This window comes from Rhipicephalus sanguineus, chromosome 4 (genome assembly GCF_013339695.2).
Source record: "Rhipicephalus sanguineus isolate Rsan-2018 chromosome 4, BIME_Rsan_1.4, whole genome shotgun sequence".
Taxonomy (NCBI): domain Eukaryota; kingdom Metazoa; phylum Arthropoda; class Arachnida; order Ixodida; family Ixodidae; genus Rhipicephalus; species Rhipicephalus sanguineus.
In genome coordinates this window covers 176,867,953-177,156,310 of record NC_051179.1, presented here as the reverse complement: position 1 = coordinate 177,156,310, position 288,358 = coordinate 176,867,953, and the positions used below count along the sequence as shown (strand labels likewise).

Below are 288,358 nucleotides of genomic sequence, written 5' to 3'. Positions count from 1 at the left end.
AAGTAGGTGACTTTTAAGGGCTCGTTTTTCTTTGTTAGACACAATATTAATGAGAAGTAACAGACAATAATGCCAAGGAAAGTATATTTTGTCTAACATAATATTGTAATATTGTAAGTAATATTGTGTCTAACAAAGAAAAAGGAGTCCTTGAAATTCACTTACTTTCCTTCATTCATTGCGAGGGTCTCATTCTGGCGCACTCGATGCCATCAGGTAGTATGCGAGGGATTATTGGTCAGCTGCCAGCTCGTAAAGATATCACGTGCTACGTGACGCCAACGTGCAGAAAAAGAGTGTTACACACTCGCCGCCATGGCTCCGATCGGCGCTGACTAACACTCTCAGGTTTAAATGCTCATATATATACCCCATAAAGTGGACGGGAGGATGACCGCCCCCGTAGCTCAGTGGTAGAGCATCGGATGCGTTATTCGAAGGTTGCAGGTTCGGTTCCTGCCGGCGGCAAGTCATCTTTTCGTCCACTTTACATTCTTCACATTTATATTCTAATTACTACAAATAATGTCCCCTTTACTTTCCTTGGCATTATTGTCTGTTAGTTCTCAATAAAAATGTCATAGTGGCTGCGTCCCTACTTCACAAAATTTATGATTTACAGCGTAGTGGGTTCTTCTCAAGTGTACTTCTATTTGTTGCGAAGGAAGCCCAAAGGCCGCCATTATTAATTTCCTCGGGGTCTCAATAAAATTCGTGTCCCGCTCTCTCTCTGCCTCACGTTAACGTAAGGTATATAGCGTGGTGGGAGAGTGAAATAACGACCGGGAGTGACACAATGCGAATTACGTAACTAGGGGGTCGTTTAATGCTTCCAACCCATTACAAAGGGCTCAGCCATAGTTCTTCATCGTCATCAACCGTCGCATCAACAAAGTGCACATAATGCCTTACAGATGTGCAGCTGGTACCTCGCTTCTCCGCAGAATGATGAATAATGTCGTAGTGGGCGCTTCCCAACGCCACAAAAATTATGATTTATAGCGTAGTGGGTACCTTCCTAGTGTACTTGTATTAGCAGCCCCAAGAGAGTTTTTAACGGGCTCGAGAAATGCCGCTCTTCCAGCTTTCGCTGTGACTGTGCTGCGCTTTCCGCGCAGGCATGGCATTTCTTGTGTTGTTACTTGATCAATTTCGTGTTTGGCGCTCGTCCTCTGTCTTCCGTATTGCGGTAATTTTCTTGCCCTGACATCGCGTTCATGTAAACAGGAAGCACGTTGCACCATGAAGTGTTTTAATTCGTTAATGACCACCCGAAGAGGCGGCTAGTCAAAGGCGTGGATGCTCTGTACAAACATATTTTGCACCTGCGTATGTCTTGCCTCTTTGACGAATGGACATGCCTTAGAGGCTTACGAGGGGTCCATCAGAGCCCTGGCCACGCATAAATGTTTGTTTTGGACGCTGCTGCTGCAGATGCCCATTACCGGACGTGCGCTATAATATTCTCCCTCGCGTACACCTCGCATATTCTGTCGTTGCCTACCCGGCAGTGGCATGACAATAGCGGTGTCACGCAATCGTCCTCATTCTTCCTTGTGGTCCGTCCTCTAGATGTGCGTCTTATTCCTCTGTTGATTGCGCGTTCTTTTTCGTAATCCCCTTTGAAAGCACTCTCACGAATGCAATAGTTGCTACCCTATGCATTAAACATCCTTGTTATAGCTTCTGTGAAGTCAGTTTTACCTATGTGCCATGCATTCGTTGATTGCAATACATACTATATGTTTTCGTCGTGGATATGCAGAGTGTTTGCAGCACCTTGGCTCTTCAAGGCATGCCACAACATTTCATTTTGTTGTGGCGTTTCGAGGCGTACCGTATGTGGCTTGGAATTTCGCTTACTTATTTCGTCATCGTTTTAGGAGTTAAAAAATAAATTCAGGGGACTACGAAGTCATTATGAGGCATGCCATAGCGAGGGACTCCGTATAATGTTGTACAATCAATGTACTTTAACGCGCACTCATACCCATGTGTACTTATGTATGGGCTGTTTTGCATTTCGCTCTCACAGTAGTGCGCTCTAGACTACCTGCCACTCTTTTTTTGTGAGTCCTTAATTAGCTGTCACGTATGTAACTCTCTTCAAAGATACACATCAGCTGCTTTTCTGAGAGTCGTGCGTCCCACGAATTTCCCAAGACAGTACGTAATGAACTCCAAAAGATAGTTAATGTGCATATTTAAAGATACTTATGTACGTGGCAGTTCAGGACTCAGGAAAAAAGGAGTGGCAGGTAATCTTTTTTTTTTTTAGTAGAGTGCGCAACCGCTCTGGTTGAGAAGAGAACCCGTATGCTTGTGATTATTAGCGTAACGTCAAAACCGCTAAATGACTACAGTGAGTGAATAGAAGGTAAATTGTTTAACATCCTGAAAAGAAATCGAGAGCGGGCCCAGCCCGTTCTGTTCGTAATAAAGGCCAAACATCAGGATTGCATTTAAACGTGTTAACTTAATAAATTCCAGAAAGAAAAACACATTTGCATAGACTACTGCGAAGAGCAGGCCCTAGTGTTCCTCCTGAACAGAGGAGAAAGTGCCTCAGATCAGGCTGGCCGACGTTTCGATAGGGGACCTATCTTTGTCAAAGGCGCCTTGTCATCCCTGGCGTGTTAGTTTTAAGGGGTTAGTGATGACGTCGTGTCCAGCGGTGGACACGCGCCACCGCTGGACACGACGTCATCACTAACCCCTTAAAACTAACACGCCAGGGATGACAAGGCGCCTTTGACAAAGATAGGTCCCCTATCGAAACGTCGGCCAGCCTCATCTGAGGCACTTTCTCCTGTTTTGAAATCTATAACGTGTATCCATCCGTCGGCTCCCTTCTTGATCCTGAACAGAGAGAAAGAGAAACGTTTAATACCAGGAAAGTGGAGAGTTTGTCCTCAGAAGCTTGTCTCTATAACCTGTGACTCCACAACTGGTGTAAAGCGTTAAAAAGAGACAGGCAAAGTACAAGAGGAGCATGAGGTTACTATGAATTACTCCAGTGAAAGCCACTAATCAGTCAAATCAATAATGATGTACACAATCGTTGTATATAGTTCTTACATATTTATCACATGCGTACTTTGTAGCTTATGCATACTAATACCAAGCTACATTGGGCCCGTGTGTCCACACGCATATGTTGCCTACATAAAAGGTACTCGGATACATTGATTTAGGTGCACATTAAAAAACCCCAGGTGGTCCAAATTTTCGAAGCCCTTCACTACGGCGTCCCTCATAATCATTGTGTTTTGGGCGGTAAACCGCTACAATTCTTATTCAAAGGTACGCAAATGAAGTACACGAGCACATTATACGTGTATATTCCGTACAACAAAAAAGGCAGGCAAACGCTCAGCCATGTGTCACACGGTTTATCTCAAAGAAAATGACCCTTTTGAGTTTTTTTATGTAACAGCAAGCACCGGTGAGTGAGTTCGAGTTATTTGAAGCCATGTCTTAGGAACCGATATTCTGACGGCAGCGAGCAGGACTAACAAGGCAGACCATTTGACCATAAAGTGTATGAACAACACGCACGGTTCATATCGGTTTTTTCTCATGACTGATAATTAACAAGGCTTGTAAAACTTCTTGCACTGCGTAGAAAATGATGACAGTGTTTGTCATGCCACATTAATAGGCATATTGTTTTCGCAGCTGATAACGCTGCGACGACCAAAACGTAAGGCTAACTTGGGCGGCATTTCGTATTCTGACTTTGCATCCTAAGTAGTTGTCATATGCAACGTTATGCGGCCAACCAGCAGGAAACAACAATCAACCTGAGGAATTTATGACCATTTTTAAATATAGATGCTGGCCTTCCTTGGCATGATAACAAAATCGCGCTTAAGCTGTCAAACGCTGAATCCCGAGCGCTTGTGTTTACCATCAATGCTTATGCGGGTTGTTTAATATCACTACTTGAGTTAATGAACGAGTGCTTCGTACTCTCCGCACGACCGTTTCAGCACTTGACGAACTCCAAGACTGTGGTAGGCGACCTCCGCAAAACCTCATCACCGTCGTTAGCGAACGGAGGAGGAACTTGCCGCAGTATGATTTTACATGTAATTTGGTACCACATCACAACGCTTAACTTCTAACAAAGGCGTCTTTGTTAAAGGTTAACTAGGCAACGCCTAACCTCCCGCCTGCCTTATCTGCTGAGCTATCCAGCGCGAAAGTGCAGACAAGTTCAAGGAGCAACCCGTGTGTCGCTCGCTCGACTGTTGTCACGTAGGGACCGCGTATACTCACCCTGTTCTCACGGCAAGAGATCAGTACGCCCGCAAGGAGATGCGTACGTGACTCGGTCGAGTCATGAGGCCGCGTACGTGATCCAAATATGGCGTGTAACGCATGACTACAACGTTGTCACGCGGTTGCGAAACTGGACGTGAGACAAAAGAGTTACTACTCGCACTTTTCTTTTTCGACTCTGCGTGGTCTGGGAAACACCGTGTTGCTTAAACGTTGCGTAACGTTTTCATTTCCAAGTTATTTTTTGCGATAAACTCACTTTCTCTTGCCCGGTAGCATGAGAATTCAAGGCTTCTTCGTGGTTGGTTGCATTATCCAAACGTTGCACCATGTTAAATTGTTAAAAAATAGTTTGGCGGTAACGAATTGTGCGGAATAGATTAAAGTTGCCTCTCCCAACTAGTTCACTGAAAATAATTTCGTGCGATCGCTTTCCGCTCGTAAATTAAGAGAACACTTATCACTCTTTATCCAAAAGCCATCTTGCAGTAACTCACTAAACTGGATCTCACGCGATAGTGCGGGATACCGGACTAGTTAGTAAGAAAAGTCCTGGATTATGTGACATTTGCAGCACTGCAACCTGCAACTGTTATTAAAACATAAGCTTAAGACTTGCACGACCTGTCTTGCGCAATGCTTATGCCCGTTGATTTACAGTTTCACGAATTAAGATTGTACATGAAAGATGGTTCACGTTCCTTGTTAGAAGAAACGTTCTCTTTTTTTATTGTAGCAACTGCAGAGTCAAACCGTAACCTGAGCATTCCTGAGAAATGAAACCTAATCTACAATTGTATCGTGCGCATGTTGTACTAACTTAGAAATTATTGTCCCTTCATAAACGCGAATTATTTCTATCCCTAGTCGAAGCCATAATCAAACGCGAGGTCGTCCAGGGCCATAGGTATCACCACGGAGTGTTTTGCTGTTAGATAAACTTTCATCGCTCGGTGTTACTCCTGCATTGGTCTATTGGATTAGGTGTTATCTACAAGACCGCATGCAACGTATAGTAATTAATGGCTCGCAATCTGAATATGTTACTGTTACTTCGGTAGTCCCCCAGGGATCTGTTTTGGGGCCTCTGTTGTTTCTAATGTACATCAATGATATTGCTCAAGGTGCAGCACATTCTGGGCCCATGGCAAAACAGCACCTGTGCGTTACGCGCAACGAAAGCGCTGCTGACTTTCTTGCGGGCCACAAGCCTGACCGAAACTTTGTAAACAGTGTAGTCTATGTATGTATGTGTGGTTATCAGTGTATATATCATAATCATCACCCTGGAGCACCTGGAGTAGCATGTCAGGCGAATAGCCAGGCAAACATCTCCAGCTTTTCATTAAAACATTTCTCTCTCTCTCTCTCTCTCAGGCAAAGTGCGCATTATGCAGATGATTGTGTGATTTAATATTGCATTAGATCTGTCTCTGACCATGAGTACTTGCAATGCCTCCTTGACTAGATGCCCGCCGCGTGGGCCGATAACCCGGTTCCGTACCCTCTCCCTCTTTTTGTCTCCGCGGTCAGGCAACGAGCGCCGCCTATGGCGCACGCCTGCAACGAAGGTCACGTGCTGCTGCCTCCGAGATTGCCATCACGCCTGTTACCGTCTCGAAGGTGCCAGGCGTGGCGCGCGGCGGTACTGTCGCGGAGCAGTTGCTGCGGTAAGCGCATTTCCGCTACCGCCAGAAGTCGGTCAGGCAACGAGCGCTGCCTCACGGATTTGTGGGGAACTGAGGCAACTGAGGGAACCGCCGCCGCAATGGGAAAGCGAGCGACGCGGCGGGCATCTAGTGAAGGAGGCATTGGTACTTGCAACGCAATTTAGACTGACGGGGCGTGACGGGGCGTCAATCTGTCCTCGGTCGTTAAGGGAAGAAGCAATGTCGTGCGTAAATTCAAGCAACTGCGTGACAGTAGAATAGCCAGCACGAAAGCCGTGTTGTGATCGGGAAAGTATGTTTGTGTGCATTTAGGTATTCTACATTGTATTTATCAATGATATGCTCCAAAAGTTTAGAGCAGGTAGAAAGTAAAGATATTGGCCTATAATTTGGTATTATTTGCTCGATTCCGGACTTAAATACAGGCACGACGTTTGCTAATTTCCACAGCTGGGGAAATGTTGCAGAGATTATTGATTTTTTAAATATTACAGTAAGATAGTTAGCGCACCACTCTAAATACCTTTTTATAAACATATTTGGAATACCATCTGGGCCTCAGAAGCGTGAAAAGCTGGGCCGTTTGGTTCATGTTTAGGTGCGAGGAAAACCAGCGAAACTCAAAAAAAAAAAAAGGACGACAGAAGAAGGCACATTCAAGCACACACCATCGCCAGACTCGCAACCAGTTTATTGATGCATCCACGTAATACACCTCATACCGCGCACGCGCTCACGCTACAACATGAAGCGTGTCAGAACGGCAGAACTATTCGCTATACTCTCTGCTTTACGCTACATATGTAGAAAGACAGGACCACTTCGCCGGGTAATTTTAAGTGACTCGCAATAATCATTAGTGTGTATTAAAGACTCAGCTTAGACAAAACATATAACAAATTAACATATGAAATTCGGAAGACATACACCGTAGCAAAAGATTTACATCATGATATCGTTTTGCAGTGAATCCCAAGTTTGGTTTGGTTTGGTTTCGTTTGGTTTGCTTTATTCGAGGCAAAATTGAACAAGATTGCCTTGGGGGACACGACTGAAGGCTAAGTAAATGCCTGACTTGGTCGTGCCACCCTGGAAGCAAAGCAGAAACATACCGTAAGTACAGTACGCAGAAAATTACAACATACTGTGTGTGTTATCTTACACGGGTACCGTAGTCGAACAGAACTACCAGAAGTATGACTAAAAGCACAGAAACATAAACAGAGTCCTTATTCGAGTGGTGGCAAATACAAACAAATGATGTTTTCTATCAAATAAATTAATAAGAGACAGGTTGACTAGGGCTTAGAGTTGCTGTACAAGACAAATTAGAGCATAGTAAACAACAGGCAAAGGGACAATAATGAACAAGGTGAACGAATACAAAACATCAATGAATACAAATTTTAAAAATCAAGAAAAGCATCGCTTTCTTCAAATAGAAAGTCTTTTGTTATTTTTTTAAATGATCTAGCTGAAGTTCCATCTTCCAGTAAATGTAGTATAGTTGGGTGCTGGTTTAAGATGTCTGGAATTTATGAAGCTAATCGTTGGTCACCGTAGTTCGTGCGCGATCTATATTTGTATATTAAGCTCTTTCTCAGCTCGTATGCTGTTTGTTTCACATAATATGTGTCCAAGAATAGTGATGTTTTCAGTATATACTGGTGTAACATCGCTAGACATAGCTTATGTCTGTATAACAGTTTTATAGACAACACTTTGTACATTTTAAAATATGGTCGAGCGCTTTCGTAAAGGGGAGTGTTAGATATTGCACGTATAGCACGCTTTTGTAATATCAACAGAGAATTAAGGTTTGTGGCGGTCGTTGTTAGCCACACCAAGGACCAGTATGTTAGTCGTGAATGTACTAGATCGTAGTAAATTTGTAGCTTGACATTTGTTGGGACGTAGTATCTCAGCCTATTTAAAATGCCGATTCTCCTGGAAAGATCTTTTCTGTCGCGTCAGTGTGAGGAGACCAAGAAAGTTGTTCTTGGAATAGAACTCCTGGAAATTTTATTGTTGCTGTGCGCTGAATCTCGGTGCTCTGGAAGTAAATTGGAGTGCATGGTATATGAGTTACTCCTTTAGGCTTGAAAAAACATGTACTTTGTTTTAGCGATATTAAATCGAAGTTTGTTTGCGTGTAACCATAAATTTAGCTTTTCCATCCAAACGTTAGCTTCTTTATATAGTTCACATACGTTTGAACCTGCGAAAAATACATATGTGTCATCAGCGTACAATATTATTTTCTTCTGTCCCTCGATATTTACGATATCATTAATGAACAGCAGGAATAGCACAGGTCCAAGAATCGATCCCTGGGGGACACCATACTTAATTTATGGTGTCAACAATAAAATTAAACTGGTAAATTCCCACATGGATTTAATGTCATTTATTACTGCTTATCACACGCTGGTAACATTCAGCAAGCAATCCAAAATATTTCCTTGATTGTGATGCCCGTGAACGCTTATAACCTCATTTTTTCCTTTACTTATTGGCTGTAATTTGTGTTCTGTTAATGCCATTACTGTCGAGAGGTCAGTAGCTCTGTTTTTTTCTTGACATTGCTTCTGTATTATTTCTGTGTATGATGTATCTTGCACTAACTTATAGTCACATATCCGTGTTATGCATTTCCACCATTGTCTACATGTCAGTTATATCATTTATTTATTAGTGCTAGTACTTTTTTGTATTTATGTACCACACGCTCGCGATTATTCTGTGCGGTGAATGCGTGTATGGTGCTAGAGGCCTGTCAGGTGACGTTTCTTTCAACGTCACCTTTTGCCATAAGCACCATGACAATCTTGTATTGTTGCACAAATGAAGAAGAATGTGTTCAACTTGAGAGTGTGTATTATTCACATTAGTATATTGTTTTCTAGACGAAAGATAACTTTGCATTAGTTGAGCTGTGGTACCCCGAATGCCATAGTACGGAAGATTTCGTAAAAGAAGATCATGTTGTATGCTGTCGAATGCCTTTCTAAAATCTAGGAATATTCCTAGTGTATAGATTTTTCAATGTTGTCCAGAATGTATTCTTTGATGCTGAGTAGAGCAGACTCAGCAGATTTGTTTTTGCAGAGTCCATACTGGTCTTTTGCTATTATATTGTTTGCGTTTAGAAAGCCCGTAATCCTCTTGTACATTACTCGTTCAGCCATTGTCGCGAACACAGAGAGTACAGATATAGGCCTGTAATTGTTAAGCTCATCAAAATGACCCACCTTTATGGATGGCAGTTACTTTCGCAAGTTTCATTTGATCGGGAAAAACACCTGAAGATAGCATCAAATTATCAATATGCGTTTGTGGTGTACCGATAATGTGACTTATAGCCTTTAAAGGCTTTGGCTTAATGTCATCTGGGCCACAAACACAGTTATCCTTTAATGACGAATTTAGCTTTACCACTTCGTCTTGATCAGTAGGAAACAGGAATACACTAGACGGGTAATGTGACGCTATATAGTTCTCGCAATACGTTTCCGTGCTGTCTGTTGGAAACTCACCAACTGCTAAAAAGTGTTTAGTAAAAGTGTCCGCAAGTTCTAATTTACTCATGCCCGTTTTTTTTCAAATTTATTTCGTCTGGACACCTCCTTTTTGTTAATGAGCTGATCTATTTTGTCCCACAGCAGGCGCGCGTCTCCTCAATGAGTGGTAAATTTACTAATGCAGTATTCCGTCTTGGCTATCTTCAAATCTTTGTTCAGTGTATTACGAAATTTTTGTAACTGGGAAATCACCGGAAATGCCACAGCTGATTGTTTGGCACATGCAGCGCAATAAGGTCACGATTTATCTCTATTACCTCTCGCGGCGAGTGATGCACGATGTTTCTTGAACAAACTCTGTGGTCGATTGTCCAAAGAGACTTGGTTCGCGAATGGAGCTCAAAACTCTCAATTATATACAATCGATCCCGGAATGGAATTTCTAATTCCGAATAAAATTAGCCGTTCTGTAGAAACAGTAATTCACAGACTTCGTCTAGGCACTGCCTACACTAAGAGCTTCCTATATAGGATACGGAAAACTAACTGCGCTACATGTACATGTGAAGAGGCAGAAGAAGACATAGAACACCTCCTTCTACACTTCAAAAATTGTGCTGTTCCCAGTAAAAAATTCTTACAAAAAATAAACAGATTGGACAGACGGCCGCTGTCATTAGCAAAAGTGTTGGGTCCATGGCCAACAAAAACTCTTCAAAACATTGCTGCATGCGCCCTAGTACAGTTTTTAGAAGAGCCGGGAATATCAAAAAGATATTGATTCACATTTGTAATTAATCTTCGCATTGAAATACTTCTGGTCACATGTTTCGCGTTGCCTCTTGTGATTCAAGACAGCTGTGTTTAAAGTGTGGGCAATGCCCAGTGACTTTTGTGTGATGTGATCGCGTTCTACAAAAGACTGTGAGATGAGCTCTTCAGCAAAGTGCGAACGATTCTTGTGTGTCTTGTGTGTGAACATTGCCGTCATCACGTGGACATTATGGATGACGTGTGAACATTCCTTGTAAAAGGACATTGCTGTGAATGAGTCTACTTTTATTTAAAAGTTCGTGATAATAATTAATAAGTAAGGGAAGAGGAGTACCCGGAGCCATCTATAGGCACCAACCTCTTCATAAAACACATTTAATAAAAAAATCGTATCATCCACTCGCTAATCAGCCACACCCTGGAAGAAACAGCCAATCTTTTTCTGTGATATGCACACAAGGTTCGTTAATACAAACGTGTCCAGTCTTTTCGATATGGTACGCCTCAAGCAGTTCGCGTTCAATCTTTGATTTTCCCCTGCCGAGAATGCAGGTCTGGCGAAACAAAGGCTCGCAACCGTTACAATCCTTCACATGCACCGCTAAGTTGCTCCCTGTGCCAGATCGTACAGTGTAGGCGGTCATTTATGCACTGCCCGGGCTGGCCGATATAAACGTGCCCACAAGTCGTGGAAATGGAATAAACTACCCCCACGCTGCACTTCGTGAACACAGTTCGGTGACTGGTTTTGCCGGCAGAATTGCGCTCGCCGCCGGCGGAGATACGGGCGCAAAGGCCAGAAAGCTTTCGTGGTACTGAGAACACTAGGTCCACACCAAACTTTTGCGACACTCACTTTAGCCCGTGAGACGTTCTGAGAAAATACGGCATCACCTCGATATTTCTTGCCGCCTCTAGTCACCGGACATGTGGTTTCCTTATTTTTCTGGCCAATGTTTCACCAACCGACACCAAAAATGTCGACGGGAACCCAGATGCTTTAAGTCGATCCACCTGCTCCATCAGGCTTTAGTGCATGACGTCCTGACAACGTTTGCTCAGGGCATTCCTAAAGTACAGGTTTGCGATGCTCCTTTTCACCAGTTTGGAGTGTGCGGAATCGAAGGGAAGCAGCGCCTTTTTAGACCTCGGGGCGTACTTCCAACATACGTGTCCATCATGTAGAAAGGATATTTCTAAATCTAGAAACCTAATAGTCTTGTCAGATGGGACCTCTTTAGTGAATGTCATATTCTTTGAGCAGGCTCTAAAACATCTAAAATGTCATATGCCACATGAGATAGCTGGTCATTTGGTGAAAGGTTCAAAAAGACCAAAAAGTCATCAAGGTATCTGTACACCTTGACGACACGTGCATCCTGAAGTGGTTCCCTTAGGGCTGAATGAAATCTAGCTAGAAACACAGAGCACAGTACTGGCGCGACGCTCGACCCAATACATATACCTTGTTTCTGAACTACATTCCTCTCTCCGTACTGCACAATTGCGGACCTTAGGTACACACCAAGAAGTTCCAGGAAAGACTTCGAAGAAATTCCGCACTAGTTCTGGAGTGCTACAGTCCCGCTTTTCCCAATTAGTTCGCGCACTGCTTCCAAAAGTTCATCCTGGGGTATGGAATAAAGCATGTCCTCAATATCTACGGAAAAAGCCGCATTCGCACTTGGGAAACCACCGCTCAAGTGCTTCACAAGGAAGAGCGAGCTCTGTACCGCGGAAGGATCTTCCGGCGCAAGTCCCCTCATGGCGCGTTGCAGAAAGCTTGAAACCAGCTTTTGCTAGGAATTGCTTCAGTCACAATTGCCCTAAAAGGATAGCCGGGCTTGTGCGTTTTTACGGTGAACACCCGCAAGACGTTTTGTCGGCAATTGCGAATCTCCTTTTCCAAATGGTCCAAACTGAGCTGACTGATAATGCCAAGAGCTACGGCTTTTTCCGTCACGGATATGTCATATCCGTGAGGCATTTGCGCCACGGATATGACGTTCTAAAATATAAAGACTAACATATGGCAAAGAAAAAGTAGAAGAAAAAGTTCCGCCACCGGAAGTCGAACTTACGACCCCTCGATACCCAGCGCGTAGCGCGAAATAACTCCGCCACAGACAGCACGTTCTTCGTCATACTAACGGCGTGCTATTTATATACACCATTTGCCGGTGGTGGTACTTAGAGATCGGGGTACATCAGCGTGTTTTCGTTATCACTGGCGAGATGGCGCGAAGGGCTCGAAGCGCGCGCTTTAAAGGTCGTCGCCCCCCGCGTTGAGATGAGCGTGCTCCTCTACAGAGCGCGGTCGCTCGTGCGCGCGCGCTTATCTTGTACGTCTTGCACTCTGACCACAAGTTTGCGTTGAAGTTACAGAGAGCACGAAGGTCACTTCGCTCGCTGCAGCAGCCGCTTTTGCGAAAGGAGAGCGCTGATCACAAACAGTTCGCGCTCATCCTGTGTTTACTTCTGCGTTCGTTTCGTGCGTCCTCCTTTGTATTTCACCACCGCGCTTTAACTGTCGAGCTGTGACAGTTGTTAGTTCGCGCTCATCCTGCGTATGTTCGTTCCGTGCGTCCCTTCTGCTTGAGCAGCGCGTTGCATGTTTCGAGCTGCTTGCCGTTCTTCGCGTGACATTGAAACTTGTTGCTACAGCATTCATTCCTTCGCCCTCTGGGCAAAACAATGCACAACAAACGCTCAACTACGTCTGTGAAGACACGTTTTACTTTCGTGTTATACCGATTCCTATGACAGAGGGATCAGCCATGTTTTTTGGCATCAGAGCCACGGCCGTAGCTTTGATGCGAAGAGTTACGGCCTTTGCTTTTCCGAGTAACCCCGGACCTTGTGAAGCAATTAGTCTGGATGCGGAAGATTTCTTTTATTCTATCCCACATGACCGATTGATGAAATCTGTGAAATGCTGCATTACAGGAACTAATCATGAACTGGCCTTTGTCAACAGTAGCCTGGTTTCTGTTGAGACGTTCCTAGAGCTATTGAGCTTTTACCTCAAGTCGACTTTTGTAATATGGGAAGGGAGCCTGTTTATTTAGAAGTCCGGTGTGTGTATCGGCTCTAGAGTGGCATCAGATTTGAGCGATATTTTTCTCAGCAATGTTGATCGGCTTGTAGACTATGAAGTGCGCGATCTGGTGGTAAGAATCTTTCGCTACGTTCATGACTACCTTAATCTTTTCCGGGAAGATTGTGCACCTTTTCACCACATTATTCTCTTGAAGATATTTAAGGAAAAGGCGTTTGGGCTGATTTCACTTGTGAATTACCGAATAACAATTGCTTGCTGTTTTTGGATCTCCATTTGTTTTTGCAACGTGACCATGTTTGCTGGTGCTTCTCCCCGCGTTCCAAGAAATCACTGCTTAGTTATTCTTCCGGTCATCCTATGATCATTAAAGGGCCCCTCACCAGGTCACGTAGCAAATATTAGTTAGACACTGTAAGTTGTTGTGTGCCGAATGAAGAGCAGTATGCCGCAAGAATTTTTCAAATCGGTTCATTACGAGCTGAGAAAAACAATAATTTGTAGCGGCGCGAAACCATGATGCGAGGAGGCGAGTTTCAAACCCTTGCCACTCGCCCCGTGTAGCCTTCGCAAGCCAAATCTCTTCTCTGCCCTCTTCACTTGACACATACGCAAGAACACGTCATCGCATGCATGGTCACGTGCGCGTGACGAGCCCGAGCCAGCCCGAGCACGCGAGCGGCGTTGCACGGCCGCTACCTATTTTTTCTTTTTTTATGTAGCGGCCATGGGCGTTTTGTCGGCGTTCTGTGTGGTGTACTGCCTGTTTCTGCGGCACGGGCATGAAAGTTGAGACATTTGTACGTGCACGAGAGTGGCGGTATCATGCGCCAGTGCCGCATTAACGTTACTTGGACGCGGTAGAATAAATGAGCATAATGAGTGCTCGAACGCGCCTGAACATTACTTTCCTTTCCAGGGCTGGCGTCTGCTCGATGCGCTAACCGCGGGGACACGAACGCATGAAAAGGGAGGCACATTAGCGCCGCATCTCGCTGCAATTCACAAAAAAAAAATGAAAAAGACTCACAAATTCCCTTTGTGTGTCTCATTATTTCTCTCAAGTTTTATTAATCTATTCAAGTAACAAATTACACAAACTACACATGTCGTGTCAAATAACTATCGCAGTGTGACGTGCTACTGTTGGCGACGTCAGAGCACAGTCGTCTACGTAGAGGAGCGACGTCACAGCACTACCATCTACGTAGGGCCATTTTCTCATGTACGTCATCCCCTCATTCTCTAAAGCGCGCGCCCGCGAGAGGAAGGGCAAGCAGCGTTCACCTTGAAATTTGACCCATTTCCGCGGCGCGTAGCGTTGCAAATTTTGGCAGACGTGATCGTGAACGCCCAGTGTATGCATTGCGCTCGTTAGCTCAAAATTGTCAAACCTGGTGAGGGGCCCTTTAAGAATGCCATCGCTATGAACTCTTTACAGTCCGCCCTCAAAAAGTACTGTATACACAAATGTAAGGATAGCTTTCAGCAGCAGATTGATCGACTAAGAAACGCTGGGTTTCCCGCGCACGTGCTTGTGTCAGCGTCTGAAAGATTAATCAAGAAGTGTAAATCCCGCCCAGTTGAAACTGCTGAACCAGGCGATAAGTCCAGGAAATATGCTGTCATGCCCTACGTGCACCGGCTGTCACATCGGTTTAAGAAGATAACCAAAAGTTTTGACGTAGACGTTCTCTTTTCTTCGAACCAAAATGTTGGAAAAGCTTGTGCTGCTTTTGAAAAGTGGGCTAGAAGAACAGTGGGTGTAGGTTGCATGGTGAAACGTCGCAATCCCGCCGTTTCTTGCTGTGTTGGTGTGGTCTGTAGGATCCCCCTCTCCTGTGGAAAGGTGTAGCACAACAATACTTTGAATGGAAAGCCGTCGTCAAAGAAAGCTCGTCTTACGGAAGGCAAAGAAAGCTCGGGGGCGATCGGAGATCTGTTCGTTCCGCTTGTTCATTCTTCTGGGGAATAACAAGGGCGCTGATTGGCTGAAGCGGGAGATGCCACTCAAGGCAGGGGGGTGTCGCCATTTCTTTTTTTTTTTTTTTGCTTGATCTTTTCTTTTTTGGTGACGTCATAACGTGTCATAGCGAGTGGGGTGATCGGAGAACTCTGTTCTGCGCCGCTCGTTCTGCCCCCATTCTGGCGGCGCACGCGATTGGCCGAAGCCGGAAAAAACCACGTCTCTGAGGGGCGTAGCCATTTTTCTTTTTGCGTGATCTTTTATTTTTTGGTGACGTCATAACGCGTCATAACGAGCATGTCGTCTGCTACAAACGAGCGGAGCGCGAGGCCGTTCGCACGCGTTCTCTCGAGCGAACAAACGGCTTCGCACGGCATGATGCGGCGGTTGCGGCTGCCGCAACAGCTGATTTTGAGAAAATGGCGCTTACGACATGTGCTTCTCCTGCGGTTGGAGGTGCGAGATGCCTTTGAAGACATGAGCGAGTGCGGCGTCGCTTTCGGTTCTCGAAACGAACAGTGCGAACGAAATGAACGGGCCTGCCACTGGACTGTGATCTTACGCGCAGGGACTTCTTAATTCAAAAGCGCTACCAGCTACTGCCACGTGTAGTCCCGGTCCTCACTCGTGGACGACGGCCCCAGCGGGCCCGACGGCATGGCTCTCTGTGGGTGCTCTTATATAAAAGCCACCAGAAGCTCCTTTTGACGATTCGACACCCGGGAGCCAAGCCAGACATTCCGGCGGGACGACATGTTGAAAAACTGCGCCAACCACTACTTTTCTCTTTTTTTTTTTCGCGTGCGCGACTTCACATAGCGAGCACGTTAGAAAAACTAACCAGAATAAATATCAGCACTCAAACCTATTGCTGTTTTAGAAACTGTTTGAGCTTGAGAAAAAAAAACGACATCTTTTCGTATAACAACTGTATTTATTAGAAGGCGAGAAACACTTCGTTTTGAAATATACGGTCTCCTTGCCGAGGACAAACGATGCGCGTCTACTTCCGGAAAGCTCGTCGCTCACCGCTTGACGATTGGCTGTCGTCTTCCTCTCGGCGGTAGAGAGCAGCGGACCGCCCACTTTTGTGGCGTAACACCGCCATAACGAACGCGGAACGAACAGAGATCTCCGATCCCCCCCCCCCCCCTCGTCTTACCACAGGCGCCATCGGTTTCACTGCACGTCAGGAAAGACCAGTGTTTGTCAATGACCATCTGACCGCTGAAAATAAGCGCCTGTTTGCTCAAGCACACTCGCTAAAGAAAGAAAAAAAAGTGCCAATTCTTTTGGGTTGATAATTGCCAGATCTAGGCCAGAAAGGAACCTGACAGTCGCGTTTTTCGCATTTCCAAGCTCAGCGATCTATCCGTTTTTTCTTAACTTAGCATGACAGTGCACATCTGAATCATGGCTTTCTACCCCTTTCAATAAGCAAAGGAACTGTTACATCGTTTCGCGAAGTCTCATCTTTCGCTTGTTCATTTCAACACGCGCAGTTTACCGAAACATTTTGACGATCTTATCAACTTCATGACGCTCATTGATCATAGTTTTTCTGTCATCGGTCTTTCCGAAACTTGGCTGTCATCATCAGATGACGCACTGTTTGTACCGCCATGTTACATCGCCGAGTTTGCTCACATCGCTAACAGCCGGCATGGCGGCTCTGCCATTTTTGTACGCAATACCATGACGTACACCCGTCGCTATGACTTAGCCCTTTCCACTGATAACTGCGAATCTGTATGGCTAGAATTCGATGGCTCTTGTTTTCATGGTAAAAAATAGTTCTGGGATGCATTTATCGTTCGCCATCGTCACCCTACCACCAATTCTGCTCTGCCCTTGATGAAGCGCTCAGTCGAGTTAACAACGAACATAAGAATGCATTCATCATGGGCGACATCAATATAAACATTGCAGATATTTCTGACTCCTCGTGCTCAGAATATGTTATATGCATTCAAGGTTTAAGTGCTCAATTACCACTTCCACACGCAGTGTTTCTGGTGGTCCTAGTGCTCTCATTGACCACATTCTAACGAATCTTACTACAGATCACTCTGCCGGTGTTGTCGACTTTCCTTTGGTGGATTTCTTTTGGTAGATAGTCACGTGAAACATAAACTGAAGACTGTAACTAAAGATGTATTTTCGATTGACGAATTCCGTAACATCATTTCTCAGACTGATTGGACAGGTGTCTTAAACGATAGTTCTGCTATTCCAGCCTCCATAAGCTTTGTGATAAAATCACTGATGCAATGAAAAAATGTTCCAGTAAATCATCATATGTAAAAGGATATTCTGTTCCCAGACAGTCTTGGATGATCAATGGTCTACTGCGCAGCAGTGAAAAGAAGATTAACTTGCGAAAAAAGGCAAAAATGCAGCCATTTAACTTAGCACTTTTGCAGCGGTTTAAAAAGTACTCCAATACGCTTTGCATGTCGTTAAGGGACACAAAGCGCAGCTACGGCCAAAACCGTATCCTTAACAACGGAAATGACAGCCGCAAAAATTGGCAATTAATTAAGGAATTTTTAAACCAGCAAGCTTCCGAGCCGGGGATTTCGAAAGTTGTTGATGGTACGCGAGTGCTCATAAATGCCTTCGACATTGCTAATGCCTTTAAACTACATTTTTCTAAGGCCAATGCGCCTACTTCTTCTGCTGTTTCCTCTCTCTCTCGCGATGCTCGCATTCTTTTTATTTAAGCCCTGCTTTCCCGCACGAAATTACTCAAGTAGTTAAGCAACTTAAATGCACAGGTGCCGGCCTAGATAACATTCATCTCTTTAGAATAAAACTCATTGCCTTTTAAACAACGGTAGATAGACTTCGCATATTAGGGCTTCATATACAACACAACGGCAAGGCCACATATACCCTCCAACTACTGCGCAATCTCTAAAATCTCTAAAAAAACTGCTGCGCTCTGGGACTGCCCAATCACGCGTCCACGCAGCTCCTTCTGCGACTTGGGGTTCACAACACCATACGTGAACTAATTGAAGCACATTGTAAGAGCCAAATTGAAAGTCTGCAGCTGAGAAGACAGGGTTGTCTCATTCTCTCTCGGCTGGGATACAGCGTGCCAAACAAACCGCAACAAGAGCCCAAACATCTTTCACTTGATATCAGGAGGAGAGTTCAAGTAGCCCCCATACCCCGCAATATGCACCCTGATCGACATAAAGGCCGGAGACGGGCAAGAGTTCAAGCTCTAATGCGAGTCGTAGGTGATGGCACATCTAACGCACCAGTCCTTTACACTGATGTGGCAAGATATCCACAAAAACGGGCCATGTGTCTGGTCATAGTGGACAACAGCGATTCTGTAACGGTATCGGCTACGCTTAAAACCCTGGACAGTGGCACGGCAGAGGAGGCTGCTGTCGCCCTGGCTATTATACACGCTTCACAATTACCAGCACCGGACAAACCAATTACCGTGGTTACCGATTCACAAACTGCGTGTCGGAACATAGCGAAGGGAATGGTCACACCCTACACACACCGTATCCTGACATCAATACACCCCACTTTGTTACACAGGGTGCGTATCGTCTGGACACCTGGACACGCCTCTCTCCATGGAAATGAACGCGCTAATGCGGTAGCTTGAGAGCTCACAAACCGGGCGCCATCGGAAGAGCTGTCCAACCCAGACGATGCACCAACAGAACCACTCAACTACGCTGAAACGCTACAACACTACCGACAAAGCCGCATGTACTTCCACCACCACACAAATCACTTAACCGAGAAGACGTTGTTGCCTGGCGGCAGCTTCAGACTAATTCATTCCCCTGCCTTTACATCCTTGATCTCTTCCACCCCACACAATATCCCTCATACTGCCCCTATTGTGGAGCGAAGCCCGCGGTGTATCACTGCACCTGGGAATGTCCACAACCACCGGGCTGCCGCCCTATTCCTTCACCCTCACAATCCTCCTGGGAGACTGCGCTGACCAGCTCAGAGCCGCAGGAGCAAGCGGGCACGTGGTGTGGCGCGAGCCAATGGGGTCCTGAACTAAGGGCTCCACCGAACGAGGATAATCTTTGAGGCCTCCACAAATAAAAGTTTCCTCTCTCTCTCTCGGAGATTTCTATTCCTCTGGCCCATGTAATTAATTTAATGTTTATAAATGGTGATTTTCCTGAGGAACGAAAAAGAGGCAAAGTAGTTCCAGTGTTCAAAAAAGGTGACCGCACTCTAATCAATAACTATCCTCCGATAACTATTCTTCCTTTTTTAGCAAAGTTATCTAGAAACTGCTGGTTACTCGACTGACAAATTATCGGAACAAGTTTAGTCTTTTGACACCTTATCAGTTTGGTTTCAGGCCCAACTTTTCTTCAGAACTCGCACTAATCGAATTCACAGATTACCTTAAACATTCCATCGTCGACATAGGCTTCTTCGCTGGGGTCGTATTTGTGGATCTTTCAAAAGCGTTCGACACTATTAATCATGCCATCCTTTTTACAAAATTAGACTCTTATGGTATTTGTGGTCCGATGCTACCGCGTATACGTAATTACCTGTTAAACAGGTCTCAGCTTGTTTTAGTCGGCGATTCTTATTCTAACTCTAATACCATAAATCAAGGTGTTCCTCAAGACTCAATACTAGGACCCGTGCATTTTTTATTGTACATTAATGAGTTACCCAAATGTCTTAGTTCATCTAGTTGTACTCTATACGCCGATGACACCACCATATTTTCCTTTCAGTGATTTAGATAACTTACTTGGGGAATTAAATAAAGACGCGGCCAATATTGTACAGTGGTGCCGTAATAATTAGCTCGTAATTAACCCACTTAAAACTACATTCATGCTATATCACTCGCCACGTAAAACTATACCATTCGTGCCACACCAAATCATAGACGCGCATGTTATTCATCCCTCTGACGCAACCACGTTTCTTGGTGTTACCATTGATTCTCACCTAAAGTTTGATAAGCACATTGCCGCTATGTCGTCCAAAATTTCTTTTGGAATTCGAGTTCTGATCAAAACCCGCACATACTTTCCTTTGCACATTCTTCGCTCATTATACTTCGCCATCATTCATAGTCACCTAACATACTGTTCTTCTTCCTGAGGAAACATCTATAGGATTCATCTGTCCAAGATTGCTCATTTACAGAATAAAGCTTGTGGGAGTGCTCCATCCACAAGCTATAAGGATTACAACCTTTAGTCACTGAAAAGACTCCGCTACGCCTATCTACAGTAATCTCGGCATTCTCCCTATCCATCATTCCATATGTCTGAAACTAGGTATGCTCATATTTCGCGCGCGTCAGCATGATATTGAATTAAACAGTATTCCATTCCGTTATCTAATAAATGCAAATTTGACCAGATTCTCCTTACAACATAGCTTACTGTTGCCGGTGGTTCACTCAAACTATGGTAAACAGACAGCGTTGTTTCCTGGTATTTACCTTTGGAACTTACTACGTACGTTCATTAAAAGTTGCCACAGTATAACATCATTTAAAGCACAATGAAAGAAACATTTATTTCAACATCTTTGCTAACATTTCATGGTACCACCTTTCTGGTTTCCTTAATTCGTATTTGTTTTTCTTTCTTTCATTTTCATTTCCCTTTGTCATTTTTATAGGAATTGCGTTTTTGCTTTCTTTTGAGTTGTGCGGATTGTTTTACGCCTTGTTAACTTAGAATTCTCGTCGATTTGTCTTAATGTGTATTACTGTATTGGTTTCTGTATTATTGTTGCATTTCATGCATTTGAATTATCTTTCCTGTTCTTTTTCTTTTGTTTTCTTTCTTTCTGTTTTTTTTTTCTTGTTTTTTCATCGATTTCGTGTTTCCAATATGCTTTTCTTCCGCTCGCCACTTGCCTGCCCTGTATTCAATCAATACAATATAGCTAGGAGTTCCCCCTGACAGTGTTTACTTCGGGACCTCCTTCTGTAATACTTTTGAACCATGTCACTTGTATTTTCCTGATGTTTCAATGAAGTTCAAACTTCAGAGTTCAAGCACTTTTCGGCCCATTGCAGATCATGTGGATGCAAACCGTTTTTCAGTAACAGTGTTATTATGCTGCAACATAAAGACAAAAGGGCGCGTGAGGTCGCTGAAGCGTTCTTTATCAGAAATGAAGGCAATGATTGTATATCTGAACCGTCTGTTTGTCTACTAGATTCCGAGGTACGCAAGCTCAACCATTTCTTAGACGTCACCTAAATTTTCTGCGCAGGGTTGTGTGGGTTTTTGTCGTGTTCTCGTTTTCGTTTCATTAAAACTTCAGTTGTTAGAGGAAAGACGATTACTTTTAAGGGCTCGTTTTTTAGTTAGACACAATATTAATGAGAACTAACAGACAATAATGCCAAAGGAGGTATAGGGGATGTTATTCGTTGTAATTAGGATAAAGTGTGAAGAAAGTAAAGTGGACGAAAAGATAACTTGCCGCCGGTCCCTGCCGGCGGCATGTTATCTTTTCGTCCACTTTACTTTCTTCACACTTTATCCTAATTACAACGAATAACATCCCCTATACCTCCTTTGGCATTATTGTCTGTTAGTTCTCATTAATATTGTGTCTAACTAAAAAACGAGCCCTTAAAAGTAATCGTCTTTCCTTCATTCATAGCGAGGGTCTCGTTCTGGCTGACTTGATGCCTTCGGTAGTATACGAGGGATTATTGGTCAGCTGCCAGTTCGTAAAAAGATCACGTGCTACGTGACACCACCAGGGAAAAAAATGAGTGCTCCACACTCGCTGCGATGGCTGCGACTGGCGCTGACTAACACTCCCAGCTTTAAATGCACATATATACCCCATAAAGTGGACGGGAAGGTGACCGCCGCCGTAGCTCAGTGGTAGAGCATCGGGCGCGTTATTCGAATGTCGCAGGTTCGGTCCCTGCCGGCGGCAAGTTATCTTTTCGTCCACTTTACTTTCTTCACACTTTATCCTAATTACAACGAATAACATGCCCTATACCTCCTTTGGCATTATTGTCTGTTAGTTTTCATTAATATTCAGTTGTTGGAGAGCACTCGTACTGTGTCGTTCCTTCCTTGTGTTCCGTCTTTTTTGTACTGACTTTTTTATTGCCACGTGCGTTTCTTATTATCACTTTTGCTGTATTCGGTTTGCTCCCTGCTCAGGGTTGCCGTCGATGTCTTCCTCGGGATTTGGGCTGGGTTCATGGCTTGACGGAGTCGTCCGTAACATGGACGTCCCCAGCACCTACTCACTCGCCACCTCGAGGAGATTGGGGCATACACACACAATATGATTGGCTTCCGCGCCGGCCTCTCGACGCAGGACGCCATGAAAATGATTAAGCACCATATCCTCGATCGGAGTACGAGGGACACGAGAGCCATACTCGGGCTCGACCTCGAAAAAGCCTTCGACAACATCTCCCACCAATTTATCCTCACCTCCATCACGGGACTAGAGCTCGGGCCCAGGGTCTATAACTTTATTATATCCTTTTTGAGTCGAAGAATCGCCCGCCTCAAGGTCGAGAGTTGCACGTCGGATGAAGTCGTCCTCGGATCCCGCGGGACGCCCCAGGGATCAGTCATATCGCCCACGTTATTTAACGTTGCCATGATCGGCCTATCAAAGAGACTCTCTCAAGTCGACGGAATCAAGCATACCATCTGCGCGGACGATATAACAATTTGGTGCACCGGAGGCAGTGAGGGCCAAGTCGAGTCGGTCATGCAAGAGGCCATCGACGTCACCGAGCAGTTCCTGCTTCCAACGGGCCTGAAATGCTTCCCGGCCAAGTCCGAGCTCCTTCTGTACAAGAAGAGGCCACGCGGTGGTAGCTACCGGGATTGGAAGCCGGCTTCAGAAAGTGGAATCCGGCTCCACACTGGCAATGGCTCTCCGGTTCCCAGGGTTGACTCTATCCGCATACTCGGCATGTTCATTGAGTCAAACGGTGCAAATGGCATGGCATTAAGACAGATCGTTACTAAAACCGAGAATGCGCTCAGACTGATTCGAAGAATCCCCAACAGGCACCGAGGTCTCAAAGAAGACAATCTAATCAGACTGATCCACGCCTTTGTGCTATGCCATTTCACTTACACAGTGGCCATGCACAATTGGCAGCGGGCCGAACGAGAGAAGCTGAACGCACTCATACGCAAAGTCGTCAAGAAGGCGCTCGGTCTCCCTATTAGAATACACACCGAAGATCTCCTGAAGTTGGGAATTCACAACACCCTTGAAGAGATTGCCGAGGCTCAGGAAAGAGCCCAACTTCTAAGGCCCTCCGGTACACCGGCCGGCAGAAAAATACTCGAAGAAATTGGGTTCAACCCCATCGCTCACAATCCGAGTTACGCCCAGATCCCCACCGAAATCAGAAACAATATTTACGTCGCCCCCATCCCACGCAACGTCCACCCGGTCCACAACGCCGGGAGACGCAAGGCCCGAGCCGCCGCAATCCTGGGAAGCTTGCTCCGAGACGGCACCGATGCCAGTTTCGTTGATGCAGCGCAATATGTGGAACAAGATGCCTTCTCGGCCGTAGTAGTCAATGCGCAGTGTCAGGTGGTCAACTGTGCAGCGGTGCGAACCCCCAATCCCGAAGACGCCGAGCAAGTTGCGATTGCGCTCGCCATGCTCGATGATCGCAGAGCGACTGCGTATAGTGATTCAAAAGCAGCAATTAGGGCCTTCCAGATAGGGTGCATCTCTCGTTTAGCGCTCCGTGTACTACAGACCTCCCAGCACATTTCCTCTCACTCTTTACACTGGTTCCCCGCGCACATTGGGGAGGTACAGGGAATTCCCGCGAACCCCAACGAGGTCGCGAACGAAGCCGCGCGAGGGATGACGGACCGCGCCGCTTCCAATCCCGTCCCTCACCCAGGCCACAGGGACGCGCCGTACTCGTGTAACGAAATCACTAAATTCTTTTACCTGGCGGAAAGGGTTCACCCTCCTCCACACCCTAACCTCAACAGACCCCAAGCAGTCTCCCTTCGACTACTCCAAACCAAATCGTATCCCAGTCCTGCGTATCTTCACGAGACATACCCGGACGTCTTCCCGAACGGACTATGCTCGGCATGCGGCGAGACAGCCACATTAGAGCATATCCTCAGCATGTGCCAAGCCATGGACTCAAGCTTCACCTTGGAGGAGTGGGAGACGCTTCTACGTAGCCCCGCTCCCAATGATCAGCTCACGGCTGTCCAGCGGGCCCGCGAGGTGGCCGGCAGGCTCGGCTTGCCGGTCCCTACGTGGGACTGAGACGGGTGCGCGACCCAGTCGCGTTCTGCAGGACGCAATAAAGTTATTTTCCTTCCTTCCTTCCCTCCTTCCTTCCTTCCCCAGCACCTCCACCAGATGTCACGTGGTCGTGACGTCGACGAAGACCACAGGCGACGTGTCCAAGATGAACTCTTTATTTGGCCGAACTTGTGGCCGAGAAACGGAAAATTAATTTACAGCAATACGCACGGTATGCACCGATAGCGGCGAACAGAGCGTCGGCCATCGATCAACTGACAAGCGGTGAAGCGCGTCGACATTTATGCACGTGCCGCCGAATATTCCAGCGTTATCGCTGGTTGTCACGCAATCTCTAGAATAAGCTCGAGTGTTCGCGTCTTGCGCGCAATCTTAACAAAATGATCCACAATAATGGCGAAGCTTCTCGAGCAATGAGGCGCGGTTTGCGCTGAGCGTTGCTGACAGTCTTTGTGGGCGAAAACCGAATACAGCAAAAGTGATAAGAAGCGCACATGACAATATGGACCTAGTAATTAAGTTTTGTCCCTTTCACACATGTTGGATATATCCCACCAGATAGTAAATACCTTTGCTAAGTTATCAGTCGGCACATTCAAAGAAAGTAAAGAACGGGATCGCAATTTCCTGCATCAAAGCCGCCCTCACAAAATCGCGCGTAGATTCGATGAATGAGAGTGTTTCCGCGCAGACTGAGCGCTTAAGGAGAGCGGGTTATGCAGACGAGTGTCTCCTCTTGGCTTGTGAAAAGAATCGCCGAGAAGTAAAGAAGACAATAAGCATCACAAGAGACGGGGACAATCAAGTTGAGGGCGGTACAGAGCGGATAGCGGTCATCCCTTAGCATAACGTTTCACATCGGTTGAAAAAAGTTGCGTCAAGGTATGGGGTGCGGGTTGTTTTTTCAGCCAAAAACAAATTGTCAAAGATTTGCCCGGCAGTGCAAAGGTTGACCACAATGAAAAGCACGGAAGAAACAGATGGATGTGACATAAAACATGGCAGGAGGTGTGCTGAGTGCAAAAAAGATGTCGTGTACTTAATTCCTTTCACATGTGGAAAGGAATACGTCGGCCAAACAGGTCGTTGCCTGAATGTGCGCCTTCGCGAACATGAGAGTGCACTAAAGGGGGCCCCGTACTCGCACTTAGCCATGCACTGCAAGGAGTGCACTTCCCAGCCAAAACATTGCGACACAGAAATAATCGAGAGGCACAAGAAGCGAACGACAAGAGAAATAATTGAAGCGTTTCGAATTAAGAATTGAGGCGATAGGTGCGTCAGCCTAGCGTCTGTTCTGCTAACAGATTCTGAATGCGCTTTTTGGGACGTAACATGACTCAGTGTATTTCTTTTTCTTGTTTTTTTTTGTGTGTGGGGGGGGGGGGGGGGGATTAACACGTACTTATCTGCTGTATGCCATCAGTTATCATAGCGGTCTTCCGTTGATTCACGCTGTTTGTGATAATAAGGGTGGTTTGTGGTGACGGGCATTCATGTGATGTATATATAAGAATGTTCTTACCGAAATAAAATTTGCAGTTGCTAGTAAGCACTCCGTTGTGTTCTTTCTAAGTCTTCGTGTATATTGCGCTTGCTTCATCATGACTTTTTCTTTAATGTTGTCAGTGATCACGTCTGTGACCTGTCTTCATTTTCTTGTTTAGAAACGCCGGTTTGAGCGTCTCCGTACAAGCTACAACCAAACACGAGGCAGTTCATTTGTTTGTTTTGTGCTTCCCGGTATCAGAACGTCAACGCGGCACGTTTCTCAATAAACAAGATTCGCGTAACCTAAGATATGTGCGGCATTCGCATTGACTCGCTCAGCGGTTAGTCATTTCTGTGTAGAAAACGTTGTACTTCTGAACTGCACACTGAACACTTCAGTTTTCGTCACGCCCTCGGACATATTTTCGGTCAACATTGTTCACGTTCCGCGACTACAGCCGTAATAGCCCACTCCAGCCATGCGGGCCATTTAGCTTAGGACAGTATACTCCGTGCGCGACGTTCGTAGCGAAAAACGTGGATATTGAATGTGAAGAATTTAATAACCTTTCGAATGTAGTTTGCATCGTGACCGACTCCATGAGGTGAAATTCGCTTATTTAACTACTAAAATTCAAAGCTAAAAACGGCGATATGACGCCTTATCCCAGTGCCTTCTAGTACACTGAAAAGCACTGGAAGGGGCTGGAAACGCTGCTTATTTTTATTAGTCATCTCCAGCATCACAACGAATGCAGTGCTGTCTACTGTATATACGTGTGCTTAATAATGAGTGGTCATGGCTCGCGGTATTCCCGCACAACAATATATATAAATGAGGAGCCGGAGTATAACTGCGTTTTACTATCTCATGCCTGCAGACTATTTGGATATTCCACTCTATGGATATTCCAAACAAATGCAAGGCACGAGCACTTCGTCTAGTATTCTGACCAGGTTTATGTTCAGAGAATGATAGTGTCATTGCAAAGTGCACAGTCTGCCAAAAGTATGCTTACAAACAGCAGCGCGAGCCTCTCGTGATACGGCCGGCACCCGATCAACCATGCTGTCGCGCTGGCATTTTTGAGTATCCCGGAAAATCTTACTTGTGCGCGTACGACGCGCATTGCAACTTTCCGGAAGTTGAATTACTCCATCAAGCGTCTGCAAGGACAACTGTCCAAAGACTGCGAGCACTCTTTTCTAGGTATCACATACCCCTTAAAGTATACACCGACAATGGCCCACACTTCGCAAGCCTAGAGTTCTCTAGTTTTGAGAAAGACTACGATTTTAAGCACACAATGTAAAGTCCAAGGTTTCCACAGACTAATGGCCTGGATGAAAAGGGTGTGAAAATTGTTAAAAGAATTTTGAAGAAAAAACAATGGAAAGGAAAAATGACTTTTCTATGGGTCTCCTCAGCTACAGGTCCAGCCTACTGGAAGACGGAAGGTCCCCAGGGGATCTACTTCAAGGTCGGCAACTTCAAGGGTCCACGAACAGCCGTTCTGAAGCACGGACAGGCGCAACCACAACGTTGGCCTCTTCCGCCTTTGACCACAGGGCAAGTGGTGCGAGTGCAGAGGAACCCATGGGAAACAAAGTCCTGAACCAGGTCGAGCCAAGACCATACTCGGTCATCACCGAGAAGGGCAACGTTCTGGGGCGTAACCGTCAACACCTCTTGCAGACAGCAGAAGCACTCGACGACACGGGAGACTCTTCAGACGAAGAGAGCTGCAGTGATGACGACGTTAACCGCCTGAGCCCCTGAAACTGAAAGCCCCGGACCGAGACGGAGTACCCGAAACCGAAGACCACCGCAGAGACTGGGTTACGGGGGCAACTTCGTGGAAGTGACGTAAACAGCATTGCTGAGATTTGACTATTTTTTGATCCTCTGTTTCAGTATGTGTCCATTGAAGAAAGGAAGATGTATCGTGCAGATACGTGCCACCCAGCGTCATCGTGTTTGGATGTACAGGCTGTTTCACACTTAGGGGAAAACTGTAAACACATTTCGATGCGCTCCGAGTTTTCCCTTAAATGTGTAACAGCCTGTACGTGTTTGATAAAGCACGAGATTTCTACGTACACGCGCCGCTCTCTGACGTCACTGCGGACCCTCTGTGGAGAGCCACGTTATCTGGACTGTCTTTACTGTTTGAAATTCATAAAAGGCAGCGCTGAATAAACTCTTGCGTTCTTCGTTTTGTTGAACGTAGTTCATATGTGTCATGGACCGTCCCTGCACGTTACAATATTGACTATACCCGTAAAATATACCTGCGATTAGTTCAGTGTGCTTATTCCATGACATGTTTTCTTCAAAACAAAATGTCGAGACTCTTTAAAGAAGGCACTCTTTAAATAGGTGAATTTTCATAGTGTAATCCGGTCTGAGCGTCCACGCTGCGGTTTTTTGTTCTGAACAAAACAGGCTTTGTTTTATCAACATTTATTTTAAGATAATTGTCAGCACTCTATGATGATAGTATTGATAATATATGATGAACATCATTTCTTGCATCAGCAGCATCTCGTGCGGTGACGAGTAGTGTAGTGGCATCTGCGAATGTTAAATGCGAAGCAGTTTTTAGCGAACCTTTGGCACTTTGAGCGTTTCTATCTACGTCTACGTCTGGGTGCTCTCATGATCGCCTCCTTAACTTGGTGTAGATCAAAATTGGCATGGGAGGCAGGCCCGTAGCCAGGAATCTGTTTTCTTGGGGGGGGGGTGGGAGGGGGGGAACCACTAGCTGAAAACCTTGACTTTTCGAGAAAAACACCTATTTTTATTATGTATTTTTAGTACAAACACATACTTCACCAAAATTTCGGGGGGGGGGGGGGCGCCCGGGCCCCTAGGCCTCCCCCACTGGCTACGGGCCTGATGGGAGGGTAAGAGGATTTGGCGAATGTGACTGTCGGGTGATGACATGAATAACGTGAAAATCCTGCCGAGTACGTCGTCAAACCCATTCCTCCAGACACGTGTGGCACATACTGTACGGGTACGCGTCACAGGTGACGAGAACAGACATTGGTCATTTAAATGCGAGTGTTAAGGAAAACCGACATCGGCAGCGTTGACCCGAGGAACGGAAAGAATGAAAGTTAGGATCCCAGCAGGATTCAAACCCAAGCATTCTGCATGGCAGTCAGGTATTCTACCGCAGAACCACGCCAGGTTTATAACAGCCTATGCACAGCCTGTGCAAACTGTCTATGCAGCCTATGCCTATGCGTAATGTCGGTGCAACGTCGATAGTGGTGGTAGTGCTGGCTATTTAATTCTACAAGAAAGCAATAAACGCCACATATGCACTCCTACGATACAGGTGTCATATAAGATTAACGTCGATGGTTCCAGTGTTGGCTCCGCTTTTATAGCAGCCTAATAAACATTAAATTTGTATTCCTGTGATTCAGCAAGCTATATTGATGCATTGATCGACCCCAGAGGAATGCATTAACGAAAGTTACGTATGATATTCATATCATCACACCATAAAATGCACTTAGTTTCGATAAAACTGACGTATGTACTCTAACGTCAGGACTGACGTTACTTCGCTGCATAAGTTGCCCTTTAAACGCCAGTGTTGTCGTTGTCAACGTGCCTGGTAAGCCCACGACGTGCACACAGCTACTATACTTACAAAAACATGTTGATCGACCTCGTAACGCTTGGCTCAAAGCGGAAATATTGCCACGCGCGCTTCTTTTTCTCATTAATATTCCGCTGAACGCGTAGCCGCCGCCTTGCGCAAGCCGTGCCGTAATGTCTGGGAACCTTTCAGATTATGTTAGAACTTTCTTATACGCTTGAGCGGGCAAACGCGAACACTTGAGATTATTCTCGAAGTAACGCGGCCACCAGCGATAAGGCTTGAATGTTCGGTACTGCATGTATAAATGCCGATGCGCCTTACCACACAGCAGTTTATCGACGGCCGACGCTCCGCTCACCGCTATCAGTGTACAGTGTGTATTCCTGTAGTTTCACTTTCCGTTTCCTGGCCACAAGTTCGGCCAATTAAAGAGTCTCATCTTGGACACGCCGACTGCTGCCTTCGTCGACGTCGCGACCCCGTGACATCTGGTGGAGGTGCGGAGTACGTTCATCTTCCGGACGCCCCCGTCAAGCCGTGAACCCAGCCCCGTTCGTGAAGAAGACGCCGACACCATCGGGGATAGTCGAGCAAGCCGTCGACTGAAAGGACTACCCCCTCAATTTAAGCTCCTACCGGACAAGGCAAGAGCAACGGCGACTAAGACAACGGGCACGATGGCAGCCGTAGTGTGCCCTGCTGCTGTCGTGATGCAACCGCCCAGAGACCCACCGACCTTCCATGGATCGCCAAGCGATGACCCCGAAACCTGGCTCGAGATGTTCGAAAGGGTCTCAACATTTAACAAGTGGGACTCCGAGGACAAGCTGCGCCACGTTTATTTTTACCTTGAAGACGCAGCAAGAACCTGGTTCGAGAATCGGGAGTTCACTCTTCGAACATGCGACGTCTTTCGCAGCGCTTTCCTGGAGACGTTCGCAAGCGTCGTCCAAAAAGAAAGGGCCGCAGCCTTGCTGGAGACACGGGTCCAACTTTAAAATGAAAGCGTGGCCATCTTTGCAGAGTAAATGTCCCGGCTGTTTCGCCAGGCTGACCTTGCCATGCCCGAGGACAAGAAAGTCCGCTTCCTCATGCGAGGGGTCAAGCAAGAGCGCTTCGCTGGTCTTATGCGGAACCCACCCTCGACAGTCCAAGAATTCGTCTCAGAAGCGACGACGATTGACAAGACGCTGGAAATCCACACCTGCCAGTATAATTGCCGATCGATTCAAGACAGCCCAGCTGTTCATGCCCTCGGCTCCGACGACCTACGCGAAACGATCAGAGCGATCATGCGGGATGCCCTAAGAACACGACGCAAACTGGACGGAGCCCTCACGACGAAACTTTGCGGCCCGAAGAAACCCTTAAGACGCAACGTCGAAACAGTGGCACAAATCGACGAAGCCGTGATCCGACACCACGACCTAACCGCAACGCAAGACGACGAACTAGCCACCATGACGTTCTTATCGACGGCCACAGCATCACAGCTCTCGTCGACACCGGAGCCGACTATTCTGTCATCAGTGGACCGTTCGCCACGAAGTTGAAGAAAGTCAAGACCTCCTGGGAAGGCCCCGAAATCCGGACATCTGGAGGTCACCTAGTAACGCCGGCAGGAATCTGCACAGCGAGGGTCTCCATTAACAACCAGATTTATCCTGCAAGCTTCGTATTCCTACAGTAGTGCTCTAGAGATGTCGTCCTTGGTATGGACCTCCTAGGCCTTCATGGTGCAGTCATCGACCTGCGATCCAAGTCGATAACACTATCTACAGGAAAAGCATTACCGCCGTACACAACGACAGGGAAGCACGCCTTGAATGTGCTGTAATGCCAGGTCAGCATTCCCCCTCGCTTCAGCGTCATCATTTCCGTCGGTACTCAGAAAGTAGTAGACTTGGAAGGCGTCGTTGAAGGCGACCAGCACCACTTGATTAACCGCGAGATTTGCGTCGCAAGAGGAATAGCGGAGTTGCGGAGAGGGAAAGCAACATGTGATCCTCACAAATTTCAGCAACGAGTATAAGCACGTAAACAAAGGCGCGACGGTCGCCTAGATCGATGAAATTGTGGAAGCCACCAATGCTTTCGCCCTCGCCGATTCTTCCGAGCCCACACCGACGAACCAAGCTCCTCAACCAGCTTTGGGCGTCAATCCCAACCTTCAAAAGCACAAACAAGAACAGCTCAAAACCCTGATCTTGCAATACAAGGACTTTTTTCGTTGTCGTCAAGAATTCGGCAGACCCCCGTGGCAAAACATCGCATCATAACAGAGGAAAGTGCCTGACCACTCCGTGAGAGCCCGTACAGAGTTTCGGCGCGAGCACGCGAGGCCGTAAAGAAACAAGTCGAAGAAATGCTACGTAACGACATCATCCAGCCGTCCAAGAGTCCCTGGGCATCACCCGTGGTGTTAGTGAAGAAGAAGGAGGGAACCCTACGTTTCTGCGTCGATTATCGTCGCCTGAAGAAAATCACAAAGAAGGACGTGTATCCTCTCCCATGTATAGACGTAGCCTTGGATCGACTCCACAGCGCGAAGTACTTTTCGTCTATGGACCTCAAGACCGGCTACTGGCAAACGAAGTCAACGAGAGAGACCGAGAGAAGAATGCTTTTATAACACCAGACAGCCTCTTCGAGTTCAAGGTCATGCCCTTCGGTCTTTGCCGTCAAAATCTATGACGTTATAGCATTTGGCGCGGGAATTTCAAGGTGGCGTCGCTACCCGCATTTTCTTTTTGTGAGTTTTCTCGCTTAGCAAGCGAGTTGTCGCGGCAATCGTGGTGATGCTGGAATTGTGAAAGAGCAATTTACTAATACGAGAAGAATTGTTTGTCTCTTTAGCTAGCGTCCCTTTAATCTTCTTCGATATGACGAGTCTAGGTCTCTTTCCAAAGCCGGTTCAAGCAATGGCGTAGCTCTGGGGTGGAATACTTGAGTGTCACGCAGAAAGCCTGGCTTGGATTCCGCCTCGAACGCTGATTTTTGTGAAGGTCACGTGAGTTTTCGTACCGCATGCCGCGTTTCTCGAGACCAGCGTCTGATGAGGCACTTAAGGCTTTCGCCTTCACACGTTTGCTTTGTATTACCGAGCACCAACGGTGGTTGCCTCACAGTAGCTTACACATCGACAAAGGCAGCACTCGGCGTCAGGCCCATAGCCAGGAATTTTTTTCGGGGGGGGGGGGGGGGGAACTTGCTGAAAGCCTTCACTATTTGAGAAAAACGCCTATTTTCATTATTTATTTTCGATAAAACACCATGTATCATAAAAATTTCAGGGGGGGGGGGTCCCCCGGGCCTCCCCCTTGGCTACGGGCCTGGTCGGCGTGTCCAAGATGAAACTTTTTATTTGGCCGAACCTGCGGCCGACAAACGAAAAGTCAAACTACAGCAATACACACTCTACCCTGATAGCGGCGAACAGAGCGTCGGCCGTCGATAAAACTAATCCGTGGCAAGGCGCGTCGGCATTTATACCTGCGGCATCGAACATTCGAGCCTCATCGCTGGTGGCCGCGTTAGTTCGAGAATAATCTCAACTGTTCGCGATTGCGCGCTCAAGCCTAACACATGATCCTAAAATATTCTGGAATGTTTCCAAACATTCTGGCGCGGTTTGCGTAACGCAGTAACTACACGTGCAATGGGCCGGTAACATAAAACATAAAAAAAAGGAGCGCGTGTGGCAATATGTTAACAAATAGCTGTAACGACTTGTCACTACTGCATAGGGGCTCTGCTCAGTCATGTGCACCGATTCCTTACACTTGCGTTGCATAGTGTATTACCTACTTACTTTGAAAAATATTACCAATGTTAAGCGTTGAAAGGGACTACGGAACAAAGCATGCGCAGTTACTGAGCTATAAAGGATGACGTAAAACAAATGACATCACCTTTGAAATGACGTATGGCACAGCATGCTGCTTGTGCTATCTCGGAGACTTTTAAAGGGACAGACATCAGGCCAGAACGTGAGATAAGATTGTGGTTGAACTGAGAAGACGCTGAAGTTCCATCTGCATTTAATTTAATTTTATTTATTATTACCCTCAAGGCCCAAGGCATTACAGAGGGGAGTGACTAAAAAATAAAGCAAGTAAAAGCAAACAAGAAACGCAGCAAACAGTAAGTAAAAATGCAAGTTATTGGGCTCCTATTTATACAGTGTTAGCTAATGTTGTTTTAAACAGTTGATGGTCTTCAATGGCGGTGATGCTTCCGGGAAGGCGGTTCCTATCCTGTGATGTGCATGGAATAAAACTATGATAACAGTGATCAGTATGACAGGAAATGATTCCAACTTTGTGGGATTGATCGATGCGAACAGAGTGGTAGGATCGTTTAGTGATTAGTTCATTACGCAGATGGCTGTTGCGGAAGTAAATTTTGTGAAAAAGGCAGCGTCGAGAAAAATAACGGCGTGAAGCAAGTGACGGTAGACAGAGAGTTAGTTTCATGGATGAGAGACTAGCAGTTCGGTTGTAGTTGTGGAGAATGGATGGGGTAGAGTTATTTTCAACAAGTTCAAGTGAATCGATTAGCTTGGCAGTACTCGGGTCCCATACAGCAAAAGCGTACTCAAGTTTGGAGCGGATTAAGGTTTTGTAAAGAAGCAGTTCTAGTGATGCGGGAGCAGAAGAGAAATTACGCCGTAGGTATCCGAGTGTTCGGTTAGCGTTGTTAACTTTGTGGTTAATACCAAGAGACCAAGTTAAATCTGATGCTGTGTGTACTCCAAGGTAGCGTTAAGATTTTTCCGACTCAAGGATGGTGTTGTTGAGCTGGTATGCTGGTGGATTAGACGCAGTACGGGATGCACGTTAGACTTTGTATTTATTGTTGTTCGGTGTCATTAGGCAGTCGTTATACCAGTGAGAAATAGCGTTAAGATCAGTTGGCAGTGTGGTTACGTCCTGGGCGTTTGTAATTTCATGGACCACAACACAGTGATCAGCAAACAAATGTTAGATGTTACGTGCTGAGGTAAGTCATTGATATAGATTAAGAAAAGAAGGGGTCCTAAGACCGATCCTTGAGGCATTCCAGAATCAACTGAGCTACTGGGTGAAGTATGATCGTTATGAGTTACAAACTGACATCGGTTACAGAGGAAGTGCTCTCGCCATGTCAGGATTTTCGGACTAAGGTTAAGTTGCGCTAGTTTTGAGAGAAGCAGTTTGTGGCAAACCTTGTCAAGTGCCTTTGAAAAATACAAGAAGATAGAGTCGGCGAACGAGCGGCAGTCAAGAATTAGATGAAGCTTATGGGTAACTGCAATTAGTTGTGTTTCACAAGAGAGAGTTTTTCGGAAGCCGTGTTGCGCGTGTTAAAAAAACAAGTTTGAGTCAAGAAAATGAAAATTTTCGGAGTAAAGAATGTGCTCCAAGATTTTGCACGAGATACCGGTTAATGATATTGGGCGGTAGTTGTATGGAGAAGCGCTGTTACCTGATTTATGGATCGGAACACCTTCCCATTTCTCAAGTCGTCAGGAATTTCACCTGTATCAATGGACTGTTGAGAAATTAGTAGCAAAAACAGAGATGAGTATGCCTTTGTACTTTAAAAAAAATTTTGCATGAATAAGGTCAACACCTGGACTTGCGAAAACCTTCAAAGACTGTATTATTTTTTCAATACCATCACTGTCAATGATAATGTCATCCAAGGGTGAATAGTTGTGAAAGGGCGAATTAGGTAAACACGAACCGTTGAAAAGGACAAAGTTGCTGCAAATTACATTGTTAAGGATGGTTGGACATTCGGACTCGGTGATAGAGACCACCAGAATCAGTCAGTGTTACTGATGATTTTGACGGACACTCTAAGCCGAAAAGGTGTGAAATGGGAGTAAGTGCCGCATTTCGTCCCGGCAACAGATAGTTAGTCCGCGGAGGGATGAACTGCAAAAGGAGGGTGCCGTGGGCAAACTGAGCGAGCAACTGTCGCACGATAGGGAGCAACGTTCGCTCCCATGGAACTTTCCGGTGCAGTGGCGGCCTCGAACGAATGGTCAGCATGCGCGTAAGCAAATAGTCCGCTAAAGAAATCAACTTTCAACAGTTTATTTTAGTAGAAACGGTCATGACGACTATGGCAACTACGCTAGGAGTAAAATAATATCGTTCATATGGCATAAGAATAAGCAAATGTGTAAAAGCTCCCACAAAAAAGAAAAAAAGGAAAATGTGCTCGTGCCTAAGCTGTATCAATGCGCGGCGTGGTATTCTCGTCGTATGCGCGGCAAGCTAGCCCTCGACGGTGTTGCGGTGTGTTGTGGATGTGTTTTCGTTTTGGGGATGAGATTGCTGTCATTTGTGGTGCACTGAATCACCTTCGCGTTGTGGTAAACGTGATCTGCTACTGGAATGAAGAGCTACGCTATCGAAACGCTACGCGCCGACTTGGGCATCGCCTGAGAGGTGAGTGTAAACAAGGCGGGCATCACTACGCATGATTTTACCTGTGCGCTGTTGATATGTAACAGTCATCGCTTATTTAACATTCACGTTCTTCGCTAACAAAACACGCATGGTTGATGAGCTCGCGCTATAGAGCGTCGCGAGTGCTGCCCCGCCCGCTATAGAATAACACGCATGATGGCTGGACCATCGAAACACGGTAACCTCGGTGAGTGCTCAACATTAGCTATAGCAAGTACAGCTGTCCAATAATTGTTTTGTTTTCGGTGCTGCACAAGTAAGCTTTGTTTATCAAAAATTTTCGCGGCTTTTTAAAAGAAAATTCACGTAAACTCCGCACAGTATCTTCTATTGCAAGGTAAACAAGTCACTTGGGAAGATTGGGTGTTAAAATTGCGTGTCTAGCTGAAGGCTTTGCGCCGCTAACACAGACAGTCGGCGACCGCATCGGCGACTTTGCTCGTTTGTACCGATGCTAGGAACCATTTCATTTTTCTATCTCTCAAATGAAGAGCAAGCTTTATTGATAAATAAGTGGGCCCACAAGTGTGTCGCTCTGAAAGCTTGAAACGTTAAACTCGAGAGCTGGCTTCTAGAATTTCATAACACATTGTGAGCTATTTGATTGCATTATGACAGGTTCTGTGAAAGAGCAGCTTTTCGTCAATTTTTTACGAATGCGGCATTTGTAACCGAGGCCATGTGACGTAACTACAAGGGCACGAACAGTTCTGCCGAAAATAATGAATGCTTCTGGAATTACTTTTTCAGGAAATCGATGAATGAGAGCGTTGCGCCTCCTGAAAACTGTATTCAACATCTTGCAGCTATGAACACGTTCTCAGCGGCTGTCGATGGTGCTGTTGCACTGCCTGAAGTCGGCTGGACAGGATTCATTCGGATAAAACATTGCCCTTTTCATTGTCCCCAAGAATGCAGGGAAGCCATCCTATCTTCTGTATTCAACAAACTTGCTTAATTTACGTGTTGGCACGATGCTGCAAAGATGACAGGAGTCGCTCAATAAACTTGGTTGTTTCTTTAAACGTTTTCATTTTTCTGACATTCGACAAACATTTGCGCCGAGCAATATAACAGCGTTCTGTACACTGAGAAGTGAGCAAGCTTGACGCAACGACAGGAGCATAAATGGGAACGTTGGAAACGAATAAATATCTGTATAAAAATTTTTTTCAAACGGTTCTGCAGCTCCCATGTATATATATATATATATATATATATATATATATATATATATATATATATATATATATATATATATATATATATATATATATATATATATATATATATATATATATTATATATATATATATATATACCTATTTATTTCTTTATTTATTATCAAGCGCGGAAATTCGCTCGGAGCATGCTCGCAGAAAAATCAATCCAACACGTTTCACATTTTCACGAACGTCATCATAGACTGGTTGCTTGCGAATCACTAAAGGCTGAAGTTTAATAGAAGGAATATTGCTACTTAGACTGACATGGCAGAAAGCGCAGCGTCCAAACGGTTCCCTTCCGTATATAACCCCGGTACTTTTCGCTCTGTTATGTCCTGGGACGTGGTGTAGTGGTTAGCGCACGCGGCTGCTGATTCAATGGTTACGAGTTCGAATCCTGTGTGTTTGTTGTGAATTTTCTCTAGTTTACTTCTGAATTTATTTCTCCATATTGATTCTATAGGTCGTCAAATGCGTTTGTCAACCTCCAAATGCCCAGTAACTTTAACCAGAAACTGTAATAAATCTATTTCTTTTTTATCTAGAAGGAGCAACTCTTAGTTCCATCAGGAGTAACAGTTTGTCCTTACGCAGTTACCACCCAAAAAGAGAAATAAATCAGTTACTCCCATAACGGGGTAACTCTTACACCCCGGTAGTTGTTTTCCACGTGATTTAGTGTGAAAAATGTTAGTGCTGGCCCGGGTGTACGTCTCTTGTTCTTGAACCTAGGCAGAAAAGTTATTATTGACCACGAAGGAATTTTCCACGATGGATCCGTAGGAAATGATGCGCTTTGATAATGCAGCGGGAGCAAGCTCCGCACCACAGGACCACTGTCTGAAGCAAGCGGATCACTCGGCACTCTGGTGGCATAGCGCTAGTGGACTCGGAGAAACTCCTGCTGCAGAAACACTGCCGCTGGTAGGCGTCTGCTTTCGGCAAGGGTTTCGATACTTTATGTGTTTTTTGGTAGGCCGAGGCACACATCAGGGCTTTTGCTTGAGCTCCAGTCAGCGCTTGAATGCTGGTTTGTGACTGATGGCTCTGTTACACCTACATAATCTGCAATTGGTGTCTGGATTCCATCTGCCAATGTCACCATCTCTGCCACTCTTAGTCACCGTACTTCATCTACAGCCACTGAACTGGCTGCACTACGGGCTGCTGTTAATTACATCGTAGACCAGACAGCTGAGCCTTGGGTCATCTTCACCGACTCAAGAGCGGCGCTGCAGTCTCTAAAGTCTCCACGCACTCAGGACCAACTCGTCATGAACATCAAATATATTTATTATTATTTACAAATACTGCTGTCTCAGTTATTGAGACATAGCAGGAGTGGATACAAATGTTCAACACAATGAAGAAAATACAATTTAACAAAATACATGATTTCGCAACTCTTTTTCAAATTGCTGAGCATCGAGTCTGCGCAGAGACCCATCAAGCTCATTCCATAGATCCACGGTCCGCGGAAAAAAAGGAAAACTTAAAACAATCAAGACTAGCTCTAAATGGCATAATATTTAGGGAATTGAATCGTCGCGTACGGCGTGCAGAAGCTGCAACAAAAGAAATGGGTGCTAGAACACTCAAGCCGGTGTGAACTATCTTATGCAGGAGGATGATTCGATCGCAAGTGCGTCGATGTTCGAGAGGCTGCAGCGATAAAACATGCGCATGCGAACTAGGCGAGAACCGCCGGTCATAGCGACGAAAAATAAACCTTATTGCTTTTTTTGAACAGATTCTGGCATAAATATGTCATGTTTGTAGTGAGGTGACCAAACAACCGACGCAATATTCGAGTATAGGCCTGACCAAGGTCTTGTACGCTGTCAGTTTGCATTCTTTTGTCGAGTTGCTTAACGTACGTCGGAGATACCAAAGTTTTCGAAGAGCCTTATTGCAGATTGTCTCGACATGCGTGTGCCATTTTAAATTTGTTGTCAAAGTTACACCAAGGTATTTAAACTCCGTGACACGAGCTAGACTGACACCATCATTAGTATATATAAAATTAAGAGGCTGTTTCTTATTTGAAAAGGTCATGGCTACAGTCTTTTTGAAATTAATAGACATTTGCCAGGTTTCACTCCAGTTACAAAACAATGAAAAAACTCTGTTCAGCGCTTCCTGATCTTCAACATTTGAGATGGTGTTATAGATAACGCAGTCATCTGCATACATTCTAAGTTTAATTTTAGTGTCACCGATAATTTCTGCTACGTCATTTATGCAGATAATAAACAAGAGCGGCCCAAGCACCGAACCTTGGGGCACCCCTGATGTGATTTGTACATCAGATGACTTCGCGCGGTTAAACGTAACAAATTGTGTGCGTGACCGCAAGTAATCTGCTATCCAGTCAACTAGCTATGCAACAAAGCCTGCAACAAAGCCTGCGACCACCATCACCGCATTACTCTGCAGTGGATACCTGCCCACTGTGGAATACAAGGCAACGTCCAGACTGATGACGCTGCCAAAGCTGGACATGACGCCTCGAGAGAAATCATCGAGATACCTTTCTCGAGAAAAGATGCGGCGACACTCATATGAGCACATGCTTAGCGCCTCCAGCGATCCCTCTGGCCAGATGTTAGTCACCGGCATGGACCTCTTAACAAGACCGACCCACTGTGTAACTTTGATATGCCGCGAGACCTAAACAGACAAGAGGAAACATGCTTGCACCGCATCAGACTAAACGTCGCATACACCAACTACTTCAGGAGCAAGATTAAGCTGTCGGACTCACCAATGTGCGTCCAATGTAACGTCTAAGAAGATGTGCATCATGTCCTTTGTGAATGCAAGCGATACGCATCAGAGAGACAGTCTCTGAAGGCGGCGTTACATATTTAACGGGGATTGTTCTTAGAGTTGCGACATGTTCTGGGTCCATGGCAATGCAGCACCTATGCGCTACGTGCCACGAAAACGCTGTTGACTTTCTTGCGGGCCACGAGCCTGAATGAAACTTTGTAAACTTGTGCGGCTGCATGTGTTCTGCATTTATCACTGTATATATCATAATCGTCACCCAGCACTTGGAGTAGCATGTCAGGCGAACAGCCTGGCAAACATCTCCAGCTTTTCATTAAAATGTTCCTCTCTCTCTCTTACACCCCGACATTTCGTCCCTCAAGAATACTGAGGACTAACAGTTCGTCCCCTGAGAGTTACTCCCTAAAGGACGAATCATTAATCCTTTAGGGAGTAATGATTATGGCAATTCAGTTACCCCCTCCCCCCCCCCCCCCCCCAATAAAAAGGACGAACCTCACAACCCTTGTCGTCCTTTGATGCTTAGAGCGGAGGACTAATAACGCGCCAGAACTACTTCGGGTTATCGCAGTGCATCGGTGGTAGTCTGGTCTGCATGAAGTAACTTTTAGCTTGTTTGAGCGCCGCAACGTCAGTTCTATTCTTTATTCTTTATATGTTGCCCAACGGTCTTCTGAAGGAGTTAGTTTCGTCGTACGATATAATGTTTTCTTTCGGTTGGATAATCTGCGCAAGCAACCACTGTACCATGGTGCGTTAGTATCAGAAGTGATTACGCGGTTTCGTACATGTTTTGCTATTAGTTCACGCACTTTTGTTTTGAAGATGTTCCATTTGGTATTTACGCTTCGGTCTGACAAATCAATCGTAAGATTGTCTAGAAACTTGGATAAATTGCTGTTTATTACTTCGATGTTAGCTCTGTTGTAACTGCGGATGGTTTTTGTGGTATGACCCGTTTTAACTTTAGTAGCGTTGATTTCAAACGCTGGTAATAAGTGGTCATTTAAACCGAGTAAATAATATATCGACGACAGTTGGTCTGGACATGTAGTTGCCCCGCCACGGTGGTCTAGTGGTCATGGCGCTCGATTGCTGACCCGAAGGTCGCGGGATCGAATCCCGGCCGCGGCGGCTGCATTTTCGGTAGAGGCGAAAATGCTTGAGGCATTTTCGCGTACAAGTTCTAGCAAATGCGATATTTGCTCTGTTCTGCACAATACATACTCTCGACAAACATTAGTGTAGCTTCTTGCATTGCCGTAAGTGCTAGAAGCACCAATGGATCTTCTTTTCGGTGATACGGCCGTGTCATTTGTACACGTGGAGAATAATTGCAACTGAACTCGAGCTTGCCAGAGCTATTCTGCAATCGCTCCCAGGTGATGTCTGCTACTGAAGGCTGATTATGAAAAATTGTGTTTGGCTTTCCTAAGACGATACGCCGTTCGGCTGCCTATGTCCGGCACATTAAGCACAATTTTGCACTTACCGTAATCATCCGGTAGCCCTTAAAGAATCTCTCTCTTGGCACCTGCACTGCTCTTTGTCCACATTTACGGTGTTGTTCATGCTGTGTATACGTATTATGCAAGCAGTGAGCAATGATTTACGCAGGGAGCTTTCAGTGAGCAAGCTGCAAAACATGCTCCCGCCTTAACTGAACATTTCCGTGTACTTTTGGCTAACCGTCTATGGCCTCGCGATGACCTTGGCTGAACGCCGTGTTCCCATCGGTCTCTCATCGTACATACCATTAGAATCTTCAGAGCTCTTGGCATAAATATGGTGAGAAGGCGTGACTTTCCCTTCTTAGCTTCTGAAAGCTTCGCTTACACTGGTTGCAATTGATCGCGGAGTCTGCATAATTTTTATACCGGGTGTTTTTTACATGCGAAGCATTTCTTAGCGAACTTCTGCGACTTTGAGCGTATCTGTCTATCTATATATTTAGCCGCCTACGACTTCGTGCTCTCCTGGCCGTTTCGTTAATCGGATGTATACCAAAATTGGTATGGAATAACATGACCGTATTACGAACATAAATGACAGTTCTTAACATGAAAATCATGACATGCATGTCATGAGCAGCATAATTTACATTCCACGGCCTTGGGGCTCTTGCGGTCATTCCGTTAATTTCATATATACCAAAACTTGTATGACTTGACAAGAGTTCATGGCGAACTTAATGAGAGGTCCTAACGTGCACATCATGATACGCATGTCATGTGCGGCATGATTTATATGACATGGTCTCGGGGCGCTCGCGGCAGTTTAAATGAATGGATATATACCAAAACTGGTATGACGAGACATTTCGATATGACGAACATAACTGACACGTGGTAACATGAAAATCATGACACGCGTATCATGCACGACATGATTTACATGCCATGGTCATGACGAACTCGCGGCGTTTCGCTAGATTGATATGCACCAAAATTGGTATTGCGCGATGTGACTGTATAAAGAACATGAATAACAGGTGGCACCATGAAAACCATGACATGCATGTCATGATTTACATGCCATGCTGATGGTGCATTCGCGGCCGTTTCACTAGCTTGATATACGCCAAAATTGGTATTGTGCGACGCGCCTGTATGACGAACGTAAATGAGAGGTGGTAACGTGAAAATCGTGACAGGCAAGTCATGTACGACATGATTTACATGCCACGCTCATGGTGCGTTCGCGGCCGTTTCGCTCGCTTGATATACACTAAAATTGGTATTGCGCGACGTGACAGTATGACAAACATATGTGACAGGTGGTAACATGAAAACCATGACATGCATGTCATATATGGCATGATTTACATGCCATGCTCATGGTGTACTCGCGGCCATTTCGCTCGTTTGATGTACACCAAAATTGGTGTTGTGCGATGTGACTGCATGACGAACACAAATGACAGGTCCTAACATGCGAATTATGTTATGCATGTCATGTACGGTATGATTTAATCACACTGTTATGGTGCGCTTCAGGCCGTTTAGATAACTGGATATAAACCAAAGTTGGTGTGGCACGACAGGAGTGCGTGATGAACATAAATGAGCGGTCATGCAGTGTATATACCAGAATATGCGTTTCGTTAGCATGGTATATACCACATTGTGCATGCACGCGTGCATGGCAAATATGTGATATATGGTGAACTAGATGCCATAGCATGAATGATTTCATTCGGCTCAAAAATAAATGAAGCGATGTATGCAGCTCTTTGCTGGCTGCTTCGCATTACATCGATTCCCACAGTGCGTGGAATCTGCCGGTATTTTTCAGAAAATACAGATTTTTTATAAAAATCTTATGACCGTAAGGCTCCTTTCGTTTTCGCACACGCGCTCCACGTCGAGGCGGAAAAGCTTTGCCGCAGTTAAAATGCCAGTGTTATTGCTGATTAACAAAACGTCGTTAAATAAGTTTTTAATTATCGACTTGAGGGCACGTGTTTATCTTAGCAAGTTGTAGTGCGTGCCAATTTATGGCACACCCATTTTTTAAAACTCACTAAAGTTGCACGTAGTTCGACATATTCCTCATCGAATGTCGAGGGCGCAATTGAAACTGTTTGCGCGAAGCGCGCACGAAGCGCGATCGTTCAGCTACGTCAGACCGGAACTACCCGTCACATGGGAGCGAAGAAATTCGAACGAAGGCGCGCCGCGCCCATATGTGTTCGTTAAAATCTGCAAGTCATCTCACTTGTGCCCGCGCATCGCCTTGATTTCGCGCGTAGTGTTTGAGGCTTATTCGTTTCTTTCAAAGTGTGCACAAGAAAACCACAATATGAACCTTTTCTTTGTCTGGTAAGCATAAAACTCGGGGGCTGCCACTTCGGCGCTTCTTCTGGCAGACACACGAAATAGTTATTCGCGTCTCTTCATAGTTTAGGAAAGAATCACATAAGCACCACGCATCGCACGCATACATTAAGCTGTCTACTCATGTATATCAGAACGCTTGCCGATTTTTCTGGCCGGATTCTGCTTCTGCGCGCCTTCATTCGAATTTCGTCGCTTCCCTGTCTCGCGTCGTCCCGGTGTTCCGCCGCCCTTTATGCGCGCTTAGTCTTCTGCGTTTCCATTTTTTTTTTCCTTTCTTACTGTGTTGGTATTCGTCCATGGCCCCCTTTGTCTCAGAGGACACCCACCATTTTCATACTGTATTTTCCGTGTGTACTTTGACCTTGAGCGCGCGGCGCCTGTAGAGGACACAACTGTTGGCAAAATTTGCAAGGCGAGATTCACTAGTCATCCAGCAACCGCATCTCCTAACTGTCGTGTGCGTAAAATTAGAGTTCCGGACTAAAGGCAACGCCATTGTAGTGCTGGTTGAAAACAATGACTCTTTCATTCACAACAAATGGGATTCATCGTCCTTCTTGTGCACACAGAGCTTCCAAGGGTGTTCACAGTTTAATAATAATATCTGGGGTTTAACGTCCCAAAACCGCGATGAGATTATGAGAGACGCCGTAGTGGAGGGCTTCGGAAATTTCGACCACCAGGGGTTGTTTAACGTGCTCCTAAATCTAAGTACACGGGCCTCAAACATTTTCGCCTCGATTGAAAATGCAGCCGCCGCGGCCGGGATTCGATACCGCGACCTTCGGGTCAGCAGTCTAGCGCCATAACCACTAGACCACCGTGGCGGGGCGGGTGTTCACAGTTTAGACACACATGTCACACACACACGAAGTTCACAGCTCACACACACACACACACACACACACACACACACACACACACACACACACACACACACACACACACACACACACACACACACACACACACACACACACACACACACACGCGCGCACACACACACACATACACACACACACATACACACACACATACACACGCACACACACACACACATACACACGCACACACGCACACACACATACACACACGTACACGCACACGCACACACATACACACATACACACAAGCACACACACACGCACACACACGCACACATACACACACGCACACACACATACACACACACACACGCACACGCGCACACACACACACACATCTCAGCGGAGCACGGCACCACCGCCAACTGTGTCGTGAAAGCAGGTGAACGTGTATCGCCTGTTAAGAAAATGATCAGAATTTGCGGATTCTTTCATGATTCCTTCATTGTTGAGCTGCTCGGGTCGCACTGCGTCGCAAAAAAGTTGCACAGTTATCCTGAGATTCATTTCAAGAGCATATCATGTCCTGTGATCCACCCGCCAAGGTGGTCTAGTGGTTTTGGGGCTCGATTGCCGACGAGAAGAACGCGGGATCGAATCCCAGCATCGGGGGGGGGGGGGGGCACGTTTCGCTAGGGGTGCAATGATAGAGGCCCGTGCGCTTAGATTTAGGTGCACGTTAAGGCCTCCGCTACAGCACTACAGTGGAGGGCAGTTGACGAACTTGGGAAATACTAGAATATTCAAAAGTTATAACGACCCTCCTATAAACGTACCTGGACTGGCGTTGCTGTACGTTGTGCGAGCGCGGAGTTTCGGACTTGGGTAATATCCTATTTCTTGGCGTCAAGACTGCATGCGAGTTGCTAGTGCACTCGGGCAACAGTGCTATATCTCAACTTGCTAAAACGGGCTAGGTTAGCATTAGACACCATAAATAAACATATGGCCGCATATATATTTGCGTCTCCTAAGTTTAACATTTAAAGAAACCTCGAAAATATACAGGCGCAATATTCACATTTCTTATTACTGATATTTGAAAATAATATCTTTTTTTTGCTCAGTGAGCACAATCTTCTATTGTAAGTCATTTTTAGCAGACTAAAAGACTTGAAGCAGAATATGCCAACTGGGGGATGTCGTATAGCGTGGAGGACTCACGGAAGCTGCTTATTGGGATTGTTTATAGTACTTTGATTGGGATCAACGATGCTAACGCCAGCGCAAGAACGTAGGGTGATGAATATACATCAAAGAATAGCGCGTATGCGATGATAATCCAGCAACGGGCATATAGCTTCTCATTCACAATTCGGTATTTTGCTTTTACGCCTTTTTAATGTTAACACGAAGTTATACAATATCATTGAATGGGATTTGTTAAACGCATTGTTCCCGTCAACCACTGCGAATAACTGACGCCGATTCAATCGAAATTAATTTCTCGACACAGATGACAGAAAGCACCCGCAAGGCGCCTTTGGAATATAGCGAACAGCCATCCAAGATACATTGTAAAAGTAACAGGCTGCACGCCATGGTATAAAATCACACCATCTCCCGCTAAAGGGGACCATGAGGCGATGCGAAGCAGTGTTTCGGCATGTAGAGCCCGCGTTTCAGAGGTGGAGTGGTAAGGGGGAAGGGGGAGAGGGGTAGTGGAGAGGGGGAGGGGAGAGGGGGAAGGGAAGAGGTGATGTGGAGAGGGGGAGGGGAAAGGGGGAAGAGGGAGGGGAGAGGGGGAAAGGGGGAGGGGAGGAGAGAGGGAAAGGGGAGGAGAGAGGTGAGAGGAGCGGAGAGAGGGGAGAGGAGCGGGGAAGTGGAGAAGGTTTGCGCATGCGCAGTAAGGGTGGTCACGCCGCACACCACCACCACCGGATTGAACTCCGCTATAAGATGCTTCACATCTAATAGTCACTGCTGCACTAAGGTGACTGAAAGCAAACTTTACCACAAGGATCAGCAAGTGACGGCTATTTTCTCCATTTATTTGGAGAAGCTGTCGCCAGCATGAGATCAAGATACGTCAATAAATATTTCGATTTCTCACGTTCTTTAAGGGGTTGTCGGCAGTTTATTCCGACGGAGCCTTGAGAATGCTCTTTGCAGCAAAAACTCAGAATCCTAAATATCCCTCCGTGTGGTAGGTTGTGAGAACGATAGCTGCCGAAAATCTGCCTCGAGATAGTTTCTCACCTACTTGAAGGTGTAACGTGTAATGACCCGTTTATTATCCAGAAGTCTGGGCTCGCTGTTGATTTTTTTTGTGTGTGACATGTAGTGCGAAAACCTTGCTGGCTTGAAAGTTGTCGTCAAAGCTTTATTTTATTCAATGTCCTATAACATAAAATGTACCGGTGCCACAATTTTTGAACTTGCAGCGGTTTCTTTGCACTATAGACCGAACCTGTCCTGCCACCGATTTTCAGAAGTTTCATTGTTTTATCTCAACAACCTACGCGAGATTCCATGAAAATATTACAACACAAAATGAAGGTGCTTCTTGTATAAACGGTTTATATTTGACAAAGTGTGACAACGATATCAACGGACATATGAACAACACAGAAATCGTCGTGCTTTTTAGTTTTTAGTTTAGTTGTTTTGAACGGCGACGCCTGGGGTTTTAATTCAATTGTTTTAAAAACAATAGAGAGGTTTTCCGAGGGCCTTTGTCCTTGACGCACGAAGTTCCTGATGAAGTCGTCATTGGATTTTTAGGTTTAGTGCTGCGCTTTCCCACCCGGCATACCTGCTGGGGGTATACATGATCCAAGGGACATAAAACATGCGTTTCCCTTAGGATCCACCAATCCTAAGTGGTGAAACAAGCTGTTACTTCGCCTCGTTTTGACAATGCCCAAAAAATCTTGTGATGGAAGGCAGTTTATGAGAACGAGCTAAACGCCTGGTCGAGGACAGCTGCCCTGCTCTATTATACTGAGTTAGGTGACGGAAGGTTCGCGGAAGCGCTGCATAGTGCAAGTTATTCTATTTTGGTGCAGTGAGGCGGTGCGTCCTGAAAAGGCAAAAATAATGTAGTACTCGTACCTTACTTGCACCGCACTTCTCATTAGCTCCAAAGAAATAAAGGTAATATAAACTGTGCCCAGGTGGTGCTCACCGCTTCTGAACGATTGCAGGGTCCTTACAGATACGTAAAGGAAGAAAAACCGGCGGTGCTTTATTCTGCATCACGCAAACGTTTCTTCACTTTTGTTTTTTAACCCTTTGTAGGGCAGTGTGACTCATATGTAGCACTTTCTTCTTCGCCTTGTTCCAATTTTTAAGTTAAAAACCACTGAATCGGTTGCTTTTAGACTTTTAGTGCAACCGCGTGGATAGTCTAGAAAGTTGTTTTGGTAGTTGTTTTTATGGTATTCGCAAGGTGCCAGCACATACCGGAGTTCCAAACGAACCATTCCGCTTGAACACGCTATATACTTTCTTCATCACATTTTGGCGCGCTCTCCACCCGATTCAGCATGGACTGTAAGCTTGAAAAGTTTATTTCATCCTCACAAGTTCCTAAATATCCTATTTTATTGGTTTTATTCATTCCTATGCATAGAGTTTCCTTAAAAATTTGTGCAATGCAAAGTTGCAAACCTTTCGGTGATATATTTTCCCAAGCTCAGCCAGTACAAAATTGTGTGATTGCAGTATCCAATTTTTATCCTGCTTCACGCAGCGTCTTCCAGTCCTCCACGGACCAAAATTACACTGTTGCAGGCATGCCCAGTACCCAAATCTGCTGCTCGAGTGCAGGGGGATGCAGAATGAATATTTAGCTGAGTTTTTTTTGTGTGTGATAGAGAATAGGTGTTTGTAGGCTCTGTCCTATGAGGTTTGTAGGGCAGCAGCAAGTTCGCATAAAATATAAAAGTGCTTGTTTTTTTTTAAACGACCGTCTCTCAGTGGTCAGTGGGTCACATATGTCTCAGTTTATTCTCTAAAACCTTTAGCACTAGAGAGCTCAGATTTTGTACATATGATAAGAAGTAGATACAAATGACAATGCCGCCCTCAAGAGGTGGCGTGCGTTTTTCATAACGTTATACTCCATAAAGTTATGACGAAAGCCTTAGATGCCCCCAACCAACTAGACCCAAATGAAGAATTATCTGAGGTGCCTCATCAAACGCGAAAAGAAATCATCGGCGTCGGCGGCGTCAACACGAGTAATGCGAAAGGTCATCATCACGTGATGACCTCACAGGTCCCCGAATTTTTGACATTAGTATGACGTGAGATAAAGTGACGTCACATGATGTCGCCATCTCATGACGTCGTCGCTTATGCACACAGCTACTACACATACAAAAACACGTCGATCCACCTCGTAACGCTTGGCTCAAAGCCGTAAAATACAGCATAGAAGTGCTCGCTGACTGCTTCACATGAAACCAATTCCCACAACGCGTGGGATCGGCCGAACTTTTTTTTTTTTTTGGGGGGGGGGGGGTGTTTACAGGCAGCGTGGTTTATTGTGGTCTCCTGTCATGCGGCGAAGCATATGGACATCAATCTGGCTGGTCCATAAGTGAAAGATTAAAATAACAACATTATAACGCGCACAGGGCCATATCCAGACATTTGCAAATGCACAGCCGAGATTGCGGATGCGTACCCCATTTGAAAGTACGCCAGTGATAAGCCGCTGCTCTTGCAAGATGACTGGACTAACAGTCGAAATAGCAAATATAGATAAACTAGGTGACGCATGTGTGAGGATGAAGTCCCTGGCATTAATTAAACAAAAAGAAAGAAAGGTTTCTTACGGGGTACGTATAGCGGATCAAGCAGCTGTGATCGACAGGCCACGGGGTTGTATCTACTACTCATTTTCGTTTGTCATCTCTATAATAATAATAATAATAATAATAATAATAATAATAATAATAATAATAATAATAATAATAATAATAATAATAATAATAATAATAATAATAATAAAGTAATAATAATAATAATAATAATAATAATAATAATAATAATAATAATAATAATAATAATAATAATAATAATTCCGGGGGTTTTGCGTCCCGAAACCACGATGTGATTATGAGGGACGCCGCGGTGGAAAGCTCCTGAAATTTCTACCACACTCTAAGAAGAAAAAATTTGCAGTGGCTTAGCTCGGCTATGCCAGGATATACGTAGCGTTAGCAAAGGTTCAACTGAATATTCTTAGCTTTCCAGATTGTCTAGGATTATTAGCCTTCTTCTGTTCATTCTTCGTACGCTGAACCGCTAATTGTCAGGCAACTATTTCGGGATCCGATGATATAGGCTTCTCGGCTGTTCTGCGCCGTCGAACAGCATTTGCGCTCTCCTTCTCCATGACGTTACCCACATGCAAACGCCAGTCAGAGGCGCTATCAAGCGGCCCCAGCGCAGTGTCAGACGGCGACAGCACAGCGAAGGCGAATAGCTGCGCGCGCGCCGGCGCCACTGTGTCTATGGCTACGACGTCACTCTTCTCGAATGCGGCGCAGACCAGCAGCGGCGAGCCGCGCGCGGCGGTGTCGGAGAGCGCGTGAGATGCCAGCTCCGGTGACCCAGCTGTGTGACATCACTGATCCTCGCGCATGCGCACCACGGCTCATGACCATCCACGCGAAATTGGCTCCGGCCGGGCAAGTGTAGCTAACGCTACAAAAGAGTATAAGTGACTCTTTTCGGAGAGTTCTGACTTGCCACATATACGACTTTCTTTACAGAGTCACGGTGACTCTCTTGGTGGGTCAGAGTCGGCGCGCTCTAAGAGAGTACCTGACCCTCTTGGAAGAGTGGACGGACTCTTATCCGAAGGATCACGTTACCACTTGTGAGGGAGTCAGACGACTATTGCCGATAACACTCCTACACGAGTCAAATGACACACACCGAAGCTTTAAGTGACTCCACGACTATCTTAAGTTACTCCATTGACCCATTGTCTGCTTTTGCGCGACTACTGTTGGAAATAGTGACGTATTCATTTTAAGCGAGTGCAATAATACTTGCCGTTGTGCCCAGCGTCTGCAAAACCAGAATTGTTCAACTTTAGCGTTATCTTAATGTAACTCGTCAAAACAACACACCTTTACCAGCAGAGCAATCTAGAAAGCGCGAAAATGTGGTCTGTGATTTCCAATTAAGCCGTTGAGGTATTCCTTATCTGCATGCTTGTACGAGTAGGCCAACTAAAACGTGTGACAGTGATGTGCACAGTGTCATATGGTGCAAAATAAACTGCAGAAATCGGCATCATGTTTGCATATTTATTCCTTATGATTATGAATACATCAAAAAGTGGTGACGGCTGGAGGCATAAGACTTGTGACTTGCTATGTTGTCGCTCCTGTTCAGCGTGAGCAGCCATAAAAATTTGTATCTGAAAAGCAGAACGTGATATCATGATGAAAAAACGGAATTGCAGTAAGAGTTTGCAAAACCTACACAATAAGTGATTTACACAGACATAATAAAGGCTCAAAACAAAACAGCAAATGCAAACAGGCATGGTAAAGAACCATGTTTTTTGCCGTTATCGTGTAAAACACAACTTGCAAAATAGTAGCGTTTGTAACACGTCAATTGACGAAAAACTTGCAGCACAAGGTGATGTGAGCCTCTTTTAAACAACAAACGAAATTGGTTTAGGCTCCTTTGCGTGGGTGCCACTCACCTCTTCTCCTACGTCGTTTTGTCCAACCAAAGGAAATGTAGGACTGACTGCCTCGTTGACAGGGCAAACGACGCTGTTGATTTTCTTATCACGAGTGGTGAGGCACAAGACCATAAAGAGACCTTCCTTTCCCCGAGTATGGCTGTCAAATGGAGTGAAGAGGCGGGAGAAGCGATCCCGGATTCTGGGAGAAACCAACACACACACACTGATTATCTGTATTTGAAACCACCCTTTGTTCAACACACCGTTACTGTACACATATCTGACACGTGTGTTTCGTTTTAAATAATTTCGCAACCAAAACAAATTTTCACGTAAAAGAAGGCGCGAACTTCGTTTCGCAACAGGCACTGTCTATGCACGAATGAGAGCACTTCTTTTCCGAGAAATCCCTTCAAAATTTGCTTTCATAATAAGCCCGGCTTTGCGCCGGCGTATTCCAACACCCAAGCGCATCCTCAGGAAGTCAGGGGCACGTCGTGAGCGGTTAGTGACAGCCTGTTTTACAAACGTCACCCATCCTTAAATACTGAGATAAACACATGCGAGCACGAGCGCCCGAACTACACCCAGGGCGCGCGGACGCCATCGGCGTCGACATCAGACATGTTATATACTGGAATTACCGCACATAGCTCCCGCAGTGACGTACACTCACTCGATTCTCTTATAACGTCAAACGTCATCGCAGATGTAGGCAAACCACGAAAACAGCAAATATTAACAAGGGAAAAGAGTTCAAGGCGGCGGCTGTAACAACGAGCGCCGTCAAAGGTCTCGAGCTATTCACCTTACCGGCGAGGCGTGTCCAATTTGAGTGACTACCGCGTACACGCTGGAAACATTGTACTCTATCTGCATATTCAACTACCTTCTTTAAGCCAACAAAACCATTATATAAAGCGCGTCTAAGTGTTCTGTAGACAGACTTTTTTGTTTTCACGTTCCGACGCGCGGAAGCATGCTGCACACTTAATGCCAATGGAAATGTCATTATGAAGCAGACTAAAGCGCATCTCAAAACGACATCTTGCACCTTCAGCAGTGCAGACACAGTGCGCGATCAACGAAAAATTACTCTTGATAATTGTTTGCATCGGTCATTTTATGGGAGCTTGTACAGCAAGGCACATAACGGTGTCAGCTCGCTAAGCGACAGTTTTAGTTGAGCATCCTCAACAGCCACGCGGACTCAGGCTGCTGTTGGAAATGGCTGGAAGCCTCCTTCCCCAGAGCTGCTGCAGACGCCCAGCTAAAGCTGTATAATTAGTACCTACGAAATCTGTACACTCAGCCTTAAGAGGCTCACGTTATTCATGTCCGCAGCTCCATGAATATTCCGCTCTTCAAGCGTCACTTCGAGCACGGAGCCTGGCGTCACCGCCACCGAAGATGCGCATGTTCGCTCCAGCACAAAACTAAAAGACAGGCAACTGGCGCAACCCGCGCTGCCCGCGCGACCAATGCAACGCATTCCAAAAGACTGAGGAGACTGAGGAAGGAGGCGGAGGCGCCGTGCCAACCCGGCTCTGTCGGCGAGCCATAGTGGCCATAGCGCCACGACGGTACCGAACGGCAAGCGCGCGATATGTACGGTGTATACGGCGGCGCCTTCATCAGGGAAGCCAACCGAAACGCGCTTCACGAGAGTCTCGTAACTCATTCAGAACTGCTAACTCTCTTTTTCTGCTTCTACCTTCCAAAAGGGGTCAAATGGATACCCGAAGAGAGTCACTGTACCGTGACCCTCTTTTGACTCTTTTTTTCTCTTAGAGTGTTATTCATGTATGATGCATTCACTTGCACGTGACCTCCTTTTTGGATCCGGCACGTGTTGAAAACCGCTGAACTAAAGACTGCGAACTGAATATATGGTGCAACGCCTTCCGCACAAAAAAGCAATCCCCTGTACAGTAATAACGAACGCAACAAGTTAACCCGTTCGAGGAGGACACCTTTTGTTTTTAACACGGAAGTGTTTGATGTCGTGGTCCACCAAGACGCCATTTCTGCGGCGGATGTGATGTCAGTAAAATGCCTGATAATCAAACTCAGGCATTCTGCGTCGCGTTCAAGTATTCTGCCACGGAGCCGCGCTACTTCTCGAAGGTACTTCTGCAAGAAACCCTATAGAGGCACCACGTCTGATGAGCAGTCACGTCAACAGCTGCAACATTCCCCGAAATTTTTCGGGGTTTGTGGTGTCTTGACTTCTCTCTTGTGCCCGTGTTTGCACACCCTGTCTCTTTAACATGAATACTAACCAACTAGCTCAGCTCTCTGTTATTTTAAAATTTTCAGGTTTGAATGTGTCCATATATCCCCGAAAAAGTTCCTGGCTACACCCCTTATGTGACGTCAATAAAATGGCACGTGGGTAGCTTGGAAAGAAATTCAGAAAAAAAGCTTTAACGAGTAACACAACCAAGAAATCGCAACTCCGACTCAACAGCTTTCGAGCAAAGGAACCAGATACGCTGACCACTATGCCACAAACGCATGTAGATATTACGGTGAACCCTTTGTATCCCGTGGCCAATCCAAATGTGCAAGCCAATCTTCTTTTGGCTATATGTAATAACAAACATGCGAATCAGGGAATCATCTAAAACCATGAAAATCTAGCTTTATTTCTGGACGAAAACAAGTGTCCACATATGTGGATGCTGGGAACACCAGTTATTAGGCCCCCTATCCTCCTCCATCGTACATTCGAACTTTGCTTGCCGACGGCTCTGTTGAAACTCATTAATAATCATAATCATGATAGCTTATTATAATCAGCGCCTTCATCATCACTTCGACCACAGCCTCCTAGATTTTATAAGTGGCTGTGGTTCAGCGCGTACACCATCAGTATCATCATCAACATCGTAATCGTTCATGGTACCTCTGCCAGCTAACGGTGCTTGAAAATGTGCATCATCATCGTTCATTACCGCCATCGTTAGCGAGTTTAACCTTATGTTCGACCATCATCCCCACCATTCAAGGCGCTTTGCTTACCCACAACTGTTCAACCACAAGTGTTCAAGATTGGGCGAGTTGGTCCGTCCCACTTGAACTGGTATCCGCCTCGTGCATCGGTATGGTGGCGCCACCGCTCGGCTAAGGCGGTTGTACCCTCTCCCAACCCCCATAGGATCCCATGCATTTTGAATGAAGTTTGCGATTTCGTTGCGCAAAAACAAACTAGCGCCATCTCTCGACAATACGCCACACCGACGACGCAACACTTCCTCTTGCTTCCACCGATACGCGATGCTCGTAGGTGCCCCTCTCTCCACTTTCTTTTATTTCTTTCGGTGGCCGTGAGAGCGCGCGCTGTGCACTGTGCTGTAGCGCACCCGACAAGACCGGCTGGGCTCGTCGCTTTCGTCGCGTTTTCCTTAAACGTTGCAACGTTAATATTGTGTTAAGGCGGTGGCCACACGTCGGACGATGAGCCTTGATTTCGTTCAGCTGCCATCTCATCAACGGCAATGTTTCAGACGCCTCAGTTGTGTACTTTTGTCCGTTGGTTGCGGGACAAGATGGCCTCCTGCAAGACCGCGTTTTTCCAAGTCAGCTGTGTGCGTAGTTCTCGGCGTCGTAGCAGTTTGATGACGCGAGGACGTCAACTGGTGCTACATCGTGGGAACCGCTGAAGTGACTGCAAGCTTGACGACATTGTGCCAGAATATTCTAGCGTACTGTACGCGCACGCTTGTGCTACACGTAAAATACCGCGCTTGGCCTAGAGCGTCAACCTGGTACGCCTGTGTGCAACAAGCGTCTTGTTATCGTTGTTGCGTCGGTTAATATTGAATTGCAATTGGAATACCATTTTTGCAAGGTAAGTGAAGCTGTAAGTAGTTGTCCTGCTATATGCTCGCTACTCCACGAACATTACTTCTAGAATCGCATTTTATGTTGAGCTGCACGTACCAAAGGAGAATCTAGCATACGAGATACATTGTACGCGTGCGCATTTCCTATATAAATCTGAGTAATGCCACGCGTGCGCATTACCTATATAAGTCTGAGTAATGCCATGCTCAATTTAAAGCGCATGTGTTAGAGGATTGTGGCTTCAATGGTGAAAGTGATTAGATATTCCGAAATATGTGATTGCAATGCAGTTAGAACTTCCTCATATGTTAATACGGTCTGTGAACAAAAAAAACCCTGTGTGAATGTTTGTTGGTCATTTGCTACAGTACTTTCACGCATTATTATGCAGCTGTGTGACGGCTGTTAAAACATTCAGCAAGTTAGATTTTGGTTTTCTTGGCCTAGTTGAGTGCTACGAGTGTTGGGCCAGCGCCTCCTCTATTTTTCTGTGCCTGGGCGAAGGAGCGGATAGCAATGGGAAGCAGCCGTCGGTGTTAGTGCGGCTTTTAGGCGCCACGCGCCGCCACCGAAGTAGAGCTGTGGTCGCGCCGTCGCTCATGTCGCTCACGGAAACGCAGGTTCGCAGCTGTTACATTGTTGTGTTTTCGGCTGTATTCGCGCTGTTTGAAGTTTAATCAAAACGTTTGTAAACAGAAATGGCGAAGCACTTGTCGCTCTTGGCAACAAGAATTTTTTTGAAGGCATGTGTCTTTTGCGGCTGTTGCTGATCGAGCCGCTCGCGCGTCGTCTGCTGAGCCGACGTGAGCGCGGGCAAGTGATGCGCGGAAAATTGTTCTTTCACCATTATGTTCGCTTGTCTGCAAGTCAGTTTTTCAGTGTCTGAGAGTCGAGTTTTGAAAGCAGTGTTTGCCAGTAGCTAATACTGAAAGCTTCGGCGCCTCAAGAGCCCCGATGCATGCTAACGTCTACTGGTGTAGCAGACTACACGCAAGCCTTGAGTGCACGAAATGTCGCTAGACTGCTTCCAATGAAGTCCGTAATCTCACGTTCCCTTCGTAAATCTTTTGACAGGTACATTTATGGTCACTGAGAGGAAGCAACAGCTGGTGCCAAAAAATGAGGAAGTATGTCGAGTGATTCCATCATTTCAGATCTTAAAGCAATTTTATCGTGATAGTACGAAAAACAAACAAAAACAGCTCCTTCATCCACGCGCTTCTTGGAACACTGCCCGATGTTTGTGAGCAGACGGTGTTCAAGTCTAAAGTCGTAGTGTTGACTTTTAACTTGAGCTGTGACAATGTGCAGAGCAATTGTCCATTGTTTCACCGGAAGCACTTGTAGTGTTCATTGGCTCCGATTCCTTAGCTTCGGGACCTAATGTCAGCGCTGCACATGGCGGCTGTCGCGAGGCAGGGTTGGTACTGGTGCATGTTGACTGTTCGGTAACAGCGCGGTCACGGCTAGTGATACTCGTCATGCTTCGTCCAGTCGTTACCTTGAGCTGCAAATGTGAGAGGTAGTCTGCAAAGACTGATGGTGCTGCTTCTTGAGCCGCCGTCTTTTTCCTTCTACGAAGTCCTCTGGTTGAAAATGGCGGCTACATATTCTTGTGTAGTTCGAAGTTGTGTTAGGCGACCAATTATCCCGCCTAATCGCTGCAAGCCACCGCTCCCGTACACCAGCGGCGGCTGGTATTTCATGGAACGAAAGCGCACCAGTGTTTTTCTTACCGCTCGATTTGCACAATGGTACGCAACAATACGACATACCGAGGCATGCGGAGCACGTGGTTGCGAAATCCTGAAGTATAAACTAAAACACGAATACAATCAAATTCGAATACAATTTTCGCACCGGCATCACGGCCACACAGACTGCATGCGGGATACATACCTGGGAAAGCCTGTGAGACGTGCGAATTCAATTAAACTCGAATGTAAACACGCATTCGGGAGCTTCGTAATACATGCGGCCGTTCAGCGCCAGCTTCCCGTAGTCTACTTGCACAGCGCCGCCACGCGGCAGCGGCGAGCGGCGGCGGAGCGCGCGCTCGACGGCCTGAGGAGAGCGTTCGCCCAGGCACTGAAAAATACAGGAGGCGCTGGTTGGGCGAAGATAAAATCGCGTGTCTTTTGTGCGTTTCTTAAGCAGGCATACAGCCGTAATAGTCATTGTTGTTGTACTGTTTGGGGTGTTCAATAAAACAAGAATGCTGTTTTGTACTGCAACAATTTTTATTTCATCTGTGTTAACAGATCACGCAAACAACTTGGACACATGCACGTAAGAAACGTATGCAGTGCATCGCGCGCACGCATAAAAAAACGGGCCTGTCATTTTAAAACAAATAATATAGAACAATCGACGTAACAGACGGCATGGTTGTCTAGTGGAGCAGCTTCGGCAGTACAAATATTAAACCAGAATGAAACATGAATAGGAAAACGGAGAGTAACAGGCGCTTTGCCCACGGCTTCTATGAGCCGCGCATATCCACCTATCGCCACCGTCCGCCGTTGGTGGCGCCACCAGTACCACTGAAAGCAGCAGCGCACGAGGCGGATAGCGCCGAGCAGAGCGACACAAGAGGACATAGCGCTCTGTACTCTTGTGTCGGTCTGCTCGGCCGTTTCTTCTTTCCCCGTAATGCGCTATACCAGTTCACGTTCTCCAACGCTTTCGTCACCATCACCAATACCGCTGTTGATCGCCGTTGTCAATGCGTTCATCGTTGTGTTCAAATTGAACGCTTTCATCATAATCATGAGTATCGTTCAAAAGGCCTTTGCTTGCCGATGGCTCCGCTTCAACGCGTTCATCATCGGAGTTCTCCAAGCCAGAACAGCAATTCGAAAATGATGCCATAGATGTATTCATCACTTGGGAAGCCTCTCGGAAAAGTAATAATAATATATGGGGTTTAAAGTCCCAAAAGCACGATATGATTATGAGAGAAGCCGTAGTTGAGGGCTCCGAAAACTTCGACCACCTGGGGTTCTTTAACGTGACCTAAATCTAAGTACACGGGTATAGTGTACTAGAATAATTTCCTAGTGACGCGTCCAGGAGGCAGGGACAATAGGCCGGTTGAAGCAAACGCCAGTAGACGCCACTGGTGGCGTTGCTGCGCTTTTTTCTAGTCGCGGAGCCAGTTCGCGCCGGTTTGGGCCGGTTCAGACGCGCTTTGCAGCTGCTTGCCTCGTGCGCGTCCCCTGCGACGCTGCGTTCAACGTCGTAGTTCTTGTGAAAAAAAAATGGTGGATAACTTTTTTTCCCCGGACGCTTAAACGTGGGATGCTTCCATGTAATCTCATTGCTAGCCGTAAAATGAGGTAAGGAAACGCCGGAATAATCTTGTTTAGCTGCGTTTCTGTAACCGAGAATAAATGACAAAAAGTTTACCACCATCAATATGCGTCCGTCGAGGCCGTTATTTCATCGTACGCCTTCTGGCATAGCAACGCAGCCGAGACGTTGCTGAGCACTTTTGTGTAGTTTCCGATGAGCATGCGATTTAAATGTTGTGCTAGATATTGCGCAATAGAAGCAAAACATGCAGAGTTACTCGTATGATGGGTTTGTGCAAATGGATGATAAAAAATGCGAATAGATACTGCTGCAGGCGATGTCCCGAACTGCAATGAATCCGCCAGTCTGCGGCATTTACGCTAGCAGACGACGTTGTCGATACTAGTATATTGCCGTGGTTTTCACAAAATTTCTTTACACTATACTATAGTGAATGCAGTCTTTTTGCGCAGCAATCAAAGAGTCCGGTGCTTAAGGAACGCCTACAAACGCGGAGAAGGAGAGCGTTTAACGCAGCTGGGGAGAGAGCGACCGGTCTACTAGAAAAAAGCGCAGTGGCGGCGCCTGGTGGCGTCTACACAAACGGGCACGCGCGCTCCTTCTCAGACGCGTCACTATATACACGGGCCTCAAACGTTTTCGCCTCTATCGAAACTGCAGCCGCCGCGGCCTGGATTCGATCCCGATACACAACACTTCGAAACACAACACTTCGAAAAGGCGTCCAATTACAGATAATGTTTTTTGCAGAGCCGCAGGGCAGCGAAGCGGTTCCTAGAACCACGTGGCATTCTATCAACACCTCACAAGAACTCGGTATGTCTGGCGTCCACAAACGTGGACGCCGCAGCTACACCTCAACTTACAAAAGCTTTGTCGCTCACAGTGCTACAAAGCTACATAAATACAAGATGAAATCTTCTTTTTCTCGAATAAAGCCAAATAAATAAAAATCTCTTAAGCACTTAAGGAGAAATTAACAAGAGAATGTAGGCAAACACTACGACGGACGACTCGAGGAAGACGCCATTTTTCTGCTCGCTGTACGTTCCCAGCCGTTGTCACAAGGAGATGCTTTTATGAAACGTTGAAGTAATGTCCAACTATGAAATCTATTTTTACGGAAACGCGTTGGCCTACTTATTCAAACTTCGCTAATATGTTTTGTCCACATACGCACGCCCTGAGATAGGAAGAGTTATAAACATGGCGATAAAAAAGTAAGGACACAGGGCTAGCGCTGCGAGCTCTGTTCTCTTCAACGCCCTTATTAACCCTTCGGTGTGTTCAGGGAAAACTTCTTCGTGCGCGCTATGGATGCGCATTTAGCTCCTAGATCCCTTCCCTTTCCCCGAATAAAAGTTCTTCTCCAGCAATTTGCTAGCATCGAAGATGTACTAAAATTGAACAGAGTTGCCAAAAGATGCCAACATAAAAAAATTCAATTGCTAATCGCATTGAGCAAACATTACACCATTTCCCGCTAAAGGGGACCATGAGGCGATGTGAAGCCGGAGCACTTACACGATCGCGTTCCGTTGGCGTTCGTTGGGCGTGCTACCGACGTCCCGTCGAGGAACCCGAAGAGGAACGCTACGCGCGTCTTGTCTTCCCTCTAGCCTGGCCGTTAATGCTCACAAGGCGAGCGGGGAACGCGCTCGGCAGGCGCGCGAGAGGGGGGCAGCGTAGGAGAGGAGAGAGAGGGGAGGGGACGCGCATTCGCTCATCGCGGAGTTGCGCAGGAGAGAATTTCGGCATGTCTAGCCCGCGTTTCAGAGGAAGAGTGGAGAGGGAGAGGAGAAGTGAAGAGGGGTAGGGGAGAGGGAAGGCGGAGAGGGGAAAGGGGAGAGGGGAAGTGGAGGGGAGGAGTGGGTAGGGGAGTGGGGAGGAGGTGTGTGGAGAGGGTATGCGCATGCGCAGTAAGGGTGGTCACGCCGCACACCACCACCACCACCGGTTGAACTCCGCTATAAGATGTTTCGCATCTAATAAAGAATTCCCGAGTTATAACGAAAGCCTAAATCTGGTCAACGTCTTGCGTCCTCGCACTGCCTACTACGTGACGGCAGACGCCTTTCTACTGCTGGCGCTTTCATGAGCGGTGATTCTTCACGCACGATTGCGAATTCCCCAGTGCCAGCGACAGTGGTTCACGCGCTCTTCCGCCGCGACAAAGAAGACGACGAGGGAGAGCGTTCTCTCTGCCGTGCTCGTGACCCGCTGTTCGAAGCTGGAGACGCGTCGGCGCAGCTGTCTTCTCAAGGACCCCGGGTCACAGCGGACGGCACGCTTTTCGGCCATCGTCAACCTTTTCCGCGAGCCCGAAGAGCGCATTGAAGGTACGTAGATTCTGTTCCCGCTTCGAGCGGCGACCTGCAACCGTGCGACTGCAGCGTGCGTTGTGTTTAGGCCGCCGCACTGAAAGGTCGCTGGCGTCTGTCCACTGTGGAGGAGATTAATGTTCTCACTACCGATTGTACCTTGCTGAAACCGTGTGCGTGTCGGCCCTGCGAGCTCCATGCTTACATAGTAGCCGCTTGCTTGCCGTAGTTGGAATTGAAGAACACCTAGCCGGGGACATCATTTTGTTGTTTGACCCTGCGTATGCTAAACTCCAATTGTAATTTATAGAATGTTTTGCTTTAACATTCGCAGAATACTTAGTCGACTTAAGCTTGTCGCAGTTTAACCGCTGTCGTGTGGCAAATTATGCCGCTCTCTATGGGCTCCCTCTTAGTTGATGGCCCACGCTGAACGTGGCCAAATGTAGTAAGGAAAGGCGAGCTAGTTGGTACGAACGCATTGTGGAATAGTGCAAAAATACGCGGACGCAGGAAAAAGAGCCAAATAGCGCCTGTATCGCATCTTGCCCGTGTTCGTGTGTTTTTGCGCTATTCCACAATGTGGCCAAATAGGCCAAACAAATATTTTTGGTAGCACTACGAATGTACGACTGCATATGAGCCGTATAGCCAACTTGACTTTTTGAGTGGGAAGCCAAACAATTTTAGTCAATGTCTCCCAAAAAGGGGGCGTACTCGTATATAGAGTTGGGACATGAGCGTACAATGGTTCTACATGGCACTAAGCATGCTGTCAAATTAGTACACCACTACAGGCACTATGCTAGTGTGTATGGAGTGCGCCTACGTCTGTTTAATGTCATAGAATGAATATGCCTACGTACCCATGCAAGCAAGGAGGGCAGTATCATCGGTTACTACCTAAGGAAGCTTTACCCACAGCTATGGCTGTGCCACCCCAACAGAAATTACATGTATGCTTCGTCCTAGTTCGTTTCCGTGACGTCGAACACTTATGCGTGTTTAAGGTAGTTCATTTTACCGTACAGATATATCGTTTGTCTCACTGCTTTTCGGACGAAAACGTGAACGTTCCCGCAAATTTTGTGAGGGAACCTGACGTCACCGCTCAACCGGAGATATTATTTTAGACAAGAACGAGTCCGAACGACAAACCTTGAATTTCTTACTTGAGCAGGTAGAGCAAAAAACGAAGACACAAGCGAAGAACAGAGACACAAGACAAGCCTTAGTCTCGAGTCTCCGTTCCTCGCTTGTGTCTTCATATTTAACGCGATAACTTTAAAGCGGCGTCGATGTCGGCGTCGTTGGTTGTGAGCGATGCCGTCTGCGTGGCAAGCAGGTGTTCTTCCACAGAACCACTCGATTGCTTGGAACTGCACTGAAATTAGCTTTAATGCTTCACAAGCATACGCGTCCTGTGAACAGGTGTCACAGTACGAGATGTAATATTGCAGTGAAACGGGGCACAAGCGTGTATTACCATCGGGCGTCACACCATGTGAACGAGTTGGTGATTTAAAGCCGGCCACCCATTACAAAAGGCACACATATTACTGCGAGTATTCCCTTACGAACACGTAGTGGTGCATCGCAACTTCGAAAGAGTGTCACGCGCGTAATTGCTGCTGGTTTAAAGCATGCCACCCACTACAAAGGGCATAGACATTAGTGCGCGCGTTCTCTTACACACACGTAGTGGGTACACTGTTGTCATAAAAGTGCTGTTGAAGAGGGCGGAAACGTTTACTATAGGTACGTCGAGTGTGTGTGCGTGTGTGTGAGACCGCGCGACTGAACATAATGACAAGCGAAACAGAGCACGATGAGGATGGGGCCGGATATCGCTATCGCGTTCATCTCAAAGGCGGAGCTTAAGCGTCCACCATTTTTTTGCTCTATTTGCTTAAGTATGCAATCTTACAATCCCACCCAGATTTCAGTTCTTCAATTTCCAGTACGCCTGCTATTTACATTAGCAGAAACAAGCTCCTTACGCTTCGAATGTAAACCGGCTGGCACGATTCTTAAACATGTGAATGGCGCCGTTCATCCCTAGCATTATTTCATATTTGATAGTGTAAAAAAGTGCTTCCCGCATTATTTCTGGAAAACCAATGCATGACTTTGTGGCCAGCAGTACTTTTTCACATTACAGCTAAGTTAGTCGAGGAAATGAGGTGTGTGTGTGTGTCAGCAAGGCACCTCACAAGCAGACATGGTAACTTTTTTGGTGGTGACCGTTCTGTTCCCGTTTCCAGAGAGGCGGTTCGTGCACCCTTGGCTCGCGGTCCGTGGACTCAAATCGACGATGGAGCAGAATGCTGTTATGAGTGAGACCATGGGCCAGATTGGCGCAGATGGCCACGGAAAAGCGGAGCGCGTCGCCGGCGACAAGGCGTTCATGATGCGTGACGGCGCCGTGTGCGGAGACATAGCCGAAATCAACAAGCCTTGCGTCGAGCTGCCCGGTGAGCCTCTTTGCGGTTCTATTAAAGGAGTACTGACACAAAGTGTGATATATTTGTGTGGACACACGCACATCGCCTGTATAATATCAACGCCAAAGATAGCCTAGAAATTTCAGAATATATTTAAAATCTGTTTCACAGTGTGTACCGCGCAGCTGCACGCGAAACTGATCACCTTGCGACATCGACACCAACTTGGTTCGAGTGTAGACAACCAACAATCAGCTACGTCACAAGATTGTGTTGGCTGCCATGCTCCTTACGCGTGCACTCCCCCTAAGTTGACAACGCGGTGCTCACGCGCACGCGATGCTGCGCGCAGCGCGCGTGGCGTATGCGTCGCTGTTTTGTGTGCTGACTTGGCGATTTGCACTTAGCAACGAACCACGCCGTGTCCCGCCTCACTCGCTACTCTTTGGAACCGACAGTGCGACTAGGCGCCATCAACAAAAGCTTGTTCTTGGGCTTGTTTGTGGTTCATTTTGGTGTAAAATTGATCTAGCGCAATAATGGCTCATTACTACGGCACACACAATCACTCAGCCAAAACACGTACAGTGCTGTATGTGCTTATGTTCCGTGATAGTGCGTGTGGATGTGCCAGTTTTGCGCTAGATTAATAAGAACCAAAGCGGGCGTTATAAAAACTTAACCGCAGCGCGCTCGTTCAAACGAAGTTCCAGTCGTGATGACTGGGTCGTTACCTATTTATTGCTTTTATTGATTTATTTATTTATGTAGCTTACATCGGCCAATTGGGCATTATTTTAGGGGGGTGAAAAAATCACACAGTTGTACAGTCAAAACAATGAAGCCCATTCGCGCACCAGTGCCTGCGCATTCACCGAAAGCAGACATCTTGCAGTAAAGAATAAAATGCATCACGGGGAAGATCGCCAACACACGCATCCAACTTATTCCATTAATTCCAGCCAACTTATTGCAACGCAAAATACAAGATGTCAATTTTTTGTCAGCACTAATTTAATGCTTTATGCGGAACGTGCTTGCAGAGAATTCGCAATGTTACACGTTTCTAACCTGAACGGGCCTAGAGCCGTTGTGGTACTTTGAGTGCACTACGCTCACGATGACTGGTGAGACGCCGCGGGGAAAGTGACATTTTGAAGAATAGCAGATTCGAATCTGCGTCAGTGCTTGCTTGGTGGGAACTCGTGCGCACAAAAGACAGGGACACAAGAAGGAACATAGATGGACAGACGAAGCGCAAACTAACGGTTTATTGGCGGGAAATGTGACCTTACATGCCAAAATACTCACTGCGTAATACGAAGTAAGCAAGGACAATCTAACGAACACGTGTAGTACCAGTGAGATATGCTATTTTGGCTGATAAGGAGATAGATGGCATGCTGATGCATTTGTCTTTGAGACGAGATATTGTGAGCTTCAATGATTAGGCGTGTTGTTTCTTTTTTGCTTTTTGCAATTACAGTGCAACTTTGATATTCAGGTTTGCAACCACATTTCTTGCAATGATGGGCCAGCCACCCCCTTGTCTTATTTTTTACGTTGTACGCTATGTTCCTTCTTGTGTCCCTGTCTTTTGTGCTCATCAGTTCCCATCAAGATGAATCACCAACAAGCCCAAGTCGAAACCCTCTTGCAGTGATTGCTATATTTCGCTTGCTTTCTGCACCTCGCCTCGTGTTGCACTACCTCTCGGATTGGCCCATCGTTGACCAAGAGGACAAGAAAAGATGTCACAAGATGATGTCACAACATGACGCCATTCTTGGCTTCATTGATGTCACATATGTAGCTATTTGTGACGTCATTATGGCATCACAGGCTCACGTCATTAAAGGGACACTAAAGGGGCACAATGAATCGGTTTAGATCGATAAATTGTGCTCTGAGAACTCTAATGTCGTTATTTCGCCATCATAGGTTTATTCATAGGGGCGAAAATCAAGTTCAAAGTTTCATTTTTAAATTTAGCTGCGAAATCTCCCTGCGTGACGTCCCGGATTTCAAAGTGTACTTATCGTATTTTGGCGCCATTGGCTCAACAAAATTACCCCAAACTTGGTATGTTAAAGTCTAGGCCCCCTCGGAAGACAATGTACTTCATATTTACCGATTAGGAAATATGTAGTCCTTAGTAGGCGCCGTCAGAACGTGTGACGTCACGGCGAATGGTGCGGAAACTTCAAGGTCGCGTCACCACCCACATTTTGTTTTTGCGCGTTTTCTCGCTTACTATATAAGCTTCGTCTCGCAGCAAGCATGGTGTTTTTGGTATCGTGAAAGAGGACTTTAGTAATATGAGAAAAGCTTTAGTGTCCCTTTAATATCGTCATGTGGCAGTGGAGTCATGTGACACCGGCTACCTTTCATTCATTCATTCACCTGTGTATCACGTGACCTTTTACCGACTTTCATTCGAGTTCTCGCTTTTTTTACCGTTCGTTTTTGACTACGCTGGCCAGATTTTTCCACTCATGAGACGTGCAAAACTTTCACCGTAATTAAAGCAAAGCTAAGGACGCAACCTACCCACAAGAACGCTCTGACTGCAATCCGGACTTCTTGTTAGCCTTAGTTTAAACTGGGGAACACAAAATATGCACACTTTACGGCCCACAATATTGGATACGGTATAGGTCTATGTTAAGCACAATTTGTTCCTGTACCTTTCCATTCCCTGTCTGCGAAAAGATGAAACTGTCCATGATGCGTTGGAAGTATCATAATGAAATTCTGCAGTAGATGCTTCGTCCACGCTAGACGTTGTACTAAGACACAATATGAAATAACAGGTGACATCAACTAAAAACAACACATACAGCTGCGAAATCACATCACATTGAAGTATGACTAAAAGTGCAGTCTAGCGCAGAAAAATAAAAAAAAGAATTTTTGGAAGAGGCGAAGCATGTAGGGAAAGGTGTTTCAGCTCCACTAACCTGAAGCTCCTTTCGGTCGAACTGGAAAGTATGGGGAAAAAGCTACTATGAGGATAACGGCGGACGAGCCAGCGGGGCTCAACAAGTGTGTTACCAGTTATGTGTACAAGTGTTACTCATCACCAATTATGTCTACAATTGTTACCCAGTATTGTTATTCACCTATCGCATCGCAATTCACTTATTAAATTACGATAAAGCTGATATTTACTGGTATCGCCGTGGACTAATTTTACCCATGTAAATTAAACGTAAGAAAAGCATGGCAGGCATAAATTTTTAGAGGCACATAGGACTTCCAGAGCGCCTTTCATCGCACGAAATCTTCCTAATTTCAATCGTGAGCGATCAGGACATTTCTTTGCTTAAATGCTTCTACTGAGCGTGAATTTCCTAAATCATAAAAACGTTTTTGGGATCGTTGATTTAGTGCATAGAGCGGTTTAATTTTTGTGCGGGAAATGAAGGTGGTGTCTACGAGTTTTGCCGAGTCTGTAAGCTCCACCTGCCCCTGCTGCCACCTCCATCCCCTCGCCACAACTTAAATATTTAGGATGCTAGCTTCTCGTGCATAAATGACCAGATACCAGGTTACCAAGCTGGTAATACAATATACGTAAAAGGCGGGCCGAATTCTTCACAAAGCAGATTTTACATGCATATCTGCGGAACAGTGCAAAATCTACTGCGCTTAATAGTGTACACACTATTGTGCTACTGCTACCCATTATGGGTGAAACCGCAACTCTACGGTTATCATATGCAACACTTGTCGCAGAAGTGTAATGCTTGAGTACCAGTGCACAGAATCAAGGTACCTTACATGAGCCAGACGATATTTCCGAAACGCAGTGTTACTGCAGTGCACGGTGCCAGTGATGGCATTTCACGTAGGAACGTCCGCATGCGGCTACAAGAAACGTGAATCAGCTAGGACACGGACTACCTGCTTCAGAAACGCGACAGGAAACACATGAATACACTCTGGAGTAAAACCATGTTACTCTATGGCTAAAAGCTGTTACGGCCGATACAGAAGACAGCAAGACATTTGGAAATGAGACTGCGCTTGCAAGAAAACGGTTCAATGTACCACTTCAGCAGATAACAAGAAATGGGGGCAAGGCGCCCGCTCCGGTTCCCACGACAACTGGAATCGGCTAAGCAGAGAGTTTGCACGTGTCTGGTGGATGCCCTTGAAACAGGCGCGGCTGGAAATAAAGCATCCAAGCCTCCTTATGTATGCGTAAGAGAGTGCGCCTGATAAAGAAAATATCCCAATACATGCGTCCCGAGTGGCGCACGTTCTAGCGGACTGAATACGATGCGGAAGGGCGTGCTGCCATGATATTCTCGACTCTCCATTGGTTACATTGTTTGAATGTCGGGGGCCCCAGAACCCGAGAAAACAAAGCAGCAGATTCAACGTTGTTGTTTGCATCCAGTTTCCCTCAACGCTGATATGAGCACGACGCGACGAGTCTTCCTAGGCCTCGTCAGTGCACTTTCTTTGAAGGGGTCCACGAGGTTGACAATCATTTCCGACTAACAACGTCTCAGAGGCCTTTCTTAGCCAGGCTATAGTGGTAGGTGAAGCACAGAACGGAACGAAACCGCAAGTTAACTTAAAGACCAGATTGTAAACCGGAAGTGAAAGTAAGGTAGAAATTGCATATCCGTAAGCCATCTGCTAGAATCCAAACAAGACAGAGGTTCAGGGGAAATGTCGCTGCAGCCAAAACAAGTGAAGTCCTAGCAAGTGGGACATGGCTTTTGAGGCGCGAAATATACAGGCGGAATCGACGCAGAAAAATATACTACGGGGCTGGGCAAGTATACTTTGCAATTGTTTGGAGACACGATGCAAGATACTGAGACGAGTGTTTGAGATGCGGATACAAGATACTAGCAGAATTAATGCATCAGATACGATACTTGCGATTTGTATCCTAAGATACTCTGACACATTGGCGAACTCCTCAATGCAGTTCCACTGTTGTGGCTATTGCACGCTTACACCTGTTTGCTTCGGAACTTCGCTACGACATTCACTGTTTCTTGCGCTGATACAGCGGGGACATAGAGACGACTTTGCGTTCGTCGTTGTCCCCATTATTATAATTTTAGAATTGGGGACCTAATACGCTGTGTCTGTAAGTTGGGTTGGGTAGGCTGCTTTGGGTAGGCTGCGTTGGGTAGGCCCTTCAATTCAGAGGAGCAGCAGAGTTTGAGAGTTGAGTCGAACGTACCAGACGCCATACGTGGGGAAATTGCAAATATGCTTGAAAGCAGGAAAGAAGAAAAATATTTCTGTACAAATGAAGACCAGAAGAACGCATTTTTGAGAAAAGGGGGCAAGCAATAAAATGCAATAAACGAAATGGCTGTACTACTATAAATTGTGTAGTAGCCATGCAAAGCCAATCAAAGCCAAGTGTTCTCAGAGACAGTTTAGCCACGACCTTCGAGACGGACAGTTTATCCAGTTCGCTTGTGTAAAATGCCAAGAGCCAGTCGAAATTTGCTCTGTGACCATCTTTTGTACGCTGATTTCAGTCCGGGTGACATCAAGATGTCTTTCTAGTTCTGCCAGGAGTGATGCCAGGAGTGTTGCGCTAGAAGACCTCAGGTCTTCTAGCGCAACACATTCACCAAAAGTGAGATTCGAAGGAGGCGTTGGGGAACTGCCCAAAATGTTCACAACGCGGCTACGAGCAATGCTTACAGCCGCAGTGTCTTTCAAGTGACGAAAACACTCCTCAGTCTCTACGACGATGTCGCGTATTGGAATCACCTGCGGGGCTATAACAAAGATCATCCCCTTTTGAAAGAAGCCTCACTTTGTCCGGTGACAGTACTTTCTGACACAGGTTATGTACGTTTGTGGCCCCAGAAGATTTTAGTTGAAATTTTGAAGCCACTTGCGGAAGGAAACGCGCTTGCGTTTAAGAGTTCAAAAGAATTTCTTAACCCTGTAATGCCCAGAAGGCGTTCTGCCTTGAGAAAAATTATGAGAAAACACTCACCATATATACTCTTCGTGTAGAGTTCATTTTAAGAAAAAAAAGGGTGAAATTTTATTTCGAACATAACTTAATTACTCTTAATTAAAATTAATTAATTAATTTGATTAAATGAGTAACTCAGTGTACTTTAATTATAACGCATTAAACATCCAATAACGGCTTTTCTATGAAGCTTTGACGGGTTTTTTACCTCTTTTGAGGCATTATATTTAATGTATCAAATATGATACAGTGGGCATTACAGGGTTAATGTGATACGTCAGCAGCAGCTTGGTAATGATGATGTCATGGTATCTTTCGATGTAGAGTCTGTTCACCAATGTGCCAATAAAATTGGCTACAGATATGATTGAGAGACGACTGCAGGATCACTGCACCTTGTCAAGCCGCACTTCTGTGACTGTAGATGACGTCATGATTTTGCTGAAGTTCTGTTTGAAGCAAATATATTTCACTTTTGCGGGAATTAGATACCACCAAATAGAAGGTGTACCGATGGGCAGTCCCGTGTCTGTAATCGTGGCAGACCTGTTAATGCAACATGTGGAAACTACATTTTTGTCGACCTTGGCCTTTGCTGTAAAAATGTACTCTCGCTATGTAGATGACACTTTCGTCATTGTGGAAAAGCAAAATCTGCATGCTATGCGTGTGGCGCTAAATAGCTTTCATCCAGCCATTCAATTCACTTATGAAATGGAGGATGGCGGCACTCTATCCTCTTTAGATGTTCTGGTATGTCGAAGCGAGGGCGGTTCATTGGAGTCAGCCGCATACCGCAAATCTTGCGATAGCGGCAGTGTGCTGAGTTTCGACTCGCACCATCCTGCTGAACACTGTATGCTGTTGTGCATACAGTTTTGGCAAGCTGCGACGCGCTGTCGTCGACGGAGACACTGACGAAGCGTGAAGAAACAAATGTTGCCAGTGTCCTGAATAAACGTAGCTACCCTCGGCGGTTTGTCGACGATACGCGACGCCGCATGCGAAGACATCGCGAGAGTAGGACCACTAAGGCAACTTCTTTTGTGTGCATCCCGTATGTTCGCGGTGTGTCAGAAGCAGTGCGTTAGGGCCTTACAGCCATTGGGTGTCCGAACTGTTTTAACATGAAAGTGTTTTATGCCGGGGTCCGCCAAGACTTCAGTGATGTATTTCCGTCAAGCAAATGACGTCAAGAAATATACACAATCAGATGGCAAAGAAAAAAATGTTCCGTCAACGGGCATCGAACCCACGACCGCGCGGTCCGGAACAACAGATGCCGGGCACACTATCCACTGCGCCACGCTCACCACTCTAGAGGCGCCTTTTATATCTACTACTCTCGCGGTCGCCAGTTTTACGACCTTAGCCAAGCGTCGTAAAAGCGACGGCCTCGCTCATAGCTCTGCGACGCGCGCCTGCCTCACCTGGCTGTAACACCGCGTTTGCCGCTCACGCGCTCGCCCCTAGAAAAAAATCACAGCATATCCACGGAGTGAATGATGATGAGTGGGCGAAGCTGCGGAGGTTCATCGGTAAACCGTGAATCTTCCGTGAATTCTGCCCAGTACATCATCACCGACGTGAGATCGGGCGCGTTTATACTAAAGGTTCGATGAGTTATGACGACTTGCAGGTCACTTTAATTTTACATGTACGCTGTGAATTTTCATTGTTTAGAAAACCGTTGCTTTAGAAAACATCTCGCGTCTTTCGTTAAGCAGCTGGCGTCTTTTCGTTTTGCTTTAGAAACATCTGGCGTTCTTTCGTTTTGCTTTTACAAAACATCTGGCGTCTTTCGTTGGTTTATTTCATCAATCAACGGCGTTTTGAACAAAATTTTTATTGTTTAATCACGCACAGGAGAAATCTCACCTGGCACTACCTTGGAGGTAAACAATGGCTGCTAATGGGAATGAGAGACAGAAGAAGTCGGCTTTTAGCTAACACTTACACTTCTACTTCTACCATAGTCCCTCAATACTTTTTTACTGGTCACGAAACTTCGGGCCAAGTTTGGTATAGGGACAGCTCCTCCCGCCAGGGGGCATTACTGCAGTCAAGGGGGCTTTCATCGCGGCCGCTTAAACGGCGTTTTTGGTGCGTCGAGAGGTTTCCGTGGCGGAAACTCGCTCTGGTGGCTTCACGGACATATTTTTGTGTGTTTTTATATACTGATCACCCATCGCGTATAGGCAGCGTGCTCGTACCTGCGCGTAGCGGTCATCAATGTCTGTTCGGTTGCGGCAATGTTCTATTCCTTTCGATCGCGGTGGAATCGGCGTGCAGCCTTGCCCTGCACGCTGATTTAGCAAAGACTGTTTGGTCATCCCTTTTTGAAGGTTTTTATTTTCCTCGAGGCTGTAGCCGACGTCGGCGGAAGAACCGCGACCAACATTGCCAGTACACAGCCGTACGTACGACAGGCGTGAATCCCGCCTCTTCACCGAAAAACATATAGCCGGAGCGACAGCGCGGCACACAGCATGTCTTTGTCATCGTTCGTGAAGCTGCCGCTAACTGTTTGTCACATACGAAAATGGTCACAGGCACACACAGCACCACACACACGCGATAAAACGACGCAAACAAAGCGAACGCAGAGCGCGTCGCCGCGCTGAGCTCGACGAGTGCCTTGTTCGCCGGAGCGACCGTGGGGAACGCAGGACGTCTTCTACATCGTTCGTCACGGTGCCGCTAACTATTCGTCACGTATGAACACGATCAGACGTACAGAAAGTACCACACACACGCGATACAGCACGATGCACAAAAACAAACACACCACGCCGTCGCCTCGCTGACTACTTCGACGAGTGCCGCGGGTGCCCCCCTAACGCTGGTGGCGCCGCCCCGCGGTCAAAGTTGACGACACACAAAGCTCTCCCATAGAGTGACGGGGAAGTTTCGTGACCAGAAAAAAGTATTGAGGGACTATGCTTCTACTAACGTTTCCTACTGGAACATGCCAATGGCTGCTAATGGGGAATGAGAGACAGAAGAATTCGGCTTTTAGTTAACGCGCACGCTGCGAATTTTTTATTGTTCAACAACGCACAGGAAAAATCTCCCACCGGCACCACCTTGGAGGTCAAAGCGTAAGACTGGTTACGCACTACGACTACTACGACTACGACTACGAGGGACGAACGGGTGCCGCCTTAAGGAGCTTCGCCCCTAAAATCGCGGCTGGGCTACCGGGGCGGCACGACGCGCTTTGCGTTTCCCTCTAGTGCGGCCGTGGTGTTCAATCACATTTTAACATGCCGCGGTATGGCGACCAAGTTCTGCGTCCAATATGCGACGCTCTTCAGGCTATCACACCTTGTCCTCTGATTACGCTTTCACCGTTAACTACTACAGCTACCATAAGGGTTTGTTTAATCAGTTAGCAGGGACGTTAGTCTTCGCGATGGAGATGCACCACCAATCATCAAAGTGGGCACATCCACGTCAAACGGTGCTATAGCTGCGAGACGTCAATATATATTGTGCAAACTCTCTTATATCAATGTACAGTAAACATTTAGTTACTTCTGTAAGGGCACGTTTTACTTTCGTGTTATTCCGATTCCTATGACGGAGGGATCAACCATGTTTTTAAACCCATGCGCACGCTAGCAAATGTATTCCCAAAACCAAAGGACCACACCCCCCGGACGAACAAAGTGGAGTTATATATAAGGTGGACTTCATGGACTGTGATGCCAGCTACATCGGCGAGACGGGGCAACGACGCCGTACTCGACTCAAGGAACACGCAAGGGACGTCGCGAAGGCCATACATGCAACATATGCCAAGATGGAATTAGTTGACCACTGTCTGACGAAAGGACACGTTTTTGATATCGATAATGTGACGGCAATGGCGCGGGAGCAACGATGGGGCCCAAGAAAATTTGTTGAGTCATGGTTCATTCACCGTAATCAAACTGCATGCAATAGTAATCGTGGCCCTCTGCCGCATGTTTACGGCAAGATATAAGCCAGATGTATTCTCTCATTTGATGTCATTTGCGATGTCATTTTGATGTCATTTGCGACGATACCACCCGTATAGGTGGCGAAACGTCTACCTCTTGTCATGTTTTCATGTTGAGTAAAACCGGTGACTGAAAAAGTTTAAGATGAATTCCCCTGGCTTTTGGAATATTTTCTCACGTACGTTGCACATGCTGTATAAAATAACAATCTTTTGAAACCGATTATAAAGCGCACTTGCCTTTTTATTTCTCGGTATTTGTAAATGGCATTACAAGCGCTGTTCACGGTATGTAGTAGAGGTGCTATATATAGCATAACTTGCACAACATGTATGCCGCCGTCGTGCCTCCAATTGGTTCCTCATATCATCATGACTGTGGTATATTGCGCTTACAGCGATGGTTCCATGTGCATGTAATATTAAGTAGTTGTAGCTTTATTAAAAAGTAAATTTGGGCCAGTTAGTCTTGCATAACAGGTCAACCACAACCCAATTTCGACAATAAGAGAACAGAAAAGAAAAACGACAGATGACAAGGAAACGGTGCCCCGATGTTTGCTCTTTGTGCGTTTGCCCCTTGTCAAAATTGTGGTTTAATCTACCTTTCATGGCTGAAGCTTCAAGTACACAGTGCACAGATGCTACCCCACTGTTTATTCCTAAGACAAAGAAGGGTTTTTTATTTATTGATTTGTCATGCCCTCAGAATTTGCAGAGGGCAGGGCTCAGAATAGACAGACACGTAATATCCCATAATGCTCTACCTATCGAATATGATACAACTATCCACTATCATCAGCCACTGCCTGCAGTATACAATGGAGAAACTTCCAAAAAGTATATTCTAGAAAAGTGTGGAAGATACTGGAGATTACCCGTTTTTGGCATCGTACTCATTCTCTGTGCTGGTGTCGGAAAAGATAAAGAAGGATATTAGCGGCTTTTAAGGATCATTGACTAACATGACGCCAAAGGAGTGCAAACCTGTAAATGTATAATTACACAAAGTAACTTTAAACACGGTCATTGTTTTCAAAGTAGTTTCTTCTAAACAATCATGTGCGATACTTTTACAATATGAACTTGCACTTACTCCCCAATATCGCGAAGGGAGGAGATGTTCAAAACGCCAAAAAATAACCAGTGAACATGGTAATGGCCTAAGAAAGAGTTAATATTAAAACATCAATCAGAGAATAAAATCATACTGGATAGCCGCAATCGAGAGAACGTCAACTACGGCAAGTTACAAAGGTTAAAATCAAAAGTGACAAGTTTTGCGATGATTTAAAGCAGCTAGCTTTACTGCATGCTCGAACCTATATAAGGGTGCTTCATTATCCGAGTGCGCTCTTAAAGTACAAAAGTTCGCGATGATGACTTTGTCTCTAGCGTCCAGAAATGGCGCAGGAAAAATTCCCCACGTTATTATGCCAAACCATCCATGCAGGGGTAAATAAGGACGTAATTACTTTGCCCCACCCCCCCGGTTTAAATATAGTAAAATAAAGTAAGGAAACCTGCCGATAGAAAATACACACAGTAGGAGACGGGAGGATCCGTAATACGGGCTACTTCAGTGAAAGCTGTCACGATGTACTGTAGCTTGTAGTTTTGCTTGACTTGGAACAACATTCCGGCGCTAAAAGACTTGTGGGCAGGTCCCAGCCGAATAAATCTAATAAGGCATCGCTTTGTTAAGCGTCTGCTTTTGCGTTTCGAAGAGTTTTAGCGGGTATGAGAGCGGGTATTTTACAGTAAGCTCTAGCAATTTTCAATCTAGGCACTCAAATTTGCAGCGAGATATACACATACATAGTACGCGTTTCCACTCTGCAATATATTTCTCGTGAACCTGTTAGCTTCAACAGCAATAAGTTTCATGAAGCATGCTAAGAGCCTGTTTTTGGAAGCGTAGAGAAACAAAAGGTATGCACTGGATGCTTTGCTTTTTCTGTTTGAGGATTCGACATGACAAGTATGCTTAGAAAACCAATCATTAAATTTTCATAATTGTTACCAATGTCAGACGGCATGTGTCGTTGCCGTTTGTATTAAATGCATTTTTAGCGAACCTTCGGCACTTTGAGCGTTTCTATCTATCTATCTATCTATCTATCTATCTATCTATCTATCTATCTATCTATCTATCTATCTATCTATCTATCTATCTATCTATCTATCTATCTATCTATCTATCTATCTATCTATCTATCTATCTATCCGCCTACGTGTGGCTGCGCTCATGATCGCCTCCTTAACTTGGTGTAGACCAAAATTGGCATGGGAGGGTAAGAGGATTTGGTGAATATAACTGTCGGGTCATGACATGAATGGCGTGAAAATCCTGTCCCGCATGTCGTCAAACCCTTTCCTTTAGACACGTGTGGCACATACTCGTTTACCACGGACCGCGGTGTACGGGTATGCGCCACAGGTGATCGACAGTGTATATATGCCCAGGAACGGCGAGAACAGACGTTGGTAATTTAAATGCGAGAGCGTAAAGAAAAACCGACATCGGCAGCGTTGATCCGGCGAATGGAAAGAATAAATATTAGGATCCCAGCAGGAATCGAACGCCAGCATTCTGCGGGGCAATCAAGTATTCTACCCAAGAGCCACGCCAGGAGTATGAACAGCCTTTGCAGGCATAATGACGCTGCAACGTCAATTGTTGCTGTGATGCTGGCTATCTAATTTTACAAGAAAGCAATAAACACTACATATGTACTCCTACGATACAGGCGTCATATCAGATTAACGTCTGTGGTTCCAGTGTTAGCTCCGCTTTTATAGCAGTCTAATAAACATCACATTTGTAGTTGTATGATTCAGCAAGCTATATTGACGCATTGCTCGACCCCGGAGGAATACATTAACGAAAGTTACGTCTGATATTCACGTGATTACACCACAATGTGCACTTAGTTTCGATAATACTGACGTCCTTTAACGTGAGGGCTGACGTTACGACGCACCATAAGTTATCCTTTAAACGCCAGTGTTTAAAGCCCGCTGTGTACACAATGCTACTACACTTACGCTAATACGTCGATCCACCTCTTAACGCTTGGCTCAAAGGCATAAAATACAGCACAGAAGCACTCGCTGACTGCTTCGCATGAAACCGATTCCCACAACGCGTGGCATCTGCCGAATTTTTTAATAGAAAAGGTAGCGTTAATGTGTAATCTTCTGAATAAATTTCAACCACACCAAGCTGCAAGAGAGCCTGAGTCACATGCACCAGAGGTATATTTTGTATTTTTAAATACACTATACTTCGCACGATATATCGAAAATACGTACACTTATACACCACCTGCCGAAGGTATAATGATACAGATACAAGATACCCAAAGAGTATCTAAGATAGTAACTAATATACATGAATCGTTGATACTGCCCGGCACTGAGTACAAACGCCATTATGGTGTCACGGCTAATAAGAAGACATCTGGTGTACGTGTTTACATTCTGTTGTTTATATGCACTTCGCTCGCAGGTGAGGCCTCAGAGCGAGCGGTGCCTGTCGCAACAGCTGAACAAGGCACATCACCCGACGGTGAGTATTTCGACGTACATCAGAAACTGGCGACACCATTACAGACTGTTTCGTGCACGTAATATTGCTTGACGGATGTTATACTTTATTGATCATCAGTGGACCTTAGAAGCCCTGTCTCTATATTGTTCTAGCAAAGAGCAGATGAAGGCTGCAGTCTTGCTTTCATGTTCGCGTCTGCTTCAGAGTTACTCGCTGAACATATTTGCAAATTACACAAAACAAAATATTCTGCTGGTACGACCGACGAGAGAGAAGTGCGCATGCGTGTGTCGACTGAGCCAAGAGATCATTAAACGACAGCTTCATGTTGTTTCGTGTTAGAAGTTCTGGCGAGCAATCTTTAAGCTTCATACGAGGTAACGATATTGAGAATTGCATACCTGCGTGAACGAAGCAGATCTGACCTCCTGCGTATACGCTCTTATCGGGGGAATCCTATTCAGGGCGCAGAACAGGGGAATGCTCGGAACGGTCGCAGCACCAGTGTACAGAAAGTGAAGCCGAAACAGGGTCAATCCGCTTGTGGCGCTGTGATCGGTAGTCAGCAATGTGTCGTCGATTAAGAGTTGCGCGCGGTTCTGCTAAAGTGGTCCAGGGGTAGAATGTCCGCTTCGCATTCAAAAGGCCCGGGTTCGAATCGCAGCTGCAGATGGTGGGTTTTTATTCTTAGTGTCACCTTTTATAGCTGTGTTGATTTCCCTTTGTTTCTTAAAACTAGCTTCTGTTGCTGCGTATTGCTACAAAAAGTAACGTAAAATGTGAAATCCCGTATCGGTTCTCGTATTCGCGAAAATCTCGGAGGCCATACTTTACGTTTTTGTTGAATCACAGGAGGTGGCGCTGCAAATAACTACGCTCACTGTTAATTTTTTTTGTTTGGTTCACATTTTGCGTTACTTTTTGAAGCAACATGTGGCAACTGAAGCTAGCTTTAAGAAACAGAGGGAAACCAATACAGCAATAAAAGATGACACTAAGAATAAAAACCCACCATCTACAACTGCGATTCGAACCCGGGCCTTGTGAGTGGGAAACGGGCATTCTACCCCTGCACCACTTCGGCGGAGCCGCGCGCAACTCGTAAACGCCGACACATTGCAGACTAGCGATCGCAGCGCCACAAGCGGATTAACCCTCTTCGGGCTTCACTTTTTGAAGCTCGTTCCGAGCACTCCCCTTTTCTAGTACACTCTACTCAAACCCCAAGGTGATGACCGCCTTGTCACTTTGACATCTCGATAACAACCGTAGTTGGCTATGGCTCCGGTAATTTACAGTCCCCTGTCATGTAACGTTGTTTGCAATGAGATGTACAGAAGCAATTTGTGCGTGTCGTGTTGTCTGAAAGCACCACATGTCAATAAAATGCGCTAAGAAGTTTTACTTCGATGCACCAGAAACATAAAGAAAACATCGCAACCGGCTCGGCTGCCATATTTTTATACTCAAACGCGCCACTGTACCGGTTTTTTAGACGCGAAGTATCTCTTGCTCGGGGGTATGTAACGCGGCGTGGTAATCCGCACGCCGCGTAGTAGTCCGCACTCACACTACGCTTGCGCGACTCTCCTCCTTCCTTCTCTCCAACAGCTGCGCGTTACTCTCTGCACATCTCCACCAGCACCTGCTTGCGCTTCTCCTGTGTTCTCGCTTCTGCTCTCACGGCGCATACGCTACTCTCCTCCTCTAGTCTCCTCTTCTTCAAGTGGTAGAGCGCTTCGTGCGTTCAGTCCAGCGCTTGCCTCGGTTGGCTCCTCTGATATGCGGGCTAGACATGCCGAAATTCTCTCCTGCGCAGCGCCGCGATGAGGGCCAGCGCATGCGCGTCCCCTCCCCTCTATCTCCTCTCCTACACTGCCTCTCTCTCGCTCGCCTGTCGACCGCGTTCCCCGCACGCGCTGTGAGAATTAAAGGCCAGGCTAGAGGGAAGACACGACGCGCGTAGAGTTCCTCTTCGCGTTCCACGACGCGAGGTCGGTAGCATGCCCAGCGAACGCCAACGGAACGCGATCTTGCAAGTGCTCCGGCTTCGCATCGCCTCATGGTTTCTTTAGCGGGAGAGGTGTAATTTTTTGTCATCGTTTTATCTATTAGGCAATGACCATGTGCCCAAATGATATCTTTCTCACAAAAGTGTTAATGAACAATCGCGTAGAGAGAAATTAAAGTGCTATATACCATTTATTTCCGTGGCCGCCAGACAAGAACGATACGTAGGCATTAGAATCCACGGCTTTTCTTGGCAATGAAAATAATTATATCAAGTAATGAAACACTGTACTAGGTTCTGAGCCGAAGGCGCTCCTTCGCAAAGTTCCATGATGCCAAGAGAGCGCTTAAGACTGTGCAAATGGTTGGGGTGTTCTATATTTGAGCTTTTGTTAAGGGAAGACTAATAATAGCCATGCAAAAGTTAGTGCACACGGCCTTGGCTTTCACAGCTTCCTAACGCTACCCTGCTAGTTTTATCTTAATTTGTTTCGCAATTGTGTGACTTTGCTGTGTCATGGCACGCAGCTTTGTGATGCCTTAACGATGTAAGACATTCGAATTTCCGAACGTGGTACGGAATAGCGGAACGACGGTCATAAAATTTTCATGACGCCAATTTTCGCTCGGGGCATTTTAGCGACGTGTGCATGCGCACTTGGGCTGTTGCATAGCGCTGCTGCTAGTGAATAACAGCTACCGCCGTATGGCTATTTCATTTTAACGCGATAGCGTTAAAGAGCTAGTTTCGCAGAAATTTCAGTGTCGGCGTCGGTGTCGGTGTCGTTGGTTGTGAGCGAAAAATCAGCGTTGTCCGTTAGCAATAAAATCGAGAAAGATGCAATTAAAATTAAAATAAAAAAACTATGGTTTCAGTGAGAATCGAACCCAGGCCTTCTGCGTGGCAAACAGGGGTTCTACCACAGAGCCATTGCTTGAAAGAGCTTCGGAAACAGAAATCACAATATGAATGTCATGTAGCGGGAGGAGTCTCCTTAACGCATGTAATATTGCGTGGCGGAAGCGTAGCCGTTCCAGGGAAAGAGAAAAAATTCGGCGAATTGAAAATAATGCACAACACTGGCTAACTTTTGGGCTGAATATTGGCCAAATTCTCGCTAAGTGTGAGGATGGAGGACGATGACAACTGGAAGCGATCTTTCTGTATTCCTGTGCAACCCCATTTGAGGTCAAAACTGTCGTTTCGGTCTTCAGGTAGGAAGTGACAGGGAGGGTTCTGCCGTGGTGCCGGGGGCCGCATAATACTGCCCCAAGTTCCTCAGGTTGCCGGCCCCTGACCTATATGATCATACGAAGTTGCTGATGCCTACTGCCCTAAAAAAAATTTGGATGCAAATCGCTTGTGGAATTTTTGTTTCGTTTTCTTCATCTTTGGTAAGATGTAGCATTAATTAATTTATTTATTTATTTATTTATTTATTTATTTATTTATTTATTTATTATTTATTTATTTATTTATTGTTTTCAGAGGTTCTGAAATAGGAACCTGCTGAGTTCCCTTCGCCGCAATCGACAAAATACAGAGTCGAGGACAGCCTCGAACAATAAGATGTAGAACATCAGACGTTTTTCACTAACAAATGAATCATTCTCGCACCAAAGGCGAATCAGTGATTGATTACGATAGCGGAGCAGGAGATAACTACGTGAAGTAAACTTCGTAACTCTGTTGGAAATATAAGCAGCAGCAAACATGAACGGCTCTCGTGATCATCGACGAAAGCTCTGTGTCTACATTAGCGTTAAGAAGAGTGTAACCAGGGAATAACGAAAGGATCGTGCTGGACTTGGCGCTTCAACTTGAGCCTTTTGAGATTACATAATATCTTACGCTGCGTGTGCTGCCAGGTAGTTTGACCATATAATGAAAAATCTTGCGCCCACATTTATGAGCTCGCATAACAGCCCAGCCCTTAAAGCGAACATTACGCCTCCGCGTGCGTCGAGTTTGGAAAAGTGTATACTCTGGAATTCTCAGTACGGAGTGATGTGCCCTTTCTAGGTACATCCTACAGGACAATTTCCGATTGAATGAATGCGATTTAAATTATCTAGCAGTGACAACGCCACTCATTTTCTCTTATGGTTACACTAAAAGCCATGAGATTTGAAGAAATGGCACAATGGTACTTACCACTTTAGATGGCAAAACCAGGGGCGTCTTTTTTTTCTCTTTGCAGCAGTAATTCGCAAAGGATGGTATTTCTTGAGCTGCTTAGCCAATCTCCAAGAGAATTAGTGAAACAATCACTGCTGCATAATCAGCGTATTCTTGGATTAAAGCTTCTTCGCAATGAAGACATACTATTTAAGAGGCCTCAGCCTGGTGCAGTACTCTCTCTCTCGAACATATTAAAAAAGTGATATTGTGAGCGCAGTCACTGACTCTTGTTTGTCAACTGGCCATATCATCAGCATTTGTACAACTTTCTCATCTGTATATATCATCATCAGTGTGTGTCAGCTCGAGCTCGACTGGAATAAAGTGGTTTTTAATAAGTGGCGGAAGGTGCTGGGTATCGATCACAGTACCTCTCGCTCAATCTCGCTGAAGCTCCGCTCGGGTGGTCGTGTAATACCACCTGCCATGCCCGCTCAAGAAAATCCTGGTACGTCCGACGCCACCGGCCCACTACAGCCTCCGCCTTCAGCCTCCGCTCTGGTCATTAACAGTCGCCACTGTGATCCGCCGGTCTTCTCTGGTCTACGAGGGGATGACGTCGAATGCTGGCTACAAAACTTTGATCTTGTCAGCGACTTGAACAGGTGAGACAACCCACAGAACTTCGGGAACGTCCATTTTTACCTGTGTGATGTCGCGAAAACCTGGTTTTGGAAACATCAAGCAGATCTTCCCGACTGAGACACGTTCACGCATCTGCTTCGTCATACTCTTCCCTATGCGTCATACTCTTCCCATCCTCTTCGCCTATGCTACGACACTTCAGACATTCGTCTTCACGTACGCTGATCTGCGACATCGTTCGTGAAGAGCTTCATGGGCGTTGCTCTTCCTGCGCTCCGCAATCTCCTCTACCTTCTGCTCCAGCCAACTTGCGGGACATCATTAAGCAACAGATAACGTCCGCATCACGTCTAACGTGTTCCGACTGTTCCTGCGCTCGTAAGGTGCCAACCTACGCCGACGTTGCGGCGCTCTCTGCAGCCACCCCCGTCCCTGCGCCTACACCAGGAGACCATGCACCTGTGGCTTCCATGTCACCGCCGATGCGTCTACAGCATTATTATACCGCACAGCGACCTCCTCAACCCATCTCTTACTTCTGTGCCTACCGAGCACACATCTCTCAGTTTTGCAGACGGCGCCAACAGGACGAGCAACGTGGCTACGCTCCCGAGGAACGCGCGGGCGTCCGTCCAACCACGAGCTACCAACGAACGCCTTACCGCTCTTCCTTTCGCCGTTCACCCTCTCCTCCTTACAGTGTTGACATGCCTGGAAATTCTCGTGAGTCTCGCCGCCGGTCACCATCTCCATGTCGCCGTTTAGTGTCGCCTCTGCGACCCGCCTCCCAATTCTCGAACGCCCACTAGGAAAACACCGCGCTGCAGTTTTAGGAGGGGAAACTGCATCCACCGGACAGCCAAAAATTTCCTCCAGAGCGACCATCGAGCTTAGTTGTGTTAGTAGAAGGTGTACGTGTCGAAGCTCTTTTGGATACTGGCGCTGCTATTTGGATTATTCGCGCTGACTTTTGTTCTCGCCTCCGAAAATTCACCACGCCTTACTGCGGCCCATCTCTCCGTGCAGCGACGAACGCCATAATTCGCCCACTGGCACAGTGTACGGTCCGTGTTTGCACAGAGGGTATTCGTCATCATATAGTCTTTGCTGTTTTCCGTGACTGCACACACGCACTCATTTTGGGGTGGGATTTCTTGTCTTCTGCGTCCGCTTCTGTATCTTGTCGACAGCGCCTCATACATCTCAATGCCACTGACTCTTCTTTGCCTGAACACGAGGGGCGCATTTGCCTCGTCACCAGCTCAGATTATGTGCTTTGACTATCAAGAGAAGAAATAATCAGCGTTAATTCCAACAACATTGTGGATGGTGACGTGCTCGTGCTACCTTACGGTCATACCCTACATCGAGGCATTCTCATTATTCCAGGGCTTATTCGCTTCTCTCACGGGTCTCCCATGCTTACTGCCCCAAATCAAACCCCCGAACCCTTAATGCTGCCCTTTGGATCAACAGTCACTTGCGTGGTTGACCTTCATCCCGTTGCAGTTGTTGCGCTTCCGCGTCCAGAACTACCAGAGTCAAGCTCGCCGCCACTCAACTCTTCCACATCTTTGTCCACAACGATAAGCCCTGATCTGACAGCAGCCGAGAGTCAAGATTTACTCACTTTATTGAACCGGCACCGTTCTCTGTGCGACGTTAATTCGCCCGCCCTTGGTATGACCACTGCCGCTACTCACCGCATTAAGACTGACGGCTCTCGTATTATTCACCGGCGTCCGTATCGCGTGTCTCTGGAAGAGCGCAAGATCATCGAGGAAAACGTCTCAGAAATGCTTCTACGGAATATCATACGTCCTTCATCGAGTCCCTGGTCGTCCCCAGTTGTTTTAGTGCAAAAGAAAGATAGAACAGTACGTTTTTGGGTCGATTACCGCGCGCTGAACAAGATAACGCGTAAAGATGTTTACCCCCTGCCACGGATCGACGACGCACTGGATTCGTTGCATGGCGCCGAGTATTTTTCTAGCCTTGATCTGCGATCGGGCTAGTGGCAAATACCGATGTCCGAGTCTGACAAAGAGAAGACCGCTTTTTCCATCCCAGATGGGCTGTATGAATTTAATGTAATGCCTTTCGGACTTTGTAATGCGGTCGCTACCTTCGAACGCATGACAGAAAGCGTACTGCGCGGTCTGAAGTGGAAACCCTGTTTATGTTATCTCGACGACATAGTAGTGTTTTCGTCTACGTTCCCGCAACATCTGTAACGTATCGAAAAAGTCCTAGTCTGCCTTGCAAAAGCTGGCCTGCAGCTGAATACCAAAAATGTAGCTTCGCCAGCAAGGCCATCAAGGTTCTAGGGTACTTAGTCAGCAAAGAAGTGATTCAACTGGACTCTGAGAAGCTTGCTACTGTCCTTGAGTTTCCCCGTGCGCTGCGTCAAAAGACCTGCGCAGTTGTCTCGGCTTGGCATCTTACTTCCGGCGCTTCATACGCAACTTCGCAGAGCTTGCGTCACCGCTCCATCAACTGCTCGCAAGTAACGCGCCCTTCGGTTGGTGCGAAGGTTGTGACAGGGTTTCCTTGGCGTTGAAGAAAGCCCTGACATCCGACCCGGTACTGCGCCACTTCGATCCCGGCGCACTCACCATCCTCCACACTGAAGCTAGCGGTCATGGTCTCGGTGCCATTCTCCTGCAACGGGACACCAATGGGCGCGAACGAGTCGTCGCTTACGCCAGTCGTGCTCTGACTACTGCAGAGAAGAATTACGCAATAACAGAGCAAGAGTGCCTTGCTGTTATTTGGGCAGTACAAAAATTTCGCCCTTACCTCCATGGCCGCCACTTTACAGTCCTTACCGATCATAACGCACTTGCTGGCTTTCGTACCTAAAATACTTATCGGGTCGCCTTGGTCGCTGGGTGCTTCGCTTGCAGGAGTACGATTTCGATGTCGCCTACAGACCTGGAAAGAAGCACCTAGACGCTGATGCTCTGTCTCGCTGCCCTCTTCGCAGCCGTGATAACTCACCATCGCCATCTCCCACCGAAACTGCTCTACCCATCTCAGCGCTCAGATGGCTAAGATCCGGCAGCCCATCTGTCCTTGTGTCGCATCAACGCGTCGACCCTTACTGCCGCTCTATTCTAGCACGCATGGAAGGTACTTCTGCTTCACCGAATGCCCGCCTGCGTCGTCAACTTAATCAATTCAAGATTCACAGTGCTGCTTTACATCGCTACGTTTGTCACGTCGATGGAAACAAATGGGTCCCAGTTATACCACGTTCTCTACAACGTGAGATTCTTCGAACATTTCACGGTGATTCCACCGCCGGTTATAAACTCAAGTTGAAAAAGTAATCTTGTGTAAATAATTGGTGGCCGTTTGAAAATGACAGGCGGTCAGCTTAGTGTAAAGATGCTTTCTTGTTTCCTACAGCTATCCGCTGCGCGCTATGTTAGTCAGGCGGCTGCTTCCTTTATACTATATAGTATCAGGCATGCCTTGCTTTTACGATATCATCGTCAATCACGTACGCAATAATAATTGTTGGGGTTTAACGTCCCATAACCACGGTTTGATTATCAGAGACGCCGTGGTGGAGGGCTCCGGAAATTTTGACCACCTAGGCTTCTTTAACGTGCACCTAAATCTAAGTACACGGGCCTCAAGCATTTTCGCCTCCATCGAAAATGCGGCCGCCGCGGCCAGGATTTGATCCCTCGACCTGCGGGTCAGCAATCGACCACCATAAGCACTAGACCACCGTGGCGGGTAATCACGGAGGGGCATAGAGAAAACAGTGGCGGAAAATTTCCTTAAGGAAAGCTGTCGTCTTGTGCATAGGAGTAAGGCAACGGCATAGCAGTACATGCGTACTGTTTCATTACAATGTTATAGAAGCGCCTAGCCAATATTTGTCAACATTTCGCCAATTCAAGCCAATAAATAGCCAACAATAATAAGTGATGGCATTTTCCGAGGAAATTCGGTGGGCCACACAATCTATGGAATTTTCTTTTTCAACATTATATTTCTACAGTATAATTTGTCTTGATTAGAATTTTGGTTGGGATTGTGTGCGTCCTACAATTAGATCGCTTCAATTCTGTCGGACCTTTGGGCTTCCTACTGGCTAAGGAAATGTTAGGCGATCGGCTGGTGCAAGTAAGATGACTTACCGTTTCTAACGACAAGATACTTCCGCGACGCGCATTATTCAAGTTGTGTCACGTCCTTGTCGTGAGAACGCGTCTCCGGTGCGCCAGCCACGGTCAGTTTCGATATTGCCATGAAACTGTGGTACATTCGCGATTTCCAATAAAAACGTATGCTATAAATTGTCAAGCACTCCAAGTCTCCTTATTATCAAGAACTGCCATGAAGTCAATATAGAAGAAATCTTATCAAACATGTTTTATTATTTAGGCATGTTATTGTCGTTGTAAAGCATTTAGAATGCAGACAAAGAATTTTTTCCTTGACGTAGAGTTCGTGCGCGAAAACGACAGGAGACTGACTGTCAGGATTCTTATAAAAAATCTGTATTGTCTAAAAAGAAGCTATGGCACTAAAGCTTTTTTTCTAAAAAAGTTGTAGTGTTATAGTTAACTAACAAGGTATTGTCTAAAAAACCTATAACACTATGCAAAATGCGCATTTACTCTGGCATCATGTTAAAGAAACAAGACAACCGGGTTCCATCAAGACAAGGAAATAGCGACATAAAGTGCACGTGTCCAAGTACGCAATGCAGACAAACACCTTATATTTAGATGATCGATAATGAACACCAGCTGCTAAATATAATCTCGAGTGATAACACCACGACGCGCCTCATAATAGTAATACCATGCTGTTGGCACATTTCTAAGACCGCATAATTATTATGTTTTGTACAGACATTTTACCAAACAATGACAACAATATATGTTTGATAGCTTTCTTAAAATAATTATTTACTTGGTGCAAAGCGAGATTTACTAAAACGAATTTGACGTACGCCGCGAGAATGTACATTCGCCTCCCCCTACACAGGTATCGTTAAATTGCTGTAGGGCCGCGCGGACCTTCGTTCTCAAATTCACCGGACAGCATCCGCTTGTGCACGAGAAAAGTGGGGCGTTGAGAAGGGAGAGGAAGCAACGACGTCCCTGGCCGCCCAAAGCATTGTTTGCCGGAATTGCGCGCAGCAGCCGCGTCTGAAAGCTCCCTTACAGTAGACGCTTTCGCACGTGCGCTTCGACCGTGTTGCTATTGTGTTTTCATTTTTGAATTCCTCGTCTCGTTCAAGTCCGGCTGTGTGTTTACTTTCTCACCATCATGCTGAAAGCGGTGCGGGTGTCGGAATACATTAAATACGCTTGAAGTAGAAGCGTAGAAGTTACGGCGAGTTAATGTGGTTTCATTCTGATGATTTGGTAGCTGAACACTAACAAAGAAGAAGTTATAATGTGCGCTTGTCAGTGTTTGTTCTTTCTTCGTCTTTATGAGTGTTGCGCTACCAAGTCGTGGTATGGAACGCGTGAAGTACACGCACTTTGTCCGCTCATAGTTCAAATCTTTCGCAAACATTCATGTTCGCATTTTATCCCAAGTAATCGCCTTTCAGAGTATCGAGTGAGGTTCGTAGCGGTCGCGGCGGCCGCATTTTTGATGGAGTCGAAAGTGCTTGAGACCCGTGTACTTAGATTTAGTTGCATTTAAATAACCCCCACGTGATCAAAATTTCAGCAGCCCTCCACTACGGCGTCTCTCATATTCATATCGTGATTTTGGGACGTTAAACCCCAAGAATAATATTATTCCTCAACTGTAGACTGATGCTAGGAAAGCTGGCTCTAGTACTCAAGAGAGACGGACAGAGGATAAACACAGCGCGCTTCCGATTCGGTCTGCCCCGACTGCATCGTAACAAATGTTTGCTTGAAAAGCCTCCGTGCAGCACGGGATGCCTTCAGTAGTTCGCATACGGCTGTTCCGAGCGAAAGTATGCTCGCACAACAAGTGGGCACAAGATCGTCTCGCGCTTGGTGTAGAATCGAAATCTGTGCTGCAGATTCCAGAACCTAGTCACGAATATGGGTTCTGTCGCTAACGGTGTAGACGCTGCCGTCGCTTCCCGTTTTCTTTGCAGTGTTTCGTGCATGCGACGCGCCTCCATGAGGTGTGTAAGGAGCGCTTTATTCCGATCAATGGTGCCACCTCTGTAACTGCGACGGACGGCACACATCAAAGGAAGCTATACGGGCCGTAGAGAGAAACAAAGAAAAAAAGCAAGAACGTGTACGAGGAGGGGGTAGCGGAGAACGTACCTTATTACACGTGCTTGCGGCTAGTCCGTCATGTGGCTCTGTGCTGCACCCCTTGCTGTGGCCCAGGGCTATGACATTGTTCACACGGCGAGCGCACTGATAAAAGCGCTATCGCCGTGTGAGATAATCTAACTTGCGAGGTACAATGTCATAGCCCTGGGCCACACCAAGGGATGCAGCACTTATCCACATGACGGACAAGTACAGTGTACTGAGAACACACCGTTTGGTTTCTGCCACAGATTATCGCTGATATATATATATATATATATATATATATATAATATGGTGCGAGGACACGAAAACTATTTTTTGCCTAAAGGCACAGATAATTACAAAATTTTCTGGCCTGACCAAATTTTTATGATGATATAAATAAAACAACTGTGCCACTTTTCACTATTTTCTCCCTTCACGTCGACATATATTTCACGCCTTTCAACTAACATTTTATACTTCAATACGTCCGCGCACACTCATCGTCACCAGCAATTTTTGTCCTTCGAAGATCTTTCTGCAGCTTTAAAAAGAGGCAGTAGTCACACGGCCTCGGGTCTCGGCTATATGGTGGGCGATCGAGCTCCTCCAAGTTCGATTGTGTATAGAGGAGGCGATCGATCTCCTCCTCTTTATCGTCACGTGGTCGTGACAGTGAAGAAGACGGCAGTCGGGTCTTTTCAGCCCTGGATTTTTGTTTTGGTCGGAGACTATTTTCTGCGTGTTTTCCTAATAGTTAGCACCTCAGAAGACGAGAAATGAACCAGTGGTGCAAGTAATAATTGCACCACGTTATCACTTGCACCACTGGCATTGAGCCAGTGGTGCAAGTAATAATGGATTAACAACTATGGCGTCAAATTAGGTCATCAGGGCTCAGTGGATGGGAATTGAGAAAAATGGCTACTTCATTCCTCCTACTCACTAAAGCACGCGAAGTGTGAGCCAACGTCTTATTTGTCAGTGATACTCACGGAAACAGCTTCGGTACGTCGTCTCGAAAATGGTGCTTACCCGCTTCAGCTTACCCGCATCGGCGTCACCCATGGCCATCACTTCAGTCAAGCTTCTTCTTCTTCTTTGTGGCTCCCAGCTACGCAAACATGCCTCTATTTGGTGTGAAGCGTAGCGGGGATCATTGAAAAATTATTCCCCCAAGAATGAGCAGTTTTGGTTTCATTTCCGAGGTGCTAAGGGAAATCTTGCGTGGTTGTGTCAACTGACACCGCCAGGGCCGAAAGAGCTAAAGACGTAACTCTTTATTTGGGCGAACCTGTGCCCGGTAAACGATAAGTCAAACACGAAGCAATGCAAGCTCTACATAGATAGTGGCAAGCAGAGTGTCGGCCGTCGATAATGTGATCTGCGGTAAGGCGCGTCGGTATTTATACAAGCGGCATCGAATATTCGAGCCTTATCGCCGGTGGCCGCGTTAGCTTTAGAATGAACTCAACTGTTCGCGTTTGCGCGCTCAACCCTACTAGAGGATCCTGAAATAATCTGGAAGGTTGCCAGGCATTCGGTCGCCGTTTGCGCAAGGCAGGCGTCACACGTGTAACGGACCAGTTACATAAAAATTACATAGCAAAATTACAAAATTACAGTTACATAGGAAAAGAAGCGCGCGTGCCAGTATAGTGGGTGATCGATCTCCGTGTGGACAGGGTTGAACCCCCGCCCCCCTTCCGGGATTTTTCAATTTTGCTTGGGTATATGCACACGCGCACACAAACGCACACAATAATTCATAAAGGATAGTCGACACCTCCCCCCTCCCCTAAAAAACTTGTGGCTGCGCCCTTCATTGCTGGCACCATACATCTGAAGTATCGGCATTGGTGTCCGCAGAGTCCTTGCCTCCTCTTTCTAAGAAATAATCACCAACCTCCTATGGCAGGTACAATATCCTCATTAAGTGCTCATTAATGCTCATGAGACTAAAAAAAGGCGTTGTCGGTTGTTGGTATTACGTGCAAATGAGAAATACGTTGAACTGCTCTCGTTCCTGAAATCGGCTGTACAGATGGCGTTCTAGGTTTCTCATCGCAGCACTAGAGGTGACCTTAAAGGCAGTAATTACGCAGAAGCAGCTTTCGTAACGCATGTTGACTACGGACTCAACCAATAAGATGTCTAGAATGTAAGGGTCCCTTCGCCTTACCTCTCCTGCACTTTATAGAATGCGCTGCTGGGCGAGTTGGTGCATTCTCTGCAAATAAAAGCAGAGCGCAAAAAAGACGGCACACAAGAGACAAGGAGTGCCCGTCTCGTCTTCTTGTCTCTTGCGTCCCGTCTTGCTTTTATTTTCTCCTGCACTTATCCAGTTTGCATGCGTGTGCACGTATTTGTTCTTGTGTGTGTGATTGAGTGTGTTTGCGTACATGCAAAACATCTTGCACAAGGCGATATTTGAAGTTGTCATTTAAGCGAGGTGCAAGGCTGATGCGCAGGGTATACAATATAAGGGTTTCTCATGTTGATAGACGATAGTGCAATAAACGAGAAAATAAATTGTGTGGAATGGAACAGGACATGCTGAGACGTTAGAGAGCCTTTGCTTTTTCTTTCGTACCGTCAAGTGAATGCTGCTGGTAGAGGAGAAAGCGCTCCATCCAGTCTCTTGCCTTATACTTTGTCCTTCTGTGCTTCGCCTGTGTGCGTTGGCCATCTCATGGCAACCAACACGAACGATTGTGTTCACTGTGCAGCCGAGCAAGAGGAGTACACGGTCGAGGAGGATGACGACGAGAGCTACGTGGAGTCGGACGACAAGTACGCCAGTCTCATTTCTTCCTTCACTCAGATAAACACTTACCGCACGCTCAGACTTGGTGTCGCGTCCAAACGCGGCACGATTGTTGCACCACGCAAAACTGGCCAACATAGCGCTGGAGTGGTTTGCGACCAGGCACAGGAAAAATTATAAGGTTGCACTTGACAGCGTTTCTTCTGTCTGCGTTACTTGTGTTTAGTAGTGACGAGACGTCGTTAAACAACGCGTGTTGCTGGTACATTTCTTACCCCTTTAAGTTTCCACCTTACTCTTTAGTTCGAATTTTTGTATAATAGAGGTTAACGCCTTCTATTTAGATGTACAGCATTGTAAATTTTTTTTTGTAGTGTGCCTTATTTCTAGGTTTTTAGCGCATTTTCGCCCTTCCGGCTATGGCCCACAGAGCGCCTACACTAATTTGTAAATAAAATGACGTATTAGGTGCGACAGTGAAGGCGATGGACTATAGGCCCAATGGTCTACGAATGAGTCTCTCCTTCACTTTTTCTTCTAATTAAGTGCGCCTCATCGGAAAAATGAAAAGAGGCTTTTCAAGAAATATATCCACAGTCAAAACTGACTCGGTACTTATATTTATATGCTGTGAATTTAAAGTATTTTCGCAAAGTGAACACAGAGCACCACGTGAATAGAGTATCTCCGACGTTGCTGAGGTGAAAACTAGGACCCGTATCAAAAAAGGCACATTTAACAACACACAGTACCGTAAACAAACGTGAATTTTTAACACGAAAGTCTTGTTTTATGTCCACCAAGATTTCAGCGACGTAATGCGGCCACGGAAATGACGTCGAGAAAATGCACACGATCAGATGGCAGAGACAAACATGGAGAAAAAAGGTCTCGTCCATGGGAGTCGAACCAACGACCTCTCGGTCGGCGACATTAAAGGCCGGGCATGCTATCCACTGCGCCACCGTCACAAACTCTAGGGGCCTTCACAAACGCGCCTTTTATGACACTTTCCTCTCGGCGAGGTCTAGGTCGCTGGGATGGTGTGGCCTTCTGGGAGCGGTAAAGTGAAGTAATGCACCATAACCGTGTCCTCCACGACTAGCTCCGGCAACGCGTCATTGCTGCGCGTCCGTCCCATTCGGCGTGTTTCCATAGAAGTGCAATTTCGTCACACACCGCGAGGTGACGACCTTAGCCCAAGCCTCGGGCTCGCTCACAGCATCCATCCGTATTAAAAGCTTCCCCCTACGGGCCACCATGGTGGGATGCGAAAGTATCGCGGGTGGTGCGCATCGAGTTTCCCTTCCTCTTATGTGACTTATGAGACAGTGGTTGTCGAGGCGTTTGAATGACCGCTTGCCGACGCTGACGTTTACGTTCGGCTTCCCGAGCCTTCGTCTGCTCCGCGGCGGTGGCGCTGCCGCTGTGGTATGGCCGCAGCACTAGAAGGGCGAACCGCGTCTGTTTCAGAAGTAGCCGGTGGACCTGTCTGGGCAATACGCAAGTGGTCACCATGTTGGTGCCATATAGACCTATCGTCGAGAATGACGGGGGCCGACGGCGGAGTGAGGTCGACAACACCGGCCCGCACCCATGGTGCTCCCTGACGCTGTCTCCTGGTTGCAATGACAGAGCCTGCTGGGATCTCTGTCGGCCTATAACTTCTGCTCAAGTTGCCTTTGAAGTACCGATGTCTGCAGGCTTGGCCGCAAGACATCCAACTTGAAGGCTCTGTCTGCCAGGAGTTCGAATGATGGCCGACCCATTACTTCGTGATGTGAAGTCCTGTAGTAGAATAAGAACAGGGACAGTTGTGTTGGGAAGTTGCCAAACCCAGATTTCTTAGCTTTGTTTTTGACAGTATGTACTGCTCGCTCTGCGGTACCGTTGTACGCAGGGTGATACGGCGGTACCAGCATGCGGCGTATTCCATTTCGAGTCAAGAATTCGAGGTACTATGCACTGGTAAAAGCAGGACCATTGTCCGAAACTATAATGTCGGGGAGGCCGTGCTGGGCCAATGCCATTCTCAAGGCGGAAATGGTAGCGCCTGCAGATGTAGAAGACACAAGGAGGACTACTATCCATTTCGAGAAGACGTCCACTATAAAAATGGTCCCCCGAAATCAACGTGATGCCTAGACCAGGGTTGCTGTGGAAAAGGTCCGGGTGTCTGCTGCACTGGCTGGTCAGCTCGATGTTGAGCCTGACACGTAGCGCAGCTCTTCACGCTGTTTGCAATGTCATTGTCAATTCCTGGCCACCAGGCATGGCTCCTGGCATTCATCTTCTTTTCTCGATACCAGGGGGGCTGGCATGGAGCACGCCAGGTACCTGGGGCAGCAATTTTTTCGTAATCACGACTCTTGACCCCCATAATAGACAGCCTTCATGGAGACTGAGTTCCGCACTTCTGGCATTGAAGGGGTTCCACTCTGGTCACGCTGGGAGGCTTTCTCTTTTCAACACAGATAGGACAACAGGGCTCAATGCTGGATCGCCCCTTGTGGCTCGTGCTACAACAGTTGGCGAGAGTTGTCGATATGCCTGCTCCAGCATGAAGATCTCAGCAGGGCAAGGAAATGCAGTGCAGTCGTTAGGCAGCGGCAGTCTACTAAGCTCATCGGCATGCCCGATCTCTTTTCCAGGTTTGTAGACAAGTTTGTAATTGTAAGCGGAGAGCTTCAGAGTCCATGTCACTACTCTTGGCGAAGCTTGCACAGGAGCAGGCTTGTTGGCACCCAGAAGTCAAGAAGTGGCTTGTGGCCAGTGTGTGCTTCAAAAGGTATGCCCCACAAGTACTGGTAGAACCAATCCACGCCAAACACCAAAGCCAGTGCTTCCTTGTCAAGTTGACTATAGTTTTCTTCTGCTTTTGATAATCTTCTCGAAGCAAAAGCAATTGGACGTTCTGGGCCATCGGCGTCTTTTCGCGCCGACACTCTGCCTATACCGTGAGTTGATGCATCACAGCTGAGACACACAGGACTGTCAGGGCGGAAATGTACGAGAACTGGAGCTGAAGCCACCAGACGCTTGCAGGCATCAAAAGCATCTTGCTGGTCTTTTCCCCACTGCCACTTCTTTCCATCAACAAGAAGCAAGTGCAACAGATGGAGAAGTGCAGAATGGTTGGGCAAGAAACGCCGATAGAAATTGACGAGTCCCAAGAAGCTTTGATGTTCCCTGACATCTTGTGGCACCGAAGCGTGCAGAATGACAGATATTTTGTCCATGTTCGGGGAGAGGCCTTCCTTACTGATAATGTGCCCGAAGATACTCAACTTGGGGCACCAAGAAGTGGCACTTCTCGAATCTCAACTTAGGCCAGATTCTTGAAGTTTGCCTAATACAGCACGGAGGTTGCAACAGTGCTCAGCATCATTCGCACCAGTTATGGGAATGTCGTCAAAATAGACTGCTACATGTGACAGACCCCTGAGCAAGTTCTCCATCTCGCGTTGAAAAATAGCTGGAGCAGATGAGACCCCAAAAGTTAGGCCGGTGCTTGAAACAACCCCATGTGCGTCAAAATCGAGATGTACTCTCTAGAGGCCTCATCCAGGATGATTTGCTGGTATGCGTCGCGCAAGTCCAACTTTGTAAGTTTCCCACCTCCAGCCAGCGCAGTCCACAAGTCCTCAATCCTTGTAATAGGGTAGCGTTCCACCGTTGCGACTGGCTTAATGGTGACATCAAAGTCCCCACGCATTCTGATGCGCCCATCCCTCTTTGTCATGGGAACAATTGGAGCAGCCCACCTAGCTGCATTCACCGGAACAATGATGGAATCTCTTATTAGTCGCTGAATTTCCTGCGTGACTCCGTCCTTCAAGTCATACGGCAGTGGGCGTGGCTTGAAGAACCGTGGTGGAGTATCTGAAGGTACATGCAGTGAAGCTGTTGCACTCTTGAACGTACCCAAGCCTCCTTCAAACACTTCAATGTGATCTTGCACTAAGTGTTTCACATCAGAAAGTGCATGAATTTTGAATGAAGTGCATCAGAAAGTGCATGAAGTAAACAGGAGATATTTAAGGCGTTCGGTAAAGTATTGTATTTTTAGAGTATTTTTTCGCAACCTATGTTTCACCAACTACGGCAAAATTCAAATCACTGTAACAGACAAGAAAATTTTTTTTCCAAAAGATATTTTCCGAGGGCAAATAGTGCATTGATATGAACGTCCACAATTTTTTACAATACAATTGGAGAGGGTCGAGCGCAATGTTTGGGACGTTTGGCGTGGAATGACCCTTATCTGTGCAGCCCACCTGCCTTTCCTTTTTGAGCTTTTGAAGAAGCTTTTTGCATGCGCTGGAAACTAAGAATGAAGGAAAACCCGCTTGGGTCAGCCTGATTACCTGATTTTGAAAGCTTATTTCTACTCTGTGTGCGCATGATTTACTTAGTGCTTCCTTTAAGCACGTCATCGCGAGACCCCTCTTCACTAACTTAGAATGGGCACTGTCATATGGAATCAGCCGCTTCGTCGCCCGTGGCCTGTACTCCCAGAACACATGCTTGTTCATCAAAGTTAGCTTTAAGTCTAGGAAGCGAATGGTATCATCACTAGGCCGCTCGCACGTAAATTTTAGAGCCTGCGATGTGCTTCTAAAGGTATCTAGTATTGCCTCTACTATACGCTCTAGCATTGGACCTGCCACTTCATTAAGAACCACGAGGTAGTCATCCACATACCTGAGAACGGTAACTGGGTGTGGCTGGACAAGAGAGATGTTTACACGTTTGTCGAAGATACTGAGATACAGGTCCGACAGAATCGGAAAGAGCGAGGACCTAATACAGACACCCTTGCGCTGTACACAAAGCTGACCTTCGAAATTAACCACTGTGGACTGAAGGTAAAATTCGGATAATTCTAGAAACTTACCACTACTCACTCCAGTGGCACGGTGAACTTCAATTCACCGAAGTCCTCAATCTTATCTCTAATAGCACTGAGCATACCTTCATGGGGTAAAGAGTAGTACAAGTCTTCCACATGCAGCGAAAATGCATACACACCCCTCCACGTCCCCTCCTGTAAGTCTGCACAACTTGCACCGAGCTCCGCAGAAGGAAAGGGTCATCCAGGTAGAGCGTGCTTAAATCCCGCTGAAGGAAGCCGCCAACTTGCACTTGCCAAGTCCTCTTCTCTGATATTGTGGTTCTCAATGGGCATTCAGGCTTGTGGATTTTACCAGAGAAGAAACGTTCCAAAACACCCACCTCAGCCTTGCTCGTCGCCTTTCGAAGAGCGTCTAAGTTGAGGCCATCCAGCATCATGAGAGCAAGGGCTCTTTGCTTCTTCTCGTTAAAGGCCACTGCCTTACAGTTCTTTTCGATAGCTTTTATGGCCCTTTCACGATAGGCTCTCTTGGAAAGGATTACGAACCCATCCTCCTTATCAGCCTGAACTGCCAGGAAGTCAATCTGCCGCAAAAGGTCTGTTATTTTTTTAGATGGAAGGGTTTGGTGATGATTCGATTTCGTGGTCCGAATTAGCGCATCCATAGCTAAGCTCGTCGCTCTGTCCCCCTCTGTCTCTGTCTCACCAGCACATTCACCAATTCGTCGTGCCACCGCAAGCATTTGGTGCTGTTTGGAGGGTGGCTCAAAACTGAACTTCGGTCCTTTTTGAAGCAGAGACGTCCCGACCTCCGGTATTGCTATATCACGCAGAACAGTTACTGCAACCGGCTCTACCTTGCGCCGTTCTCGCTTAGGTAGGCACAATCTTGACCTGAGCCACAAAAATTCAGTCACCTGTTCAGCGACCTTCCTTGGTCGTGCAAACTCCACACGACCCGCGTGCTGGTCCTTTCCTTCGTTGCATGGCACCCACAGCCAGTCGTTGTATCTTCTTGCTTCTCGTCCTTTCTCGGATCTCATAATCTTGTACACCCTTTTTACGTTTCTCTAGGATGGTTCAAGGACACCAAGAAAAATATGAACCTCGGGAGCGACCAAACCTTGCCTGAGGTAATGCGACACTATCCGGAATTGGCACGAGTTGATTGCGATGAGGTTGATGCACGCAGTGGTGGGACATGGTTGACATTGTGAGGACAGGAAAGACCCCAGTGTAGAAGAAATCTGAAGCAGAAGGTGTGGGCGAGGGTTTTCCTTCATTTTAGTTTTCGTTCATTTTTAGTTTCTAGCGTATGCGAGAAGCTTCTTCAAAAGCTCAAAAAGGAAAGGCAGGCGGGTAGCACAGATAAAGTAGCCGATAAAAAGAGGGTGCATGCTATCCCCCGTTGGCATAGGGTTTTGCACAGTCTGAAGAGTGTTGCGCTAAGGCATAGTGTGAATCTCATTTTCAGTGCCCCATGTAAATTGTTCAAGATTTGTCCAATGATAAACAAAGTGAGACCGGATCCCTGCACCAAGAAACAGCGATACGGTACACCCTATGCAAGAAAGATGTCTATGAGGTGCCTCTGACATGCAACCAAGTTTATATAGGTCAAACGGGGCGCTGCTACAATGAGGGGGCACGTGAGCACAACTGGACTGTAAATAACAACTCGGGAGGGCATATGGCGGAGCACTGTAAGCGCTGCAAATGCCGTCCAATTCTTAATCAGACAAAACTCTTGGCACGACCCGGTGATAGACTTGAGAGGGAGATCCTCGAAGCGTTTTACATTGCGCGTGCCGGGGACACTTGCATCAGTTGCGCGTCAGTAGCACACCAAGAAATCGAGATTACCTTCTTGTCGCGATAGAGCCTGGCTGGGCAGTATCGCGATACAAGAGTATCGCGATAGTATTTCAGAGATACTTTTGAGTATCTGTATTTCTGTATCGAGATACATTTGAAAAATGTATTTGTATCTCAGTAGTGAAATACATTTATGATGTATCGCCTGTATCGCGATACTATGCAGGACACGGGTATTTCGTTACATTGTATTTTGTGTCGGAAATGAGTTGAGGCGTCTTCCCATTGGGGGAATGGCGTTTTTTTTTTCTTTTTTGTGCCAAGACAAGCAAAGGCGCTCCGCCGGTCGCCGACAGATAGGGCGTCGATGGTTTCCCCTCAAGCACAGAATGGTCCATATGGATATGGTAAAGTGCGCGACGCCGCAGACGGCAGAATTGCGGGGGCAGTGTTGTGAGCCTCTGCCGACGAAAGTCACTGTGTCTCAAGGTCAGTGCAGCACGCCCAATGTTTTTCGGGTGGCAAGCCATTACTTCGCGACCCCCGGCGCGGATACCGCCTTGGGACAGGCTTTGCAATGCTTCGCGTGCGTTCAGTTCTCAGAGCGGCGGCACTTCCAATAGCAGTTCCCGTAGTCGCGGCGGAAGTGACTAGAAGATGGCTATCTTTGACGCGCTTTCAGCCACCTCTCCAATGTGAGTGTGCGTTCCTAATTTATTACATGCGTGAAACGGCCTTTTGTGGTAGCAGGCTCCGCCACCGCCGGAGCCGACTTCGCCTGTTGCGGCTTTCTGAAATGGGTGCTGGTAGTGTCGGTGGCGGTGGCAGCTTCATTGAAGCTGACAGGGTCAGACGGCTGAGGATTCCGAAAATGGGGACAGACTTCGGATTCTGAACAGTCGGAGCAACCCAAGTGAGAGCAGAAATGTTTCGGTATCTAGATGACCCGAGAAGAGATATCGCCACGCTGCAGGGCAATACGGCTATGAAGGCGATATTTATTCACTATAACACGAATTTGTGCTCGCCTTCAGTGGTAGACAGACTTTTTTTCTTTCGTGAGTCTTGTGCTAAGGCTGAACCGACGCTGTTAGAAGACAGCCTATTTGAGAAGCCTACACAGCAACCTTCTCAGCAAAGCAGATCTTCAAAATAAATGTGTGCTTTTTCTCAATTCACTGGTATTCATTAGTGATTCGAGTGATTTGCTTAAAGTGTGCTATGTAGCATAGCTTAGTTTGTTCGCCAAGTATGTCGATTTCGGTGTCCAATCCTTGTTACTATTGCTGTGAAATCGTGTACTTTTATTGCAATTGATACTTGTAATTATGTCATTATTACTAATTATGTACTTTGCCAACCCCCCTCCCCTGCAATGTCTTAATGGCGCTGAGGGTACTCTAATAAATAAATAAATGAACTGAACGTTTCGATGCGCTGTAACTTTAATTACAACATTATGCTGCACTAATAAGTGTCTTTGCGTAGTATGAGCATCCTTGAAATAAAAAAAGTATTCCAGTATCTGTATCGCTGCAACTATATTCCGGAATACTTTTTTCGTTTTATTGCAAAAGTATCTCCGAAATATCCCGTTACGTTAAAGGCAAATGTATCTCAGTATCTGTATTTTAGGCTTCCAGTTCATGTATTTCGATATCTGTATTCCGGAATACTCTTCTGAGTATCTCTGCCCAGCCCTGAGCCTGAGCATGTCATGATGTGACGGGTGTTTTTTACATGTAAAAGTATCAGTGTTTGCTGAAATAAACTTTAGTTGTCAGTTTGCGCTAGTCTGTTTGAAGTGTTCCTTTCTAGTCCTCGTGTGTTTTGCGCAGCGTTAAACTTTTCAATATGGTACACCAACTCGCTCACATCAAGCTCCTTCTGCATCAATGTGAGTTTGTACTACATATGAACTTTGTACAACAGCGCAAACACACAATGGTGTACATGTGTCCGCTGTTTATTGTGTCCTTGTGTGTTCGCGCACTAATACAACGTGAATACACACCTACTTGCCCGGACCCGTTCGCAACAGTTCATTGTTTATTAATGCACTGTACACTGCAGAAATTTACTGCCAATGCATGCGTAATCATTTGCTAGTTAAAGTGTAGGAAAGAAGAAGTCGTAGTTACAGAGGAGGAAAGAGAACGAAAGAAAGGAAAGGCAGGGATGTTGACCATTCTAGAAGGAACGGTATGCTACCCTACACTGGGGAAGGGATGGGGGAGATGTAAAGATAGAGAGAGAGAAGGAGAGCCCACGTACATAGCCCTACACCTAAAGACCTATAGGTCGAGCAGTATTTCGGTGGGGCTAGTTGGTTCATTGTCGGACTTGGTGGCAGCACAGGGAACAAACGGAAAACGGAACAGAGCTGCCGCTGTGGGCGCTACTGGTCTCCCTGTACTAGAGTTACTGTATATGCTACCTTTAGGTAGCAGAGTTGCGCCTCTGATAGAACTCGCCGCTTGCGCCACCATTCGGCCAGCGCGCTCACGTGCGCAAAAAACAGCCGTTTTAGGGAAAGCCAACTTCACGGCCGCGCGGGTGCTGGCGATCGCCGCGCCACCACCGCTGTATCAAGCCAAATCAAGCTATCCAGCGAAGCGCAGGAGGGTCCATCTGAGTTCGGATTGTTTGTCGTTGTTGTGGTGGTGTCTTCTGCTGTCCGTTTTTGCAAACATCTGCGCGGCACAGCACCCTGACTCAGTGTTGCGAAGTCGCGACAATGACAGGATGCTGCGCTCCCCACTGCACGAACCGACAAGAGCACGGAAAGGCCTTCTTCTCGATTCCATGTGACAAGTCTGTCTCCGTCGTCCGTCGCCGTCTCAAGTGGCTGCTGCGCATGAGACGTCAGAAGCCGGCGATAACGAACAGGATATATATCGCTTCTATCTCACTGGTCAAAGGTTGATTAAAAATCGAACGGGACAAAACGGTAAAAATATGCGCGAGTGACTGTGAAGGAGGCGATGTGTGGGAATATGAACCTTACAGGTCTATCGAAACAGCAAGATTCATTCCAAGCACTGTGCGGCATAAAAGTTTGAAGCATGACCGAGTGTTTATTATATGCCACATCTACACGTACGCGAAACTCTCGTTGGCTTGCGCTATTTGTAAAACACAGTGATAATTTTAGCACTTGTTTTCTCGAGCTATTCACTTAATCTTTTGAAGCGCTGCATCAAAAACTACGTGAAACGAATAATTAAGCTGAATTTAATTGGTCCAGGATCATGACCGTCGCACTTTTCCTAATTGCCATTTAAAACAAAAATATTACTTTCGATAGTGTTCCATCTCCATCTGTTCCATCTCAAATTATTGTTTCTCCGAGCTTTCCATTCTTTTTTTTTTCTAATCGAAAGTCATTGCGCGAGCGACGCGTTATGAACGAACGAGAAGGTGCACGGAGCGGCTGCGCCGAGAGGACAGCAGCAACAACAGCAGCCGCATCGGCTCCTACATTCCAGAGAGGTGGCTTTCCTGCTTAACGTGGATGCCACGGCGGACAAGATGGCGGACCTATGCGCAACTCATGCTGCCTAAAGGTAGCATATACAGTAACTCTACACTGTACATTAGAAAAAGAAGGCGCACACAGCAGTGAAGCTTTTCTACAGCTGCTTCTGTTTTACGAGCTGGAATAAATTGATTATATGGAGTACCTACTAGCTCCGAGATCAACATAGGCGATCATTTGTGCTGTAATAACTCTCGTACACACAACATATGAACACAACAAACAATTAAACTAATGAACGTTGGTTTAATTGGCTGTTAGTTACCTTTGGCTCTGTCTAACAAACTAGTCCTAGAAGAATTACCCTCCTTTAATAACAATTGTAGTTGTGTGCTTGATCGGTAGTTCATAGGCTGTGTGCAAGTATTTGCAATTTCGAGTACGAATCGAATATTTTACTTATATATAAGCATATTGGAGTTAAAAAATGCGAAAACGCGCATTTCTGAATATTCGAAGAAATAAAGACATTCTAGTGCTACGCATTCTTTTTCTTCAAGTAAAATATCACTAACACGTAATCGTTCTAAGCGTACTAGGGTCAAAACGTAATTGCGGCGAATCCCCATCCAAGACTATATACCCCGTCGTAGCAGCTGCTCATATGCCTACCGGCTGGCGCATGCCGCGATCGCGATTTGTCGCGGAAAGATTAACGGCGCCCCTCAACTCGTGATAGGGCCCACGCCCCGCAAAAAAGTCTTTCGCTCTTGTGGAAAGTGCAGAAAAAGGCCTATCAAAAATTGGCAGATCCCACGTACCGTGGGAATCGATGTTATGCGAAGCATGCGCGAGATGGTGAATGTGGCGTAATTTTTCACATGACGCTACAGAAATATTGAAGTGGTATACGCACACTCAAATGTTGAAGAGTGGCATATCTATTATATAAGCAGTTGTTTACAGTTGTGTAGCAATGGCAAGAGACACATGGGTGTTACCAATACCAGACGCGGTAAGCTGATATGCAGTGCTTATATTTATCAATACTGGATAGAGCGAATCCGAACAGGACAAAGAAGGAACACTGACCTACAGGACAGGCGTAAGTCGCAACTAAGCTTCGTTCAAGAAAGTTTCCCTAGATGTATACACAGCCGAATGGCACGCGCAGGCGCACTGCACGTACGATTCAGTCACAGTTACCGTTGTAATGCTTACACTTCTCCGTTATGACCGAAAACGCGCGCACGTTTCACCAACCCGTGTGTATGTGTAGAAGGGGTTCTTGACAGTTCTTGAACAAGGTCATCATCAACGTGATCAGTGAGCACCAGCAGCTGGACCGGACTTGTTAACCGGATCCGTTCGTGATCGCGGTTACGAGGGGTCTAAGTGTAGTTAAGTGCGAGGTATACTACAGCTGGTGGAAATCCTGGATGCCTCTTATGATGAAATGATCTATGATGCCTCTTGTCGTGGACGTGGCAGCGAGGTCTTTTGATGCCCTCGCCACATCCAATCCGTCTTTCACGCAATATAAGGACCAGACATTTTTGGGTCTTGATAAATCAATGTTCAAGACACCGGTAATGATGAGAGGCCTGGTTCCCTCAGCAGAGGTATTGTAGGAAGCATTGACGCCAGTTTTTGCGTAATCCACGGGGTCCACGTTGCGGACCATGTGGACGAATGGATGGTACTTGAGCATCTTCTAGGGGTGTTTTGTCTTCAGTTTCCTCACTTTCCTTGCGTTCGCCGTGGTGGTGTAGCGGTTAAGGTGCTCGGCTGCTGACCCGAAAGTCGCGGGTTCGATCCCGGCCGCTGCGGTCGCATTTGGATAGAGGCAAAATGCTAGATGCCCGTGTTCTGTGCGATCTCGGTACACGTTAAAGGATACCCAATGGTCCAAATTTCCGGAGCCATTCGCTACGGCGTCTCTCATATCATATCGTGATTTTCGGGCGTAAAACCACAACAATTATTATTATTATCACTTTCCTTGCGTGTCAATGTGTGTGTTCGTGGTTACTGTGTTGGTTCAGACTCGGTATCACCTGTGGCACATACCCGCATAACATTAGCTCTGGTTTACGGGTATGTGCCACACGTCACTGAGAGAAAGGGTTTCATGACGTACGCGACAGGTATTTTGCGTTATTCATGTCATGGCCAGTGAATCGTGTTCGTCATACACTGATCCCCTGCTAGGCCAATTTTGGTATATTACAAGTTATGGAGACAACCAGGAGAGCGCCCAGACGTAGGCGGCTAGATAGATAGATAGATAGATAGATAGATAGATAGATAGATAGATAGATAGATAGATAGATAGATAGATAGATAGATAGATAGATAGAAACGGCCAAAGTGCCTGAGGTTCGCTAAGAAATGCTTCGCATTTAATAAGTCTGATTTCAGCGCCAATCCATGCGCCGATGCCGTTACGGATAAACACCGGAAGGCATGAAAAGCGCGGTTACGGCCATCTATGAACTTGCCAGTACGTACAGCGCAGCCCTATCACCATACGAAAATGAAGCTGTCTGCCCGAGTACCACATCGCTGTTGTAAGCGTGCTGTTGCTACATCGCTGTTGTAAGCGTAAATAGGTGACGAGCCAAATGTACCCGGCCGCCATTGGCTGCCACCTTCGTTCCTTGTGATGAACTGCGAAGTGCACGTCCATCGCGGAAACTAAAAACTATAGACATCAGTGCATAATATATATATATATATATATATATATATATATATATATATATATATATATATATATATATATATATATTATATATATATATTGTGATAATGGGTTCGTGTGCCCTCAGACACAGAGTCAAGGACAAGAAAACATTTATACACAACACTCATCAAAAGACAAATACATAACATACACTTGCTGGACACTGATATACACAAGTACTTTTCCCTAAAGCCTCAATCCTTACAGTCCTATACGCCTACGCGAGTATCCGCGCGTTCTGCCTAGTACGGAGTCTATAGTTCCGTAGACGTCACTCACGGCACCGACGACCGCGTAGCTGACGCACGCTCGCAGCAGGAGAGGCACGATGAGCCGTCGACGTGGCAGACACAGATCCCGAGCTGCTCGCTCAGGACCGCACCGGACCACGATGTACCCGGAGTAGCACCGAGTCCAATCAGCATTCGGTAGTGCCGGACCGGAATACGCGGCGCGAGGACCACGCCCTCAGAAGTCGGTAGTGCCGGACCCCAGCAGCCTCAGCACCATGGCCCGACTCGGTAGCTGGCTGGTCTCCGACACACCATCTGGCACACCATCAGTAGCTTTGCCTGGCCTGCTCACACGTCCACCGCAGCAACACGCCGCAAGGTCTCGCCTGGGACACCCGTTCGCCACAGGAAACGCCAGGCTCGTCCCGGCTGGTGTGATGGCCCCCAGCTCGCGGATCGAACGAGCTGCTTCTTGCTCAATCGCTGGTCACGCACGCTCTCTCTTCGCGTTCTGAAGTTCACGCGCTTCACCTTGGGCTCCTCGCGCGCACTCCGTCATCTTCTTCACTTTCGTCTTCGCTTCTTACTAACACCTCCATATATATATATATATATATATATATATATTGTAGCGAAGCGTCCGAACTTGGTAATGGGTCGTCCTGTCGAGGACCTTCTAGTGGATCGCCCTCTTCTGCTCGAAGAGAACGCAGCTCGCGCTGAGAGTCGGCCCCGCCTTGACTGTCGCTGTATCGTCGAGTATCGTCGCCGCCAATAAACCTCTTTATAATTTGGTGGAGAGTGCTGGGCCTTCACAACAACTTCGGCCTTCATTCGATGCCCCTGGCTCTTCGATCCCGTACCCTGCCGCCTACCATGCCACAAGACGCCTCCCAGCAAACGCCCCCGCCCGCACCGACCTCATGTCCTGGTGTCCCTCGTATTCGCGACCCTCCCGTCTTCACTGGCGCAGATGGTACCGACGTGGAGGACTGGCTCGCGATTTACGAGCGCGTGAGTGTCCCCAATAAATGGGACGAGGCAGGAAAATTGACTAACCTAGTTTTCTACGTCGCGGGTGTGGCGGGCCTGTGGTACAACAACCACGCATCCGATTTTACGACGTGGTCTGACTTCAAGACCGCCATTATCAACGTGTTTGGCCGCCCTGCCGTTCGTAAGCTGCAGGCCGAACAGCGCTTACGTGAACGCGCTCAGCAGGCCGGCGAATCCTTCACCAGTTACATTGAAGACGTCCTCGATTTCTGTAAGAAAGCCGACGCCACCATGTCCGAGTGTGACAAGATCAGGCACATCATGAAAGGCATCGACGACGACGCCTTCACCATGCTGCTCGCCAAGAATCCCAGCACAGTGGCAGAGGTCATAACGCTCTGCCAAAGCTATGAGGAGCTGCGCCGGCAGCGATCGATGACCCGTCGCTCCCCATCACGCGACGCCGAGCTCGCTGGCTTGTCGACCGTACCCGACCACTCCGCGTTGCTCGCAGAGATGAAGACATTCGTGCGCGAGGAAATCGCGCGCCAGTTCTCTCTGCTGGACTTTGCTCGCCCTCGGTACGCTCAACAGCCGTCGCCCACCCTTCTGCCTCCCCTCCGTCGAGCAATCGAGCAGGAAATCGCGGAGGTTATGACCGAGTACCACCAGCACCAGAGCCATCCGGCTCCTGCACCTTTGAGCTACGCCCAAGTTGTCGCAAGAACGCCCCCACCAATCGCTACGGCTGCCCCACACATTTACGCCGAAGCCTCCGCTCGACCTCACTCTTTCGAAGCGGATGTACCGGTAACCTACGCCGACGTCACGCCCAGGCCACGACTGCAGCCCACCATGCAGTCCTATCACTTGCCGCCCCGTCAATCCCGTCCTGCACCATGGGCGGGCCCTGCCCCAGCGAACCGATGGCGCACACCTGACAACCGCCCCATATGCTTCGCATGTGGTTACGCCGGCCACGTGGCGCGCTATTGCAATCGCGTGCAGCCGCCTAGAGACGTGTCGCCTGCCACCAGCCAGTCGAACCGCCCATATTACGACCCACCTACGCCTCCGTCGCCGACGTCTCGCCCAGCTGCATCTACCCGCCGTTCACAGTCACCACGACGCCGCTCGCTGTCACCGATGCGGCCACGTCCGGTCGCACGCGATCAGGAAAACTAGTCGTCGCAGTCCACGAGGCAAGGGCTGCGACGCTATCGAACTACGAAAGCCCTCAGCGAAGCCCGTCGAATGTGATAGACGTTTTTGCGGACGGTGTTCGCGCATCTGCCCTTATCGATACTGGAGCCGCCGTATCCGTTATGGACGCTAAACTAAGCCGCCTGCTACGAAAAGTGACGACGCCACTTTCCGGGCTCTCCTTCCGTACAGCCAGCGCCCAAAGTATTCACCCGACGGCGGTATGCACCGCCCGCGTCATCATTCAGGACGCTCTGTACGCCGTCGAATTCATTATAATTTCTTCATGCTCTCACGACGTCATCCTGGGATGGGATTTTCTCGCCCGCCACGACGCCGTCATTCATTGCGCACCAGCCGAAATAGAGCTCTCACCATTCTCAGATTTGACGCCGGCAGACAGTTCATCCGCTGCGACCAAGGTATTCGTCAAAGACGACATCACAGTCCCTGCAAATTCTTCAACGGCTGTGCCAGTCTATTGCACCGGTCTCGGCGACGCCGTTGCACTCCTTTCTCCATGTGACCGCGTTTTCACTAGGAAAGGCTTGCTGGTGCCATTTGCGACCGTGGAAATCACTCAGGGCGACACGGATATTTTTGTGACCAACCCATCCCCGTTCATTGTTACGTTAGTGCGAGGGGAATGTCTCGGCAGAGTGGAACCCCTCGAAGACGCACAAGTTATGGCCACACCCGACGACACACACTGTCCCAGTTCCCGTACGCTCAGTGCTATTTCCACGTCCGATTCGTCACCTGCTGATGTGTTTAGGTCCTCCATTGCTGACAACCTCACATCGGTCCAGCGTTCCCAACTTCTGTGCCTGCTGGAAGAATTTCGTTCTTCTTTCGATGTTGGGCAAACTTCTCTTGGCCGCACTTCCGTTGTTACGCATCGCATCGACACTGGCGCCCAACCACCACTGCGGCAACGTCCATATCGCGTGTCTCCCGCAGAACGTCGGGTGATTAATGAGCAAGTCGACGATATGCTTCGACGCGACGTTATTCGGCCCTCGGACAGCCCATGGGCGTCTCCCGTTGTACTCGTTGCGAAGAAGGATGGTTCCGTGCGGTTCTGTGTGGACTACCGACGGCTCAACAAGATCACTCGCAAGGATGTTTATCCGCTGCCGCGCATCGACGACGCGATTGACAGCTTGCAAGGAGCCGAATTCTTTTCATCTGTTGATCTGCGCTCGGGGTACTGGCAAGTGCCCATGGCGGATGACGCTCGACCGAAGACAGCCTTTGTCACGCCCGACGGTTTGTACGAGTTCAACGTCATGCCGTTTGGTCTGTGTAATGCGCCGGCGACCTTCGAGCGCATGATGGACACCGTTCTGCGCAACTTGAAATGGCACACGTGCTTGTGTTACCTGGACGACGTCGTGGTTTTCGCTCCGGACTTCTCCACGCATCTCCAACGTCTGCGGCATGTTTTGACGAGTTTGCGCAGCGCCGGCCTCCAATTGAATCTGAAGAAGTGCCGATTTGCAGCACGGCAGCTCACAATCCTCGGCTACGTCGTGTCCAAGGACGGAATCCTTCCCGATCCGACCAAGCTTCGGGCCGTGGCCGAATTTCCCAAACCTACGTCCGTCAAAGAACTGCGCAGTTTCGTAGGACTGTGTTCGTACTTTCGACGCTTCATACGAAACTTTGCCACCATCCCATCACCGCTGACGAAGCTCCTTGGAGGTAACGGACCCCTAAAGTCGTGGTCATCCGAGTGTGACGACGCGTTCGCGAAGCTCCGCCGTTTGTTGACGTCTCCTCCCATACTACGCCACTACGATCCTACGGCCCCAACGGAGGTACACACGGATGCCAGCGGTGTAGGCCTCGGCGCTGTCCTTGCGCAGCGCAAACCAGGGTTCCCCGAATATGTCGTGGCATACGCAAGCCGTACGCTTACCAGAGCCGAGACCAATTACACGGTCACGGAAAAAGAGTGCCTGGCGATCATCTGGGCCCTTACAAAGTTTCGACCTTATTTGTATGGCCACCCATTTGATGTCGTCACCGACCATCATGCACTATGCTGGCTGTCGTCACTGAAGGATCCCTCAGGCCGTCTCGCCCGCTGGGCACTTCGCCTGCAAGACTACGACATCCGCGTGCTGTACCGCAACGGACGCCAGCATGCTGACGCCGACGCCCTCTCGCGCTCTCCCTTGCCCGACGACAATGCCCCTTGCTCAGCTGTTGCTTCAATCGACGTTCACACCATCGCTACCGAACAGCGCAAGGATAAATGGATCACCTCGCTGATCGACTTGCTCACTGATCCGTCCGCAACACCATCCACTCGCGCGTTGCGTCGTCAAGCCCACCATTTCGCCGTTCGCGACGACCTACTGCACCGACGCAATTACGACGCCGACGGCCGCCAGTGGCTACTAGTGATACCCCGCAGTCTGCGTTCTGAAATATGCGAGGCCTTCCACTCTGACCCGCAATGCGCGCACTCTGGGGTATTCAAAACTTACCACCGCATTCGACAACGATACTGTCACGTGGTCGTGACGTCGATGAAGACAGCAGTCGGCGTTTGCAGAATGAAACTGTTTATTTGGCCGAACTTGTGGCCGGGAAAATGAGAACCAGAACTACAGCAATACACGCTGTACAATGATAGCGGCGAACAGGGCGTCGTCCGTCGATCAACTGACAAGCGGTCAAGCGCGTCGGCTTTTATACAGGCGCTATGGAACTTTCCAGCAATATCGCTGGTGGCGGCGTTATCTCTCGACAAAGCTGGAACATTCGCGTGCGGCGCGCAATCTTAACAAACCGATCTACCAAAATCGTGAAGCTTCTCGAACACTGCTTCGGGTCCAGCGTCGAGCGTTGATAACCGTCCTTGCTGGTCAAACTCGAACACATCAAAATAAAAGAAGAAGCGGGCGTGGCATTGCCCCCCTCTGAAAAAGCATCGTCCCGATGCTTGCAACAGAACATGGAAAGGAAAAAACAAGTGCATACACAAATAAATTACAATAACAAAGGAAAAAGTAGAGTCCCCAGGTTCGCTAACGCGCAAAAAACGGCTTAAGGCGCACGACATGGACGACTTCAGGTCGTGCGCGGCGTCGCTGGGAGTTCGTAATGCCGTCCGGGACGACCTCGTAGTCAAGAGCGCCGTGACGTCGAAGCACCTTGTATGGCCCGAAGTATCGCCGAAGAAGTTTTTCACTGAGCCCACGTCGGCGTATCGGCGTCCAGACCCACACACGGTCACCGGGTTGGTACTCCATGTGGCGTCGTCGAAGATTATAGTGACGGCTGTCGACCCTCTGCTGGTTCTTGATGCGCAGGCGGGCGAGCTGTCGAGCTTCTTCGGCGCGTTGCAAATAGGCGGCAACGTCGAGGTCGTCTTCGTCGGTGGCGGTTGGTAGCATTGCGTCGAGCGTCGTTGCCGGGCTCCTTCCGTAGACCAGCTTGTACGGCGTCATTTGCGTCGTTTCTTGCATGGCCGTGTTGTATGCGAAGGTCACATACGGAAGGATGGCATCCCACGTCTTGTGTTCGACGTCGACATACATGGCCAGCATGTCGGCAATGGTCTTGTTTAGCCGCTCGGTGAGGCCATTGGTCTGTGGGTGGTACGCTGTGGTCCGGCGGTGGCTTGTTTGGCTGTATCTCAGTATTGCCTGAGTTAGGTCAGCAGTAAACGCCGTACCTCTGTCGGTGATGAGGACCTCTGGGGCGCCATGACGCAGGAGGATGTTCTCAACGAAGAACTTCGCTACCTCGGCGGCACTGCCTCTGGGTAGGGCCCTTGTCTCGGCGTAGCGGGTGAGGTAGTCGGTAGCTACGACGATCCATTTGTTTCCGGTATTGGACGTCGGGAACGGCCCCAGTAAGTCCATCCCAATTTGCTGGAACGGCCGTCGAGGTGGCTCGATAGGATGCAGAAGTCCGACTGGCCTAGTCGGCGGTGTCTTGCGTCGCTGACAGTCCCGGCAGGTCTTGACGTAGCGAGTTACGTCGGCGACAAGGCGCGGCCAGTAGTACTTTTCCTGTATTCTTGCGAGCGTGCGAGAAACACCCAGGTGTCCAGACGTCGGGTCGTCATGCAGAGCCTGGAGGACCTCTGGTCGCAATGTTGAGGGCACTACGAGAAGGGAATCGGCTCGAAGCGGCGAGAAGTTCTTCTTAAGGAGAACACCGTTGCGCAAGAAAAACGACGTCAGTCCTCTCGTGAATACCTTGGGAACAAAGGTGGTCCTGCCCTCGAGGTATTCCACAAGGCCCCTGAGTTCTGGGTCCGCTCGCTGTCGTTCGGCGAAGTCTTCGGCACTTATGGTTCCCAAGAAGCAGTCATCCTCCATGTCGTCCTGCGGCGGTGGGTCGACGGGGGCGCGGGACAGGCAGTCAGCGTCGGAGTGTTTTCTTCCGGACTTGTAAACGACGGTTATGTCAAATTCTTGAAGTCGTAGGCTCCACCGTGCGAGGCGACCTGAAGGGTCCTTCAAGTTAGCTAGCCAACACAAGGCGTGGTGGTCGCTCACAACTTTGAAGGGCCGGCCGTAGAGGTAGGGGCGAAACTTCGATGTAGCCCAGATGATGGCCAGGCACTCCTTTTCTGTTGTGGAGTAGTTGATTTCTGCCTTTGATAGCGACCGGCTAGCATAACTGATGACCCTTTCGAATCCGTCGGTCTTTTGCACAAGGACGGCGCCGAGTCCTACGCTGCTTGCGTCGGTGTGGATTTCCGTATCGGCGTATTCGTCGAAATGCGCAAGTATGGGAGGCGTCTGCAGGCGTCGTTTCAGTTCTTGAAATGCTTGAACTTGCGACGTTTCCCACCTGAATTCGACGTCGGCCTTCGTGAGTTGCGTCAGCGGCTCGGCGATCCGTGAAAATTCCTTGACGAAACGTCTGTAATAGGCGCACAAGCCGAGAAAACGGCGTACGGCCTTCTTGTCAGTGGGCGTCGGGAAGTCAGCGATGGCAGCTGTTTTCCGCGGGTCCGGGCGAACACCATCCTTGCTGATCACGTGACCCAAGAACAAGAGCTCCTCGTACGCGAAGCGGCACTTTTCAGGCTTCAAGGTGAGTCCGGAGGTCTTGATTGCTTGAAGTACAACTTCAAGGCGCCGAAGGTGTTCGTCGAAGTTTGAGGAAAACACAACGACGTCGTCCAAGTACACGAGACACGTCTGCCACTTCAAGCCGGCCAGTACTGTATCCATAACCCGTTGAAATGTCGCAGGTGCCGAGCAAAGACCAAAGGGCATGACCTTGAACTCGAATAGGCCGTCTGGTGTTATAAAAGCAGTCTTTTCTCGGTCTCTCTCGTCAACCTCTATTTGCCAGTAACCGGTCTTGAGGTCCATCGACGAAAAGTACTTTGCGTTGTGTAATCGATCCAGGGTGTCATCTATCCGGGGAAGGGGATACACGTCCTTCTTTGTGACTTTGTTCAGGCGACGATAATCGACGCAAAAAACGTAGAGTCCCATCCTTCTTCTTCACTAGCACCACCGGGGATGCCCACGGACTCTTCGACGGCTGGATGATGTCGTCGCGTAGCATTTCGTCGACCTGTTTCTTCACGGCCTCGCGTTCTCGCGTCGAAACTCTGTACGGGCTCTGACGGAGTGGTCTGGCGCTTTCCTCTGTTATGATGCGATGTTTTGCCACGGGAGTCTGCCGAATTCTTGACGACGACGAAAAGCAGTCCTTGTATTGTAAGAGCAGGGTTTTAAGCTGTTCTTGTTTGTGCTTCTGAAGGCTGGGATTGATGTCGAAAGCTGGTTGCGGCGATTTATTCGTCGGAGTAGGCTCGGGAGAATCGGTGAGGCCGAAAGCATTGCTGGCTTCTACGATTTCTTCGATGTAGGCGACCGTCGTGCCTTTGCTCACGTGCTTATACTCGTTGCTGAAATTCGTGAGCATAACTGTTGCTTTCCCTGCCCGCAGCTCTGCTACTCCTCTTGCGACGCAAATCTTGCGGTTAATCAAGTGGTGCTGGTCGCCTTCAACAACGCCTTCCAGGTCTGCTGATTTCTGAGTGCCGACGGAAATGATGACGCTGGAGCGAGGGGGAATGGTGACCTGGTCTTCCAGCACATTCAAGGCATGCTTTCTTGGCGGAGTGTGCGGCGGTAGTGCCTTTTCCGTGGACAGTGTTATTGACTTAGACCTCAGGTCGATGATCGCACCATGAAGGCCTAAGAAGTCCATACCAAGGATGACATCTCTCGAGCAACGCGGCAGGATTACGAAGTTCGCGGGATAAATCCGGTTGTTAATGGTGAGTCTCGCTGTGCAGATTCCCTCCGGAGTTACGAGGTGACTCCAGCTGTCCGGATTTCGGGGCCTTCCCAGGCTGTCCTAACTTTCTTCAGCTTGGTGGCGAACGGTCCACTGATGACAGAATAGTCGGCTCCTGTGTCGACGAGGGCTATGACGCTGTGGCCGTCAATAAGAACGTCGAGGTCGCTAGTTCGTCGTCTTGCGTTGCAGTTAGGTCGTGGCGTCGGGTCACGGCTACGTCTGTTTGTTCCGCTGCTTCCACGTTGCGTCGTCAGGTCTACTTCGGTCCGCGAGGTTTCGTCGTCAGGGGTTCGCGTCGTGCCCTGAAGCCTTCGTCGTGGCGGCGGCGTCGGCGGCGGAGGGTCTTCGGTATTTCGTCGTACAGCAACCGCACCTCCATCGGTTGCTGCCCTTAGTTTTCCGGATGCGGGCTAGGTGACCGGCCCCGGGTTGGGCCAGTGTATGGTCGGCGTTGGGGAGAGGCGTAGCGGCCTGGCGACGGCGATCGGGAAGGTCCTCGGGGGGTCCACTGCGCTCCTGCCAGGTAGTCGGCGATGTCACGTGGTCGTTCCCCCTGCTGTGGACGCGGCGCGTCGACGGCGAACCCACGCAGTCCCATCTGTCGATAATGGCAGCGGCGGTAGGTGTGGCCGGCTTCTCCGCAGTGGTAGCAGAGTGGACGATGGTCGGGGGCGCGCCAAACGTCGGTCTTCCTCGGCGTGTATCGCTGACCGGCTGGCGGGCGGTATGACGTCGGTGGTGGCGGCGGTGGTGCCTGGCGGCGGAACTGCTGGGGCGGCGCGGCGTCTTGACGTGGGCGAGGAGGGGGGGCGTTGCGTCGGGCTGCAGCAGCATAACTCATTGCTTGAAGCTGCGGCGGTGCCGGCTGAGGAACACCCAGTGACTCTTTGATTTCCTCGCGGACAATATCTGCGATCGAATCCACTTGAGGCTGCGGCGAGGGTAACAGCTTGCGCAACTCCTCCCGCACGATCGCTCGGATGGTTTCGCGCAAGTCGTCGGTGGCTAGTGAGTGCACTTCGGTATAGGTTGCACACAGCGGCGAGCGGTTGTACTGTTTCGTCCGCATGTCCAGTGTCTTCTCAATAGTCGTAGCCTCGGTGATGAATTCGGCGACCGTCGTTGGCGGGTTGCGGACAAGTCCCGCGAAGAGTTCTTGTTTGACACCCCGCATGAGCAGTCGAACTTTTTTGTCTTCCGCAATCGCAGCGTCGGCCTGACGGAAAAGTCGAGTCATCTCTTCCGTGAAGATGGTGACGTTTTCGTTTGGCAGCTGCACCCGGGTCTCCAGCAAAGAAGCGGCTCTTTCCCTGCGCACGACGCTTGTGAACGTGTGCAGGAATGCGCTGCGGAAAAGATCCCAGGTCTGCAGTGAAGACTCCCGATTCTCAAACCAGGTTCTGGCCGCGTCTTCGAGGTAGAAGTACACGGGACGCAGCTTGTCTTCATTGGTCCAGTTGTTAAAGGCGGCGACACGGTCGTATGTTTCAAGCCAGGTTTCAGGGTCTTCAAACGACGATCCGCGGAAGGTTGGCGGCTCCTTGGGATGCCGAAGAAGGATCGGCGCAGGCTGCACGGTGTCGGTCATTGTCGCTGCGGTCGATGTTGGGATCTGCGGCTGTCTGTCTTTTTCGGGAAGGAGCCCGTGCTCTGGCGGCAGTCCCTTCTGCCTGCGGCTTGTTCGACGATCCGGGTTCTCCTTGGCGTCGTCCTCGTCGCGGCTTGGGCTTGGGTCAGCGCTTCGCGGGGGCGTCCGGATCATGGAAGAAGCAGCACCTCCACCAGATGTCACGTGGTCGTGACGTCGATGAAGACAGCAGTCGGCGTTTGCAGAATGAAACTGTTTATTTGGCCGAACTTGTGGCCGGGAAAATGAGAACCAGAACTACAGCAATACACGCTGTACAATGATAGCGGCGAACAGGGCGTCGTCCGTCGATCAACTGACAAGCGGTCAAGCGCGTCGGCTTTTATACAGGCGCTATGGAACTTTCCAGCAATATCGCTGGTGGCGGCGTTATCTCTCGACAAAGCTGGAACATTCGCGTGCGGCGCGCAATCTTAACAAACCGATCTACCAAAATCGTGAAGCTTCTCGAACACTGCTTCGGGTCCAGCGTCGAGCGTTGATAACCGTCCTTGCTGGTCAAACTCGAACACATCAAAATAAAAGAAGAAGCGGGCGTGGCAATACTTCTGGCGAGGGATGTACCGCTACGTGCAGAAGTTCGTTCGCTCTTGCCTCGATTGCCAACGCCGAAAACCTGCAACGCACGTGTCGCCAGCAGGTCTACAACCATTACCTTGCCCTAACCGTCCGTTTGGGCGCGTGGGCATCGATTTGTACGGACCACTTCCTCTGACTTCGGCTGGTAACCGCTGGGCCATCGTCGCTGTTGACCATCTAACGCGGTACGCCGAAACCGCCGCCCTCCCAGCGGCTACAGCGCGCGATGTTGCCTCCTTCCTACTACACCGATTCATACTGCGTCACGGACCACCCCAAGAGCTTCTCAGCGATCGAGGCCGTGTCTTCTTGTCGGAAGTCGTGGAAGCCATTCTCAAAGAGTGCCATGCTGTTCACCGCAAAACTACTGCTTACCACCCGCAGACGAATGGCCTAACCGAACGCTTTAACCGCACGCTCGGCGACATGCTCTCGATGTACGTCGCCGCCGATCACACCAATTGGGATGCCATTCTGCCCTTCGTCACCTATGCCTATAACACCGCCCCTCAAAGCACTACTGGTTTTTCACCCTTCTTCTTACTGTACGGAAGGCACCCGTCGCACACCATCGACACGATACTTCCATACAAGCCGGATCGCTCTGAATGTGCGCCTATTTCTGCCACAGCCAGACTTGCCGAGGAGTGTCGTGAGCTCTCCAAGACCTTCACTACGCATAACCAAGAGCGGCAGAAGAGCATTCGCGGTGACAACACCACTTCTGCGCCCACGTTCCTCCCTGGAGCGCTCGTTTGGCTCTCCGTCCCTACAACTGCAACTGGCCTCTCTTCCAAACTACTGCCCAAATATGAAGGTCCCTACTGTGTCGTCGAACGCACATCCCCGGTCAACTACCTCATCGAACCCATAGAACCGTCTTCGGACATGCGCCGTCGAGGGCGCGACATTGTCAACGTGGAGCGCCTGAAGCCCTACCACGACCCCCTCATAGTGACTAGTTGCTAGGTCGCCAGGTGGCTCCCTTTTCCTACCCGGGGGTAATTGTAGCGAAGCGTCCGAACTTGGTAATGGGTCGTCCTGTCGAGGACCTTCTAGTGGATCGCCCTCTTTTGCTCGAAGAGAACGCAGCTTGCGCTGAGAGTCGGCCCCGCCTTGACTGTCGCTGTATCGTCGAGTATCGTCGCCGCCAATAAACCTCTTTATAATATATCTATATATATATATATATATATATATATATATATATATATATATTCAAATGGGGGTGTTTTGCTTCAAGCAGGTCTACACGTTGCGTCGCGGAAGGCTTCTTGCAAGTCAGGTCAGGTTACCAGCGAGCGCGAGCGCGAGCGACAACCACAGCCACCGATTGTCGTCTTTCTCTTTCACAACAGCAGAGCGTCTGTCATTCGCATTCAGTACAATTATTCCCCGCGCAATAAGGAGCCATCCTGGCGACCTAGGGGCCAGAAAACACAGGAGGATCATAGCACTGTTTGAGTCTGGACACGTGAACGATTTCCTGGCCACGGCGGCGATGGTCAGAAGATGGTTCCAGTGGCTCGATGAGGTAGTTCACCGGCGAAGTCTGCTGAAGTACACGATATGGACCGTGGAACTTGGGGACCAGCTTGGAGGAAAGGCCAGTAGTAGTACACGGCACACGCAGCCAAACGAGCGAGCCAGGAGCGTAGGTAGTAGTACTAGTGGACGCGTCGTGGTGGTGCTTCTGGCGCCCCTGGTCTTGTGTTGTGAATGTGCGTGCGAGTTGGCGGCATTCTTCAGCATATGTAGCTGCTTGGGATAGAGTTGTGGACTCTGAGGCATCGGGTCGGTACAAAAGAATAGTGTCCATAGTACAAGAAGGCTCGCGTCCGTAAAGTAGGAAAAAAGGGGAGAACCCAGTAGTGCTTTGAATGGCGGTATTATAAGCGAAAGTAATAAACGGTAGTACGCGATCCCAATTGGAGTGGTCTGACGAGATGTACATAGACAGCATGTCGCCGAGAGTGCGGTTAAAGCGTTCCGTCATCCCATTGGTTTGAGGATGATAGGCGCTTGTGGTGCGGTGGACGACGCGGCACTCACGCAGCAATGCTGTGATCACGTCTGAGAGAAACACACGACCGCGATCACTCAGCAACTCTCGAGGGGCGCCATGACGAAGGACGAGATTGTGGAGAATAAAAGTGGCAACGTCCTTTGCTGTCGACGAAGGAATGGGTGAAGTTTCGGCGTACCGTGTGAGGTGGTCGACGGCAACGATTATCCAACGGTTACCGTCTGCAGTGCTGGGAAGGGGTCCGTAGATGTCGAGGCCGACGCGGTCGAACGGTCGGGCAGGGCACGGCAAAGGTAACAAGGCACCGGCGGCGTGTTGAGGGGGAGTCTTGCGCCTCTGGCATGTGGAACATGCCCGAACGTACTGTCGAATGAAACGGTACATGCCACGCCAGTAATACCGAAGCCTGATCCGAGAATAAGTTTTAAGGAAACCTGCGTGGCCGCATTGTGGGTCGTCGTGGAACGTCGAACAAATTTCAGACCGGAGGTGACGCGGAATGACGAGTAACCACTTACGGCCGCCGGGTGTGTAATTTCGGCGGTACAGCACGTCTTCGCGAGTGGTGAAGTGCTCGGCTTGCCGACGCAATGTCCGAGAAGATGGAGAAGGGGTCCGACCAGACAGAATGTCTAGAATGCAAGCAAGCCAAGGGTCCTTGCGTTGCTCAGAGGGCATGTCGGAGATGGTGAGGGCGGTGGTATCACAGGTAGTAGGTGGGAAGCTGGCAGAGTCAGGAGACAGGGGTGAACGGGAGAGGGCGTCTGCGTCCGAATGCTTGCGGCCAGAGCGATACACCACGCGGATATCGTATTCTTGGAGCCGTAACGCCCATCGGGCGAGGCGACCACTTGGATCCTTTAGTGACGACAACCAGCACAGGGCATGGTGGTCAGTCACGACGTCAAATGGGCGTCCGTACACGTAAGGCCGAAATTTCTCAATCGCCCAAATAATGGCAAGGCATTCCTTTTCAGTGACAGAGTAGTTGCTTTCGGCTTTGGTAAGAGTTCGGCTTGCGTAGGCAACGACGTACTCTTGGAAGCCATCTTTCCGTTGCGCAAGAATAGCGCCTAGCCCGACACCACTAGCGTCTGTGTGGATCTCAGTGGGTGCAGATGGGTCGAAGTGTCGCAGAATAGGAGGTGACGTGAGGATGCGGCGCAGTTCGTCGAAAGCGTCGTCACAAGGGGGAGACCACGCCGAAAGATCACTAGAGCCAGCGAGGAGCTTGGTCAAAGGAGCGATGATGGTAGCGAAATTGCGGACAAAGCGCCGGAAATAGGAACAAAGGCCGATGAAGCTTCGGAGCTGTTTCATGGTAGTTGGTTTTGGGAACGCGGAAACAGCTGTAAGTTTGGTGGGGTCGGGAAGAATACCGTCCTTCGAAACCACATGCCCTAGAATCGTAAGCTGCCGAGCGGCGAAGTGGCACTTCTTCAGGTTCAGTTGCAGTCCCGCAGCGGAGAGGCAAGCAAGAACTTGCTCGAGGCGGGTTAAATGGGACGCGAAATCGGTAGAAAAGATGACAATGTCGTCTAAATAACAAAGGCAAATATTCCATTTGAGGCCTCGAAGGATCGTGTCCATCATACGCTCGAAAGTAGCAGGCGCGTTGCAGAGGCCGAAGGGCATGACTGTGAATTCGTAAAGGCCGTCGGGCGTAACAAAAGCCGTTTTTTCGCGATCGGCCTCGGCCATGGGCACCTGCCAGTAGCCAGAGCGCAGATCTAAGGAAGAGAAGAATTCTGCTCCCTGTAGGCAGTCTAGGGCATCGTCGATGCGCGGCAGAGGATAGACATCCTTGCGCGTGATACGGTTGAGACGGCGGTAGTCCACGCAGAACCTGATGGATCCGTCCTTTTTCTTCACCAGCACAACTGGAGAGGCCCAGGGACTGCTGGACGGCTGGATTATTCCACGCTTGAGCATATCGTCTACCTGTTGATCAATGACACGACGTTCGGAAGATGACACACGGTATGGACGCTGTCGCAATGGTGCATGTTGACCGGTATCAATACGGTGGAAAACTGCTGACGTTCGACCCAAAGAAGGCTGGTTGTGGTCGAAGGAGGCTCGAAAACGCTGGAGGAGTTGGACAAGCTGTTTCTGCTGCACAGGCGTAAGGTGGGAATCGACAGCTTTGCAGAATACGTCGATAGGATCAGCTGTGTCAGTTGCAGAAGTGATGGCACAAGGCAGAAGTGATGCCGTGTCTCCAAGCGTTGTATCGTCGAAAATGTCAGCAAAAGTAGTGAGGCTCCCCAGACATTCGCCGCGTAGTAGGAACGACGGGCAAGCAGAGACGTTGCATGCGTAAAGTGCCGCAGAACCATTGCAAAATTTGATGACGGCAAACGGGAGGACGAAGGTTCGGTGACGCGCACTCGTTACAGATGGTTGAAACAAAACAGTAGAGTTAGTGGCAGCAGGCGAAAACACAGGCACTAGGACGGCGGACAAAGGCGCGATGTGGACGTCAGCTGCGGCAAACACTTTAGGGGGACTGCGGTCGTCGAGGTCAGGGCACGGATTCGACAACGTCAGTTCAGCACGAGCGCAGTCTACGAGGGCCTGATGGGTTGAAAGAAAATCCCATCCTAGAATGACGTCGTAGGATGATCGCGGAAGAACGACAAACTTGACGGCATACCGCACATCTTGAATCACAACACGAGCTGTGCACTGAGCCGAAGGCGTGATGTAATGCGATGTCGCTGTACGCAGGGCAAGATTCGTAAGCGGCGTGGTCACCTTTCTCAAACTGCGGCACAATTTCTCACTAATGACAGAAACGACGGCTCCTGTGTCGACAAGTGCACGTACGGCGATACCTTCGACTACTATATCAATTTCGTTGGGCGGATGAAGAGGTCTTGAAGAGTTCGACGACAGCGCAGTTCTTGCCTCCGGAACTGCGGCTGTCAGTTTTCCTCTCGTGCGGGGCTAGGTCGGCGAAGCATCGGGGAGATGGATCGGCGACGGGGCGAAGACGAACGGCGTGAGTCGAAAGGGCGTCGAGGGGAAAACGAGTCAGCGACAGCCGAAGAAAGTCGTTGGGAATGCTGGGCAGCCTGATAATTGGCGGAAGCCACACCGTCTTGAGACTGGAAGCTGCGACGTCGACAGTAGCGGGCTATATGCCCCGCAAAACCGCACGCGAAACATATCGGCCGATTATCAAAGGTGCGCCATGGGCTGACGACAGAAGGACCGGACGGCGAAGTAGGATGGGGTACCACAGTGCGTGTGGGCGGCGGCGTCGTGTAGAAGGATCCGGTGGCCCGGTAGGCGCCAGAAACAGATGGAGCCTGTGGTCTGGCAGCGACGGCCGCGTAGGTCAGCGGTGTAGTGGCAGGCGGTGATGGTGGTAGTGCATGCGCGACTTGCGCCTGAATGACCTGACGAAGACGTGGTTCCAATGGTGTCGCTGGTTCAGGTATTTGGGCGACAAGGGAAAGTTGACGGGCAACTTCCTCACGGATGAACTGCTTGATCTGTGGCAGTAAAACGGTGTGATCAGCAGCGACGTCATCGACAAGGGCGGAAACCTCAGCTGTAGCCTCGGCAGCATGGCGCGTCGAGACACGCTGTTTTCGCAACTCGTCGTACGACTGACAGAGTTGGACCACATCGGCGACAGTCTGAGGGTTGCGAGCGACAAGCATCTGAAACGTGTCGTCGTCGACTCCTTTCATGATGTGCTTTATCTTGTCCATTTCGGCGAGAGACGGGTCGACGCGCTTGCAGAGGGACAAGACATCTTCGACATAGCTCGTAAACGTCTCGTCCCGGCGCTGGACTCGGCTACGCAAACGCTGTTCCGCGCGAAGCCGGCGCACGGCGGGACGACCGAAGACCTCTGTGATGGTTGCCTTAAAGGTCGACCAGTTGGTGATGTCAGCCTCATGGTTTTTAAACCACAGGCTGGCCACATCAGCTAGGTAAAAGCGCACGTTGGTGAGCTTGTCGCAGTCGTCCCATTTGTTGGAAGCGCTTACGAGTTCATACTCAACGATCCAATCCTCGACGTCGTGCTCGTCGTTGCCGTGAAATACGGGCGGGTCGCGTTGCCGTGGCACACCAGTACAGAAGACTGTCGTTGTGGTGGCAGCAGCTTGCGAAGGGCCAGGAGCAGTCATGTTGAAAGGTGATGGTAGTGTCCGATTGCGAAGTTCCAGGATGATGGGAACCCCGGCTCCTCCACCACTTCAAATGGGGGTGTTTTGCTTCAAGCAGGTCTACACGTTGCGTCGCGGAAGGCTTCTTGCAAGTCAGGTCAGGTTACCAGCGAGCGCGAGCGCGAGCGACAACCACAGCCACCGATTGTCGTCTTTCTCTTTCACAACAGCAGAGCGTCTGTCATTCGCATTCAGTACAATATATATATATATATATATATATATATATATATATATATATATATATTCCCATATATCTTGGCCTGTTCAAAGTATTTCTTTTTTGTCTGTCTTATTGGCTAAGAGAACAAGTAATTAGAAGTGTTCCTACCGCAACATGTAAAACGTGTTCATGCCGGCGGGAAGCTTTCTGTCCCACTTACAGCTTTATACCGATAAATGTTTTGTAATGAATTCAACTTTTGTTCTCAACTGCTTCAGTATTTCTATATATGCTAGGAATAGCTTGTATTCAGGCGTTTGAGATATATTGGAAAATATGAAACGGTAGGGCACATGTCGAGCCTGTGCAGAAAACAGTGTTTCCTGATTTTCTTGTGCATTTTCTCGAGTATTGTAGTATTTTGTGAAGCAATGATACTTCATCATTTGTCTATGTGAAAATGAAATATCACGAGAAATAACATGGTGCCAATGGCTCCACCATTTCCTTGTTTCTGTAATGTCACTGGCGTCGTAACGTTAGAAAAGACAGCACGACAGACGAATGCATGGATGCATCTTAATGCTCCAATATGCACCCTTCAGTTCTTCCATTAACACCCTTATGACCATGGGCGTAGCCAGAAATTTTTTTCGGGAAGGATTCAACCATGCTTTTTAATGTTCGTGCGTGCGTTTGTATGTGTGCGTATGGAAAAAGTTCGGGGAGGGCGGTTGACACTCCCAACCCCCCCCCCCCCCCCACTGGCTATGACCCTGCTTATGTTAACACCCTTTTTGCGCGCACACCCTTCTCTTAGGGTGTACATAAAGCAAAAAAGGGTGTTGTACAACGCGAAGGGTGTTAATGTCAATAAGACCCTTTTTGTACTCTTAAGGGTGTAAAAATGTTTAATGTGTACTAGAGGTGTGCACGGGCTCCGGGTAGCCCGAAAGCCCGAGCCCGACCCGGCCCGCGGGCCGGGTTCGGGCGGGCCGACGTATTTTCATGTCGGGCCCGGGCCGGGCTCGGGCTACTTGGAGCTTTATCTGCCGGGCTCGGGCCCGGCGCAAAGCCCGACTCAAGCCCGAAATATATAGAATGAGCGGGAATTGTTTTAGAGCACGCATACAGCGCCTTTTCCGCGACCGCCCTTTACCGCTTTTCCTTTCCATTCGCTACTTTAAACAAAAGGGAAGCAGGTAAAGCACTGCCTCTGTTGCACTCCGACAAACAGATAAGTAACACCACCTGAGCTAGTGAAGGCGCCACGCGACTGCTCGCGTTAGATTTAAGGCCAAATCCCATATGAGTGAAATTGACGCGACAGCGACGAGCGACCCGACGTAGATCGCCTTCGTGCAAGCTGACGCTTGCATGGGCATACCCCATACACGTGGCGGCTTTCGCGAGCGAACTCCATTGTTGCTGGCATGAGGCCGTCTACTTGTATAGCAAAAGTGCCGCGCTGTCGCAGGTATGCAATGCAAATAAAAAATTTGTTGCATGTTGGTACGTAAAACGTTTACCGTTGTCTCGCAGTATTTTTTATATGCACGTGCATAATTATTACGTTATTTGTTGGTGTACAGCTGATGTGCTTAGTACGTCGCTGATTGTTTTCGCAGCGAACCTTCAAAAAGCCGGGCCGGGCCGGGCCGGGCCGGGCCCGGGTTTGTGTTTTCGTACGTCGGGCCGGGCCGGGCGGGCTTGCAGCCCTTTGCCGTCGGCCTCGGGCGGGCCTTCGACAAAATCTGCGGGCCCGGGCCGGGCTCGGGCTCAGAAATACAGCCCGTGCACAGCTCTAGTGTGTACGCTCCTAGGCCACCCTAAATGCGACGCCCCAACATCCATCATGTAGGCGCATCTGACACTGCCGTCGGCGCAGTCTTACAACAGTCCGTTGCTGGCGCTTGGCAGCCCATCGCCTTCTTTTCCAATAGCTTGCTCCTCCCGAGCGCCGCGAGAGCACCTTCGGCCGAGAGCAACTCGCCATCTACTTGGCTGTGAAGCACATTCGACATTTCCTCGAGGGACGCGCCTTTCACATCCTTACGGATCATAACTGATTGACGTCCGCTTTAAGGTCCACCAGCAAATCCTACGCACCCCACGAAATCGGACAGCTCGCCTTCATCTTTGAATACACGAGCCACATTCGCCACGTCAGTGGAAAAGACAACGCCGTTGCCGATGCGCTTTCACGCGCCGCTATCCATGCAACATAACACGGCTGAACGAGCATCGACTTCACAGCCATGGCTTCCGCCCAGAAGAATGACGAGGAACTCTAGCTGCTACACAAGCCCGGCACATCTCTCGTTTTGGCTGACGTCTTGGTGCCTGACTGCGATTTGTCTCTCGTTTGTGATGCGTCGACAGGACGTCCTCGTCCATGCGTACCTCTCCCATGCCGTCGAGCAATCTTTGATGATCTGTATTCTTTTGCTCACACTGGCATTCGCGCAACACAGCAACTCACTTCTCATGTGTGACCGAGCATTAACGTAGACGTTCGTCGTTGGTCACGTGCGTTCCTCAGGTACCAACGTTCTGAAGTGCATCACCACACTGCCACTCCTCTTGGTACGTTCCCTTCCCCGGACTCTCGCTTCAGCCACCTACACGTCTATATTGTCGGTCCCCTTCCTCCATCCGGGAACCATCGCTGACTGTTAAACTGCATTGACAGGGTCTCCAGATGGCCTGACGCCGTGCCTCTTCAAAACATAACTGCGGAGTTGACAGCTCGAGCACTCGTTACTCTGTGGATTAGCCGCTATGGTGTCACTTCTATCAGACTCAACATTGTTCGCCAATCTATCCCGGCTCCTCGGTGTTAACCACATCAAGTCTATCTCATACCACTCCATAGCCAATGGAATCATCGAACGTTTTCATCGCCAACTGAAGGCGACACCTATGACTTCCACTTTTCCTTCATCGTGTACTGAATGCCTTCCTTTAGTTATGCTTGGCATCCGCACGCCTCTTCGTAGTGACTCCTCCATAAGCGCCGCCGAGCTGACATTTGGCACCACTCTTCGAGTCCTGATGAATTCTTCACCGACCCACCCACGTGCCTGACGTCATACGTTTCAGACTACGCATACCATCTACACACCGGTATGCGTACCCTAGTTCCTCCCCAACAACGACGAACATTCCGTAATGTGTACGTCAGTCCTGACCTGCAAAACTGCACGCACGTTTTAGTTCGACACGATGCCGTGCGACCTCCCTCGCAGCCCCCGTATGATGGCCCGGTTAAGGTCATCAACCGCACACCAAAATACTACCTCCTGCTTATAAACGGGTAGGAAGATAGGGTTTCCGTCGACCGTCTCAAACCTGCGTACTTGGATACCGGCACTTCAACAACGTCTCATATTACACTCACTCCAGACTCGCCGCGTGCATTTCGCAGCTCAGCACTCTGCTTCTGGTCACCTGTAACATACTCTCGACTTCTTCGCTGGAAGTGGGGCCCTGTAGCGCGCTAGTACGTGCCACAAGGATCCGACCAGGAGAAGACGACGACGACGCACCAAGCACGAGATGGCTGCGCCTGTCCTTCTTAGCGTCTGCCTAAATGGCTTCTGACAAAACATATTGTTATGGGGAAAAGGCGTCTGAGAAATATGTTTACTATCGATAAAACAGGCAGGCATACAAGATGGAACCCAGTCTGCACGAGAGCTCAGACATCGTCTTCTTCCCTATCGAGTTTCGAGTTATCTGTGGAGCCACGTATCATCACCCCCGGCGGCGAATGCACCGTCTCGGTGCTCGGTTGGTCCAAGTGGTATCGCTTCAGCCGAGAGACGTGGACAACGTCAGAACACGAGCGCGCGCTGGTGCTGTGAAGTGGTTCAATTTCATAGGTCACGTCGGTAACTTGGCGCACGACACGGTACGGACCCGAGTATGGCGAAGTCAGCTTTTCGCACAGGCCAACTCGCCGTGATGGCGTGCTGAGAAGGACCATGTCACCACGCTGGAAGTTGACATAGAGGCGGCGGGCATTGTAGAGCAGTTGTTGGCGGTCTTGCGAATCACTAAGACGCAGGCGAGCAATTTCACATGCCTGTAGAGCTCTAGAGATAACATCGCGGGCGTAGTCCGATGTGTAGGTAACGGCAGGAAGGAGCGTGTCAAAGGTAGCGTGGGTTCTCGTCCATACATAAGAAAAAAAGGCGAGAAACCTGCAGTATCATGTCGGGACGTATTATAGGCAAATGTCACAAATGGCAGGACCGCGTCCCAGTCACGATGGTCGGGGGAAACGTGCATGGCGAGCATTTCTGTGATAGTTCGATTTAGCCGTTCGGTGAGCCCGTTGGTTTGAGGGTGATAGGCTGTTGTGAACTTGTGTCTTGTAGCGCAAGAATGCAATATGTCTTGTATAACCTGGGATAGGAAGTAGCGACCCCGATCGGTAAGTAGTTGTCGAGGGGCGCCGTGATGTAGTATGACGTCTTCTAAGAGAAAGTCGGCGACGTCGGTTGCACAACTGGTAGGAAGGGCCCGCGTGATGGCATACCGAGTGGTGTAGTCCGTGGTCTCACAGAATAATTTGTGGCCTCACAGCATCGACGTCTGTCTGCTTGTTTCTACAAACGAATTGCAATGGCGGAGGGATCAACGATGTTTTTTCTGTGTGCCGTGGTTGTTGCCTGAGCTATATCAAATTAAGAGGCCACACCAGCATTAGCTCCCCTCATAGAACTGAGTGGCTCACGTGGTGTTCCTCCCGCTGGTCTTCGTGCAGCAGCTTGGCGGACGACAGCAGCTACCAGGCGGTGGACGGCTACTATTCGCACAAGTTTCTGCAGGATCTGCTGGCGCGCATGGCGAGCGAGCCGCACCCGCTGTCCAATGAAGCGCAAGAAGCCAAGCGTGAGCCCCTGGACCCGGTGCTTGTCGAGACGTACACGGCGCACGCCACCAGGGTGTATGAGTCCTACCTCCGCCACATCGACGCCCTGGGTGTGACCGTCGCCAAGAGACTGGAGGAGGTTCGCGAAAATGCGCTCGGGCTCGACCTCGCCAGGCGCATACAGGTGAGCGCATATTCTCCGCCCTGCTCGAAGGCGTTGGCACTTTCTCTTAAACGTTCAATGAGACCCCACACTCACCTTGTATTTCATAAAACATAATTTCGTGCTGCATACAGGTTGCGTGAGGGAGGACCCAGTAAAGCACTCCTTTGGGCTTGTAGTCGGTTGAGCATAGGTTGTAAAATTTTGCTCTGCATAGGCAGTGCAGAACACTTACGGAAGGCAAGACGCGACACAGCATGAACGGATGGGCGCTAACTATCAACTGTTCATTATTTCTTGAGGCGCCACCTGAAGCTGCGCTCGAAAAATCTGGGGGGGGGGGGCAATAATGAACAGGAAGAACAAGGTTGTAAAACGTAAAGATCAAACTGCGTAGCAAGTAGGGTTGCGCAGCAGTCCTTACACAAGGATGCACACCGCGACGTGACACGAGGTAGCTCGCAGTGCTGCGCGTCGTTACGAACCCTTACGCTTCAAGACAGCAACGAGAAACTGTGAACAAACTGCAAACAAGACAGCGATCAAGTAGCGCGTTCAGAAGTGCGGTCAAATTACAGGACTTGTAACAGTTCAGACGACAATTAACCCTTTGTTTCCCACATACAGTCTGCGCAGTGCCCGCAACCGAAAATGATATTTTCAGACAGTTTTCGTTCAAAGTAATACCTGCGAAAAAACTTACAACAATACATATACATTTTATAAGAATTTTATTACTGCCACGTTTGTTGCAGTCAGGAATGAGGAGTTCAAAATACGGGACCCCCCGAGTATTGAACTCTCAAGGGCTTTCAAGAGGCATGAAAAAGTTTAAAGCAGTTTTTTTTTCTGTATCAACGCACAGGTAAGATGTATTCTTCTCCAGTGTATCTTGAGATGCTTCTTCACCCAGTGCCATATTTCTTTTTGTTCATCTGAGTCAACGTAAGTTAAACTTCTTCATCCTCACTGTCTGTGGAGCTTTCGCCATCCGTGCGTGGCAGTTTCTCCGACGAAATATACTCTCCTTTGCAATCTGAGCCCTCCAAGTCATCATCTTCGATTCTGCTTGAATACCAATTTTCAAAGTGAATTTCTCGTATTTGCTCGTCTGTCAACTGTTGCCTCCAAAAAAAAACCTTTGTTAGGCTTTGAGATGGTCAAAACTTGTTTTGCAGTAAATTAATGAAAAATAAACAGAACTGCGACGCACTGCAAACTGCGGTACACTTTTTTGGCCTATCCAGAAGCTGGACTTCGTAGTCCTGAGTGCCACACACGTGTACTCAAGCCTAAACTGCACATACAGTGGACAATAACCAATGATACAAAAATACTACGAACTAGGCTCATTCCCTAGGCATCGCAAGAAAGAATATAGGCATTTATAACTAGATATTACAAGTAATAAGCAAACGGGAGCATGAACAAGCCAAGAGCTCGCCGTTTTTGCGAGTAATCGATTACTTGTAATCAATTACATTGTCTTGTAGTTTGTAACATATAATCGCTTACTTTTTCGAAACAGCAACGTTCTAGGTAATTCAATTACATTTTCTTGTGATTACCGCTAATAAATTACATTCTTTTTTCAATAATCAAGTTGTAACTCGCCTTCTACGGCAAATCTCGTCCCGAAAAATATGCGAAATACGTAGGGAACCCCCGTCTTACAGGACGAGGGGTTCTTACAGAACCTACGTATTTCATCTTTCCTTTGGCCTTACCTGCAACGCCTTACCCGAGCGCCAGCAACAGCGAAGCACAACTCTTCATAGAGGACGTGCACACTAGCAACGAAGCACTACACAACATCGAGCTGGTGCGCAAGGCGTTCCTACGTTATTATACCACCCTACCCTCCAGTGCATGCATTGAGAGAGTGTTCGGTGTAGCGGCTGACCTCTTAATGAGGTAACGTGAAAGAATCAGCGACAACTTTGAAAAACAGTACCTGATGAAAGTTAACGTGTAACACAATATCACAGAATGAACGAAAGAAGGGATACATTAAAGGCTGTTTAATGTTGTTTCTAGAAAAGAAAGCCAACAAAAGTATAGGAGATTTTATATGTAGCAATTATGATTTAAGTGTGAAGAAAGTAAAGTGGACGAAAAGATAACGTGGCGTCGGCAGGGACCGAACTTGCGACCTTCGAATAACGCGTCCGATGCTCTACCACATCGGTACGGCGGCGGTCACCCTCGCGTCCACTGTATAGGGTATATATGTGCATAAACGCGTTATCACAAGGTCGCACGTTCGGTCCCTGCCGACGCCAAGTTATCTTTTCGTACACATTACGTTTTTTTTATTTATTACATACTGCAGACCCTTAGGTCCAAGCAGGTGGGCAGTTTCAATATTACATGAATAATACAGAAACTGACATAAAAACTCTTCAACACTGGTGTGAGTAACAGACACAGCAATTCAAAGGGACATGGAAACCTGGTTTGCGAATAAATGTCAATAAGAGGCATAATAATGAATTGTAAAAAAAACCAAAGAACCTACATAATAAAGTGTAAGAAGAAACTACATATCATTAATAGGTGATGTTTCGTGAAAACTGCAGGAAGAACTGCAGCATTTATGCAAGAGAAGAACACAATAATTTTCACTACTTAGGGCGAAGTGCGCTACAATAAAATATGTGTCAACTGAAATGGTAGGACAATGCTATTTTAGTGTGGAAGGAGAGACGAAGCGGAAGGAGGTATAGGTACCACGAGGATGCCCAAGTTATTTCGTTCCAATGTGAGACGGTGCGTGGTAAATATGATTACTTTTAAGCGTCAGTTCTACATAAGAAAGGTGTTAAGGATATAGCCTAATCATGCCTTCTTGTTCTGGTTAATAAGGGTGTAAGATATTGTCACGGGGTCGTGACGTCGACGAAGGCAGCAGTCGGCGTGTCCATGATAAAACTATTTATTTGGCCGAACTTGTGGCCGGGAAAAGGAAAGTCAAACAACAGCAATACACACTGCACACTGATAGCGGCGAACAGAACGTCGGCCGTCAGAAAACTGGTCAGCGGTCATTTACACATGCAGCATCGAACATTAGTGACTTATCGCTGGTGGTCGCGTTCGTTCCAGAACGAACTGAACTGTTCGCGCTTGTACGCTCGAGCCTATAAGAAGATTCTTAAATGATCTGGAAGGTTCCCAGACATTCGGGCGCGGTTTGCGCAAGACAGTGATTATACGTGCAACGGACCAGTTACACAGACAAAGCAACTGAATCGCGCGTGGCATTGCCCCCCTCTGAAAAAGCATCGTCCTGATGCTTGTGACAGAACATAGAAGGGAAAAAAAACAGGTGGATACACAAATGAATTACAATAACAAAGGAAAAAGTAGAGTCCACGGGTACTCTAAACCGTAAAAAACGGCTTAAGGCGCTCGACATGGACGACTTAGGTGGTGCGCGGCGTCGCTTGGAGTTCGTAATGCCATCCGGGATGACCTCGTAGTCAAGAGCACCGAGTCGTCGAACCACCTTGTATGGCCCGAAGTATTCCCGAAGAAGTTTCCCGAAGAAGTCCACGCGTCCAGACCCAAACACGGTCACCGCGCTGGTATTCCCCGAAGCGTCGTCGAAGATTGTAACCGCTGCAGTCGGTCATCTGCTGATTCCTCATGCGTTGGCGGGCGAGCTATCGGGCTTCTTTGGCATGCTGAAGGTTAACAGTGACGTCGAGGTTTTCTTCGCCGGGGACGTTCGGTAACACGGCGTCGAGCGTCGTTGTCTAGTTCCTTTTGTACACCAAATTGTAGGACGTCATCTGCGTCGTTTCTTGCACGGCCGTGTTGTATGCGAAGGTCAGGTACTGAAGGATGGCATCCCAAGTCTTGTGTTCGACGTCGACGTACATGGCCAGCATGTACGCGATTGTCTCTTTTAGAATCTCAGTGAGGCCATTTGTCTGTGGGTGGTCGGCGGTTGTGTGGCCGTGACTTGTCTGGCTGTATCTCACAATCGCCTCAGGTAGGTCAGCAGTAAAGGCGGTACCTCTGTCCGTGATGAGGACCTCTGGGGCGTCACGACGTAGGACGATGTTCTCAACGGAGAACTTGGCTACTCTGGCGGCACTGCCTTTGGGCAGGGCCCGTGTTTCGGCGTAGTGGGTCAGGTGGTCGATAGCTACGACGATCCACTTATTATCGCAAGTCGACGTTGGGAACGGTCCCAGGAGGTCCATCCCGTCCTGCTGGAACGGTCACCGAGGTGGCTTGATCAGCTGAAGAAAGCCTGCTGGTCTTGTTGGCGGTGTATTGCGTCGCTGACAGTCTCTGCATGTCCTTACGTAACTAGTGACGTCGGCAGCAAGGCGCGGCCAGTAGTGCTTTACGTGTATTCTTGCAAGCGTTCTGGAAACACCGAGGTGTCCTGCTGTCGGGTCGTCGTGCAGCTTCTGGAAGTCGCAATTCTGAAGGTACAACGACAAGGCACTTGGTTCGAAGTGGTGAGTTCTTCAGGAGAACGCGTTTTCGCAAGAAAAACAACGCCATCCTCGCTTGAATGCCGAACAACGGCGGTTGTGACCTCGAGGTATCCACGAGGCCCCTGAATTCTGGGTAGGCTCGCTGTTGTTCAACGAAGTCGTCTGCGCTTATAGTTCCCAAGATACAGTCATCATCCTGGTCTTCCTGCGGCAGTGGGTCGACGGGGGCACGAGACATTCAGTTGGCGTCGGAGTGTTTTCTTTTAAATGACTGTTAAGTCGAATTCTTGAAGTCTTAGGCTCCAACATGCGAAGCGAACTCAAGGGTCTTTCAAGTTAGCTAGCCAACACAAGGAGGGGTGGTCGCTCACAACTTTGAAGTGTCTGCCGTAGATGTAGGGGAGGAACTTGGATGTATCCCAGATGATGGTAAGGCACTCCATTTCTATTGTGGGATAGTTTGCTTCCGCCTTGAATAACGACCGGCTAGCATAACTGTTAACCCTTTCCAGTCCGTCAGTCCTCTGCACAAGGACGGCGCCGAATCCTACGCTGCTTGCGTCGGTGTGGATCTCCGTGTCGGCGTATTCGTCGAAATGCGCGAGTATCGGAGGCGCCTGCAGGCGGCGTTTGAGTTCTTGAAATGCCTCGACTTGCGCCGTTTCCCACGTGAGTTTGACGTGGGCCTTCGTGACTTGCGTCAGTGGTTCGGCGATCCGTAAAATTTTCTTCACGAAACGTCTGTAATGGTGCACAAGCCGAGAAATCAGCGTACGGCCTTCTTGTCGGTGGGCGTCGGAAGGGCAGCAATGGCAGCTGTTTTCCGCGGGTCCGTGTGAACTCCAGACATGCTAATGACATGACCCAAGAAAAAGAGTTCGTCGTACGCGAAGCGGCACATTTCTGGCTTTAGGGGGAGTCCGGAGGTCTTGATTGCTTGAAGTACAGCTTCAAGGCGCCAGAGGTGTTCGTCGAAGTTTGAGGCAAACGCAACAACGTCATCCAAGTACACAAGGCACGTCTGCCACTTCAATCCAGCCAGCACGGTGTCCATAAGGCGCAAGGAACGTCGCAGGTGCCGAGGAAAGGCCAAAGAGTATGGCCTTGAACTCGAAGAGGCCGTCTGGTGTTATAAAGGCAGTGTTCTCTCGGTCTCTTTCGTCGACTTCGATTTGCCAGTAGCCCGTCTTGAGGTACATTGACGAAAAGTACTTCGCGCTGTGGAGTCGATCCAGGGCGCCGTCTATGCGTGGAATAGGGTACACGTCCTTCTTCGCGATTTTGTTCAGGCAACGATAATCGACGCAATAATATTAATAATAATAATAATATTAATAATAATAATAATAATAATAATAATAATAATAATAATAATAATATCTGGCGTATAACGTCCCAAAACCACGTTATGATTATGAGAGACGCCGTAGTGGAGGGCTCCGGAAATTTCGACCACCTGGGGTTCTTTAACGTGCACCTAAATCAAAGTACACGGGCTTCAAACAGATAATCGACGCAGAAACGTTGGGTCCCATCCTTCTTCCTCACTAACACTACGGGAGACGCCCACGGACTCTTGGACAGCTGGATGATGTCGTCGCGTAGCATCTCGTCGACAGTGTTTCTTAACGACCTCCCGTTCTCGCGTCGAAACCCGGTAGGCACTCTGACGGAGTGGTCGAGCATTTTTTTCCGTTATGACGCGGTGCTTAGCAAGAGGCGTTTGCTGGACCCGCGATGACAACGAGAAATAGTCCTTTTATTCTTTTAGAAGGCATCGGAGCTGTTGCTAATGGCGAGCTGGAAGCCTTGGGTTTACGTCGAACGGTGACTCAGGCATTGGAGTCATCGTTGCAGCTTCGTCAGAATCTGAAAAGGCAAACGCATCGCTGACAGCGAAGATTTCTTCGATATACGCAATCGTCGTGACCCAGCTCAGGTGTCTGTATTCTTGGCTCAATTTCGTTACTATCACGCTTCATTTTCCTTCATGCAACCGAGCAATGCCTGTTGCGACGCAAATGTCACGGTCTTGCAGCAAACGCTGATTGCTCTCGATGACATCTTCGATGTCTTCAGCTTTTACGGTGCCGACGGGAATTATGACGCTAGATCTAGGCGGAATGGTTACTTGATCTTCGAGCACGTTCAGCGTATGCTGACATGCGTTCGTATCCGGCGGTGTCGCTTTCTCCGACGATAGTTATCGACTTGGTTCATAGGTGGATGACGGCGCCGTGATGGATTAAGAAGTCCATGCGAAGTATGGCACTCCTAAAGCAATGTTGCAAGATTACGAAGCTCGCAGAATAAGTGCGATTATTGATGGTGAGCCTTGCTGTGCAGACGCCAGACGGCGTATTTAGATGGCCTCCAGCGGTCCGGATTTCGGGGCCTTCCCAAGCAGTCCTAACTTTCTTCAACTTTGCGGCGAACGTCCCACTGATGATGGAATAGTTGGCTCCAGTATTGACGAGAGCGGTGACGTTGTGGCCGTCGATGAGAACGTCGAGGTCACTAGTACGTCGCTTAACGTTGCGGTTAGGTCACGGCGCAGGATCACGGCTACGTCGGTTTGTCCCACTGCTTCGACGTTGCGTCGCCAGGTCTTCGGGCCGCGATGTTTCGACGCCAGGGCTTCGTTCAGCTTGCGGCGTGTTCTTTAGATTTCGTCGCGGCGTCGTCGTCGGCGGCGGAGGATCTTCGGTATTTCGTTGTGCAGCAACCGCACCTCCATCGATTGCTGACCTTAGTTTTCCGGATGCTGCCTAAGTGACCGGCCCCGGCATGGGCCAGTGTACGGTCGGCGTTGGCGAGAGACGTAGTGGCCTGGCGACGGCGATCGTGAAGTTGCTCGGGGTGTCCAATGCGCTTGTGCGACATATTCGGGGATGTCACCTGGTCGTTCACGCTGCTGTGTACACGGCGCGTCGATGGCGAACCCCCGCAGTCCCATCTGTCGGTACTCGCAGCGGCGGTAGCTGTGGCCAGCTTCTCCGCAATGGTAGCAGAGCGGCTGGCGCTCGGTGGCGCGCCAAATTCTTCCTGGGGGTGTAGCGCTGGACAACATGCGGGCGATATGGCGTCGGTGATGGCGGCGCGGCGTCTGGCGACGGTACTGCGGCTGTGCGGCGTGTTGACGTGGGCGTCGAGGCGGGGGGGGAGGGGGGGGTTGTTGCGTGGGGGTGCAGCAGCGTAGCTCAAGGCTTGCGGCTAAGGCTGTGGTGATTCAGGGACCCAAAATGATTGAAAACTTTACTAACGATCTTGGCTATCGAATCCACCTGAGATTGCGATCTGGGGAAGATCGTCTGCAGCTCCTCACGCACGACCGCTCTGATCGTCTCGCGTAGGTCGTTGGTTCTCAGCGCTTGAACATCCCCGTCGGTCGACATGGGCATTCAGCGGTTATATTGCCTAGTGCGGATTTCTAGCGCCTTTTCGATTGTGGTGGCCGGCGGAACTAATTCCGAGACCGTCATCGGCGGCTTGCGGGCTTGCGCACAAGTCCAACGAAAAGTTCTTCCTTCACTCCGCATCAGGAAGCGAACCTTTTTTTCTTCGGACATGGTGGCGTCGGCATGGCGAAATAAGCGAGTCATTTCTTCGGTGTACAGCCCGATGTTCTCGTTGGGGAGCTGTACAGGGGTGTCCAGAAGAGTTTCAGCCCTTTTAAAATATAAGGCGGTGGCGCAAAAAGGGACAAGGACGAAACAGGAAGAAGAGACGTATACAAGCGCACACTACCAACTGGTTTATTCTCGAAAAGACACTCAATATATATGCCATTACGCACATGCGCAGACGGCCGAAATCAAAAACGATCTTGCATAAAGCAAGCTCACTGCTGTGCAGGACGATAGAAGGAACGCTGACACACCCACTCCCGTATAATTTAATGAAATAGGCCTAAGCCAGTTCTCTTGCGACTGCGTCACAACATCGCTTTAAGATTTTCCTGGATGAAAACAGGGGCACACATGCACAGGATTTACAATGAAATGGCAGATGCGAGCCCGTACCATTTTTTATGGACTGCACATGTTCGTGTAACCGAACAATAATGCATCGGCCTGTTTGGCCGATGTATACATTGCCACAGCTCAAAGGAATCAAATACATCGCACCGACACAACACTCCCCAAAAGGATGCTCATGCTTAATATCACAGCAACGTTTCATATCACCAGGTTTCATTACTCGCCTACAAACGCTGGACAATTTGCATGGCGCCGAGAAGACCACAGGAACATTGAACCTTGTAGCAACCTTCTTAAGATTATGAACGACTTTATGAGTGTACGGAATGACTACAGGTCTCGTTTTTTTCTCTTGGCGTTCTAAGGCAGGACTCTGAGTCTTTTCATCTGCTTTAACATTGCTTCTACTACAGAAGCAACCACAGTCCGGGGAAGCCGCGCAGCTGAGAGGCGCGAAATTTGTAGGTCGAAGCTGTCCTTCATGGTGGGCATGCACGACTTCTTAAGCGCTGAATCTAAACACGCAGAAGCAATAGCTCTTTTCACTGTTTTGGAATGGGCAGAGTCAAAAGGTGAAAATTCTTTTCGCGCATGTGGTCTGTACATCCAACAGACGTGTTTGTCACAAACATTTAAAAAAATGTCTAAAAATTGAAGCCCGTTATCAACAGGCGTCTCAAAAGTGAAAGTAAGCCCATTCCCACCGTTGATAAACACATCTAAAACCACAGACACACGCTGTTGCAACGCTACCCCCTGGTCTTTACCCACGATAATCAAAAAATCATCAACATATCTAAAGGTACGTAAAACATTGACCCCCTGCATTACCCTATCCAAACCTTCATCAACTTCTGCCAAAAATATTTCGCTTAGCACCGGTCCTACACAAGACCCGATGCAGATTCCTCGCTTCTGCAACAAAAACTGATCCTCAAAAGAAACAACCGTGGCACCAAGATAAAACTCGAGTAAACCTAAGAAGTTATCAACGCTAATGCCACACCGATTCTGAAAAGCCAAAACCCCATTCTTTTCGATGCACTCCCGTACTGCCGTGAAAAGCTCTTGGGGGGGGAATGGAATAGCATACATCTTCCACATCTATGGAGAATGCATCGCCTATTGACTGGTTATCCTTCAGAAATTCAATTATTTCAGTCGAGTAATAATGCCTTGCGTAAAGCGATACTCGACTGATAGTCGCGGCATGCTTCGTGCGAGCAGGTCCAGCTGTACTCTGACACCGTGGAGGCTGCCGTGTCGCACCTGCGCCGCGTGGCAATGACCTGGGGTTCCCTCGTGCTCCTGGACATCACCGAGCCGAGCCGCACGGTGCCTCAGGGCACGTCCGAGCAGTACCTCTTTTGCCGCATCGTGTCTGCCTGCCTCAAGCTGCGCGACACCTGGTGGAGGAGCGAGTTCTATCTCGCCAAGTACTTCCTGCGCTTCCTCAACAGGTGCCAGGTGAGTCCACTCCTGTTCACTTTCATGTATTGGCCAGCTCTCGGGCACAGTGCAGGTAACGAGGTGACCGACGCACTGAGACCCTGTCAGGGTCCGCATTCATGCGCAGGAGAACTTATTGAGACGCGGCTCCCAAACGGTGCCACAGAACACGGACAATGAAGCAGAAATCAGTGCGATCCTCATGAAAGCCACGGAAACAGCCTTCTCCAGAGCACGTTCTCGCATACTCATATCAAGTAGCACATCGTACGAGGAGAATAGACAAAGGTCGCAAGGAGCAAGCACCTGGCCCGTCAATACATCGCATTTTCCCGGTTTCATTGCTTGGGGAAGGTAAATGCACTCAATATTGCCACTTCACGGAATATTTGGGGCTTTTGTTATTTGTTTAGGCTATGGGGGTTGTGCGTGCCAAAACTGTTAGGAGGCGCGCCGTAGTGGGGGGCTCCGGAACTATTTCAGCAGCGTGCACCTAAGTCTACGCACGCGGGCCCCATCGAAATGCGTCCGCAGTGGCCGGTGATCAAATCCGCGTCACATATCGGCCTGAGTAATACGGGGCTCCGTCGGAGCTTCAATTCACAGGTGAGAATGTCTGAACTTAACTATCAGCTGTGCTGTTACCGAAAGTAAGTGCTGCCGTTGTAGAATAGTGGCTGCTCAACGTATCTCAAGTGTGGCTTTCGGATGTGGCCATCTCTGAAATGACTGTTTCCAGTTTGTTTAACAGTAAACAAGAAAAAAACAGAAATGGAGTCTAAATGTTCTTTTTGCTTGTTCGCCGTATCTAATCGAGCCATGGGATCACTGAGCTGCGTACGTTCGAGAAAATGGAAATTTCTGCGTCCAAGTAATTTATGCATGCACTATCTGACCTCACATACGGCGCTACTTAGGTATTACAGTAAAAAAAGGGGGGGGTGGGGGTGTCACATAGCCTAGTTTGAATTATCTGTTGCACAGATTGTATGACAAACATCTGTACAGTGTCAAACACAATAATACTAAGGGACAAAATTAATACACCGATACAACAAGAAATATTAGCAACCTAGTGTAAACAATGCTCCTAGGCCTTTGACAGTAATCAATCAATCAATCAATCAATCAATTTTATTTGGCATTCATTACAGCAAGATAATGAACACGAGGACAAGAACAAAAAGCTGCTATACAGCAGCTTGACAAAGGTCCTTGCCCCAATTCTCGACAGCCAAAAACAACCTACCATGCATTTAAACATCTCTAATTTCACATTTCTATTAAACATTTTCGGTTATCACATCTAGCAGAGTAGTTAACAAAAAATAAAGACACACATCGAAATGAATACATGACAATTACAAAGTAATTACAAAAAACAAATTACAAAAAAAAAAAAAAAAAAAAACATGAAACAGTGCATAACGCAAGCGGAAATAATGTAGAATAATGGAATGCACAGGTTATTTCGCACAAATGAGATGTACAAAATTTGTATGCGCAATAAAGACCATTATGCATCATGTATGTAAACATCTTAACAAACTGAGAAGCTTGTATAACAGGCAAATTTTTTGATAAAAATAACTTAACGTAACGCGCACTACTACTTTGAAGATAAGTGCTCACCCACATACCGTTTTATTGCACTTCTTGAAGATCTTTGTATGCAAATGCCATTTCTTTCAAATTCGTTGAGCAAGCGTGGCACAAGGTATGACAGACTGCTCATCCCATATTTCGTTCGCGAAAAAGGTATGAGCCATCTGTCTCTCTCCCTTATGTTATATGAGATAGCTTTAGGTATAGTCAGCTTGCATAATAACAAAAAACTATGGTTGTTGCATCGGAAGTATTTTTGGCATTTTAAAGCGAGGTTAACGTTATAGAAATTTTCGAGGGGGCAGATCTTAAGGGTGGAAAATAGTTCTCCAGTATTGGCGTCATACTGAACATTTGCTATGTGACGAACTGCTCTTTTCTGAAGCACACTCAACCTATGTAAATTGACTTTTGTAGTGTCACCCCATACTAACTGACAATACGTTAAGTGAGGGGAAAATAGGGCGTTATAAATCATGCGTTTAACGCTCCGCGGTAAAGTATAGCGCAGTCTACAGAGCACCCCACAGGCTTTCGCTAAACGGGTGGCAATGTGATCAACATGATCATTCCAAATGAGATGATTGTTAAAAACAACTCCCAAGGTTTTGACGTTTGATGCAAGTTCTATGCGAGCAGATCCAAGCTCCAATCTGAAATCTTTAAAATCATGTCGTTGCGGCGGGGTGAAAAGGACCGCCTTAGTTTTTGCTGTATTCAGTTTTAATGAATTAACGAAGCTCCATTCGGCCAAGCATTTCAGTGCACTGTTAGAGATGACCGAGAGAGTACTTATGTCACTTGATCTCAAGAAAATGCTGGTGTCATCTGCATAAACTATGAAGTCAGCGTCATTAGAAATATTTGTTATATCATTGATATAAATGTTGAATAGTATGGGCCCCAGTATGCTACCTTGCGGTACTCCTTGAGTTATTTTTTGTAGTGTAGATTGTTCTGACATGATGGCAACGCATTGCCTTCTGTGCTTTAGATACGAAATTATTAACTCAAGAGGAGTGCCACGAAATCCGTAATGTTCTAGTTTTGTAAATAAAGTGCGGTGATTCAGGCGGTCAAACGCCTTAGAATAGTCAACAAAGATACCCAACATAAATTGTTTATTTTCAAAACTGTTCAAGATTAACTCTTTTTGTGTTAGTAGGGCAAGTTCTGTTGACATTCCTTCACGGAAACCGTACTGTTGCGCTGTTATGATCGAGTGTTTATCGCAGAAAGCCGTTATTCTTTTGCAAATAATTTTTTCCAATCCTTTTGATATAACAGGGAGAACAGACACTGGCCGATAATTCGAGAATACATTTCTGTCACCAGATTTGAAAATGACGCTAACTTTCGCGCATTGCATTTCCTGAGGAAAGATTCCGGCACATATTGAAAGATTAAAAATGTGAGTAAGTGCAGGTGATAAGATGTCAGCCACAAACTTTATCGGTCTTATCTGTAACCCGTTTATGTCACGTGCTTTGCTATTTTTTAAGGACATAAAAGTTTGGAAGACTTCATCGGAAGTTGTGGGCGCAAAAAAAGCTGTGTATGCATTGCGCGGACCTAAAAATTCAGTCGCGGCAATATTAAAATCGCTTTTTTCCAGACTAGTAAAATAATCGTTAAACTGATCTGCAAGTTCTACGCCTTTTATGACCCTGTGATTATGTATTAGCTCAAGCTCAGCAATCTGGCGGTTGTTGCGGTTTAACAACTGGTTAATTTCGCGCCAAAGCAAGTCGCTCCGACTACTTATTTGACTGAAAAGGTTTTCAAAATAAACTTTTTTAGTATGTCTCAAGAACTTTGTTACCTGGTTGCGATATTTCTTGAATGCCGCAAACTCACATGGGTCCCTTGTTTTGACAAAATTATTATATAGTAAGTTCTTTTTGCGTATCATGACTGCGCACTCGTTATTAAGCCAAGGTTTGCGACCTTTCGCACATTTTTGTACGGTTCTAAACTTAAAACACTTCTCATAGACACCTTTCAAAATGTGTAGGAACGTGCTATATGCTCTATCAGGGTCATTACAGTGAAACACGGTTGTCCAATCTACGTTTCCAATTTCGTTACGGAACATGCTTAGCGTTTTATAGTTTATTTCCTGGACAAGAAAAGTCTTGGAGTGACGAGCACCCCCAGAAGATGCACTGAATGGACAGAACATATAGATTGGCAAATGATCACCCATGTCAGCTACGATAGTACCTGCTTTCGTGTCTTCGTTAGTGCAGTTTGTTATAAAAAGGTCAAGGAGGCTATCGGAAGTGCTGCTAAGGCGCGTAGGTGTTGTTATCACATTTCTACAATGAAATGACTGAAAAATAAGTTGTAGATCACGCGCGCATTTGGTATTTTGCAAAAGGTTAACGTTGAAGTCACCACCTATCGCGAGGTACAGGTCGTTTAGGCAGATGAAACTTAGCAGCCTTTCGAGAAAAAGAAGGCATGCGTCGATATTTCCGTTTGGCGGGCGGTATAAAACAACGAAAACATATTTTTTACATTGCACGCTTAAAACTTCATAGTCTGGCGCTATAAGGCAGAATTCTGGTAGCATCGTGCATGACAGCTCATTCGATACCAGCTGCAGCACGCCTCCACCACGACGTGTAGGTCTGTTTAAGAAGAAAGTTTGATATCCGGGAACGCTAAGTACGTCGTCAGCATATTTGTACCAAGTTTCTGATAACATTATTACATCGAAGTTAAAAGAAAATGCATCAAAAAACAAAGTCAACTCGTCGTATTTATTCCTCGCGGACTGCGCATTTAAGTGTAAAAATTTCAGATAGTCGCCATGGTTCGAAATATCCAGTTTATAAAGCATAATTTATCACAACAACGAAGTAAAATGCAGAAAGTGGCACTCACAAGTGTGCAATTAGCTAGTAGGCGTTTGGTCGACCATTTTTTCTAGGTCAATTTCACATGCAATCCGCACAATGCGTGATGTTTCCGTTTGCCGCGCGAAAACTTTGCCACCTTTGGCCCACGCAAAGCGCCAGTTCAGTTCCCGTTTTTTTGCTATGGTCATCCCAAGCAGCTTCTTCAGCCGCGGGCAGAGGTGCTCATTAATATAGACCGGCTGCTTTTTCGTGTAGCCGATGTCTGCTGCAGTGAACCTACTTTTTCTGGCCCTTTCGACGATAGCATCTCGCTTAGCACGGTTGTTGAAAACGACTAAAATGTTAGGGTCAGAATCGGCACTCCGCGTAGGCAACCGGTGGCAAACTTCAATGTCATCTTTCCTTATTGGTTCACCTATCAGATCGCCCACTTTGCTGAGTATGCCTTCAAGGCTCTCGTTTGCTACCTGCGGAACCCCTTTGACTTCGATATTCTTATTTCTAGAGTATTGTTCCTGCGCTGTAATACTCAATGCATTTTCATGGGCTTTCTTCTTCAATGCTTCAACTTCTTGCAGGAGCGCTTCCTGCGTTGCTCTGAGAGTGGCATTTTCCTTTCTTAGTTCAGTGCATTCATTTTTCAGAGACTCAAACTCTTTGTTGATGAAATCCATACTAGTTTTCATCTCCCTCATTTCTTTACGAAAATCACGCTTCAAGGCATCAAGTTCTCCTGACATCGTCAATGTTGGTAAATAACACGCAACAACAGTTGTAGTGGCAGCAAGGGACAGCAAAATACAAATTGAAGGAGTGCACTAAAAATCGAGAAAGTTCCAACCTGAAGAAACAAGTGGAAGCGTTACGGATACGCTCGGTACGCTGCCCCAGCTGCCAAGTGTCCGTCGCAGTGGCCCGGCGTCCTTTTATCCGATACCAGGGTGTGACGTAAACGCCACGTGGTACTGTACAGGCTGGCCTTTTTCCAGAGCGGTGCAGCAACGCAGGAAAGATGCAGCGGTTACGTAGCTTGGCCACGAACTTTCAGGCAGACTGTCGCGCTTGCTCCGGAAGGCCCTGAAGAAACAAGTGGAAGCGTTACGGATACGCTCGGTACGCTGCCCCAGCTGCCAAGTGTCCGTCGCAGTGGCCCGGCGTCCTTTTATCCGATACCAGGGTGTGACGTAAACGCCACGTGGTACTGTACAGGCTGGCCTTTTTCCAGAGCGGTGCAGCAACGCAGGAAAGATGCAGCGGTTACGTAGCTTGGCCACGAACTTTCAGGCAGACTGTCGCGCTTGCTCCGGAAGGCCCTGAAGAAACAAGTGGAAGCGTTACGGATACGCTCGGTACGCTGCCCCAGCTGCCAAGTGATAAATGGCAGGAGTGAGGAGTGATACACAAAAGTGTGATAGTTATTAAATGGCCACCAGTTCTATAACAACATGGAGGACACTTGAGCTTCGCCTTCAAGAGTAGAACGCGTTTGACTAATCGCGCACCACTCTAATTGCCTTCTCTATCGCTAGCCTGGCTTCGCTTCGTTCGCGGTGGACACCTTGACCATGCCGCAGGTAAAGGGACGTCTGTGCGCATAACGCTAGCCGTTTCAAACTATCCTAGCATACCTACCGCAAGTACTGTTGCGAAGTGCCCTCTACGTCTTAATTCTTCATTTTGCTAATTGGCGAAGTACGCACTACGCGTCCGTGAGGCAACACGCTCCCCTGCACACCTGCACACTTTCTCCGTGCTGTTGCTGATGGTGATTAACTATGCCTGAATGTTTTGTAATGCGTGGGACTTTAAACCACCCACTCGTCGCGCAATTCACATGTTTCCACACCTGGTACGAGTGTTTGCCACGAAATGTTATATGCGTTAAGCAGACTCCTCGCACTGCTTGACATTCGAATGGGGTTTTTTCCCGAAGTACATTCAAGCCCAGACGTGGCTCTGTGGTAGAACACCTGTTTGCCACGCAGAAGGTTTGGGTTCGATTGCCACTCGGAACGGAAGATTTTTATTATTTATTTATTTCAATCTATCTCGAATTTTCGCTCACGGAAAACGCCAATTTTTCGCTCGCAACCTACGACGCCGACACCGAAACCGGAATTTCTGCGAAACGAGAGTATAGTTATGTTTCGCGGCTATCCACTATCAACCAGTTCAACCAGGCTATCAACCAGTTCAGAACTGCCTTTTGTACCTCCAAAGCAGCAGCTCTGACTGCATCGTCACATCACAATCAGATATCAGAGCACGTCATTCGTTTTTTTTTACTGGTAAACTGATTCAACCGCAAACTGATTAAACCTTCGCCTCAGAAATTGCGCGCTTAGCCACTGCTCCATGGTGGGTGTTGTGCAGCTCTTGTTAAGCCCCAGTCACACCAAGACTCCCGAGCTAAGAGAGTACAGGGTGTGCGATGAGAAAAGAAAATGTTTACATTTGTGCCTTCAGACAGCGCTCCTGGTCCGCAGTGCCAGATATACGAGATGCGCTGTTCACGGAGGTGGACAAGTTGGGCAACTCGCTGAATGGCTTCGAAGCGACGTGAACGGGGCTCGGGAGTGCGCCATGCCCAAGTTTCTTTTCGTGACGACGCACAAGCTTCTTTTATGCGCATGAGCGCAAAGCTTAGCGCTCGGTTGCCAGACGTGAAAAATTCGAATACATTGGCTTCGGTGAAAAACGCATTTTTCAAGAGTTGCGCCATTTAATCCCTATTTGAACAGAATGATCAGTGAGAAAACTTGCACGGTGCTTCGGTTGTGGTTCGACTGAAAAAGAAAAAAAAAAAACAGGCGCATTCCGGCACTCCCATCTCATGAGTGTCTAAATATTATAATTCATACATTAAAGTTTGCCTAAAGTTCCACAGGTGTTGTTTGGGGTCTATTTACGCGCTCATGCAAGCAACCGTAACTCCTTCGCATCGTCTCGCGGCTGGTATGAAAACCCTTACACGAGGCCAGTGGTAATTGAAAAGGCACCCAAAGTTTCATTTCCTTCACGCAGGGCCTGTCGGACGACTGGCAGTCTCGGCTGCAGGAGGCCAACGTGTCCGTGCTGCGAGCCTCGATCGAGGCGCACGAGCGCATGGACCGCGAGATCGGCCTGTGGCAGTGGGCGCGCTCGCTGCGCTTCCCCTCCGAGCACCGGCCCGAGGCGCTGCAGCCGAACCTGCTGAGCGTGTTCGTCGACGAGCAGCTCACCGGCGACGTCTCCTCCCTCATGACGCTGTTCATTTTCGAGACCGGAAACACAGTCTACCGCGCCATCTTTTCCATCCAGAAAGAGGTGTGTTGCCCACATGGGCTCAGTACGACAATGAGAATTAGGCTAGCGTCTTCACGGAATACCGTGTTTTGAAGGGAACGGAACGAAAAAGAGCTTGCCTACTTGCGTTTAGGTGCACGCCATGAGAAAACTGTGCAGAACCGTGCACCGCGTCTCCCATATTATGTTTGGTGCTACTGGAAGTTACGGCCCATAAATAAAATCAATGCCCCTTTCTTAAAGAAAGATTGTTTAACACGAAGCTTTCTCCCATGCAAACTGAATCAACGCCCGAAGTCACGCATTAAACCCAAGAAATGCTGAACGACCGGATGCGATGGAAATCTGATTTAATTGCTTGTTTAGGATTGTATTTCTGAGCGTCGAAGCTGAATGAAGACGCATTTCGTTAAGTCTCACAGACATTATTTTAAATCATGTAGCCCTTCATTACAAGTGCACACTCAATTTCACGGATGACTCTAGACTTGCGCAGTATCGCCTTGTGATCGCTGTGGTAGACGGTCAGATCCTCTGCCACCCGCCACGATGTTCTTGTGGTTAGGGTGCTTGACTGCTAACCCGAAGGTCGCGGGATCGAATCACGGCCGCGACGGCTGCATTTAAATGGAGACGAAATACTAGAGGCCATGTACTTAGATTTAGGCGCACCTTAAAGAACACCAGATGGTCAAAATTTCCGGAGCCCTCCACTACGGCTTCCCTCATAATCGCGAAGTGAAACGATGCGCTGCATAGATGAACTTAGACGAAAGACAGATGAACATGAAACGGACAAAGGACCTTGCGCACTAACAACTTTTATTCAACCGCTTTCGCTCGTCAAATATATACACAGGTTATAAAAGGTGACGTGTGCAATGACACAAGAAGGAGCAAAGAATCAACAAGAAAGTGTGACGCAACAGCTCCAGTGAGCACGTGCCTTCAAGACATCAAGCAATTCATTGACGTGTGCCAAACCAGTGGTTTAAAAACTCAACTGTGTCAGAATCTAGCGCTACCGATGGTGCACTTACACAATCGCGGCCCGTTATCTCATTCATTAGGAACGCCTCAACCACTTCTCTCTTTTTTCTGTTATTTCCCACAAGTGCTAGCTTCTTTGTATTCTTAAAACATGGTGTGGACTTACAGTTACAACAGTGTGCTGCTAAATTGCCAGAAATCGTCAGCTTACCTACCAAATTTTCATGCTGCCGCAGCCTTTTGTTAAGGCATTGGCCGGTTTGGCCGACGTATGTCTTGCCACATGTAAGAGGTATTTCATAAACTACACCATTTGAGCACTCTACATAAAATTACTTTCACCCCGTTCCTTTCCCCTGTTTTTTTTTTGAGCCCATGAGATACCACATGTATGTACGGAATTACAGCCATCTTTTTGTATTCTTTGCTGTTTTCTTTGTCCGGTTTTGCTTTGCCACAAATATCCGAAAGCACTTTTTCGCAGACCGAGACGATTAGTGTCTTTGGGTATCCACATTTCAGCAGTTTCTTGACCTGCATAGCAAGTGCGCTACCTTTCTTGTGGTCACAAGATTTTTTTATTGCCTGCCCTACACACGAAGTTTGTAGTAAGAAGGTGTTATTAAGAAGTGAAAACGAAAGTGAAGAAGACGACGGAGTGCACGCGAGAGAGGCCAACGTGAAGCGCGTGACCTTCAAAACGGCGACGACAGAGCGTGCGTGGCCAGCGATCGAGCAAGAAGCAGCTCGTTCGATCCGCGAGCTGGGAGGCCATCAGACCAGCCGGGACGAGCCTGGCGTTTCCTGTGGCGAACGGATGTCCCAGGCGAGGCCTTGCGGCGTGTTCCTGTGGTGGACGTGCGAGCGGGCCAGACCAAGTACTGATGGTGTGCCAGATGGTGTGACCGAGACCAGCTAACTACCGAGTCGGGCCATGGTGCTGACGCTGCTAGGGTCCGGCACTACCGACTTCTGAGGGCGTGGTCCTGGCGCCACGTATTCCGGTCCGGCACTACCGAATGCTGAGTGGACTCGGTGCTACTCCGGGTACATCGTGGTCCGATGCGGTCTTGAGCGAGCAGCTAGGGATCTGGGTCCGACACGTCGACGGCTCATCGTGCATCTCCTGCTGCGAGCGTGCGTCAGCTACGCGGTCATCGGTGCCGTGAGTGACGCCTACGGAACAATAGACTCCGTACTAGGCTGAACGCGCAGATATTCGCGTAGGCGTATATGACTGTAAGGATTGAGGCTTTAGGGAAGAGTACTTGTGTATATTAGTGTCTAGCAAGTGTATGTTATGTATTTGTCTTTTGATGAGTGTTGTGTATAAATGTTTTCTTGTCCTTGACTCTGTCTGTGTCTGAGGGCCCACGAACCCATCATCACAATTTGGCGAGCCTATGCCAGGATGGCTTATTAAAATCTGAAGCCATTACTCAGATACAGCCTGTGTCATGGAGAAGGAAAGATTTATTGCACTTGGCCGAGAGCTTGAGCTCAGAGACTGGGTAGAACGAGAGTGCGCTCAAGCTCGCGATGAACGCGCTAAAGAACGCGAGGTTGCGAAAGAAAATGCAGAGCGACAACAAAAGCTACTGGAGCAGCAGCAGAAAGTGCAAGAACAGGAGCTAAAGATTTTGGAGCTGAAGCTTCGACTTCAGGAAATCGCGGGAAGACAATCAGCCGAGGCTGGTGAACCAGGGGGATCTGCCACGAGCACTACACGTGCACCGGATGTCTGCAGTCCTCATAAATTGATTCCGCCCTTCAATGAAGCTCGAGACGACCTCGATGCGTACCTGCAGCGGTTTGAACGGGTCGCAACGTGTCAAGGGTGGCCGCGTGAAAAGTGGGCTCTTTCGCTTAGCCTATGTATGACAGGAGAAGCACTAACCGTCATAGGCCGGTTAGACCCAACAGCCGCGCTGAATTATGATCAGCTAAGAGCAGCGCTTCTCCAGAGGTTCCGCTATACTGCCGAAGGCTACCGAGAAAAATTCCGTAAATCCAAGCCCGAAGAGAACGAGACTGGTCTGCAGTATGCTGCAAGACTCTCCGGCTACTTTGACCGTTGGCTGGAGATGGGCAAAACGGAGACAAGTTTTGTTAGCTTGAGAGAATTAATAATTTGTGAGCAGTTCATGAAGGGTTGTTCTCCAGCACTCAGGATCTTTCTCAAGGAAAGAAGTTGCAAGACACTGAGTTCGCTGTGCGAGACTGCGGATAACTTCATGGAAGCGCAGGCGCTCACAAACTTAGGAAAAGAACGCACTCCCAAGGAGCCAGGACCGTCGGTGTCGAAGTCGGAGTCTGCGAAGAAGATGGAGAAGGCCGCAAGTCGCTGTTTCTTGTGTGACAAGGCAGGCCATCGCGCAGCTGACTGCTGGTCCCGCACGAAAGGGAATACTTCCAGCCGATGTGGAGTATGTGAAAAAAGCGGTCACAGCAGTGACAGATGCCCCAGTAAGAAATTTGGCAAAGACCAGGCATCATGTATGCTGTCGGAGAAACGTGAAGCTTTGATACCTGAACAGCAGGGGAGGGGCTACGTTGTGCTCCAAGACGGCGAAGCAATACCCATCGTCAATGTCACATCAAGTCGACGATCTGAGACAGTTGGAGTCGCCGACATGCCTGTTGTGGAAGGGTTTCTAGAGAACAGACCAGTGCATGTACTTCGAGACACCGGCTGCAACACGGTCGTCGTGCGACAATCCTTGGTTCCGAAGGAGAAGCTCACGGGAACAACGAGCCCAGTGTACTTACTGGACCGCACTGTGCGATACCTCCCAGAGGCAAAAGTCTTTTTGCAATGTACATTGTTTACTGGGGAGGTACTCGTTAAGTGTATGACTGACCCATTATATGACGTCATTTTGGGAAATATCAAGGGCGCAGCGTTGCCGGATACGTTACCTCCAAATAAGTCAGCACCACATGGCCATGTGGAAACAAGGCATGCACCGTGCACAGACTCTAGCAAAGGAAATGCTGTCACTGGTGCGCAGAATGTATCTGGCGATTTGCCCGCATCCCAACCAAGATCGAATGCAAAGGAAGCGTATGAACGCTCACGTGAAGACATGGAAAAGCGGCCCCAACCTGAAGAAGTCCTCGTTGGGAAAGCAGGAGAAACGAGGAAGCATACTTCCTTACCTGTGATGACGCTGCCTGCTTTAGAAGTGGGAAGTGAGGCGCTTAAAAAATACCAGGCGGATGACGAAACTTTACGAAATTGTTTCGAGGCGGTTGGGAAGAAAATCGTGTCGAACGATCGGGAAACGGTGTTTTTCATTCGGCACGGAACCTTATTCCGCAGGCACAAGTTGCCAGATGGGACTGAATTGGAGCGACTTGTTGTACCACGACAGTTGCGTGAGGTGGTGCTGAAACTAGCCCACGAAGGCATTTTAGCGGGCCATCAAGGTATCACGAAGACAGTGAGCAGGGTCACTGCAGACTTCTACTGGCCGGGTGTCCAATCCGACGCAAAACGCTTCGTGAAATCTTGCGACATCTGTCAACGGACGGTGCCACGTCACCTGGTGGGACGCGCTCCCTTGGGCACCACGCCTATCATCGAGACACCGTTTACGAGAGTCGGCATCGATATTATCGGTCCATTGTCACAAACATCTGAAAGGGGCAATCGCTACGTACTGACAATGATAGATTTTGCAACGCGATACCCCGATGCGGTAGCACTTCCCTCCATTGAATCGAGGCAGGTTGCAGAGGGTCTCCTGGAAATGTTCTCCCGCGTCGGCATACCAAGAGAGATCATCAGTGATCGCGGCACATCTTTCATGTCAGCAGTCATGAAGGAGTTCAGTCGACTGCTTTCGTTCAAGCAGCTGCCCACTACGCCATACCATCCCATGGCCAATGGTCTGATTGAGCGCTTTAATGGCACATTAAAACGCATGATAGGGCGCATGTGTCAAGAGCGTCCAAAAAGCTGGGACCGCTACCTTGAACCGTTACTGTTCGCTTACAGAGAGCTTCCTCAGTGTGACACTGGGTTCTCTCCATTTGAACTATTATATGGCAGATATGTACGCGGGCCTATGGCGGTTCTCAAACAGCTGTGGACAAACGGTCGCCTTGATGAAGAGACCAAGACGACATACACGCATATGTTGGAGCTTTGGCGACGTTTAGAACGCACCTGTGCGCTTGCACACGAAGAATTGAAGAAAGCGAAAAAGCTGCAAAGAGGGTACTACGACAAGAAAGCGAGAAAGCGCGAACTTGTCCCTGGTGACCAGGTGCTGGTATTATTACCAGCCGATGCTAACAAGCTGGTGCTTTCCTGGAAGGGTCCCTTTCCTGTTATCGAGAAACGCAGCGAACTGGATTACCTCGTAAACCTGGGCCATAAGGTTACGCTTTTTCATATAAATATGTTAAAGAAGTATGAGGAGCGCAAGCTACTACGCCAACAAATGACCGCAAGGGCTACCGCGCGAAGCCGAGTATACTACAATAGAGAGAGAAGGCTTCACGGTAGTCGCTTCAATCCACAAGTATCATGTTCTGTATGACCGACCGTTAACCCTGGATTGCGGTGGGTAAACACTGACGTGAAGTCAGTATGTGAAACACCTAAATGAGTCTACGGTGCAGTTTGCTTCTGATGCAATATGACTTTCACGTAGAACACATTCGTGGTGTGGATGATGCGGATGCTGACTATATGAGTCGTGCGGCTTTTACTGACCAGTGATTGCCGTTGTACACACTTTTATCACGTATTGTGATCATAATGCTGTAGTTCTTGCATTTGTGGATATTTCACTGTGTTTGAACTTGTGTGTTGTATTCGGAAACTGTGTTACGTGTGTACAACGTACTGAAAGTTGGGGGGAATGTAGTAAGAAGGTGTTATTAAGAAGTGAAAACGAAAGTGAAGAAGACGACGGAGTGCACGCGAGAGAGGCCAACGTGAAGCGCGTGACCTTCAAAACGGCGACAACAGAGAGTGCGTGGCCAGCGATCGAGCAAGAAGCAGCTCGTTCGATCCGCGAGCTGGGAGGCCATCAGACCAGCCGGGACGAGCCTGGCGTTTCCTGTGGCGAACGGATGTCCCAGGCGAGGCCTTGCGGCGTGTTCCTGTGGTGGACGTGCGAGCGGGCCAGACCAAGTACTGATGGTGTGCCAGATGGTGTGACCGAGACCAGCTAGCTACCGAGTCGGGCCATGGTGCTGACGCTGCTAGGGTCCGGCACTACCGACTTCTGAGGGCGTGGTCCTGGCGCCACGTATTCCGGTCCGGCACTACCGAATGCTGAGTGGACTCGGTGCTACTCCGGGTACATCGTGGTCCGGTGCGGTCTTGAGCGAGCAGCTCGGGATCTGGGCCCGACACGTCGACGGCTCATCGTGCATCTCCTGCTGCGAGCGTGCGTCAGCTACGCGGTCATCGGTGCCGTGAGTGACGCCTACGGAACAATAGACTCCGTACTAGGCTGAACGCGCAGATATTCGCGTAGGCGTATATGACTGTAAGGATTGAGGCTTTAGGGAAGAGTACTTGTGTATATTAGTGTCCAGCAAGTGTATGTTATGTATTTGTCTTTTGATGAGTGTTGTGTATAAATGTTTTCTTGTCCTTGACTCTGTCTGTGTCTGAGGGCCCACGAACCCATCATCACAAAGTTACAATCCCTCTCTTGACCACCTTTTAGTGCCCGGATTCGTAGGGCAAAAGTCCCTTCTCTGATCTGGTTCTGTATTCCCAGCACGTGCAGTGTCTCGAAAATAGTAAGCACAAATCTAAGAACTGTAGCTTATCATTATCCGGCAGGTCAATTGTGAATTCCAAACCTTTGTGCGCTTCGTGAAACAGGTTCAACACTTCTTCGACATTTATAGTGTCAAGAGGTTTATTAACGGGAACTCAGCGACGGCGCACGGCAGCGACAGTCAAAGCGGGGTCACTCTCTGCACGAGGGGCGTGCTCTCAGAGAAGAGAACGACCCACTGGAAGGCGCTCGAGAGGACGACCCATTACGGAGTCGGAACGCGTCGCTACAATTACCCCGGCTACGAAAAGGGAGCCGCCTGGCGACTTAGCAACTTGTCACTATGAGCGGGTGATGGTAGGGCTTCAGGCGCGCCACGTTGACAATGTCGCGCCCTCGACGGCGCATGTCCGAAGATGGGTCGATGGGTTCGATCAGGTAGTTCACCGGGGATGTGCGTTCGACGACACGGTAGGGGCCTTCGTATTTGGGCAGTAGTTTGGAAGAGAGGCCAGGTGCAGTGGTAGGGACCGAGAGCCATACGAGCGCTCCAGGAAGGAACGTGGGCGCAGAACTGGTAGTGTCACCGCGAATGCTTTTCTGCTGCTCTTGGCTATGCGTAGTAAAGGTCTTGGAGAGCTCGCGACACTCTTCAGCAAGTCTGGCTGTGGTAGAAATAGGCGCACATTCAGATCGATCCGGCTTGTAGGGAAGGATTGTGTCGATGGTGTGCGACGGGTGCCTGCCATACAATAAGAAAAATGGTGAGAAACCAGTAGTGCTCTGAGGAGCGGTATTGTAGGCGTACGTGACGAAGGGCAGAATGACATCCCAATTCGTGTGGTCGGCGGCGACGTACATCGAGAGCATGTCGCCTAGCGTGCGGTTGAAGCGTTCGGTGAGGCCATTCGTCTGCGGGTGGTAAGCAGTAGTTTTGCGGTGAACAACGTTGCACTCTTTGAGAATGGCTTCGACGACTTCCGACAAGAAGACACGGCCTCGATCACTGAGCAGCTCCTGAGGTGGACCGTGACGCAGCATGAATCGGTGGAGCAGGAAGGAGGCCACATCGCTCGCTGTAGCCGCAGGGAGGGCAGCAGTTTCAGCATATCGCGTGAGGTGGTCTACAGCGACGATGGCCCAGCGGTTACCAGCGGACGTCAGGGGAAGTGGCCCATATAAATCGATGCCAACGCGCCCAAACGGTCGGTCAGGGCAAGGTAGAGGTTGCAGACCTGCTGGCGACAGGTGCGTTGAAGTTTTGCGGCGCTGACAATCGATGCAGGAGCGAACGAACTTCTCCACGTAGCGGTACATCCCTCGCCAAAAATAACGTTGGCGAATGCGGTGGTAGGTTTTCGATACCCCAGGGTGTGCACACTGCGGATCAGAGTGGAACGACTCGCATATTTCATAACGCAGACTGCGGGGTATTACTAGTAGCCACTGGCGGCCGTCGCCGTTGTAATTGCGTCGGTGGAGTAGGTCGTCGCGAACGGCGAAATGGTGGGCTTGACGACGCAACAAGCGAGTGGATGGTGTGGCCGATGGATCAGTCAGCAAGTCTATCAGTGAGGCAATCCATTGATCCTTGCGCTGCTCGGTAGCGATGGTGTGAATATCGATGGAAGAAACGACAAAGTGAGACGCTGAGTTGTGGGCATTGTCGTCAGGCAAGGGAGAGCGCGACAGGGCGTCGGCGTCAGCATGCTGACGTCCGTTGCGGTACAGCACGCGGATGTCGTAGTCTTGCAGGCGAAGTGCCCAACGGGCAAGACGGCCTGAGGGATCCTTCAATGACGACAACCAGCACAGTGCATGATGGTCGGTGACGACATCAAATGGGCGACCATACAAATAAGGTCGGAACTTTGTAAGGGCCCAAATGATTGCCAGGCATTCTTTCTCCGTGACGGTGTAGTTGGTCTCGGCTTTAGTAAGCGTACGACTTGCATATGCGACAACATATTCCGGGAACCCAGGTTTGCGCTGCGCAAGGACAGCACCGAGGCCAACACCGCTGGCGTCCGTGTGTACCTCTGTAGGGGCCGTAGGGTCGTAGTGGCGTAGAATGGGAGGAGACGTCAACAAACGACGGAGCTTTGCGAAAGCGTCGTCGCATTCTGACGACCACGAATTGAGGGGCCCGTTACTTCCAAGCAGCTTCGTCAGCGGTGATATGATAGTCGCGAAGTTTCGGATGAAGCGCCGAAAGTAGGAGCATAGTCCTACGAAACTGCGCAGTTCTTTGACGGACGTAGGTTTGGGGAACTCTGTCACGGCCCGAAGCTTGGCTGGATCTGGGAGGATGCCGTCCTTGGACACCACGTATCCTAGTATCGTCAGCTGCCGTGCTGCAAATCGGCACTTCTTGAGATTCAGTTGTAGCCCGGCGTCGCTCAAGCGCGTCAAAACCTGCCGCAGGCGTTGAAGGTGTGTTGAGAAGTCCGGGGCAAAAACGACGACGTCGTCGAGGTAGCATAGACACGTGTGCCATTTCAAGTTGCGCAGAACGGTATCCATCATGCGCTCAAAGGTCGCGGGCGCATTGCACAGCCCAAACGGCATGACGTTGAATTCGTACAAGCCGTCGGGTGTGACAAACGCTGTCTTCGGTCGAGCGTCATCTGCCATGGGGACTTGCCAGTACCCTGAGCGCAAATCGAGCGATGAAAAGAACTCTGCTCCTTGCAGGCTGTCAATGGCATCGTCTATTCGAGGTAGGGGATAAACGTCCTTACGGGTGATCTTATTGAGTCGTCGGTAGTCCACACAGAACCGCACAGAGCCGTCCTTCTTCGCAACGAGAACGACAGGAGAGGCCCACGGGCTGTTTGAGGGTCGAATAACATCGCGGCGAAGCATGTCTTCGACTTGCTCGGTAATTACACGACGCTCTGTTGGCGACACGCGATATGGACGTTGCCGCAGTGGTGGTTGGGCGCCAGTGTCGATGCGATGCGTGACAGCAGACGTGCGGCCGAGAGAAGTTTGCGCTACATCGAACGAAGAACGAAATTCTTCCAACAGGCATAGAAGCTGGGAACGCTCGACCGACGTAAGGTGTTCAGCAATCGAGGAACCAAATAAATCAGCGGGTGACGAATCAGATGTGGAAACAGCACTGAGCGAATGGGAGCTGGCGCAGTGCGTGTCACTCGGTGCGTCCATAACTTGTGCGTCTTCGAGGGCTTCAGCTCTGCCGAGACATTCCCCTCGCACCAACCTAACAATGTACGGGGATGGGTTCGTAACGAAAATATCGGTGTCGCCCTGAATGACTTGCACGGTCGCAAATGGCACCAATAAGCCTTTTCTAGTGAAGACGCGGTCAGATGGAGAGAGGAGTGCAACGGCGTCGGCGAGACCGGTGCAGCAGACTGACACAGCCGTTGACGAGTTTGCAGGAAGTGTGGTGTCGTCTTTGACGAGTACCTTGGTCGCAGCCGGTGGACTGTCCGCCGGCGTCAAATCTGAGAACGGTGAGAGCTCTATTTCGGCTGGTGCGCAACGAATTACGGCGGCGTGACGGGCGAGAAAATCCCATCCCAGGATGACGTCGTGAGAGCATGAGGAAATTATGATGAATTCGACGGCGTACAGAGCGTCCTGGATCATGACACGGGCTGTGCACACCGCTGTCGGGTGAATACTGTGAGCGCTGGCTGTACGCAGGGAGAGCCCGGAAAGTGGCGTCGTCACTTTTCGCAGTAATCGGCTAAATTTAGCGTCCATAACGGAAACGGCAGCTCCAGTGTCTACAAGGGCCGATGTGCGCACACCGTCTACAAACACGTCTACTACGTTTGATGGGCTTTGCTGAGGGCTTTGGCTGTTCGATAGCGTCGCAGCCCTTGCCTCTTGGACTGCGACGACTAGTTTTCCTGGTCTCGTGCGACCGGACGAGGCCGCATCGGTGACAGTGAGCGGCGTCGTGGGGACGGTGAACGACGGGTAGATGTACCTGGGCGTAACGTCGGTGACATAGGCGGCTGCGGGTCATAATACGGGCGGCTGGACTGGTTGGTGACGGCTGATCCGACTCGAGGCGGCTGCACGCGGTTGCAATAGCGGGCGACGTGACCGGCGCAACCGCACGCAAAGCAGATCGGGCGGTTGTCGGCAGTGCGCCATCGGTTTGCCGGGCTAGGTCCCATCCACGTGGCAGGACGCGAGGGACGGGGTGGCTGCTGATATGACGACTGCATGGTGGGCTGCAGTCGGGGCGTATGGATGATGTCGGCGTACGCAGCCGGCACACTCGCTTCGAAGGCCTGAGGCCTGGCGACGGCTCCAGCGTATGTCAGCGGGGGCACCACAGGGAGCGCTGGGGGCGGCCTGGCTGCAACTTGTGCGTAACTGAGCGGCGCAGGACGCCGGAGGGGGCTGGTGGTATTCTGGCATAACCTCAGCGATTTCCTGCTCAATAGCCCGGCGTAGCGGAGGCAGCAGTGTGGTCGACGACTGTACAACATCCTGCGGGTGAGAGAAGGCCAGTAAGGAGAACTGGCGGGCAATTTCCTCCCGCACGAATGACTTTATTTCGGCGAGTAAGCCGGAGTGGTCCGACACGGCCGACAAGCCAGCGAAATCGGCGTCGCGTGATGGAGGTCGACGCGTCATAAGCCGCTGCCGGCGTAGCTCCTCGTAGCTTTGGCACAGCGTGATGATCTCTGCCACAGTGCGAGGGTTTTTGGCGAGTAGCATGGTGAAGGCATCGTCGTCGATGCCTTTCATGACGTTGCGGATCTTGTCGGCTTCAGTCATGGTTGCGTTGGCTTTCTTGCATAAGTCGAGCACGTCTTCAATGTAGCTCGTGAAAGACTCGCCGGACTGCTGGGCTCGTTCACGTAAACGCTGTTCGGCTTGCAGCTTGCGAACGGCAGGGCGGCCAAACACGTCGATGATGGCGGTCTTGAAAGCGGACCACGTAGCGAAATCGGATGCGTGGTTGTTGTACCATAGACTTGCCACACCCGCGAGGTAGAAAACGAGGTTGCTCAGTTTGCCTGCCTCGTCCCATTTATTGGGGACGCTCACACGCTCGTAGATTGCGAGCCAGTCCTCGACGTCGGTGCCATCCGCGCCGGTGAAGATAGGAGGGTCGCGGATGCGGGGGACACCCGGACATGGCGTCGGTGCAAGAGGAGGCGTTTGCTGGGCGGCGTCTTGAGTCATGGTAGCAGGCACGGTACGGGATCGTAGCTCCAAGGGCATCGAATGCGGATCGTAGTTGTTTAAAGGGCACAGCACTCTCCACCAAATTGTCAAGAGGTTTATTAACGGGAACTCAGCGACGGCGCACGGCAGCGACAGTCAAAGCGGGGTCACTCTCTGCACGAGGGGCGTGCTCTCAGAGAAGAGAACGACCCACTGGAAGGCGCTCGAGAGGACGACCCATTACGGAGTCGGAACGCGTCGCTACAATAGCATTAAATTGGTCGTAACTGAAGCAGATAAGGAAATCGTCTACATATCTGAAGCATTTTACTGCCCCCAATTGCCCCAATGCATTCGTAAGCTTTCTATTTCCTTTCCCTAGAAAGATATCCGACAAAACGGGTGCAACATTCGATCCAATGCATATTCCCGCTTTTTGCGTGTAAATGTGTCCTTGGAAGCAAACAAACAGGGATCTCAAGTACAGTTTTAAAAGTTCAAGAAAGTCTCTGACACTTATACCATACTCACTCTGGAACTTTATGTTTCCATAGCAGTCATTACTTTCCTCAACTGCCGACACTACTTCGTCCTGTGGAATGTTGTAGAAGAGGTCTTTACCGTCTACTGATATGCACTTCACTGGTTCCCTATCACTGAAGTATGCGGCAACTTCAGCAGAATTGCGCACAAGGAATGGGGGCAGTAAAATGCTTCAGATATGTAGACGATTTCCTTATCTGCTTCAGTTACGACCAATTTAATGCTATAAATGTCGAAGAAGTGTTGAACCTGCTTCACGAAGCGCACAAAGGTTTGGAATTCACAATTGAACTGCCGGATAATGGTAAGCTACAGTTCTTAGATTTGTGCTTACTATTTTCGAGACACTGCACGTGCTGGGAATACAAAACCAGGTCAGAGAAGGGACTTTTGCCCTACGAATCCGGGCACTAAAAGGTGGTCAAGAGAGGGATTGTAACTTCGTGTGTAGGGCAGGCAATAAAAAAATCTTGTGACCACAAGAAAGGTAGCGCACTTGCTATGCAGGTCAAGAAACTGCTGAAATGTGGATACCCAAAGACACTAATCGTCTCGGTCTGCGAAAAAGTGCTTTCGGATATTTGTGGCAAAGCAAAACCGGACAAAGAAAACAGCAAAGAATACAAAAAGATGGCTGTAATTCCGTACATACATGTGGTATCACATGGGCTCAAAAAAAAACAGGGGAAAGGAACGGGGTGAAAGTAATTTTTTCAGCTCCGTACAAACTGCGCGGACTATGTAAGAAAGCAAATGATGAGCAGGTGTCGCGGAAAAAGTGCGAGGTAAAGAACAAGTATAAATATGTAGAGTGCTCAAATGGTGTAGTTTATGAAATACCTCTTACATGTGGCAAGACATACGTCGGCCAAACCGGCCAATGCCTTAACAAAAGGCTGCGGCAGCATGAAAATTTGGTAGGTAAGCTGACGATTTCTGGCAATTTAGCAGCACACTGTTGTAACTGTAAGTCCACACCATGTTTTAAGAATACAAAGAAGCTAGCACTTGTGGGAAATAACAGAAAAAAGAGAGAAGTGGTTGAGGCGTTCCTAATGAATGAGATAACGGGCCGCGATTGTGTAAGTGCACCATCGGTAGCTCTAGATTCTGACACAGTTAAGTTTTTAAACCACTGGTTTGGCACACGTCAATGAATTGCTTGATGTCTTGAAGGCACGTGCTCACTGGAGCTGTTGCGTCACACTTTCTTGTTGATTCTTTGCTCCTTCTTGTGTCATTGCACACGTTACCTTTTATAATCTGTGTATATATTTGACGAGCGAAAGCGGTTGAATAAAAGTTCTTAGTGCGCATGGTCCTTGTCCGTTTCATGTTCATCTGTCTTTCGTCTAAGTTCATCTATGCAGCGCATCGTTTCACTTCACAGTGCCATACCAACTAGCCCCAGTGAAAGCTATACTAAACCCTCATAAACATGTCCTTGTTTTGGGACGTGAAACACCAACAATTATATGTTGCAGAGCCTCTGTCATCGTAACGTGACAACGCCTGCTTTCAAACGTGGGAGCAATTCAGGATCGCTCTTTCGTCGTAGGTCCAAGGTCTATCCAAATAGGTCGCGAAGCTTCGGGCGAAAAGCGGTTCAGATCCTATTGTCAGCGACATCAGCATGGGGAGTTATGGGAGTAGCGATTGAAGCGCGACTAGGTGTGGTGGGAACAAACACTAATAACAAAAAACCTAATTTCATTCAACAACAAAATAATATTTATATTTTATGACCGAGATTTATTTCAGAATAACATTTATTTAGATCCAGTGTACAAAGAATTCATGAAAATGTATATGCATTATCAAAAATCTTCTTATTAGCGCCCTCTAAAGAATGACACATGCCATTGCTCTGCGACGCAGTCCTTGTAGTGTTCGGAAAGGCGCGCGTAAAGTTCGTCTGCGGCGACACGCCCCCTCAGGTGTTCTGGTGTTTCGCACTTGCATGCGTTCTGTCAATTATTTGGTGAGAACTTTATTTTGGTGTGCGCGAAGTTGCGAGGTGCGTTTCATCGTTGGTGAACGTGTTGGCTACGGTGTTCAACGGACAACGGCACGAGGCGGCTAACATTTCACGCCGAGCGCTTTCCTCGGTACTCGCGGAAACGACGAAACGATGTGGTATTCCAAGGATGCAATAGCAACACGCGTACGCCTGGCGAGCCCTCGCTTCTAGATAAGACACCGGGGCAACGGTTCGGAGTAGTGCGCTTGCTGGACTTTCATGAATCAGTATTTCTGCTGCCCGGTTTCCTTCGTGAACACGCCGTGCGTATTATATTTCCTGTTATCGGTGAGCAGATCGCTAAGTTATTTGTCGCGCTACAATCACTATAATTCGCATGTCTTGATATGTTACACGTAAGGTTAATTTATCGGAACAAAAGGCAAAACATAGTGCACGTAGTCTACGCACTTTTTGTACATATTATGACATTCCTTGCTCATTGTGTAGAGTGTGTAATTGCGTTATTGTGGCCATTGAATAAAACTGAAATATCATTATTTTGGCGTGACCAGGCGTCATTTCTTCTCGTTGGAACTGAAGCACACATGCAATGCGCTCTTTAAGTCCCCTGCGCATGTGCGAAGCAAATAAGCAACGCTGCAGACATGAGAGGTACGCTGTTGCCTACATTATTCACGCTGCGGAAGATGACACGAACGCAGAATAAAAGCTCAAAGAATAAAGTTTCCTGGTAAAACCAAGGCGAATTGCATGACGGTACACTTAAACACCGCTGTTTAGTCACGGGTCGATATTAGTTTAGCTAGCGTTGACTTCAAGCGCATTCGCCAAGGGCTTGCCGGCTCGCCGTAGCGCGACCCCTTAGCGATCAGGGGGCTAAGAAGAATATTTTGAGGTCAAATTTCGCGCTAGGGCCAACAAAATGACGTCACTTTTTTACCGGATATTGCGTCACATCCGCTTTATTTTTTGTTCCGCCGGAAGTGTTCCCTCCTCACACAGATGGCGCTAAGCCCCATGAGCAGCTGATGAGCAGCCATTTTCTGAACGTATGGGTTTCTATGGAAGCTTCGCTACCATTTACATTTACCTTGGTAGGTCTCCGTAGCGTCTTCAGTTTCAATGAGTAGCAATCTGCGATGACCTAGCATGATCTAGCATGAGTAGTAAATTCTGGCTACGTGCGTGATCGCCCTTACGTTCGCGTACGGCAGCCTCTTCTGCCGTGCGCTGCTGTACCCGTGGCCTAGCCATGGCCACGGGTGCAGGGAATGCATTGCGTGACGTGCGTATACAGTTCTTCTAGGTAGCGTGGCGTCGCAGTTCTTATCGGTACAACTGCGAATGTAAACTGTAGTGTTCTACGACGCGTATGTTATGATTCTTTGTTCTATTTTGTGCGCAGATAGTTAGTTGAGCAAGTTGGCTTTGCTGCAGTGCGTTTTCTGCGTTCACGTACGTACAAGTCAGTTAGGCATAGAAATCTTCGCTCTAGTAAGATATATCCGATGCATGCGCTGTCGTGAAACGCCTAGATTGCTTAACAAGTGCGACAAATATGCCTGTCGAATTAACGCCTCAACGGGAGTGAAAAAGACGACCGCCAATCTGCGCACAAAGTGGCACATTGGCATCATTTGGTATATACCGAAATTCGCATAGCAGTAAAATCTGGGGTTTTACGTGCCAAAACCACGATATGATTACGAGGCACGCCGTAGTGGAGAGGCTCCGGAAATTTTGACCATCTAGTGCGCTTCAACGTACACTGCCATCGCACAGTACACGGGCCTCTAGCATTTCGCCTCCATCGAAATGCGACCGCTGCGGCCGGGATTGAACCCGCGACCTTTGGGCCAGCAGGTGATCACCGTAACCGCTACACCACCACGGCAGACAAAAAAAAGAATTCGCATAGCAGAGCATGAGGGCAGGACCAACACGATTCACTGGTCATGACATGAATACCATTATATACGTGTCGTGTACTTCATGAAAGCCTTTCCCTCAGTCACGTGTGGCGCATATCCGCATACCACGGCCCATGTATGCGGGTATGCGCCACAGGTGATACAGACTACATTAATTCATAAACATCTAAAACAGACATTAGAAACTTTATGCGACACTTCGCGTTGGTAAGAAAAATACATACCGTTTCTTATAGTCGGCAGTTTTAGTGTAGCAGATAAATGCTGAAGAAAAAAAAACTAGTTTCGCCGCAAGGGTGAAGCAATGAATGCGATAGCAACAAATTGAAATGTCACACGAAGAACGGCAAGCAGCCCGAAACGTACAGCGTGCTGCTGAAGCACAAAGGACGCACGAAAATAACACACAGGACGAGCGCGAAGTAACAGCGTTCACAACTGGACACTTAAAGGGACACTAAAGGCAAATAACAATTTATGTCAGAGTGAAAGCTCAATGTATGACAACGTCTAAAACGGCAATATTATAAACAGCAGTGCCCTACTTACCGAGAAATTAAGCTAAATGTATCACACGATGAGCGCCACGAGCGGGACATTTTCGAAGTGATCCCAGTGACGTTGAGAGTGTGCCTACAATAAATCACTAGTAATCAAACTAGCAGCTATAAAAAAAGGACCTTCCGTGCATCAAAAGACGTAATAAAGTACTGTTTGTTCGTTTCCGTTTGATTCATGGAAAAAAGAACCTCTGTGGCGTTGCCATGGGGAACGGCGCGGGTGGTTCAAAAGTTCCGTATTCGCCGAACTGCGCTTCGCCCGGCGCCCTGCTTCGCTCACGCGGTCGCATCTCAGCGGTAGTTTCAGGATCGCGTACTGCCGCTTGTGTTTTGCGCGCTCGTGAAAGTCGCTCTGACAGAAAGTTCGACAAAATGCCGCACGCAACGACGCCGGCACTACGAGCCCTCAGCAGCATACCGCGTTCATCGGGGCTCAAGTCGCTGAATTGGCGCCCTGCGTTGCGAGCCAATGTCTCGTTGTCAAGTCAGTCAAGTTCTCCGTCCACATCCATTGCGGTGATTGCGGCAAGCTTCGATGGCTTCGATGGCTGTTGTTGCTGCTGTGGGTCCCGCTACTTTCGCTCTGCTGCTACTAATGTCGGCGGCCGCGCAGTAAAGGCGGGCAACGTTGGGCACGGCAGCAGTGACGTATGAAAGTCGGATTTCAGGCGGGTGATTTCAAGTGCGCTAACGCAATGCGGACCACTAAAACGTGATTTTATTTCAAAATAAGCACTTCATTGGCATAAAAGTAGCACTACGAGGTTTCTGGACCACTATTTCAACAATCTTGCCTTTAGTGTCCCTTTAAAGCGCACTGATCGAACAGAAAGGACGCACGAAACAACAACACAGGTATACAGGACGAGCGCGAATTCACAGTTGTCAGTTTTTACTTCCTTGTGTTTGAGCAGCGCGCCCCTTTCGCAAACGCAGCCCCTGCAGCGAGCGAAATGACATTCGTGCGCTCTGTAACATCAACGCAAACTTTCCAGTGAAAGCAGAGGACGAACAAACCGCCCCCGTCAAGGGATAAGCGCGCGCGGACGGTCAACTACGCCCTGTAGGGTAACTTACAAAGTAGAAATGGTACCGGAGCGCGCGCTTCGCAACGAGCAGGGCGATGACCTCTAAAGCGCGCCCTTCGCGCCATCTCACTGGTAATGCAGAGAAGACGCTGAAATGCTACCGAGATCGGCGTACCGCCAGCGGTAAATGGTGTATGTAAATAGCTCGCCGTTAGTGTACTGAGGGACGTACGGTTTATGGCCAAGCCGTCTAACGCCGGGCGCTGCAGCCGTTCGAATCCGCGCTTCCAAAGTATTTTTCTGCTTTATTCTTTTTGTGGCTTATATATATATATATATAATATGGGACATGACGGTGACGGCAAAAAACGGCCGAGAGTGTCCATAGAATTGCTATCGCAATAAAACGGGCTGCAACCCCTGGCTACCCTGTGCGCACGCCTGTGGTAGCGTTGGCCATCCGCCGTATCACAGTGTAATAAACTTTGCATATATACTTCTAATTACATAGCAAGCTCTAGTCTAGCGTTAGCAGGAATACGCTAAAGATCGCTGATAACACTTCATATTGGTGGAAGTAACGCCTGTGCTGTAACCTGAGTGCCGACGTTATGTCGGACAGTGAGAGCTCACTCCTAGCTCTATCCTTTATATTCCAGTGTAGTCAACGAGCCTAGAAATCCCACGATATGCACACAACTGCTCAACTTACACAAGGACGTCGATCTGCCTCGTAATACGTGCCTCAAAACTTAAAAAATGCGGATAGGCCGCATTTTTTAAGCTGCTTCTCGCTAGCTAGCTGCTTCACGCGAAATCGATTCCAACAATGCGTGAGAGCTGGCGGAATTCTTTGTGTTGTGAATTCTCAGTGTGCCGCTGAAGAGCAGTGCCCTTTCGGCTCTGGTGCCGCTCTTTGTGGCGTTTCAAAATGCGTGGCGTGATAATGTTCGAAGGCCTAATTCAATATGGAAAAGCATATTTGCACAAGCACCCTACGTTGCGTAATGTTCATGAAAGTGAACGACTCGTCCGCCCATTTGCTGCACGAAGTAAAAAGAAAAATTTATATAACTAGGTGTGTAAACTAAGTGTTCCTGTACTTCGAGTTGCCGAATAATTTGCCTTCGCGCTGGGACTATACCGCCTTCTTGATTAGCGCCGATGACTGAGCTACTTCTTTGCAGAGGCGTTAATCTCTCGTGAGAATCACGGACCACGACCCTCTCTTTCATTGTGAAATCTGACAAATTCCTTTTCCAGCGTCTGGCCAAAAACAGGCGATTTTCTTTCAAATTCAAAACTATTTAATAAAGTTGAGAAGAGTGGGAAATAAAGCATGTAGAGAAATAAAATATAAGTAATTGTATAGCCCCATACCAGGGTTCGAGTTCTTTACTTACCACTAGCATACGGGAAGTTCTCACTGTTAGAGGTTTGCAAGGGGAAGTGTTGCCAACGGCGCGCAGTTCGAGCGGCGACAGCTGAGCTACGACAGCAGCGAGCTCGAGACCGAGGTTCGCGGCACGTGGGCTGCCTACCTGGAGAGCGTGCACGAGCAGTGCGCCAGCATCGGGGCCAACAGGGCCCTATACTCCATGAGCCTGCACCAGGGCGAGGATGCGGCGCGCATCGGGGACGGGGCGCGCTTCTACATGGACATGGTGACGCCGCTGCACAAGGCTGTCACCCTCGAATGGTCCAAGACGTACAGCGCCCTCATCGAGCAGCTCGCCCAAACTGTGCAGGCCGAGCCCGACCGCAAGGGCGACCTCGATCAGGTGGGCGTCCAGCGCAAGCTGCGCGTGCGCCTCTTTCGTGTTTTCCTAAAACAACGCTGCATTGAGTAATGCGAGCCTTCGTCGCTAGTTACACGAAGCGCTTCATGGGCCTTCCTGAGCGTATACGCGGCCATGTGACTTCCTCCAACTTGCTTCTTTAGCTATTTGATTGCAAAATATCTTAGCCTAGGTGCATCACAGCCTCTGCAGCTTTTTGTCCTGTAGATGTTACGTAACTAACCCACTTTTTATTAGTGCAAACAAATCTGTAAAAAAAGACTCGCACAAGTGTGCATTTGTTTATCTAAGCCGGCCCATCACGGTACCACAGAGGCGGCCGTTCATCAACGGTAATGTTTCTCGGCACTTCGTGTAAGCATGAGTCGGTTTGCTAAAACAGTTATATAATTGCTTTGTTCCATGCAGCGAAGATACTACGAACTAAGAGGACGTAACGGTAGAATGCAATACGGTAGAATACACTATATTTGCTACAGGTTCTCTGGAAGGCCTATGTTGACAAAACATGGCACCGGTAAACTCTTTAGGACTGAACGGCAATTGTTTGTAGTAAGCTCAATACTTTGTAACTGCATGAACCAGCACTGGCAGTACATTCCCACAACGGTAGAGATCGTAATGCTACTTTTCTATCAAGTGTCCACGACTATATTGTTTCTCTCGAGAGCTGTTTAATGTCTCGTGGTTTCATCTCTTGATGGCCACACACAGTGCTACACCCAAATGGCCGACCTATAAGAAAGGTGAAAGCACTACGCATTAGGTCTGTGGATCCAGGAGTATGGTAAAGTAGATCGTACCTATCCAACCTGAGGAAAACCACGACAAGCGTAGCGCGTAAGACCCACCGGGTCACTCACTAGAAGTCAGAAAGGCTCCACGGTAGAGAAAACGATCAGGCTCGTGAAGGCTTTCGTCATGAGTCGCGTAGCCTACGCCGTCTCGTTTCAAAAGCTCCCAAAGACACAATTTCGGTAAATCGAATGCTTTATTACGAACAGCATACAAAACAGCCTTAGAACTGCCACACAGTACAAGCGCAAAGCCTTGTGCAAAAGCTAGAGTATTCCCTAAGACAGCAATATTGCGGAGAGAAAACCCTTCTACACCATGAGGTCAGTCACAGAACACATCACAGCATCTCCCGTTTCCAAAAACATGAGTGCAAGATATCATACCGGCAGACGAGTACGCCAGGGCCAGAGCTTTGCAAAGTGAGTTCGGACGCAGCCAGGACACTTACTGCACATGCACGAGTAGAATATTCAAAGACAAATACACTGTAATGAGCCCTCCGACTCGCACTCACGATGCCGTCATACGTGACCGCAACTGTATCGAACATCACGGCTAGGACTCCAGGAACATACAGGCGTCAATATCACGCATTGATTTGGGGTCCTGCGCACGCGGGGCTAGAGGCTAACGAGAGGGCAGACGGCATAGCTCGCGGAAATCCAAGCGCCTATAGAGGCTCTCGAAAGAACCTCCTGTCACCCTGCGCGACATCCTGAAGACACAAAGAAAACAAAGGCAGAAATTCAGCCCGCCACATCCCGAACTCGATATAGTGCAGCCTAGGGACTCACCAATCAAATCCACCCAGTGAATTTTATTGTCCGTCGTGTTACGAACGGCCATCTGTCACCCACGTGGCGTGGATGAGTGGACTCGGCCCTCCCTACATTTACTCACCCTCTTTAGGGGGAAACATATTTGAGGGGCCATTTGGCTGGCGAGCAAGGACCGGGAGAGCCAATGTGCTCTGCTCGATCAGGCCCAGTGAGGCGCACAGGCCAGAGGGGCCCGGGAATAGGGGACCCACCCTCCTCCTCATTTGCCCTAAAGTAAAGTAAACGTTCTACTACTACCATAGGTGGACAAAAGAAATCGGGCTCACTCAGAATCACTCAAGAAATATATTTTGCGCTCAGGGCTCACTCGGACTCACCTAAATATTCCTCAAACGGACTCACTCTGACAGACTTGCGGCTCGATCCGAGTATGAGTGAGACCGAGTGAGCTGACTGATGAGTGAGTTTCCCGACCTATCTCAGTGCCTATGCTATTTGCAATAAAGAAACCAGCTGACAGGCAGCACCTTGTCCTGTGCCTTCTGTTGTCCCATTCACCAAGAATGGACAGTTCTGCTGGCACGGGGGAGGGGATGGGGGCGCAAAAGGGTCCTTTGTGTTTACGTAGGCGCTGCTTTTTTTTTCACTTCATAGATTGCACTGTCTCTTGGACCACCAAATGTAGCCGGCGTGCTTATCCTGCAGCAAGTGTCGTAACAAAGTATGCCAATTATGGAGACAGCATGGCATGTTTGCTTATTGGTTGTTGCAGAAGCTGACGCATGTATTGGAAGGTGTTCGTCGCTCATAAAGTAAATTACAGCTGTGCGAAAAGCACCTTGACAGGGCTCACTTGGACTTAGATTAACTAAAGTTTTCCTCAACCATGCTCAATTGGACTCAGACTCGCTAAATTTTTTCTCAAACGCATTCAGCCGGGCTCAGGCTCACTAATACATTCCTCAACCGGACTCACTCAGACTGAGACCCACACCTCGATTAGAGTCCGAGTGAGTCCGAGTGAGTCGAAGCATGAGTTAGTTTACCGACCTATGATACTACTACCTTCAGCGGCATTCATTCCATGTCACTTGTTAACCGTTATGACATGCTCGTCAGATAGCTTTCGATCAGCTCGTTGTTGAATGCTGTCAGTAGTAGATATGATGCGTCATTTGCTCGTGAAGTACATGCTGACGTATTTGACAAGTGCATGCTCACGTACTGTATGCAGGTGTAAATGCGTACACCACATTGACTTCATCATCACTTGCTTCAATGCGGATGCCTTTTTGGTAAAAAAAAAGTAGTCGCAAAAATGGAACACAAACCAGTGCGCTTTGTTCAAGAACCGTCTGACGTGCGTGTACAGCAGTAATCATGAGAAGATTCGTAGCTTTGGCAGAGTCAATGCATTACGATGGCTGTTGCATTAACTCGGTATTTATAAACTTTTGTATGTTAACGATTACCCTTACATTATATGCCAGGAAAAAGATGTTTACAAGAAAGGCAGGATATTCTCCGATGATGCCTACACAAGAGCTAGGTTAAGGGAATTATTCTAAGTCGTTCTAACAGAGATGAACATTTTAATGTGCTTTTGTTTTAGCTCAGTATTCGCGACAGCATTGAGTTAATTTCTCTTGATATTAATAAGCGGGCATTGTTTGTTTGCCTAGTCCACCTGTAGCTATCACTGAAATGAAGCTATATGCCTGTAGCACACTGCGTCTACAATGGTGAGGAGAGCATAAACTAAGCTATCAAAGATGGCACGTCTTATTAAATTACGCCAATTGGAAAATGTCATTTCGATGCACAATTTCTGCGAAGGAAGAGGTGACCTAGATCTATTTATTGGACGCTGTACGGACATTTCAGACTCGACAGGTTCCACACGTATGCATACACTTCGTTTACTGGTGCCTCCTCTCCCCTTCCGTACATTAATAATAATTTCTGGGGTATTACGTGGCAAAATTACGATATGACGGTATGAGGCACGCCGTAGTGGTAAAACTCCGCATTAATTTTGACCACATCGTGTTCTTTAGTGTGCACCAAAATGTAAGTACACGAGTGTTCCTGCATTCCATCCTCACCGAAATGCGACCGCCCGGGCCATGATGGGCGCCGCCGTCAAGCATTAGCAGCGCAGCACCTTACCTGCTAAGCCACCAGGACCGTTCTTCCTCTCTATTGTAAACTCACAGATTTTGCAATCTCGGGTATATGAAGGACTGTTATCAGAGAAGTTATCTTGTGCTTAGATTAGAGCACTGATAGTTGGGCGAGTTGGTAAGGGTCAATGCTGCGTGTCTTGTCTTTTCGTTGCGCCGTTTTATGTTCGTGATCTGAGATTGTACTCTTGCATAACCACAACTTTCTTTTCACTCATCTTATAGCAGCCGTTAAATACTGAGTGGCCTGTACGAAATCCTACTCGGCTATTCGGCATTTGCTTGAAAGTATAACGTGGCCGTAGCAAGCACAGGAGTGGGCTGATTGGCGGAACATGGGAGGAGCCTTTGCCCTACAATGGGCGCAGTAAGGCTGATGGCGATAATGATTATGAAATACCGAAAAACAAAAATTATACTGGCTAGGAAACTGCAAAAATCGTGTCAGTGCATACATTTAGGTGGTAATGAAAATTGGTCTGAAAACAGCAGCTAAATTTTCTTGACATGTTTTGCAGGACGCTGGGAACGTCATTAATAGTCTCTCACATTTGCTGTGATCTAGAGTGAAATCGTATCTTTTTCTCCTAGCCAGCGAAGGTACCGGAGGGATTCTTTCTTGGCCTTCATTCTGTAATGGGCATAGCACTGCACAAATCAACCTTATCATCCTTTGAAAAGATCCTGTAGCGTAGTGCTTACTTCGAAAACTAGGACTTTATTGGCTTACGTTGTCATGGCTCCGTAATGCGGTCACCAATCAACATACGTTCACAGTTCTTAACACTTTTTACAGCGAAAGCTGTTATGAGATCATTTCAGCGGCCGTTTTTGGCGCAGTAGTTGTCCGCCGCCGCCACCGGTGTCCGTAACCACTATCGCTCGAAATAAGAAAAAAACAACGAAATAGAAAAGATTCCAGGATGGAACGAGGTTCGAACCTGGGCCCTCTGCGTGGGCGCCCAGTATTCAACCTCTCAGCCATGCCGGTGCTTAAAACTGCTTTGCAAAAAGGTCCTATACAGGCTTCATGTCGGGAAGGAACCACATTAGCATATGCAATATAGCGTGGTAGAAGAGTAAAATAAGCACCAAGCGTCGCACCACGCGAATTCTGTAACCAGTCGTCACAGAATGCGAATTGCGCAACGAGTGGGTTGTTGAATGCTTCAAATCCATTACAAAGGCCTCCGCCATAATTCTTCATCGTCATCAGGCACAGCATCAACAAAGTACGCATAATGCCTTACATGCGTTTAGCAGGTAGCACGGCTCTCCGTAGAATGACAAAAAAATGGCACAGTGCCTGCTTCCCTACTTCTCAAAAATTACAATGATTTTTAGCGTAGTGGGTTCCTCGCGAGTGCACTTGTATTGGTTGCCAAGGAAGCCCATAAGCGCATGATCCATTTCCTCGGGGTCTCAGTAAAGTTCTTCGCCCCCCCCCCCCCTTTCTCTCCCACGTCAACGTATGTTACCATGGCGGGAGAGGGAAACAGCGACCGGGCGTCACCTGGCCAATGCAAATTACATAATTGGTGGGCCGTTTAAAGCTTCCAACCCATTACAAAGGGCTGAGCCATAATTCTTCATCGTCATCAGTCGTCGCGTCAACAAAGTGCACATAATGCCTTACAGACGTGTAGCTGGTGCCTCGCTTCTCCGCAGAATGACGAATAATGGCTTAGTAGGTGTTTCCCAACTTCACAAAAATTGCGATTTATGGTGTAGTGGGTACCTCGCTAGTATACTTGTATTAGTAGCCCCAAGAGAGCTTACAATGGGCTCTAGAAACGCCGCTCTTCCAGCTTTCGCTGTGACTGTGCTGCGGTTTCAGCGCAGGCCTGTCGTTTTTTTTTTTTTTCGTTTACGTTAACGCTTTTAACGTTTACTGGTGACTCATTCATACCTAGTGGTGACTCATCGTCATCTATATACGTTCTCACTTTTTCGAAAATAAATCTACTTGTGAGTTCAGCGCTGTGTCCGTTTCTTCTACTGTCCATGTTCTAAGTCTGTTGCGCTATCAGTTATTCTACGATGGACGTTTCCTCACTGGGACCTGTCCCATCATTGTTTAAAGAGCGGGGTTACGAACAGGCAGGCATTTTACGATAATTGCAACCAAAGGCCCCCCGATGTTGCATTCAGATAACTGTTTACTTCCTATCTTTACTTCAGGAAAGCCACGGACCAAAGGCCGGTCACTGTGACAACACGTAATCAGTTCATTTTCTACTTTATCATCCATTTTGAAGTGCATTGACCTTTGGACTAGACCATCGGGGGGGGGGGGGGATTACGATGAAACTATGCCCCCCCCCCCCCCATAATGGGGAGCTCTGCTCACGCCTATGCTCTGGAGCGTCTCAACAACGGGGCCAGGAGGGTTATCACAGAGCTTGCAAAGTGAAGTGCGCACCCTGCATAAAAAGCCGTAGTGCATTCCTGGGCGTCTCTGACCTCATGTCAACGCACGAGCTCACGCAGACCATGGGACTCAAGTCCGCACATGCACGGAGAGTCACCCACTGCTGCTAAAATCTGGCATAACACATCTAACCTTCCCGCGCCACCGCGCATATGTTCCCCTTGGGAGCACGTACAAATTGCGGACCCAAAGCCACCGCCGAAGAACATGGGACGCGAACACTCGGCAAAGAGGCAGTCCCACGCGAAGTGCCACGAGAAATACCCGCAGCAAGTAAGCGATGACAATCACAGCAGCTGCGATAGTTTACGTGGTCGCCTCTATCGGAGGACCAAAGGAACAGTAAGCAACCGAAAGGGCAACTCCACCTCACGATGAACGTCGTTCCCACCTCTATACGACAGTACTGTATGTATGCTAGCTATCCTATACGATGACAAAGACGCTGAGCCCACCGCTCACAGTTTACGAAGAGATGCTAAACACCACTACTGCGTTTCGTGCTTGTAAGGACGCTCACAAAAGATTCTGCTCTTCAACGACTTCCTCTCCACGTGCGTCGTCTGCGTGAACAAAGACAGGATTTTCACGTGCACTGGATCCCAGGGCACTCGGGTGTATACCAGGGAATGAAGGGGCGCACCGTCTAGCCCGCCATGCCACCATCCGCGTGGTCGAAACGACCCGAACACGTATGGAGCCAGGTACCTGAATAACTTTAAATACGGATGAGTGATTGGTAGGCTACGTCCTATAGAAACAATGGCCGAAGCAAAAGGTTATCGGCACAGCTATTTTCCCTCAACATACCTCCACTTCTCTTCAAGCCTACGTCTTTGACCGTAACGGGCCCATAGGCGTGCGCATGGAGAGGGGGGGGGGCGGGGCTGGGAGGGCAGGGGGGAGCGTAACCCCTAGTCACCGAAGAGCGGCGGGAGCGAAGTCTTCCTCATACTTTGACTTAATACAGAGAGGGGGCGCTGCGATGAACCTTCGGCCCCCTGATGGGAAACCCTGAGCACGCCTATGGTTCTGCTGCAACGCAGTGAGGCCCTTCACTTTCCCCCATGTATATTTTTTATTCATTTGGTTACATAATATCTTATACGTATATCTGTATTAGTTATCGTGTAATTCATAACGATAAAACATTTGTGATCTGCATCAGTTGGTACATATCTAGGGTTCCGTGTTTCCGGTTTTATCCGAAAAAATCCGATGAACATTCGCCAGTAAATTTTCTGACAATTTGGATTTATCCGATAAACACAGATTTCGAGAGTCAATATGACCTGCTTTCAGTGATACATCTTCTGGTTTGACCGATTCAAAGTTTACCGCGCCTAGCTTTATTAGGCGACGTAGCTATATTGTGCTCCGACTCAGCTCTCTACATGCAGAAGCTTCACAAGGACTTGCAACTCTCCAACACCGAATTCAAGGCGCTTCACTTCAAATATCCGTGCCACCTATTCAACAACGCTCTGGAATATGGTATCAGGACGAGCGGGTTTAGCGTAGTTCAGGATTTTGTTGCGCACTTTCCTGCCCTGTTGAAGTCGCCGCGGGAGTTGCGCCGTAAGTTTGGTCTTGTGTGCTCGGTCATGGGCATGTCCTCGAAGTCGCTGAAAACCGTATGTCCGTCGAAGTGGTTCTTTTTTTATGAAGCTCTAGATGATATTATGGACTAACGGCGCGCCATATTGTCTTTCTTCAGAAGCGACGATGCCAAGGGAACGAAGCGTGAGAAGCTCAAGAGTCTTAATTCATCGCCTGAAGCTGTGCACGACTTTCTCGTTAAGATTAGATTTCTGAAGACCAATTCGTGTGCCGTGCCCTCAATCATTATGGAACTTGAGGCAGAGAGTACCCTGGTACACCAAGTTTATCCCATACTGGGGGTTCGTTTGCACTCACTCATCAGTCAATGGCGTTATCCAACCAAGGTCTTCGCATCAGATCTCACAAGTCTGTTGGACTTCCTTGGCGGGAATGACCGCTTAACGACTGTCGCAGACATGTGGAGACAGACATCTGAGAGGAACCTGTGCGATCAACTCCAGTACATCAAAGAATCGTTTTGGTAGTGTGTTCAAATTGTGAATCCAATGTGAAGCACGAGCTGCCCTGCGCGTTCCAAACTCATGCGCCTATTTTTCTATTAGTGCTTCTTGAAACTGACGACATGGGCCAGCTCCTGGGTGATTTTGCGAACTATCAGTGCTATGAAATATGTAACACTGTTGAACCCCTGTCGTTTTGGAGACTTCACACAATGTCCAGTAGCCAGTGCTTTCGCACTGCGCGCTGCGTCTTCTGGCGCTTCCTTTTTCTAGCGCTAACGTTGAAAGGGCGTTTTCAGAGCTGAGAGTCGTCAATCGAAAGGAGCGCGCTTCGATCACTGACAGCAACCTCGCAAAGTATGCTTGCGTGTTTTACAATAAACTTTAAGCTGAGGTTGTTATACATGTTCTGTGTTCAAGTATTTAGCTTGTGCATATATGTTTTTGTGCATTCAAACCTTCTAGAAAAAAATAAAATGTGCTTGATGTATTTTGATGTTTTAGTGTTCAGATATGAATTTATCTAAAATTTGGGGATTTTCAGAAAAGTGCAAAACTTCGAATTTCGGAGAACTGGGGATTTACGAGAAATAAACTCCGATAAACGCGGTATTCCGCCAAAAATATAAACTCCGATAAACACCCGCCGATTTTCAAGAAATATAAATACCGAAAACACGGAGCCCTATACATATCCTTGAGGATTCGAACAAGCCCAAGAAACGAAGGACAGAGGAGAAAAGTGGCACACAGAACGATTGGACTATCAACTTCTCTTTATTGAAAACATTTATCATCTACGAAAACCAGGCAGGCAAGCAGGCAGGTATTTTTGCTCTGATAAAGTTGTCATCACAGCATTAAATCTAGTTTGGGTATCAATTTGAACATTTCGAAACCTCTGGCTATCCAAAAGCGTTTTTGATAGTGACAGAAACGTTGCTGCAAAAGGTTAAATGAAAAGACGAAACAAAACGCCAGGCCTGCGCTGAAACCGCAGCACAGTCACAGTGAAAGCTGGAAGAGCGGCGTTTCTAGAGGCCGTTGTAAGCTCTCTTGGGGCTACTAATACAAGTACACTAGCAAGGTACCCACTACGCCATAAATCCCAATTTTTGTGAAGTTGGGAAGCACCTACTAAGCCATTATTCGTCATTCTGTAGAGAAGCGAGGCACCAGCTACACGTCTGTAAGGCATTATGTGCACTCTGTTGACGCGACGACTGATGACGATGAATTATGGCTCAGCCCTTTGTAATGGGTGGGGAGCTTTAAACGGCCCAACAGTTATGCAATTTGCATTGGGTGACGCGCGGTCGCTATTTCCCTCTCCCGTCATGCTGTATAACATACGTTGACGTGGGAGAGAGCCGGGGGGAGGGAGGGGCGAAGAACATTACTGAGACACCGAGGAAATGTATCGTGCGCTTATGGGCTTCCTTGGCAACCAATACAAGTGCCCTTGCCAGGAACCCACTACGCTCTAAATCATTGTAATTTTTTAGAAGTAGGGAAGCAGGCACTATGCCATTTTTCGTCATTCTATGGAGAGCCGTGGTACCTGCTAAACGCATGTAAGGCATTATGCGCACTTTGTTGACGCTGTGCCTGATGACGATGAAGAATTATGGCGGATCCCTTTGTAATGGGTTGGAAGCATTCAACAACCTACTCGTTGCGCAATTAGCATTGTGTGACGCCTGGTTACAGAATTCGCGTTGTGCGAAGCTTGGTGCTTATTTTACTCTTCTACCACGCTATATTGCATATGTTAATGTGGTTCCGTCCCGACATGAAGCCTGTATAGGGCCTTTTTGCAAAGCAGTTTCAAGCACCGGCATGGCTCAGAGGTTGAATGGCTCAGTGGCCCAGGTTCGAACCTCGTTCCATCCTGGATTTTTTTAAGTGCGAATGCACTTTATAAGCGACCCTGAATCCGCCGTCCCATAGCAACGGCGCGAGGAGCAGTGAGGAGCGTCTGTAGCAACGGCGCAGCGACGTCACGCCCCACGTGACTGCGCGCGCTCCGCCCTCCGCTCCGTGGCTGCGCGCGCCCCGCGCATTGCCTGTGGTGATGAAGGCCGGCGGCGAGACGCCGAACGAAAGCGTGCGAAGCGAGCCGAGCACCCCGAAGCCGATCTGGCGCGGGGACGCGCGATGCGTGAGCGAGCGCGGGCCCTCGAATTCGATCGGCCGGACGCGAACTTCAAGCGAGACTTCCTGGACCGCAGCTTCGGATATAGCTGCGCGGTGTGCGATCGACTGTGGTTCGACAACAACCCCATCTCGGGCGTGCGCAACGCCGCCAACAAGTTGAACGCGTTGCGGGTTTTTTGGAACGAGTTAGGAAGACAGATCATCATCATCAGTAAAAGTGCTTTGCACTTAAAAACGGCCAGACCTCCGTGGGTCGGCTGGCGCGTGCTCTCTCGCTGCCGTCTCCTTCGCTCGGCTCTGCAGTTTAGTCGCGCGCCCCCTCATAGCATCACCCCGTGCTTCGCACTTCCTCATACTCCCCTTCGGGGAAATGCGGGTTTTTTTCTTATTTCGTTTTTTTCTTATTTCGAGCGATAGTGGTTACGGACAGCGGCGGCGGCGGCGGCGGACAACTACGGCGCAAAAACGGCCGCTGAAATGATGTCATAACAGCTTTCGCTGTAAAAAGGCCGACCCAAGTGAAGCTGGGCGGAAAAGATTTGAAATAATACCCTACGCAGCAACGTTTCTAGAACTACTGCAGTTTGAAAACTCGGGTCTGTTGCGCGGCTCCGCCGCAAGTGGAGGCGACGAGTGGCGCTGTAGTCGCGTCAGGTTTCAGCGAGGTGCGGCGGTGCGGCCGCTGCTAGGGCTGCTACCGTATCGGCGGGCCGGATAAGATGCGTCACTGCATTGTATTGACGAACAGAGATTCCGAATTGTGTAATGCTCAGCTAAAGAGATTAAACGTGTTACGCGTCCACAATGCGGACATGTTTTGTGCCAGGCTGCAAAGCGGGACAAACGGATGACCGCGGCACCCTTGCTCCTTGCTCGGCCAGTTCTTCATACTAACTTGAGGAAACCCGCGAAAAAAGACGCAAACTTTAAGCTAGAGCAAATATGATGTTTTATCCTTTTTTTTCCTTTTCTGAGAGCACAGTGCATTTGTGGGTTGTTTTGGTTTTTTTAGGCCAGTGTTATTTTCAACTATATGTCAGTTGCTAGTCCATCGTTGTGGTATGTCTTCCTTCCTTCGTGTGTTTTTTTTTCGCTGGTTTTCACAAGTCTCATTAGCCAGGATCGAAATGGCTCGTTTTTCCTGAAAATCTTCAGAGGTTGGTGTGCAATAGTTGTAAATACTGAAGTAAACGGAAACATTCCAATTAAACACGTGATTTATGCGCATTCTTTACATGCACTATTGCGCTCTATAAATCTACCACTTATCGCTTTCATAATTGAATTTTTATGATAGTTTTCAGCTAATTCCGAAGCACCGAGTTCAGGAAGGCTGATTTACTGACAGCAGAGACTTGGCCAGAAGTACAATTCGCGGTGGGAGGGGAGGTGGATAGAAATACCGAACCCGACCCCTGGCTACCCCACTGATTTGCAGTCAAGGTACATGTTAGTAATAAATGCGGGAAATGTTTATTCATCGGTTTATGGGGTTTAACGTCCCAAACCTTCTCAGAGTATATGAGAGGCCGTAGTGGAGGGCTCCTCATATTTCGCCTCTGTCGAAATGCGAAGGCCGCGACCAGGATCCAACCTCCACCTTTCGAGTCAGCAGCCGAACAGCTTTAACTACCAGTAGAATAGCCAGAAATTTTTTTCTGGAGGAGGGGGGGGGTTCTATCATGCTTTATGTATAATGTTCATGCGTGTGTTTGTATGTGTGCGCGTATATATACACATGAAAACTGAAACATTTCGGGGGTCTGAACCGCTGCCCCGTACCGCCTGCGCCAGTATTAACCACTGTTATAGCAGCAGCTTCATTGAAGAGTAAGGTGAAAAACTGTAGGTTATAAAGAAGAACGTGCTTCACGATGTAATTAAGTATACTATGACAAGGGAAAAAATTGTTGAAAGGGTGTCGTTTCAAAACAGTAAAAATACAATTATGCTGAAACATAACGGCGCACTTATGTTTAATGGTTTAAGGAGAATAAAATGGTTTAAAACGAAAAAAACAGTGGGTGACTAAAGTTTCAAAAGCATTTTTATGAAGGCCACAAGAGTGGGCGAGTTGGCTCGTCGTACTTGAACTGGTATAGCGCATTACGGGGAAGAAGGAACGGCCGAGAAGACCGACACAAGAGGACAGAGCGCTAACTAAATTATACGCAACATTCGGCACGTACGTGCTAATTAGGTCGTGTGAGCTGAGGGCAGAATCGTACATGTTAAGGTCATTTTCGATCTCAGCTAGTCACGGCCGGTCTCAACGTACGTATTTCATATCGAGCGTGACTGGCTCCTTTCCGCAACTTGCACGTGTGAGACAGTCATGACCGAAAGATTTGATCCTGATCAAATTTCATCGAGTGACAAATCAATAACTTTCTGTATCACGTGCTTGCGAGACTTAAATTTCCAAATACCTACGAGAACCTTTACAGAATCTTCTGGTTGCCAGGCAAAAAAGGTTGTGAAAGGTTTCAATATCGCACTTAGCCAACGAGCAATGCTGATGTCTGTAGCAATGAACATGACAAGAGCAGCGACAGCCGTTCTCACGGCACCTACTGTCATTCGCGTAACACAGAACACGTGCAGACCCGGTCTCAAATATTGTTGCTTACAATCGTGCTCTTTAACTTGATTACCTAAACGGAAGAATAAGTCGTTTTCGCAACTCTGTTGATAAGCAATTCAATATTTGCGCGGACAATCTCAGCTGTCCGCCGCCTTCACTCGCGCTTCGCCGTCTGCTACGTAGAGCTGAGGTAACTGATATTTATTCTCCAACCAAAGTTACGAAGACACGTAAACACCCGACGTTTCGGAACCAGCTCGGTTCCTTCCTCAGGGGGGACTGCGGCGGCTTGGCAGCGGCCTCTTTAAGGCACTCTCGCGGCGGTTAACGACCCCACGCATTACCGAAGAGTGTAGCCCATGCGCATACACCGGGGGGAGAGTTCCGAGTGAACTGTTGATATTTTGAGTGGTCCTCTGTATACTTTGGTTGGAGAATAAATATCAGTTATCTCAGTTTACTTACCCAACCAGACAGACTTCTGTCTAATGTTTACCTTCGCTACGTAGAGCTTGTTGCTCCAGTAGCGCCACCTGTACCGGAAGTCGGTTGCGCGCCGCTTTCAGAGTGCGACAGAGGCGGGGAGTTCGGCAACTGAGACAAATTCTATAAACGTTGCTACGTAGTACATTGGATTTCACATAACGTCAGGAAAGTTACGGCGACACAGCGTGTCAACGTCGTTTTTTCCGTTCCCTGCAAACTTTCGAGTCTTTGTTCGCCCCTTTCAGCGTGGTAGAACTAAGACCCCTGCTTGTTGGACGCTGCATGCAAACGCTTACGTTGCGTGTTCGACAAGTGTGATTTATGAAATTCAGCTGACACGCAAGAAAGTATAGATGGGCCAAACAGGTCGATGTGTCCATAACAGGCTCCGAGAGCACCATGATTCTTTGATCACTTCTGGTGGAGCAAATTTGCCTCGGCATTGTAGGGAATGCGGCTGCGTCCCGCTTTTTTCATTGTTAGAGTTCTCAGCAAGGAAAAGGTTGAGCGTGAAATCCGCGAAGCTTCTTACATTGAAAAGGACAATTTCATAAGCAAACCTTCAATCACACTTACGTATAAGGAAATAAGCTTCTTATCGCGCAGGCGCTAACCCCTTTCTTGTTACCAATGTTAGGAGTTTTGTTATGCATTGAGCGGCGCATGGCTGCCTGGCTTTTCTAGAAGATAAATTAAGCACAGTGTTAGTGCAGTCGTTGTGTGTACCACTTCTCCAGCCTTCGTTCCTTTGGCTTGTTACAGTCCTCAAGTACAACGATAACGATCACGATGCGCTTCAGCATGACCTCGAACATACTGATGAATTATGTAAATTCTCATTGATGCTTTGCTTCCTAATGCAAACTAATCACCTTCAACCTTAACCTTTACAACTCTCACTATCGTACATTGCTAGCAAAAGCATAGTAGTAAATACCACGCAGTCCATGCAAATAACTAGATATCTAGCTATCTTTCTTGGTCTTCCCATGTTACCTCCATTTGTGCTTAACAGTGTTATAGGCGCTCCTGAAAAAAAAAAAGTGACTGAAAAAGTTACGCTAACAAAAAAATCGCATTATCGCCATACGTTATCTACAAAAAAAAGACAACGCGTTATCGTTACCTTTACCCCCCCCCCCCCAAAAAAAAAAAAATGAGCGCACGTTACTTTTCCGCAGTCATAACTCAAATCAGTGTGTCTTCGCTGCAGTAACCCACACTAACAATGTTATGAAGCTTGTATTTATATTTCGCATAAAACTTCATGGTTTCATTGTTGCGCTCCAGGGGACGACCACCAACTAGCCCAATTCATCGTTCTGCTAAGCATAAATCTTCTTGCCGTAACAAAGATTTTACCTGAAATACTTAGCTGACGAGAATAGTTTGCACACATGTGCCGGACCTGAGCAATATTTCAGTTGCCCCCGCGTTCCAGGGATTTTTCCTCGCATCAAGCTTCCATTTTTTCCTCAACTTCATGAACTTCTGGCTTAGAACTTCAATGAAAGCCAGCAGATAATGAAGCCGAGAAAGTTATAGGGGACGTTATTTATACTGTTTTACGTGTGTTGTGGTAACTGTTATATAGGAGTGAATAAATAAAGTGGACGAAAAGACAACTTGCCGCCGGCAGGGACCGAACCTGCGACCTTCGGATGGCAGGTGCATTAACGCTGGGCCAAGCAAACAAACGAGCCCTCAAAATTTCCTACCTTCATTGGCTTATAACTTTGTGAAACATAGTGAAGCCATTTTTCTCAATGTAACATTAAACACAAAATGAGATTTCATCATAAATGCCCTCCGCAAAGAAAACATCACTCAGCTCTCAACAAGTTTACAGTAATTCTGCCGGTGTACTTCTACAAGACAGATGCTCAAATTTTGTAGCCATAAAGACATGCTTGAAAGGATTTCTTCCGAGCGAAAATAATGCACAGATAAATTTGTTTCCCCTCTATAATTGCCCAAAAAAGTGCGAGTGTTTCTGTGGACTTGGTGAAGTTGCTTAAAGTCAGCCTCGTTCGCTCAAAAATTCAGTAGCTATCGTCGCTCGGTTACAACCCAAAAGTAAGCTCCGCCCACAGCCATCGCTGCCGCACTCGGAGAAAATTTGCACAGGTGACCCATCCAATTGTAGTTGCTCACTTGCGTGACGTCAACCACCCCTTGCGCATTTCAGGTAGGCGGTTCTGCCGCACAGATATGATGTTCGTGTTGTTGGTTTTCGATCGAAACGCTTCAACTTCCTGGCAAACTTCAGCAAACATTCCGACGTCATGCTCTGCCAAATCTAATATTTTAAGTGGCAATGACGAGCTTTTATTTACTAATAGGCGTGCTATTGTCATTAACAAAAAAGAGGTACTTACGGTTAAAACGGAAACCACCTGGCACGGCTGTCTTGCCCAGAGGAATGGCAGGCAGTTCTGGAGTCGGAGGTTGCGCTTATTATTAGGCTGTGAGCGCCTCTAGAAACGTATAGCCGCAGTTGAAGAAGCAAATTTTATTTTGAAAACAAAGTTGATAAACAGAAGGATGGACTGCTGGGAATTCATCTTACAACAGTGGTACGCAAAAGAACGAAGGAACACGGACACGGAGCTAGAGTATTGCAGGGACAACGCGTAGAGCAACAGCTGCATTTGGAAGCTGTCATCCGACCGATTGCCTCGCTTTTTAGTGAACACGCCCGCGGCTGCGCTAAATAAGCGTTCGGCGGACGCATTAGATGGACTGGCGGGCCGGCAGTACTCCGCAGCTGTGACAATAGAACCTTCGGTGGAACTCCGGGAAAGTCGCGCGTATCGGACGGAAGAAGTTTTGTGTAAAATTCCCAGCATAATTGGAATAAAAAGTAACCAGCAACGTGACACCCCACGTTACCAAAAAATCCTATCGTAAGTACTTCACCCGTTACGATTCCGAAATGATAACGAGTACGTCACTAGGTAACCGTGAAAAGTAACGCGTTAATGGTAACTACGTTACATGTGGCGCGTTATCGCTAGCGCATCGAAGCTGTTAGGTTATTAGGGTGGAAGCCTTTGATACCTCATCAAACGCAAAAAGTGGCCGTCGGCGCCAACACGAGTGAAACAAAAAAAAAAATCAAGTGATGACGACACCGATCGCCGAAATTTGTGACGTCATCACATCACATCATCGCTTGGGCAAAGATGGGCCAATCCCGGAGGCAGTGCAAAAGCACGCTAGGTGCAGAAAGTTTTCGATGCCATCGATTCAGAAGAACAAGAAAATGAGTTTTGCCTTCCAGTCATCTGAGGCGTGTGTGTAAGGAACTTCATGTGCCCCGTAAACTGCATAGTTGCTCCTTCCAGTGCACGCGAAGTGGCCTATCTTGCTTTAATTTGTCCTCAACTTGAGTTTGCTTCCACGATTTCGTCACCGCGTCAACATCATCTCATTACATATTGAAGTCATTCAGAACAGAACCGACCGATTCCCAGCTGCCTGTCCAGCATTACCTGAAAACGAGCTTTCTTTTGAGCCACTAATTACTGGTCATGACGTCGCTCTTTTCGCATTATTTCATAAATTTGTTCGCACCATATGCTCTGTACGTGCACGTTATTCTCTAATACCCGCGTGTGCGCTGTTACGCCTTTTTTTGGCTTATGCACCTCCATGGAGCAACCTTCCGGACAAATATTGCGATAATATTAAAAAGACCGTTTTTTTTTTCTTTTCGTGCTGTTTGCGTGTGGTTATCGCAAATTGTAGAAAATCGTTTTTACTTATCCACAGTCACTGCAGTGCGGCTATGTCTTCTTGGCTCAAAGATTTATAGAAACATCGCTCGAAGGCTCAGCAGAAAGAACAGCGTTACTTGTTGCTCGGAGGAACGCTCGTAGAATAACAATGTTTAAGCATTCAGTAAAACGCCACGGCAGATGGAAATTCTTCACCGCAGTACAGCGGCGTGCGTGACGGGAAACACGTTTCTATTGTGCGTCTCGGTCATTGTTTTGCCTTGGCACGAGGTAACGGTACTGAGCACCAAGATATTTTCCTTAAAGGAAATCTAAAGAAAAAAAGATCCAAAGGTCACAGCCAGACGCTTAACCGTTAGGAGTAAGCCTTCCTAGTCCTTTCGGCCCTGGCGGTGTCCATTTCCCCTAGCACCTCGGAAATGAAACGGTTCATTCTTGGGGAAATAATTCTTCAATGATCTCCACTGCAATTGACATCAGGTTGTGGCATATTTGCGGAGCTGGGAGCCACAAAGAAGCAGCTGGACCGAAGTCATGGCTGACGCCGAGGCGGGTAAACCCCCGCACCCCGTTATTTTAACGCGATGGCGTTAAAGAGCTCGTATCGCAGAAATTCCGCCGTCGGCGCCGCCGTCGGCGCCGGCGTCGGCGCCGTTGGTTGTGAGCGAAAAATCATCATCTTGTCCGTGACCGAAAAATCAAAAAAGCTGCAAATAAAATAATAAAAATATTGGATCAGAGTGAAAATCGAACCCAGGCCGTCTGCGTGGCAAGCGGGTGTTCCACCACACAGCCATGCCTCTGCTTGGAGCTGCACTGAAAGAAGCTTTCATGCTTCCCAAAAATACGCGTCCTGTATACAGGTGTCACAGTACGAGATGTAATATCGCAGTAATATTGCGTGGTACAAGCGTACATTGCCATCGGGTGTCACACCATGTCAATATCATAACGACTTGGTGGTTTAAAGACAGCCACCCATTACAAAAGGCACACACATTACTGCGCGTATTCCCTTAAGACCACGTAGTGGGTGCATGGCAACTTCGAAAATTTTTCTCGCGCATAATTGCTCCTGGTTTAAAGCATGCTACCCATTACATAAGGCACACACCTTAGTGCGCGCATTCTGTTAAACACTTGTAGTGTTCGAAGTACGCATTAGGGGCAGGACATCGCTATCGCGTTCAACTCCTAAGGCGAAGCTTAAGCGTCCCCCATTTTTTCACAATTTGGCATGTGTATATAGATACACGCGCCTATACGAACACACGCACGAGCATACAGGTTGTTTGGCAAACTAGCTCGCTTGTTTGCCACATCTGATGTGTCACGAAGAGCAGGCCCTGCATTTAGTATGCTTTAATGCGAAAGAAATTGTCTGTTAAAGTAGCAGCAAGCTCGTGTTACGCTTTATTGTTTTGCCTCATGCGGGTAATATTTCAGCTCCAGAGGATTTCGTGCTTCCCTGACGTCGACAGTACAGCACGGAGTCTTCATGACCTCTCCTTGCCACGTCGCTGCGCTGGCTATCTCATAATTACACAATTAATTGCACTGTAGAGCTAACCGTAGGGCGAACCATGAAGAACACTGCGCAGCTTATTATCGGCAAAGTATATCGGTTGTTCTACTAAGAAATCCTAGCTTTCCCGTTCGTATAAATATCCTGAGTAGTTGCAGGGCAATTTCCTGACGTGTAATATACAAGGTTGCAACAAGTTATCTCAGGCACATCAGTGATGAGTTTAGAAAATACAACGAACTCTAGTTAACGATTGCCGTGCTGTTAAACAGTGAAATTTATGCACCTTGTTTCAGAAAATACTTTCCAATGTTATGAAACGTGGGTCTTTTGTTAAGCTAGATTTCTTCAAAATTAATGAGTCATTTACACGGGAAGCCAAACACTGTTAAATATTATGTGAGCTACATAATTAACTTTTGATGTCAGTTACTTAGGGTACATGCTGCAATGACAGTCGACGAGCTCACAAGGCACATGCACGTTGAACGAAATTTCAGGGTGAGAGCAGTTTTGACATTTCCCTTCCCAAAATGTGCGGCGAAATGCATAGGCGTACAAAGCCGCATTTCGTTGCCGAGCTAGAACAAAAGAGCGTTTTTACCGCTGGTTCGACAGCGCACAAGTGCATACCACCCTTTCATTTTATTCTGAGCAGATATGCCTTACAAGACCAATCACTATAACTCCCTATTTGCAATATTTAGCGTAAAGCCTTTAAAAACTATGTAGTGAATATTAGTTAATATAAGCTAATTAAGGTGATAATAGTACTTCTGAACATCCACCACATCCGTCCCCTAACAGGTGACAGCTAGCTTTACCTCCGATTCTATGAGGCGCAAATAAAGCAGCTTTATTCATGCTTGATAAATTTATGTCGAATTAACGCTCCTTGATGTTGTGCACGAGGAACAGCCAGGCGGACGTCACTGACCCTTGCGACTCGAAAGCTTTTTGCTGAAACGATCGCTCAGCCGTTTACGTACGGAAAGAGTGCTGCAACAAGCGATCGCGGCGCTCCTGTCGACGTGCGCAGGTGGCGGCCTGGGTGGACGAGACCGGTCGCCAGGTGTCGGATGCCATGCAGACAGCGTTCGCGGCCTTCGAGAACCAGGTGCGGGTGATCACCAAGAACGTCGAGCTCTTCAGCGCTCAGATCAGGAAGATACTGGAGTGAAACAGGCGGCAGAGCCCTCTTCCATAACGACGCACAGGACGGCGTTCTCTTTTTTTTTCTTTTGTGAAAATAAACTTAGTGCCGCGTGCGAGACAACTTTAGCCTGAATCACTATGCGAACTTCTGTACCAAGGTGACTGCAGCGAGGTTAATCCTGGGGGACGAGTCAACACTAACAGTGATTGACTCTCTATAAATTTGGCAAACAACAGCCCAAAATTGAGACAAGACACAAGACGAAGAAGGCACGACAACAGCGCTGTTGTCGTGCCTTCTTCGTCTTGTGTCCTGTCTCAATTTTGCGCTGTTTTTTGCCAAGTTTTTGACAAGACACAAGACGGCACGACAACAGCGCTGTTGTCGTGCCTTCTTCGTCTTGTGTCCTGTCTCAGTTTTGCACTGTTTTAAATGCGAAGCATTTCTTAGCGAACCTCTGGCACTTTGAGCGTTTCTATCTACGTATCTATCTATCTAGCCGCCTACGTCTGGGTGCTCTCATGATCGCCTCCTTAACTTGGTGAAGACCAAAATTTGCATGGGAGGGTAAGAGGATTTGACGAATACGATTGCCGGGTCACGACATGAATAGCTTTAAAATCCTGTCGGGTACGTCGTCAAATCCTTTCCACTAGACACGTGTGGCACATACCCGTTTACCACGGGCCGCGGTGTACAGTTATGCGCCATAGGTGATACACAGTTTATATCTACCCAGGAAACGCGAGAACGGACATTGGTAACTTAAATGCTAGAGCGTTAAGGAAAACCAACAATGGCACCGTTGACTCAACGAATGGAATGAATGAAAATTACGATCCCTGCAGGAATCGAACCCAAGCATTCTGCGTGGCAATCAGGTATTCTACCACTGAGCCATGCCAGGTCTATAAACTGGTTTGGAAAAACAGCCTACGCAGACGCAATATCGGTGCAACGTCAATTGTGGTTGTGGTGCTTGCTATCTAATTATACAAGAAAGCAATAAACACTACATGATACTCCTACGATGTGTACTCCTACGATACAGGCATCATATCAGATTAACGTCTGTAGTTCCAGTGTTGGCTCCGCTTTTATAGCAGTCTAATAAACATTACGTTTGTATTCATTTGATTAAGCAAGCTATATTGAAGCATTTCTCGACCCCGGAGGAATACATTAACGAAAGTTACATATGATATCTACATCACCGCACCGTAAATTGCACTTAGTCCGCAAGAACGACGCAGTGTCCACTTCATTTCTTACGAGGCTGGGCGATGGCCTCATGCTGACCGAGCATGATGCCAGATTGGTTGACAGCCGCTTTGTAGACTATGCTACGTAGGCCACATACGCCCAGGTAGTCTACGAATACGACAAACACCATCCACTGATGTTGGTCCACGTAGCACTATCCAGGCCTACCAGCCTCGACGGTCTATACCTCACCAACGTGAAGGGTGGCTTCAGGTTCCTACTTGTCGCCGGCTCTGTCGACAGCCGATTTGTCGACGAAATGACCGAGCATGATGATGTAGATGCGGTCACTGACCAAGTCTAGGTGAAAAACACAGAGACGTTTCGGGACCCATACGGGTTCCTTGTTCACACTAAGCGGGCAAGAGCCGTGTGTCGCTTTTTTATGCTAAAATGTGACGTAATGAACGGGTGTAGGTGTAGGAACCGAGGCATCCTAGAATTCCACCAGCTCTACTATACCACATACTTCACTACACATGAACCCCTCGTCACCACGATCACGACCGGATCCTATAACAAGTCATGACCAGCTGCTGGTGCTCACTGATCACGGTGATGATGCCCTTGTTCAAGAACTGTCAAGAACTGCTTCCACACATGCACACGAGTTCGTGAAACGTGCGTGCGTTCTCGGGACACATATGCGGCTCTTCAACATATATATGTGTGCGTATAATATTTAAACATATCTTTAGCGTCATTTTGTAACGTGTCGCTCAGTAAAAAAAGTTACGCCACAGTCACCTACCCGCCGTATGCTTCGGATAACATCGACTCCCACGGTACGTGGGATCTGCCGAATTTTTTTGCCATGTTTTTGACAAGACACAAGACGAAGACGGCACGACAACAGCGCTGTTGTCGTGCCTTCTTCGTCTTGTGTCCTGTCTCAATTTTGCGCTGTTTTTTGCCAAGTTTAACCATGAACCAACTAGCCAAAGCCTCGACAAGTAGCGCGATATCATGGCAAAAGCAGCAGATGGCCCATCAAACGCGAACATTAACCATCGGCTGCGTTAACACGAGCGATGCAAAAGATCGTCACGTGATGACATCACAGATAGCCAAAATTTGTGACACCATCATGAGGTCACTTTGACATCACGACGTCACATGATTACGCCGTCACACGACATCGTCGCTTGGTGAAAGGTGGGCCGACCACGGAGGCAGTGCGAAACCAGGTGAGGTGCAGAAGGCTTGTACTAATGCCTCCGATAACGGAGGCAGTGCGAAACCACGTTAGGTGCAGGAAGCTTTCGGAGGGACACGGTAGAGGATCAATACATCGAGTGAGAAGAAAAAAGAGATTGCTTTCGCCTTGGATACGTCTTAGGCGAATGCACAAGGGACCTTTCTTTAGCCGTGAAAAAGCACATACACAGAGCAAAGAAACAATGACGGGACGGGCGGCACTTCCAACTTAGACTGAGCGCCGAATTAGAATGAGACTTTGGGTCTTGTGGCAACTCCTACATCGGGCAGACCTGGCGCTGTAATAATGAACGATCCAGGGAGCATGAAATAAATTTAATGAACGACGGCTTGGCACATTAGCCTATGCATTGCAAAACATGCAAGTGTCAACCAAATTTTAAAGAGATCAAGATTATAGGCAGAAGCAGGTATCATATTGCGCGTGAGTTGATAAAAGCCTATTACATAAAAAAGAAAGGAGAAAGGTGTATCAGTGATACGTCGGTGACGTACGGATCAGAAAAGAAATTGTTCGATAGCTTGATAGCATAAGGTTGTGGTGAGATTGCGCATGTAGGTATGTTGTATATATATTTCTGGGTTTGCCCGTCCTGCCGTGTGTTTCTTTGCTCTGTGTATGTGCTTTTTCGCGGCTAAAAAATGTCATTAAGCAAGTAGCAACCAGGCCAATAAACAGTCTTGTTACAGCATAAGAGACCGTGTGAGTTTCTTCATCCGAGGCCCAGGAGACTGCGTTGAAAGAGTCGCGGTAATGCAGGCCAATTCGACGTTATTTTGATGTTTTTATTCTCGGGTTTAGCATGCCAAAGGTCGGCCGTTGTGGGTAATTCCGGACTGACGTTGAGCCATGAACGGTGAACCTGACGTGCACGAGTGCTGTCTCTTCCCGCTCCCATCGGAACTCGGCTGCTGCAGGCGTTATCGAATCCAGGACCCGGAGTTCAGCAGCACAATGTCAGAACACATTCTCTGCATCTGTGTCAGAAAAAAAATCACGGCAGCTTCGCACTAGTGGTGCCGAGCCTGAAGGAAGCTGGGTGGCCTTCCTTGATTCTCTTTATTTCTCTCTTCCTTTTTTTCTTTTTCTTGTATCTCTTTTTTGTTTCTGTCCCTTCCTATTTCTTTCTCAATCTATCTGTTTCTTTCTCTCTCTCTCTCTCTCTGTTTATCGCTTCCTCTTTCTTTCTTTCTTTCTCTTTCTTTAGTTCTCTCTCTGTCTTGGTTTTTCTGTCTTTCTATCTTTTAAAATTTTGAGTCCCTTTCTTTCGCTCTAATTTTCTCTTCCTCTTTCTTTCTAACGCTTTCTGTCTCTCTTTCTCTTTTTCACGTGCTCGTTTTCGTTTGACACGCGCACTTGCTGTACACGGTAGTGGTGCTTGCCCTATTCCTGTGGCGCATGCCCACCGGAGGAGTTTTTCCCGACGGACCACAACTTGTGAAACAGCTTCGTCGTAAAGAGAATGAAGAGAGAGCGTGCCGGTTCATGATTATGATTTTTTTTTTTTACGACGGAGCACAAGTTTCCGACACCTTAAACAGCCTCCCCGTTAAAGCAACTATGCGGCCGTCTTCAAGATTTTGGCGTTATAAACAGCCAACAGGCCAAATTGCTTACTGATGCAGCTTGACGCAGTTCGCTGATTAACTTGTACCCAAGTGTACGTGCTTCCGTGCGTGCGTGCTCGAATAGTCGAGGAGCTAGACGAAGAAGTGGAAGGTCGGTATTCAGGTGTCGAGAAGTGAACAGAATATCACCACAGCGTTCAAAGAGAAAATAGTGAGAAACTTGTAGGTAAGTTTCTCACTGAGGTTTAGAGCACCAAGGCTACTCGGGCTATGAGACATGGATGGTTCCGGATAATTCTGAATGCCTAACCCACAATGAAGTCGCACAGTACGCGGGCCTGCTGAATTCGGGCTTCCTCGACTCCAGCCGGGACTGAATCCGCGAGCTCCGTAACCTCTGGGGCCACGGCCACCCCAGCGGCTTAGAGGACAGCAGAATAAATTGAAGACTATGCTGATAAAGAGAGGCAAATAGATGCCTAGTTATAGAATGTTTTAGTGACCTCATATAGTGAATGCATATGCACACCATAGCCTCCTGCATTGTCGCACTCACCGTGGACCCAAAAGCTTTGCAGTCAGGTGGCTGCTGTTCACGCGTTCTAATGATCAAGCGAATGAATTTTTCTTTCGCGTGTGGAGCTGACACGCACCTAGAACGCTGTTTGCAGCCTCCGTCATGGTCCTGTACTCACATCCGGGGCTGCGCGCACCAAATATTATAAAGCTATAGTGTTGATCACACGAAGTATAAATGTATGAGATGAGTTTCTGTGGATGTTGTTGCGGACGATTGCGGCCGCGCGGCAACAAGCAGGAGGACAAAGAGAAGAAAGAAGACGTAGACACGAGCAGTGGAATAAAGAGAAGGAATGCTTGGTCTAGGGCTCGGGTATTAATTACGCGATATTCTTTCTGGTGCCGAAACCCGGGATCGAACCAGGGACCTTTAGATGGTGCCGAACCAGGGACCTTTCTGGTGCCGAAAACCCCCCGGTCATCGCCCTTCCAAGACTTCCAGCTTCCATGGCATCGTTGGAACGGCTCCGCAAGAACCGTGGCGTCGTCAGGGCCAGCGTCACACGAACAATTACGCTCCTGACCGACGAACTTCAGGCCACGGCTCCCGATGCCGCTCAAGTTGATTCGCACGTTACATACCTGACTCAGAAGAACGTCGAGCTCGGCAACCTCAACAAGCAAATCCTCGACGCCACCGACGATGACGCTTACGACGAAGAGCTCGAGGCCGCGGAAGACTACGACCGGAAGGTGTCCTATGCCGTGTCTCGAGCGCGCTTCTTCCTGCGCGCACACGCCAACACAGCGACGGCAAGGAGGACTTCAAGGCCCGAGGCTACGTTACCGAACCCCGACGTCGCTGGGGCCGGCAGCTCAGCGCATACCGAGGTCACTGACGCTGCACCTCGTGTAACACAGGGGACACCCGGCCCAGCAACCGCGCCGCGTCATCGCACAGTGGTCCTGCCGAAACTTCAGATACCTACATTTTCCGGCGCACTGCGCGACTGGCAGACCTTCTGGGACCACTTCAGTGCCACGATCCACCGTAATGAAGACCTTCTGCCGATTGAGAAATTTAAGTACCTCCTCTCGTATTTGAGTGGCGCCGCGAAGAGAGCCATCGAAGGCATTAGACTCACGGAGGACAATTATGCAATCGCCATCAGGACCTTGACGGAGCGATTTGGTCGACGCGACTTGCTCATCAACGAGCACATCGACCACCTGCTCGCCTTACCACCAGTCAAGTCTTCGGCAGATGTCGACAAACTTCGCCTACTCTACGACAAGGTACAATTTCGCGTCTCGGCACTGACCGGTTTGGGCGTCTCACCCGACCAGTACAGCGTGGTCCTCAACCGCGTCCTAATGAGGTGCCTGCCTGACGACCTCGCGATCCTCTACCGGCAGAAGTCCAAAGAAGCCGCGCAGGATACGTTCGGTATAGCGACCCCCGAAGAAAGAGCTCGTCAGGATGCAGAAATGCTAAGCTTCCTGAGCATACAAATTGAGGTTCGAGAGGAAGGCAGGCCAGGACGAACACCGTCTGCTTTCTCGCGGTTACTGCCCGAAGAAGATGTCGAACCTCCGTCAGCACCGATGGAACATTTGCCTACAGCGTCCGCACTTGCTGCCAAATCTGTTGCAGTTACGCAAGAGGTGTGCCCCTTATGCAGCAGTTGTCAGCACACCATCGCGGACTGCACCGTTCAACTCTCAGCTGAGGAAAAACGGGCTCGGTTGCGCACGGCTCGTTGCTGCTACCGTTGCGGCTTGCAAAACCACATGGCGCGTTTTTGCCGACGTGCGCGCAGCATCATCTGTAGTAAGTGCAACCGACGACATCTCACTATCCTCTGTGAATTGTTCACGCCGGCAGCCCCAACCCGTGCAAACGCAACGACAGCGAACCAAGACGAGCCTCGCATCGCCGGGCGAGGCACAAACACGCCGTCAGTGACATCGGCCCCAAGCGCCCTGAGTGGAATCAACGCCGTTCTTCTCCAAACAGGACGAGTCTGGATCGAGTGCGGGTCCCAAAAGCGTCTCGTGCGCATTCTTCTTGACAGCGGTAGCCAGCGCACATTCATCCGAGCGGATGTCTCAAAGGACCTCAGATGCCCGGTTATCGGAACCGAAGAACTTTCCTTGGTGACGTTCGGCCACTCGAAGCCCCGCGAAGTAATGCGCAGTCGACGGGTAGCTTTGACTTTACGAGGCCAACGTAGGGACATAGCGGTAACCGTGGAGGCCTTGGAGGTCCCCGAAGTGTGTGCAGTTACAAGCCCGCCACTCAGCACTGATATTTTGCAGCTTTTGTGCGACAAGAAGTATGATGCCGCAGACAACTTTCATCCCGACACATGGCACCCACAGGAACTAAGCGTATTACTTGGTTCCGACGTCTACTGGAAGGTCGCGACTGGAAAGGTTGATCATTTAACCAGCAACCTGACGGCCATGGAAACCAAGTTCGGCTGGACCGTTCAGGGCACCACGGAACGCGAAAGAAGTTCAGCATTTCCGCGGTGCGACCGCGGCGGCCCACCGTCACAACGCCGGCCTTTCTTCAGAGGCTGCGCCCTTCATACGGCAAGACCACCAAGATATCCTCGCGTTCTTCAAGGAGGAAGCGGTGGTGGTTTCGACGGAGCTCGGGGTCTTCGCAGAGGCTTCGGAGTCCGGCCGCCCTTCCACGGCAACGACACGTCTTCGCGGGACTACGACCGCACGCGGTACGGCGATTGCCGAGACGACGCCGTCGATGGACCTCATTCTCTGCCGGATCGTACTCAACAGGGCAGACCTCAGTGGAGACAGCGTGTCCGGTCGGTCACACCGCCGACGCAACCGGGAGCCTGGAAAGAGAACTGGAGGACCCGCACGTCTCAAGGCGCACGCGATTCTAACGACCGCAGAGGCTGCTGGGAGTTGCGAAGTTTCTACTCCAGGTCTGGCTCGAGCAACAGCGAGACCGATCGAGGAAGAACACACCCTTCGGGAGATTCGGGCAGGGAGACGATGATGGCGACGTCGTCCAGCAGGGCGCGTTCACGGAACGTCGCAGCAGAGAATTCGCACTGCGTCGCCGTCAGAATCGCTAGCGAGTCCCGGGAGCTAACGCGTGGCGCCAAGCGGCAACGCGAATCGCATCGCAAGCGAGATTGGAGTGTCCGCGCGAAGAAGACTGCCGCCCAAAGAGACCAGGGGACCCGCAGCCACTGGGAGCTCGTTCCCATCACGACCAGACGAATGAGGTTTCGGTTAAGACCAGCGTTCGCAAAGTCACGGATAGTGTGGAACCCGCTGCTGTCGTCACCTCGAAGGCTACAACTCTTGGAGCGCAAGCTAAAGGGCAAGAGATGGACGCTGCACGCAGGTCTAAATGCCCAAGACACACCATAAAGCGACCCGTTCAAAAGTTATCATTCTGGAGGCAAGTCAGTGAGATTCAACTGCCTCGTGATCGCCTTGGCCCCTTGGGAGTATGTTGCGGACGATTGCGGCCGCGCGGCAACAAGCAGGAGGACAAAGAGAAGAAAGAAGACGTAGACACGAGCAGTGGAATAAAGGAGAAAGAATGCTTGGTCTAGGGCTCGGGTATTAATTACGCGATAGATGTTGCGCGATATCGTTAATTGAAGCACTTCATGGGGGCCTAGCTGAAGCATTTATAGGTACCAGCGACGATTCCAGACAGAAGAAAAAGCGAGGAAAGAGCTGTTCTCTCAATCGTTCTTTTTCTGATCAGTTCTCCTTGCTTGTTTGTTTCGTTGGTTTGTTTGTTTTATTAAATGCCTCTTTTGATCAATTCATTCGTAATTTTTGATGGCAGATCATTACTTGGCTCATTGTGTGACCCCGCTGTCATCAGAAAGCAGTGGCAGAAAAGCGGCACACAAATTACGTGACCTTAGAGACTGTGCACGTGGTCATTTTTCTTGCATCCCAACTACCATACCACCTGGTAGAGTGTATTCGTCGCAGAGCAGAATTTGCAGTCGTTTTGGTAACTTGTGGGATACATCGCGTGCAAAACGCTACCGTGAGGGAATGCACCGGTCTGAAGTTTCCGGAAGAGCACTGTCCCTTCTCTTGAGAGCTTGGCGGCGGGGGTGGGCAAGTTCTTCTACGCAGCTTGTTGTGGCTAAGAATGTCTGAATATTTTCTTGGGATGCTTTCACTCGGCCTCACTGAACCAAACGTTGAACACTGGGAGGTCCATTTGACAAGCTGATGCCTTCAAGACAAGCGATGTCTGGTGAACAGGGCCAAGCTGTCAGCTCAGGCCCATGGCATCCCGCACAAGGGACGCCTTGCTTGCTTGCTTGCTTGCTTGCTTGCTTGCTTGCTTGCTTGCTTGCTTGTTCCTTATGTTGGTTCGTACTCACTGCGGGGGATGGGCCATGAAACCGGCGGTTAATTTTTTTTTAGCTAAAGAATGCGGAATAAATCAATTGCCGAAAGAATAAACAAAAATTTAAGAATGACTTGTCGATATGGAATAAGGAGAAGAATAATACAACAATATGAGAAACAATGAACGAATGAAAGGAATTCTGGAGTACCAAATTTTGGTCAGGAATAAGTTAACAAGGAATTCTTTGTGTCTAACCGAGAAATTCGCATAGGGCTGAGCAGACGTTCCTGTTGCTGAAGCCAAGAGAAGCCGCCCCAAGGGAAAGAATATTTTGAGAATTCAGATTAATTCTAAGTTTCTGAATAGCGTTTAGAAATGCTTTTTTCTATGCCTAATGAATCGCCGCCGCTCACTTTGGACGAGCTTAGTCCTCCTTCTCCTCCTCAGTACCTTAAGGTACTGACTATCACCGATGGTCTGTAAAACGCTCTGCTACTGTGGCCATCACAAATGTCCACAAAGAATGGACATAACTTCCGACCAAGAAGTAGAAAGGTTCTTTTGTATGCGGCGCTTAATTCTTCGCCTATGCAGTGCCGCGAGTGCTGGCCAGTACGTATCCATAAGCATTACAATAACCATCATCACCATCAATCCACCTCAGTGGGCATGTGCCACCGTTCTGCAACAGCTGATTTACAATGCAACCACTGCGGCAGTGCCCCGCGAAGGCGTTGCACCGTCGCAGTGGCGCCTAACCTACGAGGCCCTTCTATCGTGGACATTCAAGCGCGGTTACCAGGACACTACCGACACTGTGCTCCTTCGCGGCATGTCGTTTCGCGCCAAAACAGGCCGGGACGGCGCTTGTGTTTGACAGCGCGCTGCGCTCGCGGATACGTAGCCGAGCCAAGGGACTCGCGATGGACATATTGGCCCACGCGCTGACAGAGCTCAACAGCGGCCGGCTGCCGGCGTTCTGCGCAAAATTCAAGGTGTCCTTCAGCGCGGGCTCGGCCGACGACGCCGGCGCTGCCTCTAGGCCTGCGCTGGACGACTCGCGCCGGGACGCTCGCGTCGTCATCGGTGAGCTCGGCCGTGATTTTCCCATTTTTGCCTCTTTTCGGTAGCCTCTGCTGGCCTCGGTGGCATTCCCAAGGAGCTTCCGTGTACTACGGGGAAGGATTCCTAGTGGTTGGGGACGCATCGTCAGCTTACACTTTGTTGTTCGCTCTTCCTAGTCCCTTTGCCCGCCACTTCAGTGTGCACGCACCAACACGGCATGTGGCATGCCTTGCAATGGTTGTTGATGGCACGGGACCGGCGTTGTCAGACACACACACCATTAGCCTATCTTGACCTGTCAAGTAAACAAAGCACATTCGGTTCCTGCGCGCTTAGTGATATATTTCGTAGGCTTATTTACCAGAGACGGCGCCTCTCACGAGTTTCTGTATGCGGTGTGTATGCGTAAACTTTCGAACAATGCAGCTGCAATTCCGTACATTATCCGTGAACTCTGACGGCACTCATTTTTACGCCTGTAGCGTTCATTGTTTTTAAATACTTTTTACGGCATATTAAGTTCATTGTTATTTCGATGAGCACTCTGATAGAAAGTTCCTTGCTCTTTGCGCTATACACGGCACCTCGTGGTCCTGTGTGCACGTTATCGCATGTGCTGCACAATATACCGACGAAAAGAACAATGGTTAGCAAGCCACAGGCACCTTCTCTTCTCCTGAATCATGCCAACGCACCTTCGCAACCTTCAGCTGCAACATGTCAACCTGAACTGCTTCTACGTATCAAATGGAGCTTTGTCATTCCAGCAGTTAGACGACATGTCTAACTGCTGGAATACGTCTTGAGACGTATCTAAAATATCAGAGGTAAGCCTTGTTAATGGCATCCGCCGCATTAAGAGGAACCTGACGGATTTGTCACGCTTCGTTGGTAACATGATCTCGATATCGGAGCGAGAGATTTTGCGCGTCTACGCAACATTTAGGAAGACCTTATCTTTTTCGCACAGCGATAACTGTGATCGGGCTTGCTTGTGTTTACTTTCCTGAAAACGGGGCGCTAGCCACTTTCCTGTAAGTTATGCTATGACGCCATTCGTGACCTGAAAGTACCTGGGACCGTATTCACAAAACTCGCTTACGAGCAGATTGTCGCGTAAGAGAAATTTTGACGCGTAAGTCGATTCACGAAGCGAAACAAACGTCGCAATGGGCCATCGTTATCACATCGGCCGCTGCGATAAAGCGCGCTGCGACTGTCCAGGAACATGTCCGGATGGTGATGCAATTGCTATATTCGGTGACGTCACCGATATAGGCTCGTAAGTCGATTTATGAAGCACAAAATTCGCGCAGAAACAGCGTGGCTACGAGAAAATCCTAAGAGTGGTCCGGACCACTCTTGCGAACAATATGACTGTTTAGAACATGCAGTCGCAGCGGGTATCTGGGTGCCGTGGCTGATTTTGAGCTAATTCACGGTCATGTAAGGTTGCTTGATGATCGCCTGGTACGCTTTAATTTATTTCGGCACTTTGAATTGCGTGTGTTGTTTCGCTTGTACAGAATGGACAGCACTGACACTCGCAGTCGTCCAATAAGATGGGAGTCGCAGTAATTAAAGAAGCTTATTGGGTGTTAATGGCAAAAAATTATGCCTGCGAAGGCTTGTGGTTAGATTAAAACCGAAGTTCTACTGAATGGTCGATGAAGTCGAAAGCGGCGCTGGTATTTGGTCAACATTTTTTGTTTTGTTGTTGTGTTGCGTACTACTTCCTCCAAAGAAACAAGCAACTTATGATGATGTACGCAGCATTGGTCGAAATTACCACCAAAGAGGTTCAGAAGAGCACACCAAGCTGCACAGCTATTGGAAATAAAATTGAGCGGAGTATTTCGGTTAGCCGTTATTAAAGCCGATTATGTGATTCCACAACTTGACTAGTTGGAATGGCTTTAACTGTCCAATAGGCACGATCTCCGAAATGCAGCTGTCGCTATGCACTTTGGGCCGATCCAGAGTGGTATCGTATAATTGCAAATCACAGCATATTATAGATGTGCGTGATTACGCTTTGAAGTCACAAACAAATTGAGCTTTTCGCCCTTCACTGTTCGGAAACCCAAACGGAACGCGTTTATATGGCAAGCAGTCGGAAAGAAATGGCGTCAGTAATTTGAAATTACATCGAAAATATGTGCGAATGCTCACGATTGTCGAGTATAAACAAACGTTTGCCGAATCCATGTTACTTTGATTAGTAACTGTCTTTTAACTTGGCGTGAGAATATCAATTAAAGTTGGCTTCAATCATTCATATATGTATTTTGTGCTCAGAAGCGTCAGCTTGACCTGGAAATCATCGCGGGGCCAAGGCGAAACCCCCTCTGCACGCTCCTATCGTAGAAGACGACAAACGCTAGCAGACGACTGCTTGGGCGAGAGGCGCTGCTTGTGATTGGTTGGGAAGTAGTACTTTCTACATTAAGAAGAAGAAATGGATATGGGCCGGGCACGTAGCACGTCGGCAGGATAACCGGTGGTCATTAAGGGTAACTGACTGGATTCCAAGAGAGGGTAAACGCGTGAGGGGAAGACAGAAAATTAGGTGGGTAGATGAGATTAAGAAGTTTGTAGGTATAACGTGGCAACAGAAAGCACAGGACCGGGTTGATTGGCGGAACATGGGAGAGGCCTTTGCCCTGCAGTGGGCGTAGACAGGCTGATGATGATGATGATGATGACTTTCTACATCACGTCATTTTATGACGTTGACAAAACACTTCTTTCATCACGCGCTCGTGTCGTGTTCGTTACATCTTCTCCCTCGCACAAAAGAGAAATTTTATCTCGCCGCGGAAAACGCTCAAGATCTTTTTGTGAGCTCTTAAAGGCACGCTCTAAAAGGGATACTAAAGGCAAATATTAAGTCAACGTTGATTGTTGAAATAGCGCTCCAGAAACCTCGTAGTGCTACTTTTGTGCCAAGGAAGTGCTTATTTTGAAATAAAATCACGTTTTAGCGGTCCGCATCGCGTTAGCGCACTTCAAATCGCCCGCCTGAAAGCGGTTTTTCTCACGTCACTGTTGCCGTGCCCAACGTTGCCCGCCTTTACTGCGCGGCGGCGTGCACCATTCGGGCATCCGGCAACAACACATGCATGCGGTATTTTGTCGAACTTTCTGTCAGTGCGGCTTTCACGAGCGCGCAAAACACACGCGGCAGTACGCGATACCGAAACTATCACTGAGACGTGACCGCGTGAGCGAAGCAGGGCACCGGGCGAAGCGCAGTTCCCCATGGCAACGCCAAAGAGGTTCTTTTTTCCATGAATCAAACAGAAACGAACAAGTAGCATTTTATTACGTCTCTTGATGCACAGAAGGTTATTTTTTTTATTGCAGCTAGTTTGATTACGAGTGATTAATTGTAATTGGACTCTCTCACGTCATCGGGATCATTTTCAAAATGTCCCGCTCGTGGCGCTCATCGTGTGATACATTTAGCTTAATTTCTCGGTTAGTACGGCACTGCTGTTGATAATATTGCCGTTTTAGATGTTGTCATACACTGAGCTTACACTCTGACATAAATTGTTATTTGCCTTTAGTGTTCCTTTAAAGGCACATTCACACCAAAACACGCAGGCGGCCAAGCGGATTTTCAAAGCAGAGAGCCAGGGCGCGCGGCTGTTCAGACCGACCGCGTTGCCTTCTGCCCGCTCTACCGCGGGGGCGCAGCGGCCAATTATCGGTGTTATGCGAAGCATGCGCACCGTGGCGCGCATACTTCGCATAACACCGATTCCCACGGTACGTGGCATCTAGTGAATTTTTTAATCGTGCGAACGCGCAGCACGCGCGCCTCTTGAATAGAGGCGCACGTGTAGTCATGTCACTTCAGGCCGATACACGTGAACGCCGCTTCTTTTGTGTTTGCTCACGCAAACGCCGCAAGGACGAAGTGACTGCGCCGGGTTTTCTGAAAAGCATTAGCACATAGAAGCCCCCGGATTAGATAGCGCATAGAAGCCTTCGCCGTTAATGTGTTCATTGAGACTGTGAATCACCCGTGGCACATACCCGAATAACTTAGAAGAATCGACTGTTGGGCGAGTTGGTATTCCATTATCAAGAAAACTGCGCGAGAAACGTGGACGACGTGAGACAAGAACAGCACAAGCGTATACTAACAACTGAAACTTTTACTGAAAACACGAAGAATATGAAGGAAGAAAGACACAAGAACTGTTCAAAAACCAGAAAACTTCTACATTTGCACATCAAGCTAGGTAATCTCTGCTTTTGTAATGCCAATGAGGGCTTGGCGACACAACTATCTCCGGCTTTTAAAATAAAGTAAGCTTCAACAAGCTCACGAGTCATACGTTCCTTATGCCTCGCAAAAACTGCTTCCTCGGAAATCCAGGCTGCAATTACACTCACGACAATGCAGTGACAAGTTAGTTGGCGGTTGTCCTTTCATAGATAATCGGTGATCGTTCAAGCTTCCGTTGAGACGGCGGCCGGTCTGACCGATATAGTTGCTGACACAAGAAGTAGCTGTGCTGTTCTTGTCTCCATTCGTCCACGCTTTCCGAGCAGTTTTCTTGATGACACCCGAATAACATGAACTCTGATATGCGGGTATGTGCCACACGTGAGTGAGGGAAAGGATTTCATGACGTATGCGACAGGTGTTTTTAGTTATTCATGTCATGACCCGACAGTCTTATTCGTCAAATCATCATACCTTCCCATGCTAATTTTGGTATACACCAACTTGAGGAGGCGACAATGAGAGCACCCAGACGTAGGCGGATAGATAGATAGATAGATAGATAGATAGATAGATAGATAGATAGATAGATAGATAGATAGATAGATAGATAGATAGATAGATAGATAGATAGATAGATAGATAGATAGATAGATAGATAGATAGATAGATAGATAGATAGATAGATAGATAGATAGATAGATAGATAGATAGATAGATAGATAGATAGATAGATAGATAGATAGATAGATAGATAGATAGATACGGCCAAAGTGCCTGAGGTTAGCTAAGAAAATATACTCTGCGAAGAATTATTGAGAAAATTCTGAAACCTTTCTGTTGCTTAGAGTTGCAGGCCAAACAGTCGTGTGAGCTTCCCATCGAGATGTGGATTTATCCCTTAATGTAGTATATAACGCGACTTGTTATTTCGCTTCCTCATTGCTATATACGCGGCTTTTATGATGTATGTCTGTTCTAATAGCAGTGACCATAAAAAAAATATCGCACTTAATCACAATCGCTATATGAAATTCACGGTAAAGTTGTGCCCGTAGTTGACAGCCTTTTCTAGACGTGCTGTTGCACACTCGTTTACGTAGCCAGTGCTTCTGGGCACGGCGGCCGCATTTCTATGGGGGCGAAGTGCGAGAACACTCATGTTATTCAATTTAGGGGCACGTTAAACGACAGCCAATGCTTGAAATTAATCGTGAATCTTCCAATGCGGCCTCCCTCGTAATCGTGTCGTGGTTCTGGCCCGTAAAATACCACGTAGTGTTATTATATAATATCGATGCTCTGATGGTGAAAACTCACCAGGGCCATTTCCCGTAAGACGACTCGAAGGCGAAATACATCCGGTGTGGCTGTTCTGTCACGTGAAGGTCGCTTCGCTTTTGTTTTTGTTTTGCCGCATGATCGCTCCAAAGGCGAAGTGAACGCGCAGTTCGCGCAGTCCCGTGATATTTGCGCTTTTTTTTGTCGCATGAACGCCACTTTTTTTATTTCTTTGGTCACGCGAACGCAGCAAAGGACAAAGGGAACGCCCGTGCTCCATTTTGGTTACGTTGCTAACGCTCGAGTTCACGCTCATACCGACTTTTCGTTCAAAGCCATAGAAGGCTTTCGCCTTAATAAATCAATGGGAAATGTGTACATATTGCTTGCGTCGTCTTTAGTTGTATCACAATTAGCATGTGGAAAAAAAACGGTGCTGGTGCATCTCGCTCGCCCTACAGTGTTTTAGGGGCACTCGGCTTTGGCGCAGAGAACATCATGGAGGAGGCCCCGCGACGCTCGTCGGACCCGCTGTCGGCGGTGGGCGATTGCCTGCTCCGTTCATCGGCGCGCAAGAAGAGTGAGACCCGCACCAACTCGATCGTGCTCAGCACGGCGCGCAGACTCTGCCGCAGGGGTTCGGGAGCCAGCCCGTACGCTGAAGGACACCTTGACGTCAATGGTGAGCTGGTTATATCGACACGTGTGTTCCTCTAAATCGATACCAAATGATGATGAAGACGACGTCTGATACATTATTCATGCCGTCTATTAGCCGTCAAATAAAACGGATGAGACGGATAAACAGATACACATACTCGAAGGCGAAAGCCATCCAGTGTGGTTACTTTGCCGCACACTTTATATCGTCGCTTCTCTTTTTATGCAATAGCAATTATATGCACCCTCTCGGTGGTTTCTTGCCGTCACTGTCGGCGTCGCCGTCATGTTCTATATAAGTATATGTATGTATATATGTGGCGTTTTTTTTTTTTTTCTAAAAGAGCCGAATGCACTTTAACTGAAACTGAGAAAAACGCACTTTTTTTGCTATTGCCAATACCGTCTGGTCTCCAACAATTTTTTGCCAGTGTATTCATGCCCCCTATACACCTCAAATATATATTGCGGCTAAATTTATACAGCCCACTATCGTCGGTATTCAGGAGTAAACTTTGTATTTGGCCCCTATAGATTGAAACATTTCATTTGGACTTTAATTAGCGCGTAAAAGAAGTCTAAAACTATTCAAATGTACGGTATAGCAATATTTTGCGATAAAATTAACATCATCCTTGTGCTTCCGTCGGTGCCGTCCTCCGCCGCATGCGCGTAATGGCGATGACTAGACTTGAAGAGCGAGTGTTCTTTCTTGGCAAAAGGCGCACTATTCTGGACTGTCGGCAGCGTGTTTTTTTTTTGTTTGTTTGTTCCTGGCATCTATAGTAAGGCCTTGAAAAGTGTTCTAGTTCTTCTTCTTCTGAGCTGGCTTTATGGCGTGCCGTTTCCGACCACTTCTTCTTCTTCCAGGAATAGATCGGTGCCCAATATCTTCACTTCATATATCTTTTACTTCAAATATAACGTCTTGTAGCGAAATAAGGACATGATACTGTAGCGCTAACCTCGAAAAGAAACGCTGAGAGGCAAAAAGAAGTAGTGAAGTCGGCCTCTTACTCTTTATATTCGAGTTTTGCCCTACACATCATGTCCTTCAGTAAGTGCCAACTCGCCCTAGAAAAACTAATTGTGGAACGTACACACGATAAAAAGCAAAGAGGACACAAATGAAACAGATTGCATGAGACAATCTTTGTTGATTTGGTCATGATTGTTGACGCAGCGCTGGTTTAATGAATGTGGCTCAGTTTGATTGAAACAGATCCAGCATTCGGCTCATTTTTTATTAGAAACTGCTTTTTTGAGTTCACATTACAATCAGGAATTGCCCCATTTTGATTCCAACTGTTTTAGAAGTTAGATACTTAGGCACGCTTTATGTTCCCGTGAAATTTCGCAGTTTCGGTTTTTGGATTTGGCTCTTTTTGAAGAAAAAAACGCCACATATATAAAAGCCACATATATAAAAATAATTCGTCATAAGTCAGGTAACAAGTACTCACTGAAAAATACTCACTGGAATATTATTGAAATCAATCCGCTGTAAAATGCTGCAACATATAATTGCATCCAATGTCTACAGCCACCTGGATACTAAGAAATTTTTCTTTACTAATCAGCCCGGATTTAGTAGGAACTTCTCATGCGTAACACAATTATTCGAATTAACAACTCATTTACATGCTAACATGAACGAGGATCTACAAATTTATTGTGCTTTTCTAGATTTTTTTAAAAGCTGCATTTTGAAAGTATCTGTTCTGAAACGAGAATCTCTCACCCTAACATAGATTCGTAATTTTTTGTGCCATCGTCAACAATTCACAGTAGTCAATCATTTTTCCTTTCCTCTTTCTTACACTACTTCAGGCGTACTACGGGGAAGCGCTCTTGGGCCGTTACTACTTCTTATGCACATACATTAGTGACTTACCGAGTAATATTTCCTCACAAGTGCGTATTTTTGCAGATGACTGCGTTCTCTGTCGTCCTATTAAGACTAACGATGATCACCAAGTCCTCCAGCGAGATCTATAACTTGTTTCTCTTTGGTGTAACATTTGGCTAATGAAGCTTAACGTTTCTGAATGAAAAAGCATCTTTTTTAGCACCAAGCGTACTACATCTACATTTTTGTACATTAAGATAACCCATGTACATTGCATGATACGCAATATAAACATTTTGGTGTTTACCCGACGTCTACCCTTTCGTGGTCAACTCACATTGAATACGTATGCGCCAATGCTTCCAGATAATTAGGCTACGTACGTCGCAAGTTACATCATTCTATTAATGATATTCCTAAACTAGCTGACACAACATTTGTACGACCTGAGATTTTATCAGCAGCCGTCTGGTCTCCCCATCAGGAACATCTAATAAAAAAATAGAATCTGCGCAAAATAGGGCTGCACGTTGTTATGACTACAATAGTGTTATGACTATGCGCGTTTACGGGAAGACTAATTCATGGAGCTATTGTGCTCTTCCAAGAGCCATTCACCCTTGGAACGACCTTCCTAACACCATAGCTTCCGAGCGTAACCACCAAAACTTCAGGCATCTACTAACAACACATTTGTTAAAATAATGCTTCATACCATACCTATTACATTGCTCTTTCATTGCCTTTATTGTTATTTGTGTGCAATTTAGTTAAATAATTCTTTGTAATAGCCAAGTTATGTCGCGTACATTCTGCTATTACATTGTTCGAATTTTAATGTTATTTTACTGTGCATTGAGCTGTGGCGGTTCAGAGTGTATTTTTCTCTTGCCTCTTTTCGTTGTACACCACCAAACGTAGTGTTCACTACGTTGCCCCATATGTTACTGCAACTTGTTTTCGTTTCTATATATGTGTGTGCCCGTTCCTTTTGTTTTCAAATTACTGTACACGATATAAACATTTTTTTGTATTACCGCCCTTACGAAATGCCTCTAGAGGCCTCTAAGGTAATTTTAAATAAATAAATATATATTCTCTCAAGCACGCTACCGGGGATTCGAACCTGCGAGCTTCGCTCCGCAGCGCGCCGCGTTAGATCATTCGGCCTCGCATCGTCCGTACTCAAGTTTACTAACGGCGAGCTATTTATATACGCCATTTACCGTAGGCAGTACGCAGAGCTCGGAGGGGCTTCAGCGTGTTCACATCACCTGCGAGATGGCGCGAAGGGCACGCTTGAAAAGCTGGAAAGTTCGTCTCCTACCTGTACATTAAGCTACAGGATGTGGTCGCCCGTGCTCGAGCGCTTATCTAATGAGGGAGGAGATTTGTACGCCTGGTGCTTTCACCGCAGTCCCGGCGCATTCTGGCAGTCGGCGCCGCCATGTGGTCCCGTATACAGTACAAATTGATAACATCGCTCCGCGCGTCGTAAGTTCTTTGTGCGAGCGAAAGCTTGCGAGCGCAGTCGACGAGCGCTTATCTATAGCGTAGAGGAAACGCGCCGGCCGTCTTTCGTCGCGCGAAACGCCCATGAGGGGGAGAGGTGAGGTGAAGGGGGGGGGGGGCTAGGGTGTGGGCGGAGGGGCTGCTGCGTCGCTCCGCACAACCGTGCTCCGAACTTAAGCAGTCATTCTTAATAGGTGTTCTAATCCGCCTATGGAGGCATGCACCTATGACGTATTAGTTAAACCATCGGCTTCTATACAAGAGGCCAGGGGTTCAAATCCCACCGTTGGAACATTCTTATCTGTGCGCACGTATGAGTGACGTCAGTGTGCTACACTGACGTCACTCATGCGTGGCGTCATGTGGCGTCATGTGGCGTCATATAGTAAGGTGGATCGTCCAGCGATCCGTAATTTGTCGGGCTAGGCATACAAATGCTAATCGTATTTAAAACGTTACATGAACAGAGAGCCCGTGTCATTCTCGTGTAGTGTTTGAAAGTGTTTATGGTCGACGGCGTAGCTAGCTATCGTTCCTTATATTATCCTTGTAGCCGAGTTTGCGCTGTTTAGTATTGAGTATAATATTATCATAGACAAAACCTTTAGCGGATATGCGGATATTACACAATATCAAGCTTGTGAATAATCGATACTGCACGCTTACTGCTTGACTGATAAGCTCACTATCCTCGTAAATGAGAGCAGATGTCAGTTTTCGGTGAGTTAAGCACATGTGGAAACCTGTGCTTGACATTTGCGCTCGTTTTAAATGACGTTTAACCCTTCGTATCCCATGGTCAATACAGTTGCGCAAGTATTTTCTTGCGTATATGCAATTACAATACATACGAAAGTGGAAATAAACCAAATACCTGGAAATTTTAGTGTTATTTCTATAAGAAAACAAGTGTCCACATATGTGGACGCTGGGAACGCCAGTTACACGGGGTTCATCATGTTTCTTCATTGTACATGGGAAGTTTGCTTGCCAACGGCTCTGTTTCAATGCATTATAATTGTCATCATGACTGCTTACCCTAATCAACGCCTTCATCATCAGTTCAACGGGTTCATTTTTAATATCATCACCATCATCATAAACGTCACGTGGCCGCTTGCTAACGGCTGTGATTTAACACTTTGATCATCATCGTTCATTGTCGTCATCATAAACGCGTTAATCCTCATGTTCAACGCCTTCATCATCACCATCATTATCACCACTCAAGGCCCGTTTGCTTGCCCACAGCTGTACTTCAACGTGTTTGTCATCACCGTTATCGTCGATCATCATTACCGATGCGTTCATGGTTACGCGCAAACCGAATGCCTTTATCATCAGCAGTAGCATTGTTCAAGAGGCCTTTGCTTGTTGATTGCTCTGCTTCAACATGCTCATTATCGGTGCTCTCCAAATCGGAACATTCATTTCCGTTAGCCAGCTGAAAAACTATGCCATGTATATCTTCATCACTTAATCCACGTCCCGAATAAAGCACAAAAATTCTAAACGACTTATAAAAGGCCTATTTTTAGCTATACTGCAGATAATGTCTTGTGCAGAGCCGCACGGCAGTGAAGCGGGTCCTACTACCATGTGGCGTTCTATCAGCTTCTTGCGCGAACTCAGTATGTCTTGCCTCCACAAGCGTGGACGCCGCAGCGACAACTCAACTTACAAAACTGTCGTCGCTCGCAGTGGAACAAAAGTCACACAAAAACAAGATAAACCCTTCCTTTTCCGAGTAGGGCACAATAATTTAAAAACTCTTGCGAATGTGGAATGAACGTATAAAAAAATGCAGGCTACACGCGACTTGAGAGGAACGCTATGGTTCTGTGCGCACTTACCGCTGTTTGTTCACAGAACTTGACACATATAGATGTTTTTATGAAATGCTGAAGTAATGCCAACACTTCAGATCGATTTTTAAGGCAATGTGTTGGCTAGCATGATCCCACTTCAATGATACGTTTTCTCCACTATGTGGACGCTGGGATACAAAGGGTTAATACGTATTTCTTTTCTTGTATTTTGTGGCCTTCAAATCACCATTTACAATTTTGTAAAAGCATTGCAACTCCGTGAACGAAAAACGTGTTTTTTTTTCTGACCAGAGATAAAGCTCCAAAATATCATCATTAATTGCCGAGCAGTGGATACCCCTCCCGTGTGCCATAGCCTTCCCAGGCAACACTAGAAATCATACAGTTGTCACGCGTACTGATTACAAGCACCGCATTGAATAAAGGATCGTACAGTAATCGTGTCATGTCGGCAGTTAAATTTAGCACATGTGCATGTACTTAGTCAAGTATGACCAAACAGTAAACTAGCGAAAGAGAAAGTATGCTCTAACTGACAACATAACGCCTACATTTGCAACAGGCCTGAGCCGCATTACTTCAGCATCAATATAAAGTTTGTGTGTCAGAGGGCACAAAACAGGGAATGAGAGAAACTTGCGTAAATTGCGTAAACCTAAAGATTTTGAGAAATCAGGGTGCTAAACCTCGCAGACAAGGTGAACTTGTAGTTCTCGTCGTTCATCTTGTGTCGGTGTTTTTTTGTGCGTCCGAACATTTCAAGGCATAAGATGCGGAGCCACAGACAACAGCACAATATCCTTATTTCTAACTGATAGTGTTACGCATAGGGGATGTCGTTGCTACTCGCGCCTGATGCTTAACGACTCACCTCGCCTGTTTTCGCAGCCTCGCCGCTGAAAGAGTCCCGGGACAAGGCCCATTTCGACAAAGGGTACGACAGCTTTCTTTCAAGAAAGTGCCGATAGTGACGCCGCAGTGCTCTCACAATAGTTTCAGTTCCTGCGAAACTGTTCCTAGATATTGTGACGACACTTTTCAATTGTCGCGTATCCTATGAGAAGCAGTAACATCTTCTATGAATTTTATGACTTTTAAAATTGCTCTTCAGGTAAACGAAAGAAGGGAAATTTTAAGGGCTCGTTTTTTTTTCGTTTTTTTTCTAGACACAACAATAATTAGAACTAAAAGGCAAGAAAGCCAAGGAATGCATAGGGGATGTTATTTGTAGTAATTATAATGTAAATGTGAAGAATTTAGGTTATCTTTTCGTTCACTTTACTTTCTTCACATTTACATCATAATTACTGCAAATAACATTTCCTATACTTTCCTTGGCCTTCTTGTCTGTTAGTTGAAATCTACAGGTACACATATTATATACTTAATTAAACTTGCATGTCAAAATATTGCCTCGCCTGTAGGCGCCTCCCTATGAGCTATAAAAATTTATTGACAGTTATGAAGTAAATAAACAGCTGGTTACAGAATGGCTGTAACGTGATTTATGCAACGAAAAAAAAAACAGGGCGATGTCATCAGATTTTTTTAGTTAGTACCAATACAGCCAGGGGCATTCTATCACAAATATTAGATGCCGAAACGGCGTCTTCGCAACCCACGGAGGTATGAAAAGTATTCTGCAACAAAAAAGTGGAATAACTTCTGGTGGGATGAAACAGCACAGCACAGCACATATGCAAATACGCAGTATGCATATCATATTATGCTGACTAATGTTATGCAAATATGTCACCGTCAAAATGGCTACCAGCAATATACAAACCAAAAGTTTTCGGCGCTTGAAATTTAGGATAATTCAAAAATGCCGTTGTAGGAAACCTTTGAAGTGTGTTTGCAAAATCCTTGTTCTCGTAATTCATGGCAACTTTATCAACTGCAAAAGACTTTCAGGAGAGAGAATGATCATGCTGCGCGTTCGGAAGGATCCTTGGCCGGGACTTCTATCCCTTTATTCAACCAGCTTCAACCTTCAGACGAATATATTCCCAACACTACATCGCATCTCTATGAAGTCACGAAAGCGCAATCCATTGTCTCGCAAAAAATGCAAAATAAGAATAATGGGAATGGAAGGCCGAATCCACTGCGTACGAAATGACCAAGCGTGCGAGCTGCACTGTGAGGTCCCGAGGTGCATCACCTAAGGCACAGCATACATGCCCTGTTCACTCAAGCAGCCAGTTGTGAGCGGTGAGTCCTGCGTGTTGCAGGGAGGGCGCCCAACATGGCGAGCCGCTCCACCTGGACCCGGCAGGCACGTCGGGCTCGTTCGAGTCGGTCGGCGACCACGAGCCTCTCTGCTCGCACCGCGACTACGTGCTCCACTCAAAGGCTGTGTTCGAGACCTACTGGAAGGGAAACCTGCACAACATACACGACGTGCTCAAGGAGCTCACCGAGAGGGGCTCCGCCGAACTCGGCTGGAAGCGGCAGGGAAAGCTCCACGAGTTTACCAAGGTAATAACTGGCGAATACACGGCGATGATTACGCGATTTGGTGTCTCTTGCGCGGCCGTCAAGCATACACCGAAGTACTCGGGTGAACATGAGTCAACGGGTCTCTCTCTCTTTCTAATAGCTTTTCAGTAGTGCCCAACCATCACTGCTAGGTTAGTGCAAGAGGCAGGAAAGTTTTCTTGGTGAGTGCATGGAATTCCTTTGAAGCAGGTTGGTAACGACTGCTGCCAAACATGCTTGCTTTGCCTTTTGGCTGTGCACCGTATTGACCGTTGATGTGTTCGTGCTGACAAGCCATCGTGCCTTTAAGAGAAAGAGAGGAAAGGTAGTGGGACTTTCTCAAGTTTTCTACCCTACAGGTTGGGTGTCGAGTGAGAGAGAGAGAGAAGGCGTGACTTCAGATTGTCGAGAAGCTTGGTACAGCGAACGTATGCTCCTCCAAGACTTACGTTCGTCGCCTTCAGCTATTGCAGAAGAGCCTTTGCTTTCAAATGGAAAGAATTTTTTTACAACCTCTCCTAAAAGTAAATGCGATATCTCGCCAGATCTTGTCGCTTCAGAAGCTTTTCGTTAAAGATACTAATATGAAACTCAAACCAATTTATATGCAGGCCCATCTGAACCACATCTACTGGTGTGATGGTTGCTGACTCTGCTTTATATAATGCGTAGTAAAACGACGAACCGTTCCGAAATATCCTCAACGCGACAAATACGCTTGATAAATAGCATAATTCCTTTTTCTGCCTTTTTCTGCCTGCTTTCGCGATGCTTGTGGTTTGGTGTGTCTGCGTTGCAGGTCTCTCACCAGTAAAGGTCGGTTTTGTATTGCAATAAGCCCGAGATCGGGCCCTCTATGCAGCCAACATCAATCGCTGTTTTACGACACAATAAGATCATGTTCGCACATGCTACCAGACATCACCTGGTGGTAAAAAGGTGACGCGAGAACATTCACTGCGTCTATTCAATGAACGATTTCACCACGGACTCATGGGCCCCACCAGCATAGGCACGCCTCGTTGTCTTGCGCTACAATGATTCACGCAATGCACCGCGACTACTCCCACGAATTACGGAGCCAGATGTTTTGCGTTAAGGGCAGGCCCGCAGCCAGGGGGGGAAGGGGCTAGGGCCCCCCCCCCCCCCCCCAAAAAAAAAAAAGATTTTGGCGAAGTAGGTGTTTTACCAAAAATAATAAATAAACAAATAAGTGTTTTTCTCAAATATTCAAGGTTTTCAGCAAGTGGGCCCCCCTCCCCCCCCCCCCCCCCCCCGAAAAATATTCCTGGTTACGGGCCTGGTTAAGGGTCATGCATTGCTCCGCCGCTGTGCAGGCGGTGACTCGTGTCTGGCAGCGCGTGGGGGAGCAGGTGTCGACCAACGCGAGCGAAGTGCTCTCCCATTTGGACAACCACCACAGTGGTGCACCGTCAAGACCGGACTTCCTAGCACACGAGCTGCTGCCCCTGCTGCTGCGCATGCGCGAGGTCTGGTGGATCACGCAGCGCCACGTGGCGGGAAACTTCCTCGCTCTGTACCAGAAGTACGACGGAGCTTCAGAACAGTGGCTTATGTCGCTGAGAGAGGTGCGCACCTTCTGCCTGTGTGCATCCAGCTAGAATTCAGATATGTTTGCATGCGACGCCACGCTAACGCTATGGTGTACGCCTTCTCAACACATTGCATATAACTTGAGCTAAATCTCAACGGTAATTATTTCGCCACTACCGACAGACGCAAGGGACGTCCGGCAAGTTGGCCAGTATTTCGCGGTGCGAGTTTTACTCAGAACTGTACAGCTCAAATGTAAATCGCCCAACTTGGAGTGAAAGCAAAATCGAACATGACAGCGAAGTCCAAAGCGTAACCATCGATGACGTTAGAAAGGCTCTACAAGGCGTGTCCAGCGAGAAAGTGGCCGCGGACGACGGCATAACAACGGATTTCATGAAAGGTGGAGGAGACTTAAAATTGAAGCTTGCAACACTCTACTCAATATACCTTAAAATTCCTACGTACCAGTAAGTTGGAAAAACGCCAGTATTTTACTGATACACAGAAAGGGAGACGTTAAAGAGTTGAAAAACTACCGTCCGGTAAGTCCTCTTTCAGCATCGCAGAAAATATTCACGAAAATAATTTGGAATAGGATAAGAGCAACACTTGACTTAATCAGCCTAGAGAACAAACTGGCTTCAGGACAGGGTACTCTACCGTGGATCACCTTCATGTGATTAATCGAATAATTCAGAAATATGCCGAATACAAAGCAAGCCCTCTTTATAACATTCATAGAGTGCGAGAAGCCATTCGACTCTGTAGGGATACCAGTGGTTCCTGAGGCGTTGCGTCGACAAGTAGCACTTGAAACATATGTCAATACCATAGCCAGGACCGTAGCAAGGGGAGAGGGGGGCGTAGAGCCCCCCCCCCCCCCACTAAATTTTGGTGAAGCAGGTGTTTTTACCAAAATTAAATAATGAAAATAGGTGATTTGCTCGAATAGTCACGGTTTTCAGCAAGTGCCCCCCCCCCCCCGAAAAATATTCCTGGCTACGGGCCTGGCCATAGCCAATATATAGAGAAATTCCAAAGCTACTCTGTGCCTCCTCAAGAAAAGCAAGAATGGAGAAATCCCAATCGAGAAAGCGGTCCGTCAGGGAGATACAATCTTTCCGCTGCTATTCACGTCTTGTCTAGGAGTATTCAAACGATTAAATTGGAACGAAATAGGAATGAAAGTTAGTACAGAATGTGTTAGAAAATTTGCGCTTTGCACACGACGTCACATTCTTCAGCAATTGCGGTAACGAATTCGAAAAAAAAATACTGAAGAAAAAAATTTACCGACGATTACGAGACTGCCTAATGCGATTTCTGAGCGCAGCTGTTTAGGTGTTTTCATTTTGCGATAAGTTGAGTAAATGCACATGCGTCAAGGTGACGCGGCGCGAGTGGGAGTATAGAATGCACGGTTTTTGCGTCAAGGTAACGTGGTGGACCTGGCGTCGCCAACTTCCGCTGCCGCTGGCTGACGCGAACGCTGCGCCCGACTATAAAGGAGTCCGCTGGAGCGTTCTACGCACAAAGTGTTCCTTCGACCAACGCACATCTCCCAAGCTGCGCAGGTCAACCCACCTTTTCGTGCCCGTGTGCGAGAGGCATGCGTTGTGCTGCCGCAAGAAGCGCGAGCAGGCACGAGTCATTGCAGACGCTTACTCAGCGGCTCGCTGGCTCTCATGGTGTAAAACTCCTTGGGGCAGTCTCTCTTTCGCTCTGTTTCGTCCTCGTTCGCTTTATCGGTTACGCCGCCAACTACGGCGAGGCGTCTCAACGCAGGAACGTACGCCTAGAAGCTGCGCACTATAAGAAAACAGAGAAACCTTCAAATTAGGGTTGAAGATGACCATGCAGAAGACCAAGGTAATGCAAGGTGGTCCGCCGACAGAGCGAGAATTCATAGTCTCCAGCCGGTCCCTTGAATCAGCAGCAGAGTACGACTATATCTAGGCCAAATATCAATAGGGGAGCGTACTCGTGCAAAGGAAATCCACCGAAGAATAGGTTGGTGCACGTACGGTAGACATTCTCAACCGAGGACCGGTAACTTATCACTGTCACTAAAAGGGAAAGTGTTCAGCCATTGTACCTTGCCAATTCTAACATACGGGGCAGAAACCTGGAGAAAGCTCCTAGGGTCCCTTATGCACTCCCCTAAGACGACTGGAAGGCGAAAGCCATCTTCTTCTCGGTCGTTTCCATTCACCCTGCCTCGCCACCCTCCGAATGCTTTCTGCACCTAACACGCGTTTGCACTGCCTCTGTGGTCGGCCCACCTTTGACCAAGCTACTGTGTCATGTGATGACGTCATAATGTCACTAGTTTGGGTGATCTGTGACGTCATGATGACGTCATCACGTGATGATTTTTTGCATCGCTCGTGTGGACGCCGCTGACGGGAAACGACGACGAGGAACGCTGGTCAATTTTCGCGTTTGATGAGGCATACGCCTTAAAACAAAAAAACTCGAAAAGAAGCTAAGGAACACCCAGTGTGCCATGGAACGAAGAAAATATAGGCGTAACTCTAAAGGATAGGAAGACATCAGGGTGGATCAGAGAACGAACAGGGGTAACAATTATCCTAATAGATATTAAGAGGACCTGGGCGGGTCACGTCCTCAGATGGACAGACGGCCAGTTTGAACGTTCGAGTGGATACCGAGATGATGCCTAAGGTGGCAAAGGGTCACATAGGACGACAAAATTCAGAAATGTGCAGGCATAAAATGGAATCGGCTCGCGCAGGACTGTGTCGCTTGGATATCATTGGGAAAGGCCTTCGTCCTGCACTGATGATGACGACGTGTTCTGAATTGGTTGTCTAACTACGCGGGAACGCCTTTAACTGGTATCCGGCTACGAGCTATCATACGATGACTTAGCCGGGGAGAGGGTTCAGACTCCGAAATTTTGCATGTCTATAAATACACCCATTCATTTGGGAGTAGGGGTATAACCCCCTCCCAAATGAAAAAAAATTCTGGCTACGCCCCTAATATCATACACAACAGTGTGTGGCTTTTGCTCACCTGTATATGTAAAGGGACAGTTTAGTTTTAGTCGAGCGAAATAGCATATCAGGAGTAGCTCCGTCAACTGCCGAATTAGGCGACATAATTCTGACCAGTGATAACAGAACTAAAGTTCCTCTCTGCAACTTTCTTTCTCCCTCTTTATACGTGTTCGCCGCACATGAGCAAGTTACATCCCGGATGGTGTGGCATATCTGTTTTATAACTGCGATGTCTTTTAGCACATATTATATGGCAAAATCTCTGTCAGCTGTGCTCGTCATACGTAAGCGCGAGCACGCAGTTTATCAATATGTTATAATCATAATATCGAAGTGAATTTCGAACACTCGGTTCTGCATGCTTGCAAACACAAACACCAAGCGAACGAAATATCTGCGCTTACCTCCCAACGCAGGCGTCTTCTCTCGTTAAGGTTATGACAACGAGAATCGAGAACATGCTTCAAAATAGTGCTAACTCCTTGTCAATGCTCTGTTTTCATGTGACCCACAGAAATATGCTGCGAACCAAAAGAGTCACAATGATTTGGAGGTCGGCGTATCTCGCATCGGAAAGCGCCGCCAGATGCTAGTGCGTTCGTAAATTGGCTGCATTTAGGTGAGAACAGCTCTTGCGCATATTACGACTCGAGCGACTGACGGCTGTACGGGCTGCACTAAAACTTTTTTAAGCTTCAGGATCTTTGGTCTGAAATCCTAGCCGAAGCGCATAACGCGGTTCTGTAATCGGTGCTGAACTCTAGCTCCATTCCGTCTGTTTGCACAAACCGATACGGGGTGCCCTGCTATAAACTGCTACATTCTCAAGCTGACTACAGGAGTTCCTGAATCACAGGTGCTGCTCTTCATTTATAACCCACGTGACCTAGGTGGCAGATGGAACGGGTTGCCGAGGTACTTACAAAATCCAGCGACATGTGACTCACAACGCTCCGAAGCGTCGCTGGCTCGCCTTTCGTGACAACTGAAGTTTGCGCAATATAAAGCACAGAAAAGGACACTTTGCCGCTCAGCGGCAACACGATTTAGCCGATATGACATGATTATGAGAAACGCGGAAGTAGGAGATTCCAGAATAATTTGACCATCTGGGGTTCTTCAACGTGCACCTAAATATACGTACACGGGCAGGGGCGTAGCCCAGGGGGGGGGGGGGGTTCAAACCCCCCCGAAAATTTTCAGTTTTGCTTGCGTACATATACACGCACACATTCAAACGCACGCACGAACATACAGAAGTATGATTGAAGCCCCCCCCCCCCCCCCCGAAAAAAATTTCTGGCTACGGCCCTGTACACGGGCGTTTCAGCATTTCGCCCCTATTGAAATGCGCCCGCCATAGCCGGCAGCTGAACCTCAGTCCTCGAGCTCCGCATTGCAGCACTCCGCCGGGTATGCCACCACAGCGGGTAGAAAAAAAAGATGAAGCTGATAGGTGAATCTGAGTGTATTTTTCTGCACCAAACCAGGTGGACGTGCACCTTCTGCGCACAGCCATCCTGCACCGCGAGATCATGGAGTGTGAGCTTCAGAAGGTGTTGCGCACCGCGGACCGGGAGCTGGCGTCTACGTGCTGTTGCCTGCACGACATATTCGTCAAGGAAGGCATCGGCTACTGGCTAGCTGAGCACCTGGACCTCATCTGGAGCGAGTTCGGTAACCAGGTCCAGAAGGGAGTTGTCAACCTGCACAAGGCGGTGCGTGCAACACTGTACCTCTTTATTCATGTGTTCTGCCGAAGAGGCAAGCTTATTAGCAACGATCGCTCCTGTATAGCAGAAGGGTCTGAGCGTCGAAGGTCGCCTCCTCTACAATCGGAACGACCACGCGCGCTCGCGTGCGTTGGAGCATGTTGTACTGTTAGTTGCGATTTCGCAATACGAATGGTGGCCTCGTCATGCCACAAGTCTGTTACTCTCCTAAAACAGAGGCAAAGCTATTAATTTTAAACTAACTTTTGCCCCAGCACTGACTAGCAAGGTAGTAAATGCACCTAGTGAACGTTTTTTTGCCAACTGAAAAGGGCTAGCGGAACCTGGCTGGTGTTGAGTGTAGCATTCAAAGAAATTCGCGGAGCAAATTATAAGACGCACAATAAATATTACCGTAGCTATATGTGAGCAATATTAGCGCCGTGAATTTCTTCGAATAAGTGGCAGGCTTTCATAATGTGCTTACTCACCAACAAGATCTGGTAACTGCTACTAATACGCTAACATCTTAATTACCAGGAAATAGTCAGGACTATTTAGTTTCTAAGCGTCAAATTATTGTATAAGGTTTATGACATGAAAGCAAGAACAGCGAACAAATATAAACGCTAATTCAGTCCTTTTCATAACATTCATTAGCCATGGTATACAACGTGTGGGCAACCTTACCAGAGACAACATTATGGTTCTGGTACCGATAAATCTGTATAAAAACTTAGCAGACATTTCAGCAGACAGCAGACAGCAGCAGAGAGTTCAGCAGACAGTTTAACAGAAAGTTTAACAGCAGATCAACAGAACGCGTGCAGGCTTTCGACTTCACGTTCTTATAAAGTTCTAAGCATCGCCCGTAATTTTTACAAACCTCGGGTGCTGTCGAAGGCAGACTTTTGCAGGTTACGTGGGACTTTCCGCGGCAGTTATTCGTCAATTCATTATTTGCCCGTTGGTTGGGGCGGTCAGTGTCGCCGTATTAAAGGGCGTCTGAATAACCAATTGTATGAAATGCTGGCTAGCGAACATTCAGACTCGTTGGAAATTTTGGCCGCATGCGCGCGAAGGCTAATGAAGAGCTGAGGAGGCTCGTGGCTTTGTGCACGCTCTGTTCCCGCGCCCCCATGTTACAGGTAACGTATGCTGCAATTTCCATAATATTTAATACGTTAACATTGTAATGCTAACATTGCGATGAAAGAGCCTTTGAATCTTCCCTTCAGCAGGCGTTGGAGTTGTTCAAAGAGTGCTTAAAGTCGCTTACTCTTACGCACGATATTCCCGAGAGCGAATCCCTGAGGTTCTTGGACCTGAGGCTTTTCGAGTAGCCATGTATTCTGGAGGTATTAGCCTCGTGGCAAAAACATTTGTTGCCTTTTGTCTCTGCACAAAACAAGCTGGCCAAGCGCAGAATTGTTCCTGCCTGTTTGCAAAACGCATTCATAGGCGTAGTTACCTGGGGGGGTGGGGGCAAGGGGCGCTAGTCCCCCCCCCCCCCCCACTGAGAAAAGTTAGGGGGGCGGTGCCCCCCCCCCCCACTTTTGAGAGTGGTAATTGTCAGCTGTAGACTGGGAAACTAACGAGTGAGGCAAAGTTTTAGTTGAACGCAGCAACCACGCATTTATATAATAAAGCTTTTCCTACGATTTTGCTGTGAAGACCGTCCTCCGTGTCTCATGACCACGCACTGTATGGCTCTTTGCGGTGAGGGTTGCCGATGCGACGCTTTCGCGCTTTGCGCTCCAGCATTGCAGAGGAAGCTACCGCTCAGCTGGGGATCTATAACGTTAGAGCAATCTGTCATGACTTTTTTTCTGCCTGGCCTGAGATTTACGTAATCGGCGACGCAAATACGGGCGGGAACCAGTAAACGTTTTATGGGCCGATAAAACGCTCTTCCTGTTTCAGGTAATTTAGTTTCTTTCTTTGAAAACGAATAGCATCGCCGCTGCTCCATATCCAAGCTGCCGTGAGTTGAGTCTTCAGACGTGTCGAGTGTTTTAGTTGTGCCCAGCCAGGAGGTCTAAAAAAGGTTCCCGCTTTAGTCTCCGATTAACCTGCGCAACCTTACTTATCATATGGCAGCCTACAGTGATCGCGGCGGCTTGTAAAACGGCGGTAAATAAGGTAGTTGACTCGAGCACATTCGGAAGCCCAGCTTTCAAGTTCGCCCCGTAACTTGATCTACCTGACCAGTGAGATGATCAGTGTCCATGGTTTCCTGCTCTAAGAAGACTGCCCACCTGCAAAGGCTTGTCTCTGTTCCGAATAATGTTCATTTCTCTCTTTCCCTTTTACTCAGCAAGGATGAGTTCCCAGAGATATACGCGCACAAACAGCTCAACATCTCTTTACTGCAACTGAAAGTATCGATTATACGCATATGAATCCCTCACACCAGCGGCTATAAGTAGCCGCAGACAATGTGATTTGAGGGCAGTCTTCTTGAATTACGTTCCAAATGACATCCATATCATCCACCTGCGTAATTTTGCTGCTTTTTGGTTTTAGTTTGACTGATATGGTTGTGATCACATGTGAGAGATATATATTTGTGTGTTGCTTTAATAAATGATAGTTGGAAGTTAGCGCTTGTCCTCGTCGCTTTTTTGTCCGCTGTGTACTTTTTGCGCAAATGTTTTGACAATGTAGGATACCAACTAGCTCGCTCCCACACGTTGCTTTTCTTTATTGGTTCGCACTTCATGGCTCAGAAGATTTTCCTGTGTTTTAACGGTTTTGACATATGACACATTTTGCTACGAGGGGCAAAGACAAGCACAAAACCGGCTTTGTAACACGACCTCTCTTACAGAAATGACGACCTTGTTTTCTATCTGTGCCGCTTGCATCCAGGGGTCCCCGCAATACGGTGTGGTTCACTCAATTTATCTGACCGCTCCATTCGTATTGGTGTGTGATCGAGCTTCTGGTGCGACCCACACAGATGGCGCGGTCACCTTTTGTCAAACATGCAGTTCGGAAGCAAGGCGGTGCACCAACGTGCAGTAAGCTAGAAAGTGTGTGTCCTACCGTTCAAGGAGATGTACGCGAAAAACAGTATTTTCCACTGCCTAGCGAGAAAAATACAAATACAAGCTATAGTGTTTCATCACAGTAAGATATTCCGCTACAAGGATCCACATGAGGCTGAAGACATGAAGGGTAACTGTCGCGACGGCAGTGCTCCCTCATGTAAGCATGTAAATACGGGGTTCCACAAGGGAGCATTTCAAGCCCCTTACTGTTTAATCTTTATGTAAGTGATATAACAAATATTATTAACAAAGCCAAATATGTCTTATACGCAAATGGTACGACGCTATTATTCCATTTGCAGAATTTACAAAACATAACAAATTAGATCAACGATGATCTCAGCACGTGGTGCAATTTGAATTCATACAAATAAATGTAACCAAAACAAATGCCATGATATTTTCTCCGCCCCATAAAAACGTTTCATTATCGGAGACTTTCGTTTCGGGCAATTCTGCCATAGAGATTGTTGACAGTGTCAAAACTTTTGTAGTGTACATTCCTAAACATTTGTCGTGGGATACTCATATCCACCATCTCATTGGCAACATTTCTAAAACCATAGGTGTACTCGCGAAATCACAATATCTGCTTCCGAGTAGTGTCAAACTACAGCTCTATGATGCATTATTTTCGTCTCAAATTAGTTAGTCTTTTTCTTGTTGCGGGACACCACGACACAAACAAACATAAATAGATTACGTATACTACAAAAGAAAGCTATCCGTCACTTAGCTGGAGAACACTAAAAAGCACACACCAGACCGCTATTTACACGCTTTAAATGCGAAGCCTTTCTTAGCGAACCTCTGCTACTTTGAGCGTATCTATCTATCTATCTATCTATCTATCTATCTATCTATCTATCTATCTATCTATCTATCTATCTATCTATCTATCTATCTATCTATCTATCTATCTATCTATCTATCTATCTATCCGCCCACAACCTTCTGCCTTCGTGGCCGTTTCGTTTATTGGATATCTACCAAAACTGGTATGGTGTGACATGAGTTTATGATAAACATAAATGACAGGTCGTAACGTGAAAGTCGTCACATGCAAATCATGAACGGCATGATTTACATGCCATGATCTTGGGGTTCTCGTGGCCGGTTCGTTAACATGACATCGATTAAAATAGGTACGATCTCACATGAATGTATGCCGAACATAAATGGCAGGTGGTAACACGAAAATCGTGATATACATATCATGTATGGCATCATTTACATGCCACGCTCATGATGCGCTGTGGCCGTTTCGCTACATGTGCAAAAATTTGTATGGCGTGTGGCGTGGCATCACTGCATGACGGACATAAACGACTGGTAGTAACATGAAAATCCCGACATGCATGTCATCTACGACTTACATGCCGCCCTCATGATGCGTTCGCGGCCGTTTCGCTGGTTTGATATAAACCGAAACTGGCATGGCGTGACAAGTCTATGAAGAACATATAATGGAGGTGGTAACATGAAGTTAATGACATGCATGTCGTGTACGGCATCACTTACATGCCCCGCTCAAGGTGCACTCGCGGGCGTTCCGCTGCCTTTCTATATATCAAAACTGGTACGGCGTGACATGTCTCTATCGAACATTAATGTAGGTGTTACCATGAAAATCATGACATGCATGTAATGCACGCATGACTTAACTGCCACGCTCATATTGCGATCGCGGCCGTTTCGTTAACGTAATATGTATCAAAACTCGTATGGCGTGACATGAGCGTACACCAATCATAAGAGACAGCTGGCAACATGAAAGTTATGACATGCATGTCATTTACGGCATAACTTACACAATGAGCTCATAGTGCGCTCGCAGCCGTTTCCGCTGGCATGATATATACTAAAACTTGTACGGCATGACATGACTCTATGGCGAACATTATTGCAGGTAACATTAATTCAAGGCTGATTCCAACCTTGAAGAAGACAAGTCCACTTGTCGAAACGTTGGCTCGAGCACCCACCCGCTGTTTACGGATTTTTTCATCGCAGCTTTCATCTTCTACCTCCTGCCGTTTTTATTTTTTGATTATTGCAGGTGGTAACATGAAAATCATGACATGCATGGCATGTATGGCATGATCGACATGCCACGCTCATGGTCTGCTTACGGCCGCTTCGCTAGCCTCAGATATACCAAAGTTTGGCGTGACACTGTGTGACGAACTTAAATGACAGGTGGTACATGACAATCATGACATGCGTGTCATGTACGGCATCACTTACATGCCGCGGTCATGGTGCGCTCGCGGTCGCTTCGGTAGCTTGAGATGTAACAAAGTTTGTATGGCGTGACACTGTGTGAAGAACATAAATGAGAGGTGGTACATCAAAATTATGACATGCATGTCATGTACCGCATCACTTGCATGCCGCGCTCATGGTGCGCTCGCGGCCGTTTGGTATGGTCTGACATGAGTGTACACCGAAAGTAAATGACAGGTGGTAACATGAAAATCTTATGTATGTCATGTACGGCATGATTTTCATGCCGCGCTGATGGTGCGCTCGCGGCCGCTTCGCTAGCTTGACATACACCAAAATTTTTATCGCATGACATGACTGTGACGAACATAAACGATAAATGGTAACATGTACGGCATGACTTGCATGCCTTGCTCATGGTGCGTTCGCAGCCGCTTTGCTGGCTTGATATATACCAAAATTCGTATGGCGTGGAATGAGTCTGACGAAATTTACTGCAAGTGATAACATGAAAACCATGACATCCGTGTCGTGTACGTCATGATTAATTGCCACGTTTATGGTGCGCTCGTGGCATGAATGCTTTAATTTTCCTCAATGATAAACAATGTGGTGTATGCAGCTCCTCGCTGACTGCCTCACATTACATCGATTTCCACTGTGCGTTGGATCGGCCGGACTTTTTCTATAATTTCTGCTCCCAGCTTCTAAGCATAAAATTTAGCCCTCAGATACATCAGAACACTGCGTACAGTAGCCCAGCTTAAGAAAACAACTCACCCATACCCTTTCCGAAATACAGAAAACAGTACGTCATACAATCATTTAATTATAAGTGAGCAGATCCTCTGTTACAGACTTCCGAAACTTCTAAACTACTTGATAGAACATAAACAGTTGTCGAACCTACCAGTAAGAAAACATCAATACATTTATTTGTATCTCTTCAGTAGTTTACATCTGTGGACAATTGTACGTTTCTTCTTTCTCAGTGTAATGTGTTTCTATTGCCTTTTTATTTCCATTTCCTTTGTTTTCAAACCGTAATTAGGTTTTCCTCTTACTTCAGAAGTTATAGCATGTGGTTTCGTGTTTTTTTTTTCTTTTTTGGTGTGCGTATGAAGTGTGTTTAATTTTATATAAAAACAGAAAAAAGCGCACAAAATGTACTACCTTACGGTAGTTGTTACAACAAATGCGCGTATTGGGGGTTTTTCTTTGTACCGCATCCACTGTCATGCTGTATGCCTTGTAAGGGGGGCCCGAATCTCCGTCAAGTGAACAGAGTTTCACTTTTCGTCCGGGCCTCCTTCATTTTTCTGGTGTTTACTTCAAGAAAAATGGAATCAAATTGAATTGAATGAAATTGAAGTGTCAGATAGACTAAGAAGTTATTCTGCAATCGATTACGTTAGTAATCCACTGCGAGTGGATTAGGCATTAGACAGTACTAGTAAGATTAGACAGTATAAGACAGCATTAGTAAAATGACAGACAGTACTAGTAAGAATTTAGATTACAGCCAGCTAGCTCTCACAGTCATTTTCAGTTGCACCAACATGAGCTGTCCCACGACTTAGTTAGACTCAGCATAAGCTGCCAAGTTTCGCGCGTCGCTTCCAGACAATCAAATAGAGCTCGATGTGCTCACGGAGAGGGCGTGTTGTGCGAGATGTCTCAGTTTCGCCAGGCTACAACAGCGACGACAGTGTACAGCAACACGGCTTTTAGATGCGAAATATCTCTTGCTCGAGGATTTGTAACGCGGCGTAGTAGTCCGCACTCACACTACGCATGCGCGACTCTCCTCCTTCCCTCTCTCCAACAGCTACGCGTTACTCTCTCCACTTCTCTACCAGCACCTGCTTGCGCTTCTCCTGCGTTCTCGCTTTTGCTCTCACGGAGCATACGCTACTCTCCTCCTCTAGTCTCCTCTCCTTCAAGTGGTAGAGCGCTGCGCGCGTTCAGTCCAGCGATTGCCTCGGTTGGCTCCTCTGAAATGCGGGCTCGATATGCCGAAATTCTCTCCTGCGCAGTACCGCGATGAGGGCCAGCGCATGCGCGTCCCCTCCCCCTCTCTCTCCTCTTCTACGCTGCCTCTCTCGCGCGCGCCTGTCGACCGCGTTTCCCGCACGCCCTGTGAGAATTAACGGCCAGGCTAGAGGGAAGACACGACGAGCGTAGTGTTCCTCTTCGCGTTCCACCACGCGAGTTCGGTAGCATGCCCAGCGAACGCCAACGGAACGCGATGGTGCAAGTGATCCCGCTTCGCATCGCCTCATGGTCCCCTTTAGCGGGAGATGGTGTAATTTTTTTTTGGCCTAGTTTGAATTGGTTCATGATTAAGAAGCGCAAAGGAAACGGGGACGAAGCAGAGACTACACACAGGACAGGCGCTTTCTAACAACTGGCAAAGTGTACATTGCAAAGTGCAAAGTGTACCACGTGTTCTAAGTGCAAAGTGTGCAAAGTGAACTGCAAAGTGAACTGCAAAGTGTGCATTGCAGTTCGACTCGTCCTATGTGCGTGCATGGGCGGCATCACTGGAGGCGAACGCGGACGAGGTTGCGCAGAGCATTCACTCGTCGTGGACTGCCTTCATCGGGCGCGTCCAAGAGAGCCGGCGCTACGTGGTCGAGGAGGAGACGACACGCAACGCGCGGCAGGACGACACAGACATGGACACCAGCTCCATTCCGCAGCGCATCTACGTCTACACGCGCATCCTGCGCCGCTACGAGGAGCTCGCCAACCACGACTGGCAGGTGAGTGCGGCCCTGCTCCTTGTACGCGCATCTTCCTTTAATTATCGGCGTAGATGGGGGCACCGCTCTTGTCATCAAATCGCAAAGCCAGGCTTTTATTCTTGCCCCTCCTATTTTATCTCTCTCTGATCTGTATATATGTGCGCGTACTTCCGTGTTTATCACAATTCTGTTCCGTGCACTCTTGACGTTATAAGCTGTTTCTGTATTGGCTTTCAACAGCGCGTACGCAAAGTAGCTCATTAAAAGACTAGGCACTGACAACTACGTTGAGGAACATATTATTAGGCAGGACATTTAGACAATGAAAAACAAATATTCTGAACCAGAAACCTTTTGAATACAGTCCCAGTACCATTGGACAGTCTACCGTTCACTTCTTTTTTATTCAAGATGGGAGAACTGGCTGCGACATGCGTTATATAATGTGTTCTGACAAAGAAAACGTGTGGCCATTATGCCATAAGTTTTCTACATTTTCGTGCTAATTGTGCGCATTTTCGTGTGAATAATAGCGCAAACACGTGGAAATGATCGTGGGTGTGTATATCTGGAAGAAATTCTACATGATTTCCTGCGTACGTCCGAGAGCTCGCTATCTAAAGGGGTCCAACGATGTTATTACAGGTAACATATCGTTCGACGATAGCCGTCCTGGATCAGGCGCTCAGCGACGGCGCAGTCGGGGCATCGGGTGCTTCACTGTCGGCGGTTCCGGTGGCACACACGAAAGTCATGGTCATCGTCACCAAGATCTGGGAGGAGGTCATGGTCGAGATACGCCAGGCCTTCAAGGAATGTCGCGAGAAGTTTGAAGAGGCCATCCTCGTCGACCACGGGCCCTGAGTCACTCGCTTCATACATCACGTTGGCGTCACCTCATCCACCACTGAGTAATAAAAACTGAGCTAACGTTTACCATCGAGCAAACATGGACGGCCACTCATTTTGGGTATTTTCCGCCGCAGTAAGCTTTTACAACCGTACGAAAAACCCGTAATGATATGTCTGTATACTCGCTCATCAGTCAACTCACTCGGACCCAGACCGAGCTGTAAGTTTTTCTCCGACTGAACACGGCTTGAATACGGGAATGTCATAGCCGTTCAACAAGGCGCGTTGCTCGTAGAAACTTCAACAGCGCCTTCATCGCTTTCTGATCGGATGATCGAACGTTCCCGAATTATAATATCGAAAGAATACATGTTAGCGCAAACAAGGGTGCGAAGGGCGAGGAGTTAAACATGGGTGCTTGAGGAGCTAAACAACGAGAAGAGGCAGCTGACTAGGTACAATCACGTAGGCTTTCCCGCTATTGCTCTGCACAGCTCCCTGTGTGCCGCACTGTCCGAGGGGAGGAGTGATCGCACACGTCGGGTGGCAGAGAAAAGTCCCGTACTGCTGCCGGAATAAGAGAGTTTTGGTGGCGCACAGTTTTCGAGTACATGGGTTCTGGTTGACCGGTTCGTTTGTTGCCCCGGATAACAGTGCTAATGTAGAAGTCTCCAAGGGAAGCATCCAGGCAGCGGGTAGAGAATGCCTACACGGGCCACAGTGCTCTAATACTGGAGCGTTTGCCATCCAAGGCGCTGCAATCGTGCCTCATATCGTGGAAGGGCGTCACGGCCATACGTCGGCAAAAAATGTGGAGCCCACTCAGACTCACTTATGAAATATATTTTGCTCTTAGAGCTCACTCGGACTCAGGCTCATCAAAATTTCTCTCAACCAGACTCAATCGGACTCAGACTCACTGAAATATTTCTTAGCCGGACTCATTCAGACTCAAACTCACCAAAAATATTACTCATTCGGACTCACTCAGACAGACTCACGGCTCTATCTGAGTCTGAGTGAGTCGACTCATGAGTCCGTTAGTGTATAATTGACTTTTTCTACCATGGTGTCAATGCTCTTTAACACCAATGCCTCGCATAATTGGTGCTCCACTTGGCGCCTTTTGATCTCGTACCTTCAATATGAGTTATCAGTGGTTGCAATCCAGTAAGGACATTTTTATTGAAAGCGATGACTCACGTGAGATATTTTTATCAAGAACATCCTCTAAAAGAGTTAGCGGGAGGGAGGTCAACCTGACCCGCCCCCTTCAACTTCTAAGTAAATCACGCCTCTGAATAATAAATATTGAGCTGGCGTATGAAAGCTAGTGCTTTAAAGTATGTGCGAGTCGTCGGGAGTAAAAACGTGACCCGACATAAGGCTGATAGTAAAGCTGAAGTTGTGTAAATAGAACCATAGGTCGGCAAAAAAGTGTGAAGATCACTCAGGCTCACTCAAGATATATATTTTGTGCTTAGGGCTTACTCCGACTCAAACTCATTAAAATTTCCCTCTACCGGACTCACTCGGACTCAGACTCACTAAATTTTTTCTCAGCCGGACTCACTCGAACTCAAGGTCACCAAAATATTACTCACCCGGACTCACTCGAACTCAGACTCACGGTTCGGCCGGAGTCTAATTAAATGTTTTCCGCTTTTGCGGGGGAGAACGCAGCTCCTTCGGGTCCTCCAATTGTTGCTGGGTCATCAGTGTAAAGCTTAAGATAGTCCTCGTATTCCTTGTGCATCGGGAGCAGAGGCAGCCGCTTTAACGCTGGCGACGAGAGTTCTGACTTCATCCGAATCAAATTGCGATTACAGCGCAAAAGAAGACACAGGACAAAACGAAGACGAGCGCTCGTATTCGTTGCTCTTTTGTCCCGTGTCTTCCGTAACGCTGTAATCACAATTTCAAATGGAATACCAACAAGCCCGTACTCAGACCTTGCTTCATCCGAATCCCTGGTACGGTGAGTTGATGTTTTGGTTGGTTCCGACACAAAGGAGGCTTGAGGAATCTTTCAGTAGGCGTACAGTCTATTGTGAGGCGCTCGCGGCAAGCCCATATTATCTAACAGGAGACACCGGACCAGTCTTCTTGAATGGAGACTAGGTAATCGGCAGGGGCACGAGCAAGGTCTAGAATTAATATCACTTTAGAAGTGCTCGGAGCATTTCTAGAGTGATATGAATTGCGAATGGATGATCACTGGCCGTTTCAATAGTCTCCGCCGTTCATGTGCAGCGTGGTAATCCGAGAGAAACCCCAGTGCCTCGCCCTTAGCATTTTTTATTGAGCGTATCTTGCTTGCTCAGGTGTTCGTTAGTACCAGTAAGCTGTACCGCAAGTAACCGAGAAACAGCGTCCTGTGTTAGCGTGCACCGATGCAACCCACGTTTTTCCTTCGAGGAACTTGAAGGGACGCGAGATGGTCGTTAGGCGATTCTATAGACCGCCCACGTAGGAACTAAAGCAGGGATCACGATCCATAATGTCCCCTAAGAATCTGTGCGTCCAGGCGTAGCACATATTAAGGCGAAAGCCTTTATTGTCTCATACTCGCTTCCGTCCGTCCATCGGTGCCCTGGAACGGTGCCAGCTGTGGCCCCTCCCCCTCACACTCTCTCAGCAATCACGTGATGGCACAGCGGCGCAAAGCAACAGTTGCGCCGCCACTGCTGTAGCCTCTCACCCTTACACTCCCTCAGCAATCACGAAATGGCACGGTTCTCCCAAAGAACTTCTCGCCCCTTCGAGCCAACTGCCTGCTCGTGGTGCCTTCAGCATTGAGGCCAGAAGTCCTCCAGGCCCTGCACAACGACCCGACGGCTGCACACCTCGGTGTTTCCCGCACGCTCGCAAGAACAGGAAAAGTACTACAGGCCGCGCCTTGCCGTCGAGGTTTCTCGCTACGTAAGGACATGCCGAGACTGTCAGCGACACAAGACACCACCGACAATACCAGCAGGCTTTCTTCAGCCTATCGAACAACCTCGCCGACCGTTCCAGCAGATCGGTATGGACCTACTGGGACCGTTCGCTATGTCGACTTGCGGAAATAAATGGATCGTCGTAACTACCGACTACCTCACCCGCTACGCCGAAACAAGGGCTCCACCTAGAGGCACTGCCGCCGAGGTAGCGAAGTTCTTCGTTGAAGACATCGTCCTGCGTCATGGCGCCCCAGAGCTCCTCATCACCGACAGAGGTACGGCCTTTACTGCGGAGCTAACTCAGGCGATCTTGAGGTACAGCCAGACGAGTAACCGCCCGACCACCGCGTATACCACCCGCAGACCAATGGCCTCACCGAACGGCTAAATAAGACCATCGCCGACATGCTGGTCATGTACGTCGACGTCGAGCACAAGACCTGGGATGCCATCCTTCCGTAGGTGACCTTCGTATACGACACGGCCGTGCAAGAAACGACGCAGATGACGTCCTACAAGTTGGTCTACGGAAGGAGCCCTGCAACGACGCTCTACGCCATGCTGCCAACTGCCACCGACGAAGACAATCTCGACGTCGCTGCTTATTTGCAACACGCCGAAGAAGCTCGGCAGCTCGCCCGCTGCATATCAAGAACCAGCAGAGGGTCGACAGCCGCCACTATAATGTTCGACGACGCCACGTGGAATACCAACCCGGTGACCGTGTCTGGGTCTGGACGCCGAAACACTGTCCGGGACTTAGCGAGAAGCTTCTTCTGCGATACTTCGGGCCATACAAGGTGCTTCGACGTGTCGGCGCTCTAGACTGCGAGGTTATCCCGGACGGCGTTGCGAGCTCTTAACGGCGCCGTGCACGACCTCAATTCGTCCATGTCGTGCGCGCTAAGCCGTTTTGTGAGCGTTGGCGAACCTGAGCACTGTACATTTTGCTTTATTATTGTAATTTTGCTTGTACTTATTGATTGTTATACTTTCTTGCTTTATTATCGTACTTCCCTTCTGTACGCACTTGTTTTCCCCTTCTATGTTCTGTTACAAGCATCGCCTTTTCAGAGAGGGGCAATGCCACACACGCTCCTTTCTTTCTGTTTTCTGTTACCCTGGGAAGATTCCAGATTGTAGTAGATCATTTTGTTAAGATTGCGCGCATGACGCGAATAGTCAAGATTATTTCGTAGCTTGCGCGACCACCAGTGATAAGGCTGGAAAGTTCGATGCGTGATTTATAAAAGACGGCGCATCCCAGTGATGTTCAGTTTTATCGACGGCCGACGCTCTGCTCGCCGCTATCAGTGTACGGTGTGTATTGCTGTTGTTTCACTTTCCATTTACCGGCCACAAGTCCGGCCACGACGACTGCTTCCTTCGTCGACGTCACGACCCCTTGACAATACATCTATCTTAGATGCTATCTTAGGTACTCTTTGGTTATTTTTAGAGCTGTGCGAATAAGAAAATGTTTAGTGCGAAGCGAATTAGAATAATAAAATATGAGTGGGAATCAAACAGAATATTTTTGAGTAGTTGTCAAATATTTGTCGAATATTTTTTTAACACGAAAGTGTTTTATGCCGGGGTCCACCAAGACTTCAGTGACGTATTTCCGTCACGGAAATGACGTAGAAAAAATATACATGATCAGACGGCAAAGAAAGAAAGGTTCCGTCAACGGGAATCGAACCCACGACCGCTCGGTCCGCAACAACAGATGCGGGGCACGCTATCCACTGCGCCAAAGTCACAGACTCTAGAGGCTTTACAAACGCGCCTTTTATATCTACCACTCTCCCGGTCGGCGGTGTGGTGTTGCCCTCTGGGAGCGGTAAGGTGAAGTAATTCGTCATTACTGTGGCCTCCGCGATTTGCATCTGCAACGCGTTACATGTCCGTCCCATTCGGGGCGTTTCAATAGAAGTTCAATTTTGTCAGTGCCTTAACACACCGGGAGATGGCGACCTTAGGACAAGCGTCGTAAAAGCGTCGGTCTCGCTCATAGCATCACGCTAATCCAAACCGAAAATAGCTCTGCGACGCGCACCTGCTTCACCTGGCTGTTACACCGCGTTCGCCGCTCACGCGCTCGCTTCGAGAAAAATAGCGGCCGGGCTACCGGGGCGGCACGACGTGCTTTGCGTTTCCCTCTAGTCCATTTCCCTCTACATTTTAACATGCCGCGGGATAGCGACCAAGTTTTGCGTCCAATATGCGACGCTCTTCTGGCTATCACACCTCGTTCTCTGATTACGCTTTCACCGTTAACTACTAGAGCTACCACAAGGGTTTGTCTAATCATTTAGCATGAACGTTAGTCGTCAGGATGGAGATGTACCACCAATCATCAAAGTGGATCCATACACGTCAAACGGTGCCATTAGCTGCCAGACATCAATATACATTGCGCAAACTCTTGTATCAATGTACACTAAACATTCAGTTACTTCTGTAAGAGCACGCTTTACTTTCGTGTTATTCCGATTCCTATGACGGAGGGATCAACCATATGTTTTTTAATACTTCGAAGCGAAATTACAGAAAAAAAGTGTAAAGTGAAGTGACAAAGTAAACAAAAGTGCTGGAGGGGTAATGTTCCCTAGTTTTGTTATCAAGATGAATGCAGAGGCCGCATTGTACTTCTTATTTACATGATTCCGGAGTCCGGAGTTCCTAATTTGCCCCACAGATGCCAATATATAAGAACATCTAAAATTTCGGATTCTGAAACGCTTCGGCGTCCGATTTTTCGAACTTCCTGCCCAAATTTCAGGTCCAAAACGGCATTAATCAAAGCCCCCACCTCTGTCGCGTCTATCAATAATCTCGCAGGTTCGAACCAGCGATTTCGTGAGTCAATCTGTTTGCGGCCGTAGCAAAGTCCGAAAGGCAGTTTTGCTGCAATGCCAATGTGTGATGAGCTGAAGCATATCGAAAATATGAAGGGGCCACTGTCACGGCGCAGTGTGGCGAGACCGCTAAGTGCGCCGCACAGACGCGTTGCCTTCACGAACGAAAGCAGTTCGCCATCGCCGCGCCCATGTGCGATCGGGAACGGAGTGGCCATGTCGTAACTAGGCCTATCGGAACGAACGCTATCACGGCAAACGCGTGCGTACAGTACAGCCAGCGCCCCGGCAGTGATGGCGTCAGCTCGGTAGGCAATGTGCTGCTCACAACTATAAAAAAAAAAAGTCGGGTACAACTTTAGAAGGCAGCGGCATTTCCCCCTCAAAGGCGGATGCACACGAGCCTCCACCAATGGGAGACCAGCGCTGGATAGGTGGCGCGCCGAAAAAATGCGCCTGGCGGGAAGTCGCGGCATAAGTCCGCCGCTCGATCCGACGACGTTTGTTGCAGCTCGCATATGTTTCGGCTGTGCGCGTCGTTTCGCTTCGGTTCAAGCTTCCGAGAGAGAGAAAATAAAACATTAACAAGGTTCTGCCAATGCTCATTCAGCTAGCGCCATCAAGCGAAAGAATACTGAAGAAAATTTGCAAAGCTTTATATATTTTTCGCAGTGTGCCGCGGCGAGCGCGCCTGCGTAAACCCGCTAGCGTGGTTCCCGGGTTCGCGGTCCCGTGCTTAAGTTGTCGACAGCTATGGCGCCAGTTGTGCTCCGCTATGGTTTTAGTAAAATAATATGGCCTGAGGACCACTTCCGCAGAAAGGCACTTGAAAACGGGGCGAAGCTGTGCAAGGCGAAATACGTGTACGATGTGGAAGAGACGGTGTCGTGCCGTGACAGCGATTCTCAAGTTGCAGCGAAATGCCACTCGCAAGTACACCAAGCCAGCTACGATGTCACACTTCAGGTAAGCGAGCATTTGATGCTAGATCGGTTATTACCGCGTGTTCCTGTCCTGTTTCTTTACGGCGCGTGTAGTTGTGTAAAATAAGCGCGAAGCTGTACGCAGTAAATCGCACAGTTGGTTTAATCGTACAGCGAGTTGACTTCCGTGCGTGATCGCAACGCTGGCACTACATGTTTTCATTTCGAACGAAAACTTGTGCACGTTTACTTAATGCAGTTTTTATGTGCTGTCGTCTCAGCGCCTGATAAGTGGGGCCACCTGTTCCTGCAAGGCCGGCAGCGACGGCGCCTGCAAGCACGTCGCAGCGGTAGCACTCGAGCTCAGTAACTTAGCCGATGCAACGTCGTCAACTGACATGCCTCAAGTGCTCCCATAGCTGGCCGTCTTCACTGTTGTATAAAACAATGAAACACGCGAAATTCGCTTTAGACCCCAGCTCGACGCCGCCAGAGAGGACCGAACTTACCCCGCTCGCCTGACAGCTTGTATCGAACATTACCTCCGTTCTTGCTCGTATGGTTTCGCAGGAAAGACGTAGAAAGATATATCACCTCTCATTCCTACGTAGTTATGACACTTATATGCGCTGCAGTAACCGTCAGCCTCATTTTTTTTTTTTTGTTCGGCGTTCAGTGCCCGCACCGCCTTCGCTACTAGCCATCCTTGTGCGTGTCGTCCGCGGGAGCGGCTGAGAAGTGCGCGCTTTTACCGCCAGGGCGGCAAGGAAACTCCAGCGCTGGTTCCCTATAGGCGCGCACTTCAGGTGACGTCATGAGCCGGACGGCCGGTGACCATGGAGGAAGGAAAATAAGGAGAGGCCCTGACTACCCTGACGTCACATTCTTGAAGCCTGCACATCGCAAACACCCGCATCGCCTCCTAGCGAAGCAGCCTCGGAACATTTCGCGATTTCCGCCGTGTCGTTTGCAAGCGCATGCGCGATTCGAGCCTTTCTTTTTTTTTTTTCGTCGTGCAAGCGGCGCCGCGGCGCAGTCGATTCCCGCATGCTGCTCCTTCTGTGTGTTCTTTCGGAAAGCTACGCAATGCCCAGCTGTTGCGTATGGTGAAAATCGCGTGCACTGCGGAAAGTACCGGGTGTCACTTTTCATGTGTACGTACACGTTCGCTTCATTGCTGATCACTAATGCATGGTATTTGCATGCGAAGCTCTCGGATGTGCGCTCAGTTGCTTCTTACTCATTGTGCCAACTCAGAACACACGTGTACTTTTGTTTTTGGCATCTGACGCGCCATACATACCATGCGCTGAAGGCATCGTACGTTTTAGAGGCTGTGTCGTTCAAACGAAAGGGCAATAAACTTTTGTTGTTGTTATCGGACTACGTGATGTATGTATTGTGCGGTGTGCGCTCGCTGCGTGCTTGTGTTCGTTGTGCACTGGAATTACGAACTTTACGTGCACGATCGCGTATACAATACAGTGGTGTCTTCTTTTCGACGTGAAGTTACGACAACTATAGGTTGGCGTTGCGCCGAATAGCTACTGCGCTCACTCCATATACACGAACAAAGAACCGCTAATCCGGCAACAGATCGGGAAGTCGGACTACGAGAAAGGGAAGGCCTAACGCCCAGCAGAACGCGTAAGTCACTGCTAGGTGGGTTCCAATACGACGATGCAGGGGCTGAACGTTTTTGATCACGGCACGTACCGGTATTCTGTACTGTTGCACAAAAACGTTCCACGAAGAATTTCAGCACGCAGCGCTCGGGCCTGCCACGCACGAACAGCCTGGTAAACGTCTGCTTGCAACATTTTACTGCGTGCGAACCGCACAATACGCGCTAAATAAGAACTTGTTGTTGGGCGAGTTGGTGAGTACTTAACATCGTGGTTTAGCGCTAAAAAAAAAGACAGACACATGTGAGAGACAGGACAAGCGCTACTAACAACTGTTTTATTGTAAGGGTTGCAATGGAATAAATACCACACTGGTGCGCAGACGTGACGAACGCGTAACAAGACGTCACCACTTATCAGGCTACAGGCATGTGGCATCAAAAAGCCTAATCTCATTTCTATACAAGCAGATAGACGTGTCGCTAACACAGTTAGTACCTTTTTTCTTTATACGATACGCCTCCCAGAGTTCGCGGGCTGATTTGTTCCAGCTTCTTCCTAGAATCTTAGCCTCTCGAAATATCGGCTCACACATGCATTTTCGGCAGTGGGACGAAAGATGGAGTAAAGTTTTGGGTCCTTTACCCGCGATCCGATAATCGCGTTTCAGCCAGAGGCTGATCACCAGGCTTGTGAAGGTTCGTCACCGAGGTGCCCCGTCAGCGACGGTCGTGGTGGCGATTTGCAGGCAGAGGCTCGGAGATGATGGAGAACTAAAGCAGTTTATATACAGATGGTTACAAAAACAACATATTTACAGCGTATTTACAACGTCAGAGCGTCTACGTTGGACATCGTCCACACCTCGGGAGACCCGAGTACTGCCTCGCAGTAACACCGCCCTGCTCAGACTGACCTACTTTCCCCGGTCGGCCTCTTTTCCTCCTTCTCAGCATCCCTTTCCTCAATGCGGCCACGTGGTCCCGCCAACTCTGGCGCGCCAGTTCCTAGAACCCATGCGGCCGCACCCGCGGAGGGAAAAGCGCTCCACCGAAGGGATGACGTTACACAGTGTTCCAAATGAGGTCACCTCCCGAGTTGTTTTCGCGGCAGCCCGCACTCGGGGGAGGGGGGGGTGCTTTCAAGAAACGACGCCGGCACGCCGCAACCGGCCACCGACTGCCTTCCCTCGGCGCCGACTTGACCCGTTGACAGATGTCTGTAAACCCCACGCCGTCCCTCTGTTTGCGTGGGGCACGGTGCCGGCAAACTGGCGCCAACGGCCCTCCCCAAGCTCTCTGTTTTTTCCCGAACCTTACACGCCCCCCTTAAGCTTCACATAAGAGGCCGACGCGTCTTATGGGAACAACAATGAAACAAAAAAAAGGTTTGGGAAACCTTAAGTCCTCCGTACTCGGCTAAGGGTTAATGGCCCTTCGCAACGCTAAACATGTATGCACCACGACACTTGCGTCAACACGCTCTCGATTTTCCACAAGAAAAAAAAAAGGAACATGGCAACAATGTCTAACGTTGCGTTACGCGGCCATAAACACAGTGGGCCAGGGTCTCCAGTTACAGGGGAGACCCGGCGAAGGTAAACAACAAAAAATAACGTTCATGTACGTCCGTCCAATAACCGTCCACTGCGCACACACACTTCCACCTCGCAGTTTGTGGGTGACACGGTTTCAGAGGCGTGCAAAACGCGTGCACAAAATGTCAACCGCGGCACGGAGTTCACAGACTTAGTTCCGTACTGCTGGTGCACAAAGGGGAGCACTCCCCCCTCCCGCCGACTGCCCGGCACTGTTACTCGGATACCGCCATGCATTTGGCACGCGCAACACCGGACCCTCGTTGACATGGGCGCTGCCCTTTCTGTGATGTGCAGAACGTTCTAGCCCTGGAGCGCCAGCGACTACCGCGTTATCTTTGCCCCGTCGGCGTCGCCAACGGTGTCTGCCGCGGACCCTACCCGGTCCGTTCCGCTTAGGGAACATTTTTCCGGAGCACTGATCGTCGAACGCTAACACGGCCTCGCTCACTCGAACCCTCGACGGCTTCGCCCGCATATCAGGCTGCGGTGCGTGCGCGGTCTGTTGTCTAACTCTATCCGCCTCCTTGAGCAACTTCCACGCATCCTCGGACAACAAACAGTCAGTGCGTGCCCTTAGTTTGTCCGTCAGCGCGCACAACACCGGCACTGCTGCCTTACCGTCCGCGAAGATTACTGGGCCACGCGCGAGCGCCAGCGGCAGCATTGTCAGCCTTGCACGTACCTCTTCCCCGAACGCGGAGATCAGTGTAATTGACCCGTGCGGCTGCACAAGCTCCGGCGGGACTACGCTTTCCCGGACGACCGTGACGTCAGTGCCCGTGTCAAGAATGGCGCGAACCCCAACGTCTCCGCAACATAATCCGATGGGCTCGCGTTCATGCCCTCCTGCAACTATCGCCGTCGCCGATACGCGTGCGGACAAACCTATCCTCTCCTGAGAGCCAGACGCCGCGGCGTCGCGATTTTCCGCTCGCGGGCAATCCGCCTTCAAGTGTCCATGCTCACCGCATAGGAAGCAACCCCGCGCCTTTGTGGGCTCCCGCGCTAGTGGTTTAGCCCGATCCTTTGGGCCCGTGGTCATTGTATCAATGATTTTGCGTTCCGACCTTTTCACACCACTGTTTTCGCCTTCCGCTTCCTCGAATGTTACGACTAACGCCGCAATTTCGTGGGCCTTGCGCCAGCTCCCTCCCTCTTGGAGCGTTACATATTTTAAGGCGGCCTCCGACAAGCTGTCTTTCATCTGGTCCGCGGTAAAAAGGTCGACGAGCTCCTCAAAGGTACTCACGCCTCTCGCCTCCACGTAACAACGCAAGTAGCTCTGCAGCCTGGTCGCGAACGCGCGCCACCCTTCTGCCGCTCGCTTCTTCGCCCCATGGAACCGGCGGAGGTATTCTCCTGCGGAAAGCTTCATTTCCTCGAGTACCGCGCCTTTCAGTACCTCGTAGTCCCTATGCTGTGGTGGTGCCAAGCGCGTCGACAAAAATGGGATTTTTTCCGCGACCAATGGAAAAATAATCTGGCCCCACCAAGCTTTTGGTACTTCGTACCCTTCCAGCGCGCTCTCGGCAGCCTCAAACCATACCGGGACCTCGGCTTCCGTCGGGAACTTTGGCAGCACGCTGCTAATCAATTTTGAAAAATGTCGCATTTCACCGTGGTTCTCCTGCCATCCGTTACCGCGCGGGGTCGGCCCGGAGCCACGTTGTTCTCTTGCAATTTCCAGTTCTAACTCTCTCAATCTGATTTTCATTTTGAGAACTTCTACTTCTGAATGGCTCTCTGGCTCCTCCAGACCGGCGGCCTCGTTCCCGACCTCCTCGTTGTCGCTAGAGTCGCCCATACCGCTGGTCGTGCCTTTATCTGGATTTAAATAGGCGAACCGTGTTTCCATTTACACCTCGACCTAGCCTAATCCGAACACAGTGCACAGGCCCAGGCGGAAGAAGAAGAGCACTCACCCGTCGAGACGACCGCTGCGTAGCTCCTGTCCTCCCCTCCGCGCTGGTTTTGCTGTAGCCTTCCGCTTCGATCCGCCGGCGCCCAGTGGACGACTTGAAGAAGCAGGCCAGCCGACTCCCACGGCTGTCTCCTGGCGTCCTTAGGACCCTGGTCCTCGTGCTGCACTGCTTTGCTGAGGCCGCTGCTTTCTCTCCGCCCACGCCGAGTGCTCGACACGGAATCTTCACCCGCTGCCGAAGCGTTGCCTCCCCTTCACAGCCTGTTGAATCCCTTCGCCGTCTCGAGATGCTTGAAGAGATCCCACCGCTGCCACCAGTAAAGTTTTGGGTCCTTTACCCGCGATCCGATAATCGCGTTTCAGCCAGAGGCTGATCACCAGGCTTGTGAAGGTTCGTCACCGAGGTGCCCCGTCAGCGACGGTCGTGGTGGCGATTTGCAGGCAGAGGCTCGGAGATGATGGAGAACTAAAGCAGTTTATATACAGATGGTTACAAAAACAACATATTTACAGCGTATTTACAACGTCAGAGCGTCTACGTTGGACATCGTCCACACCTCGGGAGACCCGAGTACTGCCTCGCAGTAACACCGCCCTGCTCAGACTGACCTACTTTCCCCGGTCGGCCTCTTTTCCTCCTTCTCAGCATCCCTTTCCTCAATGCGGCCACGTGGTCCCGCCAACTCTGGCGCGCCAGTTCCTAGAACCCATGCGGCCGCACCCGCGGAGGGAAAAGCGCTCCACCGAAGGGATGACGTTACACAGTGTTCCAAATGAGGTCACCTCCCGAGTTGTTTTCGCGGCAGCCCGCACTCGGGGGAGGGGGGGGTGCTTTCAAGAAACGACGCCGGCACGCCGCAACCGGCCACCGACTGCCTTCCCTCGGCGCCGACTTGACCCGTTGACAGATGTCTGTAAACCCCACGCCGTCCCTCTGTTTGCGTGGGGCACGGTGCCGGCAAACTGGCGCCAACGGCCCTCCCCAAGCTCTCTGTTTTTTCCCGAACCTTACAGATGGGCCCCATCTACTTTCTTTAGATTTTGCGCATGCTCCCTTAACCGGTCATTAAGGCATCGGCCTGTTTGCCCTATGTACGACTTACCGCAAGACAGCGGTATGTCATACACCACTCCTTGCACGCATTTCACAAAGGGCGAGGCATGCTTCTTTGAGCACCCTTTCTTCTTGCAGCCCACCTTTGTTGTGCGAGGGCACAGCTGTGCAAGCTTGTTAGGCGCCGAAAAAACAAGCGGGACCTCATGCCTATTGGCAACCTTCTTCAGGTTGTGCGAAACCTTGTGCAGATACGGCACAACTTCAGGTTTCTTCCCCGGTGCTCCCTCATCCGCTGTTTTTTGCTTGGCGCTGCCCTTCAGTTTTCGGAGTAGCCTTGAGCGGGTTCTAAGCCATGAGTTAAAAAAGTTTTTAGATACATGGACGATTTTTTTTATTATTTTAAGCGACAGTAGCACAGTGCCGTACCGAGACCAGGTGGACCTAGTGATCAACCTTTTTAAACAGCATGGAAAGGGCCTGTCGTTCACGCGAGAGCTGCCCCAAAGTAACATGTTGCAGTTTACAGATCTTAATTTGCGCTTTTGTAAGAGTCACACATGTTGGATGTATTCCCCTAGGGCACGAAAGGAACTCTTACCCTATGACTCTTCCCACTCAAAGCTTGTTAAGAGGGGCATCGCTATATCCTGCCTGGAATCGGCCTTGCGAAAGTCGTGTTCACATGTAGTAGAAGCGGCCTTTGTGAAACAATTGGAAAGACTATTGTCGGCGGGTTTCCCTGGACCGGTCTTGGTGGCGGTGGCTGAGGTCCCACTCCGAAAACTGAAGGGCAGCGCCAAGCAAAAAACAGCGGATGAGGGAGCACCGGGGAAGAAACCTGAAGTTGTGCCGTATGTGCACAAGGTTTCGCACAACCTGAAGAAGGTTGCCAATAGGCATGGGGTCCCGCTTGTTTTTTTCGGCGCCTAACAAGCTTGCACAGCTGTGTCCTCGCACAACAAAGGTGGGCTGCAAGAAGAAAGGGTGCTCGAAGAAGCATGCCTCGCCCTTTGTGAAATGCGTGCAAGGAGTGGTGTATGACATACCGCTGTCTTGCGGTAAGTCGTACATAGGGCAAACAGGCCGATGCCTTAATGACCGGTTAAGGGAGCATGCGCAAAATCTAAAGAAAGTAGATCGGGCCCATCTTTCGTCCCGCTGCCGAAAATGCATGTGTGAGCCGATATTTCGAGAGGCTAAGATTCTAGGAAGAAGCTGGAAGAACTCAGCCCGCGAACTCTGGGAGGCGTATCATATAAAGAAAAAAGGTACTAACTGTGTTAGCGACACGTCTATCTGCTTGTATAGAAATGAGATTAGGCTTTTTGATGCCACATGCCTGTAGCGTGATAAGTGGTGACGTCTTGTTACGCGTTCGTCACGTCTGCGCACCAGTGTGGTATTTATTCCATTGCATCCCTAGCAATAAAACAGTTGTTAGTAGCGCCTGTCCTGTCTCTCACATGTGTCTGTCTTTTTTTAGCGCTAAACCACGATGTTAAATACGCGCTAAGTTTACGCCGGGACTACAAATCTGCGCAGAAGCTAATCACCGCGGAGAGCACGCCGCGGGGCGTCTGCTGTTTTGTTTGCCCCATACCGGTTTGTTTGCCCCATAAATCTGACGTGACTTCCGCCACACTTTATTCGCGGAGGCAATTGGCTGCTGCGCTTCGATCATCTGGGTGGGGCCTCTCCTGTGTTATAAAGTTGCACCCGACTTCACTCGGCAGCAAATGCTGCGAATCGGCGGAGATTCAGCGATGCGTGTGCGCACACGCATCGCGGAAAGCCGAACGAGTTGCGCGCTCTTCTGCCACAGTCTTTGCGTTCCGCGTCATCGTTTCCGAACGCTCCATGCGTGAGAGCCGTAATCTTCCGCGCTTTGCTGGTGTTAGCGGGGCTCATCACAAGACTGACGGTTGGCGCCAGGGACGTAGCCAGAAATCTTTTTAGGGGGAGGGGGGGTTCAAGCATACTTTATGTATGTTCGTGAGTGCGTTTGTATGTGTGCGTGTATATATACAGATATGCAAAATTGGAAAATTTCGGGGGCGCTTCGGGGGGGGGGGGGGGGGGGCGCAGTCTAGACGGAAACAAGCGCGCCGAGCCCACGTGCCTTTTGTTTTCTGGATTTTTTTCATTTTTAGTCGTGGCAACTCCATAGCACTTGCTCTTAGCCGCTGTCCTGCGCGTACTCTAATGAGTGCGGCGCCTGTCACGCAAGTTCTAATGCTGCTATAGTTTGTTACGAAATCTGAAACATGCAAGAATGGGCTTGCTTTGCGTCTAGTGGCTTTCACACATAAGCGATTTGAAGGATCTCGTACATGTGAGTTTGACTTACATGCGATGGCATTGACTTATACGCAAATAAGATTCCAAGAACTGTGGAACCACCGGTACCGATGCTAGATTTAATAAAGCAATCGTTTACCGATTAGAAGACATCTTGGCGTACCGTATTTTTTTCTTCCTGCTATCTTCATTCAAAGAGTTTTTGAAATCATAACTTGAGTGTTAGCACAGTGCTTTCTTAGCTATCCTTTTGCATCGCGTACATTACCTAAACCTCTGTACTGTTTTTTTTTTTTTTCGGTCTGGTCACTGCAATATGTCTATTTTAACGTGTTGTACAAGTTGACTGGCTCGCAGTCTTTCTACAGAAATCTTCCACTGCGTGGGCCAACCGTCGATTAACTTGCATAAAGATGAAATCAAATGCCTTAACAGTTATCTTCCACGTAGACCGCCACGCGTGCCGGATTGATAGGTTCGCCTGTTGCATGGGCATGCGCAGATAAGTTTTCGTGCCTTCTTTCATTTCCGCCGTTGTGCGTCTCTCCAGTTGTTAGTCGGCGTTTGTAGTGTCCTGACTTCTTTCTTGTCCTTGTTTGCACGGCCTGCCTTTTTAGAATTAATACTTATCAACTAGCTCAGCTCTCTATTATTCTATCCCGTCGATATTGGAAAGGCGCCAAGGCTTTGAACGAAAAACGCTGTTCAAGAAAATTACGTAGGCCTCGCATGGTTCGCCGTATTTGAGAAAGGGGTGTTCGAGGGTATAGAAACTCTCAAAACTTAGCCAACCGTTGAAACTTCAGTTTATCAATTCAGCTTACCACTTGGAATCTGGATCTTCTTTTGCATGCGCGTAGCCGTCCTGAGATCATGAATGGATTTTGTGCGCCGGTATCTCCACTCGGCACGTCGCCGAATCGCATAGAGTCGCTCTAAGTCCACATCTGTTTCCGAGTGCATTGGAGATCATGTCAGCATGCGCATAGCAAGAGGATGGAGAGCTGGGCGAGTTGGAACGCTTTTATTGTGAAAAGAAAGAGCGCAAACTAACGGAAACGAAGTAGAAGGAGCATTAAACACAGGAAGAGCGCTGTTTTGTGTTCCTTCCACTTCGTCTCCGTAATATTGCGCTGTTTATTTTCATAATGCCCATCACAGCATGCGCTGCTTCTTTAACCGCTTCCTCGAGGAGACGCCTTCGCGATAAGCGTCCTTAATGTTGATTTTAAATGCTGACAAATCAATTCTCCGGGTGGTGTTTAGGTGACTGACAATCCTTTGACGGTAAGCAAAATGGGGATGTGTTCACTCCCATGCATTTTGAACGCCTTAGATACATCTGGCAAAACGACGTGACACAAACGTCAAGTCCAAGCAGTTGCTCTATGTTGAGCCGCGTAAAATTACACGGCTACCATCATTAAGCAGTCACCGTTCATGATCGGACACGAATAAAGCCAGCATCTGGCCCGTTGCGTTAATGTTTCAGGTTCACAATAAAAATTGGTGGGTTTTAAAGTCAGCTGTAGTAATCCACGTGCGGACCAGCGTTTCTACCAAGTACGCCATCCAGTCTTTTCTATCAAATCGCGAATAGGGAAAAATTACACACACACACTAATCTAGAGGTGGGGATTTTCTTCTTCACTGTCATGCATATTGGTTGTCATCGTGAGGTTTTAGATGCGAAGCAGCTTTTGCGCGGGGCTGTGTCCGGCGGTGGCGTCCGCGCTCCAGGGCGCATGCGCCTAGTCTCGCGCGCCCGCTCCAAGGAGAAGTCTTCTTCCTCTTGTTCTTCGACTGCCTTGATGATGACACGTGCATAGCACTTTAGGGGCCCGGGCTGCCGTATGCTGTCCTAGCTTGGCGTAACGCAGATAAAACCATGTGTGCTGGTACGCGCTAGCGCTTTCGGGCCTGTGTAAGGGGCAGGGTAAGACGCTGTGGCCTCTCCCCCTTACACTCTCTCAGCAATCATGTGATGGCGTCGGGGAACGAGATTCTGCAGACGCGCGATGAACCCGCGTGGCGTGCTCCAACAAGAATTCGGGACGAGCAACAGCAACTACAGTGAATTCATGGTGTGCTCCACTTGCAAGGACGCGTTAACATCGGGCAAGGTGCCCGTGATGAACGGCACTTTAAGTCGACCCATGCGCTGCTTCGCATTCCCATATGGTTCGCTTTAGTGGGAGATGGTGTAATTTTTAATCATGAATAAGCTCCCGACGAATACATACCAGGACGTTGCTACTATCGTTGTAGGTTGATGACGTGATTGCTTCGTGGCCGGATAGCCTGATTAGACTTAATAGCTTCGGTTCACACATTGGGATGGTTGGCAAATGGTTAGACGTAAAAGAACACCAGATGGTCAAAATTTCCGGAGCCCTCGACTACGGCGTCTCTCATAATCAAATCATGGTTTTGGGACGTTAAACCCCAACGATTACGATTATGATTATTATGAAATGGTTAGAGAATACGTATTGCTCCCGACGAAAATATGAAACAAATATCCATCCGCTTCTTGTCTTTTCACGGCTGCTAATACGGTTGGTAAGATATGTGCCGCTGTGCAGAGGAAGAATGAGCGAGTAAAAGACAAGAACCGGACTAATATTTGCTTCGTAAAGCACACCAAAAAATTCACTGATTGTCGTACAAGTGTGGTGTATAAGGCCCCTTTCAGCTGCGGCGGCTTCTACGTAGGACAGACGGGCCGCTGCATTAACCAGGGATTATTGGAACATAAGAGATCGCTAACCGGAGGCTCACCTTCTAATCTATCTTTACATTGTCGAAAGCATAAGTCAACGCCAAAATTCGAGGAATGCGCAGTTTTGTACCGGCATAGGAATGAAGAAACGCGCCTGATGATTGAGGCATCGCATATCGAGAATAGTGATAGCACATGCGTGAGCCAACAGTCTATTAACTTGCATAAAGATGAAATCAAATGCCTTAACAGTTATCTTCCACGTAGACACCCCACGCGTGTCGGATTGACAGGTTCGCCTATTGCACGGGCATGCGCAGATAAGTTTTCGTGCCTTCTTTCTTTTTCGCCGTTGTGCGTCTCTTCAGTGGTTAGTAGGCGTTTGTGGTGACTTTGTTCTTGTGTGCGTGTTTACACGCCCTGTCTTCATGACGTCACACACCGGCAAAATTTGTCACGTCACTATGACGTCACCTAGACGTGACGTCACATCATGACGTCATCACATGATATTGTCGCTTGATCAAAGGTGGGATGATCACGGAGGCAGTGCAAAAGCATGTGAGGTGCAGAAAGCTCGCAGTACATTCGATCTTGGAGGCAGTACAAAACATCGTTAAGTGCACAAAGACTTCGGAGGGGACGGGGGAGCCTCAGTATATTGACTGAGAAGAAACAGAAGAAGGCTTTCACCTTCGAGTCGTCGGCGAATGCATAAGAGACCCTACGAGTTTTTGATTTCCTGCCATGGCGTTACACAACCCTTGCTAGACTGGGCTCGTCGCGTCCAGCACTTGTACACCACTTCGAATGGTTGGATTTCCCAGGCTTCTCAGTAGTTATGACGTAACAGCGACCAGGGATCGCAGCAGCGCAATGATCTTTCGATAGACCTTTGTTAAATCATCTGAAGTAGGCGTCGGCCTGTGGGGGGGGGGGGGGGGGGAAGGGGCTTCTTCGCAGACTGCGTGCGCGGAAGCGCAGGCTATTCTTCCGCAGCATTAGACTTCGCCTCAGTTCGCTTCGTGCTTGCAGCATTTCCATCGCGCATAGGTAATCAGTTAAGTACGGGTAGCATATGATGAACACCTCATCCTGCATTCTTTTTCTTCCAAGGTTACACCGATGCCGTACCTTTTCAGCAGCTTCTCTCTGGGATGAGTTGTCCCTGTCCTGTTGTTTAGCAACGGCGAATTGCATAAATTAGGTACAATACCGCGGTCAAGTCACTTGACTAGTCACTTCCTCGAGTATTTAACTTCAAACTACTTTGCCAGCCGTCTACAACGAGATTCATACATCTGATATTAACCCATATACAAATCCAAAAGGCATAAACTAAAACGGAGATCGGGTATCGATGTGGTGAGATGACGTCGAACGTGGAATGCCGGAGTGCCGCCGGGACCCACATTTCGACTACAGGATTGGTCTTCGTCAGATTTGCTGCCCTGAAGTAACTTATCGAAACGTTGGCTGCAATGACATTTCTCGTTCGACAATTTAGCACAACCAGCTATAGTATATCAGACTTTATTGAACTAGCACTCTCGTGAAAATGTTACGTATGCAATGTATTTGCTAGATAATATCCCGTGGTTTTAACTCGTGGCATCGAAAACGCGTCTATCGAGTACACGCTTCATCTCCACTGCTGCTATGTGCCCGCAGGACCTTGCTAATTATGACGGGGCAGGACATGCCCGCCAACCAAAAAAGCTGTACTTGTCTTATCCTTGCCAGAACCTGAAGACGGAGTAGTTAGGGTGCCATCGTCTGCAGCTTTTGGTGCCAAACTTCATTGCGCATGTGCGCACTTACAAGCCAAAGACGTTAGTTTCCTCTTTCTCAAGCGCAGGAAAACTCACTCGCTCACGTAGTCACGCCTCTTTATTTCAGTATCATCAGTGCGCTTATATTTGGCCACTACAAAGAACACTGAAGGAGACCGGACTACTCACTCACGAGCATATACGCATTCGTTACAAGAAGTAACTAAAATGCATCACCAAGAGGCATCCCGTCACTGCAGCTAATCGTGTGCGGGAAAGCAGGATACAGCTGTGGGCCGAACATTTCTCATTTGGCCACACATGAAATGGGGATATTTCCGTTCGTGCATTTCAATATTCTAAAGAGGCATCCGTGATCTCTCAAGCTCAGTGCGGTTAGGCCAAGTCCCGTGAATGTCATTGGCACAGGTGGTTGATGATTCAACAGCTGTATTGCCTATTATTCCCTTGATTCTCCTGCCACTTCTCTAAGCAAGGCCTTTCTTTCGCGTCAAGCCGAATTTAGGCAGAGAAAGAAAGAAAGCGAAAGAGAAAACAAGGAGCAGAAACCAGACAAGTGCCTGGCTTCCTACCTTACACTGGCAGTAAGGAACACAAGAAGCGGAAATAAGGAATGATTTGAAAGCGCGCGTGCTTGGGCATGTTTGTCATTTATGTTTCACTTTTTGAGCGCACAAAAGAACAAGGACGAAAAACGACGCGGACACAGCTCTGTGTCCACGTCGTTTTTCCTCCTTGTTCTTTTGTGCGCTCAAAAAGTGAAAAGGAATGATGGAAAAGTGAGAGCTGCGCGCGAAGTAGGACACGCGGCGGGACGACTGCCGGTCACTGAGACCGGTATTCTACGGACGATGAAGTATCTTCCTGCGCCATGGGTGCATCGACGGTGCCATGTAGAAGTGTAAAAAGCACCAGCACACGTCAAAGACGGCATACGACGATATTGAGTGCCTGCCTTCGGCGACTCTGCTTTTCCGATTTAAAAAACTTCACTGGGAACCATTTCCAGTTTGCTGTTTAGTAGTCAGGTAGCGCTCGGGATTAACTCGGTATGCTAATCAGGATGTACTACATCGCTTCACAAAATTTACCGAAGAACGAGGAGGAGAACAAACGCGTCGCGGTCGATCCAATGCAGACGACGCGAAGGTTTGTGGCTATCGGCCGAGCTAATGGTATGGAGCTGCGAGACGCCAGCCAAACGTGGAGTGGTGCGTCGAGGATCGCTAGTATGGCGACCCGTACGGCGGCGTGGCATGGCAGTTGCCCTGGTGGCGCGACCAGAGCCTCTTCTGCTTGCGGCACGAGTCGACGCGCATCTTACACCTGTTGGGGTAGGTGACCCCATCAGTGGCACACACGGGCTTCGTCTCGAAGTCGCACGACGTCGGGCAGCTGCAGCGCGCCGTTCCCAGCCGGTCTTCGGTGCAGTCGCCATTCCAGGGACAGTACTTGGCCTCGCACGGCACTGCAACACAGAGCAAGATGAGCAAAATCAAACTCTAGTGTCCGGACTTCTGGACGAAAGCTTCAGACGACTCCAGGCGAAAGCTGTTTGGCACCCATTAAAGCGCATTCGTTGGCGTTGTTTTCAAAGTTCACTTAAACAATTTTCTGAATGCTACGATGGCACATTACAACGAACATGACAAGTTTTGGACGTCGTTAAGGCACGTTAAGACACAAGATCACAGATTTATACATTTTCCATTTCAACTACAGCCCTTTCAACACAGCCCCCTCGACAAATCTTTGTCGGCTTCGTAGAATACAGAGTTTTGCACCTGCTTTTCTACTATATGTACCAACTAAATATAGCCAAGAAAATTAGGCAGACCCCACGAATTGTGGGAATTGATTTCATGTGAAGCATTTAGCGCGCAGCAGCCCATGCTTTGGCCCAAGCGTTACGAGGTGGATTTACTAGTTTTGCGGATACCGTGGGCTTGCCAGGCACGTCGACTACACCGGCGTCTAAAGGGTGGCTCATAGTCTGACTTAACGTCGTCACTCACGTTACAGCAAAGACATCACTTACTTTCGCAACGAAGTGCGCGCTGTGGTGCAATGATGTGCATATTATAAGTATGTGCGCTCTCTTCTTGTGCGAGACGGGGCTCGAAAGATGGCTCCAGGCCACGACCACTGTGCGAGCCGAGCCGGCCGGTGGCCGGAGCTGTAATATGACACCAAAGGTGAGCGCGGGTGTGCGACTGTGCGCGGGCCCCGGGAGAAGACAGAAGAGGGACAGCTCTACAACTGGAGAGACGCCGTATTCTTGTCTCTCCAGCAGCTTACTTTATCTAAATAAATGTTGTTCTGCTAAAGTAACCATTGGTTTAGCCAGTCTTTCCCTCACGTCTCTCGAATCATCGTTGTTTCTAACGAGTAGAGGTTCTCAGCATATCCGGGCTACGTTTTAGTATACCTTGCTGAGCCACAGGAGTACATATGGAATGCTTATCACATTGTTTTATGTGATAAGCCTTACATAATTATGGTTGCAGTGTTACAACACTGCAACCATAATTATAGTTGCCCCCAGGTGACCTCTCTCTAGGGCCTTTTTCCCAAGCAGTTTGAAGCCCTGGCGCCGCTCTGTGGTAGAAAACATGACTGCGATGTAGAATGCCTGGGTTTGATTCCGGATCGAGCCATGAAGTTTAACGCGACAGCGTTAAAGGGCTCGTTTTGCAGAAATTCCGGCGTCCTTGTCGGCGTCGGCGGCGTCGTCGTTGTTGTGAGCGAAAAATTTGCGTTGTCCGTGATCGAAACTTTGAGGTAGATGCAAATAAATATATACAGCATCACATTAGTCACTGCGATGCTTCCGCAGATACCATGATAGACATTGCTTTTCAACATGATTTATCACACGTAGTTGAAAGTTACACAAGGACTCAAGGCAGCTCTAAATCAATTCTAGATCTTGTCTTTGTTTCTGGAAATTTAACCCATGATTGCGCTTGTGTCGTTGTCCCCGGTATTTCAGATCACCTTGCTGTAGTGCTAACCGTGTCAAATGTTTCTGTCTGTGAAAAACCCAAGGTGACTACTTTTTATAACTTTTGTAAAGCCGATGATGAATCGATACTCGATATTATTTCTTTTCATTTTGATGATTTTGCCAATAGTGATGATAGTGTAACTAATCTTTGGATTAAGTTTACGGGCATTGTAAGGAAAAGCATTGAGCGAAGCTGTGGGAACCACGCCCACCGGCTATCGCGAGATAGCTCCACGTGCTGCGCAGAGGCGGTGCGCGTGGCCCAGCTGCGCGGCTTAAAAGGGGCAGCCTGCGCGCCGCCCAGGGGAGACGTGCCTGGGACGCCAGGAAGGACGAATGCGGCCACCCGCGCTGGCCGATTGCTGCTGCCGCCGATCATGGTCGTCGCCTCGTCGTCTTGTGTGCCTGGACCGACCCCGCCGTATGCAGCGTAGAGTTAAATAAATTGTTGTTGTTGTTTGTTGCGAGTTGAAGCCTCCGTCTTCCTTGCTTTGACTGCGGACGGGACGCAGCAAGCCCAGTACCCACAAAGCTTAGAACCAAGAACCCGTGGATAACTAGGGGGACATTGAAATTGAGAAGGAAGGTAAAACGATTAAAAACAGAAAAGTAAAACTCGTTGTGCTGATTTAAATTGTCAAGAGAGAATTGCAGAATTGACATCTCAAATTAGACTTAAGGTTATTTCAGATAACCAACGTTACTTTGGTGAGTCATTACCTAGCTTCATTACTACATCGCCAGAGAAGTTTTGGAGAACAATTTCTCCTAAGTCAAATGAATGCGAAATATTTGATGACCATGGCAGATAGATAAGTGATCCAGAATCAATCACGAACGTTTTTAATGAACACTTCAGATCTGTCTACACGGAAGACAATAGTACCTTGCCAACTTTTGATGTCTCCTTACCTCCCATGCCTGATGTTGCTATCTCGGAAAGGGGTATCTTAAACATATTACTGAAACTGGATGCGAAAAAATCACCTGGCCCTGATTGCATTCCCAATGCCTTTTTGAAAAGGTATGCAGAATGGGCATCAAAGTATTTGTACGTACTGTTCTGTAAATCATTACTCGATGGTGAACTACCGCATGATTGGGTAACTGCCGAATTAAACCAATACATAAAAAAAGGTAACAAGAACCAGGTTGGTAACTATAGACCAATTTCATTAACTTCAACATCTTGCAAAATATTAGAACATATAATTCACAATCATATCGTAGAGTTTCTCAACAAACACTATTTCGTAACTAGACATCAGCACGGATTTAGAAAAGGGTTTTCAACCTGCACTCAGCTAGTTGAAACCGTACATGATTTTACGAAATCTATTAACCATGGCAATCAAATAGATGCAATTTTTATGGACTTCGCCAAAGCCTTCGATAAGGTTTCCCACAAAAAATTGCTTTTTAAATTACAGAAAGTACTTGAAAAAGTCAGTTTCGTTGCAACGACGAAGCAATGAGTGCGATAGCAATAAATTGGAATGTAACGCGAAGAACAGAAAGCAGCTCGAAATTGCCGGCGCGTCGCTCGAGCCCAAAGGACGCACGAAAAGAACGCACACAGGACGAACGCGAACTAATACGTCACAGCTCGACACTTGAAGCGCACTGCTCAAACATAAAGCAGGACGCACGAAACGAACAGACAGGTACACACAAGACGAGCGCGAACTAATTGTCACACTTGTTACTTATTTCTGTTTGAACAGCGCGCTCCTTTCGCAAACGCGGCCGCTGCAGCAAGCGAAGCGAAGCACCCCTCCGGCGTTGTTGTGAGCGAAGAATTTGCGTTGTCCGTGATCGAAACTTTGAGGTAGATGCAAATAAATATATACAGCATCACATTAGTCACTGCGATGCTTCCGCAGATACCATGATAGACATTGCTTTTCAACATGATTTATCACACCTAGTTGAAAGTTACACAAGGACTGCTGTCGTTGTCCCCTCGAGATAAGCGCACGAAAGCGACCACGCCCTGTAGGGCGAAGAGCAACGGTGTTCGCAGGAGCGGGGCGACGATCTTTAAGGCGCGCCACACTTCTTCACTTCATACACAACACCGGCCTAACGGCGCACATTTAACACAAATATACAAAACAAATATTATGCCTTAAGGGCAAGTCTATGTCGCAAATAAAAAAAAAAATACATGGTGCATATAAATAGCTCGCCGTTAGCAGGTGCTGTCGTGGCCTAACGTCGCCCGTTCGATTCCGCGCGTCGGAAAGTATTTCTGAATTATTTTTCTTTGTGACTTTGCTATATATCTACATACTTATACATATACGGTAAATGACGGCGGCGACGGGGACGGACATTTTCCAGCCGACACTGTCCATATAATTCATATCGCAATAAAACAAAAAGTTAATGGGCTGGCTCTCTTTTTACCTAACTAAACGACAGCAACTTGTTTCTTTTCGCGATTGTAACTCAAAATATGTAACGGTTGATTCTGGCGTTCCCCATGGCTCAGTTCTTGGGCCTCCACTATTTTCTTTGTTTATTAATGATACTGTAGAACAAATTCCTGTTAAAGTGAAATTTTACGCAGATGACTGTGTTTTGTAGTCAGAGGTTCATAGCACATCCGATCAACTTCTGTTAAATCAGACATTTCAAAAAGTAGCCTCCTGGTGCGAGGAATGGCAGATGGTTATTAACTTTGATAAAACTGTTTTTATGCGAATTACACACAAGAAAAGTCCTTTGCATTTCAGATACAATGCTAACAACACTTTTTTGAAGTCACTAATTATAAGTACTTGGGGCTTTACATATCGAATGATCTCTGCTGGAACAAACACATTACACACATAACGAGAAACGCAACTTACAAACAGTTTTTTTTGCGTCGTGCTCTCAAGCTATCCACTCCTTCTGTCCGCCTTTTAGCGTACAAATCAATTGTTTTGCCAGCATTAGATTACGCCGCTATTATATGGGATCCTTTTACTAAGACTAACATTAACAAATTAGAAAAAGTGCAAAAAAGAGCAACGCGTTTTGTTTACAATAATTTTTCAAGTACTTCTGTTACTGACCTATTAAGCAGAGCTCAACTTTCACCTTTATCATTAAGATACCGTAACTCAAAGCTTAAGTTTTTGTACCAACTGATTAACGGCCATTATCAAGTAGACATAGCTGATATTTTTTTCTTTTTCTTCTGGCTACTCTACCAGGCAGAGACATGACCTCACCATAACCCCCTTCCCACACGCAATAATTTTTTTTTTCGAAAGTCTGCCCTCGAAAAAAAAAAACGCAATAATTGCTTTAAGTATTCATTCTTTCCTCGCACCATAGTCGAGTGGAATAAACTAACTAATGCAATTGTTTCAGCACCCTCATTGGCATTGTTTTCCTCGGAATTAGAAAGTGCACTAATCAGTTGAATCGTATTACATACTACTGTACATGATTGTATAAATGTATTCTTCTATTTTTTATTGTATGTTCCTGCCCGTTGTAGTCTGTATTTACCCTATACTCATTGTATAACCTGTATATATTATGAAAAAATCCGTAAAACAGGGGGTGGATGCTCGAGCCAACGTTTCGACAAGTGGACTTGTCTTCTTCAAGGCTGGAACTGATTTCCTTAGCTATCGTGTGTATATGCTTCGTGCCCTCTCCAAAAGAGGGGAGAAGGGGTGGGGGGGGGGAGAGGCCACCGCGACGATTGGGTGAGTCAGAGGGACGAAAAAAAAAAAAAAAAAAAAAAAAAAAAAAAAAGAGGGGGGGGGGAGGACGGGAGGGTGTACGTTTCACTGAATGGTTGTCAATGGAAGCACGTGGCATTTTAACAATAGTAGGTTCGAAAGCTTAGAAGAAGGGATTAACTCTCATTCGTTTTCGTTGTGTATGTACCATATCGAATCGATTCGAGAGCCCCCTTAGACACGTTAATGCCTGCTGGCTGGAGTGTATTGAACTTGTGAATAAGGTATGACTCTGTATATTTTCTGTCTCTTGGGGACCGGAAGTTTGACTGAAGTATGTAAAGTTTGAGATCTTCGAAGTTGTGACCTGCTACATTAAAATGCTGTGCCACTGCTTTGGGTAACTTTTTCGCTGTGTCCGCGCGATGCCCGTTTAATCTAACATTAACAGGTTGTCCCGTTTCGCCAATGTACCGTTTTTGACAATATGAACATTCGATCATGTAGATAACGTTTGAACTAGTGCAGGTGAAACTAGATTTTATATGATGGACGTAATCACTTCCGGTGCTTTTAACTATAACGTCATCTTGAAGGTGCTTACAAGTCTTACATCTTGGACGAGAACACGGTGTTATGTGGGCAGTAGAATGAGGGTTTACTTTTGCGTGCACTAACATGTCCTTAAAATTTTTATTGCGGCGATACACGACCTTTGGTACTCCGGGAAACGCTTTTCTAAGGCGCTCGTTGCTTGCCAGTATTGGGTAATACTTACGGAGGATATTATTTATGTTTGGTAGCGCATTTGAGTATTTGGTTATAAATGCTGGCGGCTGGTTAGGCTGTGCTACGGGGGCCCTTTGAGCTAGTGATGATTTTCTATCTAGTTGACAGGCTTCGTTGAAGACCTTGTTTAGAGCATCATGCGGGTAATTTCTTTTAACTAATGTTTCCTTTAGGTTGCTTAAGTGGTGAACGTAGTCGTTGTCATCGCTACAGATCCTTCTTATACGCCGCGCCTGTCCTACAAATATCCCTTGTTTGCAGTGTCGCGGGTGATGACTAGTGTAATCTAGGTATTGCTGGCTGTCTGTATTGGGTAATACTACGGGAGCTCAAAGGGCCCCCGTAGCACAGCCTAACCAGCCGCCAGCATTTATAACCAAATACTCAAATGCGCTACCAAACATAAATAATATCCTCCGTAAGTATTACCCAATACTGGCAAGCAACGAGCGCCTTAGAAAAGCGTTTCCCGGAGTACCAAAGGTCGTGTATCGCCGCAATAAAAATTTTAAGGACATGTTAGTGCACGCAAAAGTAAACCCTCATTCTACTGCCCACATAACACCGTGTTCTCGTCCAAGATGTAAGACTTGTAAGCACCTTCAAGATGACGTTATAGTTAAAAGCACCGGAAGTGATTACGTCCATCATATAAAATCTAGTTTCACCTGCACTAGTTCAAACGTTATCTACATGATCGAATGTTCATATTGTCAAAAACGGTACATTGGCGAAACGGGACAACCTGTTAATGTTAGATTAAACGGGCATCGCGCGGACACAGCGAAAAAGTTACCCAAAGCAGTGGCACAGCATTTTAATGTAGCAGGTCACAACTTCGAAGATCTCAAACTTTACATACTTCAGTCAAACTTCCGGTCCCCAAGAGACAGAAAATATACAGAGTCATACCTTATTCACAAGTTCAATACACTCCAGCCAGCAGGCATTAACGTGTCTAAGGGGGCTCTCGAATCGATTCGATATGGTACATACACAACGAAAACGAATGAGAGTTAATCCCTTCTTCTAAGCTTTCGAACCTACTATTGTTAAAATGCCACGTGCTTCCATTGACAACCATTCAGTGAAACGTACACCCTCCCGTCCTCCCCCCCCCCTTTTTTTTTTTTTTTTTTTTTTTTTTTTTTTTTTCGTCCCTCTGACTCACCCAATCGTCGCGGTGGCCTCTCCCCCCCCCACCCCTTCTCCCCTCTTTTGGAGAGGGCACGAAGCATATACACACGATAGCTAAGGAAATCAGTTCCAGCCTTGAAGAAGACAAGTCCACTTGTCGAAACGTTGGCTCGAGCATCCACCCCCTGTTTTACGGATTTTTTCATCGCAGCTTCCATCTTCCACTTCCTGCCGTTTTCTGTATATATTATATGTCATTGTACTTGCCATTTCTTCATGACTAACTTCATGTACCACCCTGCTAAAATCACCAAATGGTGATTGCAGTGTCTGTAAATAAATCCGAGTGAGAATCGAACCTATAGTCCTTCTACGTTGCAAGCAGCTGTTCTACCACGGAGCCACGATAGTGCTAGGAACTTCACCCTAAAAAAACGCTATAAGAGTGTCATGCAGTAGGAGGAGTCTCCTTGGCGCATGTAATATTGCGTGGCAGAATCGTAGAGTCGCACCAGGCGTCAAAACATGCGAATTGCGCAACGAATGGGTGGTTTAAAGCTGCCCACCCGTTACAAAGTGTGCAGCTGCACAGGTGCGCGTGGCATCTTACGGACGCGTAGTGGGTACTTCGCCAATTTGCAAAAGGAAGAATTATTTCGTAGTGGGCACTTCACAACTGCACTTGCAGTGGGCATTCTAGGATAGTTGGAAACGCGCACAGACGTTCCTTTCCTTCCGACAAGGTTGAAGGCGATGCGCGCGGGGCCTGTTTACGCTATCGCGTTCGACTCTTGAAGGCGAAGCTCAAGCGTGTTCTAAGTTTTTCTTGTCTTCCATGGGGATGTTGCGCTCATCGACAACGCCGCCGAAGTCGGCACAGGATTTTCTGCGACACGGGCTCTTCAAAGCTGTCGCGTTAAGGTTTAGAAACTTCCTTCCTGCCCCTGGTATAGACTGAATAACCTGTGGCGCGTACCTACATATCACGAGCCGTGGTATGCGGGTGTATGCCCCACGTTAATGGTGGAAAGGGTTTCATGAAGTACGCGACGGGATATTTACGTTATTCTTGTCGTCACCTGTGGATAGTGTTCGCCATATACTCGTGTTCTGCTATGCCAATTTTAGTATAAAACAAGTTAAGGAGGCGACCACGAGAGCGCCAAGACGTAGACGGACGGATGGACGGACGGATGCATGAATGAATGAATGAATGAATGAATGAATGAATGAATGAATGAATGGATGGATGGATGGATGGATCCATGAGTTATCTGTCATAATGCAAAAGGTTAATTACCTAACTTACCTTACTGATAATACGCCAATGCTAACTTTGAGTTAGATGCTGAAAAATAACCGATAATAGCGTTTAAATTTCCCTGGGTCTGGACAGGTAGCGATAATTCATTGGCTATCGAGTTGCATTGTAAAGGCCGTAGGTCCGGCTCCGGTCACGGCGTCTGCATTTTGATGTGGACCTGTCGCCAAAAGGTTCGTGCGCTTGTATTTCCACGCTGGCTACAGAACGTACGTGGAAAGCAAATGGACGAAATTAATATGGCGCCTTTTCCTAAACTGTTTGCCTCAGAGTCAGGGTGCGATTTGTTCAAGGTAACACTCGAGAATTTAGTTTTGAACATGTACCAATCTTGTAGTCCTATTTTCCCGACGAGCAAAAATAAACCTTAAGGGTGTTTCAAAGCTGCCGCGCCACTGCACTTCTGCACGCGTGCGCGAGCACTAATTTTAAGCGTAGACTTATTGACTTATTCTGCTCAGCATCTGGCCCACGTTAAAAAAACTGCAGAGATGTAAGAGTACAGTGAACTGCGCGAGTTGGTACTGCTTCGTTATGTTACATTGTTATTGATTCATTATGTTCTTGAATAAAAATTTTCAGTTGATAGTCAGTGGTGTGTCGTGTCATATGTGTACCTTAGGTTCCTCTTCGTTCTTGTCGCGCTGAAACATGATGTAGAGATTTGTATGTTATAAAGGCAGGAACTGTGCACGAACTCTGCTGACTTGTCGTGAAAAGAGCACAGGCGGTGAGCTATACACATATCGCTACTTGTACAATCTCTGATGCGCCGACGCCTTCCAACGGTTCCTTCTTTTTTTGCACTGGCTTTATTTTAACACGAAAGTGTTTTATGCCGGGGTCCACCAAGTATTCAGTGACGTATTTCCGTCACGGAAATGACGTCGAAAAAATGTACACGATCAGATGGCAAAGAAAAAAAGTTCCGTCAACGGGCATCGAACCCACGACCGCTCGGTCCGCAACAACAGATGCCGGGGCACGCTATCCACTGCGCCACGGTCACAGACTCGAGAGGATTTACAAACGCGCCTTTTATATCTACCACTCTCGCGGTCGGCGGGGTGGTGTTGCCCTCTGGGAGCGGCAAAGTAAAGTAATTCGTCATTACTGTAGCCTCCGCCATTAGTACCTGCAACGCGTTACACGTTCGTCCCATTCGGCGCGTTTTCAATAGAAGTGCAATTTTGTCAATGCCTTAACACACGGCGAGGTGGCGACCTTAACGCAAGCGTCGTAAAACCGTCTGCCTCGCTCATAGCATCATGCTAATTAAACCAAAAATAGCTCTGCGACGCGCGCCTGCCTCACCTGGCTGTAACACCGCGTTCCCCCCCCTTACGCGCTCACCCCGAGAAAAATTGCGACCGGTCTACCGGGGCGGCGCGACGCGCTTTGCGTTTCCCTCTAGTCCAGGGTTGCCAATGGTGGCTACTTTTAGCCAAACTGGCGAATTTGAGAGGCCCGTGGCGACCTAAAATTAAGAATGGCGACATGGCGAATTTTTGGCGTTTTTCGGCTTAGGTCTCCACTGAGTTATGCATCCTAAGCTCAGTGTGTTCCGAACGAATGAGCGGCAACATTATCTGTATTTTTCTTGGTTTTAGACCCACGAGTTGAATCCTCAATTCATCTAGATGCAGGAGGTACTGGAACGGCGCCTAGCGACATTCTAGCGAAATGTAAGTCAGCGGACTGCCTTGCAAACCGCGAGGGGGCAGTGTTTGACTATAAGTTTATGGCTTTAGGTGCTTTAAGCTTCTCTAAAGTTTCGCTTTTTAAGGGGCTAGACGACGGGTTGGTCGCGTGATCCGACCAATTGTTCCGCCAAAGCTCCAACTGTTCTGAATAGCTTGGCGACTTATTCACTGTTGCAGTACCCCCAATTCATCTGGTAAAGACTGTCTCGGATTAGCGAAGAGAGGCGGATACGCGGCTATTAGTCCAATAAAAAATATTTATTGAGGCATTTTCCACTCTTCTCGGTGAGCGTTTGCAATGAAAACAGTTGCTATATAACATTTTACATAGTCTACCTGATCATTAATAACGCATTGGGTTGACGCGTGTAGACATAGGTGACTATAAGAAAGGGTCGGTGGCGTCCGGTATCATATTAGTTCACAATTAAAAGGTGTAAGACTCACTAATGATCGGTTCCTGTATGAATTATGTCGTGTTACCTTCAATAAACCTTTTAATCCTTTTAATTCATATAAGGGTACGTAAATCTGTCTACAAACAACGCTTTCACGGTGTTCGCCCAAAGTTTACCACACTTTTACCTTTGAAACGAGCGGACAGGGATGAAAGGATATCATGAGCGTTTCATTCATTCACCCTTGCGCCACCACGCACATCTTGCGGCTAGTCGGAGAAACAACACCATGCACTCCCATGGTGAAGCGGGCGATACGACTGGCATTGAGGAATGTCAACATAATTTCAGGGTCTTGGATGGTACTGTATTTTACGGGGCTATACGTGAGTGGAAATTTTTATTACTAGGTATGCAGCACATATCTAGAATGGCGACTTTTTTGGCGAAATTTGTAACAAAATGGCGACTTTCGGCGACTTTTTGCTCGTCGTTTGGCGACATTTACGCGAAAGTCAGTGGCAACCCTGCTCTAGTCCGGCCGTGGTGTTCAATCGCATTTTAACATGCCGCAGGATGGCGACCAAGTTCTGCGTCCAATATGCGACGCTATTCTGGCTATCACAACTCGTTCTCTGATTACGCTTTCACCGTTAACTACTACAGCTACCACAAGGGTTGCTTTATTCATTGAAAATGGACGTTAGTCGTCGGCATGGAGATGTACCACCAAGCATCAAAGTGGCTGCATCCACCTTAAACGGTGCTATAGCTGCCAGACATCAATATACATTGTGCATATTCTCTTATATCAATGTACAGTAAACATTCAGTTTTTTCTAAGAACGAGGAACCATGCATACCAAAGCGTAGTGCTGTGTTGGATCGTTTCTAAAGATTTTCCAAAAGTTTCGCTTGAATTCTTCACAATATAACAAAGTAATAAAATTTATCTAATAAAGCTAATTTCATTCAAACAATTCTAAAAAGTTAAATAAAGGAACAAAGGTCATCGACATATATTGATCGTTACTAACGCGAAGCCACTCCTTACTTTATTTTGTATTCGCTTTTTCTTATTCACCCAGAACCGCCCACAGAATCAATAAAAAAAACGAACAAAGCTAACTTCTTCAAGCCGCAAACCAGATCAGGATGCAAATAGAACCTGCTCACAGTTCAACGTCACCGATGTGTTAAATGAATGAGCATTAGTGATCAGTTCCTTCAATAAAGCACTCCTCTGGGCTAGTTGGTGCAAGTTCCTTGTCAAAATGAGTACAAAGATTTAACAGTAAACGGAAGGCGGAGATTAGCATAAGTCAACTGTTGGCGTACAATGGAAGCCCCACCCAGGAGAAGATGTTTCGGCATAAGCAGTTGCTAACAAGCTCCTTTTCTTGGTCCCCGTGCTGCATGCGATGTCTCGTTCAAATCGAAAGAGAAATATTTAGTGAAGTTCAATTTTTAAAAATGCAAAATAATGATGATGATAGATTCTTTTATTAGGCAAAGGGAGGACCGAAGGCCACTGATCAAATGCAAAATAAACTGAAATCATCAAGGTCGCCACGATATTGCGCAGCCTGCAGGGTAGAAATCTGGACACGCTTGACGTTGATCTGCATATCACAAGCAGAACAGCAATACAACGTCCAGTGATTTAACGTGAACCCTGCCTTAAAGGAACTTTTATGTACGCACGACGACACGAATGTAGTCATGCTTGGCGAATATGCTCATATTACTCACGGTCCCGTTCGTGAAGTCGTCTCCGGTATGATTCTCCTGTAAACGAAAAAAAAAGAGAGTAGGTAAACATTTCAGTGTACTTCATACTCCTCACATGAAACTCAATCCAGAAACTTCGCGAACAGTGTGCCAATAGAACAACGCGTGAAAAGAGCGACTGACGCATTGTCACGAGGCTATTCAATTAATACGATCTCGTGTAGGTTCTTCTAGACATTCAGCTGATTCATCAAGAAACGAGGCGAGACCATTTGTGCACAACCGAAGCCAAACACTCAATACATTTACACAGCAGAAATAAAGATAACCAGGGAGAGAGAAATGCACACAAAATGCAAGCGCAAAAGAAGTTAACAACAGTAACTAGCCCATAAGTCTGTCCTTTTGAAGAGTAGGAAAATGTTAAAAGACGCGAACATTTCACAGAAGATGTCCACACGGAAGAAAAGGCAGAGTCACTGTTCATCGGGACGCGGAGCCTGTAGCGCAGACTGTGAAGGCAAGTCACAGACGCACTCACGCAGACGGCGACGGCTAGAGATGCGGTAGAGACGCGCTCTCAAATGGACAGAAGAGTAGGCCGAGTCGAGGCCGGACGCCCTTTCGGGGTTCGCCAGCCGCAGACTGGGGTTGAGGCGGGAGACAGCGGTCTTGCCTGGCCAACGCCAGACGATTGAAGAAGATTACAGTTAATCTGTTTTACCTGCTCACATGACGTTTTCCGTACCTCGATAACGTCTTTATCCATCCTAAAAATTATTGCTCGTCCGCAAAACGAATAATTCTTCGCTTACGAACGCAAAAAGGAACGAATTCTTCGCTTATCCACAAGTGTATGGCTCCACAATACGTATGCCTCACAGCGACATCAGCAACTCGAACACCTATTTTTTTTTCTAAGAACAAACCATGCCGTCCAGCGTCCACGATAAACTGAAGTTTGTTTAACGAGGTGGTGCTGTCTGATCCCCATCGCTGCACGTGCACTTGAACATCACCATCAGTAACCTCACTACCCCCATTGCAGGACAAAGGCCCCTCCCACATTTCTCCAATTAACCCGGTTCTGTGCCCCCTCAAATGTTTTAACCTCATCAGCCCATCTAACGTTCGGCAACCCCTACCGCGCTTGCTTTCTCTTGGAATCCAGTCTGTTACCCCTAATGATCAGCGGTTATCTTCAACGGTTCTCGCTAAATGTTCTGCCCATGCCCATTCCCTGTTCTTGATTTCAATAACATTGAGATGCCACTAACACGCTCTGCCCTCTCCTTTTCCCTTAAATGGGTCATGAAGCACCCCTCGTGCTTGTTCAAAAAACACATCTTGCGGAAAGCAGACACGGCTATGAACAGCTCAGCCAAATATCGCAGTCGTGCGCGCCATGTAAAGATTACAAGCGGAGCGCGAACTTGCTGTTTCCTCAGGCGTCCTTTCTTCAATAAGAGGCCGGATCTCACTCGTCGGTGGGCGGGCGCCTGTCAGCTGACGTCACGTATCTGTTTCTTCGCGTCGCAAAAGACATAGCATCCTTATTGGCCAACAGCCGACATAAATCAAGAGCGGTGTTTGGATCAGATGCGCTTGTTCCCGTTCACACTGTGTGCAATAGTTGTTGTACTTAAATAAACAGGCTGAAATATGGAAAAACTTCGTTGCGAGTTTTCGAAAAGATGAGTCACTTCCGGTAGAAGCCAACTGCCGTCTGCTGAACTCAGTGCGCCCGCGCACATTCGAGCGTAACTTAAATTTGGCCGCACGACCTTTTCGGTATCGCAGCGTCTTGTACCTCGCTTGTTTCGATTAGTTTTAGATGTAATAACCGGCCTCAATTCTTACAAGACTTGTGCGTGGCGTTGAGTTCTAACGACACGGATCTCGTGCTGACTTGATCAGTGACTGCACAGATCGAGTTGCAAGCAGGTTCTTAATTAACAGACCGGAGAGCGCCCCCTCGTGAACCATGAGGGTTGGTTTATAGCTAAGGGTTTTAATACTATTATTTTGCTGACAGAAAATGCCCACAATCCTTTGACCTTTGGATAATACACTTCACGTAAAAGATATACCGAAGATGGATTCAGCGGTAAGGTCGAAATAATAGAACCTCAATTTCACTGTCCACTCACTGAGAGTACTTTTGCTTCCAGTCGTATTCGAAGAATCATGGGCCTGTGTTTAAGCTTACATAAGGCCATTACATAATTTTTGGGGCGTCATGCAGGCCGAAGAGAAGACCTTCGGCTCAGAATTCTTCGGTTCGCCGTATCGTGCTGTTATAAAAATGATAAACGTGTGCCCTCTTGAGTCCTTTTCCATATATCGACAATGCTTCGCTCGCCTCAAATTCGTGGATGCCAGCTTGACAAAGGTATCTTCAGTTGGCCGAACGTATGTGCATTCTATGGGCGTATGCTGTGGGGTAATTGTAGTAATTTCTGCCGCGAGCTGCACGCGTCCAGTGGCAGCAGCGTGTTCTGAGCTGTTCTAAGACAGTCTGTGTTTGCATTGTAGGGGTCTGGTCCAGCCGCCGCGCAGAACCCCTCAGAGACGAGGACGAGACACTGAGCAACACGTCTTTATCATTCCAAGACTCGGCCGCGACTCACTGTCAACGGCCACTGAGCGCGAGCGTGTCCGTGTACATCGTTCTCTTCTACCGTCGGCGCGCTCGCGGCTGCCGTTCCCATCACATATAAAAATTACACACGCAGACGCCACAGTTTCAAGGATATTGTAACGCGCCACCATTAGGTACTGTCGGCCACAAAAGTTTGCGGGATCTGCAGCGCGTGGCGGAATGACGGAAAAATGCATTGCTGCGTCACCTACCTTGACGCGGCCGGTGTTGAGGCTATCGGCCTCGGCGATTAGCGACGGCGCGTTTAGACAACGTGCTGCTGCCGGATCTAATCGCGAAGGCCGCGGCCGATAGCCTCAACACACGCCGCGTCACGGTATGTGACGCAGCAATGCAGTTTTTCGCTCGCTCCGCCACGCGCTGCAGATCCCGCAAACTTTTGCGGCCGACAGTACATTTAAAGCGCGCCTACTGTCGCGAGCTGCAAGCAGGGGCAACAGCGCCTTCTGAGCAGCTGAACGATAATCTATTTCCGCAAGTAGTACTTATTTCCAATTGGCACTTTAGCGTGGCATACAGTGGTTCTCTAAAACTGATATTTTGTATTTAGTTGCTTTCATACTCGTAGAGAACCTACTATCTTACTAATTAGCCGTTATTATTAAGCATCACACCACCGCGTTAAAGCGAATGCCGAAAGCGTGCCCCGATGTAAAGCTAATGTAGTGACGTTTGTAAAGCACAACATCCACAAATTTACCAGTGACATATCTCCCGCAAAATAAAAAAAGGTAATGCACTTGCACTTCTCCCTTGTGAACGCCCATGTGTACTTGGTACTCCTCTTGCGCTGATAGGGCAGTAGGAATTTTACAAAAATATGTATTACTGTCTTCCTCAATGAAACAGATGTTCTTCAGAAAATAATGGTTCTCTTGAATTGCTAGTACACTCTATTCACAGCAGTAGACAGGTCAGCTTGTTCGCAATTCAGAAGTTTACATACATAACACAGAAACGCAGGGACTGTAGCAAATAGGTACAAAACTGGAAAAACTCGGTCACATGTGCACTCCCTCGTCCACCTGCACATTGTACAACAGGCACCTTCAATTATGCTACGCTTGATGAGATATCACCCAATCTACGTTAGAACACAGTGATGACCTGTTGCCTAACTGCCTGTCGCCTATTTTTCTTCTACAATGTGTTGTAATGTGTAAATCATCTGTTCTACTTGTTTGGTAATAAAACACAAGCCGTTAAATTGAGCGACCAGTGTTTCACCAATTTTTATTGCATGCAGAAGTTCATTTCTTCCATTTGAATGCACGACAAATAGTCATACCTCAACTGATACAAGAAACAGTGTTTGCACTATTTTATTGGAATCGAAACAGTAGCAGTTCTCATGTCAGTGTAAGCATATGTATATTTTCATCTTTGTGCACAGAACCTACACGCAATATTGAATGAACATGTGGAACAACATACACAGTACAGCCCAAGAACTATATATATAATTCACTGCAGCAAAACAAAATGAAAGTAGTGCGTAAAATGTCATCATAATGCACATTCACATGTGCACTTCACAGTGGCAGTGTCTAAGCACAATCCAAAGGAATGGGACGCGCAAGAAACTTGCCAGACTACACACGAAGGCAACTATAGAAATTAGTACAATAAGGCTAGCGTCACTTTTGAGAAATATGCAACCATGCCGATAGGCATGTACTGGTTTTTTTTTTTATTGCATTAGATTGCACTATGGCATCAAAACATGTCGCACATGATCATACAGTTGAGTTTCCTGCAGAAAGTTTTAGAATTGATTGTAGATCCACTTACCACGATTTATGAAAGCATTCAGCAATGCCCACAAAATGACAACGCTGCCTCACAGATATTTGACAACTAATGTAAATTTCTGGAAATATGCTTGCGAACTTATCGGCATTATCACATGACTGCAATATACGAATACTTCTATTATACATAATTAGTACATCTATATTCGCAATATATCCATACCAGCCAATGCAATCAGCAACTTAAACTTCTTCACCTTTAATTCCTCACTTCATGGATTATGCATAATTACCACATTGAAAATTAAGCCCAGCATTAAGGCTGCAAAATCAACTTGCAATTAGGCAATCACAAGCTTAAAATTGAACATATTTTATAAATAGTGGCTGGTGGCTTGGCACATTGGATCCTAGGACATGATATGCCATGAGGTTGAGTAGAATTTGACCATGCACGTATAGAGGCTGTAAAGCAGTCAGGATTTAAGTTCATAGTTAAAGAAAGCAGCAAAACAAAACCACAGCACACATAGAAAGAAAGGCGACAGGGCGACACGGTACTCGCAACTGAAGTTTAACACGTGTTTGGCTTTTTTAGACATGTTTGTACTCTCTCTGCGACTGCATGATTCTTCAATTTTGTAATTTTTAAATGCGAGGCATTTCTTAGCGAACTTCTGCGAGTTTGATCGTATCTATCTATCTATCTATCTATCTATCTATCTATCTATCTATCTATCTATCTATCTATCTATCTATCTATCTATCTATCTATCTATCTATCTATCTATCTATCTATCTATCTATCTATCTATCTATCTAGCCGCCTACGACTTTGTGCTCTCCTGGCCGTTTCGTTAATGGAATGTATACCAAAATTGCTATGACATAACATGACTGTATGACGAACATAAATGACAGGTCATAACATGAAAATCATGATATGCATGTCATGAACAGCATGATTTACATGCCACGGTCTTGGTCCTCTGCAGCCGTTTCGTTAACTTAATTGACAAATACCAAAATTAGTATGACCTCACAAGAACGTATGACAAACATAAGTGACAGGTCCTATCGTACAAATCATGACACGCATGATTTGCATGACATGATCTCGGGGCGCTCGCGGCCGTTTAATTAAGTGGATATACACCAAAATTGGTACGGCGAGACATTTCTATGTGGCTAACATAAATAACAGGTGGTAACATGAAAATCATGACATGCATGCCATGTACGCCATGAAACACCTGCCCCGCTGATGGTGCGCTTGCGGCCGTTTAGCTATCAGGACATGTGCCAAATATCGTACAGCGTGATGTGACTGTATGAATAACATAAATCACAGGTGGTAACTTGAAAATCATGACGTGCATGCCATGTACAGCTAATCTTAGAGGCCGCAGTGCTGATTATTCTCAAGGATACTTAGTGCAGAAATTAAAAGCTTGAAATTGAATTTAAATAGCCCGTACATCTAAAAAATATTGTTAGTAAATCTTTCTGACACTTTTCTTTCATGGGTGCACTTTTGCACTCAGTGCAACAACAAACAAATGAAACAAGATGCATCTGGCTTGAAGACACCACCCAACTTTGTCGACCGCCCTTGTCGTGACACCTCGTTTCATCGTAAGCAATGGAACGCTGCGCGCGCTGAGGGGTGGATTTGACTTTTCCACTGTTAGCTCGTTCAAAAGGGGGTGTCGCCAGAGCTCGGAAAGATTCCGAGTTTCGCCAAACTCGCGCCATCCTGCATAGAACCTTTAGTCTCCGCTGCCTTGTCGAAACCGGCGCTATGTTCTCCCATTTCCCCGCATACAAATTATTACGAACGACAACCTCATCCTTCGTCCTCTGGCCCAATAGAGGAGAGTAAACAGGTTCTGTCATGGACTACCGCTATTGCTTTAACGAAAACGGGTCAGATAGCCTAACCTCTTCTGAGTTTTCGAAAAATTCTTAGTGTACAATTATCACATTTATAACTGCAGTTCGAGCGGAAGAAACAGCACAACTGTTGACTCTAAGCTGCTTCCATTCTAAAAGGGAACATGCCCATAGTCGAAAGCGAGGTCAACAAACAAACCAACTGCTGAAAATTGAGACTTGCACATGCCTGATTCAGGAGACAAGATATTCAAACGAGGGATGTCCACAGGGTAAGTCTTCTATATAGCAGAGGTACGTGCGCAAGCCAAACTTCGTTCAAGGTGAAAAAGCAAGAATGAAAAAAAAACGACATTTGGGCACCAGTTAGCGGCATGTTAGTGAGGAGCCATAGTGAAACCTCACATACCGTTGACGGCGGCCTGCAGCCTGTCCAGGTTTGGCAGCGTGACGCGCAACGGGGACGACAGCAGCCTGGTGCGGCCCTCAGAGGCGCCGCCCTTGAGCAGGAAGAGGCGCGTGTCGCCCTGTGTGAGCCGCGTGCCGCACAGGGCGTCGTTGTCCAGACCTTCCACCAGAAGCACCGAGCCTCCCAACTCCCGGGGGCCACCCTTCAGAGGACGATGCACTCGCACGCTGACCTGCAACAGACAATGGGGTCAGGTGCCATATTCGCACATATCGCAACACCGTCCACGACTCGAGGCGGCCATTCACACAGCAGCAGCAACCCGCGTTCACACCAACGAGTGCGACATGCTGGTTGTCCACTCCAGAGCGCATTTCAAGACTGGCGTCTTCTCGCGTCGTCACAGAAATAAACAGCGTATGCCGACTTCCGTCTCTTGCGCCACTTCACAGCAGCCTTGCAGCTCCAGTTATTGCGAGGACGAAAAATCTAGCAGAGAGACGCTGACCCGAACCCGTTGATTGTCCGATTAAAGTGACCGTTTGAGACAAGATCGGTCGCGCGACCTTTGCGACTCGGGGTTGTGCCTGCAGTCCTCACTAGCTGCGCTGGTATCGTACTACAAGAACTGTCTTGCCGGATGTATACCTATGAAGATTATACAACCATGTACGATATCACTCCAACGTTAGGTCATTAATCGTGAGTTTGGAAATGAACATTCGGTCGAAATTGTAACCCCCAGATGAAATCAAGCGGATGACCTTTGCCAGAAGTTTGTACAATCTTCTTATCCATTTCCTCTTGACATTTGCAACCCTCCAAAAGAAACACTGAACGCACACCGGCGTCATGGAACGAAAAAGAGAAAGTCACGCAGATGTCGCGCTTCACCAGGGCGTGCTCGTGCACTCGTACGTGCCGGAAAAGCCATTGATACACGCCCCCACCTAATCCAAGCTTAATTGAGAAGATGTTCGTAACTGTAAATAAATGATTCATCGGAAAATGTAAGTTGTTTTTTCAGAAACGCCATTTGCAGGATTTCCAAACGCGTTAGCACACCTTCATAGAGCTTCGCTGCATTAAATTGACGTAGAAATATCCCAGCAAGAAACACATAAGAAACACAGTAAGTTTTATTTTCATATTATCGATGCTGGTGTTCTAAGCAAGCTATAACGGAGATACTGAGCCACAGCTTGCGATAAATGGTACGCCCAGTGACCACATGGGTTACGTGAGCACTCCATGAATATTGACTTACCCCACTAAATAGTTCAAATTCCATCACATATAGACAAGTTTGCCGGAACCCAAGCTACACAGAAATGGTCGCTTAGAAGGGCATCCATTTTTAAAGTTCCCTCGGACCTTCTATAATTTGGAGCTGTTGACCTCCGGCAGCCTATCTTTCATGCATTCCTAAAGTGTCCCGAAGGTGTGGCGATACTGTCATCTTTATTTGCAAAGTGAAATAAATCGATTGACATTCTTTTAAACGCATGCAATGTAGCTTCCCCTGTCAGAGGTAAAGCAGAAGGGTGCAGCCCGCAAGAATTTATTTCCAATTTTACGCCTTGCTGTTCCCAACTAACAACTAGCATCGTGTCAGAAAATACCACTAGTTTTCGCTATTGGTACCATTGACTTCCGTATAAAGCACTCGTTTGCGATACAATGAGGGATACAATCTTCACACGCCTCTTCTGCCGCCCTGTCCCACATATCCTGCCTCGTATACACAGATAGCGAGTCCTCTGCAGTTGCATACAGTGCCCAGATGAGGGGAGCGTCGCTCCAGCATGCTCACTAAAGCGCTATTGTGCCCACGAAACTGAAAGAAAAAAATTAAGGGCACACTAAAAACAACAACGACCTTTATCGTGTGAGTAAAATACTCTTTCTCAACAACAAAAGCATCCATTTTGCTGCGAGAAGAAAGTGTGCAATCAGAAAACAAGAAGGCGACTCTGCCTTGAGCTTGCCACACCGACTAGCCGTGACGTCATAGATTTTGATGGCGTCTGCTCGGGCGTATGCATGGCTATTGGCCTCGAGATCTTGGAGTGGCGCCCTCTCGCGTGTGACGTCAGAGCGGGGACTCCGCTCTCAACCGCGCTGCAGCAGCCGCTGCTCCTGTATGTGGATCGTCTGCTTCAGGCGGGAACTTTGTCGAACGAATTTTGCTGCGAGAAGAAAGTGTGCAATGAGGAAAACAAGAAGGCGACGCTGCCTTGAGCTTGCCACACCGACTAGCCGTGACGTCATAGATTTTGATGGCGTCTGCTCGGGCGTATGCATGGCTATTGGCCTCGAGATCTTGGAGTGGCGCCCTCTCGCGTGTGACGTCAGAGCGGGGACTCCGCTCTCAACCGCGCTGCAGCAGCCGCTGCTTCTGCATGTGGATCGTCTGCTTCAGCCGGGAACTTTGTCGAACGAATTTTGCTGCGAGAAGAAAGTGTGCAATGAGAAAACAAGAAGGCGACGCTGCCTTGAGCTTGCCACACCGACTAGCCGTGACGTCATAGATTTTGATGGCGTCTGCTCGGGCGTATGCATGGCTATTGGCCTCGAGATCTTGGAGTGGCGCCCTCTCGCGTGTGACGTCAGAGCGGGGACTCCGCTCTCAACCGCGCTGCAGCAGCCGCTGCTCCTGTATGTGGATCGTCTGCTTCAGGCGGGAACTTTGTCGAACGAATTTTGCTGCGAGAAGAAAGTGTGCAATGAGAAAACAAGAAGGCGACGCTGCCTTGAGCTTGCCACACCGACTAGCCGTGACGTCATAGATTTTGATGGCGTCTGCTCGGGCGTATGCATGGCTATTGGCCTCGAGATCTTGGAGTGGCGCCCTCTCGCGTGTGACGTCAGAGCGGGGACTCCGCTCTCAACAGCGCTGCAGCAGCCGCTGCTCCTGTATGTGGATCGTCTGCTTCAGGCGGGAACTTTGTCGAACGAACAGCCTCGCGACGGTCAACTAACGCCGGCAACGAATGTTTTCGAGTGTAATCTTGAACTTGTTTTAGTTGCGGCCGAATCGACAGGGCCAAGAAATCATCCGGATGGCCGACGAGTGCGCCGATGCCATCAAACCGCATTGCTGGTAAGAAAGTGAAACTATGTGTGAGTGTTCTCGCTCGTTATCTTGTTTCCGCCGTACGATGCCAATTAGTTTGGGTGTTTCTTTCGATAATTCAGTAAGCGTGCCGTTCCCCAACATCTAAAAGTATGTAGATAAAGCTTGTGAAAGGTCGCGGTGCCTCATCGAGGGCGAGGTGGTGTACGACGCAGGCCACGTTGTTGAATGCGCGGTCGAGGTCGTCAACGGAGATCGCGTCACCGTCGCAGCTCTCGTCTTGCAAACAAGTGCGCAAGCGCCGCCTTGTTGCACACCCCCCTGCCGATTCCCATGATCACAGTTTGTCCCGTATAGTTGGTTCAGGGACAACAATATTACGTCGTAGTTCATATTAACACCGCATAGGGCCGTCGCATGGGTATTAGAATATAACAAATAGTTAATCGCTGATTATTCAACGCTCAGGGCCACAGAAATTAACGCGGCACAAGCAAGCTGGGTCGAGTTTCACGCCACGCAGCCTAACCAAAAGCTTAAAGAACTCCGCTTTTAAAAAAGTGTCTGCACTGCCTCAGGTGAAAACTTTTAGAGAATGTGCACTAAACAGCGGCAACAGGTTTCGCTTATGAATTTATGATAAGCAGTCCGCTACGCGCGCGCTTGCCTTCATAAGTAAAACACGCATGTACACCCTGCAAATGCAGCCGTAGTCTCACTCCGCTCAGCTGAGCTCACGAGGCGGGCTTTCCTGCGAGGTGATTCGGAGGCCGCGTCGTCGGCTCCTTGTCTAGGGGCCTTCGCGTTAGGTTGTGGAACGGCACCGCACCTGGTGTAAGTCGCCTATGCCTACAGGCTGCGTGCAATAAGCGGTTTAAGTATTGGCGAGGCGCTTAAACGCAGCCACAAGCTTACCTAAGAGTGGTGCGTACGGTGGGTAGCAGAAGTCACTGTCCGCGAAGTGCTTGTTGCACACGGTCGATGAAGCTGTGGGGCGCTTTCCCATTCTGAGCTTGACTATCACTTCTTCTTCAGCGTTGAGTCCTTAGGATATTTGTGAAAGCTTTTCACGAGCGGACGAAGTACACTGAGGCACAGAGCAGTACTTCACCATTGCGCAGCACTCGCCGCGGAGACAAGCGGCCGCAGTTCCAAGAAACAAAGAGCTGTAGTTCTAAATGAACGTTAAAAGCAGACCCACGGTTGTTCGAACAGCGTCAGTAGCCACCATACGCAAGATAATCAATTGAACTGCATTTTTGTTTAGATTTACCACAAAGGTGGTTTCAACACGGCGCCAGCCTACGCAGCAGACGAAAGCGCGCGAATCCCCGCTCTGACGTCATACAGGCGCCGCTCGCAGCGCCTCCATCGGTCGCACACCAGGCCAATAGGGAACCCAAGCTCAAGTTTGCGGCGCGACGACAGCGCCGCGCCAGCCGCGCTGCGGCTCTGTCGGAAAGCTCTGAACCTTTGCGCGGCCGACTCGGCCCCTTTCACGGTAGCGGTAGCGCACGTGCGCACGCGTTCTTCTCTCGGTGCGGGTATCTGGGGGGCCGTCAGCTGGGTACGTTGAACCAAGAGGCTTGCTGTGCGAAGCTGCGCATTTCCTCGATGGCAGAAGCGACCCCGCGGAAGCGCAAGCGTGGTCCGAGGTATTGCGGTTTAGTGGCCAGCCACAACAGTGCAGACAACACCAAGGCACAACGATTCACGTGTTAAACTGTATCGGTTCCCGGGCGTGTCGTACGAGTAATAAAGGCGGCAAGCGTGGATAGCTGACAGCGCTGTCTCGCCTTCTATTTTGGCTGTCTGAGTTCATCGCTTTCGTTCGTTCCGACTACCTGAATCGGTAAGTAACGCGGCGCATGCACGCAGCGACTACAGTAATGATTACTCGCTGTCTTCTCGTATTGTTAAAGTCCAGTTACGGTTGTAGGTAAAGCAACTTTGTGTTCTGATTCCCCGTGTTCGTGAGACCTACCCGTCGTTGTTGAACGTTCACATTCGCGTTATACCGTTAAAGGGGCCCTGCAACACTTTTCGAGCATGCTCAAAAAGCGCTGCCGATCGGTAGTCGAGGCTCCCGAGAACACGCGAGCCAAATATTATAGCGATGCGCACGGCCTGGAATTTACTATAAATTCTCAAAGTCAGCTGAAAATCGCTCCCTCTTCTCTCGACAAATGATGTATTAGTCCGCAAAATATGACGCGATTGTCGGCAGTTCCACCATTGGCTGATGTTATAATCACGATAACACCCTCATTATTACTTTCGTTGTTAATTTTGAGTTCAATAAGTAGATAATGTGTATGTTTATATTATGTTATCGCGTTAAAAACACCGAACAAACATTAATATTAGCACTTCCGGTCTCACCGACAGCTCGTCTGCTCGTAGTTGCGTGGTTCCGTTTTCTTCGCCATGCTCAGTGCCGAAAACGTGAATATTTCTGTGCTTTTGACCATCGCCGGTTGCCGTTGAGAGTGGCAGCCGTTCGAGTGTTGCCTCGTCAGCTGAGAACTGCATCGTCGGCACGTTCTCACGACCGACCGAGGCACGGGCGCAGCATGTCTCCGATAACAATGCTGGCGTCCGGTAATGGCGGCGCTTCGGGGTCGTCTGCCAGTGCCGTCTTACGAGGCGGTGTATCGGAGTATGGGCCGAAACCGATCTCAGCTGTCATTCGTTCCAAACGAGCGCGCACGTTTGCTTCCATGGTTGGCAGAGCGATGAAAACACTACGGCGTTCGAGGTGCACACCCAACATTACCAAACCGACGCGCAGTTTTCAAGCACGCGCGATACACAGCGCGATCGACTCCGCTCGACGAGAACGACGCAAGCCGACCGGAAGTGGCGGCACAGACCACGTGGTTGCGCCGAGACGCCAGAGAGAAAAAAATGAAAAAAATGCCGCCGGCGCTGACGTCGCCTCCTCGCACCTCCGCCCTCCTTCCCTCCCCTCACGCCGCGCGCAGCTTTCCGCGCGCTCGCTGCGTTGAGTTGAGAGAGAAAGCTGCGGAACGTGATCTCTATAATTTGGTAACACCACTTAGACTTGACGGATTCGAAAAATTTTTGCGGCATATGGCTCGTGAAGAGTCATACGTCAATAATGGGACTATTCCAATATAACAAAGAAAGGTGTTGCAGGGCCCCTTTAACATTGCGCGGTTGGTTGAATTCAACTGAACTCGGCACATTGTCAGAAGTTCGGCGCCTGCACTTCACGCGTCGGGAAGGCTGCTTTATCACGCCGGAACGGACGTCTGTGCATTTTCAGCAAGCTTTGACATCGTTCTGCAGGTTTCCTTTGTTTTTGTCACTTTATTAGGGTGATATATATTTAAGCCGTTAAATATAACTGGCACTTATTACATGCTTTGCAATTGCAACCTTGAAGTAACCACCTTCTGACTTTGTGCGATTTTCTAGCCGCGTTCGCGCAGCAGGCTTTGTACGCCTGTCAAGTCGATATCATAAAAAGAGACTGCAAGCATGACGCGAGAGCCCGAAAAAACGAGGCGAGCAGTTCATCTTGCTTCACAGTGGTTAAAGCTCAGCTAGCTGCCTCGCGTCTTAATCGGCGGGTGATTCTCCAGCGGCACGGAGGACTTGACTCTAACCTTCTCAGGAAGCAGTGCCATGGCCGTATAATCTTTTTTTCGCACGCCGCAAACGTTTGTTCACGAAAGCACACGGCTGCTACTGTACGCATGCATGCCATATCAAAACAACAATCATATGATTCGTAGTCCACGCCGCAGAACATCGATAGCGTGTACGGCTTCATTTCGGAGTGCATGTGGACCATTATTCATCTTTAACATGACAGAATGAGACTTACCTCGAGGTATACGTCCTGCACGGTGTAATCGCGACTTTGGAAATGCATTTCGCCTTGAGTCGGGCGTCGTTGTCGTCGATCGTCTGCTCTTCACCGTTAACGTGATTGACGAGCCTTTCTCATTTTATCAAGTCCGCTTTTCGGAAGTGCCAGTCAAGCTTGAAAATCCTTTTAAAGCCGCACTGCAAGCGGTACATTGTGAGACGCCGCAAGTGCACCGCGAGAGCTCTGCACGTGCACGGAAGCGAGCGGCAACGCGGTGGAGAGAAGGGAAAACGCGCGCTGCTGACCACGGCCACCTGGATCGGGGCGCGCGGCGGTGTCCGCGCGCCCCGATCCAGGTGGCCGTGTGCTGACACCCCAGTTTCTCTTTTTCTGCCAGAGATGGCGCTGCCTGTCAAGAGCAGCAGCGCCGCTAAGCGTTGCTTGGGAAGCCTATTATGTTATAAAAATGAATTACGCTGAGTTCTAAGGAGGCCAGACAACAAAGCAGGCATTAGGAAATTATTAAGCCAATGTGCCCAAAATGCAAGTAAAAAAGACTGAAATCGGTAATTCAGATTTCCGTCTTTGACATTGACATTCACGCGCCGAAATTTCGGCGCGAAATAGAGTAATGGCCGCCTATCAGCCCTTCTAAAATAATCGAACTTTGACCTGCATTTTTTTTTCTAGGAAGAAATTGATAATAGCCAGATTCCTGGCTGTGAATGAGTTCTCCAAGGATAATTGATCAGCCTAGTCTGACCTAGTGTTTCTTTTTAACGGTGTCGCTTTAAAATTAACTGTTTTAATTGGCAAAACGACGATGCAATTATAAGGAACCCCATAGTAGGAGTTCAGGGCGAATTCGAAACCGCGTCTTCGTGCTTAGCAGCGCAACGGCACAGCCGCTAAGCTGCCATGGTTGCCGCACCCATGACTGGTCAAGCGTGCCTTCGCGTACTGAGGTGGGGAGAAACTCACCTGTGCCCCGTTCTGGAGCAATCGTTCTACGGTGGCAGTGAGGACGAGGTCGGCCTCCGCCACCGGCAGCCGGCTCTCGGGGCAGTCGTCGAAGATGCGCCGCCTACGAGCTTCGCCTTGCTTCGTCAGGGTGCACAGAAGAATCAGAACGCAGGCCACACGAAGCCACATGGTCTGCGACGGCGGACACCACCAGAAGAAGCAGCACGGCCTACGTATACATTTATTACTATAGAAGGCTTGAAAGAGTGGTCATTACTCTGGCAACACCGGTTACGGTTGGGACAACGAGCCTCCGTGGCACTCAGGTCACGGTAATGTGACATAGTCCAACCTTTCTGTCTGAGAGGGAAAGTCAGGGATCAACCATTCGCTCCGCAGCCCTGTCTACTTGTTCCTTCTGTCCTCACTACTTGTTTCCTATTCATCCGTTAAAGGCGAGAGCCTTACACAGGCCATGAGGCAAAAGATCCGACGTACAGCGTCCGTCATTGCGGCACACTACGTCGCCTGACGGCTACATGGTACGCGTCATGGAAAATTTTCCCAGAGGTGGCGGCTCCTGACTTTCTTTATATAAAAAGATATCAGGAGACCTTCCCTAATCGGGGAAATTCGGGCAAGCAAAGCTCGGCGTGGGCGTGCCTAGCGCATTGCTCCTTTTATTGCGATGGCAATCATATGGACTCTCGGCTGATATTTGCTGTCGCCGTCATGTCCCGGATATGTATATAAAAAGCCAGCAAGAAAAATCAATGAGAAGAAAAAAATTTTAACCTGCGACCATTCGCTCCGCAGTGCGCCGCGTTAAACAATTCTGCCACGCGCCTTACGTGCACCATACTAACCGTGAGCTTTTTATATACACCATTTACCGCTGGTGGTATGAAGCGCTCGGAGGTACTTCAGCGTAAAGTCCCGTGTTCACTCACTCGCAAGATGGCGCGAAGGGCGCGCTTTAGACGCGGTGGTAGCTACTATGCTAGATACATCGGGTGTTGTAGAAACGAGACGTGATGGAAGGACACAATAGACACGCACAGTGCTGGAGTTATGTGCCTCGTGAATATGTGTATATTTATTATTTATTTTTAATAGGCTAAGACACCAATAGCGAGTCGACCCCGTACAAAGTGTAGTTGGCCACACATATCATCATCATCGAAGGTTGTCGCTCCGCTCTTGCTTTGCCGGAGTTGGGATGCGCGCGTCAAGCGTTTCTAGTAACGTTGCGCGCGTCCGACCTTCACTTTGCCCGCCAGGGCGTGGTCGCCGGTGCTCGCGCGCTTATCTCGTGAGGGAAGGAGGTTTGTACGTCTTGTGCTTTCACTGCAAAGTTTGCGTTGAAGCTATAAGCCGCACGAAGGTGAGTTTGCTCGCTGCAGTGGCCGCGTTTGCGAAAGGAGTGAACTGCTAGCTAGAAGAGCCAAAGTAGGGAGTCGCTGGTAGTGCGTAGTTGACACTTGGAGCGCGCTGCTCAAATCCAAATTAGAAGAATAGACGGAACGCTGTTTTCGGGCTCGATGGGCATGGCGTCTACCGTGTTCTTTCTAGTGTTCGTCATCCTGTAGAACGACCCAATGAAAGGACCATCACACGTTCATGGAAACGCATTTTAGGAATTCAATTTCCTCGAAGTCGAAATTTTTCTGAAATGCCCAATTCCTGATATCGACCTTACGCGTTGTTCAGCAGATAGCTTTTAGCCCGTGAACACGAAATATTTCAATGAAGCGCACGTCGCAAGTGTACTGCTTTCCAATTGTTTCGTACATCGTCGGTAGAACGCATTCGTATGCTTCAGTTCAGTTCACATTGGGCAAGCAAGACACGCGCTCTCGGACCGGGGGACCCGGGTTTAAACCCCAGCTCCAGAACAAAAATTTGTTTTCTTTTATATCACTTGTTTGGTGCACGCCAACTGAGGAGGGTTTTCGGAACATCATCACCGGCTACACAGGTCAGTCAAAACAATAATTGCTTTAAAAACAGGGCTACGCCTATGCAGACCAACCTTAGCGGGCGTCCGATAGGATGACGGTGTAATGGAAAACGTGTCTAAAGAGGACGCTGTAACCTGGCCTAGTGTAGGGAGCCTACATGAACGGCCGGTCATGTAGGCTCCCTAGCCTAGTGGCTCTCGCCTTGATGTCTCTTCACGATAGTGTCACGGACCCCGCAGAATTATTGCAGTGGCACAAGCACCTCATCACACTCTCATTTCTCGTCCAAGTAATTCTGGTCGAGCACTTACGGTTTTCACGATATTCAGAAAAAGCCATCTAAAAAACAGATATCGATGGCTCTGATTATAGTTAAGAGCTATATCTGATACATATGATATCGAAGCATAACTTTACTTAAGATAAGGGTCAATGAACGTCAGGATAACTAATAAAGATTAATTCATTGTGTTCATTGAAAGATTGTGAGTAGCTGGAATCGTTGCAGCACATGGCGGAGCAGATCTCAACCACGTTCTTCTTTCTACGTGGATTTTGAGATCCGCTTAGGCAGCACGACGAAACACAGTTAAGCAAAGGAATACACCGGGGCACACGAACGCAAAGGTACGAGTGCCGCTGCCAGACACCGAAGGATTAGGGCTGACTGCAGTCCTTCTTTCTTTTCCTTTTTTTTTTTTTGGCGCTACCCTCTCAAACTTCCCTCTGTAAGGAAGGAAGGAAGGAAGGAAGGAAGGAAGGAACAAGCGGAAAGACAGGTACGTTAGCCAGTTCTTAGACCGGCTGGCTACCCTGTGCTGGGAGAAGGGGTAAGGGGGATAAAAGATGATAGAAGAGAGATGTTACAAAAAAGGAGAGCAAGAAAAGGAACAAGGAAAAGAGAGGGGGGGGGGGGAGAAACGAGAATATGACACTACTTAGAGTCTGTCTCTAAGACCAGTTGTCCGCAAGAAGCGCAATAATGCTTTTAAAGCCTTCTGTGCTGACGATGGACTCGGCCAGGGTCCCAAAACTCTTTGTTCCGACAAAGGACGATTGTCAAGTTTATCTAGCGCATTAGAAAGTTCTTGTCTTGGCGCACTGAAACGGGTACACTCACACAGAAGATGGGAGATCGTTTCTTCGTAGCTGCAGTTATTGCATGTAGAGTCGTTGGCCATTCCAATCAGACAGGAGTAGGCATTCGTGAAGGCCACGCCAAGCGACAGGCGGCACAGAAGCGTCTCCTCAGCTCGCGATATTCCTGACGGAAGACGGAGCTGGAGATTGGGATCCAAGCTGTGTAGACGAGCGTTGGTGAATTCAGCCGAGTTCCACTGGGCAAGTGTGAGTTCACGTGCCAGCGAATGAAGTCTTGTAGCTGCGTCGGTTCTGGAGAACGGTATATCTGCGTAGTGGTCACTGGGAAACTTCACAGCGCACGGGACATGCTCGACTAGTCTTTAGGGGCTCATTATTTATCACGCTGAGGCTCACACACCGTTGTTCCATATCTAAACATTAATCCTCTGGTGTCGACACATCTTACGCGGCCAGGTTGCCTTCTGGAGCAATCTCTGTCCACGTGATCCCTCATGCTGCCCATTGCGTTGTGAGGGGGAGGAGGAGAGAAAGGAGGAGGGGAGAGGGTATAGAATAGCTGTCTTGTATAGTATCATATAGCAAGAAGTGAGAAAGGGAAGTAAGGGTGAGAAGAAGGGAAAGGAGGAGTGGAGAGGGTAAAGCATAGCAGCCTTGTATAGTATAATATTTTTTTTCTAGTTTGACGTATATATATGTATTGCCCCCCTTAGTCAATTGTTTCTTTTGTATTTTATTCTAGTTTGACGTGTATATATCTATTGCCCCCCTTAGCCAACTGTTTCTTTTGTATTTTTTTCCAGTTTGAAGTGTATATATGTATTGCCCCCCTTACTCAATGCCCCCATGGGGCCTGTAAGGTACTTTGAAATAAATAAATAAAAATAAATATAGCAACAGAAGGGTGTCTTGCTGGGCGAGTTCAACATCATTAAACGCAGCGCAAAAAACACGGACACAGAAAAGGAGCAAACTACACAGCGCTATCAACTCAGATTTACTGAAGAACACACACGAATATATACTCATGAAAAACAGACACGTGATCCGAAACGAAAGAAAAGGGGATATTTAGTGATTGGCAATGACGAAATCTAATTCGATAGTATGCAACAATATTGACGGCCTCGCGACACATGCTTTACCAAATTGGCTGTTAAAAAACGCCTCTTCAAGCTAGGCAGACTATGTTCAATGGTCGGCAACAGACTTGACAGCGTCGGGACCAGTGTTGCGGAGTTGCCACTCCGGAATTGGAATGACTCCGGAATCATTCCACAATTTCGCGATCCCGGAATGGAATGGGAATGGAATGGGGACAACGCTTGGAGGAATGGAATGGGAATGGAATTGGGCGCCTTTTGCACGGAATAGAATCGGAATGGAATTACATCTTTTTCCTAAAAGAGAGCATGTTTTCGTCTACGCGCTGTTTTTCAAACTTGAAACATTAGTAAGTCAGAGCCTCAAACTTAACAATAAAGAAGTATTTTTAAAATGGCTTCGCTGATTATAAGCACGGTATACTTATAAGCAACGCGCCTACTATAATTATGTCCTTATATAGAGTGTTGCTGCGAAGTTCGTCATTGTTCATCGCGTAACCGCGGCTCTATGCCGTTGGCAGGGGCATAGTGAGAAACTTTTTTCTGGGGGGGGGGGGGGGGGGGAGGGTAATTGGTGGTTGGGCGCGTAGATGAGATCGAGTGTCATTTTGAGCTCTGTGTGCCATGGCAAAATAAAATTTCGGGGGGGGGGGGAATACGGGCGTGGTCCCCCCCCCCCCCCCGGCTACGGCACTGACCGTTGGTATCCGTCGAGCGTAACTATGGCGGCGTATAGCCCCCTCCCCCTCACGTCTTCTTGGTGTTCGGCTGCAACAGCCGAGCAAATGCGTTCTGCTGTGTTGGGGAGGGGGCCTCTTTTGTTAGGGCAGAACAGCGCCGGCATTGTCGCGAATACAGACTCTGAAGCAGCGCCAAGCAGACTGATGTTTAAAAACATCAGGCAAAATGATAATGCCCACCAAGACAACATGACTCGATCCATTGCAGTGGACATTTCTCTTTACCTTTCAGAGGGAATTTTCGCAGACACGGTTAACCCCTAACCTATTGGAAAGCGAACGAAAGCCACTTTCCCCTGCTTTCCCGCCTCGGAAGGGTAGTTTTCACTGTGAATGCGACTTCACCAGACGTGGAACGCATGTTTCCTACGGCATCCTCGATAATGACAGCGAAGCGAAATCGGCTGTCAAGCACCTCTTTCGAGCAGCTTATGTTTGTGAAGCGCAACACATAGGTAGACAGCAATTGTTTTATGTCACTTTTTTTTTCATTTTTTTTAGAACCAACCGTTGAAGCAACCGCCGTTCACACTTCGGGTTTTAATAACTAAATGGCAGCGCTCATGACATTTTGTTGCAACATTTCGATGAATAAAAACCAAAATAAGGCTTCTTTTTGCACCTTGCACTGCTTGCGACCTGTATTGCGGCATTTAAAAATCAGGAAGACGCCTTAGCACTTTTGATGACGTTGTGATTGCCAAAGATATATAATGACCAATTGCCGGACGTGTGGTTGTTGTCGTAGAAACATTTATTTGAGCCGATAAAAATAAAATATAGGCGTGTGGCCTGTTCAGAAAGGTGCGAGCGACCTGTCATCTTAACTCCTCTCATCTTTCTCCTGCTCTAGCCCGGGAGATCAGGCGAGTCTCGAGTTGAGAGCTGGTCAGCCCGCACTCCCACTGCTCCGGGCTGGGACCATTTCATTAATGTCGTTATCCTTTTTCTTTGCATCTTTTCATCGTTCGGTCGCTACGACTCGGCACGTACCCGTGTTCGCATCGCCAAGCAAAGAGGGCTATGGAGAAGAACGTATTTTGCTACACCCTTAATTGCTACTACCGTAATATCATGCTAAAATTAGTCATGTAGGCCTGAGTACATGTTTTTTAGAAGTCGAAGGCCACGAGGCATTCTCTAGGTCCACCTTTAGTTAGCGAGAGCCAAGGGTAGGCGCGGTGTAAAAGTGTGAGCGATCTGCCATTTTGTAAAAGAGAAACCAAGGCGCAAGTGAGTGTACAAACAAATGCATTATCCCAGCAGATACCGAAGCGTGAAACAAATTACCCCTGCGCGTTGGTTCCCATTGAGACCCCCACACGAAAATGGCGAATACTCTATGCACAGCCTGATCTTTATCTCGCGAGCAGTTTAGTACCTGACAGACGTAAATAACCTTTGCGACAAGGAAGACATTGCATACCTGCGCACAGGCGAACACAGAAAGTTGTAGTAGCACAGCTATTCGGCCTAGTTGGAAACGGTTCATCTTTGAAAAGCGCGAAAGAAACACAGGGACCAAGAAGAGATACACACCGGACAAGCGCTTTCTAACAACTAGTATTATTAGTGTAACACATCCTTCCATTTCCATATCTGACAAAGAGACATCACTATTATCTGCCTTTTTGTGACTGCTTAGCCATTTCGCGAGTGTCACTATGTGCTCTGATATGTTGATGCACCTTGCGCAGTTCTGTTAGGAGAAGTCTGAGTTTTTCTTTAAGAAAACTAGTTCTTAGAAAGCGCTTGTCCTGTGTGTATCTCTTCTTAGTCCGTGTTTCTTTCGCGCTTCTCAAGGAAGAAAGCTCTCCTCACCCTATCCATTTGGGAGGCGCGCTTGACAAGCGTGATTGTTGGCGAGCAGTGCGGCCCAGTGTTCCGTATTTGATGCAAAGGCACAAGGCAAAGTGCCCGAGCGGTACACTGTTCCAACTAATACCAGCAGATCTAGAGGGCTTTGTTCCCCATTAACTAAATCTCAGTTTTCTCCATATGCACGACCGCTCCAGACGCTTGGCAAAACTGCTTAGTCTTCTTGAACACCACTTTTATCAGCAGAAAAAAGACGCTATGTCGTCATTTTAGCATTAACACATTTAAGCTTAAACAATATTGAAACATCACCATTCGTTCAAACATGCTGACCATGCAAGTACTATAGGTAGCGGGTATAGGCGTGCGCACGGGGCGGAGGGGGGGGGGGGGGGCGGCCGCGCCCCTATTCACCTAAGAGGGGGGCGGAAAGTCAGTCCCACACATTGACATAGTTGGGAGGGGGGGGGCGATGCGACAAACCTTCGCCCCCTCCTCCCCCCCCCCCCCCCCCCCCTGCAGAGGAACCCTGCGCACGCCTATGGTAGCAAGAGAACTGCCCTATGGGAATTAGTAGGGTGGTTGTACTGCACGAAATATGTCACCAAACTACTATCCCTCGAACTTGGTAACATTTTTTGCGTACTTTTGCAGTTCGTAATGCATTTGACGACATCAGCTTTATGGGGCGTTCATTCTTAACTCGATAAAACTATCAAGACGCCTTTCATACGTTGAGGAATTACAGGAATGGAATTGAACTGCCTGGCCATTCCCGGAGTGGGAATAAATAGGCTAAGTTTTTTCATTCCGAGGAATTGCGAGGAATGGAATTGCGGTAAGTTCTAATTCCCCGGAATGGAATTGGAATGGAATGGAGGCGCCCATTCCGCAACACTGGTCGGGACACGCGGTTGCTCCATTAACCACAAAGTTAGGTTCGTGTCGTGCAGGGCCAACGTCGTCTATTGCATCCATCTGTCATGTGGTCGTGTCTACGTCGGCCAGACAGGCCGATGTTTAAACATATGTCTAAGAGAGCATCGGTCCTCCTTGCAGGGGAGACCCCTAACGCACTTGGCCACGCTGAGTGCCTGCGAAGAGCAATTCCCCGCGACGGAGATCTTGTTTAAACACCACGATCGCACGACACGAGAACTTGCTGAGGCTTTCCATATTAACACGAGGGCATCTTTGTGCGTTAGTCATCCTTCTTTTGCCATATCGGAAAAGGAAGTGATACCACTCAAGGAAAGGGGGTAGCCTGTTTGGGGGAGGGGTTCGGGGAGGTGTGTTCTTGTTCTGGTTTCTTGCCTTTTGCCTTGCCCACGATGCGCATGCGCGGGAATTAGTCGAGCGTCAAGTTTAGATATATATCTTCTGTTCAAGCAATAAAGCTTTCATTTGTGAGCAAGCGCTTGTGGAGCTCACTTTCTTGCCTTTGTCTTGCCCCGCCACGGTGGTCTAGTGGTTATGGCGCTGGACTGTTGACCCGAAGGTCGCGGGATCGAATCCCGGCCGCGGCGGCTGCATTTTCGATGAAGGCGAAAATGTTTGAGGCCCGTGTACTTAGATTTAGGTGCACGTTAAAGAACCCCAGGTGGTCGAAATTTCCGGAGTCCTTCACTACGGCGTCTCTCATAATCATATTTTCGTTTTGGGACGTTAAACTCCAGATATTATTATTGCCTTCGTCTTTTTTTTTTTTTGCGCTACTGTTACGCCAGTATGAATCGTCTAATCTGTTTCGACGATGTTGATAAAATGGTCCAGTGAATGCCTTGATTTATCTGAACACAAGTGTGTGTACTTATACCACCACACATGGCTAACTCCGGATACAGCTGTTGTGCGTATCACGATCATGACTCATTTAATAATTCTTTTTCTAAGTTAAATAGCAATAAGTTCATGTCAATTATGCATCTAAACGTACGAAGTATTAAAAACAAAGATGGCCTAAGTGAATTGCTTGGAATTCTGAACACTAGTTTTGATGCGTTGATGTTTACTGAGACATGGCTAACGCACAGCCACCCAATTAGAAGGGTACGCACACCAAGGCGTAACACGCGCTAGTGGGCGTGGCGGCGTCGTCGCTATGCATCTTAGAAAACCTCACCAGTACGAGGTCATTTCAGATTTTGACCACTACTAATAAAGATGCAGAATATCTTACTGTATGTGTGAAATCATTTTATGTATGTGTGATATATAGGCCTCCAAACGGAAATAAGACCCCATTTTTTGAATTCACCGAAGAACTACTAAATTACCTAAATAACACTGGTTCAAAGTTCCTTATCATGGGCGACTTGAATATTAACATGCTAGTAAAGGAACTAATGCGCGAGAACTTAAGAGGATCATAAATGCTTATGGCTGTGAACATTTTATAAATCTAGCCAATCGCATTACGGGGAATAGCGCAACGTTGTTAGATGCCATCTCGAATGTGCAGGCCCAAGTACTTATGCTGCTCTCTTGTAAGTGGACATAAGTGATCTTCTACCTACGTTTTGTTTCTCGCCCATGACGAATGATAAAAGCATAAAAATGGGCGCGTGTTCATATCGAGATTTCAGCCCGAATTCTTTAGCACAATTCCGCTCGCTTATCGAGAAGACAAACTGGGAACCGATTTTCACGCAAAGCGGTGTAAATCAAGCATATAACGATTTCTGTGCTAGTTTCATGTAATGTTACGAGCTGTCCTTTCCTAAAAAGACAACTAAACGTACTTCCAAGATTAATACTAGGAAGCCATAGATCACGTGCCTACTTTTAAACAAGATTGCCGTTAAAAATAACATCTGTCACTCTTTCGTTAAGACAGGTGACCAACAGAAATTTGCTGAGCTTAAAAGATACCGAAACAAGCTTAACGCAGAACTTAAATATGCAAAAATATGTTACTATGAGAATTTGTTCTCCCGGGTATGAAACGACAAAAGGAAGTTCTGGCAGGCCGTTAACAATTTCGCTCAAAGAAAGAATGACGCAGAGCCCATAGCGGTAAATACAACACAAGGTATCCTAAATGATGTGTAAGCTGCTACTGTGCTAAACCGCCAATTCATTCGTAGCGGAGAGTACACGCCGACCGTGCACAATGAACGCCCAAGCGTATACATGCATATAAAAAAAGCATCACCATTAATTCTATTTTGTTGTCACCAACTACGCGGCACGAAGTGTCCGACATCATACGTAACCTAAAGAATAACGTTGCTGCAGGGTACGATGACATCAAACTAACTGCCGCGAAACACGTTTGCAGCCCTTTAGCACATGTCGCTAATTGTATACTCGAACATGGTGTGTTACCAGAAGCACTCAAGGTGTCTAGAGTGTGCCTAGTGCACAAAGGTGGCACAGATTACACTTTGAACAATTACCAACCCATATCGGTGTTTCCGGTGATGTCAAAAATCTTTGAGAGAATTGTCAATGTGCGCATTGATAGTTTTCTCAGACACTAATCTATCGTGTCCGATGCGTAATATGGGTTTAGAAAGAAAAGATCCTGCGAAGAAGCGTTACTGACCATTAAAAATGAAATAATAAATAACAATGAACAAAGATTATACACCGTTGGTTTCTTTTTAGATTTAAGAAAAGCTTTTGATTCTGTAAACCACGCCATTTTGTTGACTAAGATTTATGAATATGGGATAAGAAGGAGATCACATGACTTAATTCGAAGTTATTTACAATACAGGCATCAGTATGTATCGATAAGAAGGAGATCACATGATTTAATTCGAAGTTATTTACAATAGAGGCATCAGTACGTATCGATTAACAATTCCAAATCTCCGAAATTAAAGACACTATAAGCTGTCCCACAAGGGTCTGTACCCTTGTTGTTCAACCTATACATTAATGATCTTTCTTACATACCACATTTTCAAAGTTTAATTATGTATGCTGATGACACAAATGTGTTTTTTGCATGAAAGTCATTACAAGCGTTGCAGATTTCCATAAATTATTACCTAAAATTGCTCATACCATGGTTACACGACAACAAGCTGCAACTTAACAAAACGAAATATCAAATTTTTGCGCCTATTAACAAACCGATAAGCTTTAAGTTAACAATGTTGTTTCAAGATGTGCAAATAGAACAAGTAGAAGCTCATCAGTTTTGCGTATCTGGTTTAGATGTGACATGTTGTGGGAGACGCATGTAGATAAATTGTCTGCCGAACTTAGTAAAATCACGGGATGCTTTAACAGAATCTGGGACTTGATTCCACTTTGGCTCAAAAAGGTGCTATATTACTCCATGTTATATTGCCGACTTACATATTGCTTGCTTGTTTGGGGCACGACATACTCAAAAAGCTATCAACAATTGACAATATTACAGAATCCTAATATAATAATATCTGGGGTTTAACGTCCCAAAACCACGATATGATTATGAGAGACGCTGTAGTGGAGGGCTCCGGAAATTTCAACCACCTGGGGTTCTCTAACGTGCAGCTAAATCTAAGTACACGGGCTTGACAGTCCTTAGGCGCTTCGAAAACTACAGCGGTAGACTTCAAGATTTACGAACGCATGATTTATTCATTAAACACACTATGCTAAAAGCTAACCAGATATACTATTATAGGCTATTTCAACATATAAAAACTAACACACTGTATACAGCTACATCATCCGATTCAAAATGTCACTATTCCCTACGCAATGATACTAGGGTAATTCCCAAGTTCAGAACATTTTATGGTGACAGCACGTAAACTGCCCGGTTCCTCAATTATTAAATCGCCTAAGTTCAATTGATTTCAGTACTTTGTCGAAACAATCTATCAGAATGTATATTATAGAGCATGAAATGGGATGCGCATGATGTGTATATATTTTAGCATTAATTTGTGTCATACTTTTATGGTTTGTTTCGAATTGACTAATTCAATTCATCTCGTTTCCTTCATTATTTTCTATCCCAAACACGGAAAATGCAATCTAGAGATTCTCAATAAATCTGTTTAACTATTGTATAATGCACGCATTACTTTGTATTTCTTGCTATTGATTCTGATTGAATTAGGTTATGTGTGGGTTTTCTTTCGGTTTTTTCATCATTGTGTTAATTTCTATACTGCTCATGTGACATTAATTTGATATGAAGTGCATGATGTATTAACATTTGTACCACTGAGTGCCTACAGGAGCCCTTTGTCAGGCCTTTGTAACCTTTTGCTTCTTGTTTCTCCAATGGAAGCAAAAAAATTGGGGGACCCTTAAGCTTCGCCTTTAACAGTTGAACGCGATAGCGAAATCCGGCCCCTAGTGCGCACTTCAACCACTAAGTGCATACTTATTAATGTGTATTGTTACACACACACACGCACGCACGCGCGCGAATTTTACAGGCTTTCGATCTAAAGCAAGAGTCGCATGGCCTCCAAGATATACGCCGCGCGCCGGCCCTCTCGGATGCCATGAAAAGTCGAGACATATTTCTCACAATGCCTCACAGATGGCAGCACATTATCTAGCGTTTGCTGCGTTGGCTTGATATGTTTTCCTCTAGATGGACATAGTTGTCCATTTTTAGAGCTGTTTGAAAGTTCGTGTGTGTATTTAGCGGCGATGGCTGCACTATCCCGGCGTTTTTCGACGTAGTTTGATGGCCTCGCGAATGCGCCTACCGTATGGGCTCCTTTTCGTCGTGACACCTGCCGAACAAAATGCGTCGAGACTCCTTTCACTACATGACATATATCTAGTGTTTTTGTCCGAAGCAGCTGCAAGCAACATCGTGGCTTTGTGGTAAGACACCTGCTTGCCACGCGAACGGCCCGGGTTCGATCCTCATTGGGACCGAAGATTTTATCGTTTATTTTATTTGCTACTTTCTCGATTTTTCGCTCACGGATGATTTTCCGCTCACAACCAACGGTGCCGACGCCGACAGCGGAATTTCTGCGACACGAGCTCTCTAACGCTACCGCGTTAAAAACCTTCAACGCAGCAGGCTGATTCATGAGCATGTTTTGACGGGCAAAGTGGAGCGCTCGTTTGTTAATCTTACAGACAGGTCACGCGGCCCGTATTGTCGATACCGCAATCGGCATCTCGCTTATAGTTTCGCTTTTCCGTTTTCATTCTGCAATACGCGACCTTTATTTGACAGCATCTCAGTCCCGCCGGCGTTTCCGGCATTAGTGAAAGTTCGTTGTGCCGTCGAAGGACGTGGTTCAGAGACCGCGTACGTGTAAACCCTGGTGCTATATAAGCACGGCCAAAGGTTTCACGAAAAACCACGCGAGACGCTACTTACTGCAATTTAATTTTTCTGCTTTTTAAGAGCGCCTCTTGCATGTGATTGAGTTGCATTCGAACATAGAAGACACATACCCGTAGGGTAAATTTAAAAGACTCAGCGCGAAGTCACTGGTAGGATACGCGGCACTGGAAAAAGGCGGAATTTTCGCCAGTTCGAGCCGCTCCATTAGTGGCGTTATGGGGTTATATATGTGCATTTAAACCTAGGAGTGTTAGTCAGCGCGGATCGCAGCCATGGCGGCGAGACTAACACTCCTATATGTAACCCCATAAAAGTGGACGGGGGGATGACCGCCGCCGTAGCTCAGTGGTAGAGCATCGGACGCGTTATTCGAAGGTCGCAGATTTGGTCCCTGCCGGCGGCAAGTTATCTTTTCGTTCACTTTACTTTCTTCACATTTGTATCCTAATTGCTACAAATAACACCCCCTATACTTTCCTTGGCATTATTGTCTGTTAGTTCTCATTAATATTGTGTCTAAAAAAGAAAAACGAGCCCTTTAAAGTCATCTTCTTTCCTTCCACCTTTTTCTTTAACGTGTACAAGTTTTTGTTTCCCTTACTATGCCCAAGACGACCTGCAAACAGTCACTGTATCCATGGATCGCTGCGACATTTGACATAAGCGATATAGCTCTTAGAATATAGCCAATTAATGGTTGAAGATGCGTAGATATCTAAGTAAAGAAGAAAGCCAAAGAAGGTAGAGCAGGGAATCATTAGTGGAATGATAGGATGGTTTCAAGACAAATCTCAAAGGCAGCCCACGCAACGCGGACTAGTCGGTTCTCGAAGCGACGAAGGCGTGCTCATGTAAGAAAGACAGACCGCCGCGAGACACGCTTTCGTGCACTACGTGGTGACAGACGCACTCACACACACTCCCAATTAAACGTAATCGCGTGGGTCGCACAAGGTAATTAAAATTTGTGTCCGGAGAAGTTGCACATGAAAGTGGTGGTGACGCGTAACGGTGCTCTTTTAGGTGGCACTACGGTGCGTCCATGCATTTCATATGGAGGCGGCAATGACACAATGTAAATGTATGAACGGCTAAAGCCTGCTTTATGCAAGAAACCCATTTACAGATCTATCAAGTACCGCACTTGGAACGAATATCGCACTGTATAGCAAATATCGCTCGATTGATCGACAATTAGACTGACATTTAGATCTAAGTCTTACAGTTGTCAGCGTACGCGGTTTCTAAAGCAGCGACGGCTGTGTCAGCATCGATGAGCAAATTAAGGTTCTTGGACCTGCTTCCAATAAGGGTTCCTCGATTCAGAGCAGAGTACATATACCCTCCAGCCAGGGCTCGCTTGGGGTATGTGCAAGGAGCCCGCATCTCACTTTGGCGGGCGTGGTGACGCGTATCTTTAGTAGTGACAGACCTACCGTGCCTTCCGGTAACGGCGCGTGAGGTTACGTTACGTAGCGGGTAGACTCACCCTGTCCGCTCCATCTCCTCGTCGCTGGTCGGCTGTCTCCTCCAAAACGGGTGCTGTCGCCCGATCGGTGCCGCCCACTCGGCGACGTACGAGCACGTCGGGGCGCGTAGGGGCATCCCAAAAGCAGCCGCCAAGCGTGGGTGCCCAACAGGTTCCTCGTCGGCAACGGTCGCCCCGCTACGGGCCTCCTCCACCGCCGGCCGAGCCGGCGGCGGCACAGTTGCAGCCGTCATCGAACACCCCCTGCGCAAGTTTACGTTTGCGTGCGCTCAGGCGGTCTGCGGTGCTTGCTTGCCTGCCCCCTCCCCCCGAATGACTCGCCCTCGCCGGCTGTCCAAGTGCACTCGACGGGCATGGACTCGCGCCACTTCCGCGCCTGGCTTTGCAATTTTGCATTGTTGTTCAGACGTGTGTTTCCGGCTTGACATACGCCTTCTTCGTATATTGCCTTAGTGTAATCCGTGAATTTCAGCCACATCATCCCAGTGGCGTAAATCCAGAAAAACCACAAGGGGCGACACACATCTTACTGTGGCGGCCATTTTTTGTAGACATACAGGCTTTGTTTTTATTTATATAAAAATTAATATCATGCTTAGTTTAACTTTAAAAAAACTACCATAGGTACACACCTCTCATAATTACACTGTGCGATTGAGTCTTCTCAGAATCCGGCCGAACGGCAGTTGCAATGTCCACACACTGCTTACACATGAGAGCTGTATTGAACACATGTACACACTGCAAAGTAAACAGATGTTAAAAAGGCTGAATCAGAAATATTCTGCACAACATGAGTAATGGCCACCTAGGAGATCACGATATGCATTCGACTGGCGTCCTTAAGGCTTCCTATAGGTATTCACATATTTTAGAGGGTCCATAAACGAGAGCACGGCTCTTACACGCACTGCAAAAGTTTTTCATCAATTCTCAAAACATTATAAGGTTAGAATGTCTTGAACGAAAGAAGGTAAATTTGAAATGCTCGTTTTTCTTTGCTACACACTACATTAATTAGAACTTGAATTATAATTAGAAGCCAAGGAATGTATAGGGGATGTTATTTATAGTAATTACGATGTAAATGTGGAGAAAGTAAAGCGGGCTAAAAGATGACTTGCTGCCAGAAGGGACCGAACCTGCGACCTTCGAATAACGCGTCCGATACTGCACCACTGAGTTACGGCGGCGGGCATCCTCCCTTCCACTTTCTGGGGTATATATGTGCATTTAAAACCTAGGAGTGTTAATCAGCGCCGCTAGTAGCCGTGACGGTGAGTGTGAACACTCTTTTTCTGCCTGCTGGCATCACGAAGCATGTGATCTTTTTACGAGCAGACCCTCGCTATGAATGAACGAAAGGAGGGGAATTTGACATGAGGAGCATATGCCTTGAGGAATACATGTCTTGACAGATGTCATCATCATCATCATCAGCCTGTCTACGCCCACTGCAGGGCAAAGGCCTCTCCCATGTTCCGCCAATCTACCCGGCCCTGTGTTTTCTGCTGCCGCGTTATACCTACTGCAGAGAAGCACTGGAACGCTGTAATGGGCTGTCCTCTCGAGCGCCTTCTAGTGGGCCAGAGGCTCCGGAACCGGCGGGGGGGGGGGGGCAGTGGGGGCATGCCCCCACACTCAAAGCTGCTCCTCCCCCCTCCCCTCGCTTTTTTTCCTCTCCTGGTACCAACCGTGTGGCTGAGACCCCTTTTGACTAGCTAGTGTGATCTCTTCCTTCAACAAACGAAACAAAATCTTCTGGAAGCCTGTGACTTCTGACACTCTATTTGTCGGTGATTTTTCTACGTAAAAAGCACTGCCTGTTTTCGTCTGGTTCAACGTATCTTCTGTCCTGAAGTGGTGCTCAAGGAGGTAAAGGCCGGTACTCTATTTTGCAGCTCTTGCAGGAGCACGTCTAAGCGCCACGACTCTAGGATGCCTCTCGTTCTCTCCCTTTTTCAATGCTCCAAGCCAAGCCTATGAAAAGCAATCAATGATAAGAGGTCGGTGTAAGCTTGTTCACACGTGAGCACGATTTTAACCATGAACCTATCCAGAAACCTTTTTCTGGGGGCTCTGACCTCCCTTTATCTCTGTTCTTTCGTGTGTTTGTATGCGCGCGCGTACAATACACATACAAAATGCGATAATTTTTTTTTTTTGGGGGGGGGGGGGTTGAACTCCGCTAATCCTTCTACTTCGCCACTGAAGTCGTCGCTTGAAATGTTCGTTTTCTTCCTGTTCGGCCCATACCACCTTCACTCCTCCACACATAATGACCACAGTGAAAATCAGATAGGCAAAAGCGCGGCCCATGGTCTTGTCGCTGAAGGGCTGCGATCGCCAGGGGCTCCGGAACCGGGGTGGGCGGGGGGGGGGGGGGGGGGGGGGGAGGGGCGGTGGCGGTGGCGGCCTTCGCCGCCACAAGTTCAAAACCAGTGGGGGCGCGCCGCCACACTCAAGGTAACAACCCCCCCACCCCTCTTTCGCCTTCTTTTTCCCTGGTACCACCCGTGAGGCTAGAAACTCCTTTGACTAGTTAAATGGTGCTCCGTTCCTAAACGATACAAAACCTTCTGGAAGCCTGTGACTTCTGACACTATATTTGTCGGTGCTTTGTCTGCGTGAACAGCACTGCCTGTTTTCGTCTGGTTCAACGTATCTTCCGTCCTGAAGTGTTTCTGCAGGAGGTAAATGCTGGCGCTCTATTCTGCAGCCCATGCAGGAGCACGTCTCAGCGCCATGACTTTAGGATGCATCTCGTTCTCTCCATCTTTCCTTGCTCCTATCCAAGCGCATGAAACGCAATAAGATAAAAAGGTAGGTGTGAGCTTGTTCCCTCTTAAGCACGATTTTAACATTTAACTTGCCCAGGGGCGTAGCCATAAATTTTTTCTGGGGGGTCTGACCTCCCTTTATCTATGTTCTTGCGTGTGTTTGTAGGGGTGCGCGTATATAGGCACATAAAATTATAATAATTTCGGGGTGGTGTGGGGTTGAACATCTCAAACCTCCTACTAGCTTTGCCACTGAACTCATCGCTTGAAATGTTCGTATTCTTCCGGTTCGGCCCATAACACCTTGGTTCTTCCGCACATAATGACTGCAGGGAAAATCGGAAAGGGCAATCGCGGCCCACAGTTTTGTTGCTGAAAGGTTGCGATCTAGAAGCTCAGGCGTGTCAGCCTCCAAGAACACGGCGAGCTTTGATGGGCAGACGCCGGGGCAAACTAACGATTTAAAAAAAAAAGAAAAATTAAGCATAGGTTTCCCTTATTTTTGCATTTTTTTTCTAACCAGTAACTCGTTCACAGACTGCTTTTTTCTATCAAAGTGCGTTCCCCCCTCCTCATTTTTCTCTGTGGATCGGTACCCGACGACGTGTTCCCAGATCAGTGTGAGTAGGACGGGCGATGACTATATGACGTT

General features: G+C 47.9%; 4 protein-coding genes across 4 annotated transcripts; 3 read left to right on the top strand and 1 right to left on the bottom strand.

Moving 5' to 3' along the window:
- The first annotated feature begins 63,336 nt into the window (after positions 1 to 63,336).
- LOC119391875 (uncharacterized) lies at positions 63,337 to 183,438 on the top strand. The gene is made up of 8 exons (XM_049414978.1): positions 63,337 to 63,495; positions 76,930 to 76,989; positions 90,741 to 90,804; positions 125,767 to 126,058; positions 135,699 to 135,938; positions 143,414 to 143,695; positions 163,087 to 163,398; positions 183,202 to 183,438. Exons 1-8 carry the CDS (start codon positions 63,354 to 63,356, stop codon positions 183,340 to 183,342), a joined length of 1,533 nt encoding a protein of 510 aa, XP_049270935.1. The 5' UTR covers positions 63,337 to 63,353; the 3' UTR covers positions 183,343 to 183,438.
- A 9,738-nt stretch (positions 183,439 to 193,176) lies between these two features.
- LOC125758353 (uncharacterized) lies at positions 193,177 to 214,805 on the top strand. Its single transcript, XM_049415430.1, has 7 exons — positions 193,177 to 193,339; positions 199,330 to 199,521; positions 205,578 to 205,623; positions 206,924 to 207,170; positions 208,508 to 208,759; positions 213,241 to 213,468; positions 214,701 to 214,805. The coding sequence occupies exons 1-7, from the start codon at positions 193,177 to 193,179 to the stop codon at positions 214,803 to 214,805; spliced, it is 1,233 nt and encodes a 410-aa protein (XP_049271387.1).
- Positions 214,806 to 221,223: 6,418 nt separating this feature from the next.
- LOC119389134 (uncharacterized) lies at positions 221,224 to 222,424 on the top strand. Its single transcript, XM_037656373.2, has 2 exons — positions 221,224 to 221,506; positions 222,134 to 222,424. The coding sequence occupies exons 1-2, from the start codon at positions 221,420 to 221,422 to the stop codon at positions 222,350 to 222,352; spliced, it is 306 nt and encodes a 101-aa protein (XP_037512301.2). The 5' UTR covers positions 221,224 to 221,419; the 3' UTR covers positions 222,353 to 222,424.
- A 19,390-nt stretch (positions 222,425 to 241,814) lies between these two features.
- Positions 241,815 to 285,194, bottom strand: LOC119390922 (agrin). The gene is made up of 5 exons (XM_037658634.1): positions 284,927 to 285,194; positions 270,462 to 270,672; positions 262,567 to 262,798; positions 255,873 to 255,908; positions 241,815 to 243,550 (listed from the first exon to the last, which is right to left on the bottom strand). The coding sequence occupies exons 1-5, from the start codon at positions 285,157 to 285,159 to the stop codon at positions 243,309 to 243,311; spliced, it is 954 nt and encodes a 317-aa protein (XP_037514562.1). The 5' UTR covers positions 285,160 to 285,194; the 3' UTR covers positions 241,815 to 243,308.
- Positions 285,195 to 288,358: the final 3,164 nt, after the last annotated feature.

What these genes read in the sequence shown, in the direction of transcription:
- LOC125758353 (XM_049415430.1), top strand. Translation starts at nt 193,177, where the DNA reads ATGGACATATTGGCCCACGCGCTGACAGAGCTCAACAGCGGCCGGCTG. An exon ending in GGACGCTCGCGTCGTCATCG is followed by an intron (nt 193,340 to 199,329) that starts GTGAGCTCGGCC and finishes GCTTTGGCGCAG; the next exon opens with AGAACATCATGGAGGAGGCC. An exon ending in AGGACACCTTGACGTCAATG is followed by an intron (nt 199,522 to 205,577) that starts GTGAGCTGGTTA and finishes CTGTTTTCGCAG; the next exon opens with CCTCGCCGCTGAAAGAGTCC.
- LOC119391875 (XM_049414978.1), top strand. Translation starts at nt 63,354, where the DNA reads ATGAGTGAGACCATGGGCCAGATTGGCGCAGATGGCCACGGAAAAGCG. An exon ending in TACGTGGAGTCGGACGACAA is followed by an intron (nt 90,805 to 125,766) that starts GTACGCCAGTCT and finishes GTCTTCGTGCAG; the next exon opens with CAGCTTGGCGGACGACAGCA. An exon ending in ACCTCGCCAGGCGCATACAG is followed by an intron (nt 126,059 to 135,698) that starts GTGAGCGCATAT and finishes TCGTGCGAGCAG; the next exon opens with GTCCAGCTGTACTCTGACAC.
- LOC119389134 (XM_037656373.2), top strand. Translation starts at nt 221,420, where the DNA reads ATGGACACCAGCTCCATTCCGCAGCGCATCTACGTCTACACGCGCATC. An exon ending in TCGCCAACCACGACTGGCAG is followed by an intron (nt 221,507 to 222,133) that starts GTGAGTGCGGCC and finishes ATGTTATTACAG; the next exon opens with GTAACATATCGTTCGACGAT.
- LOC119390922 (XM_037658634.1), bottom strand. Translation starts at nt 285,159, where the DNA reads ATGACGGCTGCAACTGTGCCGCCGCCGGCTCGGCCGGCGGTGGAGGAG. An exon ending in TGCTCCAGAACGGGGCACAG is followed by an intron (nt 262,799 to 270,461) that starts GTGAGTTTCTCC and finishes TGTCTGTTGCAG; the next exon opens with GTCAGCGTGCGAGTGCATCG. An exon ending in ACGACTTCACGAACGGGACC is followed by an intron (nt 243,551 to 255,872) that starts GTGAGTAATATG and finishes TCTGTGTTGCAG; the next exon opens with TGCCGTGCGAGGCCAAGTAC.